Below are 288,358 nucleotides of genomic sequence, written 5' to 3' on the forward strand. Positions count from 1 at the left end.
GGTGTCATCTCGGCTCACTGCAACCTCTGCCTCCCAGGTTCAAGCGATTCTCGTGCCTCAGCCTCCTGAGTAGCTGGGACTACAGGTACGCACCACCATGCCTGGCTAATTTTTGTATTTTTTGTAGAGATAGAGTTTCACCATTTTGCCCAGGCTGATCTCAAACTCCCGAGTTCAAATGATCTGCCTGCTTCAACCTGCCAAAGTGCTGGGATTACAGGCGTCAGCTACTACACCCAGCCTGAAGCATTATATTGTATTTAAAACAAACTCTTCTGGCTGGGCCTGGTGGCTCATGCCTATAATCCCAGCCCTATGGGAGGCTGAGGAAGGTGGAACACTTGAGGTCAGGAGTTTGAGACCAGTCTGGCCAACATGGCAAAATCCCATCTCTACTAAAAATACAAAAATTACCCAGGTGTGGTGGAGAACACTTGTAATCCCAGCTACCTGGGAGGCTGAGCCGGGTGGATTGCTTGAACTTGGGAGATGGAGGTTGCAGTGAGCCAAGATCATGCCACTGCACTCCAACCTGGGCGACAGAGCAGGACTGCACCTCAAAAACAAAAACAAAAACCTCTTCTCATTGTCATCCTCACGTGTTCTTTTTGTCCCATATAAAATAATCAAAAGCAGGATAGCTCTCAGCAGACTAATTTCCATGTAATGATATGTACATCTCAACAATGCATGCATTCTTTGATTATAAAAGAATAAGCATATTGATTCTGGAATTGATTGATAAAAGGAAGGGTAGGTCTTCAAACCAACAAATTGGCCAATGGATAAAAGCGCAAACTGCCAAGCGGAGAAAGGTGGGGACCAGCCATATTTTCTTTTGAATCTTTACTTTGATTTATGGAATGAGGGTGTTCTTTCCCTTAAAGAGATGTGCAGCTCCATAGAGCAGATAGGAAAGATATTTTTCATGTGTAGGCAGGTTCCTTTCCTACAGAACTTGTGTAGGCAGGTTCCTTTCCTACAGAATCCCATGTGGACCCACTCTTACCTAAGGCCAGTCCTGGGCATAGGGCAGGAGCTAAAGCCAGGAAGCTGGTGTCTTGCCTTTGCCAGACCAGGTGGCCTGTGAGAGATTCCATTCAATTCTGTTCAGTTCTTCATGGCAACAACTCCTTATCATGTTACTTATGCTGAGCCTTGGGGATCCAAAAATAAGTTAGATGTGGCTCCTGTTCTCAAGGGCAGTGTCTTAGTCTGTTTGGGTTGCTGTAACAGAATACCATAAATTGAGTGGCTTATTAACAGCAGAAATGTACTATTCACACACACACTCTGGTGGCTGAAAGTGCAAGATCAAGGCGCTGGTGGATGTGGTGTCTGGTGAGGGCCGACTTTCTCTTTCATAGATGGCACCTTCTCACTGTGTCCTCGAATGGTGAAGGGGCACAGGAGCTGCCTGGAGCCTCTTTTATAAGGGCATTAATCCCATTCATGGGGTGTCCACACTCATGACCTAAACACCTCTCAAAGACCCCACCTCCTAATACTATCACATTGATGATTAGGTTTCAACACATGAGTTTCGGGGGGGACCACATACATTCAGACCATAGCAGGCAACACAAAGGAGGAGGAGATTAGAAGATGAGGTCATGATACAAAGGGTGAATAATGCTGTAACAGACTATGACCCTGGACAAGTGGCTTAACTTCTCTGCGCCTCAGTCTCCTCATCTGTGAACTGAGGATAAGATAGTACCTCCTCCACAGGGTTGTTTTAAGGGTCGAATGAGATTAAACACGTGCCCAACACGACCATTGCTCAGGACATGATTTTGCTGTATAACTGTACTGATGATGGCAAGACCCTGGTGATGATGATGATGATGATGAGGGCACCCTAGTTGTGTTGGAACCAGCAAGAAGGGGCACTCAACACAGCCTGGGAATTCAGGGGTGCCTTCTTGGAGGAGGTCATGCCCAAGCTGGGTCTTAGAGGATAAACAGTTTGAGAGAGGATATGGTAAAAAAAAAAAAAAAAAAAAGGAGAATGTGTTGCAGACCAGGCACAGTCCAAGAACGTCCCAGAGCCGTGAGACGGCGTAGCCCTCCAGGAGCCGGGCTGTGGGGCACGGAGTGGTGGGGCACTGGAGGGGGGCCTTGTCTACCAGATTGATGAGCTGCCATCTCATCCTGTGACAGGGAATCACTGAAGGGATTTTGTTAAATGCCTTTGAAGTAAAATCATCAGGACACGGTGTTTGATTGGTTAGGGTTGAAGGAAAGAGGAGCCAGTGACACTGGAAACAAGAAGAAATTGGGTATGGCAGAAGAGGGCCACTCATTCTGTTTTGACCTGGCTGACTTGGAGATCTTGGCCTCTCCAAGATCTTGGATTCGACTTGGCCTGTGGAGCTGTCTTAAGCGAATGTCTGGCAAGCAGTTGGCACACCCAGCTGAGGCTCGGGAAGGGTGTGTGAGTGATGCCAGGACTGTGAGAGAGGAATGCCAGGCACAGCGAGGAGGGGTCATCTCAGACCAGCAGCACCCAGGGGGCAAGCAGAGGGAAAGGGGAGGACAAGGAGGACAAGGACCAGAAGGAGCCTGATATTTGTTTGTTTGTGTGCTGCCATAACAAAGTATCACAGACCGGGGGCTTCAACAACAGACATTTTCTCTCACAGTTCTGGAGGCTGGGAGTCCAAGATCAAAGGATGGGCAGGGCTGGTTCCTCCCGAAGCCTCTCTGTTGGCTCACAGATGGCCACCTTCCTGCTGTGTCCTCACACACTCACTCGGGATGTGCTTTGGGGAATGGTGCTTGTAGGGAGGGAGGCTCTGGTAATATTCTCTTTCTTGATTCGGGTCTGGTGTCCCAGGTGTGCCTACTTTGTGACAACTTATCAAGGTGTACTCAGGGTTGGTAGTTTTTCTGTATATATATTACACTTCTCTCTCTCTCTCTGTCTCTCTCTCTCTCTATATATATATGTATATGTATATATATATTTTGAGACAGAGTCTCACTCTGTCACTCAGGCTGGAATGCAGTGGTGCAATCTAGGCACACTGAAACCTCCACCTCCCGGGTTCAAGTGATTCTCGTGCCTCAGCCTCCTGAGTAGCTGGGATTACAGGCACGCGCCACCACACCCAGCTAATGTTTGTATTTTTAGTAGAGATGGGGTTTCGCCATGTTGGCCAGGATGGTCTCAATCTCCTGTGTGTTGTCTATGTCCAAATTTCCTCTTCTTATGAGGACACCAATTCTACTGGATTAGGGGCCACTCTGATAGCCTCACCCTAACTTAATCACCTCTGTAAGGAGCTTATCTCCAAATACAGTCACATTCTGAGACGCTAGAGGTTAGGACTTCAACAGTGAATTTTGGGGGGACATAATTCAGCCTATAACAGGCCTGCTGGACTTGGCATTGGGAAGTCATTGATGGGCTCGATACAAACAAGGGGAGAGAAGAGGAAAGGAGCCGGCTGCAGGCCTGGAGGGAGTGAAAGGAGCCAGCTGCAGGCCTGGAGGGAGTAGGGGGGACATGGGGCAGCCCAGGAGCTGATCGTGGGCAGGAGCTGGATGGCGAAGGATTCTCCAGGCTCAGGAGGGACTTGAGCAGGGCACAGGCTGAGGGACGCGTGGAATGAGGGAGGGAAGGGATGAAAGGTGGGGTCACAGAGCCACTGGCTGAGCATGCGTGTCCACCTGGGGTCCAGGTTGGCCCACATCAAGCACACTGAGTTAAATCTCCAGGAGAGCATGGAGCCTGCCCAGAGACTGCGTCAAGCCCTGACGCATCCTGACTCTCACTCCCTCAGGAATAGTGACCAAAGGAAGAACTGTTCACCCTGGAACACCAGAGCTTGTGTCACTGTGGCTTTATGGAACAGAAATGTCAAATCTGTGGATTCAGCTGATAATTCTCTCCTTAGCCACAAGATATTTTCTAAATTAAAAAAACAATTTTTTGCACTTATGTGAGGTTCCTAGAGTAGTGAATTTCACAGAGACAAACGGGGGTTGCCAGAGGACGGGGAGAGGAGGAGTGAGAAGTGAGTGTTTAATGGGACAGAATTTCAGTTTGGGACGATGGAAAGGACCTGGAGATGGATGGTGGCGACGGCTGCACAGCAGTGTGAAGGCACTTAACACTGTTGAAATGCACACTGAAAAATGGTTAAGATGGTACAGTGTGGGAGGCCAAGGTGGGTGGATTGCTTGAGCCCAGGAGTTCAAGCCAGCCTGGGCAACATGCTGAAACCCCATATCTACTAAAAACACAAAACATTTTTGGGCATGGTGGCGCGCACCTGTAGTCCCAGCTACTCAGGAAACGGAGGTGGAAGGATTGCTTGAGCTGAGATCGTGCCACTGCACTTCAGCTGGGCCAACAGAGGAAGACTTTCTCAAAAAAATAAAAATAAATATAGTTAAGATGGTACATTTTCCGCTGTATTTTACCACAATTTAAATAAATAAATTGTTAGGCCAGATGCGATGGCTCATGCCTGTAATCCCAGCACTTTGGGAGGCCGAGGTGGGTGGATCACTTGAGGTCAGGAGTTCAAGACCAGCCTGGCCAACATGGTGAAACCCCGTCTCTACTAAAAATACAAAAAATTAGCTGGATGTGGTGATGCACACCTATAATCCCAGCTACTCGGAGGCTGAGGCAGGAGAATTGCTTGAACCCGGGAGGTGGAGGTTGCAGTGAGCTGAGATCACACCGCTGCACTCCAGCCTGGGTGACAGAGCGAGACTCTGTCTCAAATAAATAAATAATGAGTAAATAAATTGTTTTAAAGAAAGATTTCTATGGAGTTAGTTTTCCCCCCTTGACATGCATTTTTGAATATTTGAGACAAAATATCCCTAATGGTCTTGATCAGCAAAGCTGTTTTTTAAAAAGTGTCAGAAGAGTTGCTCGGAACAGTCCTTGAAGTACAAATAACTTGACCTTTCCAACGGGCGAAAAGAGAGTTAGGAAGTTGGTACTCAGTGAGGCGATCTTGTCAACAAACAGTTCGACTGAACTGACATTGATTGGGCACCCACTGTGCGCCAGGCGTGGTAGGGAGGGAGATTTGTCTGTCTGATGACTTGGTTGTTTCTCGTGCTCTGCTTTTTGATGATCGGCGTCTTGCTTTCGAGGTGGATAGCCGAGTGTCGAGCAGTGCTGTGATGTGGGGTGCTCCCTGCTCTCCCATGTCTATGGCCTGGTCTTTTCCCAGAAGCAGCGGGGATGCTCCATCTTGCCCTCCCTTCGGTCCCTTTGTGTCTTGGGTGTCCTTCCAAAGTGGGGAGGCAGATCCGAGTCCTTCCCATGTCCTCACCTCAGAGGCCCAAGTGCCTTCCAAGTGTGAAGACTTAACAAAAAAAAAAAAAAACACCTACCATGGAGGGCGGTGGGGGAGGATTGGAATTCCAGAAAATTCTGAATGAAAACAGCAGTTGCAAAACGGAATGGCTTTGCAAACTGCAGCCGATTATTCAGTGACTGTCTTGGGCTTTGGCCGGACCACTCAAAAATCTGCCGCTGAAGGATCCAGAGAGAGTGGCAGAAAGCACAGGGAAGCTGGAACCGAGGGGCTGGACCCAGCTCTCCCGGAGGCCCCAGCTCCCAGCCCACCAGCTCCCAGCCTCAGGCCCTGTTTGGCTGTGACTGAGGAAGCTCAAGCCCCAAAGCCAGCATAAAGCAAGGGTTGGGGCAGCTCCGGTTTCAGCCGGACTTGCCTGTGTGTAATCCTGGGACTGGGTAATCTGATGCCCCAAACTCAGAGCCGGTTCTGGCTCTTGGCTCCGGTGGCCTGGGGAGCTGAGGCTACTTTTCAGGGACACCAGAAATGTCTGTATTCTTTCTCAGATGGGTCGGCAGACTGTTCTGGGTGCCAGGTCTTTGATGAAATGGATTTGGATACAAATCAAATATTTAAATTGGTGTTTTCCCTCTTTGGAAGGACCATTCCAGCTGGACCTGTGGACTTGTTTTTACAGAAGATTTGGACTCCTTTAAATGTGCATTTTTTTTCCATCTTGAATACGCCTGGGGCAGACAGTGGCTGTATTTGAAAGCCCCGAGGCTGCTGGTCTAGCTCCAGACAGGGAGCAGACACCTCAGCTAACCCTCTTGGCCGAAAGTGCACTTGTTAGAAAACCAATTCATGTGCCTGCTGGCTCCCATGGTTATATATTATTTAATCACACAGGTCTTGGGTTTATGCCAAGCAGCAACTTGCTGTCTGCCATCTTTCAGGGAAGAATAAGCAAGGCAAATTCATTCAGTTCTGTCTCTTTTTCAGCTTCCTGGGCTAAATGAAGGCAAGAAAGTGTTTATGAACATCCCAAAGTGCTGTGAAATATCCATCTTGGTGAAAATAGACACCCTGCTTCCTTTTGAAAAATAGCATTTTGTGAAAGGAATTTTTACCCATACATTTAGCTCAGATATTTCTAGATATTTCAAAGGGCCTCTCTTCTTCCCTTTACTTTAGACAGAGAGAGAGAGAGACTAAAGATATGTGAAATTCCTTTAGCCACAAGCTTGTTTGGGACCTGGCCTGGGGCACGAGTCTTCATCCTGGCTGGTGACGGCTGACACCAGGGCATACAGTGGCAGTTATCAGAGAATTTCCAGGGAGGTGCAAAAACTCGGTACCTTTACTCCTACAGAGCCCACAAAGCCCTGTGCACAAAGCCCCCCTGCATCTTGGAAGGAGCAGGTGGGACATTTTGTTTTGGGGATGGGGTCCAGGACGAGCTATGAGCTCCTCTCTGTCCTGCCATCCAGGTGGTCTTGGAAGGAGCAGGTGGGACATTTTCTTCTGGGGATGGGGTCCAGGACGAGCTGTGAGCTCCTCTCTGTCCCGCCATCCAGGTGGTTCCACTGTTGCCCTGCTGAGAGTTGGAGGCCCCATTCCCCCTCCGAGCCCAGCCTGCCAGCCCCTTCACACGCCTTTAATCTGGCGCCTTCCTCCTAGCACGCACCTTTCTTTTTCTAAAAATAAAAATAAAAGTTTTATTTTATTTCAGTAGTTTTTGGGGGAACCAGTGGTTTTCAGTTACATGGATCAGTTCTTTAGTGGTGATTTCTGAGATTTTGGTGAACCCATCACCCACGCAGTGTGCACTGAACACAATATGTGGTCTTTCATCCCTCATCCCCCTTCCACCCTTCCTCCCTGGACTCCCCCTGGAGTCCATTACATCATTCTTAGGCCTTTTCGTCCACATGATTTAGTTCCCACTTATAAGTGAGAACATATGATATTTGGCTTTCCATTCCTGAGTTAGTTCACTTAGAATAATAACCTCCGGTTCCATCCAAGTTGCTGCAAAGGCCATTATTTCATTTAGTTTTACGTTTGAGTAGTATTCCACGTTGTAAATATACCACATTTTCTTTATTCATTCATTGGCTGATGGGCATTTAGGTTGGTTCTGTGTTTTTGCAGTTGTGAATTGTGCTGCTATAAACATGTGTGTGCAAGTGTCTTTTTTGTATAATGACTTCTTTTCCTTTGGGTAGACACCCAGGAGTGGGATTGCTGGATTGAATGGTAGTTCTACTTTTACTTCTTTAAGGACTCTCCACACTGTTTTCCACAGTGGTTGTACTAGTTTACAGTTTCACCAGCAGCGTAAAAGTGTTCCCTTTTCACCACATCCATGCCAACATCTATTGTTTTTAAATTTTTAAATTATGGCCATTCTTGCAGAGTAAGGTGGTATCTCATTGTGGTTTTAATTTGCATTTCCCTGATAATTAGTGATGTTGAGCATTTTTTCTTTTTTCTTTTCTTTTTTTTTTTTTTTGAGACGGAGTCTCGCTCTGTCGCCCAGGCTAGAGTGCAGTGGCAAGATCTCAGCTCGCTGCAAGCTCCACCTCCCGGGTTCACGCCATTCTCCTGCCTCAGCCTCCCGAGTAGCTGGGACTACAGGCGCCCGCCAATGTTGAGCATTTTTTCGTATGTTCGTTGGCTATTTGTATATCTTCTTTTGAGAATTGTCTCTTCACGTCCTTTGCCCACTTTTTGATGGGATTATTTGTTTTTCTTTTGCTGATTTGTTTGAGTTCCTTGTAGATTCTGGATATTTATCCTTTGACAGATACATCATTTGAGAATATTTTCTCCCCACTCTGTGTGGGTTGTCTGTTTACTGTGCTGATTACTTCTTTTGCTGTGCAGAAGCCTTTTAGTTTAATTAGGTCCCATTTATTTATTTTTGTTTTTGTTGCATTTGTTTTTGGGTTTTTAGTCATGAATTCTTTTCTTAATCCAATGTCTAGAAGAGCCTTTCCAATATGATCTTCTAGAGTTTTTATGTCTTCAGATCTTAGATTTAAGTGTTTGATCCATCTTGAGTTGATTTTTGTATAAGGTGAGAGACGAGGATCCTGTTTCATTCTTCTACATGTGGCTTGCCAGTTTTCTCAGCACCATTTATTGAATAGAGTATCTTTCTCCACTTTATGTTTTTGTATGCTTTGTCAAAGATCAGTTGACTGTAAGTATTTGGCTTTATTTCCGTGTTCTCTATTCTGTTTCATTGGTTTATCTGCCTATTTTTATTCCAGTACCATGCTGTTTTGGTGACTATAGTCTTGTAGTATAATTTGAAGTCAGGTAATGTGATCCCTCTGGCTTTCTTCCTTTTGCTTGGTGTTGCTTTAGCTATGTGTACTTTTTTTGGTTCCATATGAATTGTGGGATTGTTTTTTCTAGTTCTGTGAAGAATGATGATAGTATTTTGATGGGAATTGCATTGAATCTATAATTGCTTTGGGCAGTATGGTCATCTTCACAATATTGATTCTACCCATCCATAAGCATGGGATGTGTTTCCATTTGATTGTGTCATCTATGATTTCTTTCAGTAGTGCCTTGTAGTTTTCCTGGTAGAGATCTCTCACCTCCTTGGTTAAGTATTTTCCTAAGTATTTTATTATTATTATTCTAATTGTTTGCAGCTGTTGTAAAAGGGATTGAGTTCTTGATTGAGTCTCAGCTTGCTCATTGTTGGTGTATAGCAGAGCTACTGATTTGTGTACATTAATTTTGTATCATGAAACTTTACTGAATTCATTTATCAGATCTAGGAGTTTTTTGGAAGAGTCTTTAGGGTGTTCTAGGTATACGATCATATCATCAGGAAGCAGTGACAGTTTGACTTCCTCTTTTCCAAGTTGGATGCCCTTTATTTATTTCTCTTGTCTGATTGCTCTGGGTAGGACTTCCAGTACTATGTTGAGTAGAAGTGGTGAAAGTGGGCATTTTTGTCTTGTTCCAACTCTCAGGGAGAATCAAGCACACGCCTTTCTCCTTCCCTCTTTCCACCCTTTGTGCATTCTGGCAGGAGTCGTGTTTTCCTACAGCGACTCTTTCTGTGTCATTTATTGCCAGGAATACATATTCCCAGAATCCCCTTTATTTACTCTGTCATTTGAGTGTCACCTGCATGGTGTCCAGGCTAGAGACCAGCCTCTTCTATGTCCGCAGTTTAAAGTTTCTGTCTCGGCACAGCCAAGCACACATCAGATGCTGGGTCAGACTCCTCAGAGCAATATCCAGGAGTCAGGGGACACAAGCGCTTCTATGCCTGTTGTTCCAGTGAGGAAGCCTTGACTTAAAACTATGGTTGTGGGAATTGAAAACTAACGAGAAGCTCAATGCACAGACTTGCTAAAAAGAGAGAGCACTGGTGTCCCTACCTCATGGGGTCCTTGGGAGAACTAAATAAGGAAACTCACACAGTTGCTTAGCGCTCCCTGGCACACGGTAAACTGTTGATACTTTAATCTCCTTGAACTGCAGGCATCCCTCAGAATTCAGTCCTTGGAGATCATATGTGGATCTACACAGTGTACAGAAGAAAAGTGCAAGAAGACTGCACAGCATCCAAAAGCTAAGCTTCTCCAGCTTGGGTGAATTCTGGGGTCAGCAGATTCTCCCTTTAGGATCTGGGGGCTGCCACCCAGAATCTAGAATCAGGGCTGACAGTCACTGCTCAACCTCTCTCTCTCTCTCTCTCTCTGTCTCTCTCTCTCTCTCTCTCACACACACACACACACACACACACATATGGGGAGGCCCAGGGGGCTACAGTGTCCAGAGTCAGCCCCTCCTGGAAATCCACAGCCCACCAGGTCTGTGTCAAGGCTTTGAAATCACATCTGAGTGTTTTGATTGAGAGCAAGTATGCTGCATGGAAAATGATTTCTTTGTAATCATTCAGTAGAAAAACGAAACTGTCTCCTAAATAAAATGTCAAACATCCTAAAGTGCCTGGGAGCATAGTAGTGACATCAGCTTCAGAGTTTATTATTTCATCAATGGAGCCAGACTTGGGGCAAAAAGGCAAGGACACTTTATCAGAAAAGGAATTTTTTGGGGGAAAAAAATAAAACCTTTTGTTTTATGAGACCAGCATTACTCTTATAGCAAAGCAGCTGAGGACACTACAAGAAAAGAAAATTAAAGGCCAATATCCCTAATGAACATAGATGTAAAAGTCCTCAACAAAATACTAGCAAGCTACTCTTACACCAAAGTCCTACAGACTGCTGCTCATGCTGCCACCACGTCTTTAGTGATCCTTGAGAAGTTCCAGCACATTTTGTGAGTATTCAATGGGTGACAGAAAATAGCCTTTGCCATCACTGCCATTAAGGGTGTGGGTTGAAGATATGTTCATGTGGTGTTGAGGAAAGCATATATTGACCTCACCAAAAGGTCAGGAAAACTCACTGAGGATGTGGTGGAGCATATCATCACCATTATGCAGAATCCATGCCAGTACAAGATCCCAAACTGGTTCTTGAACAGACAGGAGGATGTTGACGATGGAAAATATAGCCAGGTCCTGACCAATGGTCTGGAGAAACTGAAGAAGATTTGGGTCAATAAAGGACCGCACCAATTCTGGGACTTTTGTGTCCAAGGTCAGCACACCAAGACCACTGGCCACCAGGGCCATACCATCGGTATGTCCAAGAAGAAATACGTCTGTAGGCCTTGTCTGTTAATTAATAGTTTGTATACCTAAAAAAATACTAGCAACTAGAATTCAACAGCACAGTAAAAGAACCATTCACCATGATCAAGTGGGATTTATCCTTGGAATGCAAGGATGGCTCAACATATGCAAATCAATCAATGTGATATACCACATTAACAGAATGAGGGACAAAAACCATATGATCATCTCAATATATGCAGAAAAGGCATCTGACAAAATTCAATGTCCTTTGATCATAAAAACTCTTAACAAATTAGGTATAAAAGGAATCCGCCTCAGCAAAATGAAGACCATATATGATAAGGCCAAAGTCAACATCATATTCAATGGGGAAAAGTTGAAAGCTTTTCCTTTAAGATCAGGAACAAGATGGGCATGCTCATTTTCACTACTTCTATTCAACATGGTACTGGAAGTCCTTGTCAAAGCAGTTAGGCAAGAAAAAGAAATAAAGGGCATCCACATTGGAAAGGAAGACGTTAAGTTGTTTCTGTAGATGACATGATATTAACCCTTTGGGCAGTTAACATTCCCACTTCACCCTTGCAAGTAGCTGGGACTACTGGAGCACAGCACCATACCTGGCTCTATTCTCTTTTTTTTTTTTTTTTTTTGAGATGGAATCTTGCTCTGTCACCAAGGCTGGAGTGCAGTGGCACAATCTCAGCTCACTGCAACATCTGCCTCCCAGGTTCAAGCGATTCTCCTGCCTCAGCCTCCTGAGTAGCTGGGATTACAGGTGCCTGCCATGACGCCCAGCTAATTTTTGTAATTTTAGTAGAGATGAGGTTTCACCATGTTGACCAGACTGGTCTTGAACTCCTGACCTCAAGTGATCCACCCCCTTGGCCTCCGAAAATGCTGGGATTACAGGCATGAGCCACCACGCCTGGCCTCGTCTACTTTCTGTATCTATGAATTTGCTCATTCTATAAGTGAAATCATACAATACTGTTCCTTTTGTGACTGGCTTACCTCACTTAGCATATGTCTTTGGTTCATCCGTGTTGCAGCATGTCAGAATTGTAACCACCCAAGGGGTTCACCTTGCCTGCTGCCTAGACAGAGCCGATTTATCAAGACAGGGGAATTACAACAGAGAAAGAGTAATTCACACAGAGCCGGCTGTGCAGGAGACCAGAGTTTTATTATTACTCAAATCAGGCCTCCCAAAAAATTCAGGGATCAGAGTTTTTAAGAATAATTTGGTAGATAGGGGGCCAGTGAATCGGGAGTGCTGATTGGCTGGCTCAGGGATGAAATCATAGGGAGTCGAAGCTGTTTTCTTCTGCTGGGTCAATTCCTGGATGGGGGCCACACAATTGGCTGGCAGGTCCAGGTAGGGCTGTCTGGATGTTAGAAATGCAAAAACCTGAAAAGACACCTCAAAAGGCCGATCTTAGGTTCACAGTAGTGATGTTACCTTCAAGAGTAATTGGGGAAGCTGTAAATCTTATGTCCTCTGGAATAATGGCTGGTAATATTTAGAATTCTAGCCCCTCTCATCTTACCTTGGTGGCTGGTGGCCTTTCATTTGTTTTACAAGAACAGTTTAGCCTTTTGGGAAAGGCTATTATATAAACGATACACTAAATTTCTTCCCAAAGCTAGTTTGGCCTACACCCAGGAAGGAAGAAGAACAGTTTAGAGGTTAGAAACAAGATGGGGTCAGTTAGATCTGGTATCTTTCACTGTCATAATTTTCTCCATTATGATTTTTGCAAAGGCAGTTTCAGGATTTTCTTCCTTTTTAAATAAATACATGTATTCCAGCCTGGGCAACATAGTGAGACCCTGTCACTACAAAAATAACTATAAACATTAGCTGGGCATGGTGGTGTGTGCCTGTAGTCCCAGCTTCTCAGAAAGCTGGGGCGGGATTGTTTGAGGCCAGGAGTTTGAAGTTACAGTGAGCTATGATCACACCTCTGCACTCCAGCCTTGAGCTTGATCTCAGGAGGCTGAGGCTCCAGTGAGCTGTGATTGTGCCACTGCACTCCAGCCTGAGAAACAGAGTGAGATCCTATCTCAAAAAAAAAAAAAAAAAAAAGAAAACAAAAAACTCCAACTATGGAATCAAACTTAATTAGTAATTTTGGTTTGACTGCTTACTTAGCCATGTGGCCTTGGGAAGACTACTTAGTTTCTCTAAACTTATTTGTAAAATGTGAGTGTCAGGGAGGAAATAGAATTTGTCCTTAACTCTCATAAGTTCATAGTTAGGACAGACCCCTGTGGAAGAAAACCAGATTAACAAGAGAAAGATAAGCCAATTGATGAACACCCACAGTGCACACCGTGTGGAGAAATCTCAGTGAGAGGTCACTTGGAGCAGGGACTTAGAACTCTGGCTTATCTAGCATCTTCAACAAAGAACAATACAGTTTGGAGAAGCAGCAAGACAAAGCAGAAGAACTGTGGGTCTCTGTGGGCAGCAACTCGAGGGAAGGCAAGCCATGGCCGATGCAGGTTCGTCAGCAAAGCTTGTTGGTGTAAACGTCTGTGGTTCCTTCTCCAGGCTGCTGGGGGCCCACAGCTGTCTTTGGTGGCAAACTTTGTTCTCCCTGGCAGAGCCAGGGACAGGACAGGATACCTTTTCTCTTTGTCAATCTATGTCCTGCCTTTTGGCAGACAGAGGGCGGGCATGGAGCTCTCCTGCATCAGCTTCTTCATTATCCTCAGCGCAATCTACAATTCTTTGCGTTCTGGACCGGCATGTTCTGTTCTCCTGTGTGAGCAAAACCTGCCTTGAGGGGCTATAGGGGGCATGAACTGATGGAGGGTAGATCAGATGCTCAGCCTGCCTGAACACCCAGGAAGTGCTCAGAAATGTCAGCTATTATTATGAAGTCAAATATACCAGCTGTACTTTTATTCTGAGAACTTTAAAATGAAATAGGGGCAAAGTTTCCCAGTTGAGAAAAAGTGACACATTTTAGAAGTTCAGAAGGCATTATATGCCTACGACTTTCCCTCGGGAACAAAGAGATGGAGGCCTGTTAGAGGCCTAAAAGAAACATGACAAATTCTGGCTGCTTATAGATCCAACAGACTGCCCCCTATTCTCACGCCTCCCAATCTTCCCTGGGTGCAGCGTGGCCTGAGAGCCAAGAGGCACTAAGATGCAGTGTGCCAGATGTGAGCACCTCCTAAATGAAAGAAAGGCCTCCAACTTACCTCACCTGTTGAGAAAGACAAAATCTGTAAGAATATACTTTTTTTTTTTGAGATGGAGTCTTGCTCCATCGACAGGCTGGAGTGCAGTGGTGCGATCTTGGCTCACTACAACCTCTGACTCCCTGGTTCAAGCGATTCTCTTGCCTCAGCCTCCCGAGTAGCTGGGATTACAGGTGCGCACCAACACGCCCAGCTAATTTTTGTATTTTTTAGTAGAGATGGGGTTTCACCATGTTGGTCAGGATGGTCTCCATCTCCTGACCTCGTGATCCGCCTGCCTCGGTCTTCCAAAGTGCCGGGATTACAGGCGTGAGCCACCGCGCTTGGCCGAATATACATTTTTTTTCTGTGTGTATTTTCTCCTCAGACAGAGCTCACAGATGCTAATCGAGGCATGGCCTGTGTTTCCAGTCCCTGAACCATCTGACACTCCCACATTTCTCGCGGAGCTTTCCCTGCCAGTGGTGCTCAGGTGACTGCAGTGGGCTCCTGCAGCTTGTTCCCGCCCAGCTTGCCCCTGATGCCTCTCCTCCAACCCCCTCCCATGGATATTAAAAGAGAAAGAAAAAAGCTCTACCCCAAGTCCAGCCACCTTTCCATGACTCTCCCTGTCCTAAAACAAGGAAAGCCGCCATAGACACAATGTGAGCTGCTAATCCATCACTGCACATGGAGTTTTATCTGAGAAAACTGTTGCTTCTGTAAAGTCAAGCATTCTTCTGAGAAAAGTTTCCATTCACCACTACAGGAAAATGGTGCTTGTGAAGCTCTAGCCAGTGTGCTGTTGAGCAATGTCTTTCTAAACAGGTACACTGGGACCCAGGCATGGGAGAAAGGTCAGGGAGGGGGAGCTCCAAGACCAGGAAGTTCCCGGGTGGCTCTCCTCCCCGGGGAAAGGGTCCCAGCTGACTCAAGGCTCCGTCTCTTTCCATGTGTTCATGCACCTCCTTGGGGATAACCATCTAGCACATCAGCTTGAGCCAAGAACTGATGAGGTCAAGGTAGGGATGGCAGTCCCCTTAAAAGTCTTCTCCTCAAAGGGAGGAGCAGGTTCATCCCATCCTCCTGTCCTCACAGCCCCCACAGGAACTGGATGGAGTGTAAGCCAAGTGCTCAGTGCACGTTACAATGGACCCAAGTAATTCATGAAGGAGGCTCGTGGTGAAAATGCCACCTGGGTTTAGGGGCAACATGCCATTGGGGCCAACACCAATGTTGGCCGCAGGAAAACGAGACCATTATTTCTCTAATTATAAGAGATGAAAAGCATCCTCTTTGGCCTCAGTCATTTCCTCGGAATTGGGTGGATCTCGCTGGCTGCCAACTAACTAATTTAATTTGACCTCTTCGCTAAAGCGAATATTGAATAACTTTCACCCAGAGGAGAAACTATTTTCCGTAACCCGTATTCTGGGGAATATGCTTGCATGGACACTCTACTCCCCATGATCCAGCAGGTTACACTGAGAATTCAGCACAATCTTAGCTCCTTAAAAGGAGGGCTTCTGGTGTAGTTTTGTGCTGTGTTACTGTTCCCTTGCTCCAAACCTAAGAGAACTGCCTGGGTAACTTGTAGAGTATTTTTCTCCACAGAAACCTCTTGACACTTGTTCCTTGAAGATTTACAAGTTTTTCTTCCTATCTATATCATTTCCTCAACTAAGTCTTTTAAAACCCCTCTTTAATATCAGTCTTTTCTGTCTTTTTTTTTTTTGTTTTTTTTAAGACGGAGTCTTGCTCTTTCGCCCAGGCTGGAGTGCAGTGGCATGATCTCGGCTCACTGCAAGCTCTGCCTCCCAGGTTCATGCCATTCTCCTGCCTCAGCCTCCCAAGTAGCTGGGACTACAGGCGACCACCACCACGCCTAATTTTTTGTATTTTCAGTAGAGACAGCACTTCACCGTGTTAGCCAGGATGGTCTCGATCTCCTGACCTCGTGATCCGCCCACCTCGGCCTCCCAAAGTGCTGGGATTACAGGCGTGAGCCACTGCGCCTGGCCAGTCTTTTCTTTAAGATGGAAGATAGTCTAACATGGTATTAACTGGCAGGTATAGATAGTTTGAAAACATGAGTCAATATGGGATGACTAAAGAGAATTAACAGCAATTTATCTTATTTCCAACTTCAACTGACACCTCCTAAGTTCCTTGTTATATCACTTCCTCTCCGTTGGTGTGCATTCTTACAGATTATAAGAGTAACACACTGCAACAACACCGCCTTCCTGGCTTCCTGCTGGGCTGGTTCCATCAGGTTGAGGGAGGAAGAACCCAGCAGCTGGAAGCTTTCTCAGTCCTTTGTGACAGGACTCCTCAGGATGGTGATATATTGTCAAGGTCCAAGCGGCCCTGGATGCATGAGTCACTGAGCTAGAAACTTCAGGAGAGTCAGCGGCTGAAGACACTGACCTGCCCTCAAGACTTAGAGCCAAGGAGGAGCCTGAAGATAGGGTGGAGAAGCTCCAAGACAAAACGAGCAGGCTGTGTCCTCAGTGTGCAGAGTGCTCCAGAGAAGAGAAAGGCAACTTCTGCTGGGGAATCATGCAGGAGGTGACAACCCCCTGGGGAAGTGATGGGCTGGGGTTGGAGGTGAGGAAGACATAGATATGGGAATGCCAAGTTGAGAATCGGAAAATGCAAGAGCAGTTTGCTTGGAGTGGAGAGTGTAGGTCAGAACATAACCTGACAACAATGTATGAGAAACACCTGGCTGACCTCAGTATCCGTGAGCACACCCAGCACCCAGACCTTAGTGTCTAGTGCCATTTTCCAAAAGAAATGGAACCAAGATTCCTGAGAGAAATGGTTGATTCTAGGACTGAGGCAGGAAGTGTGAGGTGAGCCAGGAAGTAAGGAAGTGCTCAGCATAACAGTAAACACACACACACCCCATTGATGGGTTTATGTTGAAGGAGCACAGGAGCCAACTGAAAGAGCTCCCAATGGCCACAGCTGGAACAGTTTGAGCTACAAAATAAACAAAGCAGTATTAGAATTGGATTATCACAAAGTAGAAAGATCCATGAGTCCATACTGATAGAAATAACTGATTGAATACATTAATGAGTGGGGGAGAAGAGAGCTCCGCTGCAGAATTTGAAATACATTATGTATCTCTTCCACCCTAAAGGAGGGGAGCAGAACTCTGCACTCCTTAAGGATGGGCTGCACACAGTGACTTCCTTCCAAAGAGGACAGAATGGAAAGGGGACCAGAGGAGAGTAATTTCACAGTGGAGATGCCTGACAACCACCACCTCGGCCAGCTGATCAAGGTCAACAGCAACAGCCCTAAATCACGTTGAGACTATTTGCTCTTGAAATAATGTGATGGCAATGGCCTTTTACCTCTGTGGGCTTCCTCCCCAAAACCCAAAGCTCCAATCTAATCTCAAGAAAAAACATCAGACAAATTGCAACAAAGAGGCATTCCACAGTTCCCCTGAGTGGCACCCTGAAGAACTATAAAGACCACCCAAAACCAGGACAGCCTGAGACACTCACAGCCAGGAGGACTCAATGGAATGTGGGGTCCTGGAGGGAGCTGGGACAGGAAAAGGACTCAGGGGGAAACTAAGGGTGTCTGAATATAGTCTGGATCCTGGATAATAATAACGTATCAATATTGGTTCATTAACTGTAACAAATGTATCATACCAATGAAAGATGTTAATATTAGGAGAAATTGTGTGTGTGTATGTGTGTGTTGGGGGAAGTACATAGGAACTCTCTGCACTGCTTTTTTCCCATAAATCTAAAACTGTTTTTTAAAAAAGTCTTTTTTTTTTTTTTTTTTTTTTTTTGGGATAGGATCTTGCTCTGTCACCCAGGCTGAAGTGCAGTGGTGTGATCTCAACTCATTGCAGCCTCTATCTCCCAGGCTCAGGTCATCCTCCCACCTCAGCCTCCTGAGTAGCTGGGACTATAGGCATGCACCACCATGTCCAGCTAATTTGTGTATTTTTTGTAGAAATAGGGTCTCGCCATGTTGGCCAGGCTGATCTTGAACTCCTGAGCTCAAGCAATCCACCTACCTCAGCCTCCCAAAGTGCTAGGATTATAGGGGTGAGACACCATGCCTGGCCTCTAAAAAAGTCTTAATGAAGAAAGTGGGGTGGGGGGGAACCTCTTGGCAGTAAGGATGGGTGTGGCTAAGTGGTTAGTGGAGAGGGGAGGCAGTAGGTGCTCCTGGATGGATATCACTGTTCCCTCTGAATGTGACTGCCAGAGATGGGGGCTTAGCTCAGCTTGCCATAACCAAATACTGCAGACTGCATGCCTTAAACAACAGAAGCCGATTTCTCACAGTTCTGGAGGCTGGGAAGTCCCTGGAGCTGGGTGCCAACATGACTGGGGTCCTGGTGAGGGCTCCCTTCCTGACTTCTCCATGGCTATGTCCTTGCTGTAGCCTCACATGACCAAGAGAGCTGTGGTCTCATCTCCTTCCTGTGAGGACACAAATCCCACGGTGGGGGATCCACACTGACGACCTTATCTAAGCCCAACCACCTCCCAAAGGCCTGCCTGCTAAGACCATCACACTGGGGTTAGGGCCTCAGCATTATGATTTTCAGGGCACAGAAACATTCAGTCCATAACAGATGGGCAAAGAGAGCATCTCGTCCCAGAGAAGATATCCACTTGGCAGGTAGTGTGATGCTAAACAAGTCATATACAGAGTAGCTTTGCTAAAAATAGATACAAAATTTTGTGGTCAACATTACTGAAGGAGGTTGCCCCAGCTAGAGCAGGGGGATGGCCAATGGCTGGGGTTGGGGGCATAAAGGAGACATGGAAGGGGAGTCCTGGGGATTGATCCTAGGTTTTTGGAAGCCCACCACGAGTGCCCTCCACATCCTGCCCCACCACAGCCCTCTTCAACCAGTCTAGGCATTCCTCCCCACAGGCTGGCCCACAACTCCTTCCCAGCAGAGGCTGGGCGCCAGAACAGGCTGCTGCAGAGCCCAGCCCTGTGCCCCGCCTCGCTGTCCTTGGGGCCAGCCCCTGGCTGCCTGCCTTTTTCAGAGAGAGACCAGCCTTAGCTTCGGTGCAAAAGGCGGTTCATGCTGCGGCCTTGTGTTCTGAGCACTACCTGCCTTCTTTCTGTTTTGCTTGTTGCTATGCTCCCAGTTGCTTCTCATCCTCAGGAAATCCAGGACTAACTCCATCTACTGAAGACATCCACCCACCCTCATTCCCTTCCACCCCCTGTAGACTTCCTCCAGGCTCAGTGCACAGGGTTGGAATAACCACTGTGATTTTGCATTGATTTTGACCCATTTTCATCAGTGTTCCTGTGCATGGCCATTTATTTATTTGAATATTGTAATAAATCCACAGGAATCATCCATTCTGCAAGGGTTTGAGTCAGGACAGCAATTTACATATACCTATATGGGCCTCCCTCCTTCTATCACCTTTTCTCTTTCCTACAGTTGTGTTTACCTTTTGAAACAATTATACATTCAGAGGAAGTGGCGGATATCATACGGAAAGGTCCTGTGTAACATTTTATACCTCCAGTGGTAACATCTCATATAACTGTAGCACATTGTCAAAACTAGGAAACTGACACTGGTACAATCCACGGACCCGATTCACACTTCCTTAGTTGTAGTGTGTGTGTCAGAGGCGGTGGTGGAGTGTGTTCTATGCAGTTTCATTTCATGTGTAGGTCCATGTACTGACAACCACAGTCAAGATATACAAGAGTTCCATCACCATGATGATCCTTTTTATTGCCCTGTTACAGCCACACTGACCCCTCCCCACCCCCAACATCCCTAATCTCAGGCAACCACTAATCTGGTCTCCATTTCTATAATTTTTTCATTTCAAGGGTGTTATATAAATGGAATCATACAATAGTAACTTTTTGGTCTGGGTTTTTTTTCACTCCATATAATTCCCTTGAGATCCTTCCAAGTTATTGGGTGTGTTAATAACTTGCTCCTTTTTATTGTTAAGCAGTATTTCATGGATCACAATTTGCTTAACCATTCATGCACTGAAGGACATTTGTTTTTTTCCTAGGTCTTGCTCATTACACATAAAGCTGCTATGAACATTTGAGTATGGGTTTTTGTGTGAACATAAGTTCATTTCCCCAGGATAAATGCCCAAGAGTGAAATTACTGGATCATATGGTAATTTCATGTTTTCTAAGTAAACTGGGAAATATTTTTCTGAATGGCTGTGAAATTATACATTACTGCCAGTAATATATGGGGGATAAAGTTTTTCAGCATAGTTGTCAGAATTTGATGTTATCACTATCTTTTACCATTCTAATAGGAGTTAGTGATATCATGATTTTAATTTGCCTTTTTCCTACTGGTTAATGATGTTAGAACATCTTTTCACTCATTATTTGCTGTTTAAGTGGACTCTTTGGTAAAATGTCTGTTGATGTCTTTCCTTCCTTTTCCATTTGGTTTGTTTGTTTTTTTATTGCTGAGTTTTGAAAGTACTTTATATTCTGGACACAAATCCTATATCATTGATCTATTGGTATATCCTTCATGTCAATACCACACTGTCTTGATTACTGTTGCTTTGGAATAATTCCTTAAAAATCTGGTAATATTAGTCCTCTAACTTGGTTCTTCTTTTGTGAAGTTGTTTGGCTACTCTAGGTCCTTTGAAGTTCTACAAACACTTTAGAATCAGTTTGTCATTTTACACACACACATACACACACACACACATAGGCTGCTGGGATTTTGATTGTGTGTGTATTAAATCTATATTGAATCTATATTTTGGGAATATGACATGACATCTTAACAATATTGAGTCTTCTGACCCATGAACAAGGTATATCATCTATTTAGGTCTTCTTTATCGTATCAATATTTTGTAGTTTTCAGTATACAGTATTTTTCTCATTTTTTTGGTCAGACTTATCCCAGGTATTTATGCTATTGCAAAGGTAGTATTGTTTATGTGATTGCAAACGTGGATTTTTTATTTCAATTATCAATTTTTCATTGCTACCACATACAACTGATTTTTGTACACTACTCTGTATCCTGCAACCTTGACAAACTCACTTATTTGTTCTAGTAGCTCATTTGTAGAGTCCATTGAATTTTGCATAAATAATCATGTCATCTGTGAATACATTTTTCTTTCTTTCTTTCCAACCTGGATGTCCATTATTTCTGTTTGTTCTCTGATTGCACAGTCTAAAGCCTTCAGTACAATGTTGAACAGAGGCGGTAAAAGCAGGCATCCCTGATTTGTTCCTGACGTTGGGAAGGTGGGGAATATTGTCTTTCACAATTAAGTGTGATGTTAGCTGTAGGGTTTTTGTAGATGCCCTTGATCGGATTGAAGAAGTGTCGTTTATTCCTAACCTTCTTGATTATCAGTACTGAATGCTGGATTTTGTCAAATGCCTTTCTGTGTTGATTGATTATATGATTATTCTTTTTTAGCTTGTTTATACAATGAATTATATTGATTGATTTTTCAAATGGTAAGTCAACCCTACACTCCTTGGATATTCCCTCTTGATCATGTTTTATTACCTGTTTCTTATCTTGTAGGACTCAATTTGATAAACTGGCTTAGAATTTTACCCTATGTTCATGAGAAATGTTGATCTGTAGTTTTCTTTCCTGGTAGCATGTTTGTTTGGCCAGGGTCCTAGGATAATTTTGGTACTAGGATAATTCTGGCCTCAGATAATGAGGTGGAAAGTATTTCTTCCGCTCTCTCTCCTTCTCTCCCTTTCTTTGAGTCAGGGCCTTGATTTGTCAGCCAGGCTGGAGTGCAGCGGTGTGATCATTGCTCACTGCAGCCTTCAATTCCTAGGCTCAAGCAATCATCCTGCCTCAGCCTCTCAAGTAGCTAGGACTACAGGCATGTGCTACCATGCCTGGCTAATTTTTTTTTTTTTTTTTTGGAATCTCGCTATGTTGTCCAGTCTGTCCTTGAACTCCTGGCTTCAAGTGATCCTCCCACCTCAACTTCCCAACATGCTGGGAATACAGGTGCGAGCCACCACGCCTAGCCCTAGATTTTCGTTACATGTTTTTAAACTGTAATTTCAACTTCTTTAACAGATATAGGGCTATTCAGATCATTTACTTCTTCTTGGGTGAGCTTTGGTAATTTGTGCCTTTCAAAGGCTTTGTCAATTTCATCTATGTTGAATTTATTGCTATAAAGGTGTTCCTAATATTTCCTTACTATCCTTTTCTATCTGTAGGCTCTTCAGTAATGCCACCTCTCTCATTCCTTATATTGGTAACTTGTGTCTTGTTTCTTTTTTCCCTGATATATGTACCTGGCTGGAGATTTCTCAATTTAAAAAAATTTCCTCCCCAAACTCCCCAAATTTTGATTCATTCATTTTTCTCTATTTAAAAAATTTCATTAAGTCCCACTTTGACCTTTATTATTCCTTTTCTTCTGCTTACTTTGGGTTTTTCTCTTTTCTAGTTTCTGCTATTGATTTCTAATTTAATTCCATTGTGGCCAGACAACATACTTTATGTGACAAATGTTTTGAATTTGAGACTTTTTAAATGGTCTATAATGTAGTCCATCTCTATAAATGTTCCATGTGTACTTGAGAAAAACTCTTAACCCACTTTACTTTTACATATATTATAAATCCCGTACTATGATTTTTGTTTGAACAGCTAAAAATTTTTCTCAAGTTATTTCTCAAGAAACAAAATTGAGTTGTTTCTCCATTTTCTCAAGAAAAATTTTCTGCTGTTGTAAGATGCAATGTCCTGTAAATGTCAATTGGGTCAAGTTGATTGATAAAATTGTTGAAGTCTACTTTATTATTCTTATTGATTTTCTGCCTACTTGTTCTGTCAATTATTGAGGGTGGGGTATTAACGTCTGATAATAGTGGGTTGATCTATGTCTCCTTGAAGTTCTACTTGTTCTTGCTTTATGTGTTTTGAAGCTTTGTTATGAGGTGTGTGTTATCAGTATGAAATAACTTTCTTTAATCCTGGGTGATACGGTTTGGGTCTGTGTCCCTGCCCAAATCTCATGTCAAATTGTAATCCCCAATGTTGGAGTTGGGGCCTGGTGGGAGGTGATTGGCTCATGGGGGTGGATTCCCCCATTTAGTGCTCTTCTAGTGATAGAATTCTCACAAGATCTGGTTGTTTAAAAGTGTGGTACCTCCCACACCCCTCCCTCCTGCTCTGGCCATGCTTCTCTTTCACCTTCCGCCATGATTGAGTTTTCCTGAGGCCTCCCCAGAAGCCAAGCAGATGCCCACTGTGCTTCCTGCACAGCCTGCAGAAACATGAGCCAATTAGGCCAGGTGTGGTGGCCCATGCCTGTAATCCCAGCACTTTGGGAGGCTGAGGTGGAGAGATCACGAGGTCAGGAGTTCGAGACCAGTCTGGCCAATATGGTGAAACCCTGTTTCTACTAAAAAAAGAAAAATAAACAAACAAAAACAAAAAAACGAAACAAAAAAAAACTAGCCAGGCATGGTGGCGCATGCCTGTAATCCCAGCTACTCAAGAGGCTGAGGCAGGAGAATCATTTGAACCCAGGAGGTAGAGGTTGCAGTGAGCCGAGATTGCGCCACTGCAGTCCATCCTGGGCAACAGAGGGAGGCTCTGTCTCAAAAAAAAAAAAAAAAAAAAAGAAGAAGAAGAAGAAATGTGAGCCAATTAAACCTCTTTTCTTTATAAGCTACCCAGTCTCAGATATTTCTTTATGGCAGTGCGAGAATTGACTAATATGCTGGGAATTACTTTTTGCTCTGTTTTGATTAATATAGCCACTTCAATTTTCATGTAACTAGTGTTAGCATATCTTTTTTCCATCCTTTAAGTATTTGTATCTTTCTATTTAAAGTACATTTCTTGTAGGCAGAATATAATTAGGTCACGTTTTTTTCAATCCAGTCTGAAAATCTATGCCTTTTAATTGGTGTTCACACTATTCACATTTAATGTGATTATTGATATGCTTAGGTTGAGTCTCTCATCTTGCTATTTGTCTTCAATTCATCCTAACTGTTCTTTATTCCCTTTTATCTCTTTTTCTGTCTTCTTTTTGATGAATCAAGTTTTAAAAATAATTCCATTTTATCTTTTGATAGTTTAATAGGTATGATTTTTTGGTATGTCATTTTAGCAGCTGCTTTAGGGTTTACAGCACATATCTGTAACTTATCACAAATGGTAGCACGTCACCTTGTGTATGAGAACTTTACAATAGCATGATTCTCCTCTCTCTCCTAATCTTTAAGCTATTGTGGTCATCCATTTTACTCTTACATATATTATAAATCCCACACTATGACTTTTATTTAAATAACTGTCTTTTAAAGAGGTTTAAATAATAAATCCTACATTTACCCATGTTGTTACTATTTCCAGTGCTTATTTCCTTCAGAAGGCAGGCATTTTCCTTCTGCCCAAAGGACATCCTTTAACTTTTCTTGCAGTGCAGACCTGTGGGTGACAGTCTTTCAGCTTTTGCAAATTTGAAAAGATCTTAATTTCTTCATATCCATTATTCTATTTTCAGTGGCGTCTAGTCTGCTGTTAAACCAACCAGTGGAATTTGCAATTTCAATTATATTTTTCATTCCCAGATTTGTTTGGCACTTTTTACAATCTGCTTCGTTGTTCTTATACTCGTGCCATTTAACCCTCCTTATTTCTGTAAGCATAAAGCATACTTTACGGATGTGCTTGCTAACTTTAACATCTTAAGTCTTTCTGAGACTTAACGGCCTGCTTCTGCCCCTTGTTTCTGCTGGTTCTTGTCTATTTTACACTTGTGATTTTTTTCTATGAACTTACATTCCTTGAAACTCTCCGAGTTCCTCCAAAGACAATCTGTTTTGCTTCTGCCAGTTACCTGTAAGGCAGTAAAATCCTGTTATCACTTGAAATTTCCCTCTTGAGATTTTTTAAGACTATCCAGGTGGTGCAAACAAGCCACCCTAAAAACTGCTATTATATATAAATCCTGTGGTTATATATAGGCTCTCAAGTAAGACGTTTTCCCCCAGGACAGAAATCTTCCTTGCTGTTCACAGGGGTTGGGGGGATGGGTGAAGCAGATGGATTTCTTCCTAGTTTACCCCTACGTTGCATCTATCCTTTTGGAGTCTCACTTTATGAGGTCTCCTGTTAGTTTTCCTCCCTTGGGCAGGCCCTGAACTTTGTGTGCTGTTCTGCAGCCCCTTCCCACCCCAGGCTATGAGAAGAAAACTTCAATTTGGCATTTGGCAGATGCACTAAGGCGGAAAAGTGGCATCAGTACTCCACTTACTTCTTTGGGTTTCTGCTTCCATTTACAAAAAAAAAAAATTTTTTTTCCCTTTAAGAACTCTTATTTTGCAGCTCTTGTTTTTTACATTAAAAAAATGGTTCTTCAGACAAAAAACCAAACACCGCATGTTTTCACTCATAGGTGGGAACTGAACAATGAGAACACATGGACACAGGAAGGGGAACATCACACACCGGGGCCTGTTGTGGGGTGGGGGGAGGGGGGAGGGAGAGCATTAGGAGATATACCTAATGTTAAATGATGAGTTAATGGGTGCAGCACACCAACATGGCACATGTATACATATGTAACTAACCTGCACGTTGTGCACATGTACCCTAAAACTTAAAGTATAATAAAAAAAAAAATGGTTCTTCATATGTATTCTAAAGTTTTAGTTGTTTTCAACTGGTCCTTATCAGCCTTACTGCTGGAAATAAAATTCTTTCAACCTGTTCTGTAACAATTTACAGTATCCATTGATCCCTCTCTGATCCAGAGGCATTAGCGTGAGAACACACTTAGGAACTAGGCTGGCCTGAGATCAAGTCTCAGGTCCACTGCCACTGTAACTTCGGTAGTGTATTTACACACTGTGCCTCAGTTTCCTCAAAGGGTTGGTGTGAGATTCTAACATGGTAATACATAAACAGCACTTACAACAGGGACTGGCCCTGGTAAGGATGAGATTTCTTTTTAATATCTGAAAAAGTTGCAATGAACAAAATATATCTCAACCAATGGGGTGAGATGGGGACCAATATCCCCGGTCCCTGGACATCCTGGCCCAGTGTACCACATAGTAACCCACAACCCTGTGCTTATGTTGACAGAGAGAAATCAACTATGAGCTATTCATTGGACAGCAGGCCCTGCTGCCATCACAGACGGGTCTCAGGTGCAGGGCAGGATGCTAGCAAATGCTGATCTGAGAAATGTCACCATCACACAAGCCTGAGTGGACACACAGACCTTTTACCATTAAGAAATCTGAAAGCAAGCATAAATGTAAGCAAACACGATTTTTAATTTTTATTTTTTATGGTGGACAGTGATCATTTGCCCCAACAGCCATCTGAAGCCAATAGTCCTGATTATTAAAAATCACAAAGTTATATAAATGTTCTCCTCCTTTTCGAAAACCATGTTCATTTTTTTCCCAAGAAACAGGGCTGTCTGCAAAGCCTTGAACGGACAATGTAACCCATGGAGCTAACTTCGGTTCATCAAAGTAGTGACTGAAAAAAAGGTAGTTGTTAAACAGAGTTTTAAAAGAGAGTTAGGAATGTCTGCATTTTTAAAAATTTATTCAGGATAAGTAGTATTTCTGATATTCTAATAAAGCTTAGATCTTAGCTTTAATTTTTGAAAATCAAGAGGTGTGTGATAAGTTCCTGATGTCACACTGTGAATTCCATAAGGATTAACTAATATACAACACACAAAACAAACCTCAGCTGTTCCCACCCTCATTCTGGGAGGTCTTTAAGACAAAAAGAACCCAAAACAAAAAACCCCACAGGCGTTTAAGGATCGTTTCCCTCCTATTAAGAGTACTGTTCTCAGAGTCTCAGTTAACTGAAACGTTGCAGGATAATTCACCAGATTTTTAATATCCAGCCTTCCTATCGAAGAAAATCAAAGTACTAAACCAATAAATGTGAAAAAGGATGTCGGGCTTAAAAAGGAAAACCTTCAAGACTTAAATCTGACATTTCAAAAGGGAAGATTGAGAAGATATGCTTACTAAATAGGATTATACTCAATGTACGGTCTTTGCAATAGGCGATTTGAGTTCCTTTCAATGTACATTTTATTTATATACTACCTCCCAAAATGCAAAAATCTATACTATTCGACATACTGTTCTATAGAGCACTGATGAGCGATATAAAAGGTAAAGAGTTCTCACCAGAGATGTTCCAATAGGAGACAGATCTTCTCTGGAAGTATGAAGCCAGTGATTGTACACAAATAAGCTTTTGCCACCACTGTGCTTGGCTCAGGACAGCAATAGGTTGATATGAAATTATTAGGCTCATTATTTCTGTCACCAAAAAAATAAAAAAGAGAGAGATAACACATTTATATCCATCACATGATCACTTCCAAAGTATTAAACTCCTGTTAAAAACAAGCAGCAGGCCAGAGCCCTGGAAGACACACGGAGTTCAGATACCCACAGGTCGACATTACTGAAGACGGCGCCGAGCCAGTCGAAGAGCTCCAGAGCCCGGCAGGACACCTCTGGCGTTCCCTCCAGCTCGCTGCTCTGCAGCACTGGGCACTGGAGATCTCTCAACGTGCTCAGTGCTACTTTTGGCTGATGCTCCTGAATTTGGTACTTGGAAAAATACGACATCATTGTCGATTCTTCTGAACCTTAAAAACACACCACACAAGGCCATTTGAATCCATTCGACCATCGTAAGCAAGTTTAGTGAATCCCTGGACCCACCCATTCCCATTTGAGCGGTAAGACTGAGTAAGATGGAAGCTGTGCAGAGCTGCATTCAAATTAAAATCATTTAAAGCTGCCTTCAGCTCCTTTTGCTCAAGTTCTGTAAATGTTCATCTTTTTTCACACTTTTCCTGGAAAAGCAAAACAGTTTCTGATCAGACCCAAGCTAGTTTCACCCTTTGTGCTAATAAAAAAATTTCAACTTCACACTTAAAACCAAAAGCATTCCTGATGTATGAATAATATTAGTGAACTCCAGAGAGAAGGAGCTTATCTGCACAACCTCTATTAAAGAAAAAGAAGAGAAACTGAATGGTGATTGAACCTCATCCCAGCTTGACTTTGAAAACCCAATAAAATCCAGCGTATCTTTTCAGGGATGTTTGTGTAGCCAATGGCCTTGGAAGACAGAGATAGTACTCCCTCCACGGCAAAGGGCAGGCTTGCTTACTGTCCAGTGTAATAGAAGTAATGTCACCCTCCCTCTCTCCAGGCAGATATCAGCAGGCTTACTGTCCCTTACAAAGGACTGGAGTTCTTAAACTCCAGGTTCCTCTCCTGTAATGCAACCTACTGCATGTGCCAGCATCGCTCGGTGTCACTCTGGAAATGGGACTTGGTGAACTGGTGCAAATGGTGATATTCGGTGTGATGGTTAATTTTAGGTGTCAACCTGACTGGATGAAGGGTCATCTAGATGGCTGGTAGAGCATTATTTCTAGGTGTGTCTGTGAGGGTGTTTCTGGAGGAGACTGGCAGGTGAGTGGGTAAACTGAGTGGGAAGATCTGCCCTCACTGTGGGTGGCACCATCTACCCAGCTGGGGCCCCAGGTAGAACAAAAAGGCAGAGGAACAGTGAATTCGCTGTCCCTTGGAGCTGGGACTCCCTTCTTCCCCTGCCCTTGGACAGCAGAACTCCAGGTTCTCTAGCCTTTGGACTCTGGGGCTTGCACCAGCAGATCCACAGGTTGTCAGGCTTTGGCCTTGGACTGAGAATTATACCATCTTCTTTCCTGATTCTCAGGCCTTCATATTTGGACTGAGCCAGGCTATCAGCATCCCTGGGTCTCCCACTTGCAGACAGCCTGTCGTGGGACTCCTCAGCCTCCATAACTGCATGATCAATTTCCCTAATAAATCTCCTCTCATCCATCCATCCATCCATCCAACCATCCAATGAACCATCCATTCATCCATCCATCCATCCATCCATCCATCCATCCATCCATCCATCCATCCTATTGGTCCTTTCTCTCTGGAGAACCCTGACTAATATATTCTGGCTACTACCATTCCTCTGAGGAATTAAGTCCTGTGTCTCTGACCCAGGGCTTATGTGTCTTCTGCCAGCATCCCTGAGACTGTGGCAGGCTACCTAGTTAGCCTGCAAGTATGAGGAAATCTCAGAACTTTCACAGTCCTGACAAATCCTTAAAATAGTTAGGAGCTTTAGGAATAGGGAGCTATCCAGAATCCAACATCTGGATGATGTGCATAGAAGACTTCACGCAACTGAAACTTCAATAAGCCTTTTTGCCCTCTTTTCTATCTACCATATATGGAAGGAGAGGCACCGAAGGCCAGACCTAGGACTCATGGGAGCAACTTGGAGCACCCAGTGACCAGACACTTCCCACGAGGAGCAGACAGATGGGGCTATTTCTAAAACAGACCACCATGCTTCCTATCCTCCAAAAGAGAGTACTACACCATAATTCCTGATGACTTGATCCATTATTATCTGGGCCAAAGATACACTTCTAAAAGGAGCAACATACATGGCCGTTTTAGGCAGATTACGCTGTGTGGTGAATAGCAAACTTTGAACTAAATTTAGTGTCCTAATCAATTAAAAGTTAGAACAAATTCATCTGACATTTAATGGTAGGCCTGAGTCAGTACCCTGTGATAATAAATAAGCAGATTGTGTATATAATTGGTGCCACTTAAAAATATTATAGTCAAGGCTGTTCAAGGTAAGCTGGAGAGAGGAAAGGGGAGAAATAGATAAAATTTAGCTGCTCTGAAGCCACTCTCAAGATCTCTGGATCTACATATAACCCAAAGAGACTCAGGCAGAAAGGCCTGCGTGCCTACATGATCCTGAACTATGGTTTTCAGAGATGTCAGAAGGGCTAGTTTCCTTAATAATATTTTTATTTATACGTATAGAATATTCCTTGACTAAAGAGTGAATCACCATTCAATCCTCCATTACTCCTCTTTAATTAACAATTACTTTCAAAATCACTGTATCATTACATAATTTATTCTTCATACCTGTATTATGCCAAGCCAAAAGAAAATCAAATTTCAATGGCTTCTTTTCTTTGAAGGACCAAGATACTCTTTCATACTTCTTAGAATCCAAGTTTAAGGATAATTCCATCAAATCAATGGAAACAACTTTAAAAATGAAAAAAAGAACATATATTTCATTCATATACATACAGCTTCTACCATGGAAAAAGTGTTACATTTTTAAAAACTAGAATTTTGGGAAATTTTATGGATAGTAAAATGATTTTATTATTCTTCCGCTCCCTTTGGTTTGCCAAATAAATAAGATCCCTTTGGTGGGCACTTCTAACCTTGAGAGCTAATAAAAACAGACATTTTCAATTTATATGTTTCCTAGGTCAAAGACCAAGGGCAGAGGACCTTGAGAGGTCAGGTTTAATCTACTTATGGATGTGGCGGCCTTAGCTATTGATGTTCGAGCCAGACGCTGTCAGCAAAACATCTCTTCACTCATGGGTGAATTTCTACTAGTAATCATAAAGACTTGGGGAAACCAAAGGAAATTCTTTATTAAGAATAAGTTGTAGACTCCTATCTTGGGTTCAGTACTTTGAATTTTTTTTTTTTTTTTTTTTGAGATGGACTCTCACTCTGTCGCCAGGCTGAAGTGCAGTGGTGCGATCTTGGCTCACTGCAAACTCCGCCTCCCGGGTTCAAGCAATTCTCCTGCCTCAGCCTCCCGAGTAGCTGGGACTACAGGCAGGCGCCACCACGCCCAGCTAATTTTTGCATTTTTAGCAGAGATGGGGCTTTGGCATGTTGGTCACAATGGTCTTAATCTCTTGACCTCATGATCCGCCCGCCTTGGCCTGCCAAGGTTTAACCCGAAACATATATATTTAATTGACCAGTCCAAGTCTACAATCTTTATTAAATGCATCTACGGCTGAAAAGAAATGAACTTAAAAGCATCATCCTATCCTCTGTGAAGCTCGAGTCAGAAGTTTGACAGATTTTTTTTAAAAAGCCACATTTTTTTGAACAAAGAGATTAGAGGCAATTCAAACATTTAAATTTAAATTGCCACAAGAAGATTAGAAACAGATGGAACACACATGATACTTACTAAATTTCATAATTTTTCTGCCAGAAAACTGAGATGGATGACCCTGAAGTCCAGTTTCTTCATAAGTGTCTTTATCCAGTGACAAAATTAATTTCCCTATAAATCAAATAATAACTCCCATAAGATACCAAAAACAGAACTTACGTTGTCTGACTAAAAGAAAGCAAGGCAAATTGAGCAGTTAGATATCAATGTAACAAACTGCATACAAGGATCTTATTTATATCACAAGAATATTATTTATGTGTATACATGTCTTGTAACAGATATTATTTATACATTATACATCCAAGGATATTATTTATAATAGTGAAATTAAAAATAATCTGAATTTCTACTAAAGATGAAATAAATAAGTCATGGTATTCTCATTCTTTTGAATATCTTCTTTTTTTTTTTTCAGACAGTCTCATTCTGTCTCCCAGGCTGGAGTGCAGTGGCGCAATCTTGGCTCACTGCAACCTCCGCCTCCCAGGTTCAAAGCGATTCTCCTGCCTCAGGCTCCCAAGGAGGTGGGACTACAGGCATGAGCCACCACGCTGGCTAATTTTTGTATTTTTAGTAGAGGCAGGGTTTCACCATGTTGGCCAGGCTGGTCTCGAACTCCTGACCTCAGGTGATACACCTGCTTTGGCCTCCCAAAGTGCAGGGATTACAGGCGTGAGCCACAATGCCCAGCGACTTTTTTTTTTTTTTACAGTATGCATTTTTTTTTAACAATTACAGAAAGATGAAAAATTAAAGTGTTACCATTTGGTAGCAGGGCAACAGTATTATCTTCATCAATATTTGTATTGTATGTTAGTGCATAGCAAGAACCTGTAAGAGAAAGTACAGAGGAAAAATTTAAAACAAGAAATTACACCTGCAAGATGTTAGTGGATTATTTTTACAAGATAACCAGTCTTCCAGGTAATTAAAGGTCAGTTTCTACCACTGATCCAGCTCACTCAATAAACCAAACATCTGCTAAAGGTAAGTTGGAGCATGCAGAAGACCAAGCTCCAGCTAGTTCACTCCCTGACCAAGGGCCTATTTGTGCAAGTTTACTATCATCAAGCAAAAAACTGACTCAGAACGGAACGTGACCTTTGGGGATGCGCGGAGAGGGGTCCAAAGTAGAATTCTAGATAAACATACACCTCTCAGAGGCAGAGTTCCAGGTTAAGATTCAAAAGCTATTCAACCTCTCCAAGCCTCAGTTTCCTCACTGTTAAATGAGGATCATAGGCTTGCTTCATAAAGCTGTTGCAAGGGTTAAATTTGGTAAGACATTTAACAGTGCCTGCTACAGCCAGTGTCCATGTAATTCACAGAGTGGTGTCAGGCCTCAAAATAGATGAAAGGAATAACGGTGATGAGACCAGACAAGATGCCCAGCTCATAAGTCGCCCCAGCAGTGTCAGAATGAGAGGAGCTACTGGTAACTAGAATTCTTCATATCTTCACTGGAGAGGACACACATGGGGGTTACCACAAGATAAGCATGTGGCCACTGTACAGGTGACTTATGTAGTGTGGGTGGAATCCCTAAAGGCCCTCTGAAATAGTTTCAAACAAATGGCTCCCAGGAATCAACTGAAACAAACCAGTCCAACCCAGCAGATATGGGTGGAAATGGGGTGAGTAGAGGAGGGGTTATGGCTACAAAATCTAAGCAGAAGACACTGGACCCCAACGAGCACTTTGCTCTGTGAACAGTAGCTGTGGCTGTATCAGGAGACCAACCCTCTGAGACAGCTGCTGTGGGACTGCTGACAGCATAGTGTCTTTGCAGCCACATCTTCAACAGCAGTGCATCTGAACACAGATTGCAAGTCTCTCCTCTCCATTAATCCTCATTTTAAGGGGACGGATACTGTCACGTTACAACATCCCCATCCAACACTTGTGGCCAATTGCAATCAGAAACCACCACCTAAAGAGGGTACAAGAAAGAACAGGATGAGAATGCGGGGGAGAACGTGTGTGCACCTGACCACACAGACTATACCACAGGCCCTGTCTGAAACAAAAGAACAGCCCTAGCATCGTGATGTGGTCTCCCTACCCTTCCTCATCCAGCCTTGTTCACAGCCATTTCAGGTTTTTCTTACCTTTCTTTATAAAGGTACTGATGAATTCAGGTGTAATTAATTCATGAAGAGGTAAATTCTTCACAAAGTAATAGGGTGCAGTGTTCATGACCAGGTTTTTCAGTTCTTCCGATAGTATCCCACATTCAGGAATGAGAAATGAAACCTATTGGAATGTGTAATACAAACAAGGTCTTACTTCCATGAAGATGAACACCCAGGTTTTTAGGAACGAAACAAAATCATGAAAGTTGTTATTTCTCCACGAGTTTCACTGGAACATAAAAACACGGGCAACAAAACTCTTACGTTAACTTATCTATCTCAGGCAAAGAGAAATCTGACTACTTAAGTTTTTCATTTCTGCATTCAAACGTACAGTACAGGAAGGGGATTGAACAGAATACTTTTAATGGAAAACTCGTGCTTGCATTTAATCTTTTGCAAATTAGCAATGCTGTATATTTTATGTCCTGTTCCTTTCACTATTTTATTTTCAAGGAAATATAGTATAATTGAATATCCCTTGATTTGTTTACCCTGGTGTTATCCTGGAATGAAACAAACTATCTGTCGGGGCATAAGGAATTAATTTATGGACATCCACTTACTAAGAATCTATGTGCAAGCAATGGTGCTCCTGTATGTTTTCATTTTCGAGACAGAAAAATGCAACAGGCGAGTTAAAGTATACATCCCTGACTGCTGTGATGAGCCTGACATCCAAAATAGGTGTTAAAAACAGGGCAGGCTTCAAATGTTGCCACATTGTAAAAGTCATCACTGTCCCAAGGCTCAAACACCAGCCTGTTCTGACTGATCAGGTCACCACTTAACATCTCTGAAACACTGCTCAGTCAAACCTGAGTTATTAAGCTGATCCATTTAAAGTGCAAAATGTTTAATCCCCCATGATAAGGTTAGTTTCTTGAAGTTTCTCAGATATCAAATTAGTTCCCACAACCAATTTAGAAAATCAGTCGCTTCCTGCGCCGAGCCTAGGCAGGATGCTCTGGTGAGATCCACAGGTACGCAGGTGGGAGAGGGATTCAAGCTGGGGAGGAGGCAGTGGTGGGGAGGAGGCGCGAGACCCGCCCTGATTTGGGGAAAAAGCGAGGTGCACGTGGCTGCCCCGCAGTTGCACATCGCACCCGTCACACCGTCCTAACTCCCTGGTCCCGGCCCTGAACCTCGAATCCCTCCCCGGACTCACTCCCAGTTCGGCGGGTTGACACGAGTGAGCAGCCAGAACGCCCCTGACAACAGCTCCCTCCAGACTGGGTACCGCCCCCACGCCCGGCGCATCCTGGGAGTTGTAGTCCTGTAGCCCTGAGCCACTGGCTTAGAGCAGTTAAGAGACTACAACTCCCAGCAAGCCGGGCGAGGGCCCTGCCCCTCCGCGCACCGCCGGCGGCCCCGCCCCGCGAAGCCTAGCACTCTCTCCAAACCTCTCTTGCACGCGGGGACTGAGCACGGCCTGAAAAGCCGAGGACAACCGGACTCACCCTGTAGTTATAGTAGTGCGTCTGCACAAGATGCCGGTGGCGCGACTTGTGGTTGCCGAAGTTGGATTTCTCGCAAACCAGTAAGTGCCGCGGCGCCTCCCGAAGCCGGCGCAGCGTGGCCATGCTCTCCTGGGTTCCTGGTCCTCCCGGCCTCCGCTGGCGGGGCACGCCCCGCCCCTTCCTCCCGCCCCGCCCCTTCCCTCCGGCAGCATACCCGCCTCTGTGCGCCCCTGGCGGTGGTGGAGTGGGGATGGCGGCGCCGGGCTTCTGAACAGTTCTTAGACTTCTTAGGAGCCCACGCAGCCGCTCTTTGGTGGATGTCTGAAGCTGTAAATTCACTCTCCCAGCCACTGGGAACCTGGCTCTTGCCTTTTCAACGCCACTTTTCCTCCGTCCCCGCCATCCCTTGGAATTGCCCTAAACCCTCTCTATGGGCCCCGCCTCGGAGCGCCCCTTGGACCCCAGCCTGGCGCCGGCGCATACCTCGGTCAGGCCCCACAGAGGGACCGCTTCCTGCCACCATTATAAAAGGAAAACATCACATGGAAAGGCCCAGTTCCTTTAGTATATGGTCAAGAAATGTAGCCGCACAGTTAAGTAACCCCCTAAAGCTGCTTTGGGGGCCACACCCAGCTGCTTTCTGACTTCTCACACTGTTTGGTTCACAGGACTCTGTTACCCATTGGGGACCTCTTGGCCATTATTAACACAGGCCAACAGGACTAAAAGTTTGCATCAGTCCTTCCCAAAACATTAGGGAAGTTTGTGCGGGAAGGTAAAGCACAATTTTTGCCTTACAATAGGACTCCTTTGAAACTACTATTGATTTCCCTTTTAAATAGCCCTTCAGAACTGCTTTTAATAATGTGTTGTTTCTGGGGGTTAATAGTGATAATTCTCCTAAGTCATTTTTCCATTTCGTTTTTCTGTCACGGGCTTGGAGCGGTTAAGAGACTGCGGCTCCCAGCATGCGGTACGTTACTGATTCAGGGCAAAATCAAGTATGTTACTACATGCTTCTCAAACTAGAGAGGCACAGCCCCAATTCTGCACTGGCAGGATACAAAACAGCAGAATATTGGTGATACATCTTCCTGGAGCATCAGTTTTTCTATGAGATGTGGAAGAAATGGAATTAAGTAGTTTACAAGGTAAATAATTAAGAATTTAAAACTAAGCCGGTCACAGTGGGTCATGCCTGTAATCCCAGCACTTTGGGAGGCTGAGGTGGGAGGATCACTTGAGCTTAGGAGTTCAAGACCAGCCTGGGCAATATAGTGAGACCCCATCTCCAAAAATAAAAATAAAACTAAGACAAGGCTGGAAAGCCATCTGCCATTATAAACATCAGTAATCTGGCCGGGCACCGTGGCTCACGCCTGTAGTCCCAGCACTTTGGGAGGCTGAGGTGGGAGGATCACTTGAACTCAGAAGTTCACGACCACCCTGGACAATATAGTAAGACCCCATCTCAAAAAAAAAAAAAATTAAAACTAAGACAAGGCCGGAAAGTCATCTGCCACTAAAAACATCGGTAATCTGGCTGAGTGCTGTGGCTCACGCCTGTAGTCCCAGCAATTTGGGAGGCCGAGGCGAGCAGATCGCCTGAGGTCAGGAGTTCAAGACCACCCTGGCCAACGTGGTGAAACGCTTTCTACTAAAAATACAAAAATTAGCCGGGTGTGGTGGCGCATGCCTGTAATCCCAGCTACTCAATAGGCTGAGGCAGAAGAATCACTCGAACCTGGGAGGCAGAGGTTGCAGTGAGCCAAGATCTCGCCACTGCACTTCTAGGCTGGGCGACAGAGTGAGACTCTGTCTCAAAAAAAAAAAAAAAAAAGTCAAAATGTAATCTATGACTGAAATGTCACATTTTCTTTCCAAGGAAAAACCTAATGAGAACTTGTTTCCCATTATTTTAAACAGCAGAATTATAAGGCATGGCAAGTTAATTAAAAAAAACCCTACTAATTTCCTAGATCACAATATGGCAGCTAGATGTTTTATAAATAACAGCTACTAATAACATGTTAAGATGTAAAAGGCTTAAAGCATTGCTTCTTGGTCACCTCATATTTAATGTAATTGTCACCAGACAGTTGCTTTGTGTGTGGTAGCAGTGGCCCAAGACTGAAACATCACGGATGTACCTCTCCTTTGTCGACATTCCAAAACTCCACAAAGTGACTGGTGTGATCCTGATGGTCTACCAATTGTATTTGGAAGCACCGTGAAGCTTTTCCAGCAAACCATTTAGTTTAAAATGTTGCATATTTTGAAGATGCAAAATAAATTCTATCTGTGTAAATATCAGCTGAAAAATGTATTGAGAGATATAAACTGCCCTCTTCTCAAGAGTGACCCCACAGAGTCTTGCAGCTTTTAAGTCTTCCTCTCTGGCTGCTGATAACCCCTAGATGTGGCGCCTCTTCCCTGAGTGGAGTATCCAGATGACTCTAGTACAAGGACTCACCCCTGACTTCTTCACACCCGCCATGCAATCCCACAGTAAGTCTTGTGGCCCTGCCTGCAGCACGCATCCTGATTGCAGCCTCTTCTTGCTCTCTGCGTTTCTACAGCCAGTTTCAGCCACCTTCGTCACTTACTGGCCTGCTGCCCAAGACTACCTCCAAACCTTCTCCTTGCTGCCCCTCTTGCCCTCCCACAGTCCATTCTCCACTCAGCATCCAGAGTGATCTCTTAAAAACATGAAAAACATGATATACCCCCACAGCCCCATTTAGACCCTACCACTGGCTTCTCACTGTGATGGAATAAAAGCTTACACATTGGCCTGAGCCTGCCTCTTCAGCCTCATCTCCTTCCCTTGCTTATGCACACTCTGTCTGTCAGATTTTCTGGTCTCTAGAGCTGAAAGCAGTCTTAACTGACAAACAGATATTCGATCATAGAATCTAGAGCACAGGGTATGGAAGGAAAAGTGCAAGATGGAAAGGCCAGAAATGGTTAAAAAAAAAAAAAAGCACATGAAACAAAACATATCTATATGTATACCCAAAATAGTAACATAATTTTGAAAAATCTGAGCTAATAGACTTGCAAAGAAATAGAAATATCTTTGATCATATTCTGAAAACAAAAAAAATATAGACTTAGTAAATATAAAAGGACAAAAATTTTACACATCCCATTTCTGGGCCATAATGCAATAAAGTTAGAAAGAACAGAAACAGAATTGGCCAGGTGCTGTGGCTCATGCCTGTAATCCCAGCACTTTGGGAAGCCAAAGTGGATGGATCACGAGGTCGAGAGATCGAGACCGTCCTGGCCAACATGGTGAAACCCTGTCTCTACTAAAAATACAAAAATAAGCTGGGTGTGGTGGCATGCGCCTGTAGTCCCAGCTACTTGGGAGGCTGAGGCAGGAGAATCACTTGAACCCGGGAGGTGGAGGTTACAGTAAGCCAAGATCTTGCCACTGCACTCCAGCCTGGCAATAGAGTGAGACTCTGTCTCAAAAAAACAAACAACAACAACAACAAAAAAAAACAGAGAAAGAAACAATTTAAAGGTGCTCAACTCTTTGACAATGTTAAATATTCTTTTAAATAAATTAATGCCTGGGTCAGGGTGCAAATCCAAAACACAATGACAGTGTCCATAAACTTATGTGCTTGTAAATGTATCATAACCATATACAGGCCGTATTGGTGAAAGGAGACAGCTGTCTGACTCAGAAACACAGGGAGTGATCAGGTTATGTTCATTAGGATCCTAGCACTGCCCTGGAGTTGTTTAACATCATCTCTTTACAGTTAGGAGCAGCACTGCAGGGAAATGTATCTATTGCAGACACCTGTGCTAAGTCAGAGGCTGCCCTCCTGCTGAACCTGAACTTGACCTCACAGTTCCTGTCAGCACAGGGTTCTAGGCAGCTGCTACAAATCAATTGGTGTTGGCTTACAGATTGAAACTGCCCTCAGACAGCAGAGTGGAAACTGGCACCAATGGCTGCAATGGAGAAAATTAGTGGCCTGTGGGCCACACACGGTGGCTCATGCCTGTAATCCCAGCACTTTGGGAGGCCAAAGCAGGTGGATCACTCGAGGTCAGGAGTTCGAGACCAGTCTGGCCAACATGGTGAAACTCTGTCTCTACGAAAAATACAAAAGTTAACCGGGTGTGGTGGCGCACGCCTGTAATCCCAGCTTCTCAGGAGGCTGAGGCAGGAGAATTGCTTGAACCCGGGAGGCGGCAGTTGCACTAAGCTGAGATGGTGCCACAGCACTCCAGCCTGGGCAACAGAGTGAGGCTCCATCTCAAAATAATAATAATAATAATAATAATAATAATAATAATAATGGCCCCTGCTATGGTCTGAATGTTTGTGTTCCCACAAAGCTCATGTATTGAAATGCAATCACCAATGTGATGGTATGAGGAGGTAGGGCATTTGGGAGGTTAGAAATGGGATTCATGCACTTATAAAGGAAGCCTCAGAGAGCTGCCTTTCCCCTCCTTCTATATGAGGACAGAGGGAGAAGATGCCATCTAATGAACAAGAAAGCGGCCCCTCCCCAGACACTGAATCTGCCAGTGCCTTGATCTTGGACTTCCCAGCCTCCACAACTGTGAGAAAGAAATGTCTGTTGTTTATAAGTTACCCATTTTATGATGTTCTCTTATAGCAGCACAAATGGACTAAGACAGCCCCCAAGAAGAATGTATGACCCGCCTAAGAACTAGACAGTGTCATTTTCTCCTGGGCTGCTCTCTCCGTGACTGGTGTGGAGATCAGTGAAGGACACAAACATTAACCATGGCAGCTCCATAGGCCATATCGCTGTACGGAGGCGTACAAATGAAGTCATGCCTTAAAAGCAGAACATGGCCAGGCATGGTGGCTCATGCCTGTAATCCTAACACTTTGGGAGGCTGAGGTGGGAGGATTGCTTGAGCCCAGGAGTTGGAGACCAGCCTGGGCAACATGGTGAGACCTTGTCTCTATAAAAATAAAAATAAATTGGCTGGGCCTGATGGCGCATGCCTGTTGTCCCAGCTACTCAGGAGACTGAGGTGGCAGGATCACTTGAGTCTGGAACTTTGAGGCTGCAGTGAGCTATGATCACGCCGCTGCACTCCAGCCCGGGTGGCAGAACAAGACCCTGTCTCAAAAAAAAGCAGAACACAAAACAGTTTGTGGTCTGATTAAAGCTTTGTCACACATGCTCATAAAGAAATTTGGAAGAGAATTTGGAAATGGCTGAAATTTTTTCATAAAGATCATTCTTTTAATTTGTTTAAATTTAGAAACATAACATTGGTATATGAATTGGTACATGAAAATGAATTGGTACATGAAAAACTCAAATCTTAGCTATACAGAAACTTTCAATATCTAGAATGAGTCATTTCCCAAAGGCCTGTGTAACTTGGATTTTACTACATTTTGAAAACTGTTAAGGGCTAATGTAGTTGATGAAAGAATATTAATACACATTCACAGAGAAAGGACAGTTGCTATAATATATACAATTATTAACATATAGTATTTTACATATATAATACCTATAATGAATCAGGCACTGCTATAAGCATTTTATATTCATTATCTCACATGAATCCTTTGTGAGGTAGATTTCAGTATCTTCAATTTAGAGTATTGTTGGTTCATAAACAATATATAGAATTGAATAAAACACAGAAGGCTCTTAAAAACAGTGTTGACTGAAAAACGCATTTTGCAAGTGTAACAGATACATTTATAGAAAAGTTTAAAAACTTACAAAGTTAAACTGTATTGTTTAGACATATGTACATATATAGTAAAACTGTAATGATAGTCAAAGGAATATTTTTTTTTTTTTTGAGGTAGTGTCTCACTCTGTCACCCAGGCTGGAGTGCAGTGGTGCAGTCTCGGCTCACTGCAGCCCCCGCCTTCTGCGCTCAAGCGATCCTCCACCTCAGCGTCTCCACCCCTAGTAGCTGGGACTACGGGTGTGGGCCACCAACCTGGCCAGGAATAATTTTTAAACTTTAGATGAATGGTTCTCCTAGATGGGGAGGCAAAGGGTTATATTTGGGAGAGGCCATGCAGAGGGCTTCGTGGGTGGTGGTGAAATTGTATTTATTAGGCAGATGATAGGTGCAGAGTATTTATTTTATTTTTCTTTATATCATATATGTATACATACATATACAATTTTGTGTGTATGAAATAGTTCATAATTAAAAAAATTTTTTGAACAGCTGTCTTGAGATACAGTTAATAGACCTTACATTTTGCTTATTTAGACTGTACAATTCAGTGGTTTTTAATATATTCACGGATATGTGCAGCCAACATCACAGTCAGTTTTATAACTTTTTTTTTTTTTTGAGACAGAGTATCATTCTGTCACCCAGGCTAGAGTGCAGCCTTGGCTCACTGCAGCCTTGAACTCCTGGGCTCAGGCAATCCTGCCTCAGCCTCCTGAGTAGCTGGGACTACAGGTACGCCCCATTCTGCCCGGCTAATTTTTTTTTTTTTTGTAGAGATGGGGTTTCGTCATGTTGCTTACGCTGGTCTGGAGCTCCTGAGCTCAAGGGACCACCCGCCTCGGCCCCGTGAAGTGCTGGGATTACAGGCGTGAGCCACAACGCGTAAACCCCGTATCCTTTAGCTGTCACCCTCCTATCCCTTCTTCCAGCCCTAAGCAACCACTAATCTACTTTCTGTAAATTTGTCTTTTCTGGACATTTCATATAAAAGGAATCATATACTATGTGGACTTTTGTGACTGCCTTCTTTCACATAGCAAAATATCTTCAAGGTTCATTCAAGTTGCAGCATTGTGTCAGTACTTTATTCCTTTTATTACCATCATAATTGTTTTAAAAAAATTTTATCTTGAATACTGGTGTTGAGGAAAATAGTTTAATTAGAAGGAATTTTTTTTTTCGAGATGGAATCTTACTCTGTCACCCAGGCTGGAGTGCAATGGCATGGTCTCAGCTCACTGCAATCTCTGCCTCCCGGGTTCAAGCGATTCTCCCACCTCAGCCTCCTGAGTAGCTGAGACTGCAGGTGCATGCCACCACACCCGGCTGATTTTTGTATTTTTAATAAAGACTGGGTTTCACTGTGTTGGCCAGGCTGGTCTCAAACTCTTGACCTCATGATTTGCCCGTCTCGGCCTCCCAAAGTGCTGGGATTATAGGCGTGAGCCAGAAGGAAATGAGAAAGAAAAGTTTTTTTGGAGATCCTAAAGGACTTTCAATTACTTCTAACATCTCTAGAGGTGGATGATGCTGGTTTTTGTTCCAGAATGTGACCTTGTTTTTTGTTTTTTTTTTTTTTTTGAGACAGAGTCTTGCTCTGTTGGCCAGGCTGGAGTGCAGTGGTGCGATCTCAGCAACTTTTTTCAAAACTGGGAATGCTATGCCATGGAGTGGATTTTTGGTTCTCAGTGAATGAGACAGGGAGTGGAAGAAGAGTTATTCTACTGAGGGAAGGGAACACACATATTGAAAAGAGACACAGCGGGAGGAAGGAGGAAGGGAGGGGAGCTGCTTGAAGCAGAATAAGCAGAGCTGCGGGCAAGGAAAGGCCGGTACTGGCCAGTGCAGGCACTGAGGGGAAGGATGAAAGGGGTGTGGGAAGAACATTACGCCATAAATCCCCAAATTCCAGCACCTGGAGTCGTGGGCCCCAGGAGCCTGGATACGCCCTCACAGGCGGGAGCTGAGGCTGGCGGGGCTCAGGCTCAAGCAGGGAGGCGGGACACGGGGGGCATGGATGTGCACACGGAAGGCCACAGCACTAGGTGCGGAACTTCAGGGAGAACCAGAGATACAATGTCACCCCGTCCCTGCCTTCTGGGGACCTTCCATCTCATAGGCACATTTGTTATCTCTTTTCCATCTCTCCACAGTTCCTAGTTCCTGGAAGGATATTCTGCATAGAATGCGAACACTGCAATTATTGACTAATAAGTGAAAAAATGAAGCATTTTACATTCAGAGTTTTGTTTTGTTTTGTTTTGTTTTTACCAAAAAATGCAGTTTTTGAATGGATCTAGAGTTTCTGTTTTTCAAGATGAAAAAGCTCTGGAGATTGGTTGTACAATGTGAACACCCTTGACACTGATGAACTGTACACTTAAAAATAGTTAGGATGGAGGCCGGGTCTGGTGGCTCACACCTGTAATCCCAGCACTTTGCAAGGCTGAAGGGTGGATTGCTAGAGCTCAGGAGTTCAAGACCAGCCTGAGCAACATGGCAAAACCCCGTCTCTACAAAAAATACAAAAATTAGCCGGGCATGGTTGCACGCACCTGTGATCCCAGCTACTTGGGAGGCTGAGGTAGGAGGATCACTGCAGCCTGGGAAGTCAAGGCTCCAGCGATCCTCACACCTCAGCCTCCCAAGTGAGGGAAGTCAAGTGAGTCATGATTGTGCCTCTGCACTCCAGCCTAGGTGACAGGGAGACCCTGTCTCAAAAAAAAATTGTTAAGATGGTAAATTTTATGTGTAGTTTACCACAATTAAAAATAAAAAAACAATGTTCTATCTCATATAAAACTCTGCATCTTTGTCTTTTTAAAAGATAACAATACAGACAAAATAGGAAACGAAAATCTAATTTTCCAGTATTAATGTTCACATTGAAGTCAATGGGAGGTATTCTATTTTTGGGTTTTTTTCCTCCCTAGAAAGTAACTACATACTTAGTAACTTTAGATGTTTGAAAAACGGGAGGGGTTGAGAAAAAGAAATACATAATAAGTCACACATACTGTAAAATTTTCTTGCATTTGATTAACATATACATAGACTTTTGGATCTGAGTTTTTTTCAGGGACACATTTGTTTACAATTAAAATGTGGATTTTATCTCTTTTATTCATCTTGAATTCAGTCATGTTCCTGAGCAGTCATCAAAGCATTCTTACATCCAGCCTGGGCTTCTCTCCCTGAAAATGTTGTTTATTGGAAAAGAAAAAGGAAGTTGCCTTGAGTCAGCTAACCTTGGCCATTGCACTGCTTTCACTAAAGCTGTTTTTATTTCATGTGTCTATAAAGCTTTGCTCCCTTCATAATATTTTAGCCTCTATCTCCCTGAATTCATCAAACCAGTCCCATTTTAATCCCAGTAACAAGTAGAGGGGCACCCTCTCAGTCTAATACCTGGTGTGGATGACAAGTCTTGGGAACTTGCTGGAATTGTTGGAAGATATGTCACTGTTGAGTAATGTACATGCTTGTGAATATTAGGTGTAATGAGAATTCAGGTTCAATTCATCATGTTCTTTGTCCCAGTTGTGTCCTGCAATTAGTGTTTCTTTTTTTTTTTTGAGACAAGGTCTCACTCTGTCGCCCAGGCTCACTGCAACCTTAACTCCCAGGCTCAGGTGATTCTCTCACCTCAGCCTCTCAAGTACATGGGACTACAAGCACACACCACTATACCCAGCTAATTTTTGTATTTTTTGTAGAGATGAGGTTTCACCATGTTGCCCAGGCTGGTCTTGAACTCCTGGGCTCAAGCAGTCCACCCACTTCAGCCTCCCAGAGTGCCGGGATTACAGGTGTGAGTCACTGCACCGGGCCGCAATTAGTACTTGTGATGTTAGAAACTAAAAGTGCTGGTAAGCCTTGGAAAGAAAAATCCTGTGGTCTCTGAGAGCTTCAAATTTAATCTTGGCCTCATTACATAATCACATCAGAAGAAGAGAATCTGTGAAAAATCGAAGTGATCAAAGGACGATGGGTTCCCAGGAGAAGGGAATCTCATGCCTTCCAATCTATTCACAGCTTTGACCTGCAGACTTTAGATATGGGAGGAATAGACTAAAAACAAACTTTGTCATTGTTCTTATTGCCTTGGAGACGGGGTCTCACTCTATCACTCAGGCTGGGGTGCAGTCTCAGTTCACTGCAAACTCTGCTCCCCAGGTTCAAGCGATCCTCCAACCTCAGCCTCCTGAGTAGCTGGGACTACAGGTGTGTGCCACCACACCTGGCTAATTTTTGTACTTTTTGTAGAGACTGGGTCTCGCTATGTTTCCCAGGCTGGTCTTGAACTCCTGGACTCAAGTGATCATCCACCTTGGCCTCCCAAAGTGCTGGGATTACAGGCATGAGCCACTGCATCTGGAAAAGCAAATTTCTTATTTTGCAATTTGGCCTTGGGGCCTGAGTGGCCAAGCTATGATTGTCTGTTTCCTCTTTGGAGTGGGGAAGTGTGTGAGCTGAAGCACCAGTCACATACACACATGTCTATATGCATTTCTGTACAACCCAAGAGATCCAACTTTAGTAAGAGGGAAAGGAAATCAGAACATAGAGAGGGCCTGCTGTTTACCAGTAACTTGTAATCAACATGTCATTGAGTCCCATCTGCAATGGGTGTGTGTATGAGTTAGCTATTGCTACATAACAAACCATCCCAGAACTTAATTAGCTCATAATTGAGCTGGTTAGCAATTTAGGCTGGGCTCAGCTGGGCCATTCTTCTGGTCTCAACTCAGCTCTATGTGTGTGGTGTGTGTATGTGTGTATGTTTAGCTCTGCTTCTGGGGGTGAGCTGGCTGTCAACTGGGGTACCTTGGTTCTCCTGCTTATGGTATCTCTTCCTCCAGCAGGCTAACATGGGCTTGTTTTCATGGAGATGGCGGGGTTCTGAAAGAAAAAACAGAAGCATTCAAGATCTTTGAGCCTAACCCTGAAACTGGCACACTGTCATACTCTCTGCATTCTGTTGGCCAGAGTAAATAAGGCCAACCCAGATACAAGACTGGGGGAAACAAATTCTGTCTGTTTATGGGAGGAGCTATAAAATCTCATTGCAAAGGGCATAGATAGGGAAGTATGAAGAATTGCTATTATTTTTTCAATCAGTATCATTATGCCTTTTCTTGCAGGTGAGATTTACCTAATAGTTCCAGATCAAATTCAAAACCTTGAAGTTACTAAGTGACTAGGCTGTGACTCAGTAGTATCAACTATACTTGACTCCAAAGCCCAGACACCTGTATAGACCACAGTACTCATGCATCTCCCCTAGCCTTCAAGATTCTGGAGAGTGACACTTCCGTAAATGCCCATCTAGGGCTCTTCACTTATACCCATTGGGTATAATTCCCTCCAGAGAAAGCTGAACTGTCTTGGAAGAACTTAAAATAACTTAGGGAAACAGCTGAGGGCTGAGTTTAGGAATCAAGGCTCCAGCAATATATTTTTTATTTCTAATTATAGGGGAAATTTGAAAACATATATAATGCACTCCATATGTTTGCAAATTCTTTTCATCCATTTTTGGTATTTGTAGGCTATTTATGATTTTCAAAGCAAGCTAAATCAAACTGTGCCTGAAACAACCTCTTACTCTGAAAAGCAAGCAACATAAAGATAGATCTGCTGAGAAGACATTTCCACCTGCTGCAATTTAGCCAAACAGCTGACTGTGTATTGAAGCAGTCCTTTGATTTTAACAGGGCAAAGCTGTATCCAAGACCCCAAACTGAGGAACTGCCATGGGGCACACATGAAAATCACACACAGCTAATGTATCTCTCACCCTGAACCAGTGATCCATATCCATGGCTGCACATTAAAATCACCTGGGGAGCTTTTAAAATTCCCAAAACTCAAACTACAACAGACCTGTTAAATTGGATTCCCTGAAGTGGGACCCAGGCAGCAGTGTTGTTTAAAGCTCTCCATGTGATTATATTGTGTGATCAAGGCTGAAAACCCACTGCTTTAAACCAGTATCTTTTGATGACCTAGTTGCAAATAATTTCTCAAATAAATGTAAAATGTTTGCTGCTGAATTGTAGGCTTTCCGTCTTATTTGTGGTACCTACTTACTATCTTTGCACAAACCGATCTCTGCTGCTTGTTTTATTCCTGGATCAACCCCGTTCCATGGGTTTTGAGGGCATTTTATGTGCAGGACAGTGTGCTAGGTGCCATGGCCTTGGTGAGCATCATTGTTGGGGGAGGACTTTGCTGGGGAAAAAAAATGTATTATAAAAACTCAGAACCATGCCATTTAGCGAGCTGAGGCAAAAATGCAAATATCTGGGTGGTCGCCTGAGAGAACATGAATAGATATCTTGGAATTTTAAAATCCATCTGATGACACCATAAGTGAATGTATTCCACTTTTTAAAAAATGCTGCTGTTATTCTCAGATACTGAGTTAGGATTTTTGTGTCAGCATGACGCTGCCTGGCCTCATCACTTGGGTTTGGAAGTGCTCTCTTCAATTTTTTAAAAGAGTTTGAAGAAGATCAGTGTTCTCCATTAAAGGTTTGGTAGAATTCACCAGTGAAGCCAACGGGTTCAGGGCTGTTTGTTTTTGGTCAGGAGGTTTTTGATTACCGATTCAGTCCCCTTAATGATGGATCTATTCAGATTTTGTATTTCTTTGCAATTCAGTATTTTGTGTCTCTAGGAATTTGCCCATTTTATCTAGGTTGTCCAGTTTGTTGGCATACAGTTGTTGACAGTGCACCCTTATAATCCTTTTTATTTCTCTAGAATTGATAGTCATGTCCCCACTTTAATTTTGATTTTAGTAACTTGTTTCTTCTGTCCTTTTTTCTTAGTCAAACTAAAGGTTTGTCAATTTTGTTAATCTTCTTGAAGAACTGACTCTTGGGTTTGTTGATTTTCTTGTGTTTTTCTATTCTCCATTATTTATCTCTGCTCTAATCTTTACTGTTTCCTCCTTCTAACTTTGGATGTAGTTCTTTTTCCCATTTCTTAAGTTGTAAAGTTTGGTTGTTGATTTGAAATCTTTCTTCCTTTTTAATGTAATACAGCTATAAATTTCCTGCTTAGGATTGCTTTCAAAGTGTCTCATAAGTTTTAGTATGCTGTCTTCATTTTCACTGGTCTCTAGTACTTTCTAATTTCCCTTGATTTCTTCTTTGACCTGTGGTTGTTTATGAATGTATTGCTTAATTTTTTTAGTTTTCCTTCTATTATTGATTTCTAACTTCATCCTGTTGTGGTCAGGGAAGATACTATGTATGACATCTATTTTTTTTTTTCCCCAACACAGGGTCTCACTCTGTCACCCAGGCTGGAGTGCAGTGGCCCGACCTCGGCTCACCACAACCTCCACCTCCTGGGTTCAAGCAATTCTTCTTCTTGCCTCAGCCTCCCAAGTAGCTGGAATTATGGGTGGCCATCACCATGCCCAGCTAATTTTAGTAGAGACAGAGTTTCACCATGTTGGCCAGGCTGGTCTCGAACTCCTGACCTCAGGTGATCCACCTGCCTTGGCCTCCCAAAGTGCTGGGATTACAGGCATGAGCCACCACGCCCAGCCTTAGTTTTCATTTATAGTTTTGCCCCTAGTCTTTGGAGTAGATTCCTCCCTTCCGTGAGCCAGAGAACTCACTAAGTCCATTGCACTATGAACTCACAGAGAATTCACTGTGCATATTCCACAGTGAACTCACAAAGAATTCACTGTGTCCATCGCACTGTAAACTCACAGAGAACTCACTATGTCCATTGCACTTTGAACTTGCAGAGAACTCACTATGTACATTGCACTGTGAACTCATGGAGAACTCACTATGCCCACTGCAGTATCTAAATGTAAAGGTTGCAGCTATGGGTCAAAAAACCAGCTCCTAGATTCTTTACTTTTTTGAAGGGTTTTCATGTCTCTATCTCCTTCAGTTCTGCTCTAACCTTAGTTATTTCTTGTCTTCTGCTAGCTTTTGAATTTGTTTGCTGTTACTTCTCTAGTTCTTTTAATTGTGATGTTAGGGTGTCGATTTTAGATCTTTCCTGCTTTCTCTTGTGGGCATTTAGTGCTATAAATTACTCTCTACACACTGCTTTAAATGTGTCCCAGAGATTCTGGTACATTGTGTCTTTGTTCTCATTGGTTTCCAAAAACATTTATTTCTGCCTTCATTTCGTTATTTACCCAGTAGTCATTCAGGAGCAGGTTGTTCAATTTCCATGTAGTTGTGCGGTTTTTAGTGAGTTTCTTAATTCTGATTTCTAATTTGGTTGTACTGTGGTCTGCGAGACAGTTTGTTGTGATGTCTGCTCTTTTACATTTGCTGAGGAGTGCTTTATTTCCAATTAAGTGGTCAATTTTAGAACAAGTGCGATATGGTGCTGAGAAGAATGTATATTCTGTTGATTTGGGGTGGAGAGTTCTGTAGATGTCTGTTAGGTCCGCTTGGTCCAGAGCTGAGTTCAAGTCCTGGGTATCCTTGTTAATTTTCTGTCTCACTGATCTGTCTAATATTGACAGTGGGGTATCAAAGTCTCCCAATATTATTCTGTGGGAGTCTAAGTCTCTTTGTAGGTCTCTAAGTACTTGCTTTATGAATCTGAGTGCTCCTGTATGGGGTGCATATGTATTTAGGATAGTTAGCTCTTCTCGTTGCATTGATCCCTTTACCATTATGTAATGCCCTTCTTTTTCTCTTTTGGTCTTTGTTGGTTTAAAGTCTGTTTTATCAGAGACTAGGATTGCAACCCCTGCTTTTTTTGTGTGTGTGTGTTTTCCATTTGCTTTGTAGATCTTCCTCCATCCCTTTATTTTGACCCTATGTGTGTTTTTTCACGTGAAGTGGGCCTCCTGAATACAGCACATTGATGCAGTCTGTGTCTTTTAATTGGGGCATTTAGACCAATTACATTTAAGGTTAAGATTGTTCTGTGTGAATTTGATCCTGTCATTATGATGTTAGCTGGTTATTTTGCCCATTAGTTGATGCAGTTTCTTCATAACGTTGATGGTCTTTAAAATTTGGCATGTTTTTGCAGTGACTGGTACCAGTTGTTCATTTCCATGTTTAGTGCTTCGTTCAGGAGCTCTTGTAAGGCAGGCCTAATGGTGACAAAATCTCTCAGCATTTGCTTGTCTGTAAAGGATTTTATTTCTCCTTCACTTATGAAGCTTAGTTTGGCTGGATATGAAATTCTAGATTGAAAATTCTTTTCTTTAAGAATGTTGAGTATTGGCTCTCACTCTCTTCTGGCTTGTAGGGTTTCTGTAGAGAGATCTGCTGTTAGTCTGATGGGCTTCCCTTTGTGAGTAATCCGACCTTTCTCCCTGGCTGCCCTTAACATTTTTTCCTTCATTTCAACTTTGTTGAATCTGATGATTATGTGTCTTGGGGTTGCTCTTCTCGAGGAGTATCTTTGTGGTGTTCTCTGTATTTCCTGAATTTGAATATTGGCCTGCCTTGCTAGGTTGGGTAAGTTCTCCTGGATAATATCCTGAAGAGTGTTTTCCAGCTTGGTTCCATTCTCCCCATCACTTTCAGGTACACCAATCAAATGTAGATTTGGTCTTTTCACCTAGTCCCATATTTCTTGGAGGCTTTGTTCATTTCTTCTCACTCTGTTTTTCTCTGATCTTGTCTTCTTGCTTTATTTCATTAAGTCAATCTTCAGTCACTGATATCCTTTCTTCCACATGATTGATTTGGCTATTGAAGCTTTTGTATGCTTCACAAAATTCTCGTATTGTGTTTTTCAGCTCCATCAGGTCATTTATAGTCTTCTATACACTGCTTATTCTAGTTAGCAATTCATCTAACCTTTTTTCAAGGTTCTTAGCTTTCTTGTGGTGGGTTAGAACATGCCCCTTTAGCTCAGAGGAGTCTGTTATTACCGACCTTCTGTAGCCTACTTCTGTCAATTCTTCAAACTCATTCTCCCTCCAGTTTTGTTCCCTTGCTGCCGAGGAGTTGTGATCCTTTGGAGGAGGAGAGGCATTCTGCTTTTTGGAATTTTCAGCCTTTCTGCGCTGGTTTCTCCCCATGTTTGTGGTTTTATCTACTTTTGGTCTTTGATTTTGTGACCTACAGATGGGGTTTGGTGTGGATGTCTTTTTTGTTGATGTTGATGCTATTCCTTTCTGTTTGTTAGTTTTTCTTCTAACAGTCAGACCTCTCAGCTGCAGGTCTGTTGGAGTTTGCTCCACTCCAGACCCTGTTTTCCTGGGTATCACCAGTGGAGGCTGCAGAACAGCAAAGTTTGCTACCTGATCCTTCATCTGGAAGCTTCATCCGAGAGGGGCACCCACCAGTTGCCAGCCAGAGCTATCTTGTATGAGGTGTCTGTTGGCCCCTATTGGGAGGTGTTTCCCAGTCAGGCTACACGAGGGTCAGTGACCCACTTGAGGAGGCAGTCGGTCCATTATCAGAGCTTGAATGCTGTGCTGGGAGAACCACTTCTCTCTCCAGAGCTGTCAGGCAGGGACGTTTAAGTCTGCTGAAGCTGTGCCCACAGCTGCCCCTTCCCCTAGGTGCTCTGTCCCAGGGAGATGGGGGCTTTATCTGTAAGTCCCTGACTGTGGCTGCTGCCTTTTGTTCAGAGATGCCCTGCCCAGAGATGTGGAATCTAGAGAGGCCATTGGCCTTCCTGAGCACGGTGGGTTGGCTAAACTGAGCTCTGCCCAGTTTGAATTTCCCAGAAGCTTTGTTTACACTGTGAGCAAAAAACCGTCTACAAGCCTCAGCAGTGGTGGATGCCCCTCCCCGCTCCAAGCTCCAGCATCCCAGGTTGATCTCAGATTGCTGCACTAGCAGCGAGAATTTCAAGCCAATTGATCTTAGCTTGTTGGGCTCTGTGGGCGTGGGACACACCAAGCCAGGCACCAGAGGGAATCTCCTGGTCTGCCGGTTGCAAAGACCATGGGAAAAGCACAGTATCTGGGCAGTAGTGTACTGTTCCTCCCAGTACATTCTCTCATGGCTTCCCTTGGTTAGGAAAGGGAAATCCCCCAACCCCTTGCACTTCCTGGGTGAGGTGACACCTCGCCCTGCTTTGGCTCGCACTCCACGGGCTGCACCCACTGTCCAACCAGTCCCATTGAGATGAACCAGGTACCTCAGGTGGAAATGCAGAAAACACCCATCTTCTTTGTTGATCTTGCTGGAAGCTGCAGACTGGAGCTGTTCCTATTCAGATATCTTGCCAGGAATCCCCATCAGTCTCTTTTAATTTAGCTATTCTGGAGGATGTGTGGTGATATCTCATTGATTTTCATTTGCATTTACATGATTATTGAGGAAATTGAACACATTTGGAGATGATTTTTAATAAATTATCTATTCAGCCTTCTACTCGTTTTTCTATTATTTGTCTTTTTCTTATTGTTTATAGGAGTTCTCTACACATTCTGGATGTGATTCCTTTGTCTGTTACATGTGTGTATATATTTTCTCCCACTCTAAAACTTGCCTCTTCACTTTCTTAATGGTCTTTTGATAAATAAAAATTATTAGTTTGAATGTGGTCTAATTTATCAATCTCTTTCTTTATAGCTATTGGTTTTTGTTATCTGTTTAAAAAATATTTCCCTACTCAAAGTTATAAAAATGATTTATTATATTTTTTAATATTTATGTTTAAAGCTACATTCCTTCTGAAACTGATTTTTGTGGGTGGTTTAGAATATGTTTCAAGATTTTCTTTTTACACATGGCTAATTGATCTGTCAGCATTAATTTCTTAAATATATTTTTAATTTTTTTGTATTTTTTGTAGAGATGGGGTCTTGCTATGTTGCCCAGACTGGTCTCAAACTCCTGAGCTCAAGTGATCCACCCACCTTGGCCTCCCAAAGTGCTGAGATTAAAGGTATGAGCCACCGTGTCTAGCTACTTGTATTTTTGTACCTGTTAATCAACCTCTCTTCACCCTCCCTCCTTCTCACTACCTTTCCTGGCCTCTGGTAACCACTGGATAGAGTATATCTTCATGAGATCCACTTTCTTCAGTTCCAAGTGATTGAGAACATGCAGTATTTGATTTTCTGTTTCTGAGTTATTTCACTTGGGATAACAGCCTCCAGCTCCATCCACATTACATTACTGCAAATGACAAGATTTCATTTCTTTCTATGGCTGTATAATATTCTGGTGTGTGGGTGTGTGTGTGTGTGTGTGTGTGTGTCACGTTTTTTTCCTTCATTCATCTGTTGATGGGCACAATCTCGGCTCACTGCAACCTCCGCCTCCCGGGTTTAAGCAATTCTTCTGCCTCACCCTCCTGATTAGCTAGGACTACAGGCATGTGCCACCATGCCCAGATATTTTCTGTATTTTTGGTAGAGACAGCATTTTGCCATGTTGGCCAGGCTGGTCTCAAACTCCTGGCCTCAAGTGATCTGCCTGCCTCAGCCTCCCAAAGTGCCGGGATTACAGATGTGAGCCACTGCACCCGGCCAAATTTTAGCAATCATGAAGAGTACTGCACTAGACGTGGAGTGCAGAATCTCTTCCATATATTGATTTCCTTTCTTTTAGGTAGGTACTACATAAGTTGTAATCCCTGTTTTAACTTACATAAGGCTATATTAACTATTTTAACTGTGGATCTGTGGGATCCCATTTTATTATTTTTATTATTTATTTATTTATTTATTTTTTTGAGAGGGAGTCTCCGTCTATTGCCCGGGCTGGAGTGCAGTGGTGCGATCTCGGCTCGCTGCAACCTCTGCCTCTTGGGTTCAAGCCATTCTCCTGCCTCAACCTCCCAAGTAGCTGGGATTATAGTTCAGGCAGCCACCATGACTCCTGGCTATTTTTTGTATTTTTAGTAGAGAAGGGGTTTCGCCATGTTGGCCAGACTGGTCCTGAACTCCTGACCTCAGGTGATCTGCCTGCCTCGGCCTCCCAACGTGTTAGGATTACAAGTGCGATCTACCGTGCGCAGCCACTGGGATCCCATTTTAATCAAGCCAATTTGTAAGTGCCAAAAATTTGACTTTTTAAATTTATTATTCATTGTGTTAGCACATCTGTTCCTAATATCAGATATTTTAGGGCAATGGCTACTATGACTATGGGATAGTTAGGCAAGAGTATGAAGTGTGCCACACCTATTTTTCCTCTATTTTATATTTGCTTTCCTAAGATTATAGGGAGTACAGTATTTAAACTTAGTGGCATCTCAAAGTATAATTTGAGTTTCTGCATTGAATAAGTCTACGAATTGGAAATTTTTGGATTTCCAATTGGGTTAAATTGTGGACCTTTGTATATGTAAATATATATAAATTATAAAATTTAAAAATATTATAGACATGTAATTTATTTATTTAGCTCTTATTTTTTCCCCCATATCTGGGTTGGTTTTTCCTCCTTGGGCTTCAAAGACTCCCACTGCACCTCCCACAGATTGGGGTTTGCAGTTAAAGAGTAATCGCAGTCTCTCCCGTGATTTAGATCCAAGAGCACATTTGGAAGCCCCTGACTAACCATGTGTAACAATGCACTTAGACCCCTTGCCTGAAGTATCAGTCCTTTTTCATTGTCTATCTGGGCAAAATCGTTTATTTATTTATTTATTTACTTATTTATTTTTAAAATGGGGTCTGGGTCTGTTGCCCAGGCTGGAGTGCAGTGGTGCCATCTCAGCTCACTGCAACCTCCACCTCTCAGGCTCAAGCCATCCTCCCCTGTCAGTCTTCCAAGTAGCTGGGACTACAGGCACATGCCATTACACCCTGCTGACTTTTGTACCAATTTTTGTATTTTGGGTAGAGACAGGGTTTCGCCATGTTGCCCAGGCTGGTCTCTAACTCCTGCGCTCCAGCGATCAGCCGGCCTTGGCCTCCCAAAGTGCTGGGATTACAGAGCCACCACGTGCAGAATGGCAAAATCGTTCAGAATGCCTTATATCTCTAGGTGGGAAACAAAAAATTTTCTGTCTCCTGTGTCCAGCCCTTTTTACCTTTCAGTGTTTACTGGATAAACTCTGGTGGTTCCGAGTGGAGTGGCCCTGCCTGTAGGCAGTGGTCTTCTTTTCCAGAGTGTCCCAAGCAACCTTGCCAGGGTGGGGTCAGCATCTAGCCGGGCTACTGCGGCCTTGCCCGAATTTTCTAGGCTACAGGCCCTTGTTGAGTTCACAGGCAGCAGTGCTCAATAAAGTCTGGGCACACTGCTGGATGCTCTGCACTCCTAAATGAACTGCAGGACCCGCTCTGGGGTTTTAAAAGGGGCCAGAAGGAAATGCTGCTTGCACTTTTTCCTTAGACATCGTACCATGGGTCTCCAACGATGGGATCTCATATCACAGTCAGGGATGAATACACACAGCAACAACATGAGACTAGGTCCAGAACAGCACCTTGGTGGGGGCCGTGGCCCAGGATGGATGCCACACACTGACTCCGTGTGGGGCTGGAAGCATGTGAACAGCTCCAAAACACATCCTCCCTCTACTGAACATGGTGGCCTGAAATGTCCAGAGCAAAGCCTGTCAGGCACGTGCTTGCAGGGTGCACGTGAAACCATCAAGTTCACAGACTGCCAGTGAGGGCCACACACCCCAGCCCTGATAGCTCCCTGTGCGCCCAGAGCCATGCTGGGGTGCAGCGTGTGGACTCCATGCCCTGATTTACTTTCGGTGTGGTTGGGTGGGTGACAAACGGGATTGCTTCAATCCTTTAGCCACTTTCCCTTGATTTCTCACAAGCCCCAAATACGGGTGGTGCCGATCCAGAGACACCTCCAGCCTTCTCAGACTTGGGGCTGGGCTGTCCCATGCTGGCTCTGATTGGCAGCATAGGCCATTTACCGGCCAAAGGCCCCTTTGAAGGAAACAGTACAGTGAGTGCCCTCGGCCTGCTACACACAGAGGCTCTGGAGGAGAGAGGGAGGAAGTCCTTAAGCCAGGGTCTTTGCTCCCAGGTTCTGGGGTTCCTGATCTGCCAGAAGGAGAAAAGGCAGAGGTGGGTATGGGGTTGAGGCAAAGCTTCACAGGGAGGTGCAATAAACATGCTCCCCTTGGGCAGAGCCCCACAAAGGTCAAACAAGGGAGGGACAAAAAAACTGTATATATTTACCTTTGAACAGTTTTCTTCCTCCCTGCTCCTCTGGTCACCTCCAGCTTTCTTGCTAGATCAATTCCTGGTTTCTGGGATATAATTTGCGCAGAACCCAGGTGCTAGGAAAATTTTTTTAAAAAGAAAATTATAGCATCCAGAAAGGTTAAATGGATGACAGAATAAAGAGATAGGCAGAGGCTAGGTGTGTTGGCTCGTACCTGCAATCCCAGCACTCTGGGAGGCCGAGGTGGGAGGATTGCTTGAGCTCAGGAGTTTGAGACCAGCCTGGGCAACACGGCAAGACCCCTGTCTCTACAAAAATAAAAAGATTAGCCATGTGGGTGGTGCATGCCTGTAGTCCCAGCTACTCAGGAGGCTGAGGTGGGAGGATCACTTGAGCCCAGGAGTTCGAGGATACAGTGAGCCATGATTGTGCCACTGCACTCCAGCCTGAGTGATAGAGTGAGACCCTGTCTGTATAAAGAGAGAGAGAGAAAGTGAGAGAGAAGCAGAGAATGGAGAATGAAGGAGAGAGAGGAGAGAGAGGGGTCTTGCAGGCTGGGTCTTAGACAGTTGAGGGTGTCAGAGGCAGGGTCTTCAGGAGGCTGAAAGGTGGTGGTAAGGGAGTGTGGGGGGCGGGGGAGATCAAGAGACATAATTTTTAATAGATGTTTTGCTGTGTCTTAAGAACAAATGTTTCTTCTTAGCATTACCTCAAAGGACTACATAAAGGTTTGGACTGCTTTCAGTCTTACTTTATGTCAGGCTATTATTTTTTGGGAGGTGACACTGGGCAAGGATGGGCCATATTGGGGTTCCATGTTTATATGGGTAACACTGCACTAAGACTTGTGTTTTCATAAACAACAGTCAGTGAGGATTTTGCTGCCACCCAATTTTTATAGAAGAGCAGAAGCACTCCTGCTTTCATGTTGTGGAAGATAGAGAAGGTGGGTGTGGGATCTAAGGACAGCAATCCTGACTTCACCTTCTTCCCCAAGGGCGGGGTCGGAAGCCCAGATCTTCCTGTTCTGATCTCAGTCTCGGAGGTAAATCAGGTACCTCGGGCTTTTCTTCTGAAGAAACATCCACACAATGCCAAACAAACTGGGGGACATCGAGCGATTTGGCCTACAAGAGTTGCAGAATAACCGAAGAGGGGGTTGGCTCTCGGTCTCTGCTTTATTCGACGGCTTTGTTTCCACTCAATTGTAACTGCGGATTGGCGGTTTCAGACCCCGCACAAAGTCTTTGCGAGTTTTCTCAGCCGCAGACACTTGGGCCTCTTTGTTTTGGATGGCAGTGTCACACCGAATGCAAGTTCGAGGAGGTTCTTTGCTGAATGCAGGACAGGAGGCCTGTGCAGGAGACAATGGGAGTGAAGAGGGAAACCTGCCGGCGTACAGACAGTTAAGGCAGCCAGGAAGCCGCGCGCTCCGTGGAAAACCTCTGTTGAAAGCCCCTTCAGTAGTTTAAAGTCTAAAGAGTAGCTGCTGCTACTTTTGATTTCTTCCTTAAAGAGGATCAATTAGAGCCCTCCGATCGCGTCCCCAAAGGTCCTGGTCTGTGCCTGCTGACTCAGGAGAGGCCGACAGCGCTCCCTCCTGCGACCGAGGCACTTCTCCTTAATTGGTTTGAAAAATTGCAGCTGGATCCCGACAGCCGCTGCTCCCGGGGTGGGTCCGGAGGGAGGGAGCGAGGAGGGAGGGGGACAGCTTAGCCTCCCGCCTCCCAGAGCCTCTCCTGAGGCTCCCACCCAGCGCCTTTCTTTCCTTCCTCCCTTCGTTTATTTCTGGGACCCCTCCCCACAAACTTTCTTTAAAGCCTGGTCACGTGAGGTCTCCTCTGAGGTTTTGCTCTCTGCGGTCTGGGACGGCGTTTCTGGAGGCAGCACTTCCCGAGTCGCTAGAGAGTCACTTTCCTGGTCTCTGCCCCGCCGGAGCAGGTGACTCTGCTGTTTCTACCTTTGTTAGAAAGCCCATGTCTTGTTTTCTCTCTAGCATTCATTCTGTGCCCTGGTGTCCCGGAGCGCTGAGCCTGCCCTGGTGACTCCATAGGCTTCCTGGGGAAGACAGAGCCACTGCCATGTGTCCATGGGTCCCCGGGAGAGGCAGTGGACAGCAACTCCTGGCTTCTGGCCTGGAGAAGAAGGAGCTGCGTTTGGCTTAGCCTGGGTTTCCTCCTCTATAAATGAAGGGGGCTGGATTAGATTAATCTGTTCTCAGATCCCCTTTTCTTTTTATATATTTATTTTTATTTTGTTTTGTTTTGTTTTGTTTTATTTTACTTTTTGAGATGGAGTCTCACTCTGTCACCCAGGCTGGAGTGCAGTGGCGCTATCTCAGCTCACTGCAACCTCCACCTCCTGGGTTCAAGTGATTCTCCTGCCTCAGCCTCCGAGTAGCTGGGATTACAGGCGCCTGCCACCATGCCTGGCTAATTTTTGTATTTGTATTTTTATTTATTTATTTTACTATTATTATTATTTTGAGATGGAGTCTCACTCTGTTGCCCAGGCTGGAGTGCAGTGGCACAATCCTGGCTCACTGCAACCTCTGCCTCCTGGGTTCAAGCGATTCTCTTGCCTCAGCCTCCTGAGTAGCTGGGATTACAGGTGCTTGCCACCACGCCCGGCTAATTTTTTATAATTTTTGATAGAGTCAGTGTTTCCCCATGTTGGCCAGGCTGGTCTTGAACTCCTGACCTCAAGTGATCTGTCCACCTTGGCCTCCCAGAGTGCTGAGATTACAAACGTGAGCCAACACACCTGGCCTAATTTTTGTATTTTTAGTAGAGACGGAGTTTCCTCATGTTGGCCAGGCTGGTCTTGAACTCCTGACCTCAGGTGATCCACTGACTCGGCCTCCCAAAGTGCTGAGATTACAGGTGTGAGCCACCACACCAGCTCAGATCCCTTTTTCTTTCTGCTGATAAAAATTCTGTTCAAACAAAACTGCCAGGAAACACACCCACAGAGCCCTGGAACTCAGCGCCACTCCTTGGTTCCCAGCTCTGACAGGTCCCCAGCAGCACAAAGCTGCCCAGGGCACAGCTGGAAAGCCAGCCAGGCCGGGTGCTCCCCAAGGCCCTCTCAGCTCTAACCTTCAGGGGTCTTGTACCGTGGAGTTTTCAGGAGGGGCCCTGGAGACAACAGGACTGGTGGCACCGCAGCCTTTCCCTTTCAGGGTGCTTAAGTGCCCTGGGCTGGTGGAGGGCTGGGCACAGGAGAGAGGCAAGTGGCAACAGCGTTTATGCTACGGAGGACTGTAGCCCCACTGTACCCTAAAGCGAGCTGGGGGAAACAGACGGGTGTTCCCAGCCCCATCTCCAACTCCCCTCCCCCATCCCCCAGAGACGGGGTTGAAGAGGAAGGCCAGATGAAGCTTTGGCCATTTTTTTCTCAGTGCAATGGAAAGTTATGGAAAGATTTTACATACAGGGTTCAGCATGATACAACTTACACATTTAAAAGATTTACATGTTTAAAAAAACTAGACTAGGCTGGGTGCAGTGGCTCACGCCTATAATCACAGCACTTTGGGAGGCCGAGGCAGGCGGATCACTTGGGTTCAGGAGTTCGAGACCAGCCTGGCCAACACGGGGAAACCTCATCTCTACTAAAAATACAAAAATTAGCCGGGTGTGGTGCTGCGCGCCTATAGTCCCAGCTAGTCGGGAGGCTGAGACAGGAGAATTGCTTGACCCGGGAGGCAGAGGTTGCAGTGAGCCGAGATCACACCACTGCACTCTAGCCTGGGAGACAGAGTGAGACTCTGTCTCAATAAATGAATGAATGAATGAATGAATGAATAAATAAATAAATAAATAAATTTGACTGAAAGGTTGGAGAGTGGGTTGAGAGGATAAGTCTGGAGGCAGGAAAAACTGAGGAATGTATTCACCAATCTTATGAAGAGATGAAGGCGTACCCAAGAGAAGTGAAACCATATGTCCACACAAACACTTGAGCAAGAATTGCTGTAGGTTGAAGGTGTGTGTCTCCCCCAAATTCCTATGTTGAAATCCTCACCCCCAAGGTGATGGTATTTGGAGGCGGGGCCTTCGTGAGGTGACTGGGTCATAAGAATGGAGCCCTCATGAATGGGATTACTGCCATATAAAAGAGGACCCAGAGCGTTCATTGGCCCCTTCTGCCATATGAGGACATAGTGAGAAGGTGCCATTATGGACCAGGAAACAAGTCCTCAGCACACACCAAATCTGCTGGTACCTTTTCTTGAACCTGCAGCCTCCAGAACGGTGAGAAATGAATTTCTGTTGTTTGTGAGCCACCCAGCTGTGGTATTTTCCTATAGCAGCCCAAATGGATTAACACAGGAATGCACATAGTCACACTACTCATAATCCCCCCAAAGTGGACACAACCCTGATGTCCACGGGCAGACAAAAGCATACTGTTATGTACCCGTGAATGGATAAACAAAAGCACTATAGCCACACAAGAGGATATTGTCCGGCCATAAGAAGGAATAAAGTGATGATAGTGATGTGTGCTACAACATGGAAACCTTTCAACAAACTTGAAAACATGCTGATTGAAAGAAGCCAGTGACAAAAGACCGCATATTGTTGGATTCCATTTATATGAAATGTCCAGAACAGAGACACCTATAGAGACAAAAAGGAGATTTGTGGTTGCCAGGGAGAGGGGAAGGGGAGATGAGGAGTGGCTGCTCATGGATATGGGGCTTCTTTTGGGGTGATGGCATGTTCTGGAATAAGATAGCAGTGATGGTTGCACAACTTTGTGAATACACTAAAAACTACTGAATTGTATGCTTTAAAAGGATGAATATTATGGCAGTGAATTATATCTCCATTTTTTTTTAATGTAAAAAGAAGACCAAGCATCACAGCTCATCTGTAGTCTGTGCTTTGGGAGGCCAAGGCAGTAGGATTATTTGAGGCCAGGAGTTCAAAAATCAGTCAGACCAACACAGACCCCACCTCTACAACAAATTTAAAAAATAGCTGGGCATGGTGGAGCATGCCTGTAGTCCCAGCTAGTCAGGAGGCCGAAGCAGGAGGACTTCTTGAGCCCAGGAGTGCAAGGCTGCAGTGAGCTATGATCGCACCACTGCACTCCAGCCTGGGCAACACAGCAAGATCCTATCTCTTAAAAAAAAAAAGTAAAAAGAAGAGAGGGAAAGAGAGAAAAAGATGATGGAAGCCGAGACAAAGATAGTCATGGGGATGGATGAAGCAGGTTCTAGAACTTACCGAAAAAAAAAGGAATAGAGTGTGCCAACAGCTTAGATATAGAGTGTGAGAGAGACGAGTGCAGGCTGGTTCTCAGGCTCCAGAAGCATAAGCCTGCGTGGAGCACAGCGTCACTGAGCAAGACAGGTGTGGAGGATGAGAAGCGGCCACAGGATGGGAAGGGAATCTGTGTGGAGGCGGTGCCCTAAACATGCTGCCTTGAGGAGGGACCTCTACATGGGGTGGCCGGGCACAGCCAGGTGAGTGGAACGAAGCCACAGTCAGGGGAATCCTCAGGCCGCCCTCCCGTCTGTTCCCCTGAGTGCTGGGCTCTGCAACTCCCTCCATCCCAGCTCGTTTCTTGCCTTCTTTACAGGGATGCTATCTCCTCTAGCAAGCACGCCTTCCCCACCTTCCCCACCCCAGGCTGGGCCCTGGGCTCATCTTTATCTTTGGGATGGCTACGTGGGATTGAAAGTGAGTGCCTCCCAGTCTGTGTGCCCTGCTAGGACAGGGATCTATTTGGTTTTTGTTTGTTTGTTTGTTTTCAACTTCATAACCAGACCAAGTTCTGGTACATGGCAGGTATACGAGACATGGTTACTGAACTGGACTAACATTTTATTTAGAGTTGGTCCATTCTCTTAATTACCTATCTGACCCTCATTCTTAGGCTATGATGGCCAAAACCCCATGTGGCATTCCAGGTGTGGACCTGCCACAAGGCAGTTGTGTGCGGGAGAGATCGCAGCGTGGGGTTAACTGGGCTGCTTCCCAGTCTTGGTTCTGCCCTGAGCTCGTTGATTCTCTTCAGCCGGATGAACATAAATATCTCTAGGACTTCCTTATAAAGTAAGGCCTGTGCCCTAGATGTCCCTGGAGACAGCGCCATCTGGTGGAACTTCCTGTAACGATAGAGATGTTCCGTCTGTGCCGTCCAACATGGGAGCCATGCAGGACACATGGTGACTGAGCACTGGGACCGTGTGCCGCGTGACCAAGAGCAGCTCAGCTCTAAAGTCTCCTCCAGCTTTATGATGTCACTTCCTGTATCTTCTCTACACATTCTTTCCTTCAGCCTGTCGTTTGTAAGTTTTTATGGAGGAAAGTAGAAAATTCAGAATGTTTCATCAGGTTTTTGTTTGGCAAAGTGTCAACATGTTTATAACAGAGTTAAAGATAAAGGAAACCTTTTGGGTTATTTTGGAGAATTGAGGGCAAGACAAAAGGCTCCCTAACTGCAGGGAAAGGGGAGGCAAGTCATGAGCTCTGAGAGGGCCTGGCAGTGTCTGTGAACACATGAGATGTGCCTGTCACCCCAACTCTGCCAAGGCAGCATGCAAACAGCCCCTGTTGCACCTCCACTTTCTGCCTGGAGGCCCAAGCAACTGAAGGCTGTCGCATCAGCCCAGCTACTGGGAAATGCCAATTTGGAACCCCAGGACTTACTGCCAAACCTACGGGCCAGTCCCCTGTACATGTAAAAGTACACCCACCCCAGCATGGACGTGCTATTTATAGGAGTGTTTCTCAACTGAGGGCAATTTTGCCCCCTGGGGACATTTGGTTGTCACAAATGAGGGAGGGGGTGCTGGTGGCATCTAGTGGGTGGAGGCCAGGGATGCTGCTAAACCTCCCACAGCCCACAAGACAGCCCCCACAACAGAATTATCCAGCTGCCCCAAACCTCAGTAGTGCTGAGGTTGTGATACCCTGATTTATGGCAACGTTCCCTCTGAAAATACAAAGCTCTATTACTTGGATCCCTGGAGCAGAAGTAACTTTTTAATAAACAAAATGGCTTATTTTCAGACAATTTCATCATCTGGTTCTCTTTATTAACTATGAATAAGGCCAGCAGTTCTTTTTGTTTCCTGTTATTTACATCATATACAATTTATTAATATCTCAGTTAGGTAGAGTGCAAATGACATAGCCAATTAAGTGAAAAAAAGAATCATCACAACATTTTAAAAATTATATTGATCAATGGAAACACTCAATCTTATATGAGAGGCATATTTTTCTACTTTGTTGCATAATTTCGACTTTCTTTTCCTACTTTCACAGGAAAAATATATATGCATATATTTGTATTCATTTTAAATGGGCTATACTTTGTAATTACAACTAGGCTGTAAAAATGCTAGTATTTATAAATGCAGTTAGATAATATTTACCAGACAATATCATCAAGTATTTAATATTTAGATTCAAGAGCTTCATACGTATTAATTAACTATGAGCAGTCTTGCAAGGTAATATTTTCTAGTTTCATTGAGGGAAACCAAGGTGTAATAAGGGATAAGCGGTTCCCTCAAGGCTGTAAGAAGGAGCAAGTTCCAAATATTCCTATATTTCTATTTCTTGGGTCTGTGTATACAAACTAGCAAATAATTACTTTTTAGTTTTAATAGCTCAACTTTTTATTCACTGTTTTTTAAAACTGAGTTTCATTGAGGTATAATAACATTAAAATTAAAAGATACAGTTTAGTGAGTTATGACTATTGTTTTTAAACTTATTGTTTACAGCAAAATTTGTTAAATGTACAATAAAAATAGATTTCAGAGGCGCAGTTTGACTACACAGTATCTTAGTACATGGCAAAGACCACAGCTGTTCAGTAAGTCAATAAAATCTCAATAATTTTGTCACATTGGGAGAAAGTCCAGTGTGACTGAATAGGAAGAATTTTGAATTGAGAATGTCTGTAGTTTTATTATGAATTAGGAGTTAGGGTATCCTGCTAGGAAGTCATGGTACAACTGACTTTACTTTTGAATCTCGCTGTCTTCATCCGGACGGGGATGGAGACTAAAAGAGGATTACACTAGAAGATCTCTCGGGTTCCTTGCAGCCCAAATGTGCTGTGGCTTCCAGTCCATGCTTTCAGAACAGTCACTCCGGCCACTCCCTCCTGGAATTCCTCCTCCCCGCCTCCCCTCCCATCCCTCCACACCCTCCTGCGTTTCCTCCTCTTCCTCCTCCTGCTGCTCTTCCTTGACCTCCTTCCCAGCCTCTTCTGAAATGTGGGAATTCCGCAGGCTTTACCCCGGCCCTCTGATCCTGGCACTGCCCACTCTTCATGGCGGTAGCAGCCTCCTGCCTGCTGGTAATGCCCAAGTCTGTGTCTCCGCCCCACCTTCCCCTCCCCCACTCCCGTGGCCCCGGGAAAACATCAGATGGCCTCAGGATATTTGTCCACCAGTGTCCACAGGCACGTCCGACTCCCCACGCCCAGACAGACTCCTCTCCTTCTCCCTCCCACCCCACATACTGCTTCTCTCCCCGTTTTCCTTGTTTAGGTGAAAAGCACCAGTACTCATTTCAATCTCAGAATCACCCCCCGGGGGTGTGTTCTTCCTGCCACACGGAATCTTTATGCTAGACATGAAACAACTAGGCTTAGGGAAGTGGAGCAGCATGTCTAAGCCACACAGCCCGCCAGTGGTGGAGACTGGATTTAAAATCAGGGGTGTCTGACTCCAAGGCTAGGGCCTTTGACCACTGCCCTACACCCCAGTATGTGCCCCAGCCGGGGACCCGGGGCGCTGTCCTCAATGACTCCCCCTCACCACTCACCGCCGCCCCGTTGCCAGGACCCGAGACTCACAGGGGTCTCAGGTCAGCTCCCCTGAGGATCTCTACCCCTGGCTCCGTTCACCCACCCTCATCCTCGCCTGGATATACCCATCTCCTAACCAGTCTCCCGTCTTCCTCTCTTCAAGCCACACTTTAAGTTGAGAAAAGGTGCTGTTCCTACAACAGGGATCAAGCCACTCCCTTGCTTGAAACACTCCAGTGGCAGTCCACAGCTTCTGGGACAAGAGCCAGCCTGTCACCCAGAGCAGCCTCTCCATCTTCGTCTCCAGCCTTACAGTCCGATCTCATTATTTCTAGATTCCATACCTGCAAATTCACCTCTTCACTAAAATGTGTTTGTAAACCAAATCAATACTTGTGGCTTCACAGTGATTCACAGACTTGTACAGAGCAGGGAAAAAATCTGAGTAGTCCAAGGCATCTGTTCCCGGCTGAGGTGAAGCAAGATGACTCCTCTGCTTTCTTGTCCCAGCTCTCACACTAGAAACAAGTGGTCCTTCCTGCTGTCTATCCAGAGCCATGCTTTTGCATTTTTGTACTTTTGTTGGTGATTTTGCTGTTTAAAATGCCCCCAGGCACGGTGCTGAAGTGCTGTCTACTGTCTCTGAGTGCAGGAGGCTGCGATCTGCCTGTGGAGACAATACCTGTGCTGGATGAGCTGCCTTCAGCGTGAGTTGTAGTGCTGTTGGCAGTAAGTTCAGTGATAATGAATCAACAGCCAGATACATCGAGGCCATGGAAGAGGAAATTCACTTCTGCAGGCCCCTCTAGAAAGTGCTTCTATAGTAGGTTGTGAAACTACAGAAAAGAAGGGAAAGCAGCTAAATTTGTGGATTCGTGAGATGATGTCTGATACAGTTTGGATGTTTGTCCCATCCAAGTCTCATGTTGAAATGTGATCCCCAGTGTGGGAGATGGGGCCTGGTGGGCGGTGTTTGGGTCATGGAATCTGGTCCCTCATGAATGGCTTGGAGTCATCCTTGCAGTAATGAATGAGTTCTTGCTCTTCTGAGTTCCCATAAGAACTGATTGTTAAAAAGCCTGGCATCTCCTCCTCTCTCTCTTGCTTCCTCTCTCACCATGTGACTCGCCGGCTCCCCTGTGCCTTCTGCCATTGAGCGGAAGCAGCCTGAACCCCTTAGCAGAAGCAGTTGCTGGCACCATGCTTCCTGTACCGCCTGCAGAACCAAGAGCCAAATAAACGTTTCTTTATAAATTACCCAGCCTAGGTGTTCCTTTATAGCAATGCAAAGACTGACAATAAATGCTTTTTTTTTTTTTTTTCAAAAAGCGTGGTAGCAACATTGTTGTGAGTCTGAAAGCCAAAGAAGTTTACAGTCAGGAACATGTCAAGCCCTTCTCAGCTAGTGCTGACTGGCTCTCATGTTCCAGAAGGTGATACAATGTGAAAAAGGTTAAACCTGCAGGGCAGGCGAGGCGAGTTTTGCAGATCAGGAGGCTGTGGGAGAATTGTAAAAATACCCGCTGAGTGCTATACAGGAAAAGGGTTATGTGGAAGGGCAGGTTCTCAATGCTGATGAGACCTGTGTATTCTACTAGGATGTTGATAAACAAACCTCTGTAACACAAATGGTGTTTCAGCTGATGAAAACATTGTGACCAGACGCTCACAGAACCCAACCCATGCTTTCTCCAGGAGAAATAGCTCAGTATTTGCTAGTTCAAGGTTTGAAGAATGTTCATAGAACATAACTACCTCGAATCACAAGAATTGGCTGTGCTTCCCACTACCCTTACCCTGGGGGCTCCAGTCCCATTGAACTCTCTGTAGTTGCCTGAGGATGCTTTTCCTGGGGTGCCCTCTTCTCTCCATCTAGTCACCCAGATCCATCCTGTAAGCCTCAGCCCCAGTGATGCCCAGGAAGTCTCTCTGGACCCTCCCCTAGGGCAGCTGAAAATCTTTTCTTCAGCACCAGGTGACATGCCCTGCACACACCTCTGGCTCAGCGCGCATCACAGCAGCGAGATCGGTCACACACTCCTCCACCTCCCCCATCAGCTGCTTCAATGCAAGGCTCTTTCTCCTTCCTTCCTTCCCTCCCTCCTTCCTTCCCTCCCTCCCTCCCCTCCCCTCCTTCCTTCCCTCCCTCCCTCCCTCCCCTCCCCTCCTCCCCTCCCTCCCTCCCTTCCCTCCCCTCCCCCCCTCTTTCCCTCCCTCCCTCCCCTCCCTTCCCTTCCTTCCTTCCTTCTCTCCCTTTCTCCCTCCCTTCCTTCCTTCCTTCCCCCCCCCACATATGTATGTATGTATGTTAGTATATGTGTATGCATATAGACATGTTAGGGGAGGTGGTGAAAAACAATACTTCAAGATATTTCTTATGTTGCACTTTTATTTCTAAATTAACCTACAGTATCATGCCTATTTAATTGATTTGATGTTGTGTTCTGGAATTTAGCACAGAGCCTGGCCCAAAGAAAGGACAATAAATATTGGCTGATAAAAAGCAAAAAGCTTAACAATTCTATTCATTTTACCTAACTGAAGTTCCTTGTGTCATGAATTTTTAATAAATAGTTTAAAATTAACATGTTAAGAGCATGTTCCCTTAAATATTTTAAGTAATTCCTCTGCCCCCTCTTTTTAATTTGAGCTATATCTATAATAAAATTTTGTTGAGCAAAATAAACTCCAGCTTAATCCAAATTGAATAATTAAAAATGTGGAAGAAGTGGTCTGAATTAATGAGTTTTCTCAGTGTAATTCCAGAATATTGAGCCAGAGGAGATCTTAATTTACACGTGTGTTAATTAGGCTCTTCCAGGTTAGCCTAGGAGATAGGAGGGAAAAAGCAGAGAGAGCCTCAGCAGGCTGCTGAGGCCTGAAAGGAAGGTTATTCACAGGCAACCTGGGCGTGGTTTCAACAGCAACTCTGAGCTGCAACACCAGCTGCCTCCGCTGAGCTGGCATTTGCTGCTCCAGGAGCTGGGGCTGCTGTCACAGAGCCCTGGCCACCTCAGCCCCTGCTTGGCCATGGTTTGTCCTGACTCGTTACTTCTACCACTGCTTTCTCTGCCTGCCGTCTGCTTCTGTCCAGACTAGCGAGTGCTGATGGTCTCTACAGTTTCAAATTCAAATCCCTCTGCAAAGAAAGCATCCGATTGCTTCAGATAGTCACTCTCCTTCCTGCTGGACTGAGATCTTGCATCAATTTCTCTCCTGAGATAAAGGCCTCCCTCTAAATGAGCTTCCCTTCAGCCCAACATCTTCTCCTTGGGCCCGGACAGTGAGAAGACACAGTCCACTTTCTCAGGAGACCTGCGGGCACGGGACACGCTCAAGTTATACCACTGGGAGCTCCTTTCTGAGTCAACAGAAGCAGAAACTGATGCCTGAGAAGTTAGGAGGTCCTTCCTAGGAGGGTGCCCTTCAAAGTCCCCTGTTACCTAGGTCTCTGAAGCACATCACTGCCCCAGTATTGAGAAGCCTTGTCTCTTTAGCTTGTATTTTTTAAAATCTGCTTCAAATGTTTGGGTTAATCCTGCAAAGTCTGGATGAACGGCCACACCTGGTTTATGGGATGTTTACACATGTTTCTTTTATCAAAATTATTTATGGCTAAAACTTAAGGTTGCCTGATATCACTGGAACACTGAAATGTGGGCCCACAATACAGTATTTATTTTCATTTTTTTTCATTAATCTAAATAAGTGAGTTGTTGCTTTAAAAATAAATATGTAACACTATAAGAGAAACTGGTATGAAGCTTACCGGAAGCCACCATTACTTAAAAGCTATTAGTATTGTTTTGTCTTAGAATTTCAAAGCAAGGTAATATGTAACATGGCATTTACTCAATTAATATTTATTGAGAACCAACTATATTCTAGGCACTGTTTTAAGTGCTGGGAATACAATAGTGACCAAGACAAACATATTCCTGCTTTCATGAAAGTTAAATAGTATGTGTTCAATCAACCTGTTTCCCCATTTTTTAGAACAATGAAGAGCAGAGAAGGGGTGGAATGAGGGTCAAAAGTAAGTCCTAGAGTCCTGCCCCAAAGTTTTCCAATTACAATCTAAAGTAACAACCTTATGCCACCAAATTCGCAATTTGAACATTGAAAACGGCAATTACCTAACTAAGCAAGCTGTGAGTCCCTGCTTTCTGATATTTTGTAATCCTGCTATCATCTATGAAACATCATAATTATAATAATAAAAATCGGAAACAGAGAAAGGGAGCATTCTGACGTCCAATTAAAAATTAACACTAAATAAGTCAAACTCCCCACAGAGTTTTAGATATGAAAATTGAAAATCTGATCTAAAATTTAAATGAGGTGAAAAGGACCAAGAAAAGCCAAGACATTCTTAAGAAGAAAGAACTAAATAAAAGAAATTCACTTACAGATGTAAAGACTTAATATAAAGCTACAAGAATTAAAGGAGTAATGTTGAAACAAGAATAGAAAATAGACCAATAGAAAAGAACAGAGCCTAAAAACAGACCCACACACGTGTGGACACATATCTGTGACAAAGAAAATACTATAGATTAGTGATTAAAAATATATTTAAGAAATTAATCCTGATAGATCAATTAGATAGCCATATGCAAAAAGAAAATCTTGAAACATATCCTAAACTACCCACAAAAATCAATTTCAGAAGGAATGTAGCTTTAAACAGCCTGGGCAACATAGCGAGACCCCATCTCTACAAAAAATATTAAAAAATTAGCTGAGCATGGTGGCGCACGCCTGTAGTCCCAGCTACTTAGGAGGCTGGGTGGGAGGATTGCTTGAGCTCGAGAGGTTGAGGCAAGCTATGATCATGCCAGTGCACTCCAGCCTGGGTAACAGAGTGAGGCCCTATCTCTAACAATGGATAGATAGATAGATAGATAGATAGATAGATGATACATACATACATACATACATACATACAATTTCTTTTAAAGAAAGAAAGCTGGGCATGGTGGCTCATGCCTGTAATCTCAGCATTTTGGGAGGCCCAAGTGGGAAGATTGCTTGAGCTCAGGAGTTCAAGACCAGCCTGGGCAACATAGTGAGACCTCATCTCTAAAAGAAAAAAAAAAAGAAGAAATAAGATTTAGTGTTCCGTAAATGAGTTGAGTGACTATAGAAAACAATAATCTATTGTATATTTCAAAACAGCTTCAACTTCGAGAATAATTTGAATGTTTTCAGCATAAAGAAAAGATAAATGTTTAAGGTGAGGATATCCCAATTACCCTGATTTGATTATTATACATTATATGAATGTACCAAAGTATCACATTACCCCCAAAATATGTACACCTACTATGTATCAATAAAAACCTGACTATATAAAACCTAATTAATAGAAGGATTATCTTTACTGCTTCTCCATTTGACAGTCCAATTTTGTCAAAATTTGGGGAAACAGAAAAAAAAAGTGGTGCCTGATGGTGGATTACCGCAACTTTAATCTGTGGTTCCATGCATAAAGAGCCCCACATGCGGGGCCAAAATTCAGACTTGACCATGTTCTTTAAATAGCTTCTTAAGAAGTTACAGTTAGCTGGGCATGGTGGTGGCCCGTGCCTGTAGTCCCAGCTAATTGAGAGGCTGAGGCAGGGATTCGCTTGAACCCAGGAGGTGGAGGTTGCAGTGAGCGGAGATCACGCCACTGCACTCCAGCCTGGGTGACAGAGTGAGACTCGTCTCAAAAAAAAAAAAACGTTACACCTAGGTGTGTATTTTGGCACAAAGGAGTGACAAACTTATAGTTAAAAGCTCAATAACTTCAGTGTGGTGTAAATGTGGTTTATAGGCTATGTTTGTGATTGCTAAAAATAATTCTAGTTTACCTCAAAATCCTTCTCTTTCCCAAAATTAAATGCCTGGCCAGCTGTCATAAATTACATATTCCGTTTGGTTTTTTTTAAAGGTTACATGTTCAAGATGTGAAAATAAGATGTTCTCTCTAAAGGCTACTATGCCTGGTCTGTAAATGAACCTGTTAAATGCTGTATTTGCTCCAACAGCTTACTATAGAATGTTACTTAATACAATATCATACTTGTTACAGTTTTTACTATAGGAGTGTGATATGTAAAATTAATCTCTATTTTAATGGGCCCATGTTTCGTCTTTCACCATCCTTTAAACTGCTGTGAATGTTTTTGTCATGACTTGAAAGCAAGGATAGAGAAACACTTTAGAGATATCTGGGTTTTTTTCCCATTCCAGAACTTGTGAGTAAAATCATATTTGCTTGATATTTATAGTCATGAACTCCTAAGCTGGCAGCTACAACCAAGAACCAAAATATGGTGCATTCTGCTTCTTGTAATTCAGCTCTGATAATAAACTATAAGAAGCAAGGAAAATTAGGGAAAATACTTTATTTGGATGGTTTCTATAAACAAAGGACTATAATTCTTGTACATTATTTTTCATTTTTGCTGTTTCTTTGAGCAGTCTTATGTGCCACACAATGGCCTAAGGTATTTGTTTCCCATAAGAATTGTTTTAAAAGTATTCTTGTTACCAGAGTAGTTGTATTATATTTCAAAATGTAAGATGATTTTTAAAAGCCTGAGTACTGACCTAAGATGCAATTGTATGAACTCTGCTCTGGAGGGAGGGGAGGGTGTCCATGGAAATTTTAAGACTTTTATTTTTGTGTGTCATCAAATATAGGTAAAAATAATTGCGCAATTCTGCTGTTTAAACAGGAACTATTGGCCTCCTTGGCCCTAAATGGAGGGGCTGATATTTCAAGTTGATTATTTTATTGTAAAATAATCCAACCTAATTTTTTTTAATTTGGTTGAATGTTTTTCTTGTTAAATGATGTTTAAAAAAATAAAAACTGGAAGTTCCTGGCAAAAAGAAAAGCCCCATATGCAATATTCAGTATTTTTAAAATAATCGGCACCACCCAGTCAATGACTGGTATTTTATTATTACAGATTTGGCTACTGTGTTCTGTTCACTGCCTCCTTCAACAGCCTTTCAGCACAGTTTGCCTTCACCTCTAACGGGTCACAATTTACCTTTTCTAGGCTACCCATGGGGACCTCAACAGCTTTGCCATTGCACACTATCTTTGCAGACAAGATCTTAATCACATCCAACTTTCTGCAGTTGCACAGGGTACCTCAGACCCACATCCCAGATGACATTCCTCAGAAGCTTGCAGCTGGAGATGACATCACCTTAGACAACATCACCCTAGCCCAAGACATTGCTATTAGAGATACATCACCTGTATTAGAGATACATCACATCACCTGTATTAGAGATACATCACCTGTATTAGAGATACATCACCTGTATTAGAGATACATCACATCACCTGTATTAGAGATACATCACCTGTATTAGAGATACATCACCTGTGTTAGAGATACATCACCTGTGTTAGAGATACATCACCTGTGTTAGAGATACATCACCTGTATTAGAGATACATCACCTGGACACTAAAGCCTCCACCCCAGTGACACTCTCAAGGTGCTGACAAAATGGACGTGGACATTTGTTGCTTTTCTTCTTTTGAATTAGGAACTCTATTGTGTTTCCTGAATTTACTGTCTGCTTGGCCCATGATCCTGGTATGTTCCTTGCTCTCTGCCAAAACATGCACCCTCCCCTCCACACCTAAAGGAAAACCTGGTAGAAGCTACTACTCTCAATGCCATTCTAAAATTGACGAAGAGTATTATTTTCCCCAAGAGGCAGCTGCTGCAGGCCAGTGAATCCTTTGGACCCTGGGGAGAGGGTCATACACTCCCTAGTGACTTCTACTCTACCCTCCAGCTTTCCACCAGGACCTCCTGCCCTGTCCCCAACTGTAACCACCACAACCACCCCATCCCCTTGGTTACACACAAATATCACCAGTCTTTACATGTACTTTACTGACTTCTCACATCATACCCTCCAACAAGATAACTGCAGGACTTGCTACCATGACCTGAGAAATACACCAAGATATTATTGTCCAATTTTTTTTGAGATATATATATATTTCTTATACTTTTAACATACTCTGCAATCCACCAAGATATTGGTAGAGACCCTGGAAATTTCAAATCTATTTCCTCTGCTAATGCCATATGAATGGGAAACTTAGATACAGGCTGGCCTACAAGGACTCCTTATACTTCAATTTTTGTTCCTCCTTTCAACTCTCATAAAAAATATTTTCTATACTATTTAGGGCAAATGATGGCCTTCTTTCTAAGTCTCATCCATCATTGCTGCAAAGGTGCCTTAGTTTGATGTTAAAGTGTCACAGGGCCAATGTATTGACCATGTTTCTGGTGTCTATAAAGTCGATGTTTTAATATCTGTTCTACATGCATACACCAAACATTCCTTGATCTGGAAAACCCAATAATATGCTTTGCTTCAGCCTCAGGCCTCCCTTGTCGCCTCCTCTGTGCCACCCCCCATTCCTCGGGAGTCCTCCTCCTCCCAGGGGTGCACTTTTCAAATACAAACCAACCAATCCAGAGCCCACACCCCAACCACCTCCTTTATTGGTCTCTCGCATGCTGGGCCACTATCCACTTTCCCTAATCACCCAAACTCAGGTACCAGACAATTAGGGACAGCCCCTATACCCCAGAGCCTGCTGAAATGAGCAAACTGGCCAATCCCGAGTCTGTTTACTTTGCCTTCCTGTTTCTTCCCATGGAAATCACAAAAAAAGGCTCTTGTCCACAGCCCCCCTCTCGCTCTGCCTCCTGCTTCCCTGTGCGGCCCTGTGGTGTGGTGCACACCTTCCTCTTGGGAACTGTGTGAAACTATCTCCTAATCCTCTCCGTTGGCCTTAGTATACCTCAAATTTTTTGTATTGATACACTTTTTTTTTTGTGGGGTTTTTTCTGTTTGTTCTTTGTTTTTGAGACGGAGTTTCACTCTTGTCTCCCAGGCTGGAGTGCAGTGGTACGATCTTGGCTCACTGCAACCTCTGCCTCCTGGGTTCACCTGTGATTCTCCTGCCTCGGCCTCCAGAGTAGCTGGGATTACAGGCACGCACCACCACGCCTGTCTAATTTTTGTGTTTTTAGTAGAGATGGGGTTTCACCATGTTGGCCAGGCTGGTCTCGAACTCCTGACCTCAAGTGATCTGCCCGCCTCGGCCTCCCAAAGTGCTGGGATTACAGGTGGGAGCCACCATGCCCGGCTGACACACTGTTTTCTTTTAAACAGCTGGGAAACCTCTTATCCTCATCACCAGTGCCAGGGTCCAGCTTCAGGAGGGCAGGGCTCACCTGCTTTACTTCCAGATCCCCATGTGCAGCGTGGAGTTTCCCTCTGACCTGTTTGTTGGATTTGTTTCAAAAAGGCGGCCATGGTTTCTTTTTTTCCTTCCTCGGCCCTGATTAATTTCAACAGAAGAAAATGTATCCCCTCTAGTTTGTGATGGAATCCAAGCTTAATTAGCCATTCATGGTGCTAAACTGTCCTGCACTGGATGACCCAATCGCTTCTGATTTTCCAAGCTTGGCTCTCAGACCATCCTGGTGGAAGAAACACTAGCAGTCTGCCCAATCTGAATGCAAATCCAGAATAATCTTTTCTTTTGTTGTTACACAGTTATGAGTGCAATTTTTAAACGGCTGCTACTCTACAGCCTGCCTGCCTTATGCTTTCTCCTGGGCACCCAGGAAAGTGAGAGCTTCCACTCCAAAGCAGAGATCCTAGTGACACTAAGTCAGGTAATAATCTCTCCAGCTGGACCTCATGCACTCACATGGACAACACACTTCTCTCCTTCAGTGATCATCATCCTCGTACCATGTTGGTGGCATGCTGTAATCGTGACTCAACATCTGGTTGCCAATTGCTATGTAACAAACCACCTCAACATTCAGTGGCTTGAATTGAAAGCAGGGTCTTGAAGAGATATTTGCACATTTCATGCTCCTAGCAGTATTATTCACAACAGCCAATAGGCAGAAGCAACCCAATGTCCAACAATAGATGAGTGGATAACCAAAATGTAGTCCATCCATACAATGAAATATGATTCAGCCTTAACAAGGAAGGAAGTCCCGCCACGTGCTACAACATGGATGGACCTTGAGGACACTATGCTAAGTGAAGTAAGCCAGGCACAAAAGGACAAATACTCTATGATTCCACTTTATAGGGTACCAAAGAGAATCAAACTCACAGAGATAGGAAGTAGACTGGGGTGGCCAGGGACTCGGGGAGAGAGGAAAGGGCAGTTATTGTTTAAAAGGTACAGAGTTTCAGTTTGGGAAGATGAAAATGTTCTGGAAACGGTTAATGGTGATTTTACATTGTTTATGTTACCACGATTTGTAAAAGAGCAGCTGCGCTGAGAATGAGCATGCTTGTCATTGGCAGCTCTCTGAGATTTTCAGTGTCTCTTACTGGCTTGTTAAGAAGATGGCAGATTCCTCTCCCCGTCTGCTTCTTTCATTATAAAATTCCCATTTCCATTTTGCCCCTAGGTAGAAGCTCACGGAACTCAAATGGGAAATGATGATGGCAGGATTTTCCTGCCAAAAAGAGGTGTCTCAAAAGAAAAACATATTGTATTTAACATGGAGAAATGAAATCCTCCAAAGCGAGCTTTATGAACTGAATTACCCAGAACGGACTTACCTCTATTGTCAGTATTTTTCTGCTGCCCCTTTGGGCTTCTGGTGCCTGGATAACTAAAAGAGCAGGACATCGTGCTGCTTAGTGGGCTTTGCAGTGGGAAGCAGGAACGTCTACCTGCACGAGCACGGGGCACTCTGCCCAGAGCCTGGGCACATTCCCCTAGGCACAGGAGTAAGGAAGAAGTCTCCAGCGTAGGTTAGGAAATAGGCCTTCAGCATGAGCTTACCATAGCTTTTTTAAGGAAAAAATTAGTGGCTTAAAATAATATTCCACTTTTTTTTTTTTGAGATGGAGTCTCACTCCGTTTCCCACGCTGCAGTGCAGTGGTGCAATCTCGGCTCACTGCAAGCTCCACCTCCCGGGTTCACGCCATTCTCCTGCCTCAGCCTCCCGAGTAGCTGAGACTACAGGTGCCCGCCACCACACCCGGCTAATTTTTTGTATTTTTAGTAGAGACGGGGTTTCACCGTGTTAGCCAGGATGATCTCGATCTCCTGACCTCGTGATCCACCCGCCTCGGCCTCCCAAAGTGCTGGGATTACAGATATTCCACTATTTTTTATCATAATTGTGTGGACTGACTGGATTCAGCTGGGTGATTTGCACTCGGAGTCTCTCGCGTGGCTGCCGTCTTCTGAAGGCTGGACGTCCCACATGGCTTCTTTACTAATACATCTGGTGCTTCAGCTGGGACAGCTGGGACAGCTGGCGGCTGCACAGGCATCTTGCTCTTTCCACACAGGCTCCCCATATGCTTAGTTTGAGCTTGGTGATTTTAAAGTAGTTGAACTTAGATGGCAGCTGGCTTCCCTCAGAGTAAATATGCCAAGATACCCAGGTGGAAGCTGTAAGGTTTCTAATGACCTAGTCTGAGATTTCACACCAAGATGGCTTCCGTCATGTTCTGTTGGTCAAAAATAAGCCACACGGTGGGGCATGGTAGCACACACCTGTAACGCCAACACTTTGGGAGGCCAAGAAGGGTGGATCACTTGAGCCCAGGAGTTCGAGACCAGCCCGGGCAACATGGTGAAACCCCGTCTCTACAAAAGAATACAAAAATCAGCTGGGCATGTTGGCACACCTCTGTGGTCTCAGAAGGCTGCGGTGGGAGAATCTCCTGAGCCCAGGGAAGTTGAGGTTTCAGCAAGCCATGATCATGCCACTGCACTCCAGTCTGGGTGACAGAATGAGACCCTATCTCAAAAAAATAAAAGCCACAGGTCAACCCAGATTCAAGGGGATAGGATTACACAAAGTCACAGACTCAGGAAGGTATAATTTATTGGGGAACCGTCTTTGGAGACTAGCTACCACAATCTGTCACCATCTTTTAGATAAGACGGTCAACATATTTCTGAGTATACTTTAGATTTCCACTATCAGTGCATTTTCTGAAACTTCCCCAGTCTTAGCACTGAAGGTCCTGCACCCCAGGAAATATCTATCAGTCTTTGTCAAACCAGGATGGTTGGTCACCCTACTTTTAGACCTCCTCATTTTCATGAACTCAATGTTGCATAAGGTTGATCTTCCAAAAACATGTATCTGCCTTAAAATTGTGATTTCCATCCTGATGAGGTCTCCTCATATTCGTCTTTCTGGTTTGTATAGGATCCACTTGACTTCAGAGCTGTAGACATCCAATAATATGACAGTGATGATGCATTCTTTTATTGGCCCACAGTTATTATTTTAATCCAAGATACAGCTGAACACCATATCTTAGATCTAAACTCTCATACAATAAGCCTTAAAATGTAACTAATATAAATCTGGGAGTTCATATGACCCTGCCTTGGTGGGAGTGACATATTCAAAAAACCAACAATTTGACAAAAAATATAACCTAAAAGCAATTCAAGTTGTATTTGGACTATGAACACCAATACACTATTAGTATTAATACATACATGCTTGTTACCTTATTACAATAGCATAAAATATCACAAAGTAGAAAGAGTTCTGGGTAGACAGGAGTCCTGCTGAGTAGCTCTGTGCCCTGGGTGGGGGTTATGAGGAAGGGTTCCCAGGTCTGCTTCCTCCACCCTGAGGTCACCATTAAAGTTGGAAGATGACTTAAAAATCAGACAGCATCAATCCCCTTCAATAGTTTTCTACGGTGTATGTGTTCAGTAAATTCTGGGTCATTGAACGGTCGTGGATAAGCTTAATCTCTCTTAGCCTCAATGTCTACTAACATAGTTCATATTCTGTTAAAGTTATGAGCATCCGTATTCTAAGATTTGTATTGAATATAGATGATAGATTAAAATTTTAGTGACAAATCTTGATGATTCTAGGAACGTTTCCATGTGATAAATCTTCTTTTCATGCTATCTTGGCTTCAGCAGAATGGCAACATTACATTTAAAGACAGGCTTTGACACTTTGTGGTGTGTGTGTGTGTGTGTGTGTTTGGAGGCTCCCTCTCTGTTGCCCAGGCTGGATTGCAGTGACGTGATCATATTCACTGAAACCTCCAATTCCTGGGCTCAAGTGAGCCTCCCACCTCAGCCTTCCAAGTAGCTGGGACTACTGGCGCATGACACCATGCCCACATCATTTTCTTATATTTTGTAGAAACAGGGTTGGTTGCCCAGGCTGGTCTTGAACTATGTTGCTCAGGCTGCTCTTGAACTACGTTGCCCAGGCTGGTCTTGAACGCAAGAGATCCTACCAAAGAGCTGGGATTACAGGTGTGAGTCAACATGCCCAGCCCCTGTGTTTCCATTAATGCATTCTATGCTGTCCATCACAGATCCCTACTTCACCTCATCACTTTTTGCTTCAGAGCCCCGTGTGTACAATGATTCATGGAGGCATATAGCAGCTCACAGGAGGGTAGGTGTAGCCAAGTAGTATGTACCTAAAGTGAAGAGAGCAGTTGCATAAAGAAAGGTAAATAATGGTTTGAATGGGACAATGGGAAGGGAAAGAAAGCCAATCGTTCCTCTGAGCTTGTGGGACTTGGAAATAAATGTGGAAGAATTAGCAGGACTCGTTCCAGAGGGCTGCGAGGGAGTCAGTGCACTCAGGGAGAGCCAGAAGATGAGTAGACTTTTAGGGAGGAAGTTGGGATAAACCTTGAGAACAAAGAGGGCTTTAATTACAGTGTAAGAAAGATTTGGGAGGAGTCACTGCAGAGGAAGATTGGGAAAGGGGATGGCAGTGGAAGGACGAGCAGAATGAGGTAGTAAAGGTCTCATGGGCATGACCGCTGTGAGACAGACCTGGTATTGGTCAGGACCACCTTCACTTCCATCCCTGGTCCCAAGAGCAGCTATGCTACTGGAGTGAGAAGCTGCATCCTCTTCTCCAGAGATAACATAGAGCCCCCTACCACCACCCAAATTGAGAGCTGAGGATGGGCGGATGGGCTCTCCATTGGACTCTGAAGGCACTGCCAAATTAATATCCTATCCTCAGAGGACCCAACTACTGGGAGCACAAGCTTCTTCCCTAGGTCAACTAATAGTCATGACATACTGTCCTCGAGTCTTCCCTGCATCCTGCCACCCCCAGGAAACCATACCATGACAAAAGAGCACAGTACTAGTTGAGGTCATAGATACTAGAATTAGTAGGACCTGACATTTGGCAGTTAAGGAACCCTTGATAGGTAAGTTATTCACTGTTTTAACCCTCAGTTTCCTCATCTGTAACATAATAACAGCTCATTATAACAGTACATAGCCTCCTTGAGTGAGAAACTAAATTGAATTCCTTCTCCTGGTTTGGTTTGGGCAGTGTCATTTTTTTTTTTTTTTTTTGGAGACAGAGTCTTGCTTTGTCACCCAGACTGGAGTGCATTGGTGCAATCTTGGCTCACTGCAACCTCCACCTCCTGGGTTCAAACGATTCTCCTGTCTTAGCCTCCCCAGTAGTTGGGATTATAGGCGTGCACCACCATGCCTGGCTAATTTTTGTATTTTTAGTAGAGACGGAGTTTCATCATGTTGGCCAGGCTGGTCTTGAACTCCAGACCTCGTGAGCTGCCTGCCTCGGCCTCTTGAAGTGCTGGGATTACAGGCATAAGCCACCATGCCCGGCCTGGGCAGTGTCATTCTTCTAGAATATGAAGGCATTGGCTTTTCAGCCATAGACATCCAAATCCTGCACTAAGAAGCACTCTGATGTTCGACATTCAAGAAGATGGCAACGTAGAAGCATCAGGAATCCATTTCCCCATTTGGACAACAATTGCACTGGCAGGATCTCTCAGATGTAACTATTTCGGAACTTTGGTGTCTATTGAAGGCTTGCAACATCCAGGGGAAGACTTGGGTGGTAAATTGTGGTTGATTTTGGCTAATTTTAGCTCTTAGCTCAGTAGCAGCTGTCACCCACCAGCCAGGCAAACAGCTATGCATGTGTGCCTGAGGCAGCTTGCAAAAAGCTTGAAGGAGCCAAGGTGGGTGTAAGGACCCTCTCCTCCAAATAATAGGGATCTTTGCTGTGATTGCTAATTGCTGCTTCTGGTTATGGAGGTGTAGACACGGAGGTGAGCAGCATTGCTGCAACCATCATTTGCACTTTTACAATCCTCATCTCTTTGGCTGAAGCAACTTCCAGGGGAATTAAAGGGCCAGCACCTGTTTTTGGAGCCTGCTCTTTTTTTTCTTCTTTATTTTTCCTTTATTACCCTTTTGGAATAAAATATTTAAGAACTAGGACATCAACAACAACAACATATACAGAGGCATTTGGAAAGTCATCACACAAGCCTAGGGAAAGGTGCAGGCTCAAAAAAAGATCTGAGAAGACCTTAAGTTTACAGTTAAGGCTGAACTTTGGCAGACAGACACCCTACCAAGGCAGAGAGTTACAGAGTTACATATTATAAGATACCAATGTCCAGTTTTCAGAAAAAAATCACAAAGCATACAAACAGAAAAGTATAACAGATTTTTAAAAATCAGTGGAAACCATCTGTGAGAAAGACTAGATGGTAGACTTACTAAACAAAGAGTTTAAAACAATTATCTTAAAGATGCTCAAAGAGCTTAAAGATATAGACAAAAGTCAAGAAAATGTATGAACAAAATGGAAATATCAATAAAGAGACAGAAAACACAAAAAGGAACTAAAGGAGCTAAAAAGTACAATAACTGAAATGAAATTTTCACTAGAGGACTCAAAAACAGATTTGAACAGGCAAAAGAAAGAATAAGTGAACATGAAGATAGAACAATTGAAATTCTTGACTCTGAGGACTTGAAGGCCAAAAAGATTACAGAAAAGTGAGCAGAGCCTTAGGAACCTCTGGCACATCATGAAGTAAACCAACATATACATTGTTGAGGTTCCAGAAGGAGAAGACAAAGAAAAAGGGGCAAAGAGATTATTTGAATAAATAGTGGTTAAAAACTTCCAAAGTATGATAAAGACATGAACATAAATATGAATATGAACATAAATTCAAGAAGCTCAATGATCTCAAAAGACCCACACCAAGACACATTATACTCAAACTGTCAAGACAAAGGAAGAATCTTGAAAGCAACATGAAAGAAATGACTCATCCTATACAACAAATCCCTGGTAAGGTAAGCAGATTTCTCATCAGAAACCTTGGAGAGGCCAGAAGGCAGTGAGTTGATACATTCAGAATGCTGAAGGAGGAAAAAACAAACAAAACAAAACTGTTGACCAAGAATGTTATATCCAGCAAAACTATCCTTTAAAAATGAGGAAGAAATTAAGACATTCCCAGATAAACAAAAGCTGAGGGAGTTTGTTACCACTAGACCTGCTGTCTTAGTCTGCTGTGTGTTGCTATAAAGAATGCCTGTTGCTAGGTAATTTTTTTTAATGAAAAAAGAAGTTTATTTGGCTTAAGATTCTCATGTCTGGAAAAGTTCAAGATTGGGCATCTAACAAAGGCATCAGGCTGCTTCCACTCATGGCAGAAGGTGAAGGGGAGCCGGCAAGTGCAGAGATCACATGGTGAGAGAGGAAGCAAGAGAGGTAGCAGGGAGATACCTGGCTCTTTTTAACAACCAACTCTCATGGGAGCTAATAGAGTGAGAACTCACCCTCCCTGTGACTGTGTGGGTATTAATCTATTCATGAAGTGTCTGCCTCCATAACCCAAACACTTCCCATTAGGCCTCACTTCCCAACACCACCACACCAGGGATTGAATTTCAACAAGAGGTTTGGAGGAGTCAAACATCCAAACTGTAGCACCTACCTTGCAAGAAGGGAGTTCTTTAGGTTGAAATGAAAGGGCACTAAACAGTAACTCAAAGCTATATGAAAAATAAAGATCTCTGGCAAAAGTAAATATATAAACAATTATAAAATAGTATTATTGCAACTTTGGTTTGTTACTTCCACTTTTTATTTTCTACATGATTCAAGAGAGTAATGTATTTAAAGACTTATTAGTTTATATTTCAGGTGACACAATGCACAAAGATGTCATTTTGTGATATCAATAGCTGAAAGGGGGTAGGAACAGAGCCGCATAGAAGCAGAATATTTGTATGCTCTTGAGGTTAAGCTGGTATAAATTCAAACTACAGTGTATGCCTTTTTTTTGTTTTTTGTTTTGTAGAGATAGCATCTCACTATGTTGCCCAGGCTGTTCTCAAACTCCTGGCCTCAAGTGATTGTCCTGCCTTGGCCTCCCAAAGTGCTACAATTACAGGCAGGTGTAAGCCATAATGTCTGGCCCAGTGTATAACTTCAGGAAGGTAGTTTCAAAGATGAAAAAAATTCTAGAGATGGATGGTGGTGACAGTTACATAATAATGTGAATGTACATAATGCCACTGAACTGTACACTGAAAATGGTTATATAATAGTTAATTTTATGTTATGCATATTTACAATCTTGAAAAATAATTTTTAAAAAATTAAAGAAGAGGCAGCTTATGCTGTCTAAGGAGCCCCTTTTTCTACCTGCACTCTCTATGCTTCACTCCTACTCACTTCACTTTTGAGGAGGAGCATGTACACTCATTTTTGAACTTGCTCTCATTAACTGATTCTTCTTTCTAAAGGATAATGCTTTTTCTTTCTCTCACTTTTGGTTATTACTAGTGAAGACCAGTTACTGTCTCTTATATTATGGAGCCATGCAAATTAAAAAACATATTATGATTATGTATAATAGAAAGAAAGGCAAGATATTTTTACTTCCCTTGGTGCTATGTAGTACTTGTTGTTTCGGATGTGAAATGGTTAAGCAGTCATCCCCTTGGAAGCTCTGCAGAAAGTGGGGATGGGGGATTTTTTTAGATGATTTTAAACAGGAAATGCCATGATGATCTGTTTCCACCAGAATGGGTTTTTATGTTCAGCTCTTACTCTGAATCAGGAAGTTCTTGTTCCTGCCAGAAAGTGAGACAGATAAACCCTTTCCTCTACTCCAGCCCACTAACAGTTCCACAGAGCACAGAATCCAGAAAATGGAAATGGCTGGGTATAGGGTAAAGTATCTGACTCTACCTCAGGGCCATGAATATGGGGCTGGGGAGCAAGGAGAGAAGACAGGGATAGAGAAGCAGAGGGAGGAACATGGGAGCAGAAGAGGGAGAGATGGAAAGAGAAAGAAAACTGGTGAGGTGGCTTGCACTCGTAGTTCCAGCTACTTGGGAGGCTGAGGCAGGAGGATCACTTGAGCCCCAGAAGTTTGAGGCTGCAGCGAGCTATAATCCTGCCATTGCACTCCAGCCTGGGTGACAGAATGAAATCCTGTCTCTTGAAAAAAAAAAAAGAAAGAAAGAAAGAAAAGAAATTGGACATTAAAACCAGAATCCCTAGGAAATTATTTCTAGTATTTTTGTATTGTTTCCAAGTTAACTGTACAGACAATTGTAAGTAATAGGTCTGTATGGAGGAATCTCAGCCAGTTTCAAAGACTCTCTTTGTTGCCTTCATGAAGTCCCAAGGTAAGTAACCTATCAAGCATATATACATTCATTGGGTGCCTTCTGCCTATTACAGTAAAAAAAGCTAGAACTCAATGTGCCCCAAAACAGGTAAACAGGCTCCCAGAATGTACTTTAATTGAACTTAAGATAGTCTGGTTATTCTACAAATTCTGAGAGTAACACCTGTGCTCTTGCTGACTCACCACCAGCAGAAAATGATTAAGATGGCTATTTACAGGGTACACAATGTTTTCTATCTTAATTAGCCTCTTACCTTCATCCAGGAACTAACGCCAGATGGCTCTGTCCTCATGGCAGTCACCTGGCCATGACCAGAATCCCAGTTTGAGTGTCTCTGCAGGGAGGAAGAAAAGGGGTGGGAAAGGAAGGAAAGACATCACTATTTATCAAATGAATGCCTTGTCCCTGGCACTGTGCTTCCACATATGTTCCTGATTAATTGTCCCAACAACTCTGAGAGGTCGGTGTTACTATGTTCAGTTTCCAGATGTGGAAACAGAGGCTTAAGGACTTGGAGTAATTTACTCAAGATCCCAGAGTCAGGAGAGAGGGAAGCCAAAATTGCAACTGTCCTGCTCCAGTGTGCATGGTCTTTTCATGGGAGGATTGTGCAAACAACACCAAATCCTAAGCCTTTACTCTCAGCTTCCAATCATGCAGAGTATTTCCTGACAAATTCCTGGTAACAGCATTATTCTACAGCATGCCCCGGCAGTCTTGGGAGTCATACTTGGTTATGAGAAGTGTAAAACAAAAATAAAACTCTAAGCGCCCCCAACCAACTGAATGGATCCCTCTCTTGGCCAAGAAGGATTCCAAAAAATACCTGAAAAACTACATCAGCCCATTATGAGGAGGAGGAGTCAGACTTACCTCCTTCTACTGTCTTCTGTTTGGAGTTTAGACGTGACTGACCAACATTAACATTGACTCAGAGACCTTAAGACTGAAAAAACAGACTCTTTGTAGCAATAACATACCACATTCCAACCTGACTCTGGTATGGAATCACATGACGGATATCAGGCCCTGAAAGAAATGGCAGTATTTTATCCCAAAATATATTTCCTTGACATATTTTGAAATGACCCTGAAAACCTGTCTCTTGTGGGGGAAATTTGCTTTCTATAGAGAATCTTCGTCCCTTATTAGGCCTTTTCTGGAGAGTCTGACACCTTTTAGGGTCAGACAAGAGACATTCACTGCTTATTCTCTCTGAAACCTGCTATTTGGAGGCTTCATCTACATGACAAGAACCTTGGCTTAAGCTCCAGCTTAACTCTTTCAACCAATTGCCAGTCAGGAAATCTTTGACTCCACCTATGACCTCGAAGACCCTGCTTCGAGAAGTCCTGCCTTTCTGGGTTGACCCAATGTATACCTTACATGTGTTAATTTATGTATTTCCCTGGTAACTTCTGTCTCCCTAGAAGGCATAAAACCAAGCTGTAACCCAGCCACCTTGGGCACATGTTCTCAGGACCTCCTGAGGCTGTGTCACTGGCCATGGTCCTTAACCTTGGCAAAATAAACCTCTAAATTGATTGAGATAAGTCTCAAATACATTCTGGTTTACAGAAGAAAAGTAGAAATGGGAGTAAGAGTAGGCCAAAGAAGAGAAGAATGGACATGGTTTCACCCTGATGAAGTCACTGTGCCTAGTAATATCTCAGACCTGTGATTATTACATTGCCTGGCCAAATAGGACATGTTCCTCAAGATTAGGCTCAAATGCTACCTAATATCTGTCCCACTTCGTACTCCCCACCCTGGAATCCTCTTGGCTCAGTTAAAAGTGTTCCACGTTCTTGACTGGCATCTCCAGACTGAATATACCTTCACTCTACCCTCCACCCCTAAACCACTCAGGTCCAGAGATAGTTTCTAAGTGGGAGAAAGGATCCTTAGCTAAGAGATCTCTGGTCCCCATGCCAGAATCTACTCAGAGGGTCAGTTTGTGGCTTCCCTTCAGTAGGGCTTGAGAGACAGGGCCAAAGGGACTCACCAACATAACCTTGAAACAGTTAAAAACCACGTGCACCCTGCCAGATAGACCTACTAGAATCTCAGGCCAGTGGTTATTCAAGATTTTGTCTTTGGATCCTTCCTTCCTTCCCTCCCTCTTTCTTTCCTTCCTTCCTTCCCTCCCTCTTTCTTTCCTTCCTTCCCTCTTTCTTTTTTCTTTCTTTCTCTCTCTTTCTTTCTTCCTTTCTTTCGTCTCTCTTTCTCTTTCTTTTTATTATTAGAGACAGGGTCTTGCTATGTTGCCCAGGCTGGAATGCAGTGGCTATTCAACAAGTGCCATCTTAGCCTCCTGAGCACAAGCAATCCTCCCACCCACTTAGTCTCTTGAGTAGCTGGGACTACAGACACATGCCACCGTGCCCACCTGGCTTTTTTGCAAATCTTTTTAATGATTGGCTTTTTAAAAAACAGTTGGATCCTCATATCTACTTCTGCATTCAACCAGTTGTGATATGTTTTCTGCTTGAAGGATATGAAGAAAATCCAGCCTCGGATAAATAAATAGTTGGAAAAGGAAAGAGTGTATTTAATGGCCTTTTAAAAAACAGTTGGATCCTCATATCTACTTCTGCATTCAACCAGTTGTGATATGTTTTCTGCTTGAAGGATATGAAGAAAATCCAGCCTCGGATAAATAAATAGTTGGAAAAGGAAAGAGTGTCTTTAATGGCCTTTTCAGAAGACTGTAGACATTCTTCTTTGATATGACACCAGGACTAAACTGGATGTCATTTCTTTAAGGTAGTTGCAATATGGAATCTGAAACCTTATTGTCAAACTGTCCACACTATGTTACATTACAGTCGGTTTATCTTGCACTTTACGTGGATCTTTTACCTATGCATAGTTGTGTAACATTTTGCATTGATCATTTGGAAAATATGGTTCACTGAAAAATGCAGGTCTTCCAAATGTTGGCAGCTTTTCTTATCCAATAGCAACAATCACATTTGTTTCAATGCTGATCTCATCATAAAAGTCTTTAAATACCAGGTAGCTGTCAAGCTCATGGTGCATACAAGTATTTCAAAATTATCATTTTTCCTTCAAAGTTCAGATTTTAACCTTAGCAATGCATTATTTCAGTTGTTTTCACTGCACTTCATTGAAGTCAGAGGTTCACATGGGTTACTTTCAAGAAAATGTCTACCAGATGCCCAAGTCTGAATATTTATAGTTTATCCATTGTTCTTTTAAGTAAAAAATAATGTTTCACTATAAAAGCAGCCAGTTCAACTCAAAACTCAATCATCCAAGAGCTTTTCCTCAAGGTAACGTCATACATTGGTAGTAGAAGTGACAAACTACTTCCTATTTTGTCACTGAATGTTGAAAAGACATGTACTCAAGAGTTGAGAGTTAATAAAATTAATTATTTTTATTGGTTTATCTAGGATATTTTTAAGTGATACGGGCAGGGTTTTATCCATCATTGCTTTTGCGGTATCAGTGCAAGTGTCCACAAAGTTAAAAAGGCAAATCATGTCTTAGCATTGTTATGAAAATAGTTTCAACCTCTCAACCCAACCCCCCTTTCCCCAAAGGCTCTAGGAGACCTGGGGGCCCACGAGCCACACCCTGAGGTCTGCTATCCTAGTCTGCTGTCATTGCTAAAGCCTGCACGGGCTTTGACCTGAAGGGGGAGCTCAAGGCCTTCCCAATCTTCTTCCTTCCCTCTCCTCCCTGCCCACCCTTTCCCTCAACTTTGGGACAAAAGAGACCAGGATGGAAGACCCGAAGGGACTCTAGCTTTGGAGTTCAAACTTCCCTCATTCCGGCTGGGCGTGGCGGCTCACGCCTGTGATCCCAGCACTTTAGAAGGCCAAGGCAGGCAGATTACTTGAGGTCAGGAGTTCGAGACCAGCCTGGCCAAGATGGTGAAACCCCATCTCTACTAAAAATTCAAAAAATTAGCCAGGTATGATGGTGCCTGTAATCCCAGCTACTCGGGAGGCTGAGGCAGGGGAATCGCTTGAACCTGGGAGGCGGAGGTTGTAGTGACCTGAGATCGCACCACAGCACTCTAGCCTGGGCGACAGAGCGAGACTCCATCTAAAAAAAAAAGAAAAAAAAAAAACTTCCCTCATTCCTAGTGAAACTCTCCCCCCCCCCTTTTTTTTTTCTTAAAGAGACAGGGTCTCTCTCTGTCACCCAGGCTGAGTGCAGTGGTGCAATCATAGCTCACTGCAGCCTCGAACTCCTGGGCTCAAGCAATCCTCCCACCTCAGCCTCCTGAGTAGCTGGGTGCACCACCACATGTCCAGCTAATTCTTATTTTTTGTAGAGATGGGGTCTCTTTATGTTGCCCAGGCTGGTCTCGAAATTCCAGACTCAAACAATCCTCCTGCCTCGGCCTCCCAAAGTGCTGGAATTACAGGCATGAGCCACCACACCCTGCCTCTATTCAGTTATTTATATGGCCCATTCCTCCATATTAGGTTCCAAATACAACAACATCTCCTTTATTCCATTTTCCCGAGACCCAGTGTCTCCTTCTTAGGGTTCCACCTTATGAAGAGTCTACACGGGGCTCTCTGTGACTGGAGAGAGGAGAGGACCTGAGTTCCATGAAACCATGGGAGCCACTGCTTCTTTTTGTCACATGGGGTCATTAGTGAAACCAAGTCTTGTACAGTGTGACAGCAGATGTCTGTTCAGAGCCGCTGGCCTTCCCTGAGTGCTGCCTGCTTTCTCAACAGCCTGTCCCAAGCCTGCTCTCTCATGTCCGTGGGAACAGGTGTTCTAAGGTCCGGGGCTTAACATCCACTTCCACACCAGCCATCATTCTCCAAACCACAGCCACAGGGCCACAGAGAGTTGACCTGGGGGAGCTTCTGCACCCGCCACACAGTGGTTCCCCGCTTCAGCCTGGATTCTCTCTGTCCTCCTTTTCTGCCTCTGAGCCTCCGCCAGCTCCATGTGACTCAGCTTCAGGCATCCCTCGGGGGGAACCCATGGGCACCCAGTGTCCAACCTACCCCCTCCTCAGAGGACTCTTGGCTCTGTCTGCCTCCCCTTGCTATGTTTTGCCTTCTGCCTTCCTTATTCCCGTTATTTTTCCTGTTTTAGCCATGCTTGATTCGGTTTTACAGCCCTGTGTCTCCCCACTATTTATATATATATATATATAATGCTTGAATGCTTGCTGCTTTGTTTTCTATTTTCTCTTTCTAGTTTAATGTTCTTTATATTCCTTTAAGGTAAAAATGTCTTGCTTCCAACTTGTTTTCCCTGATTTATCATTAACTGCTTTTAATTGAAAAAGTAATAAAAGCACATGACGAAAATTGAAAGAGATGAAAAGCATACACAATGAAAAGCAAGCAAGACCTCTGCTCTCCTAATCTCTGTCTCCAGAGGCGACACTGCTACTGGCTTCTTGTGTTTCCTTTTAGAAGTCCTCTATATGGCCAGGCGTGGTGGCTCATGTCTGTAATCCTAGCACTTTGGGAGGCTGAGGCCGGAGGATCCCTTGAGCCCAGGAGTTCAAGACTAGCATGGGCAATATTGAGAGACCCAGTCTGTACAGAAAATTAAAAAATTAACCAGGTGTGGTGGCACACACATGTAGTCTTAGCTACCCGGGAGGCTGAGGTGGGAGGATCCCTTGAGGCCAGAAGTTCAAAGCCACAGTGAGCTATGACGGTGGCACAGCATTCCCGCCCGTGCAACAGAGCAGCGCCCTGTCTCTAAAAAAAAAAAAAAGTCTTCTGTGTACATAAGAAGCACACTCCTCCCCTTTTATTGCACTAATAAAAACTTGGTATTCACACAGTTCTGGGCCTCTCTGATTTTTTCTTAACTCTGTATCTTGGGGATTGTTTCATATCTGCCCAAGAACAGCTACTCGACTCCCTTCCCTGAGTTTTCATTAACTGAATTCTTGTCGCAGGAAGAGGACTGTGGTCTGTCAACACACCTGGACATGCCTGCTCTGCGGCCCCATCAGACTTTGTCCCCAGGCCATTGTATGCTCTTCAAGTTCATTGAATCATCCTAAAAATCCTTTCCTACCCCCTAACATCATCCACATTTCCTCATCTCCCTTTCCCTAAAAAGAAGGGTATTTAACCATCTGTACCCCATTGCATGGTGGGAGAATCACATGCTAATAAATTTATATGACTCTTCTCCTGTTAATCTGCCTTTTTTTTTTTTTTTAAGACACAGGGGTCTTGCTCTGTTGCCCAGGCTGGAATAGAGTGGTGTAAGCATAGCTCATTGCAGCCTTGAACTCCTGGGCTCAAGTGATCCTCCCGCCTCAGTCTTTTGAGTAGCTGGGACTACAGGCATGAGACATGACACCTGGCTTCAATCTATCTTTTGTCAGTTGATTTTCAGCCAGCATTCAGAGGGCAAAGGGGAAGTTTTCCTTTGGCCCCTCCAACATGAATTATGGATGTCCCATAATATATTGAACTTGTCCCCTCTTTAATGAGCACGTACATTGTTTCTGGTCTTTTCCTGTTACTAACAGTGCTTCAGTGACATACATATGTACACACGAAAGTGTGGGATCTAGTTCTAGAAGCAGAGTTCTTAGGTCAAAACTATTTCTTTTAAAACATTGATAGATATTATTTTATTGCCCTCCAAAGAGTGAGCCTTTTTTTCAAAGATGGTGGGAATATTGATCTCTGTGTGTTGATTGTCTTTTGGATTTGTTTGTTATAATTTTTGCCATGAAAAAATGTTGGATTTTTAAGCAGGTAAATTACTGTTTATGCTTTGCAGGTACATTCGTGTAGGACTTTTGGTTTTGTTTCTTGCTTAAGTCAGGTCTTGCCCAGTGAAGGTTTTTTTTCTTGCCTACACTTTCTTATAGTCCGCTTGAGTTTCGATTTTTGTATTATTTTTTTTTTTGAGACAAAGTCTCACTGTGTCACCCAGGCTGGAATGCAGTGGTACGATCTCCATAGCACTCCCATAGAAAACTCACAAAAATCAGCTCACACGTCTGCCTCTCGGGTTCAAGTTATTCTTATGTCTCAGCCTCCCGAGTAGCTGGGATTACAGGCATGCGCCATCACACCTGGGTAATTTTTGTATTTTTAGTAGACACGGAGTTTCACTGTGTTGCCCAGGCTGGTCTCGAACTCCTGACCTCAGATGATCCACCTGCCTCAGCCTCCCAACGTGCTAGGATTACAGGCGTGAGCCACCGTGCCCAGCTATGTTATATTTTTCAATTTATCTGGAATTTATTTTGAGAATTAGAATTCAGAGAGATTCTTCCCACCCCATAGCCAACCAGTTATACCAGTGGTATTTATTAAATAATTCATATTTTCTCAACCAATTTTGAATGCCACCTTTATCCTATACTGTTCTGTGTTCTTAAATTTAGGGGACAGCCAGTCAGGTGCAGCCTCAAGAGGGGACACAGGAGAGGCTCAGAAACAGTTTATAGTCCTCTCAGGTCCTTCAGACAGGAGGCTGGCCATGCAGGTCACTTAATTAATTAAAAAGACAGTTAATTAATTGTATTTTTTGGTGAGGGATTATTTTACTTTTAACTTCTTAGTGTTTAATTTTTAATCCTTCATTTCTTCTATTTTTCTGATTTTAATTTATTTATCAGCTTTAGATTTTTGTCTCTTTTATCCCAAACCTGATTTACTAGAAGTTGTCTATTTTCATGCACAAACTGTCACACCACGTGCAGAGGCCTGCCTGTCAGTCAATAGTTCAGTTTTGGCTGAACTGCCACCTTTGTTTCACAATAGCAAAACGATGATTTCACAATTGTTTGAATATCTTATTGCATTTTGCCCTTATTTTATACAAGATAGTGAACAATTCTAAAATAAAAAAGGTTAATCCTATTTATGTCATAAATAATGAGAGAAATGTAGAAATATTAGTGCCTCCCAAGCTTTTCACTTACCAGGCTTACGCAGATCAAATGTGTGTTCAATAGCAAACGCTGAAGGTGGCTAGGGGTTATAGGTTTGGGATCTGAATCTAACTACCTGCATGGTGCAAGAACTAAAACCTGAAAAATGAACACAAAACCGATCCATGACCATTGAAATCCCCAGAGACTCTGGCAACAGGAAGTCTTGTACTGTTGTATTCCATAGCCACCCAGAGCTCACGGGAGTCCCATAGAAAACTCACAAAAATTAGTTCACACACAATGAATTACAAAGCACTGGAAGAAATGAACACCATGAATAAGATGCAAGACCCAGAGATGGAATATTTATGCCATAATTGAGAATGTTATCACCTTTGTAATTCTCTAGCAATGGAGGTCTTTTATATGTGTGCATTGCTCAACTTTTTTATAATTAACTCTGGTACTTTTGTACCACCTCCACAATAGCGGGGTGTTTAATACTGATACTTTGCCATTTTCTTCCTTCTACTCTCCTGGCTTAAAATACTATTATTTTCATTTCTTTATTTCTTCTTCCTCTTCCTTCTTCTTCTTCTTCTTTTTTTTTTTTTTTTGAGATAGGGTCTCGCTCTGTTGCCCAGGCTAGTGTGCAGTGGTGCGATAATAGCTCACTGCAGCCTCAAACTCCTAGGCTCGTGATCCTACCATTTCAGTCTCCCAAGTAGCTAGGACTACATATGCACACCAACACCCCTAGCTAATTAATATATATTAATTATATATTTATGTTAATAATATTTATAATACATATTAATAATATATTTATAATATATATTAACATATATATATATATGTTTAGAGACAGGGTTTACTGTGTTGCCCAGGCTGGTCTCGAACTCCTGGCATCAAGTGATCCTCCCACCTCAGCCTCCCAAAGTGCTGAGAGCCACCATGTCTGGCCTTATTTTCATTTCTTAATAATATCATTTCCCCTGAATTTCATGACCTATCTGCATTTTTCTTCCACATCATTGTTTTATTTAATTCGCCCTTCCCTTTTAATAAAGGCCCAAGACAAATGTGGCCAAAGGGATGGTATCAACGAGGCAGCATGGCAGGAAGGATTAGAAGCCTCCCTTGCTCAGAGCTGCAGGTGAGCTGCCAGCTGGCTCTTCTACTGAAAACACATAACACATCCTGTTTGAGGACAGTTTTCCACCTCCCCAGGATCCAGGCGACTCTCAGGACACAATTTACTTCTCTGTGCAAGTGGCCCATGCATTTCTGGCTCTGTCAGGTGACTTCTGGACTTATAACCTCATGGGAGAGGCTGCACACTTTAGAATCTGTGATCTCTGATGAATGCAACCATTGGATTTGGAGCAAATCAAAGCCTGCCGCCAGCCAGGAGGGGAAGGGAAGGAGGAGGTCACACTGGCAAGGGCCCGTGGAAGGACTCATGTGCCGCTGACTATCCTGTGGTCAAGTGGACTGTGGTGGAGGGTGGTGTGGGCATCCATTATTGAACCACTGGGTCTGCTCGTTCACAAAGCAGCTTCCCATGAGTCATTTCCATCTCTGCACCTCCTTCTCAACAGGCACAAGAGGAGTCACCTGTGGACATTTTCCCTCAATACAAAGTCTTCCTGAATAGGATTTTTTTTTGAATGGGGCAAACTGGGCAGCAAGCTTTGATTTTTCTTTTTTAGGAAGGCACTGAAACTGGCACAGACGGGATGGCCACTTCATCCACCGACTAAAGCCTTGGTCCTCATGAAGCATTCTGTGCACCGAGACCTGGCTGACCCTGGGCTTTTCGGATGCACTGTAGCCCTCAGGGAGGACCTGGTGCTCTTCAGGGGAGATTGGAGTCCCTGGAAGGCACGTTAGCCAACCGCCCATTTCCAGCCCCACAAGCCTTTCCTGACCCCCATCGTACCTGGCCCCTCCCCCAGGCCTATCCTCCTGGTCTCCTTCCCTTGCTTTGGTTTTTTCACATCAGTTGTCGCTATGGGACGCTACTTACACCCTTGTGTGGTTGCTTATTCTGACACAATCTGAACCCCACTGGAAGAAGCTCCCGATCCCTGGAACCCAGGCTTGTTCACCTGTGTCTCCCCAGCACTGAGCTTGGCCTGGAGTGATGTTTGTTCAGTGAGTGAGAGGCACTGCTCCTGGTGTGTGCGGCTTCCTCCCCCAACAGATCACATGTGGGTGCCACCGTGGACCACAGTTGGGGAGCCATCTCCCGGGAGCAGACTCAGTCTTCATCCCTGCCCAGCCTGGTCCCACCCAGCCCCTCTTCAGGCTGCCCCCGTTCCCCAGACCCTGGACAGTCCTGTTCATCTCTCTGCTCACCCCAGTATGTCGGGAACCTGACCCAGAAAGTGGCATGCGCTGGTCCCAGGAACTGTCTGGGCACACTAGGCCTCTGGGCGAAGGGGATGACTTGCCAGGCCAGGGGCAGTGGCTCCGGTGGGAGCTGCCTGTCTTGTGGCCTAAAGCCATGCAGTGAGGTTCACGGCTGAGTTCTTCCACATCTGTTGGGTCCCCAGAGCCTCTTAGCACTTCCTGGGAGCCCATTCTCAACTTGTGTTTGGCTTTTGGGAGCCTGTTTCTAACAATACACACTTGTAAGGGACCCAGGTTTTAGAATGTTCTTTATTCCAAAGTCAAGGTTTTTGAAATTTTATCCCATCTGCTGGCTGAAAAAAAAAGGTGGGGGCAGAAATAAGGGTGACAAATGAATCAGCCTTCCCACCTAGCTCGGAAAAGTTCCTATTCCAGCAAGCCCTGAATGGCAAATGAGATGTGATATATATGTTTGTCTATTTGTCTTTAGTCATCTTTTAAATTTTATTTTATTTTAAAAATAATTAATATGTTTTATTTTTAGAGCAGTTTTAGGTTTACAGAAAAATTGAGTGGAAGGTACAGCTTTCCCATACACCCCTCGGCAACCCAAGCTCACTGTTTGCTCTGTTAACAATGAATATGAATGTAATGTATTTGTTACAGCTGATGAGACATTGATACATTCTTTTGTATCATATATTTTTTAAATTTAATTAACTTTTTGCTTAAAATTTTTTTTTATAGAGACGAGGGTCTCACTATATTGGTCAGATTGGTCTTGAACTCTTGGCCTCAAGGCAATCCTCTCGCCTCAGCCTCCCAAAGTGCTAGGACTACAGGGGTGAACCATCATGGCTAGCCTTATTATTATTTTTAGTTGAAACACAATTGTACATATTTATGGGGTACAGTGTGGTATTTCAATTCATGTATACAAAGTGTAGTGATCAAATCAGAGGAATTAAGCATGTCCATCACCTAAAACATTCATCGCTTCTTTGTGTTGGGAACATTAAAATGTGCTCTTCTAGCTGGATACGTTATTTTAAACTAAAGTCCATAGTTTACATCAAGGCTTAGTCTCGGTGTTGCACATCCTACAGGTTTTAATAATGTTACGTATCCACCATTATAGTGTCATACAGAAAAGTTTCACTGCCCTAAAACCTCCGTGCTCTGCCTACTCATCCCTCTCTATCCTAAACCATGGCAACCACTGCTCTTCCTATCTCCAAGTTTTGCCTTATCCAGAATGTCATAGTTAGAATCATACAGTATATAGCCTTTCCAGGCTTCTTTCACTTAGTCATATGCACTTCAGTGTTCTCCATGTCTTTTTGTGGCTTGACAGTGTGTTTCTTTTTACTGCTGAATAATATTCCATTGTCTAGATATACTACAGTTTACTTATGCATTCACTTACTGAAGGACATCTTCGTTGCTTCCAAGCTTTGGCTTTACATTTATTTATTTATTTTTATTTAAAATATTTTAATTTCTAAAAAAGTTTAAATCATATTAAAATTTAAACAATTTCATTCTATAGTACTTGACAATACATTTCAACAAACTGAAATGCAAAACAAATCAGTAAATCAGTTTTGTTTACTTTCTAAGCTTAATAATGTACAGACTCTCGCTCCTCAAGAAGATGCAAAAATCAGCAACAGTGAAAGTGAAATATTTAAATAGGAATCTGAAACAAAAGGAATTCAATCTGATCAAATCCACAATTAATTGAAGTTTTCACCTTATTCAGTTGTGAATAAAATAGCAGCCACTGTTTCATCCAATATGCCAATGATATCAACTTAAGGAGAAATGATCTACGTGTCATGTGCGAAACAAGAACAGTTATCTTCTGCTGAAAGGATGTGAGCTTTCAAATTTGGTTTTCATGTCATGGTTTCCAAATAAATAAACTGCTCCACCAAAAACGACAGTCTAGTTGCTACATATTTTCCAGGGTTTCATCATGTAGCCATTTATAAGCTCAATCTTTGGAACACTATAGTTTCACAAAGTGTTTTGAAGTCTTGAGGGTGCATGTTAGTTATTTTCTTTTCTTCCTTTTTTCCTGTTTGCATCAATATATCCATTGCACCAAGTGGAGTCAGTGAACCTAAGTGGTGTATTAGATTGCCACTGTGCCTCCCGAAACAGTGCTTTCACATGTGAAAAAATGTATTACAGTTAATAGGTGTTAAGTTCTCGGTAAATAAATTTCCACGAGGAGTCATTCGAGTAAGATACAGATTTTGTTGTAATAGCTCCAATAATTCCCTACGCTTTGGGTTTTCCAGCCGCCCATTTTGGGTGTGCGCATCAAATGACGACCAAGCCTCCATGTGCGGAACCTTAATCTCACAAGCTACTTGCCAGATAACACTTCATACATGATACAAGTCTGGATTTCGGGGATCTGCCGTTAGTTTCTGGAATTCTTTTTTACCAATAAACATACTTAGTTCTATTCGTCCAAATTTATATCTAGAAGTACAGGAATACGTCATATGCAGGTTTCCAAAGTGGCCCTTTTTTCACCTCTACTTGAGAACATTCTAGTTACTTTTAAAGGGCTGCCTGCTGTCCAAGGAACTGCTTCTATTCCCAAATTCTGAAAGAGCCCGTGAGAAGCCATAGCGGGTGGTTTTATTACTCCACCACTTCTAGGATCTATTTTAAAGAAGTCACAGTGAATCACTTGTAGTTTTCCATCCAGATTTTTTCCTAAGGACTCCAAATGTGGAATAAAAGTTTTGTCACTTTCAAGGGCAACCACTTTGGCACCAATTTCAAGTAATGCCTGAGTCAGGATTCCAGGATCTGGACTGCACTGCAGCAATAGGTGTGGAGGTCTATTTTGTTTTCTCCATACGATTTGCGCCAGGGTCTCAGCCAATCTCCGATTGGTTACGTAACGCTTAAAGTCTAAGATGGAGTTTAACACCCTCCTTGGTGAGTTCTTGAAATCCGGATCCGGCCACAGCTGCGGAGAGGAGTCAGACAGGCCACGGCGGTTCCTCGCCGGCAAGTGCTTTCGCGTCGCCGCTCCAGACCCTAAAATGCAAAAGTGACCAGCACCCCCCAAGGCGGAGAGCCTCAGCCGAGGAGGAAATCTGGCCACTGGGATCCACGTGTCTTTGTCTCTCAGGCCCGCTCCAAGGATTACCCGGGGTTGCTACTGCAGTGAACCCCTAAATTTATTTTTAATTATATCATTGAAACATACATATATGCACTTGGAGGAAAAATTAAAGTGATACAGACAAAAGTATTAATTTCTTTGCTACTACTCCACCTCTTCCAAGTTCACCACATTCCCTATGTGCATCTTTCTAGATCCTTCCTAAGCATTTATAGATATTTATGTACACAGAAAACATTGGTTATCTATTGCTGTGTAACAGATTACCTCAAACTTAGTATGTCGTTAGCAACAGTTAACATTTACAATTGTACAGCTTTTGAGGGTTAGGGAATTGGGGAATGTTTTATTTGGGTGGTTCTGGCTTAGTTTCTCATGAGGTTGCAGTGAGTATGTCAGCCAGGGCTACAGCCATCAGAGTCTTAAATCCGCTTCCAAGGAAGTTAACTCACATGGCTGGCAAATTGATGCTGGTTGGCTCTGAAGGGCTGCTTGAGTGTTCTCACAACATGGCGGCCAGCTTCCTCAAAGCAAGGGAGAGCTGGGGGAGTGCTCAGTGTCTTTTGTGACTCAGCCTTGGAAGTTGTACATTACCACTTCTGCAGCCTCCTGTTGGTTACATGGGCTATGGGAAGGGTGTGAACACCAGGAGGCAAGGCTTGGCGACTGTTTTATAAAGACTGACTACCATGCAGGGAAACTAATGGATTTTTTTGTAGTTTTGGTGGAAAACTTTACATTTGGGAAAAGGAAAAGTTACAAATCTTAATCGTTTTTAAGCGTTACGATACACACAAAGTAAGCAGTATTAAAACAAATCCCATGCCAGTTTGTAGCAAACAATCTGTGTTGAGGAATTTTAGCCATCGTAATAGTGAAAAAAAGATTACATATATAGTGTGATGATTTCAACTTTGCGAGAACTCATTTGTTAAGGCTTGGATATGAGAAGATTGCAGGAATAAATTAACTTTCACATACTTAAAATCTCCTCACAAGAACACTCTACATTTATCACAGTGCTAAATGTGCTATGGAAAGCACATGCTTATGGAAAACAGGCTCTAAGTTTTATTTTTCCTTTAAAAAGGCAACCTTCTTGCCCACACTCTGATTGATTTTAGTCTTGGGCTCATTCATTTTGACCTGGGTGGTTGGGCTTCTCCTTGTTTACAAACAGGTGTTTGCCTTACAATTCTGTTGTCTATTCACCGTCACACTGCATGAGGTCAAAGTAGAAGTCTGTTTGGAAATGCGACATCAACCATCGTCCGCTGGGGAGCAGAGCAAAGGTAAACATGGTGAAAGGTCCTGCAGCAGCCAGCCAGACACAGTCAGGACTTGCCTGGGATCATAAAGGCCTCCTGCCAGCACGCCGGCCCCTCACCCCACACAGAGCCATGGGCCACTGTTTACTGTCCTGACTTCACAGTGCCATGACTATTGATCATGGGTGAGCGCAAACATAAGAGTACAACAGGGTGATGGTCTGGAAGAAAACTCACATCAAAACACCTGTTGATGTATTCTGACGTCATAGGTTCAAATGTCCCATGATCTTGAGGCTTGGCTCTTCCACGCCGCAGCCCTTCCAAACAGCACACCCAGGGCCCACTGCGTGCTGTCTCTGCTGCAGACCCTGTGTACGTGACTTAATCCCATTGGAAAGGGGACACTGGAACAGAGAGAAAGTAGAGGAGGGGAGTCTGGGGAAAAAACAGTCTATCGGCATGCATACATATGTAACAAACCTGCACGTTGTGCACATGTACCCTAGAACTTAAAGTATTTTTAAAAAAAAAGAACTAAAAAAAATGAGTTATCCATTTGTAAACTGCTGATTTCTTTGGGCATTGTGCCTATAAACTTTGTGTAAAGCATCAGTGATTTCACCATTCTTCCACCCAAACTTCACCATAAGTTTGATGTTTCTTCTTGCTTCAATTTTAGCAGGATTCATGTTTCTCTAATAGGCGGTCTTTTCAAACTGATGTTTTATCCTTCTTAGAGCCTCAACCTAGATCCTCTTCAGACATGCTACAACAAGTTAGTACAAGTTTATTTGGTGCAAAAAAAAAATGGAAATCCATGCATAGTTGTTAAATAATATGCATTTTTCATGAACTTTTTGAAAACCCATTGTATACTTAAGCTGTTCCACATGGAAAAGCTTCCATGATCAAATGCAGTAAGGCAGCATCTCAAACATTTTGTTCTAAGGATTTCTTTTCACTCTTCAAAGTTATTAAGGATCCCAAAGACCATCAGTTTATTTGGGTTATATCTACTAATACGTACTCTCTTAGAAATTAAAACTCAGATATTGTAAAGATATTAATTTGTTAAAAAACAAGAGTAATAAACATCTACATGTTAACATAAAAAAAAACTAGTCAATCGGCACACATCTTACTATGTCCAAAGATTTATATTTTCCACAATACATATATCATCAGCTACACTATATATATATTTTATATATATATATATATATGTGTTTTTTTTTGTTTTTTGTTTTTTGTTTTTACGAAGTCTTGCTCTGTCGCTAGGCTGGAGTGCAGTGGCGTGATCTCAGTTCACTGCAACCTCCACCTCCTGGATTCAAGCAATTCTCCTGCCTCAGCCTCCCAAGTAGCTGGGACTATAGGCATGTGCCACCACGCCTGGATAATGTTTTGTATTTTCATACAGACATGGTTTCACCATGTTGGCCAGGCTGGTCTCGATCTCCTGACCTCATGATCCGCCTGCCTCGGCCTTCCAAAGTGCTGGGATTACAGGTGTGAGCCACCGTGCCCGGCCTACACTATGTATTTTATGTATTTATTTGTATATTGTTTGTCTCCCTTTCCCAGACAATAGAATATGAACTCCCCAAGGGCAAGGATTTGTGTCTGTTTTATTTACTGCTGCGTCCCTAGCACCCAGAGGCATGTCACACAGCCAGCATGCAATAACTGTGAGGTGAGTTAATCAATGGAAGCGCCATGCTGACACGTAATTACAGCAAGAAATTACTGTGCACCAACACATGCTAGGCTTAGCAATTTGCATGAATTTTCCTGTTTCAATGTTCATAATGGAGCAACACCACAATGCAGGCTCTAACGTTATCCCATTATACAGATGAGGAAACTGCAGCTCAGAGAGGCCATATAACTTGCAGAAACAGTGGCATTAAGGTTTAATCCCAGGTGTTCTGTCTCCTAGGTCTTTAGTTCAGACCAAGCCTCCAAAGCCAGACTCTAGGAAACTTACAAAGACCAATTAGACACAGTCCCTCTTCTGCAAGCAGAATATGCTAGTTGGAGATAAAATCTGGAAATAAGTCAGAACCAACCAAGGCAGTAATGATATGAAGTGTGATGGAGGGTGCAGGAGTGAAAATGGGCGGGCAGAAAGGATAAACAGCAAGATGTTTACTAACAGTATTATTGCTAGATGGTGAAAGTATAAATGTTTAATGTTTTTATTTCCTACTTTATCTTATGTTTTCTAATTTTTCCATAGTAAACAAGTATTGATTGTTTGTAATAAGTATTGTGATTATTACAAGTATTGTCATAAGGAAAAAATGTATTTATCTTCAGAAATTTTCTCTTAAAAATTTAAAAACAGGCTGGGTGCGGTGGTTTACACCTGTAATCCCAGCACTTTGAGAGGCTGAGAGGGGAGGATTGCTGAAAGCCAACAGATCAAAACTAACCTGGTCATCATAGCGAGACACCATCTATACCAAAGGAAAAAGAAATTACCTGGGCATGGTGGTGCATGCCTGTCAGCTACTTGGGAGGCTGAGGTGGAGGAGTGCTTGAGCCCAGGAATTCAAGGCTGCAGTGAGCCATGATTGCACCATTGCACTGCAGCCTGGATGACAGAGGAAGACCCTGTCTCAAAAAAAAAAAGGTTTAAAAATACATTTTCGGCTGGGTGCGGTGGCTTACACCTGTAATAACAGCACTTTAAGAGGCTGAGGTGGACGGATCGCGAGGTCAGGAGATCGAGACCAGCCTGGCCAACTTGGTGAAACTGTCTCTACTAACAATATAAAAATTACCTGGGCATGGTAGTGGGCGCCTATAACCCCAGCTAACTCGGGAAGCTGAGGCAGGAGAATCGCTTGAACTCAGGAGGCAGAGGTTGCAGTGAACCAAGATCGTGCCATTGCACTCCAGCCTGGGTGACAGGGCGAGACTCTGCCTCAAAAAAAAAAAAAAATTTATAATGTAAGTATAAGACAAGCTTCTTTCCTATCGTTCCATTTTCCCTCCCTCAAAGTGAACTCTATTACTAGTTTTTGGATAACCTTTCAATGATAGTCTGTGCATAAAAGTCATATACAATTATATCTATTAAAACAATTTTTTTAAACCACACTAAATTAAACTTTAACCCAAGGGCTGGCTCCTCAGGAAGAAAATGTATCTTGGGTTACTTTTCAACCACCTCCAGCGAGCAGGGCTGGGACTCCGGTGGGGTGAGCAAGGTACTTGGCTTGGACATCAAATTTAAGGGAGGGCCAGAAAACTCAGCACTCATGATAAATGTTATATATATATATGTGTGTGTGTGTGTGTGTGTGTGTGTGTGTGTATATGTATATATATGTGTATGTGTGTGTGTATATGTGTGTGTGTGTGTGTATGTATATATATGTGTATGTGTGTGTGTGTGTATATATATGACAGAGTTTTGCTCTGTCACACAGGCTGGAGTGCAGTGGCACGATCTCAGCTCACTGCAGCCTCTGCCTCCCTGGCTCACACGATTCTCCTGCCTCAGCCTCCCCAGTAGATGGGATTACAGGCATGCACCACCATGCCCAGCTAATTTTTGTGTGTGTGTTTTTAGTAGAGAAGGGGGTTTCACCATGTTGGCCAGGCTGGTCTCGAACTCCTGACCTCAAGTGATCTGCCCACCTCGGCCTCCCAAAGTGCTGGGATTACAGGTGTGAGGCACCACACCTGGCTCATTAGCTGTTCTTCCTGGTCCTCTCCCTCCTCCCACCCCCAACCTTCTGACTGACCCAGCGTGTGTTTTTCCCCACCATGTGTCCATGTGTTCTCATCACTTAGCTCCCAACTATAAGTGAGAACATGCAGTATTTGGTTTTCTGTTCCTGTTAGTTTACTAAGAATAATGGCCTCCAGCTCCATCCATGTCCCTGCAAAGGACATAATCTTGTTCCTTTTTGTGGTTGCATAGTATTCCTTGGTGTATATGTACCACATTTTCTTCATCCAGTCTGTCATTGATGGGCATTTAGGTTGATTCCATGTCTTTGCTATTGTGATTAGTGTTGCAATAAGCATATGTGTGCATGTGTCTTTATAATAGAATGATTTATATTCCTTTGGGTATATAACCAGTAATGAGATTGCTGGGTTGAATGGTATTTCTGTCTCTAGGTCTTTGAGAAATCGCCACACTGTCTTCCACAATGGTTAAACTAATTTACACTTCCACCAACAGTGTAAAAGCCTACATTTTTCTCCACAACCTCGTCAGCATCTGTTGTTTTTTGACTTTGTAATAGTAGGCATTCTGACTGGTGTGAGATGGTATCTTATTGTGGTTCTGATTTGCATTTCTCACATCAAAGTTTTTTTTTTTTTTTTTTTTTTAAGACGGAGTTTCACTCTCGTTGCCCAGGCTGGAGTTCAATGGCACGATCTCGGCTCACTGCAACCTCTGCAGTGTGGTAGAATGCAGATGTGGTAGAAATAGCCACCGCATCGGCCCACATCAAAGTTTTAAACAAAGGTAAGACCAGGTTTTTGTTTGTTTGTTTGTTTTTATAAGCAGATCCAGACTCTATGGAGCCTGAAGCTTTTCTAATTATAGGTGATCAGGGAGGGGCAGGGGATGAAGACTTCTTTTAGAAAAAGTTCACAAAATTTCCAGTAAAAATTAGATGTAAGAAGTATTTATTTAGAATAAGAAAATCACATTTAAAGACTGACATATACCACAAACATCACAGAATGTATTAAACATAATTTTTAAATTAATTGCACGACATGTCTTTATAATACATTTTCCTTTATATTTTTGTAGGAAAATTTTGGAAGACCTTTATGAAGTTTCCTTTGTATGTCAGTTATTAAAAAATGTAGTATAGGGGCTGGACATGGTGGCTCACACTGTAATCCCAGCGCTTTGGGAGGCCGAGGCGGGCAGTGGGCCGATCACATGAGGCCAGAGTTCGAGACCAGCCTGGCCAACATCTCTACTTAAAATACAAAAAAATTAGTCAGGCATGGTGGCACATGCCTGTTATCCCAGCTACTCCGGAGGCTGTGGCACAAGAATCATTTGAACCTGGGAAGTGGAGGTTACAGTGAGCTGAGATAGTGCTACTGTGCCCCAGCCTGGGTGACAGAGCAAGACTGTTAAAAATGTATATATATTTTTTAGATATATTGGCATCAAAGATTTCTCTATCAGAGCTGCACCAGAGGACTGGAGGTGGGTCACACTATGTATATATATATATATATTTTTTCCTATTTTATATATATCTATATCTATATCTATATATCTATATATATCTCCTATACTATATAGGATTATAAATACTATATTATATATAGTACATAGTATATATATTTTATATATAGTCTATATAATATATAATCCTATACATATAGTATAGGATTATGCCAACAAGCACAGAAATCTGATCTATTCCACTTTCCATGATCACCATAAAATAAAATGTGACTCTCTATGTGAGCCTCTCCAGAAAGCATCTTAAGACACAACAGCTGGATCCATCAGAATGTCAGCAAGAGGGAGCGTTGGCAAGAGACCTAATCACAGAAATGACATCCCATAACTATTCAGTAGGCAGGGGGCTCTGGGCCCCGCCACACTCAGGGGAGTGGGTAATATGGAAGTGAACATCTGGAGGTGGCGTTCTTCTGCGACTGGCTGGCCTTATACCTTCCTGTCATGCCGCTGGTTGGGGGCACAAGGGGCCACAGAAGCCTCTTGGAAGCCATTCTGACACTATTCCAACATCCACCAATGCCTCAGCTAGACACACGTGACTGCAAGTCACCTCTATGTACACCATTAAACTCATCTGCTCCTTATTTGTCCCTAATTCACCTGCCCCCCATCTGGATCCCCAAAATGCACTGGCCACTCCAACACCATCTTATACAAGTGGCCTTAACTGAATGCAGTTGAAATACCTTACTTTTGCAAATTCTACAAAAGCATGGCTATGTAAATACATAGAAAAGAGGTCGAAGGGCACTGAAGCTTCAGTAGTTTCACCATAAATTGGCCTCTGAGTGGAAGCCATTATTACTGACTAGGTCAGTCCAGAAAAATGGCAAAAAGGTGGTAACATTTGTAAATTGCCTGTGACTGGCTAATTTTGATAATGAGATGGGGAGAGAAGCACAGGTACTTTTTTTTTTTTTTGGAGTTTGGAGTTTGGAAGAAGTTTATTCCAGTCCTCATGGATGACTTTGAGAGGTTCAAGGCTTCAGTGGAAGAAGTCAACGCAGATAGAAATAGCAGCAAGAGAACTAGAATTCTGAGTACAGCCATGATAACACTTGAACAAGTGAAGAGTTGCTTTTCTTTTTTTTTTTTTTTAAATTATACTTTAAGTTCTAGGGTACATGTGCACAACATGCAGGTTTGTTATATAGGTATATATGGAGAAGCACAAGTAAGGGAAGTGATTAAGGGAAGTGATTTGGAGTTTTCTCTAAGGTACTGGCTTTTATATACATGTTGATGGTGGTGATGGTGATGGTGGGCATAATGGTGATACTGTTTTTCTGTGGAGTGCTGATATAGGTTGGATGTTGTCCCTGCTAAATCTCATGTTGAATTGTAATCCCTAATGTTGGAGGTGGGGCTTGGTGAGAGGTGACTGGATTATGGAGGTGGATTTCTCATAACTGGTTTAGTGCTCTTCCTCTGGTGCTGTCCGCCCAATAGGGAGTGAGTTCTTGCAAGATCTGGGTGTTTAAAAGTGTGTGGCACCTCCCCCCACCCTTGCTCCCTCTCTTGCCATGTGACCTGCTGGTGCCCCTTCACCTTCCGCCATGATTGTAGGCTTCCTGAGGCCTCCCCAGAGGCCAAGCAGATGCCAGTGTCATGCTTCCTGTATAGCCTGCAGAACCGTGATCCAGTTCAACCTCTTTTCTTTATAAATTATCCAGTCTCAGATATTTATAGCAATGGAAGAATAGCCTAACACAAGCACTTTGCTCAAACAAAATCCTAGGGAATCTCAATGTGCAAAACAGGTAGAAGTATGACTTCTCAGCTAAATTTGGAGCAGAGGGACTGGAGCTCACATTAGCCCAAGGGATTCCTAGGGGAAGCTCTGCAGAAAACACCATATTAAGGGGGATAGAGGAGAGGAGGATGGACATATGGTCAGTGTCAGATTATGTTGGGGTGAGGAATTCACACTATACTTGGTAGGTGGATATAGTTGGCATCAAAGATTTCTCTATCAGAGCTGCACCAGAGGACTGCAGGTGGGTCACACTAGGGAGGCAACAGCGATCTGGAAAAGGAAGGAATGGACAAGAAGACATTATAATGAAAGGAAGAATGGGCATAGAAATAAGACCAAGTGGCCAAAGGTGGCTAATGAGAGGACAGAAGTCAAATGCTGTAATGAATCCAAATGCTGTTAGAACAATGTTGAGTACTACATTGCTTTTAAAAAAAAATCTTATTATGTTTTAAATTGTGGCAAAATATACATAACATAACATTTATTCATAATTGCTTTTTAAATTTTGCTGTTTTACAAAATGGAAAGATATTTGCACTAAAGAATTCAAACAGTATAAAAGGATCTGGAATGAAAAGTAAGTTTCCCTCCCACTTCATACACCTTAGCTCCTCAGAGGCACCCCCTGCTAACTGGGTTTATGTATTTTTTTTTTTTTTTGAAACAGGGTTCTCAGAAAAAACCTGTCACCCAGGCTGGAGTGCAGTGGTGCGATCATGGCTCACTGCAGCCTCATTCTCCTGGGCTCAGGCAATCCTCTCACCTCAGCCTCCTTAGTAGCTGGAACTATAGGTGTGCATCACCACGCCCAGCTAATTTTTCTATTTTTTTGTAGAGACAGGGTTTCACCATTTTGCCCAGGCTGGTCTCAAATTCCTGGGCTCAGGCAATCCTCTCACCTCAGCCTCCTTAGTAGCTGGAACTATAGGTGTGCATCACCACGCCCAGCTAATTTTTCTATTTTTTTGTAGAGACAGGGTTTCACCATGTTGCCCAGGCTGGTCTCAAACTCCTGGGCTCAAGTGATCCACCTGTCTTGGCCTCCGGAAGTGTTGAGATTACAGGTGTGAGCCTCCGCGCCCAGCTATTTTTTTTTTCCACATAACTGTTCTGTACTTTGTTGGTTTCTTGTTTGTTTCCCTTTGAACAAACCAGCCAGAGTAACTTGCATGTGACTGAAAGGAAGGTAGACAGGGAGAAAATAGCCAGGCTGTAGAGTTAGACCTTGAGCCAAATCCTGGCTCTGTTACCAATTCATTGATAGCCTTGGGCACATTTCTTGAGCTCTTGGAGGCTCAATGTATTCTTTCTTTCAAAATTATTATAATAGTGTCTTCCTGTTAGGACACTCTGTGCTGCAAGCAGCAGTAAACTCAACTCCAGCTGGCTGAAACCTAAGGTTGTATTTTTCATCCCACACAATAGGAGGTCTAGCCACAGTGCATCTTTGCTGTCAATGGGGTTGGGATGGTATCACCACCTAAGGAGGGGTGCTTGGGAACAGGGGTGTAGAACTTTTGGTTGTCACAATTCCAAGGGCTGCTAGCAGCATTCTGAGGGTGGGGATCATGGATGTTGGAGATCTTAGAATGTCTGTAGCAGCCCACACCATCAAGGAACTGTTCTGCTGAAAATGCCGATAGCCAGCTCATTGAGAAGCATTGATGTAGCCACTCAATCACACGATCACGCCAAGGACCTCCGTTCTTCTCTCTTCCATTTCTCATGCTCATGGCCTCACCTCTGACAGTAGCAGGGTGGCTGCGACCACTCAAGGTGATACAGTAATGTCCAGGGAACAAGAGAAGCCGTATCTTCTACTTTCTCTTGAGAAAAAAGGAAACCTCCCTCAGGAGCTTCCTCGAAGGCTTCCCCTACCACATCTTACTTGCTCCTTCCTGAACCCATCCTAGGCCGGGGTGCTGCTCTTAAGTCACACAGACGCTATTCTGGAGCAGGATGGGGTCAGCTTCCCCTGAGCCAGGGGCTGTGTGTGGGACAGTGGGGATACCCGTTAGGGCAGGTCAGCCACGCTGCCTACTCCACCACCTCATTAGGTTCCTCTAAGGATTACGGAAGACATGGTCTCTGTCATACAGTGAGAACGCAAAATTCTTCCCTCAAAGAAAACCGTCACACGCGGTCATTTCCCTAACCTTTTAGTTCTGCCTCATATAGAAAAAGTGGGCAGGCTCTGTGGACAGGGAAGTTGGGAAGATGAATGAAGGGCGTTCCTCCCAGAAGCTGAAAGACGCTGGGGACAGGACCTGCTCCGGGTGATGATGTGGAAGTGGGAGGGTCGCCGTCAGTCCTGGACTCCCAGTGGTTTTTTCTATTCATCAGTTAGAATCCTGTCACGTGTATCAAGAGCTGACATTTTTACATATTTGTGTTTACCATGATGAGTATTTACAGTCATCCAAAGTTAAATTTTAAAAAACTATGAAATATAAGTGAAATGACTTAAAAGGGGTGTAAGATCTACCTGAGAATAAAAACTTGACACTAAAACTTGAAGAATTAATAGATAGAAAGTCAACTATATTCTATTGGTCCCTTTAGAATTTAAAGGGTTTTTTATCTCTAATTTTTATTTGGTGGAAATATTCTAAGAATTTTATTACTGAAAACAGCATGTAAAATAAATGATTATACAACTAATGGAATCACATAAATAGAAGCAAAATTGAGTTAAAACTGATTCTTTAGAAGCAAAATCCATTTAGGGTTCTTCTTCTAAAATATGAAGGATGATTCTACAACTTTCCTCAGTAATCTTAACAAATTTTTATTGCTTGTAGGTTAAGAATAATTGCAAAATGTAAAGTTTACATAACTGTTACTTTCAGAAACATTTTGGGTTTCATCCTCAGGCCAGTCAGTTCTGACCTACAAGTTACAATGAGACAAGATTATGCAAATCATGTTCAAGTCTTAATCAAGTAAACATAAGTAAAGCACATTGAAATGGAGAAGCCGAAGAGATTAAGAATTTTAAAAACATATAAAAAGCCTTAAATCTTTCCTATTTTCTCCTCATTCCCTTGGCTGTAAGAAGGTGGGATGGCCCCTTTTAACTGGGTACTTTTTTTTTTTTTTTTTTAAATCAAAAGCAACATGACCTGTCTCAAGTGGAATTCCAGAGAGGGCTGCAATGGGGCTCAGACGGTGGACTGTGTCAGCGTGCTTCATCTCAAATCCTGGCTCAGCAGTTTGCTACCTGGGTAACAAGAGCTATTCATTTAACCTCTTTCAGCCTCTAAGACCTGTTGTTGGGTATAATCATCATCCTCATCACATAGGGCTGTGTGAGGACGACAAATGATGTAAGCAGTGTTTAGTACACAGTGACCAGTAGGTGTCAGCTGTACTAGATGTCATTCTAGTCCTGGCTCTTCTAGATTGGCTAAATGGCTTTGGTTAAACACATTATTTAAAACTCCCTGGCTTTATATTCTGAGCCCTTAAAGTTCCTCAATTCTATTAGAAGGCACACATATGAGAAAACAAATGATCCAGGCAAGAAGGGTCATGTTTTTTTCAAATTCATTGCAAGTGTATTCCCTTGCCATATTTCAGTTTGTGTTGATAAATGGGGCCTAAGGTGCTATAGAACTTGATCCCTTCAAGTTACAAGGCATTTTTCTTGAAAGTTTCCACTGCTGCAGTTAAGCCCCTGAAAAATCACTGTGGCTTTAGCTTAAGCAAGCTAATCTCTTTCAAAAGCCAAAGAAGAGTTAGGAAAATTATTTCTAAAATGCTTTTGCTCTTTTAAAATACTTAAAATTTTTAAATATTTAAAAATACTTTGGCATATTATATATGGTGTAGGAGAGGAAAGGCTTTTCCTCTACCCTCTTGGGTTCTATGGCTGGGCCTGAGAATTAAACTCACAAAGGCAGCTAACCAGGAGAAAAGCATACAAATTTTACTTAATATGAATATTTCTATGTGTACACAAAACCCTTCCTATGTAAGAAATAGAAACCCAAAGAAGTGGATAGGTCTGAGAGCTTACACACCCTTTTAACAAAGAATTGTGGAGATGTAATAAAACAAAGGAAAAAGGGGTTTGGGCTGGGGTCAGTAAACTGTCAGAAAGTAACTAGGAAATATATGGAGGAAACTAATGAAAGATAAAGGTTAATTTAGTAGGTTTGTTTACACAGATTCATCTCTGCGTTGACTTCCCGTCTCTAATGATAAGAATATTCTCTTCTTGGTGCAAGGAAGGCATCTTTCTTATAGAGTGTTTATGTCCTGCTTTTAGGTAGAAAGGGGAAGTTTGAGAGGTCTTCCAGCATCTTCTCAATTGCTTCCAGCTCAAAATAATCAACATGCCAAAATGGCATATTTTGGGGTCACGTGTTCTGATCCCCTTCAATTCCCTATCTGAAACTTCATAGGAAGCGTCACATATTAAAAGCTGACTTGGTGGATGTGAAGAGAAAAATGGAATCAGTAGCTGAGTGATAAGAGATTTGCAAAAGGAGAGAAGAAGATGGATTAGAACAAGAATAAACAAACAGAACAACTACAACAACAAAACTAAACCCACTTCTCCTTATACCATTGAACCAGTCTCCCTATCCTGGGAATAGGCCAGTCCAATCAAATGGTTGAGACTCATTGATCTGATGGAGTGTTAACTTTGTTTTTAAAGGTACGAATTAATCACCATTTGTCCTATCTGATTCACAAAGAAGCAGAATTTTTCACCAATGATTGTGCAAGCTCCTCCTTGTTGGGCAGTCAGTGTATCCAGGGCACAACTATTTTGGAGTACAACAGTGGGTAAACTATTCATTTCTGACTGGAATACTTCCAATGTTTGCATAGTGGTATTGAACTCTGGTTCTATTACCATGGGAATATTTAGGATCACCTTTTCCAAGCCATGAATTCTAAAACTTGGAAATAAGGTCCTCGACATTGAAAAGAACTTGGAGTGAGGATTTAGTGGGTATTCTATGACATCTCATCTGGTATGTTTATGTGGCACTACTATATGAATGAAGGAGGCCAAGTTTGTAATTTGGCTAGTATTCAAGGTGGAGTACATGGTGATGGAAGGTCCCAGATATCTGAGTCAAAACTGTCCTGACCTTTTAAGTGAAAACCCTTTACATGCCTTGTTGCCACATAAAATAAAAAGAGAGAAAAAGACCAGTGCTGTTCATGGTCAAAGTCAGAGTGGAACCTGCAATTCTCCAGATCTAATGTGTTTCATGACCCTTCTCATTGGTCATACTGGGATCTGCATACCTCCATGTGCCTCTGGAAGAGCAGAACTGTTTGCCAAATATCTAATACAGGAGGCCTGCAATCTGGGTCTGGAAGCTGTAAGGCCTGGTTTTGTTACTTGGCCAAGTTATTCCAGGTTTTTGGTCTACTCATTCATAATTTTTGGTGTCGAGCATCCGAACCGGGAGCACCTGAACTATCTCAGGCTGTGCAAGTGTGGCCTGGGAAACAGCTGAAACATTTGGTAATTTGGCAAATATTTGTGCTTAAAAGGCAGTGCTGGAACCAATTATGACTTCCTTGAGGGGTTTGAGAATGCTACCTACGGAATCCGACTACAGGGTTGGAGTGTAACATCGCCTTGGTATATCTAGGAAGGGTCCAGGACCATTTCTGTTTTCAATGCAAAGGGGAAAATTCCTTTCCAATGACTTCAACTGAATTGTTTGACATTTCCCAGCCCAGACTCCAGACCTGGTGATCAGATGATCCCAGCCCCAGCCTTCAAACCACTGCAAATAGAGAAGAGACAAGCTATCCCTGAGAGAGCCCTGCCCAATCTATAGAGTAATAAAGAAAATAAATACTGTTATTATTTTTAAAAACAGCCCTGTTTGGGGTGGCTTGTTATGCAGCAATAGGTAACACGAACAAACGGTAAAGCTTGGAGCCTCTGAATGCCCGGAGTAAATATTTTAGCAGTGGAGGCACATGATGTTTGAAGTAGGACTGAACACACTTCGGGGGGGTAGACTGCACAGTCTAAATTTCAAGAAGTTAGTTTACATGTTACATCATTTAACTATTAACTTCAGGGCTTTGCATCTGAGAGTAGAGAAGACCTGGGCCCTGTCTCCGGGAGAAAGCTTAGGGGACAGTGAGCTTGGAAAAGCAGTCCATCCCCACCATCCATTGTGCCAGAGTGGAGGAGTGGTGTGGGAGCCAGAGATCACCCATTGTTTCTGCACCTTTCAGGAGGCAAGGGGGAGGACCCGAAGTCCCCATGGGCCGCAAGGTGGGTGCACACCATTTCTGCTTCTGAAGTCCTTCCTTGGCTTCTGAGAACAACCCTCTTCCATTCCCTCCAACCCTTCTGGCTGTTCATTCTCTATCCCTGTTGCAGGCTCATCCTCCTCCTCCTGACCTGGGAACATCAGGGCTGCTCAAAGCTCAGTCCTGGGCCCTCTTCCCTTCTCAGCTTTAGACCTCCTGTAGCATAATAAAAATAGACATTTGGTCTTTGTCCTTGGTTCCTGAAATAGAAAGGCTAAAACTCTTGGAATTTTCTGATAGAACATTTGTTATTACTTACATTGTTAGTGTTATTTTGTTGTAACATCATTGTTTTTTATAAAGAGTCCCTTTTGATCACACCTGAATTTATGCTAATGAGATGACTCAGAGTGGGCTCTCTGGACAGCCTCAAGATGGGCTGGGTACCAGAAACACCAAGTGATTAGAGGACTGGAACTTTTAACTCCACCCACTGACCTCCAGAAAGGGGCAGGGGCTGCAGACTGAGCAAAGCTGGTGGGGCTTCTGGGTGGGGAGCATGTGGAGACCCTGGAGGCTGGTGCACCCCGAGGGGCCCTGGAAGTCCCATGCCCATCCCACACTCTTGTCTTCTATCTCTTCCCTTTGCCAGTTCCTGAGTTTTCTTCTTTATAATAAACTGGTGAACTCAAGCAAAGTGTTTTCCTGAGTTCCGTGAGTCATATGGAAGCTGGGGATGGGTTGTGGGAACACTAATTTGTAGCTGGAGGGGCAGAAATGCAGGCAGCCTGGGCACCCCGTTTGCAAGTGGCTTCTGAAGTGGGGGCCGTCTTGTGGGACTGAGCCTCTAAACTGTGGAGACAGACACTAGCTCCAGGTAGATAATGTCAGAATTGAATTATTGGACACCCTGTTGGAGAACTGGTGTTAGACACCACTTGGTGTTGGAAAGAACCAGAGAAGCTCAACCTGGTCAAAACAGAATTCATGATCTTGCCCTCCCTCTATTCCTCTTCTGGGGGTCCCTGCCCCAGTGACTGCTACTGTCTACCCAACAGCTCAAGTCCAAATCCTAAGGCACCTCCCTCCCCCTACCTCCCTGCACCTACCCCCACTTGGGGCCATAAGTGTGCTACATTGGTTTTCACTCCTAAATAGCGCTCAGATTTGTCCACCTCACAACCATCATCTCTTAAGTATGATCACCCTTCACCACAACAATGGCAACAGCCTCCTATGGGGCTCACTCACATTGTTTCTGTCCCCAGTAATTTGCTCTTTGTCCTGTATCCAGAATGATCTTTTCAAAATTTAAATCTGGTTAGTCACATTCATGACTCAAAACCTTTTGATGGCCTCTCGTTGCTCAAGGTTGAGTGGCTGTCCCCTCCCATCCTCAGCTCCGCCAGTTCCTCTGTGCTCTCTGCCCTCAGGCCACCCTGGCCTTCTTCCAGTCCAGCCCCCTGACACTCCCTCCAGCAGAGCCTCTGCGTGGCCCAGCACGTTCTTCCTTGCAGTCCGAGCTGTTCCCTCCCCCTCACCTTCCTCACAGGCCTCCTGACCAGGTCAGATCCCACCTGCTCAGCATTGGCCAGAGGGGCTGAGTTTGTATAGTGTTGGCCCCTCCCACGCACTGAGAGCTCCCTGGGGGTGGGACCTCTAGCATTTCCACCGCACAGAGGACGGTGGGCCGGGGCTGGGACCAGTGCACCTGCATGACCCTGAGAGTGATGCCTCCTTAAATTCTATGCCCCAGCACCTCCCTCACCTCCTTCTCTGTCCTGGAGTGAGCATGTGCCCCAGTGAGGGTTGTAGCCCAAAGGGTCGCCACCACCTCAAAATCTCTTTGAAGTCTTATTTTATCTTTAAAATAGCTTGTGAATTTTGTATTTAACTCCATAATGTAGCAATGTGTATTTAAATGTAAAAGCAATGTCCTTCCCGAAATCGGAGTTGCTGCAGGAAGACAGGCCATGTGTGCCTAGGGCCTCTTGGAGACGCCATGCCCAAGTCAAGACACAGTCATGGAATTCCACACTGGGCATAAAATGACCAGCAAGAGTCCAGCAAGGGGACCGGCAGGGCCCCCTTTACAGGACATCACTCCCAGCCCAGGCTTAGTAGTGATGGGGGAAATGTTTCCTCTAAGCTGCCTGGCTTCAAATCCCATGAAAGCCACCCTGTGGGGCCTTGGCGATGAGAAATCTTTCTGCAGTGTTGTGTCCTATATGTAGGCAGGAATGATGTCATTCCTATTTCATGGACAGGACATCCTGTAGGTGCTCAGTCAATCAATGTAAGCTCTTAACACGCTCCTCACCCACCATCTCTTTTGCCTGCCCTCTGCCAACATGGCTAAAACCCTGGCCCCTTTCAGTTCTGCCAAACCATGACATGTTTTAGTTATGAAGCCCCAATTAATTACGTTTCTTAATTAGTGGTTCTGTTTCTAGAATCCCCAACTTTCTATATAAGTAACTGAATACACATCCACATAGGTTTAAATACGGTCCCCAGAGCCCAGCATCAGCATCCCCTTGTTAGAAATACTTCCAGGCCCCAGCCCAAGCCCACTGAGTCACAAACGCTAGGGAGCTGGGAGCAGTGGGGGGCGCCTGTAATCCCAGCTACCTTAGAGGCTGAGGCGGGAGGACTGCTTGAGGCCGGGAATTTGAGACCAACCTGGGCAGCATAGCAAGACCCCTATCTCGAAAAAGTTAGAAAGAAGGAAACTCGGAGCGGGGCCCTGTGATGTGCCAACAGGCCCCCGAGTGATGGCTGTGCATGCTGAAGTAGAGTCACTGACTTAGATGGCCCTCAGGGTGGCCTTAAAACCAAAACAAGAAAAACACCACTTTTAGACGTTCCCCCAATCCCTAGGTACCACGACGCGCTTCCCCACCCCTCCCCGGCCTCAGGTTCGGGCCTCGGCCCCTGGCAAGGCCGGAGCAGCAGGGCGGTGACAGCGCAGTCCGGCGCGGGCCAGGCCCCCACTCCCGGTGGGCGGGGAGGGTGCTTGGGGCGCTGGCGTCCGGTTGCGGTGGGAGGTGGTGCGTGCTGCGTGGGCGCCGGCCCCACGGGGCCCCCTCTCCGCCCTCCCTGCGGGAGCCCGGGGCGCGGACTCGCGGGCGCGTCGGGCGGGACAGGGGGAGGGGCGGGACGTGCTCCCGGGCCTGGCGCGAATGGCCTCCGGCCGCTCTCGGCTGCGGGCCATGGCCGCTCCCCGGCGCGTCCCCACACGGTCCCCGCCCCAGTCTGGCCGCAGCCCACCCCGCGCCGCCACTGGGCAGATGGGGGCGGCGGCTCCTGCCTCCCGGCTTTCGGAAGAGCAGAGAGGAGCGCGCCTGACCGAGTCAGGCTTCCGAGTGGGATTGGAACCCGGGGCGCCCTGAAGTTTGGGGAAAGCAGGAGCAGAAGGGAAGGGATGCGCTCCCCGCTCTCCGGCGGCGCGGAATGGGCCTCCTTCCAGCCTCTGCGTAGGCAAGATTTCCCCAATTGCGCGCTGCACCGGGGACTCCCCAACCCGTGAGACAGCCAAGAGGAGAGCGCTCAGTGACCCTCTGGGGGGCAGAGCCGTCAGGCCAAGTTCATGGGCAGGAAGACTTTGTGCACGTGGGGGTCTCTGAAGGTTGAGCGCGAGCTCTGCACCCCCACTTCGAGGCACTCAAGAAGCGGAACAGACGCGAGCCCCGCCGGGGGTGCGGGTGAGGGCTGCAGGGAGCCCGCGAACGACAGAAAGTCGCCCCCCGCATTCCACCCGAGCACTCGGGAACACGGCTTCCAGGTGTCCCAGCGGCCGCGCCTCCCCGCCCCCGGCCCTCCCCCGTCGCGGGCAGGTTCAACCGGGAGGCGGCGTGGCCCCGGAGCCGGCCCCAGGCCCGCATCCTCCTCCCACTTCGCCCTGGGCAGCCGCAGCTAAAAGCCGGAGGCTCCAAAGTGGAACTACGTTGTCTTGTCGAGCCTGGGGCGACTCGCCTCGGGGAGGGCGAGCCTGAACTGCAGCCCTGCGCTCCTTCCACGGCCCGAGGAGTTAGTTAAGTCTCCAGAGGGGCCCGCTTCGGCCCGAGCAAGTCCAGGGGCGAACGGCGTCATGGAGCCCATAGGGGCGCGGCTAAGTTTGGAGGCGCCGGGACCAGCGCCCTTCCGAGAGGCCCCGCCGGCCGAGGAGCTGCCCGCCCCGGTGGTCCCCTGTGTGAAGGGTGGCGGCGACGGCGGTGGCGCTTCGGAGACCCCGAATCCTGACGCTCAGCTAGGGGATAGGCCCCCGTCCCCGAAGGAAGAGGCCGCCCCCCAGGAGCAGGAGGAGCTGCTGGAATGCCGCCGCCGCTGCCGCGCGCGCTCCTTTTCCTTGCCCGCCGACCCCATCTTGCAGGCGGCCAAGTTCCTGCAGCAGCAGCAGCAACAGGCGGTGGCGCTGGGCGGCGAGGGGGCGGAGGACGCGCCGCTCGGCCCGGGCGGCTGCTGCGCCAAGTGCAAGAAGCGGGTGCAGTTCGCGGACACGCTGGGGCTAAGCCTGGCCAGCGTGAAGCACTTCAGCGAGGCGGAGGAGCCGCAGGTGCCGCCCGCCGTGCTCTCGCGCCTCCGAAGCTTCCCTATGCGTGCCGAGGACCTGGAGCAGCTCGGGGGGCTGCTGGCCGCGGCTGCAGTGGCCGCGCCCCTTTCAGCGCCGCCTTCCCGGCTCCGGCCGCTCTTCCAGCTCCCGGGGCCCAGCGCCGCGGCCGAGCGTCTGCAGCGGCAGCGCGTGTGCCTGGAGCGCGTGCAGTGCTCGACGGCCTCGGGCGCTGAGGTGAAGGGCTCCGGCCGGGTGCTCAGCTGCCCTGGGCCCAGGGCCGTGACCGTGCGCTACACCTTTACCGAGTGGCGCTCCTTCCTGGACGTGCCGGCTGAGCTGCAGCCCGAGCCGCTGGAGCCACAGCAGCCAGAGGCACAGTCTGGGGCCTCCGAGCCAGGGTCCGGGGATGCCAAGAAAGAACCAGGCGCCGAGTGCTTCCACTTCTCGCTGTGCCTGCCCCCGGGCCTGCAGCCTGAGGACGAAGAGGACGCCGACGCGTGCGGCGTCGCGGTCCACTTCGCTGTCTGCTACCGCTGCGCGCAGGGCGAGTACTGGGACAACAACGCGGGCGCCAACTACACGCTGCGCTACGCGCGCCCTGCGGACGCGCTCTGAGCCGGGAGAGTTTCGAAGAGCCGTGGGGCGGGGTTGATTAGCACGTGGAGCTCGGGCTGCCGCCTCAAGGAACTTGCTGGGACGCTTTGCTGAGCGTGGCGAGTCTGGCGTGAGGGGCGCGTGGAGGGAAAAGAGGGAGACTTTGAACCGTCGACTCACACCCCAGCAGACAAGTGAGCGAGCTTAGAGAGCCCGGGCAATGCTCCGAAAGCCTCTGACCTCAGTCTTCTCGTCCGTTTGACCTTCCTACAAGGCCTCTAGAATTCCCAGCCTGCGTCAGAATAGGAAGAAACTTCCAAGGCCCGGAGCAGCTGCCTCCAAGAAAAAGGCTCCCAACTCCCGGGCATGGTTCTAAGGCCTTGGGATTGGTTTTTAACTCTAAATATCATATTGTAGCCCTTGCAGCTTGCTGGAGACCCCCAGGGAAAGAACAAAGCGTCCTGCCACCGTGCACGAGGAAGGTGCCACGGACTGTGGGTGCACGCGTGGGACCTTTACACCCCAACCTATTTCTCAGAGAAAACCCTTCGGGGCTGGGCCAGGCCACCCTTTTCTTTTGACTGAGATGTGGGTAATGTGTGCCCAGACCTGACGTTGTTTATTGTGCGACATTGTGTACAAATGTCCTTTATAAAAGTAAAGGCCACTCGCACCCCCTTTTACGCTGTACTCTGAATTTTGGCTTTCGTGAGTTTGGGGAGGCATTGGCAGTCGGCCGATCTTTGTCAGCTGATGATGTGCGCACTTTAACAATCCTTAAAACAACAGCCTACAAATTCCTCCCCTTCATTCCTTCCTTTCTACTGCGAAAGGGCCCAAACTTCCCATGTGCTTTAAAATGTTCTGTAGAAAGTGTTCTGTCCCCCTCCGAATTAAGACGTTTGGTGAATTGAAATGCCAGTCCTCGGGCAGGCCTTGGCTGTGATCTGCGAGAGCCGGGCACGCACGCCCCAGCGCCCTTTATGTAGGCAGAGCACACTGCTATGAGACTTGCCGGGCCATTAGCAGTCAGAGAAGCTGGGCCCTTTTAGTCGCTGGACTGCCAGCGCAGGGGATGGGGGATGGGAAGGTGGCTTTCTGTTCCTTCCAGAGCCACAGTGGGGAGTGGCGACTTGATGGAAGAGGAAGCATGCCCAGCGAGTCAGTGCTGCGCAGACGCAGATGGCCACCTCTGCAGGCCCGTTGGGTGGGGTATGGACGGCCTTGGTCGCTGTGCTGGCTGTGGATGCCAGGATGATGTGGCCGTCTGTGCATGGGTGGGCAGGAGGGCATCCCGAGTAAGGTCTGTCACCCCTTGACTCTGCCTCAGTGATTTCCCTTTTTTTAAGTCTTCCCATTTTCCAGCACATGGCGAGTACAGTCAGTCGTTTTAGGGATGGTAGTCTCTAAGGAGGGACAGTTTCACTGTTGCTTGATAGAACAGGGCTGGGCATACGTACATTTGGCCCATGGGCCAAATTTGGCACACAGCTTATTCTTGTAGGGCCTGTGACCTAAGAATAGTTTTTACATTTTTATTTTTAATTTAATTTTATTATTATTATTATTATTATTTTTCGAGACGGAGTTTCACTCTTGTCGCCCAGGCTGGAGTGCAATGTGCGATCTTGGCTCATTGCAACCTCCGCCTCCCAGGTTCAAGCGATTCTCCTGCCTCAGCCTCCAGAGTAGTTGGGAGTACAGGCATCTGCCACCACACCTGGCTAATTTTTGTATTTTTGGTAGAGACAGGGTTTCACCATGTTGGCCAGGCTAGTCTTGAACTCCTGACCTCAGGTGATCCACCCGCCTTGGCCTCCCAAAGTGCTAGGATTATAGGCGTGAGCCACCTCACCTGGCCTTACATTTTTAAATTGTTGAAAAAAATTCAAAAGAAAGTACTATTTGGTGGCACATGAGAATTATATAAAATATATATTTCAGTGTTCACAAATCAGGTTTTACTGGAACACAGCCGTGCACACTCGTTTCTGTCTTCTCTGTGCTGCTTCCATGCTACCGCAGCAGAGTGGAGTAGACACAGCAGAGACCAGATGGCAAAGTGTAAAATATTTACTATCTGGCCCTTTTACAGAAGGCTCGCCAACCCCTGCTCTAGGGAAGTAGTGTTTTTTAAACACAATATGCTGACAATTATAGTTAATAAAGCATTTAGACTTTAGTGAGCTTTTGCCACTTGAAATACACCCCCTTTGGGTAAAGGTAAAACTTTATATGACTCTCAGTAATCTTGTTTAGAATAAACACGAAAATGTGAAAAGTGCGGTTATCATTGTGTCAGGTAGGGGAATCTACCTGTCACCTTCTTTCACCTAAAAAAATAGTAACACATCAGTGCAACTGAAACATAGCACCCGTTTGAATTGGCTTCAAACTACAAAACTGCCAGATATTTCTGTGCTTCAAAATGTGGCATCTTACACAATAGAAGTATTTAGTTTGAACTTTGGGTTGGAGATATCCCTTTGACTATGGCAGTGTTTCCCAAAGTAAACTGATCATAGGAAAAAAAATAATTTATTGACAGCAAGCCATCAGGAGTTAACATATTACAATTTAGACTTTTAAAAATGGTCAATGGTCATATCAATGAACTAATGAATACTTAATTCATATATGCTTATAAAAACTTTGACGAAAAATAAATGATAAAATGAAACAATTTTTCTGTTACTAAATATAAAAGCTATCAAGCCTTCTGATGCATCATCAGGTAATCTTGGTCTGATATACCATTTCTTAAAAGTACATTATTGCATAACCATATTTTTCCTATGTATTTATAAATACATTAATTTTTAAGATATTGACAGTATACATATGCTATAACATTGTTTGAAAATGCTTGTTTGTGGGGCAATAAAGCAACATTTTGAATTGTTTTGAGTTACTTAAAATTAAATGAGGAGCCCAATAAAATGATTCAAACAGAGATGTTCGTGTCTAGTATCCTTTAAAATGGTAACCCATTAAATCTGGACTCAAACAAGAGAAATAGATTTTTAGTGGTATGTACAGAAGACTTTCTATTCTGTCATAACACCATTATTGATTTTCAAAACTATATTTTAAAGTTCAAATGATTCATTTTAAAAGAAATTATTTCATAATATAATGAGCATCCAGTATGGCTGCTAGGAAAGGAAACCTAGTTTCGCTCTCCTCCCGGTCTGAGAGACTAGTGCGTCAAATGTTCATAATTTGGTAAAATATTTTAAACAGCCCAGTATTTCATCAATGTGTGTAGCCTTTCCAAAGCATTAGCATTGGCAATCTTTTGAATGTCAATTTTGTTTTATAAAAGTGCCAACTTCTCATTGTAGACTAATAGCAAACATTATGCAGTGAAATGTAAAGGTAATAAAAATAGGTTTTCTTTGTTTTTGAAAAGTTATTTCAAAGGAAAGGGCAATACGACCAGAGTGAGGAAGTATTTAAGAGTGTATTTCCTGAAAGGAAGACACACACACACACACACACACACACACACACACACACACACACACCACAAACAAAATCCCTGCAATGCAGTCAGTGCTTTTTTGCAGCAATATTTGCTTCAACTTGAGTAAGTGAAGGTCATTCTCCTTAAAAATGCAATAACTTTAACACGTTACCTAGCACTAGTGATAAAAACTAAGTTCTCAGCTGAGTTAATGACCCTGTCCTCCACCAGAGAGGGAGTCTAGTTTCTTCCTTATTGGCAAGTGTGTCCATGAATCACTGGGTAAGGGAATGTTGGATGAAATGTGTCCCTATCTAGAGCTTCAGAAACATGGGCTGAGAATGTGGCAGTTTGTATGAAACAATATTCTCCCCGGGAAGCTTCCGGTTTATGAAGCAAGGTGGTCAGCCAGTTCCAAGACTTAACTAGGGAGGGTAGGATCCTGCTCCAGGAAGTGTACGGTGGACTCTGGAAACCCACTGAGCTCTGGAGACCCTGGAAGTCTCTGTCCAGGGCAGCAAGAGCCACGGCTCAGGCAGCCTTTCAGGAGCAACTGGGAATGGGGGTAGTTGCTGTTATCCACAAACCTCAGCTGTAGGGGCAGGGGATTTTCTCCTCTCAGGTGTGCGGTGGGCTTTCCATTCTGACCGTCCCCTCAGGCAGTGTCCTTTCTTCTGCCTTGACCGAGGGGTGAGGGCTTCCCTGGAACGCTGTGGCTCTTGAGCCTGTCCACAAGGAGGCCGCCCACAGCCTTCCTGCTCAGTTCATTTTAGGAGCATTAGTGTTGGATTCTTCATACGTCATTTCACAGGTTTCCATATTTCCGCTTTCTAGCACAATGGTTTCTATTTTAGTAGGCTAAGATCTTTCATTCCCCTACTCAGTTCTGTGTTTCTTTGGAGCACTGTGGCTTGGAGCCTTGTGGGGCAGAGTGATTGGTGCCATGTGTTCTTTATCAGGAGTGTAAGGAACAGCCCTAGAGAGGAAATGTGATTTTTTTTTAATGGCATCATGGAACTGAATCAAACTTGCATTTTAGAGAGGAAATGGGATTTTTTTTTAAGGCGTCATGGAACTGAATCAAACTTGCATTTTAGAGAGGAAATGGGATTTTTTTTTTAAGGCATCATGGAACTGAATCAAACTTGCATTTTTGGTTCACACAATACGACGCAGGTTTGTAGATTAAAAGAATATGCTGTGACTTGTGGAAACTTAACTGGCAACACGGATTATTTGCAGTCCAGCGTTTGTCCAGCCAGTCCCCAAGATGCCGGGACCCGATGGACTCCTGGAATCAGGGATGTGCTGCCTGAAGTCACTAAGGCAAGGGGCTGGGAACAGCTGACAATCCGGGCTCATTGCAGTGTCCCGGCCTCCCCTCCTACAGAGTGGTCCTGGCTGTCTTGAGTGTAAGTGGGCAGATGCTTGGAAACCTGGGACACACTGTTTTTTGCTTCCAGACCACAAAATAGACACCTTCCACCTTGTGAACTGTTGTGTTCCTCTTTGGACTCCCTTTAGCTGATCAGGGAGGTGACATCAGAACGCAGCGGTCACTGATCCTTAAATCCTTCAAGGTCTGATTGTCAGAGTGCTAAATACCGTAACTTCAGGCGCATTCAGATTTTAACTCTTTTGAATCTTTTTGGTAGACATTGCATTTGCTTTTTGTGAAGTTTAGTTCTTTGACTTTGGTTGACTGTGAACGGGAAACTTTTGGAAAGAACAGAGGCACATGTCAGCTAAATGAAGATGTTTGAGATGGCAAAGATCAAGGGCTTCCTTTTAAGATTTGCTGGTGAGATTTTCCTACTGAGTTGGTACTAGAGGAATCAAATAGGTGAGATCAATGGAGTAGTAAAAGGCTGTTTAAGTAAGTCATGAGTTCAGAGCAAGTTCAACCAGAAACTCCACATTTATACAAACCACGCATATACATATGCAAACTTTTCTGGTAAGGCAAAGCCATTTTCAAGTGACTTATAAGACATTTAAGGAAATTGGGCTGGTATAATTTCTCCGATTGTAGTTACTCCTCCTATTCCCATCGTTGTCACTGGTCAAGTCCTGTTCTTTGAAACTTGTTACCTGAGGTCATTTCCCACAGAGTCAACAGCATCCTAACATAGCTGGAAATACGAAATTCAGTCTGAAAATCTGGATGAATTAGGAGTGGGGCAGACAGATTTCATGAACTAAGCTTGAAACATTTCATCTTTAAGTTGAAAATTTCATGAACACATCCTGCAGATGGTTTTTCTACAAGTAGCTACTCTTGGGTCAGGTTGAGGAAGCGTCCACTCTGGCAGATGAGAATTTTATGTTCCTGGGAAACTAACAGCCCTTAAAGGGATTGCCTTGCTGTGCTCTGAGGATGTGCAGTTTCAGCTCCTCCCTTGACAGCTTTGGGTAAAGAACCCGTGTCATCAGGAGGTTGCTCTGGTGCAGGTGAGGCAGCATCTTTTTAAACCCTTAGTAGGGGAAAGAGCTCACTATTTCCCAGAAACTTTTTCTTCCCATAGGTTTTACATTATTTTTAAAAAATGGCCGGGTGTGGTGGCTCACGCCTGTAATCCCAGCACTTTGGGAGGCTGAGGCGGGAGGATCATGAGGTCAGGAGTTCGAGAACAGCTTGGCCAATATGGTGAAACCCTTTCTCTACTAAAAATACGAAAAAAAAAAAATTAGCTGGGCGTGGTGGTGCACACCTGTAGTCCCAGCTACCAGGGAGGCTGAGGCAGAACAATCCCTTGAACCCGGGAAGCGGAGGTTGCAGTGAGCCAAGATCGTGCCACTGCGCTCTGGCCTGGGCGACAGAGGGAGACTCCGTCTCAAAAAAAACTCAGTCAGTTTATGTTCAGAGCCACTGTAAGTAGGTTGAAGCATTCTGTTTGTGTTCCTTTCAGTCTGGTGAAGCAGCAGTCGTGTTTATGTGCACAGACTTCAGGCATTTTTTTTAATTGCACTTTTCAGCCAGCAAACCCAGAGCCCCTGTGACGCTCGGATCACCATTAGGTGCAGAACCTAAGATTAGTAAGTTTCTATTTGCTGCATTAGGATTGTAAAAGCATAGATCCAACTGGGTGTGAAGGTCCCCACGATACCTGTGAATATACTTGGGTATTAAATTGCAGACAAGTGTTAACAATGAAACACACAATATGTTCTTTGGAAATAAAATAACTTAGCACACATTTAGAAAGGTCTGTGCGTCCCCCCACCCGCAACCCCTCCCAAAAACCCCCACCTGAACTAGATGTTGCTTTTGTAACCAGAATCCTGAGTTATTTTGGATTGTGCTGTTTACCAAAGTAATTAAAGATGAATTTATGTATTGGTGCAATGAGCCCTGGAAGACTGCTTTTTGTTTGTTTTTTTGTTTTTTGTTTTCTGGCAGAGAAAATGATGTCTTTGAGATGTATTGTAAAAATATTAAGTTCTGAGGCCAGGGGCTGTCCCTGCCTGGCATGACCCACCACTATCTAGAGCATGTGACAGTGGAGGGGGATGGAAGCCTGCCTTGGGGCTCCAAGCCCAGGCTGTGGCTTGTCCTCTCTGGCCTCTGCTGACTCTGGCCTGGGCAGAAGTGCCCGGATGGCTGCTTCAAAGTCAAAGGCAGAGTTTTCTGAGCCTTCACTTTAGACTCTGCCATGTCCAGTTGGTTCAGAAAATCTTACAAAATGAGTCTGGTATATCCAGCTATAATTTGCCACTTTACAAAAAGACTTTTTAAAAGGAGTCTGTAGTATCTGGTTAGATTTGTTAGATCCAAGGGTTTCTGTAACAATTTGGCCCCATTCTCTGCAGGCACACGCATGAGAGGCAACGGTGGATGCCTGTGGTCCATTAACCATTACGTGCTAGCAGAGGTTTGGGACTGTAGGGCAAGGGAGACCCAATTTCATGTGCAATGGCTTCCTTGTGAGTAATAGTCCATCGACCACCATTGTAATATCACTGAAATGTCCAAGTCATTTCTTCAGGGTCTGAAAATGCAATGTAGCCTCGCCAGGTGTGTGTCTGGAGTCCCTGAGCTTTCTAGGGATGCTGCCTGTGCAGGGTCCTGACTTGCCAGTGGGCCTGATGAGGCCCCCAACCCCGACTAGGTTGGTTCCTGGGACTTGGGCCAAAGCGTCTGACTTAACTGAAACCAGATAGGGCTGAGTGCTCCTTTGTCAGCTACACAGCAGTGGCAAGAATGAGCCACTATTGTGGATGGTGTGTTTTAATGTGATTATGTGGAATTTTAAACAGTTCCTTCTAGTAATGTGAAAGAAAAAAACCTCATTTACCTCTGTTTTAAGATTTGCTTGAGGCCAGGTGCAGTGGCTCATGCCTGTAACCCCAGCACTTTGGGAGGCTGAGGCAGGAGGTTCATTTGAGGCCAGGAGTTCAAGACAAGCCCGGAGAACAAAGCAAGATCTCATCTCTATAAAAGAATTTTAAAAATTAGCCAGGCATGATGGCACACACCCGTAGTCTAAGCTACTCAGGAGGCTTAGGTAGGAGGATCGCTTGAGCCAAGGACTTTGAGGCTGCAGTGAACTATGATGGCACCACTGGACTCCAGCCTGGATGATAGAGTGAGATCCTGTTTCTTAACAAAAACAAGACAACAAATTAGAAAAAACATTTGCTTGAGCAACGTGCCTGGTGGAATATTAGGGATGACTAACAGATTTCTGTGAATGTGGTTTTGACAGTGTTTATTTACACTGAGAACTACTGCAGTCCAAGCCCAGCCTTCAGATGTCTCCTTGGTTTTTAAACAGGGTAATTCTATCCTTGTGGCTTGAAAATGTCTGTTCAATTCTGAGGATTTTCTTGTACTTTTTGTGGCTGCACGACTGTATGGTGGTGTTTCTGTGTGTATTACACCTACAAATTGTGGAACCAAAGCCCTGATTTGAATACAGAATGTGAGCGATGTAGTACTTTAAAAGCAATCACTGAAGGGGAAGGGGGATGAAGAGGAGTTGGTTAATGGGCACGAATATACAGTTAGATAGAAGGAATATGTTTACTATTCGGTAGTACTGGAGGGAAAGTATAGTTCACAGTAATTTACTGTGTATTTGAAAGTAGCCAGAAGAGAAAATTGGTAATGTTTTCAACACCAAGATAATCGTTCGAGATGATGGATAGCCCAGTTACCCTGATATGATCGTCACACATGTACAGGTGTCAAAATAGCACATGTAGCCCCAAATATGTACAACTATTATATATCTATTAAAGATTTAAAATAAAAGTGATCACTATGTCTACAAACATTTTTTGGTGCTCACAATCGGGGAGAGGGTGTGATTCTGGCATCTAGTGGTAGAGCCCCTGGGTGCTGCTAAACAGATCCTCATAATAAAGAATTATTTGACCTAAACCTGTTACAGGAAAAACCCTAGACAAATTAAATTTAACAGTGTTTAACGAAGCAAAGAACTATTCATGAGTCAGGCAGCCTGCGAACTAGAATAGATTCAGAGAGGCTTCCGGTGCAACCAAGTGGTAGAAGAAGATTCATGAACAGAAAAAGCCAAGTGACGTACAGAAAATGGAAGTGAGGTACAGAAACAACCGGATTGGTTACAGCTTATTGCCTTATTTAAAGCTGATTTCAACAGTTGGCTGCCTGTGATTGGCTGAAACTCAATGATTGGCACAAATGTAGGTTACAGTCTGTTTACATATCCAGTTAGGTTACAGTTCACTATGTACAGAAAAACCTTTAGGCCACACTTAAAATATGTAAGGAGACAGCTTTAGGATAACCTTAACAAACCTCATTGCTGAGGTTAAAAACCCTGAGTATTGGCTGGGCGTGGTGGCTCACGCCTATAATCCCAGCACTTTGGAAGGCCGAGAGGCAGGTGGGTCATTTGAAGTCAGGAGTTCGAGGCCAGCCTGGCCAACATGGTGAAACCTCATCTGTACTAAAAATGCAAAAATTAGCCAGGCGTGGTGGCTCACCCCTGTCGTCCCAGCTATTCAGGAGGCTGAGGCAGGAGAATCGCTTAAGCCCAGGAGGTGGAGGTTGCAGTGAGCCGAGATCGCACAACTGCACTACAGCCTGGGTGACAGAGTGAGTCTCCATCTCAAAAAAACAAAAAACAAAAAACAAAACAAAACAAACCCCGAGTATTATGCCAAAGTAGATTTCCTGATTTTGACAATGTACTATGATTACGGAAGACATTTTCATTGTGGAAAGCTGCGTGAAGGGGATATGGGATCTCTGTGTGCTATTTCTGCAATTTCTTGTGAGTTTTAAATCATTTCACAATAAGAGTTACAATAATAAAAACTAAACAAAAAAACTGCCACTAGGTGGGTGCAGTAGCTCATGCCTGTAATCTCAGCACTTTGGGAAACTGAGGTGGGAGGATTGCTTGAGGCCAGGAGTTTGAGACCAGCCAGGACAACATAGTGAGACCCTATATCTACAAAAAATTTAAAAATTAGCTGGTTGTAGTGGCACACACCTGTAGTCCCAGCTACTTGAGAGGCTGAGGTAGGAGGATTGCTTGAGCCTGGGAGGTAGAGGCCACAGTGAGTTATGATCATTTCACTGCACTCCAGTCTGGTGACAGAGCAAGACTGTTTCAAAAAAACAAACACAAAAATCCAACACTACCACTGAGAAGTGTATAAAGCATTGGTGAAGAAGTACCCTTAGCTATGGGAGGTGGCCTGTGTGCGGATGAGACACTGGCTCTAGGACAGCCAGGCCTGCGGTTGCCACCAGCTCACCCCTGGCTAGCCAAGTGCTTTCAGATAAGACCCTTAAAATAGTGTGAGTGAGTTTCCATGCTTGCAAAATAGGGGCGGTAACTCCTGCCTAATATAGATTGTTGTGAGCACTGAGGGAAGTTAGTTGTGAAGTGCCAAGCAAGCCGTTGGTCTCAACATCTTTCTCTTTTCCCTCTGGCCTCTGCCAGTTTGGTTTTTGCTGATTTTATTCTGAGGATAAACACTGTCTGGCTCCAGCTGAATGTAGGAAGCATAACTGAATCTTCCAGTTGGGAGAACAAATGATAGTAGCCCTGAGTGTGCTAACCAGACAAACTGTTTTTGTTACCTGGGCAGAAAGTATCCATTTGCTTCTTGTCCACACGGTGGGACGCTCTTAGTTTGTTTTCTGTTGCTTATAACAGAATACTTGGAACTGGATAATTTATAAAGAAAGGGAATTCATGTCTTATAGTTATGGAGACTGTGGAATCCAAGGTGAAGGAGCTGCATGTGGTGAGGGCCTTCTTGCTGGTGGAGACTCTCTGCAGAGTTCTGAGGTGACGCAGAGCGTCACATGGTGAGGGGGCTGAGCAGGCTTGCTCAGGTTTCTCTCCCTCTTCTTAGAAAGCCACCAGTCTAATATATCTGTATGTTTGAGACGGGGTCTTGTTCTGTCACCCAGGCTGGAGTGCAGTGGCACGATCATGGCTCATGGCAGCCACCAGTCTAATATACCTATATGTTTGAGACGGGGTCTTGTTCTGTCACCCAGGCTGGAGTGCAGTGGCACGATCATGGCTCATGGCAGCCACCAGTCTAATATATCTGTATGTTTGAGACGGGGTCTTGTTCTGTCACCCAGGCTGGAGTGCAGTAGCACGATCATGGCTCATGGCAGCCACCAGTCTAATATATCTGTATGTTTGAGACGGGGTCTTGTTCTGTCACCCAGGCTGGAGTGCAGTGGCACGATCATGGCTCATGGCAGCTAAAGTGATGGGCTAAAGTGATCCTCCAGCCTCCAGCCCCAGCCTCCTAAGTAGCTGGGACTACAGGCATGAGCCACCGCACCTGGATCATTTTTGTTGATTTTTTGTAGAGACGGCATCTCACTATGTTGTCCAGGCTGGTCTCTAATTCCTGAGCTCAAGGAATCCTCCTGCCTCAGCCTTCTAAAGTGCTGGGATTAGAGGCAAGAGCCACTGTACCCGGCCAATAAATTAATATATTAATGGATTAATCTATTCATGACGGCAGAGCCTGCATGACCCAATCACCTCTTAAAGGCCCCTTCTCTCAATACTGCCACTTTGGGATTCAGTTTCAACAGGAGCAATGAAGGGAGACAAATATTCAAACCACCGCAGATGTGTATTAAGCATGCACATTGTTACATCATACCCATGCAGTACATACACTAATCTCACTTGCATACACTGCCTTTCCTTACAACAGCCTCTTCAGAGATTATCCACCCGATCTAAAGCAGCTACTCTTGAGGGGCCTCCTGTTTGGTGTCTGTTCTTTTTGTTTTGTGTGTGTTTTTATACCAAAAAAATTCTTTTTAGAGATAGGATCTTGCTATGTTGCCCAGCTTGGCCTTGAACTCCTGGGACAGGCGGTCCTCCCGCCTTGGCTTCCTGAGTGGCTGGGACTACAGGGGTGCACCACTGCACCCAGCTTGGACCTTAATTTATACGGACAACTCCACGCCTACATCTACAGATAGTCTCTGTGCTTACACATCCTGCTCCGTTCCAAACCCAGCCAGCTCCACGCATGTAAGGAAATGGCATTTTCTTCATTCAGATGGACCCTCAGCCTCCCCAGGGTTGGCACTGTGAGAGTCTCTGGTAGGGCAGGCCCAGCAGGCACGTGGCTCTGCTCTGCTCGGGAGTGGTGTAGGGCCAGGCTGCCTTTGGCTGCAGGCTGCCCACAGCAGAGAGCTGCTTCTCAGCCTAGGCTTGGCCCAGAGACCCCCGCTTCACATCAATGCCGTTCTCATGAGCAAACCCATTTACACATACCCTCGGAGTGGGCCTGTCCCTATGCAAACCTGTTTGGCAGTGTCTCCTGAACCAGAACAACCCCATGATCCGAAACTCCACCTAGGTACAGGAGTGTGTACACACGAGCACCAGGAGACACGTACAAGAATATTGACGGTGGCATTGTCTGTCATAGTCAAAAGCTGGAAACAATGCATGCTGCAACAGCCCATCTGAGGCAGGGTGGGCAGAATGGGGTGAGGGAGGTACACGTCCACGCGCCTCATCTTACATCACCCGAGGCACGCACCCATCAGTACCATGGCGGGCAGAACCCCTGGTGGTCTCACTTGCCAACTGTGTCTCTCCCTTGCTGAGGGGAATGGCTGCTTTCCACTTGGTTAGGTACTCATAGGATGTGATGCCACTTTCCTGGATGACTTTACTCAATCCTAACTCTCAGCTGGGGGGTGGGCTGGAGGAACACCCATTCTTCACATCTGGTTGCCGAGAGGACTTTTCCCATGTTTGTGGTCTCTTCCCCTCCACCAACCCCCTCATTGCTGCTCACAGTGACCCGCTTGGTGGGTGACAGCCATTGTCCACGCTGACTGGTGGCATAAGCACATCTCTCAGAGGTTCTGAGGGTGGGTGGGTCACGGCTTTCTTGTCTCTCTCTTCTTGTACCGGGGGGCTACAATCTGGGCAGTGCATCTGCTTTGCAGACTCATGTTTCCCTTGGATTTGAAGGGGCTAGTTGAAGGTATATATTTATATAATTGTTTTTTTTTTTAAAGACAGGGTCTCACTCTGTTATCCAGGCTGGAGTGCAGAGGCATGATCTCGGCTCACTGCAACCTCCACCTCCTGGGCTCAAGCGATCTTCCTAGCTCAGCCTCCCGAGTAGCTGGGACCACTATAGCACGTGCCACCACACTCAGCTGATTAAAACAAAATCTATTTCTCTATCTATCTATCTATCTATCTATCTATCTATCTATCTATCTATATTTTATAGTGATGAGGCCTCACTATATTGCCCAAGCTGATCTTGAATTACTGTGCTCAAGTGATCCTCCTGCCTTGGCCTCCCAAAGTGCTGGGATAGAACCAATTTTGACTCTAATGTTGTTCCTTGTAGCCTATGTCAATTATCAAGATGACATTCTGTCTCTATGATCTTCATATTTTTTATTTCTTTTCTTTTGTTTTGAGATGGGGTCTTGCTATGTTGCCCAGGCTGGCCTTGAACTCCTGGCCTCAAGCAATCCTCCCACCTTGGCTTCCTGAGTTGCTGGGATTACAGGTGTGAGTCACTGCACCTGGCACATCACTCCTAGTTTATAGCTGAAGAAATTGACTGTCAGAAAGGTTGAGTCATGTGCCAGGAAGTAAGAGCCTGAGCTTGGATTTGAACCCAGGTCAATCTGACCCAGATCCACTGCTCTGAACCATCTACTCATAAAACAAATACACACACAGAGAAGCCAGCATATCTGCACTTGAGCCACAGGAAGGACATTTTGCTTGGGTGCCTCCTCTCCTCCTTGGTCTCTCCTCAGGATGCAGCCCTAGACATTTAGACCTGTCAATGTCTGGACCAGAGGCCAGTGTCCCTCTCTTTACCATCTTGGACCTGTCGTGGCTCTTCTGCAGGACTCAGCAGGACGAGGTCCCCTTCTCAGTAGGGAACTTACCTACTAAAAAATGGGAACTTACCTCTTGTAGGCCTCAATATGGCTCCATATTTCAGTAAAACCCAGCATGTGCCAAACTGCAAGTTACAGAAACTGATACAATCCAGCGTGAGCAAGGAGGGGAGCTGGCTCATGGATGCTGGGTTCTTGCCTGGAATCTAAGGGCCATGGGGCCTCTCCAGGGCCTGGAAGCCAGGACGTATTGAGCCCTGGAACCAGCAGGAACAGTCCCTGCCTCATCTCTGCTCTCTGAGGCTGCATTCGTCTCTCCTTCCAGAGTGGATTTCTCTTCTCCCTTGCCTACATGATGGACGGAAGATGACCGCTCTGGACCTCCCAGGCCTGTGTCACTTGAGCTCCAGCAAGAATCCCAGACAGAAACAGCAGCTCTCACTCCTAGTTCTAAGAGAAAGTACTTGGCCTACTTGGGGACGGGTGTCATCCCAGTTCCATCAGCTGTGGTTAGAGGTGGGGGTGGGGTCATGATGCAAAATGGTGGTCAAGAACCCCCAACTCCTGTTGTGAGGGATCAAAAGGGGTTCCTGTGAGCTTGGCTGACACCCCCAATGTCTCTACTGCAACCAGGACTCTGCAAAACACAGGCATACAGCGATGAGTGAGGTGTGCTCCTGTGGACGTGTGTTCCTGTTAAGGGGATGTGCTGTTGCCTCTTATTTCAGTGAGGGGCAGTCCCCCTGCCAGTCTTTCAGGATCAAAGCGCTGGTGTTATCTTTGCTTCACCCCCATCCTTTATTCTGTGTCTCCATTGCTCATCAAGTCCATCATTTGGAAATGCCTTTTGGATTCATTCTTTCTTCTCCATCTGACCCACACAGACACTGCCCCGTCCTCTGCCAGCCCCTAGTCCCCTTACGTCTCTGTGCCTGCCACAGGGCCCTAGCTGGTCCCCCTCCCCTCTCAGTGGCCACTCTGTGTATCTCTCCCTAGCTGCTCCACTGCACATCGCTGCCGTACATCGCTGTTCCCTTGCATAGCAGCTCCCTTTCCCATCACGTAACCCCCACAACCCTTATCCTAGCATTTATGGCTCAGGTAGAAGTAGCTCCTCCTTCTGAATATTACTCCCTTCCTCTTCCAGCCCTATTTTATCTGTGCCTCTCCCAGGGAATTTACAGAACTCGTACAGCTATTTACATACATGTCTTAAGGACAACGCAAAATGTTCCGTGATTAAAGGATGAATCCATGTTTGGTCCATTTCTTCATCCCCTACGGTATCTGGCAGTTTCTAGAAGGAATGACACAGGAGCTAACAGTTATTGCTTACTGTGTATTAAACCTCGTGAAAGAACTTTGTGTTACGCATTGAAAATCCTTATAGCAACCCTGCAAAGTAGGTATTTGATTAACTCCTTTTTATGAATGAGGAAACAGAAATTTGGTGAAGCTACTTGCTCAGGATCTCACCGCCAGGAAGTGGCAGGGCTGGAAGATGAAGGAATGAATGACTTTCTAGGCTGTCCATACTTGGGGGCTGCATATAGTTGACCTGCTCTTATTTTCTCAACAAGAAGCCTCTGTGAACCAGGATTCAGGCAACATCACACAGCCAGCTAGTGGCTGGGCTGGGGTTAGAGTCCCTCGTACATGAAGACATTCACCAGCTCAGACTGTCCCATCCAGTGACTAGTTTCTTTTCACCATCCTCAAAACTACCACCACACCATTTTATCTTTCCCTCTCTCTCTCTTTTTTTTCACTCTGTCCCCTAGCCTGGAGTGCAGTGGTGCAATCATGGCTCACTTGACCTCCTGGGCTCAAGTGGTTCCCCTGCCTCAGCCTCCCAATTAGCTGGGACTACAGGCAAAACACGAAAACACTACATCCAACTAATGATTTCTTTTTTTTTTTTTTTTTTGGAGAGTTATGTTGCCTAGGCTGGTCTTGAACTCCTGGCCTCAAGCAGTCCTCTTGCTTCGTCCTTCCAAAGTGTTGGGATTAAAGGTGTGAGCCATTGCACCTGGCCTGATTTCTTTTTTAAAGACATGTTTTATATTTTCCGTAGTTTGAGCTATTGAGCTACCCTTTCTCTACTTTGGACAAGCTTCTATTTATACAGAACCACAAGGAAGTGTTGGTTATGTTTTAAGTATGTTAATGTATGCTAAACTTGGCAAATTAATAATTTTAAACACATTACATGCTTGAAATATGAATGGAAGAGTGTCTTTGGCAACTCTTGACTCTTAGCCTCAGCATTGTAGTCCTTGGTCATACATCCTGTATGTGCTGTGCAAATCACACATGTGCATGTAAATGAAACGCTCCTTTAAGACTAGAACCAATTGAATTGTTATTAAACGGTCTCTGTATTCAAGACCGACGAAGTCACATGAATTCACTAGGTAACTGACAGGAAGTTCTAGTGAAATGTTTCAACAATATTTAACTGACATTCCCAAACAAAGTAAATAAAGTACCTTTCTGGCTGATGGAAGAAAAAGCTTTCTATTTAGTACCATTGGACTAAGAAAGCTTATCACTTTATTAGGAAGAGAAAGCGGACCATTTCTAGGCAGGTATTTTCTTGCAGAACCAGCCTCTCACTGGAAGTCTTGCATCCCTGTGGAGGTACAGCCAGAATGCCTCATGATCAACACGCGCCACGCTGTGGTCAGCACAGGTGTGGTTAGCCTGAGACCGGCTACTCAGGCTCCAAGGGCAGTTCCAGCTCTATTGGTGTCAGTCATTCTTGTCATCTAATTTCAAGACAGCACGACACTGACTTCGCTTTTACTGCTGTGGTGTCAGCGATCCCCCAGGTAAAGAATACAGTCCATTAACCTCTGAGAGTTTTCCTTCTGGGTTCTCTTCAGGGTCTTTGAAGTCAAAACTCTGCCCTTGAGCAAAAGCAGCTGCATCCATCCTATTCCCCAAATGGATATCAACACGAGAAGCAATTTTCATCCATGGTTCCCTGCGGCACTAATAAGAGCTGCAGAAAGATTGAAAAGTGAAGATCCTATTGTTCTCAGAGGTGAGCTGAGCCACCGTCCATATAGACTTTAGGTAAACTCTCCAAGAAAGCCTGCTGAATCATAAGCCATTGCTTTCTCCATCAAGTTCCAGTTTTTCTCTAGATCATTTTGTAACAACTGGCAAACACAGAAGAAGTGGCGAGGCATCTGTCAACTCGGGGTTGCACGTGGCACGGCTCCTGTTGGCTGTTCTTTTGTTCGTAATAATGAATATCCACTCGGGTTCTGCCAGCTTCATCTTTGTGATCTCAGCAAATGTGTACGTTCCAGAGATCCAGGAAAGATGGCTGCTTCATGGGGCTTCTGAATCACCCAGGGCTACTGACACACAGCCACTGGCACAGGTTCACAGAGCTAACACTTGATCATGTGGGTTCAGACCCTACTTATCAAGGGACTTCTCATCCACGACTGTGGGCAGGTCCTTGGGGACAGGGAAGCTTTCTCCTTCTGCTTTTTGATCCGTTATCTTTTCTTCAGCTTCTGCTGTTATTTATAGGTTCGCTTCAATATCTGAGATATTCTTTTTTTTTTTTTTTTTTGAGACAGAGTCTCACTCTGTCACCCAGGCTGGAGTTCAGTGGCGTGATCCCGGCTCATTGCAACCTCTGCCTCTGGCTTCAAGCAATTCTCTGCCTCAGTCTCTTGAGTAGCTGGGATTACAGGCACCCACTGCCACGCCTGGCTAATTTTTTTTGTATCTTTAGGAGAGATGGGGTTTCACCATGTTGGCCAGGCTGGTCTTGAACTCCTGACCTCGTGGTCCATCCACCTCGGCTTCCCAAAATGCTGGGATTATAGGTGTGAGCCACCACACCTGGAGGAGATATTCTTTAATCTAGAAAGCAAATACTAGTTTGTGTGAAGTACTTAACAAAAAAAAAAAAAAAGCTAATTTTCTACAAATGTATATTTTCTGTATACTTGTTGATATTTTATTGTGCTTTTATTTTCAGTCTTAGAAACAGGCAGCCAATATATAGAGCAACCTTCCTCAAACTTTTAATGTTAATCTCATGACCAAAGTAGAGAATCTCCCCCGACCAGCCCTCCTCTTCCAATCGAACTTACACACAAAGAGCTTTGCCTAAAGCAGGAAGTTATTTGCTCTATAGAGTTACGGGTAAAATCTTTATAAGGGTCTTTCAAGTTGTTTTATCTCAGTGAATTTTTTTTTTTTTAGACAGCGTCTCACTCTGTCACCCAGGCTGGAGTGCAGTGGTTCCGATCATGGCTCACTGCAACCTCCGCCTTCCAGGCTCAATTGATCCTCCCACCTCAGGCTCCAGAGTAGCTAGGACAACAGTTGCATGCCACCACATCCAGCTAATTTTTGTATTTTCTGTATAGACAGGGTTTCACTATGTTGCCCAGGCTGGTCTCGAACTCCTGAGCTCAAGTGATCTGCCCACTTCGGCCTCTCAAAGTGCTGAGATTACCAGGTATGAGCCACCACACCCAACTCCAGTGATTTTTAAAAATTATTAAATGGATAAAAAATTTCCTGGGAAGAAAAGAGCTACCCTTTCTCTACTTTGAAGAAAAGATAAATTCATAGAGTCTGGGCTTTCTGTTTGAAGTTGAGGTTGTTCGAAGTCAGCAGTGGGGACAAAATTCCAGACAGTGGCTGCTCCTGTCTGGTCTCAGCCAGAGCCCCTTCTTAGTTCTCAGGCGCTGCTCCTGGGACTCCTCCTAGACTCCCTGCAGCCCTCAGGCCTGGTCTCCTCATCCAATCAATCACCAAGTTCTGCTGACTCGACTTTTTCTTTTCTTTCTGGTTGGCCAGCCCTTCCATCTGTAGGACGCTTGATGACTGTTTTGACTGTTTCTCCAGGATTTGTTCTCTAAAGGGAGTGACCTGTATTCTGAAGATATTTGTGAAAATGTCCCCATACAGGAGACCTGCAGTTTTGGCCGTTTGTCTGCCTACTCTTTGGTTTACTATGTGGCCCTGAGAAAGTAATACATTAATACATTAATACAGGGATGCTCTCTGTATTAGTTTGCTGTTACTTCATAATAATCTACCTCCAAACTCAGTGACTAATGTTAACAGTTAATTATTTAGCACATGTCTGAGGGGTGGCTGAATATGACTGACCTAAGCTAGACCAGGCTAGGGGACTCTGTGGACTTTCTCGCGCATCCGCAGGTGGGCTGGGGAGCTCGGGCTGTGCTCAGCTGGGGCAGCTCTGCTCCAGGTTTCCTGTCCTCCTTCGATGGCAGCCCACCCCAGCCAGTTCTCAGGGTGATGCTGACTGTGCTTCTGTTCAGCTGTTGCCTCTTGGTGAAGTCACCATCATCGCTTGCCTGGAATGCCACACCCAATCCCCCACTCCTCCCAAAAGCTGGTCTCCTTGCATCTCTCCCAGTGTATCCCCTCAAAAGCAGACAATGTGACCTTTTAAAAAATACAAACTTCGGTCGGGGGCGGGGGCTCACGCCTGTAATCCCAGCACTTTGGGAGGCCGAGGCAGGCGGATCATCTGGGGTCAGGAGTTCAAGACCAGCCTGGCCAACATGGCGAAATCCTGTGTCTACTAAAAAATATAAAACTTAGCTGGGCGTGGTGGCATGCGCCTGTAGTCCCAGCTACTCAGGAGGCTGAGGCAGGAGAATTGCTTGAACCCGGGAGGCAGAGGTTGTAGTGAGCTGAGATTATGCCACTGCACTCCAGCCTGGGCAACAGAGCGAGACGCTGTCTCAAAAAAACAAAACAAAACAAAACAAAACAAAACAAAACAAAAACCTCATCTTGCCTAAAAACTCCCGAGTTGCTCACCATCCTTAGGCTGAGGCTCCAAGGCCCTCCACGATGTGGAAGGAGCCCTCTTCCTTGCCTGCCACCATCCCAGACTCCCTTTAGTTCTTTGCATGGCACTACCCTCTCCCCCAATTAAGGGCTTTGCATGTGCTGTTCCTCCTGCCTAGAGAGCTCCTCTCCCCACCTTCACACAGCCAATCTTCATCATTAATTTGCAAGTGTAAATATCCCCTGGGAAGCCCTTCCCTGGCCCGTCCCATCGTCCCATCGGCCCTGGCAGCACTCATATTTCCCTCTTTGTAACATTCATAAGACTTGTCATTTTCTTCTCAGATTTCCCTGCTAGACACAGGCTTTATGAAGGTACATCTGTCTTGTTCACTGGTTGCTCCCTGGCACCTGGCACTAGGTGGCCTTAGTCAATACTGAGTGAATAAATGAATGAGTGAAAGGGGTTTAGGGGAAAGGCCCTGACTCTGTACGTGATCTGCAGATGTTCAGGCTCTTTGTTTTAACACCTGAAGATTTGAGGGTTGGACTAGGTGAGCTCTGATGTTTGTCATCTTTGTAGGCTTCACCCTCTGCCTGTCCCTTTTGCTCCTGGATGATGGTGGGTTGTATGATGGGGCTGGAGATAACGGGAGAGGCTGTGGATGAAGGGAGTTAAAGGTCACTGCTACTTAGTTAGCAGCAGGACGGAGTATACCTAAAGCAATCTAGCCAATTCTTTCAGTTCCAAAATCCAGATTCCAACAGCCATCAGAACAACACAGCCCTGTACTTGGCCGTGCAAGATCTCCCAGCTATTATGTCATGACAGCCAGCCCAGCCCAGAGCTGTCTCTGAAAGTCTAGGATATAGCCTTGCTCGGCCAATGAGTTCTGCCTGGGAAGTTAACTAATGATAGTAGTTCTCATTTGCTCAATATTAGTGCTGCAAAGTGATCTCCAGACCCCAGCCTGGATCCTATCTTCAGAGCAGGCACAAGTTCTAGAGAGTTCTGTGAGGCTGGCCATGATGGATGTTGGAGTTGCCCACATTCCCCTCAGTTGGTGCATAGTCAAGGAGGTGGAATACTTCCCTAGAGAAACACCAGGGGTCACCCCCATGGGAATGCCACTTTATTCGAAGCTCTAGCATCAATATTGGGTCATCTCACTTGGGGAGTACCCAGTGCCAGGCTCTGCCTGCCAGATATACACCTGAAAGGTGGAGGACCAAGGCCTGTTTGTGGCGTTTCCTGCCACAGAATTCGGATTTACATCTTTCTTCAGATTCCAAAGGCATAGTTAATTTTACAAAATTAACTTTGCATTAGCAAGGCTTTGGGCATGTTCAAACCCACTCATGCAGTTTAATGAACACAAAAGCAACCTGCTGTTACAGCCTGCAGCCCACGTTAAGTTCGGGTGGACTGCCTCATTGCGTAAAACCTGGGGGAGTGGGAGAAGTCTCCTCTGGAGCTGTTATCTTGCCGGCAATTTGATGCCTTCAGCACGGAGGTTCAAATCTGGACTTCGGTTCCAAGTAGCAGTTGCTTAAATTAAGTATAAATCGGCAGTGCCATGCGTTAGTAGAGTGGTTGGATGCATTCACTGCTGAGTGACCACGAACTCCACTGCACTGATGCAAGGTGGAAAACCTGAGCCAGAGCCACACACAGGGCTGAGCTGGGCGGCTCTGCCCCGTGACAGTCAGCTGAAGGGAGTGATTACCCTTGCCACATCGCCTCCGTTCACTGTCCACCGAACAGCTCTCCCCCAATTAAGGGCTTTGCATGTGCTCTAACACTGCAGCTCCCAGGCAGGAACTGGTTAGAGGGTAAGAGATCTGGGACTTGCTAAGAGCTTCATTATTTTCACAGATGCTCAGGACTTTATCCTGAAATTGGCAGGGCGTGGTGGTTCATGCCTGTAATACCAGCACTTTGGGGGGCTGAGGAGTTCAAGACCAGCCTGGCCAACATAGTGAAACCCCATCTCTATTAAAAATACAAAAAATTAGCTGGGCGTGGTGGCAGGCCCCTGTAATCCCAGCTACTCGGGAGGCTGAGGCAGGAGAATGGCTTGAACCCAGGAGGCGGAGCTTGCAGTGAGCCGAGATCGCACCGCTGCACTCCAGCCTGGGCGACAGAGCGAGACTCCATCTCAAAAAAAAAAAAAAAAAAAAAAGAAGACTTTATCCTGAAATCAAAAGCTGTACTGCCAAATAGAATGGCTACACGTTACATCTATTTGAATGCATCATTGCAGCAAATCTATGCTCTCCAAAAGCACCCGGAAGACATGAGTTCTCACATGAGGGTGAGAAGAACACGGGCTCAGAGTGCGTGTGCTCACTCCCACGACCGTCAGAGTTAAAATGAGGGGGTGACAGTGCTGCAGCTATTCCAGGACCGGTGCTATTTATATGAGCCTGTTCCAAACCTTAACACACAGATACCAAATCCACTGAGCACTGTATGCAAAGGGAAACAAGAAACCGCTCTGCCAGGTCTGGTCCCTCGTAAACTCCCCAGATGACAAGCAAGTTATTTAATATGTTCTTTCTATGTTTGGAATGAATCTGTTTCCAAGAATAAAAGCATACAAACAATATCTTTATTACCTGTAATATACTTAAAGAGCAGGGGTTCCCAATTGGTTAAACATTGAAAACACTGGGAGAGCTTCAGAATAGAGAAAAATGACCATGCCTCACCCCTCACTGACTGAGTCAGAATCTGCAGAGAGGGAAGTGCTGAGAGATGTCTTTTTAAAAAGCTCCCCAACTCTCCAGGTGCTTCTGTCCACCAGCCAGATTTGGACACCAGTGCTGCCCAGCATGCCCCAGGCTTCAGGGTATGGGAGTCGCCCTGGGCTTGGGTCAGGCTGGGGCTCTCTCATTCACCAGGTGTGGGGAGGGGCTTGAGCCTGCATTTCCAGCAAATTCCCAAGTGGGGCTGAGGTTGCTGATCTGCAGTGCTCCATCTCTGGGTGTGTACCTACACACCCATCACCTTTGTTGTACTGGGCTCAGGTATAAGTTGCAGGGTGCACCGTGTACCCCCGCAGCCCTGCCCTACTCCATGCTGCCCCCAGTCTCAAGTGGTCCTTGAACTTGCCTTCACCAAGGCAGTTCTCGTCTCAGAGATGAACCCTCCCTGAGGGCCCCCAACAGCCCTCTCCAGGCCTTGTATCAGTAGGAAATGAAAATGCATTAATCGGGAGGGGTTTATCTGGGGTCAAAGGCTCAGGGAGATCATTCTTTTTATTGTCAAGGACCAAGAAACAAAGTGTAGAAATGCTATACACAATGGTCATGAGCTATAAGGTAGGAATGGGGTGCAGGGGAGATGTGGTAACACACAGCACTATTCTGAACGAACTCCAGCTCTCCATTCTAACACTTGAACCAAGGAAAGACAGCAGTCCTTTTTCACTAAGCCTGCAACAGAAGGCAAATGTGACTTGGTTTATCAGCTCCCACATGACAGGCAGCGCAAAAGGCTATTGTAAGCTGGTTTTGGGAACCCCCATCTCAAACAGAGAGTGGATGCTGAAGGTGGTCCCTGGCCGCCACTGGTGGCTGGTCCCCGGCTTGCTAGGTCCTGGGCATGTCTCGATTCTCAATGATCAGCTTGTCAGTTGAATACAGTTGGCCAATGTGGACCTGAAGGCAAAGAAAGGACACAGGTCAGGAACTGTGGTCCTCTAGCCCCTGGGAAAGGCCAGAAGGAACATTTCCTAACATTTCTAATACAAATGTCGGCCATCCCAGGGCTGCTCCCTTCCGGCAACTGCACTGCGGGGCAAAGCCGGCCACTAGAGCACCATCCAACCCCCGTTTCCCTCACTGTGAGAAGTTACAGAGATCCACACACCCATTCCTTCCCTCTGAAACAGCACAGGAGGCTGCAGCCTGGGATTCCGGGGCTGTGCTGAGCTGGGTGACGCCTGCCTGCTGGTGGCAAAGCTGTCAGATGTGTGCCCAGTACCTCCTCTCCTAAGAGGGCTTCCTTCCCTTAGAACTAATTCTCAAATAGGGAAGGGGTTTTAGAACAGTGCAGAAATGGGTGCCGTCTATGCTGGGGTAGAAAAAGCATTGCATTCAGGGCAATGCAAACACCTATTCCGTGGCCCATCCCGGGTGGGGTCGAGGGCAGTTGTCTGAGTGCCTGCACCTCCTGCCTTCTATCTTTCCTGCCCCCTTCTTTTTAAAGTGTCCTTTTTATTAAGTGTCTTAATGCCCCATGTTTCCACTGTCCCAGGTGGATGCTGGAGCCATCCTCTGGGGCTAGAGCAGGTCTTTCCTCTGCAACAAAGGGTCTTGCCACAGTTTTTCTGTAAAGCATTTCCTGAGTGATACATCTTTAAGAACAAGTGGAATGGGTGAAGGAAGGGCTGATCATTAGCAACTCTATCTGGATTTCAGACCAGTTGGTCACTATCTATGGGTAATTTGGGGCGAGTGACTGCTGTTGAAGCAAACGACGGTAACTCCTAAAGGCCACAGCTACTACCCAAAGCAGCCAGGGGTCAACATCCTCATGGTTTTCCTCCCCGATCTTAGTGCTCTATTTCGAAGTGAAGGCCCTGGACAGAAGGCGATCATGCCATTACTACAGCATGTGTTAAAGAGCGGTGCTCTGTCACCAAGGACAGCCGCGCGGTCCATCTGAGGTGTCCTGTTTTCCATGCCCTTTGCTCGGTCTTCAGTCTGCCCTTGCACAGAGGTATCTTGAAGGTCCGTGGCATGGATAATAACTGCTAAGTGTTGCGGCGCAAGAGAAAGCGAAGGAAGAGGCGAGAGCAGCACGTCATCTAAGAAGAACGAGAAGTAGACAGTGGAGATATGGGGGATGGGGGGATCTCGCAGGTATTTTTAAATGCAAGTGAATGTCCTAATTAAAAACCAAAAGAGGTAGGTAGGAGTTATGGGAAGGGGGTGTAGAGAATGAGCGCTCCAGCACAACTCCTAACAAGTCACAGCGATGAGCTTTGCTACTGTGTCTTCAGTCGTCCTTTCCTCTCATTAATATAGAGAAGACTTTGGACGCAAGTGGATGGGGAGGGTCTGGGGTGCTGCGTTTCTCGCAACCTGCAGGTAATGCTGATGCTGCTGGTCCACGGGCCACACTTTAGGTGGCAAGGTCGGAAATCATCTTGAGGGCTGTGAGGAGCCGCACTGGGTTTCTCAGGGGCTACGGTACAGTCATGATGAATGCAGCACAGGGACTTTCTGGCCTTCCCTTCTGGACAACCTGAAATAGCTGCTGGGTGAGCTGAAGCCATCTATACCCTACTACAGAGAAGAGGAGGATTGGCATTGTCCTCCACCCTGAATAGTACATGGTTTTGTTTTCATGTATTAACCTCAACAGATAGATGAACCCACTATCAAATGATATTGAGAAAAGAGAGGCTAGAATACCAATGATCCTTAAAAAAAAAAGGGAACCATTACTTTTTGGATAATTAAAACTAGGCTAATACAAACAGTTTTGTATAACAGCTCGGATGGTTCAGCTACCTGGGAGCTTGTTCTGTATTTAATTGATCTCAGGGGATTCACCAGGAACCTGTCCTAGAAGTGTCCACAATCGGACATTCACGAGTACTTGACAGAGTTTACCGTCATCTTCTCAAGGCTTTAGTGGCAGGCAGGAGTTATGGGACGGCGTAAGAAGAAACCTGTTCAAAAATGCAATGGGCTGGCTTGGGAAGCTGTGAGTTCTCTGTCCCCGTGAGGAGCAGAAAGTGAGGATGGAGAAGGAAGGTATATGCTAGACCAGGGTTGAACCAGATGGATTCCTTCCAACTCTCAGCTTCTGTGATTACAGGCACTGTCCACGGCTCCGGGATCCATCTGGGACGCCTCTAGTGACAGCCGCGTGGTCTCTGAATGACCCCGTGTTGATCCACATGTTCTGCTTCTGGCACTCTGGAAGGAAAGGTGGCACCCTGGAAAGGCCCTGGGATGGGCGGGGGCGGGAGGAACAGGACAACTGGGCTGCAGCTTGGGTGGCTCTGCCACTTGCCATGTGAGACTGTTCACTTCCTCTCGTCTCAGTTCCTTGCCTGTGGGATGAGGTCTGGAAACTTCTAGGTGATCTTTATGGTCCTTTGCAGCTCCAGCAGTCTTTGGGCCCTCAACAAAGCTGGCCAGTGTCAAGAGAAAGATGTGTGAGATGCCCAACCAGTATAGCACCTACATGGCATGGGAGTCCCTAGGGCGCTGGTGGGAACCTGGCCAAGGGACAGTCGTGGCAGACATGGAGGGGAGAAATGTGTTGCGGTAGCAGGAGGGGTGACTGGCTTCCTGACCCCTCCTGAAGGGAGGGCGCTCTTCTGTCCACCCGTTCACTGCCTGCAGCCTGGGCGGCATGCTCGCGAAGCCCGTCCTCCTCTTTGCAGCCACCTGGACCATCTGTGTGGTCTGTGTGTGGTCCCTATGAGGTCACGTGCTCCAGTTCATGTCTGTCTTCCCTTCTCCAGCCCCCTGAGAGCCCCTCAAAGGCAGGACTGGTGAACACTGCTTTCTGTGTCCCTGGCCTCGCACAGTCCTGGTAGACAACACTGCTCAGCAGATCTGTGATGAGTGAGTGAGAGAAGGAATCTGAGCCCAATGCACTGAGAGCAAATGGCTCTGCCGCGAAGACACACAGGCAGGCAGGGCTCTTTCCTACAAGTGAAAGGCATATACAGAACACTATGCACAGGTGTTTAAAGACCCAGAAAACCTGAAGGAGCCCTGGAGGAGCAGCTCAAGCCCTGAGTCATTCTGCAGACAAGCAGTGAGCACCTCCTGTTCCAGGCACCTTCTGCGGGTGAGACTTTCAGATGTGATTAATGCCTGCAGAAATCTCTGAGTTAGGAAGGGAAAACTGACAAGAATTGAGATAAATGACCTAGCATCTGGAATGTGCTAGCATGAGGAGGGCACACGGGACTAGAGGGATCTAGAAGATGTGACTCAGCCTGAGGGAGTCAGTGAAGACTTCTCAGAGGAGACAGCCTCAAGGGAGGAGGAGCTCAGAGGCCCAGAGGCTGGAGCCGGGGCAGGGGTGAGAAGCCCATGACACGATTGGACGTGGAGACTGTCAGAGACAGAAATGGGCTGAGTGTGGATAGAGAAGGGTGAGGGTGAGGATAGGGGTGGAGAAGGCAGAGAAGAGAGAATAAAAGAGAAGTGGGGTAGGGCCAGAACACAGATGCCATGCTCCACTTGGAGGGAATGGAAAGCTGCTAAAATGTTAAAAATGGAGGACCAGCCCACCCAGATCTGTGGTTAAAAACATCACCTTGTCTTCAGGTCAAGGCAAAGAAGAGGCGGAGAGTTGTGGCGAGGGGACCCAGTTAAGGGGCCAGTAAGAGTGCAGGTGAGGATGGGTGCGGTGGCTTACGCCTATAATTCCAGCACTTCGGGAGGTCGAGACGGGTGGATCACGAGGTCACAAGTCAGATCAGCCTGACCAACACGGTGAAACCCTGTCTCTAGTAAAAATATATAGGCCATGGTGGCACGCGCCAATAATCCCAGCTACTCAGGAGGCTGAGGCAGAAGAATGGTTTGAACCTGGGAGGCGGAGGTTGCAGTGAGCTGAGATCACGCCACTGCACTCCAGCCTGGGTGACAGAGCGAGATTCCGTCTCAAAAAGAAAAAAAGAGTGCAGGTGAGAGGTGATTCCAGCTTGGAAGGAGGAGTGGCAGAAGTTATAGACGGGCAGCCAGAGGAATACGTGGGTGCTGCCCTGAAGGGGGACCCACCCTTGCAAGTTCAAGACTGCTGCAGGTGGATGCTGTAAGAATCACTGCCCTCAGTTTTTGGTGAAGAATGAAGGCCCAGAAAAATCAATCCATATAGACACAAAGACATGAACCCCAGATCTTCTGATCTCTGTCCAGTGCTTTCTCCAAAATGCTGCTCCTCTACCAGGTCCCAACAATTTCTTCCTTTCTTTTCTCTCTCTCTTTTTTTTTTTTAGAGACAGGTTCTCACTATGTTGCCCAGGCTGGTCTTGAACTCCTGGGCTTAAGTGATCCTCCTGCCTCAGCCTCCCAAGTAGCTGGGATTATAGGCATGTGCCGCCATGCCTGGCTAATCAATGATTTCTTCATAATGCGAATTACACATCACTATAACTATGAGCCTACGTTATGAAAATTTGAGATAACCACATGAGATAACTCTGGCCTGCCCAGCATCCATCTCTCCTTTTTCTTTACAGGGTCAGTGCACATCTAGAAGTTTACACTCTCCAGACTCCTGTGCAGCTAGAGGTGGCCAATGAGGTGTCAGCTGTCATCATGGCTGGAGCATCTAGGCAGTTCTTGAAAGTGGGCTGCCTCAGACTGGGGGCAGTCAACTGCCTGCCCGCTCCCCAGTTTGTCTCCATTCTGCCTGGAATATGAACTTGATAGCTGGAACACCAGCAGCCATCTAGCACTGTAAGGTAAGTTTGACATGGGAGCTACACGCTAAGGCTGGGGGGCACAAAGGTGGAGACTGAGTGCTTGATGACCATGGAGCCACCATGCCAGCTCTGGACGCCTTATTGCCAGCTTTCTTTTATGTGCGAGAAAAATAAACCTCCATCTTTTAAAAGCTCCTGTTACTTGGGTTTCTTGCTCCACACAGCTAAACCAATCCTTACTGACTTGAATGCACAATGAGAATTTTAATGTGAGATCATAGGACTAATGAAACAAAGGCTGGTGCAGAGAAGGGGGTGATCTGTGCCCCGTGGCAAGTGGAAACAATGTCCTTATCACCTGGGCAGGTGCAATTAACAGGTACCTATTGTAGCTGTTTCCAAAGTTTAAAAAAGCTACACAGGAAATTATAAAGATTCTGTTCTTTCTCTCTTTAAATCAGGGGTGTCCAATCTTTTTGCTTCCCTGGGCCACACTAGAAGAAGAATTGTCTTGGGCCACACATAAAATACACTAACAGTAACGAAAGCTGATGAGCTAAAAGGAAAAAAAAAATCGCAAAAAAAAATCTCATGTTTTAAGTTTACGAATTTGTGTTGGGCCACATTCAAAGCCATCCTGGGCTGCAGGTGGCCCGCAGGCTGTGGGTTGGACAAGCTTGCTCTAAATATTTAGTTGCATTTGGATATGTGGCTATTAATAGTTTGGTATTTTTGTCTAGTCTGTTAAATCACATATAGATTTAAAACGTGGTGTATATATACACAATATTTAAATGTGGGATCATAGCATAACTTGCTTTTTAACTTAACTTCATATTATGATCCTTATATCATTAACTGTTCTTTTAAGGAATATTTTTCAGTAACTGTATAATACTCCATTGTAAAGATATATCACAATCTATTTAATCACTCCCATATGATGAACATTTAGACTGTTTCCACTTAATGCTAGGATTATCATTCTTATATATAACCTTTTATTAAATCTGATTTTTTCCTTATAAAAGGTTTCTAGAAGTAGAATTGTTGGATAAACAGATATGAATATTTTGATGGTTACTGATAGATCTTACAAAACTACTTTCCAGAAGGTCTGTTTGTCCGGCTGACGCCCCCTCTGGTGGCCCCTTTGAAGGCTTTGGCGGCACACTTATCATGCCGCAGAACAAACACGCTTCTCCCCATGTAGCTCCCTGTGTGAGCTCTGTGTGCTAAAGGCCGTATTCTCTATGTGGCGGCTAGAACAAGAACACAGGGTTCTCCTGTTGTGTGACCCTCTGCTGTGTTCCTTACCAAAGCCCCCATTACAGCAGTTACCATCATGTTTATTTCACAAAGTCCACCAATCTAGAGGATGAAAATTCTGGGGGAGGGGTGCCCTCCTGTAAGGCATGTAGCTGTGAGGTGGGATCAGCCCCGTGGAAAAGACCCCACAGGAAACCCACAGAATAAAGAACTGGGGGGCAATCTGAAGAGCCAAGTTTTAGGAAACTTGAAATCAAAACAAACCAAATTTATAGTCTGCTTTGACAGAAGTTTGAATTAAATTAAAAAAAAAACCCATTCCAGTATGACAATTTTATGGCCCCTGGGGGGGAAAAAACTAATGACATCAGGTCTTACAATGTGAATGGTATTAAGAGGATACAGAGATGCATGTCTGTCTGATACATATACTGCATATATTGGGGCCACACACATGGTCCCTATACTGAAATGGTAAGTGGGCCTGCCTCAGTTCCCCTACATGAGCATCGGTGACTGAGGGGAGGAGGGAGAAGGGATCATGTTACTTGACTTCGGTGCCTTCAAAGCACAGTTTAGGACAGTGCCAGACACATAGAAAGTGCTCAGAAAGTACCTAACAACTAAAAATATCAGTCCCATACTCCATGGTTCTAAGGGTCTGTGCCCACTGACTCTAAAATCCAGAGAGATGAGTGATTACAGAGTGCTCTGATGGTAAGCCACAAGTGGAAATACAGAACTGATGAAGACAAGTGAATAAAAACAGCGGTAGGACCACTTACTGCAAAAAGAATGTTCACTGACCATTAAGTGAAATCAAATGATTTAAATTTGGCCCAGCAGAGGGTTTAAGCCTAGAATCCGGGGCTATATGGGATTTTCAGAGCCATTACAGAAGAAGAAGGGGAAATATTCGTTCACACAGGGAGGAAATATTAAAAAGTTATCTCAATGAGGGGTAACGAGTTGAGGCAATAAATGTTTGTGTAACAGTTTTCTTGCATTTATTTGGGCTGTAAAATGTGCCAGCACACAACAGGAGGCTAGCCCGGATTGCTGCTGTGGTGCTAACGGCAGAGAACGATGCTCCAAGCTGCAGGTGCGAGGGTCTGGTCAACGGAAGTAAGGTAGTGCAATTAACACCTTCAAGTTACAGTCCCTCCAGAATCCCAAATTGACTTATACAGCCACATCAGACTATTACTGTGCATAAATTGGTCATTAAAGCTGATCACACTTTTATTCTATTAAGTTTAGGGAGTTGGCATTAGAGTCCATTGGAAAAGTACACAGATTACTCAACTGCCAGTAGCCGGGGATGACTAGATGGCCCAGAAACACTTAAGAGCTCTGAGACTCATTAGACAATAACCTGCAGGGGAGGAAGGGGCAGGATATCAGAAAATACAATTGGGCACAATGTTTCCGGTCTTCACCGCTTACTCTTCTGAAGCAGTGCACAGCCATCTCCGCAACACATCTCCATCTGATGGGGGTCCCAGAAGCTGGGCGCAGTTGCCAGGGGAGTGGGTGGGGAAGGTGGGGAACGGATGCAGCCCTGGGCTGGGATCCTACTCCTGCCTCTGCCACTTCCTGCCTATTTCGCAGAGTTGTTATGGGAATCAAACAAAACACTAGATATGAAGAAAATCTACCATTTTCCCCAGTTCCTTCCCAGGGCCCAAATATATGAAATGTCCTAACGCTAATGGGAGGATTAAACAAGCACAGTGCTAGGCACTGGCAAGGGCCTGCTAAGCGTTACTCACATGCACAGATTTGTGCTAGGCCTGTCTCTGTCAAGATGCGTATCATGGGCGGGGCGCGGTGGCTCAAGCCTGTAATCCCAGCACTTTAAGAGCCCGAGGCGGGTGGATCACGAGGTCAAGAGATTGAGACCATCCTGGCAAACATGGTGAAATGCCGTCTCTACTAAAAATACAAAAATTAGCTGGGTGTGATGGTGTGCGCCTGTAATCCCAGCTACTCGGGAGGCTGAGGCAGGAGAGTCGCTTGAAGCTGGGAGGCAGAGGTTGCAGTGTGCCGAGATCGCACTCCAGCCTGGCGACAGAGCGAGACTCTGTCTCAAAAAAAAAAAAAAATTGTTCTCCTGGGGATTTGGGACTTAGCTTAAAGGGGCTGCGGTAGCCAGAATATTTCTTGGAAGTCTCGTATTGATCTTCGTGTAAATGGTGTACTCTGCTCTATAGCATATTTGTGCTTATTTTCGTATAAAAATGTTTTCCCTGCCAGATGTGGTAGGGAAACCCACCTTGGTACACAACTGTAGTCCCAGCTACTCAGGAATCTAAGGTGGGAAGGTTGCTTGAGCCCAGGAGTTCGAGGCTGTAGTGCTCTACGATCTCGCCTGTGAATAAATACTGCACTCTAGTCTCAGCAACGTAGCAAGGCCCAGTCTCTTAACAGTTTTTTTTTTTCCTCCAAGTTGACAAGTAACCCTGACCCTTCAAGACGACGCACTGTTTTTACCCTGTTGCCTTTGAGTACCTTCTGATACACCCAGTTTCAGAAGCATATTTTTAAGATACTGCACTTTCCTAAGATAGCTACACTTTCCTGGGGGCTTTGGAAGGCCCAAAAAACCCCTTAAGCCACCAAAACTATATATATATATATATATATATTTTTTTTTTTTTTTTTTTTTTTTTTTTTTTTGAGACAGAGTCTCACTCTGTCATCCAGGCTGCAGTGCTGTGGTGTGCTCTCAGCTCGCTGCAACCTCCACCTCCTGTGTTCAAGTGATTCTCCTGCCTCAGCTTCTCGAGTAGCTGGGACTGCAGGCATGCGCCACCACACCTGGCTAATTTTTGTATTTTTAGTAGAGATGGGCTTTCACCATGTTGGCCAGGCCTGTCTCAAACTCCTGACTTCAGCTGATCCGCCTGACTCGGCCTCCTAAAGTGCTAGGATTACAGGCATGAGCCACCATGCCTGGACAATACACTTTTGATAGTAGACCTTCAGCATATGGTCTCAGATGGCACATGCTAAACTGCCTGCTCCTGTTCACCTGCACTGAGGAAGGTAAGCATGACATCTGTGGCCCTCCTCTGGCTTATGACAAGGCTGGACATCCTTTCACGCCGCCTGCAATTCATGCAGCAATGGTCCCCGGTGAGATCCCAGCATGGAGAGGCACTGCCACAGCCTTGCCACTGTCAAGTCACCAGCGATAAAAGCTTATTTGTCAAATAGACCATTTTTATCATGCTTTTTATATTTCCCAATTCAAAAAAAAAGCACACTGAAATAGGGACACATGAACTTACGTCTGTATTTTTTCAGTCTCTTCTGTATAGCAGCAAGAAGTATTGTGAAACCCAAACTTAGGAATATCGACCCCATGGTATTCCTCTAAAAACAGCCCTCAGTCCACATAACCTTTTTTCTTTCTAGAATCCAGCAGGCTTGTTTTTCAAAATGTTTACATATAATAGCATAACACTGCTACTTTTAATTCTGCCACCATTTTATGCAACAGATGAGTGCCTGAAGGGATCATCCGAACTGGAATACTGAAACTTCAATCTCCAATGAAGCGTGGTAACTGAGAAAGAAGGCCATGTCAAAGAAGCCAGGGGTGCATCTTTTTGCCTCCCCTCTCCCAGTACACACTGCATCTCCATCCTTCCTGTAAGCCTTGAATGTTAGATATGGGATATTCTTAATGTGGAGGGAGGCAGTGGGGAGTCGGCCTCTTATTTCCTCTGTGTTGTTGCTGGCAGAGTGATGAGCAAGTTCATATCCCTGCCCACTATCCCGTGTCACAGTTAAAAATTAATATGTTTCATCTTTGCTTGTTGGGACAAGAGAGAAACAAGGTGCAAGAGCGGGCACTCTTCATCAGCATGCCCACACGTCCAGTCCACATCCACTGTCCCTGGGTGACTATAGATAGAGCCCTTGTTCATTCTCAAGTGTCTGCCTCAATCATGAACACACAGTTGTCCTCACTCTTATCCACTTTTGTCAGCATGCTGCACCGGCTTGTTGTCTTTCTGAATGTCTCATGTTCACTTAAAAAAGGCCGGGTGTGGTGTCTCACACCTGTGATCCCACCACTTTGGGAGGCTGAGGCGGCCGGATCACTTGTGGCCAGGAGTTCGACACCCGCCTGACCAACGTGACAAGACCCCGTCTCTACTAAAAATACAAAAAAATTTAGCTGGACGTGGTGTCCCATGCCTGTAATCCCAGCTACTGGGAAGCTGAGGCAGGAGAAATGCTTGAACCTGGGAGGCAGAGGTTGCAGTGAGCCGAGATTGCACAATTGCACTATAGCCTGGGTGGCAGAATGAGACTCTGTCTCCAAAAAAAAAAAAAAAACAAAAAAGGCCCACGATGTGATGGTCTCTTTCCGTGGCATCTGTGACATTCCGCATCATCATAGGAAAGGGAATGAAACTATTTAATTTTTTGAGAAAGAGTCTCGCTCTGTCATCCAAGCTGGAGTGCATGATCTCGGCTCACTGCAACCTCTGCCTCCTGGGTTCAAGCGATTCTTCTGCCTCAGCCTCCCGAATAGCTGGGACTACAGGTGCATGCCACCACGTCTGGCTAATTTTTTTGTATTTTTAGTAGAGATGGGGTTTTGCCATATTGGCCAGGCTGGTCATGATCTCCTGACCTCGGGATCCATCCACCTCGGCCTCCCAAAGTGCTGGGATTATAGGCATGAGGCACGGTGCCTGGCCGGGAATGAAATTATTTGAATGGATCTCAAAGAGCCCAAATTCGTGGGCAGCTAGCAGTGGTTCTCATCTCACAAGCTTTCTGTTCCCTCTGCAGGAATGAGTCCTTTTTGAATGGGCACACGTTAAGGCAGAGGTTCCTATTGAGGTCTGTGCACGGGAGCCACAGGGTCTGCTTTGTAGCGTGCCCGGAGTTTGTTCCTTCTGGTGGGTTCGTGGTCTCTCTGACTTCAGGAATGAAGCCACAGACCTTTACGGTGAGTGTTACAACTCTTAAAGGTGGTGTGGACCCAAAAAGTGAGCAGCAGCAAGATTTATTGTGCAGAGCGAAGGAACAAAGTCTCCACAGCGTGGAAGGGGATGCCAGTGGGTTGCTGCTGCTGGCTGGGGGTGGCCAGCTTTTATTCCCTTATTTGTCTCTGCCCATGTCCTGCTGATTGGTCCAGTTTACAGAGTGCTGATTGGTCCATTTTACAGGGTGCTGATTGGTCCATTTTGCGAACCTCTAGCTAGCCACAGAGCGCTGATTGGTGCATTTTTACAGAGCACTGATTGGTGCATTTTATAAACCTCTAGCTAGCTACAGAGTGCCGATTGGTGCGTTTTTACAGAGCACTGATTGGTGCATTTTACAATCCTCTTGTAAGACAGAAAAGTTCTCCAAGTCCCCACTAGACCCAGGAAGTCCAGCTGGCTTCGCCTCTCAGTAGGACCTAGGTGGCCCAGCCCTACCTGTGGAATTTCTCATCAGGGAGGTAGTCGGGGGGTGGGGGCACGCATGTCATTGCTTCCTTGCTTCTGACTAGCGTCCCTGAATGAGAAGCAGTGCTCATCTAAGGGGATTCAGGCTTAGCACTTATTTTTTGAGTATTACCTGGTTTTCCTTCCCTCCACCCCCGCCCTGCAATGGAGTGCATACTTTTCCAAAAAACAAGCAAAAAACCAGGGTATCTATTTTCCTACCAGGTGTACTTTGGGTACATAGGGCCATGGACTACAAAACCAGGGGACAGAAGTGTCTTTGCACCCTACGGTGTTCCTATAGGATGCTATCGCCTGCTACACTGCTAGCTGAAGGCAGGGAATATCTTCCTGTCTTCTATACATACACCTGGACTTTAGAGGAGCTGGGTTTTATGCGTGATTTCTATCTGCTGGTCTAGACCACTGCTCAGGGTGGGGAAGACCGTTATAAAACAGAAGACAGCTACCTCCCCGACCCCTGATGGTCAGTGCAGAGAAGGCCACATGGGAAGAGTGGATACAAACAGTGCCAGCCACTAGCCAGGAGTCCCCAGAGCTGGCATTGCAGCATTGCACAACAGAGGATCCCCGAGACAAAAGCATCCAAACAGCACACCATGTTACATGTCAGCACCGCCACAACTGTCACCAGGCCCTTCTGGGAACTAGGCAGAACTCAGGGCCCAAACATCACGTCAGAGGAAAACCTGGTATTTCCCTGGGACGGCGACAACAGAGCCCAGGCAAACTGCCAGAGGTAATGTCCCATCAGAGGTCACACTCCTGCATTTGGGGAGAGACCAAAGCTCAGCTGCATGTCTGTCCCTGAACTCTGCTTCATGCCACCAAAACCACAGCGGCAAGGCCAGAATCCTGGCCCCTCTACAATTAGCTACAAGGTGATGCAAATGCTGAGGCTGATCCTTCCTGGGATGTGTGCTGGGGAATGAGCAAGTTCTTGATGGTGTGTTCACCACCTGCTCTGGGGGATACATATCTTTGACAAACTTTCTGGGGCAATCAGGCTGCCTGTTGCTATTTTACTCCTCCAGGGACACCTTTTTTCAAAGTCGACTTGAACCAGTTCTGGTTTTAATATTTGCTTTAATCAAATATAACTGAGCAGGCAAGCTCAGCAGAAACCTGTGGGAAAAAGGCACATCCCGAGTCTGCTCATCCACCCCAAGAAGACTTGTTTGCACAGACTTAAAGATGGATGGCCTCTCTGGTTTTGCCTGTCACCTTCATCCGGTGATGACTGACAGCACCCTGCTTGGTTGGACGGTACAGAGAATAATCACCCACAGTAATCTGATCCTAGAAGTTCCTGACTTTGTGGGCTTCCAGATGGTGGGTAGCATTGAGATGTCACCACTCTGAGAGTTTCACAATTTCCAGAGCAACGAACACAGCAGAACCAGAGTCAAGGGTCCTGCACCAGAAATGCAACACTCAGAACTGGAAAGGGCTTCCAGAGTAGGAACCAGAAGTCATACTTGTTTTTTTCTTTAAATTTAGGCTTGTAAAATGTGCTGATTGCTGGCCTCTTTAAATAAGTGGTCCAGGGGAGTCTGATGCTTTTTGGCATCAAATCGTCAAGAATGAACAACATCCCTTGATGAGATGCAATGAGTGCCCCTTCCCCGTAGGGCTCCCTCCTCTCGCCGACCCAGTGCTTTCCAGAAGTTTCTCTCGGACAGTCCCACATCCACCTGTTCCTGACTGCATGCCATGGCTGGTGGCAGCTGTCCTACCTCTGCGCTCGTGGGCCAAAATCTGGCTCATGCAAGAAATGGTGGTGAATACCAACAGAGACAAATGAGGCAGACATCCCCGTCTGCACGGTTTCCCAGTACATGCTCTCCTTCACGCTCAGCATCCCAGGCATCCTTCCACGTCGGCACGCACAGACCCAACTGTCTCTTCCCAATGGCTGCAGTATGTTCCTCTGCTCACCTCCCTCAGGGAGCTGCTACGCGACATCCACGGACTGGAAAACACATGGCCAGCAACACCCTCTCAATCGCCCAGGGCTTGGGAGCCTTCCAGGAATGATGCCACAGGCTAACGATATTGGGGTCATAGGTATACCAACATACCCAACTACCTGGGCTCCCTTGTCTCCCCCCAACCAGAAGTCAGGCTGAAGGGAGCCCCAAAATGGTGAGAGGGAAAAACATCACCTTGAGCCACAGGGCCTGACGGGGCCTCAGCTGGGGCAGTGGGCCCGGTGCTCTGAGAATACTTGACCCTCGTCCAGCACACACGTCCTCATCCCAACCCCAGCCTCGGGAAGGCAGCAGCTCTGTTCCCAGAAGCCCTGAGGAAGAGCTGGTCATGAAGAGTGGAAGTGAGAGAGAACAGAGGGTGGGACATGGGGAGTCAGCAGTGGTGGGACAGGGGGCGGTGAGCAGGGAACAGGCAGTGCCCTGGTTAACGTGACTCACCCCCGAAGACACTGCTCCTAAGCTCTTCTGTAGGACCCCCACATCGCAGGATCTAGGAGACATCTGAGTATACGTATAAGCACTTCTGGGGGAAGGGGACCCTTGGCCAGGGTATAGGACAAAACTGACGTTCAGGCAGCATGCCCTGGCCTTGTGGTCAGAAGTTGAACAACTTCCAGCTGTTCCCACGGCCCCTACTTAATAAACTGCCCTCATCCCTTTTCCCTCTCCTGGGGTGCCCTGGCTCCCATCTGGCCTGGTAGGCCACTGACATGCTGCTCTAGCGTGAGCAGATTCCATTCTGAGGGGCCCATGCCGATGGCCCACGGCAGTTCAGTATTCTGAGTGTCACCTGTAGGGTGAGGACCTCGGAGTAAGAGTTTGGGCTGTCCCTGAAAAGGAAGCCATGGTCTGTGGTGACAGGCCACCATCAAGCCACTCACAGTGTAGTTTTTCTCTAGCATTCTGCAGGGGAGATGCACGCACAGCTGCACAGAACAGCTGTGTGCTGCAAGAGGTGAAGATGACGTGGATGGGAGCCTCAGACGACACCGGGGTCTGGGAGGTGGGGAGCCGGGCCTCCTGTTTTCTGGTGCCAGTCCAACTGTGGTGGCTCTTTGGTAGTCCTCTGCTCTCCCAGGGCCGTGGAGAGGGCGGGCACACGTGCTCTCTTAGCAAGCTCACCTCCAAGGTCGCTGGGGCTGTCTTAGGGCATGGGGAATTGGCTGGTGGCTCCACAGCCCTAGTGTGGTCCCTGAGGCCCAGTTTACTGGACACACCTTCCAGTTAAACACTTAGAGGGAAAAGAACCCACTTGTAGGGCTCCACATACCGGCCCAGAAGCCTTGGCCTCCACGCCAGAACATGTCCACTTTTCTCCTGCTGCTGCCCCCGCTGCTCTGTCTCAGGTGAAATTCCCACCTCGGCCTCCCAAAGTGCTGGGATTACAGGTGTGAACCACTGAGTCCAGCCTTATTTCCTAGTTTTTAGAAAATTTAGAGAAAAGGTTTCTTTCCTAGCAGACACAGGGCTGAGTTCTTATGTCCTTTGCTTCTTTGTTCTTTCTCCTCTTTTCCATTTCCCCCTTTTGCCTATGCCTCCGACTGGCCTAAAGTGCGACTTCAGAAATATTCATCCCTCATGGGTGGATCTCCAAGTGACAATCACCTCTATTCAGGGAGATGGGATTCGACTTCAATCACCATGATTGCAAGCAGGTAGCCATTTAACAAAGGATCAACAGTGGGCGGCAGACTTCATCCTGGCAGGGGCGGGCCCTCCAACCAGCAAGTGTCCCTGACCCACCTCCCTGCCCGGCTCCCTTGGCCAGCAGGGTTCAGATTGCAGTGGGTGCCGACTTTACCGGAGGGCTCTGCCTCCCCAGAGATTATGAGTTAGTAGATCTGGGATAAGGCCGCAGACCATGCTCTGGAAAACTGCTCCAGGTGTTCACAACTGTGCCCTGTCACCATCCAGCACCAGCCACACTGGGTTGTGAGTATACTTTGTGTGGTTTCGGTGTTTGTCTCTGACATGAGACTGTGAGCTCCCTGAAGTTGGGATGAGCCCATTTCATGTCCCCAGCACCTAGCAGTGCAGGGCTTCCCTCGTCTCCTAGTGAAACTATTCCTAAGAGTCTGGGAAGCCAGTCATCTTCATACAAGAACTGTGAGCATCTTCCTGGCTTTGCTGACATGGCTGCTGCAGCCATGGTAAGGAGAAGGGGCCTGTGCCCCACCTTGCTGCACCTGCATGGCTGCTGAAGTCATCCCTCTAGAGACACATGCTCATCACATCAACCGATGGCCCAGAAACCTCCAGTGGTTTCTAGGATGGCTCACTCCTACAGAATCCTCATTCCCTGGCTGGGTGCCAGGCCCTCCCCCAGCTCTCCTCCCTCTTCCAATCAACTAGTCCTGGCCTATCACTTGCTTTGGTTGCCTCGACATGGAACCTTTGGTCTAGGCAGCTGGGATGGAGCCCATGACCCAGGCTGTGAGCAAACACCCCCATTCACCTGTCAGTTCCTCAAGCACAGTGACCCTGGCCTGTTCCCAGTGCCTCGCGTGGTGCCTCAGCCACTCTGCTGAACGAAGGAATGAATTCCAAGAGAAGGAGTCACCTGTGTAAGGTCTCAGGGCAAGCCCTGGCAGAAGAGGAACAAGAATCCCAGAGTGGTCACCACACATGGAGTTGCCACAAGCCTGCAGCTGAGCCTGGCAGAGGAAGGCACCCCTCCCAGGAGCATTCTTCATGCTGTTTAGGGACAAGATGTTCTAATGTACTCATATGAACTAGGAAACTGAGATATCTGAGGGACTCAGCTCTTTTTAGGCAAAGCAAACCTTGAAGGCTTTGATGATAAGCTCAGTGAGAAAAGCTCTGGGTTTTCACTCTGACCCCTGAATCCCACAAACTCAGCCTGCAGTAAGTAGCTTTCCTTTGGACCCATTTCTGATGCGCATTTTGGTTCAAACAAGGCAGCTGATCCACTTCTCTCAGCATCAAGACAAAGGGACACCGACTCTGGGTCTAACCCTGAGGACGCTGCCCATTGGTGGGACAAGACCTTCCTTCTGGGCAGTTTGCAAAGACATCGCCTTTCACCATGCACATGGTTTATTTCTGAATTAGAGTAATATGTTCCTGTCACTTACCTTTGGGACCCTATTATAGAAAGCTGCAGAGTTTACCACAAAGTTAAGCCCTTTAGATATGAAGATTATTTCCTTTACTTTTGATAGAAGTATCCTAAGCTCTTCCGATGCAGAACAATGACTCTTCCAGAGCTGTGCGAACACAAGGCTTCCTCTCCCTTGGAAGACAGTGATGAAAAACTTTCACGTCCTTGGCCCTTTGCTAGTGACCCGGCCAGAGCCAGGCCACCAGCACCAACTGAGTATAATGCTCAGGGGAATGGAAACAAACCCTTCAAGACCCTGGGGAGATCGGCAGTGTAGTTGCTAGAAACGCTCAGGTATTTGAAGAATGCAGACAGCAGGCAGATGACAGCCCAGAGAAATGCATGAAAAAGCAACTGAAGTACAGTGCAAGAACGATTCTGTACAGCAACTACACCCAAGGGAATGAAAACATACGCCTCAGAAACGTGCACAAAGATGGTCACAGCAACAGAATTCACAACAGCCAAGAAGTGAAAACAGCCCAAATACATATTAACTGATGAACAAATAAATAAAATGTGGTATATTCATACAATGGAATATTATTTAGCCACAAAAAGGAATGAAGTTCAGATACATGCTACAAGGATGAACCTTGAAAATATTATGCTAAGTGATAGAAGCCAAACACAAAAGGCCACATATTGTATGATTCCATTTATATGAAATATCCAGAACAGGCCAATACATAGAGACAGAGGGCAGGTTAGTGGCTGGGGATGGGTGGGCAAGTGGGAGGGAGTGTGGAGTGAGTGCGAATGAGTATGGGGTTTCTTTCTGGGGTGCTGAAAATGTTTTAAATTTGATTGTAGTGATGCTGGCACAACTCTGAATATACTAAAAGCCAGCGAATAATATACTTTATTTATTTATTTGAGACAGTCTCACTGTCACCCAGGCTGGAGTGCAGTGGCACGATCTTGGCTCACTGCAACCTCTGCCTCCCGGGTTCAAACAATTCTCCTGTCTCAACATCCCAAGTAGCTGGGTCCACAGGCACCCGCCACCACACCTGGCTAATTTTTGTATTTTTAGTAGAGATGGGGTTTCACCATGTTGGCCAGGCTGGTCTCAAACTTCTGACCTTAAGTGATCTGCCCACGTTGGCCTCCCAAAGTGCTGGAATCACAGGCATGTGCCACCGTGCCTGGCCTCTTTTTGTACTTTTTGTTGAGATAGGGTTTCATCATGTTACCCAGGATGGTCTTGAACTCCTGGGCTCAAGTGATCCACCTGCCTCGGCCTCCCAATGTGCTGCGATTACAGGCATAAGCCACCGTGCCCGGCCGAATAATATACCTTAAATGGGTAAATTTTAAGGTATGTGAATCTCAGTAAAGATGTTAAAAAATACAGGTTAAAAAGTCACTAAATATTTCACAATTACAGCCCCAATACTGTCTAGACTTGTGCTACTCCATTGGATGTGTGGCTGTTTAGCACTTGAAATATGGCTGGTCCAAACAGAGATGTTCTATAAAGTATAAAATACAGACTGGGTTTCAAAGACTTAGTAAGAAAAAAAGCAAAATATGTTAATTTTTTTGTATTGCTTAAATGACAATCTTTTAAATATACTGGGTTAAAGAAATTATGTTATTAGAATTAATTTTGCCTGTTCTTTTTTGCTTTTTAAAATGTGGCAACTAGACAATTACACATATAGCTTGCATTTATAGCTTACGTTATTTTTCTAATAGACAATGTGATCTGTATCATCGTTTTTTCATTTTTATTTATTTTTAGTGGGTTTTTAAAAACCTGTGATAAAAACAACATTGTTACATTACAATTTACCATTTTTAACCCTTGCTTTTAATTTTGAAATAAATATACATTCACAGGAAGTTGCAAAAAATAGTAGAGAGAGGGTCCCTGTACCCTTCACCCTATTTCCTCCAATGGAGACATCCTGCCGAATTATAGGATAGTATGAAACCCAGAAATTGACATTTACACCATCCTTTACAATTTTTTTGGTGGTAGACAAATCAGCACCTGGATGAGGAAGAGTCTGGGCAGGCAATGGGAGAGGGTGTCTTACAGTTGTTGATTTCTCTATAAAGCAAACTTGGTTCTGCTTGGATTAATAAAAATTAAGTGAAAATCCAAATTTAGGTTTCTTACTGTCTGCAGAGAAATATTTTATAGAAGCTGCCAATAGTGAAGAGGACTGCAGTGATTACATTTATATCCTGGAAGCAGGGCACCCATCACCGCTCACACACCCTGCTCCCAGCTGTACGCAGGAGTGATATGGAGTTGCAAAATAAGAATGCCTTGTGGCCTCGTAGATACAAATTTCATCCCTAGCTCACCCCTCACTCAGGAGTAAATGGAACTACTGGGCTTCATAGTGGTGGAGTAAATCTCTGAAGAAAGTCAAAGTGACAAGGCTGCCTGGCTGACAGATGGCAGATAAAAAGGAGCCACCTTTAACTTCTTCCTCTTCAGGGAAGGAAATCATATCTGGAGATTTCAGAGCCCCTTGAGAGGAAGTGACAGTCACAAATACATGCATTTGGAGAAGATGCTTCCCTCCTCTTTTCCCTTCTCATGACCATTTTGTGAACATGTCTCTTGAACCCTCTTACTGTTCTTTTGGTTTCCTCTTTGTCCACACTTCGATGTTCTCACAGGACTCTGGATATGAACTACTACATGGGGTATGACCAAGCTCATCAATCTTGCTTTTATTTACATTTTTTTGTGTGAGGCCCCATGTCACCTGCATGACTAGGTGACGCCGCCAGCACCTGGAGGGAGCGGATGCTACCAGCGGAGAAGGGCCTGGGGCTTCTCTTGGGCAGCCAGTGCTTGGGCCTATGCCCTTCAAAGGCTTGACTTTGCCTCTCCAGAGCTTCTGATGTGCTCCTTACATATGCGCTTGCTCAAAAAACTGCTCAATCCCCCAAAGGACTTCTCTCCACGTGTGCACTGTCCCTGAGGGCTTAGAGGCTGTGAGCGGCCACAACCCTGCCTGCACCCCAGCTATGCTTCCAGGCCATCAGTGGCCACTGCACTTGATGGTGTGATCTTAGGACTGCGTCTACCTGCTCCCGCACTCAGCTGGGGATATGGGAAATAGCGGCATTGGGCTCGCGGGCTGCCCTGAGACAACCCAGGTTTCTCCAAAGGATTACCCTGTGTGTTAGCTTCCTAATGCTGCAGTCAAAAATTACCCCCAAACAGGTGGCTTAGAACAACACAAGTTTATTCTCTTACAGTTATGGAGGCCAGAAGTCAAAAATCAGTTTTACTGGGTGAAAGTCAAGGTGTTGTCAGGGCTGGCTTCTTCCCGAGGCTCTGGGGAAAATCTGTTTCCTTGTCTTTTCCAGCTTGTATGGCCTCCTGCATTGCTTAGCGTGGGGTGCCTGCCTCATCCTTGAAGCAGCCGCTCTGATCTCTGCTTCTGCCACTTTCTCTCTCTCTGCAGTCAAACCTCCCTCTGCCTTCCTCTTAGAAGAATAGTTGTGATTACAGTAGGGCCAATGTGGATAACCAAGGTTGATCTCCATCTTAAGGTCCTCATTTGATCACACCTGTGAAGTCCCTTTTGCCATCAAATGTAACATTCACAGGTCTTGGGGATTAGGATGTGGACGCCTTTGGGGGCCATTATTCAGCCTACCAGATCTTACTTTATGGCTTTGTTGAAAATAATTATTTTTAAAAATGTAATGTATCTTACTGTGGAAAATGAGAAAATGTAGGACCTAGGACCATCCTTACTCCACCAGCCACACTGAAGGGAGGGAGAAGCGAGAGCGCAAAGCAGCCCAGCAGGCCAAGTCAGAGAGATTCGTGCCGAGGTGAAGCAGGGGTGTGGACAGGTGGGAAGGCAGCTGTGCTGCAGAAGTCTTCATTCAAAGTTGGTAAGTACTTGGAATACGCTTTTCTTACAGATTATGTTCTAAATATGGATTAGGTTCCCAGCTCTGGCTACAAAAACTAATTAAATCTGAAATCTTTTTTATTAAGAGGTACTAGAGAGAGGAATTCTGGAACTGTGGAGCCCTGAATAGACTATGCTTCCCCTGTTCCCACCCCAGCGCTGGGGGAGATGCTGGTGTGAGTGAGGTCTTGGGCCTGGGCGTGGGCTGCAGGGGGAGTTCATGAGAGCTTTCCTCCTGGTAGACCATGCAGGGCCTGGAGGCCAACGCTGGGATTCTGGGATTAGTGGGCCTGGAGGAGACGTGTGAGCCCTGGGAATCTGGCTGTCACTGGCCTCCCAAGTGAGCTTTATCTGCCAAGCAGGGGCTAGAGAGCAAGGCTGTTGCTCCCTGCTCGTCAGGCTGGCACTGCACAGGGGACCTGGGAACAGGGAGACTGGCAGCTGCCGCTGCTGCTGCCCCACTGGTCCTCCGGAGCAGGGAGCCATTCACGTTTACCACCTGCAGAACTGCAGGCACATGGGACGCTGTAACAAGCAGACCTGGGCCCCAGTGAGATGACAAAGAAATATTGCCTAAGGGAATCCAGGAGCCAGACAGAAAAACCTGAAACAAATGGCTGCTTCTAAAACTGCTGAGGAGAGGAAGACAAGTGGTACACAGCAAGAGCACTCAGAGACTCGGGAAAAACAACTAGTAAGCAATAAACTTCTTTATGAAATTTATGTCTAGGGAAACAGGTCTTGGTGGGAAAAACTGGTATCCTCTTATACATAATAGTAAAAAATATATACTTCTAATTATAAACATTGGGCTACAGAAGACAGTCATTAAGGGCACAGAAAAGTAGAATGGAATTTCCATACTGACAAAAGAGAGATAAACAGGGTATGAATAGTTACTTGATAAAAACCATTAAAAATAAGGAAAAGAGAGAACCAACTAAAATACATAATAACATAAGACAGAATAAAATCAACTCCATCAGCCATAATATGAAATGTGAATGGACTAACTGGGAAAGGTAACAAAACAAGATGAAAACCCTTTAAACAAAAGTGGTAAAGGAAGACTGAAAATCAAGGGATGAGTTAAGATATACCGGGTATATTTGCGGGGGAAAATTCTAGTTTATATTAATATTAGTTTATATGTTAATATTTGACAAGGCAGAATTGAGTCTAAAACCTTCAAACTAAATAATGAGCAACATTTACAGACAGGATGCGGCAGTCATAAAGCTGTAAGCACTAAATAAGACTGTAGCGAAGTATATAAAACCTGAATTATTAGAAATAAAAGGAGAAACTGACAAAGGCAAAATGATGGTGGGGAGCTTTGATATTCCTCTTTCAAAGCTGGATAGAAACAGTATATTTAAAAAGGTAATCACAGAGAATTTGAATAATACAATGGACAAACTAAATACACACACACGTATCTCAGAGAATACATGAAAAAAGTTTGTGTCTGGCTGGGTGCAATGGCTCACGCCTGTAATCCCAGCAGTTTGGGAGGTAAAGGCAGGAGGATCACTTGAGGCCAGGAGTTTGAGACCAACTTGGCCAACATAGCAACACCTCATCTCTTAAAAGAGAAAAAAGAAAATTGTGCCTGCAAAAAAGCTCCCTCCAAAAACAACAAAGAAAACGTTGTCTGTAAGCCATTCACAAAAATTCATCAAGGACTAGGCCAAAACAAAGTCTGAAAAGGCTCAAACCGGTAGATATTTTAATCTCTTCTATGGTAATTGGTCTACTCAAGCTTTCTATTCCTCAGGTTAATTTATTTTTTATTAGATTTTCAAATTAGCTGCCACAGAGCTGTCCATAGCTTTTTGCTGCACCGTATCCTCACTATGCAATCATTAAGAATGACATTATAGAAGAATATTTAAAGACTTGGAAAATATGTTTTGTGAAAAGCAGCAGCAGGATACAACTCACAATTGAGAGGCAATCATTATATGCCTTGGCTTCATTATTTTATCCCTGACTTACGCCTTTATCTTTAAGCAGTCGTGGATCCCCAGTTGACAGATCAAGACATATCAGCAGATCCTTACTTTTAACTTGGTTTAACCCGAAGTAAGTTTTCATGATCGTACTCAATTCCTTGTTGCTTTCAGGACAGGCCCACAGAAAAGAAAAAGGGCATTTTTGTATCTCATCTCTTAATCTCCCTGCCTCTCAGGGATTAAGTTTGAGGATCACTTGCTTAATACATAAGCAATACATACTTAGGAAAGTGACATTTACTGGGCATGTGCTAAGCTTACATGCTTTACTTAGTTTCTCACCGTTTTTACCTTTGTCCTATGCAATACATAATATTCATATTTCCTTAGGAATGAGTATATGGAACCAGAGAAACTGAGTAACCTGTGTACATTTGCACAATTGGTGAATGAATTATGGAGCTGAGATACTCCTTTCTAGGTCTTCTGACTTCAAAATCTAGCACTTAAAAAAAACGAAAACAAAAACTACAACACACCTCCTCTGAAAGAATGTCTTCTATTCTTTCTAATTAACATTTTAAACGAAAATCCCATGCTTTCAAAGAGAAGAGTACCCAGCCTGTGCTACAAAAGGCTGAGAGTGAAAGTGGGAGGTTTGATTTCCAAGTTTAATTTGTAGTTCTGCTCCAGGAGCACATCTCAGCTACAGTTGTTTTCAGAAATGTGAGTTCAGGATATTAACGAGTAATGCTGAGCAAAGAAAATCACAAGCCAACCACCTCTTGGATCACATAAGTGGAACTTACCTTTGTGAAGCTCCATGGGGAGCCGTAAACCCCTTGCCCAGTTTCTTTGAGTTTATTCAGATTTAGCCAGAAAAGGAAGCTGGCTGAAGCAAAAGAGAACTAGAACTCCCATCATCTCCGTTTAACCTATTTGCAACTCTGCCAAGGCTGCAGAGCCAGCAGCAGCTGTGGCCTATCAGTGCTCATGAGAAGTGAGTCTTGCAAGGAAATGACATTTCCTTCCCAGGGTAGGGAAGCACGCACTGCTGAGATTCTACGGGTATGACGGCAGCACCAGCCACTGCAGGACAAAGATGACTAGAGGAGGTTCGCCCCCCTCCCCAAGGAATCAGGACTGGTTACTTTGTCTCTTTTTGTTGCTGTTGTTGTGTTGGGCAGGGTGTGTGCGCGTGTGCTGGGCAGCCTGAGGGCCACTTGTCCCCGTGCTGCCATCTCACGGGTGAGGCTATGGGTGGCACTGTTTTACACATCTTTATGGTAGCTAGAAACAGAGGGCTCCTTCCTCTCACATAAAAGCAAAATCAAGGTGATCGATCGTTTTCTTCTTAGGTTTTCCTAAATTTTATTTTCTAAAAAAGGAGAGAACATTTTTTGTGACTGTAGGCAGCAGATTCCTGACAGCGTCTGCTGTCTGACAGGAGTGCAAAAGACATAGTTATCCTTTAGAATACAGAAGCAAACTTGCACGGGCTTAAATCTAGCACGCCACCATCACCTGTGAGGAAGGCTCGAAAGACACGATCCTGACCCATCCAGCCTCTGTCAATGATTCCAAACCTTGCGTGTACACTGGCATCCCTCGGAGGGCTTTAGAATATTCTGATGCTTGGGTCACACTTAAGAGATTATTAATTACTTGGTCTGGGGTGTTTTTATACATCAGAATTATAAAAAATTGTGGTAAAGTTCACATAACATAAAATCATTTAAACCACTTCAAAGTGCGTAATTCAGTGGTATTAAGTACCTTCACAATTGTACAATCATCAACACTATTTAGTTCTGGAAATTTTCATCACCCCAAAAGGAAACCCCATACTCATTAAGCAGCCTCTCCCCATTTTCTTATTTTCCCAGCCTCCGGCAACCACTAATCTATGTTCTGTTTCTATGGGTTTCCGTAGACATACAGATGAAATCATATAATACGTGGCTTTTGTGTCAGGCTTCTTTCATTTACCGCAGTGTTTTCAAGGTTCATCCAGGTTGTAAACACGCATGAGTACTTTGTGACTTCTAAGGATGAATAATATTCCATTGCGTGGACATACCACATATTGTTGACCCTTTCCTCAGCTGAAGGATATTTGGGTTGTTTCCATCTTTTGGCTATTGAAAATAGTGCTGCTGTGAACATACGAATACAAGACTGTGTCTGAACCTGTTTCCATTCTTTTGGAGTGAAATTGCTGGGTCATATGGTAATTCTATGTTTAACTTATTGAGGAAGTGACAAGCTGCTTTCCACACATGTCAGGATTTTACAAGCTTCCCAGGTGAGTGTAATGTCTGGCCAAGGCTAAGAACCTAGTTGGTTAAGATAGAGCTTTCAGTTTTTACATAAGATAAGCAAGAAAACCAAGATAAAATCAGCAAAATCCAGACAAAAGAACTGACTTCTTCAGCAAAGAAATTATAAGGAAGAAGAAGAGCAAGGAAGAAAAAAAGATACAGATGGGGCCTATAGATTTCTTTTAAAGACAGATTATAGACAGATCACCCAGTTTGAAGATTGGTGATATTTGTGAGACATTAAAATTTAAACACTTTGTATTTGATGATATTAAAGAATTAGTATTATTTTGTTAGTTATGATAATGGTATCATAGCTATGTTTTAAAAAGAATCATCTTTTCAGATATGTACCAAAATAGTTTAATATGAAAACGAATACACAGTTTCTCAAAACAATACGGGAGAGCATGGGTAGGCGTAAGGATGAAAAATACCATCCATTGATATTACAGAGTATCTAACTCTTAAAGATGGGTGATGGATACACAGGACTCATTTGACAATTCTACATACTTTTGTATATTTTCACATTTTTCCATAATAACAGGTTAAAAAGCAAAAAGTCTTCATCATTGCAACTAACGAATTGGGGAAAATGTTATCAAATGTCTATTTAAGAGATCTCATCCCTATTCCTTCTCCTTCCTCTCCCTTGGTAACGGCACTCCTAGGGCTGTGAAGGGTGCGGATCACTCCTAGAACTGTGGAGGGTGCAGATCACTCCTGGGACTGTGAAGGGTGCAGATCACTCCTAGGGCTGTGGAGGGTGCAGATCACTCCAGGTGTGATTTTCATGGGAATGGAACTGGCTCCCTAGGTGGCGTTCATTTCCTCTGGATGCCTCAGGCCTGTCTCCTCCAAAGACGAGAACTTTCTTTTAAGTTTTCCTGCTAAATACACTCAAAAAAGCTTTCTAGCTCTAGACTTTCAAACACACACAATACTGATGTGTGTGTGTGTGTTAAATATACAAAACACAACATTTATCATTTTATTCATTTTAAGTGTACAGTTCTGTGGCATTAAGTACATTCACATTGTTGTACAACCATCAACAGCATCCTTCTCCAGAATCTTTTCATTTTCCTCCACTGAAACCCTGTAGCCATTAAACACTAACTCTCCATTCTCCCTCCCCTCCAGTCCTTGGCCACCGCAATTCTACTTTCCGTCTGTAGGGGGAGTCTAGGGACCCCCATAAGTGGAATCATACAGCATTTGTTTCTTTTATGGCTTATTTCACTTAGGACAATGTCGTCAAGGTTCACCCTTGCTGTGGCGTGTGGCGGAATTTCCTTCCTCTTTAGGGCTGAGTAACATTCCCTTGTACGGCTGTACCACATTTTGTTCATCCATGCGTCTGTTGAGGGACACTGGGTTGCTGTTGTGAATAATACTGCTCTGAACACTGGTGGGCAAGTATCCTTTTGAGTCCCTGCTTTCAGTTCTCTGGGGTATATACTGAGAAATGGAATCACTAGATCATTTGGTCATTCTATTCAATACTTTTAAAACCAAATCAGTATTCTTCTAAATGATAACTTGTCCCCTTTCCTGCTGCCTTTTTGACTGGGGCTGGGTTGAGGGTGGAGAAGGGGGAAGGCAGGATAATGTAGTACTTAAGAGCCTGGGGTTTGTCCCAAGACAAACCTGGTTTAAACACCTGCTCTGCCAATCACTGGCTCAGAAACCTTGGGTTTCACCTAACCCTGTAGTCTCAGTTTCCTTACCTACAGAATGGGATAATGTCAATTTTACATAAGTTAGATGGTATTTATAATGTCTTACTACAATGCCTGGCACACAGCATTCAATTAATAGCTTCTAGTAACTGATTACTTCCATTTCAACAGTCCCAGGTGTTGTCAAAGAAGGTGGCACTTACAAATGAGTCCCACAGGTCCTAGCCACAGTCTGTGGTAATGGCATGCTAAACCGCCCCAAGGAACAACGCCTGTAGGAAGACTGGGTAGACTTCCTTCCTTTCCTGTGGCAGAGGGCTCTGCACAGAAGAAACTCTGGTCTCTTCCTGATGTCTCTTAACAGCTTTATGGAGATATAATTCATACACCATCAAATCTATCCAATTAAAGTGTACAATTCAATGGTTTTTAGTATATTCACAGTTGTGCATCCATTACCACAATCAATTTTACAGCATTTTCATTACCCCCAAGGAAACACTACTCATTAGTCGCCTTTCAAATGTCCCATCCTCTCTAGCCCCTGGCAACCACTAACCCACTTTCTGTCTCGATGCATTTGCCTATTTTGGCCATTTCATAAAAACGAAATCATACAATACGTGACTTTTTGTGTCTGGCTTCTTTCCCATAGCATAATGTTCTCAAGGGCCATCCATGTTCTAGCACGTGTCAGTGCTTTGTTCCGTTTTACCACCAATAATATTTTTATTGTATGGCTATACCACATATTGCTCATCCATTTATTATCTGATGGCCATCTGGGTTGTTTCCACTTTTTGGCTATTGCTAATAAGGTTTCAATAAATATTTGCATATAAGTCTTTGTGTGGACATGTTTTCATTTCTCTTGAGTATACATGTAGGGGTGGGATTGCTGGATCACACTACCTCTTCTTTTTAAGCCCCAACATAGAATGGTTGCTTCTAGGATCTGTCAAGAGATTCTCAGACAAGCAAAAACCAAGCTCCTGGAGTTGGCCCCACTCCTCCACTTAGTGAGAAGCTTACAAAGGTGTTCAGATTTGTACTCTGTAATCTCACTGTATTGATACTGAACATCTTCTTTGAGCTCAGTTCCTCCTCACAGAGGAACTCTAGTGTCCTTTAAATAATGACTCTGCTACCCGGCTAGTGATATGCCTGTATCTGTATTTAAGATCATTTCCCCTGAATGATGGAGATTTTCATATTCTGCATCTAATGTCCTGTGACTCTATCTGAATAATTAAAACCGCCCAGTTGATTGTTGCCCTATTCTCAAAGAAGACAGGATTCCTGCTCTTTTGTAGACATCTCCACTCAGGTCACACACTGGAGTAAGAGTTGACAGGCTTTGTCCTTGCAAGCTGCCTGTGGCCCACCACCCAAATTATCCTCATGTGAATGTATTTTTGAGGGAGGATATGGAGCATTCATCCTGACATTTTTGCAAACCACAATAGCCAAGTCTTCTCACCCCTTTCCACCGTGTTACTCAGAGGCTTGAGGTGGTGCAGACTTCACTTTGCCTTTGGTCAAAACGTACTGGGTAAGGTGGCGGCTCCACAAGTTGCAAAGAAAAATACAATGGTGCTGTCTTTCAGCAGGTCAAAAAGGATTCTATAAAGACTAATGGTAGACAAGGGGCACTGAGGAGGTTTCATGAAAGTAAATTTCATGATGACAAAAGAAGACATTTCTGCCAAGATTTTACATATAGAAGAAAAGATATTCAAAGGCCAGGTGTGGTAGCGCACACCTGTAATCCCAGCACTTTGGGAGGCCAAGGTGGGCAGACTGCTTGAGCCTAGGAGTTTGAGACCAGCCTGGGCAACATGACAAAACCCTGTCTCTACAAACAATACAAAAATTAACTGGGCATGGTGGCACACGCCTGTAGTCCCAACTACTCGGGAGGCTGAGGTGGGAGGATCACCTGAGGCTGGGGAGGTTGAGGCTGCGGAGAGCCGTAATCATGCCAACTGTACTTCAGCCTGGGCCAACAGAGTGAGACCCTGTCTCCAAAAAAAAAAAAAAAAAAAAAAATCGATAGTTTTTCTTACTTAAAGAATTTTTATCAGTAGCCAGTAAGAATAATGACTGTTTTTTTTATGAATGATTTCCAGACTAAGTCACAAGAAGACCTTATATACTATGACATCTGTACATTAAGGAATTCTAACATGCTCCCCACTGAAAACACAAGAAAATATCAAGATGCAATAGAAAACAAACCTGGTGGCAGACAATGACTATGGACTTTATGCCTGGGGGTAAAAAGAGAAAAAAATAAAAGTTAAGAGTAACAGTTAACAGAAAGAAAGAGTTCTTTGGGATTTCAAACAGAAGCAAGTGCTAGAGGTGTTTAAGACAGGTTAAAAGCTAGAAATGAGATTAATCCTTTAGACATAGACACTTTGCTCTTCACAATCAGGTTAATACTTTGAAGTCTTAAAGAAAGTCTTTCGAGCAATCAGAGGACTTCAAAGTGATTGTTGCACATAAGCATAAGAGAATTTGATCTCAAAAGAAGAATAATATTGATGTTCATTGAGTACCTACTATGTTCTAGGCACTTATGCTAGGTACTTTGTAGATGTAATTGAATGTCGTCCTTGTTAACACTCTCTGGAAATAGGTTTTGACATCTCTGTGGTAGGGAGAAGAAGACAGGCCTGGAGAGCATAAGTAGCTTGTTCTGAATGACAATAGCTGGTGAGCGGCAGAGCAAAGCAGGCCTGCCAGCCCAGTGCCTCTGATCTTCCCAGGCACCGCTGCATTTCCACCTCACTAACTGGAGAAATACCAGCAACTCTGGAAACATGGTGAGCATATCATATCCAGAACTCTGACCAACGAAGGCACAGGCTTCATTCAAAGTTAGGCAACAGAATATTAAGGTTCATTCATGACACAGGTCACACTGTATTTACAAATACAAACTGGAGTACGACAATGAGGAGTATCAGATAAAAGTTAATGTTTGGCTCGATTTAAAACAGTAGCACTTGACTGGTTTTCGACACTTTTGCTATGACTGTGTTTAATATTAACAAGATATTGTTAAATTAAGTTTGGCCTAAAGCTGCCTCTTTACATATTTTAAAGGTTTCTGTGTATGTAGTGAACTGTAACCTAACTGGATGTGTACACAGACTATAACCTACTCTTGTGCTGATCACTGAGCTTTGGCTATAGGCAGCCAATTATTCAAACTGTGCTCAAATAAGGCAAACAACTGAACTGTCGCCAATCTGGCTGTTTTAGCACCTCATTTCCATTTTCCGTACATCACTTTCCTTTTTTTGCCTATAATTTTTCTTCCAGGCTGGGGCGTGGTGGGTCATGCCTGTGACCCCAGCACTTTTTTCTTTTTTTTTTTTTTTGAGACAGGGTCTCGCTCTGTTGCCCAGGCTGGGGGGCAGTGGTGTGATCACGGCTCACTGCAGCTTTGGCCTCCCAGGCTGAAGCGATCCTCCCACGTAAGCCTCCCAAGCAGCTGGGACAAGCACACCACCAATTCCCAGGCTGAGGCAGGTGGATCACTTGTGCCCAGGAGTTCGAGACCAGCCTGGAAAACATGGTGAGACCCCGTCCTCCCCAAAATACAAAAATTAGTGGGGCATGGTGGTGTGCCTGTCCCAGCTACTTGGGAGGCTTAGGTGGGAAGATCACTTAAGCCTGGGAGTCCCAGGCTGCAGTGAGCCGTGATCGCACCACTGCCTCCCAGCCTGGGCAACAGAGCGAGACCCTGTCTCAAAAGAAAAAAAAAACCTTTCACCACGTGACTGTGCTGGAACCTCTGTGAGCCTATTCTGGTTCACAGGCTGCCTGATTTGCAAAGTGTTATTTGCTCAGTTAAACTCGGTTAAATTTACTTTGTCTAAGGTTTGTCTTTTAACAATACTTAAAAAAAATAAAGCTTAACTAAAATTGGAAAAGATTGAAAAAATCTGTTTGAAGGAAGGAACATTTAAACCTGTATAATGAGTATTTCCAAAGTACATAAGGCTGTGGCGTTGAAGGACACCAACACAAAGGTTTAGACAAACTATGATGTGCTCTCTGTACTTTACAAGTAGAAAGTACTTAAGTGCATTACAGGTATGCACAGTGTGTGGCTGAGGATCCCGTTTCTGGAACCTGGCGTTGGGCTCGGGAAAGTCAATTTGTGCTTCAACTTGATCTGCACTTGGGAACATGTGAGGCTTATCATTTCCTAGATTCTTAACCATTCAACAAAAGCATGTTAAAAATGTAACATACATGCTGAAAAATGGTTAAGAAGGTAAACTTTATGTTATGTGTATTTTGCCACTATGAAAAATAAAAAGGTAACACGAACTGAAACCAAAACATAGACTTTCCTTTTTCCTAGACTGTGAGCAGTACTGCCTTCCTTATGCCACTTCCACCTCCTAAATAACCAACCAAATGGATTTAAAAGCCTTCCAACTTGTTTTTCAGGTGTCCAGTTCTACAAGTATTCAAGCATTGTTTCTCTCCGTAGAAATCAGACCAAGAGCCTCTGTGTGTGATCATGACTACCACTACCTTATGGTTATAATTATTCTGGACGTTCAGCTTTTTAATCTAGTTTTCATGTTTGAAAAACTGTACTTTCACAAAAGTTGAGCATTTATCACATTTGTGGAAATAAAAAGAAGATGGCACTGTTGAGGGTGCTGGCCCTTCATAGGAATAATGCAGATGGGAGAGATGGGGGTGGTATGACTCAGGGTCCTCATGCTCACGTATTTTCTATTAAGAGGATGAGGTCACAACAGTAAAGTACACTGCCTTAGGTCACAGGACTGTAGCCTGATTTATCAATAACTCGCCCTCTGTCCTTGGCAATCACTCGGCTTCTCTGCGCATCGGTTTTCTCTCTGTAAAGTGGAGAGTAGGCTGATTTCTCAGGTCCCTGCTGCAAAAGCCACTCAAGCTTCTATCATTCCACAGAAAGGAAGAGCCTCTTCAATAGCCTGGGCAGGAACTTGTAAATACAGGATTTCTTCTGCCAACTCACATGTCCACCGTAGCGGAACAGTACTGGTGTGGATGAAGGAACCTCATTTTGTCAAAACGAATACTAACATCGAACACGACAGCTGGAGAAAGTGTAGCTGATGATTTAGTAGATCCTTCATTTTACAGAGCAGGAAAGTAAAATCCCAAAAAGCCAAAGAGCACGACCAGCATCTCAACACTCACGGAGGTCAGAGCTGGAAGGGATTCTAGAGCTTTTGAGGGAGGCTTTTCCAAACTTTTACCCCCCCACCAAACTGAACTGTGACCCTCACTACCACTGAGGAATAGGCATGAGGGTATAAAAAAGGTTAAGAGAGAAGGTTAAAGTTTCCAATGACTGGGTTTGGAGCTCAGCCTTTTTGTTTCCCAGAAGAAGAAACTGAGATCCAGAGAGGTTAAGACCAGGTCAAACTACAAACCAGAAGCAGAGCTGACCCACAAACGCACCTATTTACCCAGCACAAACCCATGCCACGATCGCTGAGGGTCTGTGACAGGCTGCCCTGTTTCTGTGCATGTGTCAGGGGGGATGCGGGTACAGGTGATAAGGAAACTGGTGTGGCAGATGGTGTTTTCCAATGCTTGTCTTACAATGAATGGACCCTCCTCTACGGAGAGAAGGGGTTTATGTTCTCTCTATGTGAACCTGGACAGGTTCTATAACCTTGACAGTGGAGGTGACGCTGTACAACTCCTGAGGCTATGCCGTAGAGAAAATATGGCTTCTGTGTGGCTCTCTCTCCTGGGACTCTTGCCTTTGGAACCCAGCTGCCATGTTGTGAGGAAGCCCAGGTTACAGTGAGGCCATATGTGCTATGTTCTGGCTGACACCCTGGCCAGACTCCTGGCTCACAGCTAGCATCAACCTCCAGACGGCTAAGTAAAAGATGATTCCTGCCCCCAGCTTTCCAATCTTCCAGCTGAGGTTCAATCACTGTGGAGCAACACAAGTCCCCCTCGTCATGCCCTGTCTGAATTCTTGACCTATAGAAGTGGGATGTGGCAATAAATGAAGATTGTTCTTTGAAGCCACTAAGTTTTGGGGGATGATTTACTGTGCAGCAATAACTGATACACAAGGTCCTTAAGTTACCAGCCTTTGCTAGATTTCTTGATTTTCATTTCTACCATTCAACCATTCCTCACCCCCTTCTACTGTTTACAGGTAAAGGCCATGCACCTTTTCATTTTTTCCCCTTAAAACCTGAAACATGATTTTTTCCCTAATGACTTAGCCCTTGCATTAGGAGATGGTGTAAACCGACAACGCTTTGGGACTCACAGCCATGCCCAGATTTGAAGAGCCCAGGATGCTTTCCCTACGCTGCCTCGTAACTTCAGTTTCTGGAATGCCTTTCCCTAAGGAGAGCACAGCCATCCCCAGCCATGGACCCTTGGCCTGCTGGCCTCATGCAGATGTCTCCCAGGAGGCCGCATCGCGGGCCGGTCCCCCGTGTTTTCAGTTTTCATCAGCACTCCTATATCCTTGCCCTACTCTGACTCCCCACGTGGCTGCATTCCGGATATGCTCTGTCCAGCCTCTCCGGAAGTTGGGATGCCACATGTATTGGTTCAGAGCTGGTGAGAGATCAGTGATGCCACTTCATGTTCACAATGGCTCGGGACAATCCCGATAAGTGACATCTGTTAGCGCTCTAGGGCCTGTGGCCACATTGAGGAGGCCAAGCCTGCACCACAAGCGGATCTTCTGTGTGAGGAGTCTGATGCCGTGTCAGCACACCACTGTCATTCAGGGTACGGTGGCCAATCTTACACAGGGGATCAAATTTGCCTTCTGGCTCCAGTGACTTACGGCAATCTCTGGGGCACAGTTTCGCCACTGGGGATGGTCTTCAGGCCCATAACTGTGTGAGTCTGTGCTTATACATGGGCAAGTTTTACTGGCAATGTGAATAATTCCTATTTCTTTAGTGTAATATATTGGTGACTGTGATACAGACATTGGGAGGTTGACAGACACAATAACAGGACCTATTATAAAGACAAACTGAGTATTGCGTCCTTGGCCTTGAGATGTGGCTGGCATAGGCCTAAGCTCAGAGGGCCTGATAGTGCACAGAACTGGTTAAAAAAAAGCCAGGAGGAAGAAATCGGCTTTGTCATCTCTCTCCATCTTGTTTTCTCTGTCCTGCCAGAATTTTAAGGAGTGCTAAGGGTCTCTTCTGCAAGCCTCAAAAACACAAGGCAATACAGCTCTGATGGAGGCAAATTTTACAGCAGAAGAACCTGAGTGCCAAAGGCTGCGGGAACAAAAAATACCAGAGCAAGAATTAACAGCATGAGAAAGCATGCGGCCAGCAGATGGCGACAGAGGCCTTTGTGAGCCACTGGCTGCCGGGTTCTCAAGTGCTGGAAGGTGGCTCTTCACAGCTATTGTATAAGTGATTTATGTATTTGGATTCTGCTCAATGTTATATATGCATTACTGAATAAAACATTCACAGTGTATTTTCCACCAGCAGCTGAGCTCCAGTTCTAAGCTTCTGAGGTCTAATTCCCAAGGCTCAAAGAAGCCCCTGACATCAAATTGCTTTCCTCCCTGAATAGCTGCTTCATACTCCAGAAAAAGAAATGCTTAGAGAGGTGAGAGCGATCTGATCTGATGTGACCACATAGTCAGAATGCTCACCAGCTCTGTGAGGAAGAGCAAACGTCTGTCAGGTGGTTTCCTCAAGGCCAACTTGTGCAGGGCTTCCCCAGGCTCCGGCTGCTGTTCCCCGACTTCCTCCTGGCGGCTGTGCCTTGCTCAGCTACCTGCACTGAGATACAGGCAAGTCTTGGGTGAGGGCTAGCCTCAGTTTGGACAAGAAAAAGAAGTGGCTTACGTGTAAGAAATATGTCAGGTAAGGCTGGGTGCGGTGGCTGAAGCCTGTAATCCCAGCACTTTGGGAGGCCGAGGCGGGCAGATCACAAGCTCAGGAGATCAAGACCATTCTGGCTAACATGGTGAATCCCCGTCTCTACTAAAAACACAAAAAATTAGCCGGGCGTGGTGGTGGGCGCCCGCAGTCCCAGCTACTTGGAGGCTGAGGCAGGAGAATGGCGTGAACCTGGGAGGCAGAGCTTGCAGTGAGCCGAGATCACGCCACTGCACTCCAGCCTGGGCGACACAGCGAGACTCCATCTCAAAAAAAAAAAAAAAAAAAAAAGAAATATGTCAGGTGTATTTTCCAAACCGGGTATTTAATCAGTTAGCTACCCATGGCCCCAGGAGCTGGGAAATCACTTCGTTCCTGCCTGGGAGCAGGAGCTGCATGTGTCTGGGAGCTGCAGTGTGGTGCTCACTCCCGGGCTGCCCGGCCTTCCCTGCAAACCTCCGTAATCCCTTCCCGCAGGTGTTTCTGCGAGGCCACGCTGGGTGACCTCTGAGGTCTCCTTTAGGTCTGTGCTGAGACGCTCTGACGCGACATGGGAAGCAGGCGCAGGCCACAGAGTTTCTAGCAATGAGCCCAACGTGAGAGTCAGTGTGATGGGGTGGCCCCCGGAGAAGGACACACTCTTCCCTGGGAACATATTTGAGAGGTAAAAGGCCTGGAGCTGGAAGAGAGTTCCACAGAAAGCAGAGAACAGCGGGCACATCCCTGTGGAAAACACCAACCTGGCATTTCACACACACGATCCATGTGTTGGCATTCCGTCTTTAGTCACTGACAGGTCATATGAGTTGGAATCTGAGGCAAGCTTCTCCTGCCCCTTTCTCCCATCTGCTCCCCACACCTGGTTTCTCATTTAGAACAAAGGAGAGAAAATGCAGTTTTGGTGAGTGGAGGAGCCGGCAGCATCTCCAGGCATTTCCGTGTGGGGGGCACGCGCCTGTGTAAGCGCCTTATCGCCCTCACGCTGCAAACAGTGCTGCGAAGTCGGCACTATTATTGTTCTCATTTTGCAGGAGAGGAAACTGAGGTTCATAAAGATTAATAAAACATGTGCTTAATTTCCCTTGGTGACTCCGAAGTCGACGCTCTTCATCACCATGACGGCGAGAGCGAGGCTGTGGAATTTCTCTGCCACACCTAAGGCCCTCTACCCACCAAGTAATAAAAAAGCTTCATCAGAAGGGAAAGCAATAGGACCCCAGCCTTATGAGGAAAAAACATCACAGGAGAGAAGGCTGCCAGGGAGGAGAAAAGAAAAATCATTTCCTATTTTCGATCCTCATGCCTATTAATATGAAATGGTAGAAAACATCAGAAAGGTCACCAATATGTCTTTAATATACGCCCACTTCATGTGGTCTTATTTACACCCACGGCTTCATCACCAATGCTCTAGCAATATTGACTGCTACAGGTGGGCTCCTAACTCAAGCCCGCAAACCAGCATATTCAGCCTTTAAATCCCCTCTAGAGTTCCTGCATTCCATTCCATTCCACTCCATTCCCCTTGGCACTCTCTTCCCTCAGCCGTCAAATGATCTCTTGCTTGGATTAGGTTTCTGCCTGGACACTATGCCTCCACAATCAACTCTGCAATTAATTTTTCTCATGATTGCAATTCCTCTAGCATATATATACATTCAATGAGATCGCTTCATTGCTCCAAATATTCGAATGCCACTTCATGGCACATGGTGCTTCCGGCACTGGATTCAGACCTGCCTGCCTCAGCACGGGCTGTGTCTCATCCACCACACATCACAAGCCTGTGAGTTCAGTGGCAGTTTAGTAGCATGTTTCCCGTATTCAGTCCTAGCAAACGAATGCCTGAGAACTAAATGAATCGTGCAAGGTGCTGAGGGGTCCCTTATTGATGCCCTGTCCCTAAGGAGACTAGACTCGACTCAGAGTAAAGAATGGGCCTGTGCCAGGTCTGTGTTTCCATCTTGCTCGCGTGTTATCTTCTGAGGGGGTACTGTTATCTTCATTTTTTTTATTGGTGAAAAAACAGAAATGCCGAGAAGTTAGATAGTGTTATACTTTTGTGCAGTCCACAGAGCTGGAAAAGGGAGAGCCAGGATCTATACCCCCACGCAGGACCTGGAATGCTTGTGAAATGCAGGCCCCACTCAGTGGCCCATTCCACAGCTACCCTCCTTCCTTCTCAACACAGCCCCAGTTTCCCCCTGAAGCCAGCCTCTTCCCAGCACAGCCCCCAGGCATCAATCTTGCTTGACGTAAGGCAGTTGTGGTGGGGTCCAGCTACCTGTCCAGTGAACAGCTTAGGCATAATTGCATACCACAACTCTGGCCAAGGTGGCTAGAGGAGGGGGTGCCTGGGCCTTCTGCAAAAGGGTTCTTTCCTCTCAAAGGAAGACAAGACTCAGGGGCTTTTCTATTTTTACTGTTGGACACTGCTAAGCTGGAGCCAGGAGGCCGGTCTGTGGGCAGACACACTGTTATATAAAATAATTCCAATACATTCTCACATCAGGGATTTAGAGAGAAAGTGAGAGACCATCAAAGATGGCCATTTTAGGCCAATTTACAGAAAAGCAGAAGAGCATGTGAGAGCTCAGCACTGAGATGGATGGAATGATTTCCCCATCATCTATCCCCCCAGAGGCAGGGGCTTTTCCTAGTTGGGAGTCAAACCCCAGTGGCCTGCTGGAAGCCATTGGTACCAGGCTATTGGTATTACTTGAGTAGAACTGGGATTTATGTTTTCATGATGCTCCTAATTGGGTCACAGGTAAGCTTTGCTGTGATGTTTGTGTTTGAGTCCACAAAAAAATTTTAAAGTAATTTAAACCTGTATTTATGTTTGATATGAGCTCATTTTGTTACCTTAACAAAACAAGGGTGTGCTGGGATTTTGTTTTCTTTAAGCAGTTTAATGACTCCAGGAAGTAAACATGTGTAGTTATGGTCTAGCTAAAGTCACTGACGTCATATTTTAACCTGGATTTTGGGTTAAATAATGGATAACGTACCTAATTAGGCTACCAGTAAACAATCACTGCAGGATTTCACCTAAAATGCCAGTGACCAGAAGTAGATGGTGTCCTCTTTCTCTGAAAACTGGGGATCAATGTGAGGTTACAGTCGAAACCATGGGTTATCAATGTCCACAGAATATACTGGCCCTAGGTAAGTAGAAAAAGTCCTTGAATTTGCTTAACCAAACTTTATATATGCTCATGTGACTACCTGTTTTATACATGGATTCCTTTTCATCTTTGAAGGAAGACAGGAAACAGGGATACTAAAATTCACATTCACAAAATATTTCCATGTAGAGACGTCCATCTTCCCTCGCTTCTCTCCCTACTGCCTAAAGATGCTTTGTTAGTAGGCCAAGTCAGATGCGGTCCATGGCGGGGTGAATTAGGCCCTTCTGTCTCATCGCTCCTTCCTTTTTAATATTCCCGAGGAAGTAACAGTATGGTACTTATTAAGCCAAAATTTCCTGGAAGCTCCAGGTCTCATTGATAGCCACGCTGATGAGAGATTACTGTCCGACTTTCCTTTTGTAAATTAGTGGGCAACTGGTTCTCTCCACATGGAGCGGGAAAACAATCTCTGTCTTCTTTCAGTTCCAGAACACACCAAGCTCGTTAGCACTCCCCAGGCCACCTGCCCTCCCCTAGTCTCCCTTCACGTCACCTTACTCATCACCAGGTCCCAGACGAAAGAGCTCTTGCTCACAGAAGACATCCGTGACTGGTGTCCCTGCCACCCTCCCAGCCTGCCCTTTTGAACAGCACGTCTTACAGCTGGTTGTGTTTTACTCACCCACATGCTCGTTTGTTGAACATTGGCTCCCAGACCGTTTGAGGCACTGAGGAGAGGATGATGCAGACTTGGTCCCCACCCTCAGCAGTGGGTACCAAGTCTCCATCATCCACTACCCAGTGCCTCAATAATCACTGAAACGTAAAAGCAGGAAGGAGAAGCAAAGACCTTTACGAGCCTCAAGGCTATGTGACACCCACAGATCAGCAGGGTATGCAGGACTTCCCCGTGCTGTGTGGGGAGAGTTAGAACTCTGAATCGTAATCCTGAGCTGGGCTGGGGGGGCAGAGTCAGAACTCTGAATCGTAATCCTGAGCTGGGCTGGGGGGGCAGAGTCAGAACTCTGAATCGTAATCCTGAGCTGGGCTGGGGGGGCAGAGTCAGAACTCTGAATCGTAATCCTGAGCTGGGCTGGGGGGGCAGAGTCAGAACTCTGAATCGTAATCCTGAGCTGGGCTGGGGGGGCAGAGTTACAACTCTGAATCGTAATCCTGAGCTGGGCTGGGGGGGCAGAGTCACAACTCTGAATCGTAATCCTGAGCTGGGTTGGGGGGGGCAGAGTCACAACTCTCAATCGTAATCCTGAGCTGGGCTGGGGGGGCAGAGTCAGAACTCTGAATCGTAATCCTGAGCTGGGCTGGGGGGGCAGAGTCACAACTCTGAATCGTAATCCTGAGCTGGGCTGGGGGGGCAGAGTCAGAACTCTGAATCGTAATCCTGAGCTGGGCTGGGTATATGCCTTGAACAAGTCATGGTGCCTTCTAAATATTCTCAAGTGCAAAACATGGATGGGAAAATGAGAAAAGTTATAGAAAGTATTTTTTAATGAAAGAATTCATATTAGGTGACAGGTAATGACCTTCACACACACACACACACACCTCTCTCTCTCTCTCTCTGCTTATAGTGACTGAGAAATCAGCTCTCCCATAACTTTACCAACAATAATTCTTGAAGATGAGAGCCTCTTGTCTGAAATCATTTTCCATTTATAGTTATATGAAAGATATAATGGAATAACTGCTAATTAAATCTATAAATATACACATAAAAATTACCTTGTCATTTGTAGTGCGCTTCCAAGTATAAAATTAAACGTGGTTCTTAATTTTTCCCCTAGAACTCTAAGTTTTCATTTCTTAATTGTCTAGAATAGCTCCTTTAATAAAATTTCATTTTTGACATGACGCTTGCTTGATATTTTAAAACCGTACTTTAAACCTGAAATTTCACATCAGTTATTATATTTTTAGGATTGCAAAATGACACCATATTTCAGATAAATGATTGGATGAGTAATATTTAGCCAATATCGCTTTCTGTTGCAGGTACAGTTCTGAGTGTTCATTAATATTCAGTGAAATTTCCATCAGTATGTGTGATATTTTCAGGTTTTCAAAAATAAGTGAAATAGGCACTAATGTGGTGATAACACTAAAATGAGGGCCTGAAAGAAGCCCCGACACGTGGGAAAAGCCTGCTAACAAAGACGCACTGCAACAGAAAGACCTCACAGGAGAGGCCCTTCAACCCAGGATCGGTATTTTATGGCATCAGCTCATTAATTCCTCCAGGTCCCCAGGACACAGATATCAAGGATGGTGTCGGGCTCATTATCTCAGACACTGAAACTGAGGCTAGGGAGATTTTCAGTGGTTAACCGAGGTCAGATAGCATGTCGTAAAGCTGGGATTCAAACCTCTTTACATGTCTGCTTTCAAAGTCGTAGCTCAAACCACTGATCCTTATTGCTTCTCCAGACAGATATTCTCCAAAATACTCTAGAATTAGGGGAAGCATTAATCTGAAAATCTTGGTATGTCTTCTGGGGGCGGGGGTGGGAAGAGGAACCCTGAAGTCCCTGACTGCTGTGCAGATGAGGATATCAGAGGGCTTCTTATAAAGTTCTCATTGGAATAATAAAACTATGAGGTAATAGAAAATCTGGACCAAATTATATATACGTTATTTAGATACATAAACATCAGATACACAATTCCACTTAAAAGCATGCCTGTCCACACATGGACACACATATGCACAACAGGCAGGTGCAAGCCATTCCCAGAACATGTCGTCTTACTAGTTCATCATGGTCCTACGTTTGTTACACCTCTGAATGATTTCCTACGAGCCAAACATCCATCACTTTAAAATAATGTTAAGAAACTCTAGGATAAATGTAACAAAGGGCAAACGTCAAATGTTAAATCTTTATGCACAGAAGCAGATGAACACAGCAGCATGCCTCTGGCATCCCCAAGTCCTCGCTGACATTCAGACAGCCACCCTTGTTTCAGGCTATAGTAAAGCAGGGTATTAAGAGGCAGTAATGCACCGCAGCCCATCTGTCCCATAAAAGCTCAATATGTAAGCTTTGTAGAAGGCAGGTGATCATTAACAGTGGTGAACCAGGTGTACATTATTTTAAGCAACTACATTCTGGACTTTTATTCTCAAAGTTTCTAATGGCAAACGAATAAACAGAGAAACTAACCGTATCTGCCCTCCTTGCAATTTTTTCTTCTTTTGGAGTCTGATTTTCCCCTATTGTTGCACCTCCTTTCCTTCTCTGTTTAACCAAGGCTGGGGACCTTAGGCCATCAGACCTGGGTTCAAGTCCCAGCTTGGCCATGTATTAGTTCTGTGACCATGGATACCCTGGTTTCAGGTACTTTCTATGAAAATGGGATACAATAATGACACCTCATAGGGAGGTGAGGTCTGAGGTATGCAAAATCCTGAGCACAGTGCCTAGTACACAGTAGGCCCTCACTAATTGTTAGCTATTAACATAATTATTCTTTCTTTGTGGTCTCTCCTTTGGCCACCTTGAAAAGCATCTGAGATAGCAAATGTGCACATGTTCTGTGAGCAGCAGAGTGTCATGCATTTACTAATTCTCAATCGAGCCTCCAGCTCTCCCCTGCAAGCGTGTAACTGCTGCATGCTCAGGCTCTGACTACTATCTTGAGTTGTAGAACTACAGCTGAAGCAATCTCTTGCAGCTTAGAGTCACTAAAATCAGAGTCCTCAATGTGTTTCTAAGGTTGGCTCCTGTTCCTGAGTTTGAGTTTGCTATTTCTGATGACACAGCCTTTATGAGAATGGTATAGCATTCTCTTCCATGTCTTCTTTTCTCCCTTCCTGACTTTTAATCTTCAATTCAAGCCCCTATCAGCTTATTTAATCAGTGTCTACACTAGTACTCTCATGGCATGGCTAGAGGTGACCTTTACTTATTTAACCTCTTACTCCAAATCTTCAGGGGCTCCAAAATGCCTTTTGTTTGTTTTTTGTTTTTTTTTTTTTTTTTGCAACGGAGTCTTGCTCTGTCACTAGGCTGGATTGCAGTGGCACGATCTTGGCTCACTGCAACCTCCACCTCCTGGATTCAAGGGATCCTCCTGCCTCAGCCTCCCGAGTAGCTGGGACTACAGATGCGTGCCACCATGCCCAGCTAATTTTTTGTATTTTTAGTAGAGACGGGTTTTCACCATGTTGGCCAGGATGGTCTCTATCTGTTGACCTCATGATCTGCCTGCCTCGGCCTCCCACAGTGCTGGGATTACAGGCATGAGCCACTGCACCCGGCCTCCAAAATGCCTTTTAAATAACTTCTGAAGTCTCTGCCTGGCCCATCTCCCTTTCACTGGGTTTGCCCCGACTCCTTCACAGTTGTTGCCTCCAGGAAATCCTCTCCCCAGTCACACGTGCCAATTCCACCCACTTCTCGGTCCTTGAGCAAACCTCTACCAGAAAATGCTTATCCTGCCCTCGGTGGCATATGCTATCTCCTGTATCAATTCTCCGAGCATTTTATCAGGAGGCAGCATGTTCTAATGGAGAAGGGATGGGCTTTCAAATCAGAAAGGCTTGTTCCGAAATCCTGGCTCAATTTACTAGCTGCATGACTAGGGGCAGATTATTTATTCTCTGAATGTTTGATTCCTTATCTATAAAGTGGGATAATAAAATCCACCTCACCGGATTACTGTCATAATTAAATTAAAAGTCCATAAATTATCAAATAGAGTCTTTAGGGCACAGAGGGAGGCTTAACAAATAGAAGATAATTTTTTCCTTGTTCTTTTCTACCAGTATTTTTCACATTTTGCTTTCTGGGAGAATCCTGTGTGCCCCCATTTTGTCTCCCTGGCTGGATGACAGGCTCCAGGAAAGCAGGATCTTTGTGGGATTCACTGCTGCAATTGCTCACAGCATCTAGCAAGCTCCCAGACTGGGTGATTCACGCATATCTGATGAATGAATAAAAGAATGATACCATATTCTTGTCAATATGTATCACTGGAACCACTAAGTATGGGAACTGGAAAGGACCTTAGAGAAAAATCACTGACCCAATTTCATTCTATAGATGAGGAGCAACATGACGCTGAGAAGCTAAACAGCTTGCCCATGGTTAGCATGCCAGTGAGAGCGGCAGAGTCAGCTCTGTGCTTCTCCTGCCCTGTCAAGCTGCTTCCCTGATCAGCTGCAGGCAAGTATGTGATGCCAAAAGCATTTCCTAGGAAAGCGGTACCTCCCTTACAACTATGTCACTTGGGGAAACACCCACAAACAATGAACGACACACATGTACTACCTCCAGTGCCGGCATGACGTACTAGATTAAATAGGGAGCGAGAGCTGGCTTTTAATAATCTGCCATCCTTCTAATATGTTTTTAAAAACGATACCCCATCGTATCTTCTTTGGTGAAAATGTCCAGTCAGAAGGCATGGCTGGTGGAGGCAAACGGAGAAGTGAGGCAGCCCCAGCTGCGTGTCTGTCTCCGACCTGGCTGTTCCCCTCTGTTCTACACGCTTCCTCCCTCAGCCCCATTACAAAGGTCTGCTTTACTCAGTGCCTGAGCTGATGCCTAGCTGCTCTCATAATCAGCTAAGCTAATGTGCTCATGGAACGGTTTCCAGGGGATGGGACTGCATGTTTCTGGGGAAAGCCTTCCTCTTGGGCCTCCTCTGTTGTTGGCTGGTAGGAATTCCAGGCTAGGTCATGGGGCGAACGGAAACACGCAGCAGATGGCAACTCTTTACCCACTGCCCTGTGCTGACAAACTTGCTGCCAGATGAGAAAGGCATAAAGGGTGGCTTATTTAATGATAGGATTTAGAATTTTATTTATGTGACAACTAGTACTATATCCTTAGTAGCATACTTAAGGCCGCTGGGCTTGCAGGTTCCTTAAATGAAGGCAGTACGTACCTAATTCTGCCTCTGTGTCCCATGACTGTCACAATACACTAGGCTGTTGGTTTTGTTTCTGTTGAACCATTGGTAATCTTATTATTATTTTTTGTGTGTGAGAGAGGGTCTTGTTCTGTCGTTCAGGCTGGAGTGCAGTCGTGTGATCTCAGCTCTGCCTCTGCCTCCTGGGTTCCAGCAATTCTCGTGCCTCAGCCTCCTGAGTAGCTGGGATTACAGGTGTGCACCAACACGCCTGGCTAATTTTTATATTTTAGGAGAGATGGTGTTTTGCCATGGTGGCCAGGTTGCTGTCAAACTCCTGACCTCAAGTGACCCGCCCACATCAGCCTCCAAAAGTGCTGGGATTACAAGTGTGAACCACCACACCAGGCGCCCTTGCTAATCTTAAACACAACTAAGACACCAGGTCATAACACAGCAAGTCTCTTGTGCCTGCCCAGCTGGGAGGAGAGAAGCTGGACATCTGGAAACTCACTTGATGAAGTGCTGCTGTTCGGTGCGACCGGGGGCAACTCACAGAACCTTCCAGAGCCTCAGTTTCCTCTTTTGTAAAAGAGGCAATCACCAGTACCTCCTGACGAGTAAAGCCATGTGAAATACACACGGACACTCTTGGAAAACCTGTGGTTTTCAACAGTGGTGCTCAACAAAATCACCTCTGTAAGTCTTCAAAAATACATCCTGATGTGTAGTCAGAACTGGCAACCACTGTTGGATGGTGCTCGACACATAAAGTAATTACTGATATATTGAGGGCTGTTCATGAACACTCAAATGAAATGACCATATATGCTGTGAATACAGACAGATACAATGAAAGACTCTAATAATTCTAAAACAGCAAACAGAGAGCCCGTCCCTTAGAAGTTGAACATCCCAGATAAAAATGCTAAATTGCAGCAATAAACCCTGAAACGCCCTAAACAGGGACATATGGAATGCTCTGATTGTAAATTGCTGGCTCTTCCCTAAATCTAGTAAAGAAAATTACCTGCTAAATGTTATCATAAAAGCTACGGAAACATTTTTTTACCTAAGTTATAGAGTCAACCAAGAAAAAAACCCTATAAATTAGATATTCTAAATCTTTAAGCCACTAATTTTAATCAATATCAGTCTGGAGGTTTTAAATGACTTTCTCCTGAAACTCCCCACCCCATCAAGTAATTATCAGAAACATTGATTTCATTCCATATATTCAATCTTACAAGTTCATAAAATATTAGCCTATTAAGTTAACATAAAAATGTAATGCAGTAGAATGAAACAGTAGAAGGAACTCCATATAACACCTGCAAACTGGGTCTATAGGAGTCTGATTTTTAGTATTTCACTGACCACCCCTATTCCCCCATCTCCAGCTCCCAAGCCCCAGGGTAGGTGAGAAAGGAGGTTGCAAAAGGGATCACGTGCTGGACAGAGTGGCATGCAGGATCTACGATCACACAGCACACAGATGGAAACATCAGAAGACAACCCAACACCTCATACAGATTAAAAAGAAAGGCGGATTCGGCAGGGCGCGGTGGCTCAAGCCTGTAATCCCAGGACTTTGGGAGGCCGAGGTGGGCACATCATGAGGTCAGGAGATCAAGACCATCCTGACGAACACGGTGAAACCCTGTCTGTACTAAAAACACACAAAAGAATTAGCTGGGCGTGGTGTCACGCGCCTGTAGTCCCAGCTACTTGGGAGGCTGAGGCAGGAGAATGGCGTGAACCTGGGAGGTGGAGCTTGCAGTGAGCCGAGATTGCGCTACTGCACTCCAGCCTGGGCAACACAGCGAGACTCCGTCTCAAAAAAATAAAAATAAAAAAAAATAAAAAAGAAAGGCGGATTCACAAAGGTGCAGTAACTTCACCCAAATTACACAGTGTCAGAGGGGGGCATCAGGGTTCAGGTCTCCTCACCCCAAGCCTGGGACTTTTAATAAACAATGCCATTCTAACAGGATGGTGGATGGGATGGATAGACGGAGCAAGAGTGACACAGAAGCACTGCTTCTTTTCTGTACAGAATTACTGAGTCCCCTACCCTGCCTACTGTGAGACGGATCTTTTATTATTATTATTTTTTTGAGATAGAGTCTTGCTCTGTTGCCCAGGTTGGAGTGCAGTGGTGTGATCTTGGCTCACTGCAAACTCTGTCTCCCGGGTTCAAGCAATTCTACTGCTTCAGCCTCCTGAGTAGCTGGGATTACAGGCATGCGCCACCGCCTGGATAATTTTTGTATTTTTAGTAGAGACGGGGGTTTCACCATGTTGGCCAGGCTGGTCTTGAACTCCTGGCCTCAAGTGATCTGCCTGCCTTGGCCTCCCAATGTGGTGGGATTACAGGTGTGAGCCTCTGAGCCCGGCTGAGATGGATTACTAATAAATACTACTACAGAAACAGGACAGTTTTCAGAGTCCGTCTTTACTAGGCTTCTAGGCAATTCCTCAGCCACTGAGATCATATACACAGAAGGAAATTACTGATGCTGGTACATTCCATCATTTTTCAGTAACTGGGTTTCACCGGCTGTGGGTGTTGGAAAGGCTGGGTAGTCATGCCAACATTTATATATCTTTTAAGGATGATACGTTGCTGAACCAGGATGTCAGGGAACCAGCCTACCAGAAAACCAGGATTCTCACACTGGTCCTGCCATTATTCTGTTGTAAAGTGTTGGGCCTGTTTTTCTTGGCAGCAAAACATATGGATAGCCTCTCCCAGCTACTTTGAAGGCTCACATGCTAATGTACGGAGGAGCACTTAGGAAAGTTTAAGGCATTAAGCAAAGCAAAGGTCTTTGGTATGTTACACCTCTCGGAATTGTGTATGTTCCAAAGTATTATACATGATCCCTGTGAAATACACATTAGTTGTCTCCTATGGCTAAGGACAACAGGCAGAGAGAAACATCTTGAGATATGTTTGGAGGCAGGCTGGACAAACCCAATGTTCTCATTTCACACACAGTTCTCCAGAGGAAACACACAGATTTATAATCTGTTATTCAACAGTCATTTTTTCAATAGGATGGTATCATCTGTCTTCTGGAGTGTTTGCCAAAATAGGAGGCAAAGAGCTAGAATGAATAACCCTTATCAAATCCAGGATGATGAAACGAAGTTAGCTCTGAAGAGGAAGACTGTGTTCCAAAGATACAGCCTAAGCTCAACATGCAAGGCAGCCATTCATGACGCTGAGGCTCACAGCCCCTTTTTCTGCAGAGTGGCCAAGAGGCGGCTCCTTCCAGCAAGGCACTGTGCTTCAGGTGGAGAGCCCCTGGGTCCTAGGAGAGGTGCTGGGACCACAGGTGCCTGCTAATGGTCCAGGTCTTTGGAGTGGCTGGGGCAGGAACCCATGGTATGTGTGTGTGCAAGAGCGTGCCTGTGCATTTGCTATACTGAACTCATCACAGCATTCCAGAACACAGTGGCAGCCAATCCACTGGTAGCAGAAAGAATAAGTTGGGGGCAGAAGCCAGGATAGAGGGGCAAAGAAATAAAAAGCAAAGCAATGGTGCACATGTGGAATGGCCGGGGCTGCCCGTGCATCTTGAAGGACTTCGAGTCTGGTTGGGTGACCTGCGGAGGCTCCTTGCTGAGCTGCCTCATGCTCTAGATGTCATTAGAATAATGCCCTGTCTCACATTTGTTTTATGCAACCGAAATCCAGATCTCCTATAATCTGTTTGGTGCTAAAACCAGAAACAGAAACACCCAGCTGTTCTTCAGGGAGGGGTGGTGACGGGGGAAGACGGATAGGAGAGTACGGGTGAGAATCTGTACTGCAAGGCAGTCCTGACTTCCCAGGCGCAGCTCTGCAGCTGCTCACGAACCTGCAAAGCTTTCAAATCACAACAGACATGATGGGAATGTCACAAGATCCCCCCTGAAGCTCTCGCTTTAGCCCAATTCCACCTTTTTAAGAGAAAAATAAACACACACCCCTCTGGCCTTTTGAGTTTTTCCTGGTAAATAAGAATAGGGCAATGCTAAGCCCACTTTCCAGAATTTTCCCCTTCGAGTCAGATAAACAGCACTGAGCTACAAGGTCAGTGAGTTAGTGAACCTAGCAAAAGAAAGAAGAAAGCATTCTTCTGTTCTCTTACAATCATATGAATATTTGCTCCTTTATAAGAGTTACTAAGCGAAAGCACTCAATGCAAAAAAGTATTTTCCCTAGATCATCAGGAATAGCCCAGTGTGGCGAAAGTTACCATTTAATGCCTACATTTTATGACACATAATTTCACTTAAAAACAAACATGTAAATAAATAAGGACTTAGGTATCTGCGACGGACTATGATGCAGTACTCTGATAATTGGTAGGTTATTGCCAGGTTCGGATTGTCGTTTATTTGTGAAGTAAGATCCACAGCAATTATTTCTCATACAATTAGATATTCACAACCAGTGAACATTATGAAATGTTCTTTGCATGAGCCCTGCAAACAGGAAGTACCTAAACAGTATCTAAAACTAAAAAAAAAAAAGAAGACTGAAATCTTACATTTTCAACAGTATGCCTTAATGACAGAAGGAATCATGTAGGTTACTTTAAAACAGAAACAACAGAGAATTCCCAGAGGTGGCATTTGGGAGTGAGATTTGATTTTCATTTTACCTGGCTTAATAATGAAAACACGAAAGATGGCTCCCAGTTTCTCCGAGATCAACATATTAGTCCATTTAAAGAAATGCCACAAGAGGCTGTTCCTACTTTTCTTTACAAGACAGATTTCGTTTGTTCTTGCTTAAAATTGAATATATCTCTCAATTTTAACAGTGCCTGAGCCAGAGTAGGGTAACATGAATTGGATTTTAATCAAGCCTGTAGGCGCAGACTGCAGTGAGAACACCCCAGCCGGCCAGCAGCTGCCTCTGCACTGTCGGCAGGCCCTGCTGCCATCCAGGAGGTCTAATGAAAAGAGGATGCAGGATTTGACAGGGGGGCTGGCCCGAAACGCCAAGGCAACAACAACACAAACCACACACTCTGTTTGCTATGGGGACAGGATCAGAGAGAAGGAAAAAAAGAAGAAAAGAAAAAAAGAAAGAAAAATAGCTCCCACCACCCAAATGTATAATGTATATGTCTGTGCGTGTGTGTACATTCATGCATGCATGTGAATGCATGCATGTATGTTCACAGTATGCATGCATATACACTTATATGTCTTCATATATGTACATATATCTCTATACCGATATAAGAGTAATTAAGCAGTGTTTCAAAGTATTTCAAGAAGCATAAACAAACAGGAACTGAAAAACCTTGGGCAAGTATTCTTGGCAATAAAAATTTACACTGAATGCACTGTCACAAACCACGATTAATGATAACATTCTTTTCCAAAGTCCTTGCCACACACAGAGTGAGATAAATTGGCTATGGCAGGTTTATTTCTCTGGTCTGCAGGTTTATTTCTCTGGTCTGCAGGTTTTTTTTTTTTTTTTTTTAAAGACAGGGTCTTGCTTTGTCACACAGGCTGGAGTGCAGTGGTGCAATAATAGCTTTCTGCAGCCTCAAACTCTTGGGCTCAAGAGATTCTCCCACTTCAGCCTCCCAAGTAGCTGGGACTACAGGCATGCACCACCATGCCCGACTAATGTTTTACTTTTTTGTAGAGGGTCCCACTATGTTGCCCAGGCTGGTCTCAAACTCCTGGCCTCAAGCAATCCTTCCACCTTGGCCTCCCAAAGTGTTGGGATTAGAGGTGTGAGCCACCATGCCTGGTCAAGTCTGCAGGTCTTGAGGTCATGTCTGTCAAGCAGAAATCTAGAGTGGCAGCCATTGCCTTTGCCAGGCTGGAAGAGGGTCAAATCTGGAAGAAACAAAGATTTCCAGGGGCAACATGCCTAGCAGTCTGAGAGGGAGTATTTTAAAGGTTCATAATTGTACTGAAATGTGGGTGAGAAGGCAACCTTGGCCCCCTCATCATGCAGGCAGGTTCTGAAGGTGGACCTCGGCTGGGCCACATGGGGGAGGTGGGATCATGGAAATTCTAATGCCACTGCATGCTAAAGCCATGGATTTCAGGGAAAGGCAGGACCAGATCTGTGTCTGGGAGAAAGCTGGGCTGGAGGGGGCCAGAGTGACAGCAGCGATCGTACTCTTCCAAAGGAACTGTATACTAGGCAGGTAGGATGGTCCCCATGGGGTCCTGGCAGGGGGGTGGGCCCCAGACACGTATGTGGGTGTCATCCCCACTCAGGAGAAGATGAAGATGAGTAGAGGACAGGGCCAGATTATGCAATGCTGGGACAAAGGGACAAGCCTAGAAGGGGCTATGGAGGGGACTGAGTCATAGTAAGAGGGAAGCCAGGAGAGAGGGGTGTTTCAAAAACCAGTGCAGCAGGATTTTCCAGAGAAACTGGTCAATGCATTATCAGAAGCTGAGAGTGATCATGCAGAAGAAGGGATGGAAAGGACTTATTTTAATTTATTCATTGTATTTACAACAAAGAGGCCACTGGTGACCCTGGTGAGAGTAGCTTTTGAACAAAAGTATTTTTAGCGGTCCTTTACCGCCTACATGGCTACTATCCAAGCCCATCTCAAGCTCTCTCCAGACAAAACCTGTCCTCTAGCCTCCCACTGGGCGAGCACACCTTAGGTCTTGGGTCTTCCAATCTTGACATTCTGTTCAAGACCTTTCCTTACAATTCATACCTATCTTTTACAATCTACCTCGAATCACATTCTGGGAAGTTTTATGGGACTTCCTCAGTTCACAGTTCTTGATACTTCCTTTAACCTCAAAAAGCATATGAACATTGACTTTGGCTTCTATCAAACACAGCTCTGCCCTCTTGACACATGTGCACTGGCTTGGAATCTGCTTTATTTTCTCACATCCTCGTCTTCCCTTGTCTATGCCTTTCTCATTTGAAGCCATCACTTTTTCCTGGGATGTTTTTCTTCCATTTTAGTTTTTTGCTTCCTGAAATCCCTTCTCTTTTTAAAACTTCAGCTTACGGCTGATCTTTTCAATGCAGAAGCAGTTCCAGGATCACCCATCCGGAAGTGAGGTCTTATTTCTCTGGACTCCATTAGCTTGGTGACTGCTATTTGTGTAACTCATAACAGTAAATGGCCCTTTTCTTCAGCTGTGTCTATTTGTGTGTGTACCATTCCCTTCTTCCCAGTGGATGCTAAGCTCCTGGAGTAGTAGCAAACTGGTAGAATTTCAGAGTTTGGTAAACCTGGGTTCAACTCCCTTGGATTGGTTACTAGCCTCTCGGACCCTCCACATGCTCAGCTGAGAAGTGGAGAGCAGAAGGCTGATGCATCATGCATCAGGCATGGGTCTCAACCCAAGAGATATGGTTTGGCTGTTTCCCCACCCAAATCTCATCTTGAATTCCCACGTGTGGTGGGAGGGACCTGGTGGGAGGTAATTGAATCATGGGGGCGGGTCTTTTCCGTGCTGTTCTTGTGGTAGTGACTAAGTCTCACAAAATCTGATATTTTTATAATATCAGATTTAAAGGATATTAAAGGACTGAGCACCACCAAGGCTGTTTTTTAAAGGAGTTCCCCTGCACATGCTCTCTTGCCTGCTGCCATGTGAGATGTGCCTTTGTTCCCTCCTTTGCCTTCTGCCATGATTATGAGACCCCCCCAGCAATGTGGAACTGTGAGTGCATTAAACCTCTTTTTCTTAGAAGTTACTCAGTCTTGGGCATGTCTTTATTATGAAAATGAACTAATACACCAGGTAAGGTGGAAAGGCACCTGCTCAGTGCACGGTTCTGCAGGCCTTCACTGACCACGAGATGCTCTCCTTCCCTATGCCTCTAAGTCAACTGGCCATTTATAGACATGGAAAAGCTCCAAATATGTGAAGGGGAGCAAATGATTTAGACCAGAAAAATGGCATTCCATTTTCTGTACCCTATGTTAACAATATAGAAAGTCAGTCACAGTCTAACTGCTCTGGACTTCAGCTTTCCTTTTCCCACTAGACAAATTAAGAATATGGTCTTGTTCCAAACTATAGAAAATGCTGAGACCCTACATTGATAATACTACATATGTGGAATATCTAAAACTAGAAGAAGAAATTGCTAAGTTACAGAATTATGAAAATATTCCACCTTATATTAATGATATATAAACTTAGATTTTTAAAATTAAATAACAATATTCTGAACTAGTGAATGAAAAACTATGTTAAGAATTAGAACCAGGTTGGAGGTTGTAGATGAAAATTTTATTTACTGTTTGCTCTTTGGCTGGCAGAAAAGATAGGTAAAGAAACAGAAAAATATAAGAAATGCAAAAACCTATTAGCTAAACGATAAATTAGTAGGATCTATCTTTAAAAGTTTTTATTTATTTAGACTTTTCTATTGCATTGTCTTCAAATTGATCTATATAACCTGTTTTCTTGAACATATGACAACCTTAAATAGTTTATTAGATGAGTAGAGCCTTACTGGTTAGCATTTGGAATAACTTATGAAATCAAAGCAGTATAGTACAAAATATTAAAATATACCTATTATTTTTTTGTTACTGAAGAGGAGAGTAAGATTTTAACTGCTGAAGAAAGCAGTTGCAAAGGGCTGTATGAAACATGTAAATATTTCAGAGATGTATTTTCATGACAGTATATCTGTATTCACAATAGCATTTAAGAAATAAAAATTAAAACAGCTCCTACCACTACATTTCCCATTGGAGGAGGCTGTTGGAGCCCTGTGCTTTCACAGTATTGACATACTTGCGTTACGCTCATGAACTCCTAATCAGTGTAGTAGGGCTGAGGAGAAGGAAAGACGAAGGGACACATGAACGATCTAGGCCTTTCTTGTTTGCAAGAGCTCTCTCTGCTGAGATAACACTGGGTGCCCATTATCTTCAGCGAGGTTCTCAAGGAGTGATTAGGAAGGGAGGGAAGTCTATCTCTTTAGGAAATCTGTGAGCATATTCATGAAAAGACACTCTTACCACTTTCTGTTACTCATTCCCAGGATTTACAACAACCCCCAGAAAAAAAGTGTAAAAAGAACTCCTCCCCAACCCAGCCACAACACAAGTCATGTAGCCTAACAGGGTTGCTCAGGAGGGTGACCATGGCATTTCAGCTTTCACTATGAGAGGACTGAGCACCACCAAGGCTTTCAACCCTGCCTGCACTGCAGAATCACCGGGCTACACTCTTGGCCTCAGGCATTGCTAGTTTCTAAAGCTCGCTAGATGATTTCAACCAGTATGTATCAGAGCAGAATGTTTTAACTTGGTCTTTGTGTCAATTTTACACCCATTTCATTTACCTTATTTTAAAAAATCCCACTAAGTCTCCAGGCAGAGCACACAAGAGGCCTCCTTACTTCATCATTGCTCCTCATATGTCCCTTCAGTGTTTCCCGAAGGATGACACTACTGACCCTCGACAGTGAGCCTGATGTGGCCCTGGGTCAGGGATGTGATGTCTACAGCTCAGAGATGGAGCGACAGAGAGAGAGAGAGAGAGAGAGAGAGAGAGAGAAAGAGAAAGACAGGAGGCAAGTGGCAGGGGAGATCTGTTTGCTCACATTTCATGGTAATGGAAAAACTTTTTTCAAAGGGTTGTAAGTATCTCTGAAGCCATCTGGTGTTTCCTGCTGTTGCATCCTTTAGATTCTGTATGGTTATATGTCTATGGCACCAAAACATCATGAGCCTAAACAGTAATATTTAAAGGACGTTGTATTTTAATGCAATCATACACAATGCCAATGCTTTATAAACATACTCTTTAAGAACGTCATTAGTATAGAGTATTTGAATAGTTGAATTACATACATATTCTCTCATTAGACGAAAGGAAAACTGATAACAATAAAAGATGGAATCCTTGTATGTTAATTGGCTATCTGGATATGGCCTTTTGTAAAGTGAACATTCAAGTCTTTACCTATTTTTAAAAGTTGGTTTTCAGCCTTAAAAAAATCGATTTGTAGGATTCTTTATATATTGTGGATATAAATTTTTCATATGTTTTCTTCCTTTTCATTGTACTGTTTCATTCTCTCAATAATAGTGCCTCTGATACCATAATTTTAATATGGTCCAATGTATTATTTTTTTCCTTTTATGGTTCACTCTTCTGTGTCCTGTTTAAGAAGTCTTTGCCTGCTCCAAGTTTACAAAGGTGTTTTTTGTTTCCTCCAACACTTCATTGTTTCACCATTCCCATTTAAATCTACAATCCATTTCACGTATGGTATGAGGAAGGGGTCAAGACATCTTTCCCTTCAAATAGCAATCCAATTGGCTAAATCCATTTATTGACAAGGCCGTGCCATGCCCACTGCACTGCACACCACCTTTGACATGATCAGTGACTGTATAAAAGTGGGTTTCTTTCCGCAGGCTATTCTGTTTCACCGATCAGTTTGCCTAGCCTCGCACCAACGCCACACTACCTTCATTACCAGAGCTTTAGAACAGGCTTGGCATCTGGTGGCAGAAGCATTCCAACTTTTTTTTTTTTTTTTAAGAATTCCTTGGCTGTTCTTGGCCATTTCCATTTTCATGTGAATTTTTGAATGAGCATCTCAGTTTCTGTAAAAGAAAATCTGCTAGTCCCAGGACTGCATTAATTTTTTTTTTTTTTTGAGACAGAGTCTCACTATCACCCAGGCTAGAGTGAAACGATCTTGGCTCACTGCAACTTCTGCCTCCTGGGTTCAAGCTATTCTCCTGCCTCAGCCTCCCGAGTAGCTGAGATTACAGGCATGCACCACCATGCCTGGCTAATTTTTGTATTTTTAGTAGAAACTGGGTTTCACCATGTTGGCTAGGCTGGTCTCAAACTCCTGATCTCAGGTGATCCTCGGCCTCCCAAAGTGCCAGGATTACAGCATGAGCCACTGTGCCCAGCCTAGGACTGCATTAAATTTATATATTTGGGGAACATTAACAACTTTATAACATTGAGTATTCTAATCTATAAACATGGAATATGCTGTCATCTATAAATACATGAAAAGGCAATCATCTCACTAGAGAAATTTAAATTAAAACCACCATATCCACTAGAATTGTTAAAAACAATACAGGAAATACCAAGTATTAGAAAGGATGTAGAAAAGCTAGAATACATGTTGCTGATGGGAATGCATTTTGGCATAACCACTTTGGACAACTGCTCGGTAGTATTTTCTACAGCTGGACACATATGCAAAATCTATGATCTAGCAATTCCATTCCTAGAATGACAGCTCACTAAAGATAAGTATCTGAAAGTTCACATTGGCACTATTCACACTAGCCCAAAATTGGAAACCCCCCAAATGCCCAGCAATAGTAAAAAGAATGAATACATTGTGCTTTATTCACACCATGAAAAAACATACAGCTCTCAGGATGAACTGTCCACATCTACATGCAGCAATATGGATGAATCTCACAAATAATAATGAGCAAGAGTGATCAGATTCCATCTAGATAATGTATAAAGACAGCACCACTGTATGAGATTCCTTTTATAGAAGGGAAAAAAACAGAAAAACCAACCTATTTCAGAAGTCAGGATAGCGCTGATTGGTGGTGGAGTATAGTGACTGCAAAAAAATTCTAGGTGTTTCTGGAGTGTCAGTAATGTTCCCTTTGTTTATGTGGATTCTGGGTAGATGATATCTTCAGTATATAAAAATCCATCTTGGCTGGGTGCGGCAGCTCATGCCTGTAATCCCAGCACTTTGGGAGGCCCAGGCAGGCTGATCACTTGAGGTCAGGAGTTTGAGACCAGCCTGGCCAATATGGTGAAACCCAGTCTCTACCAAAAATTTAAAAATTAGCTGGGCGTGGTGGTACACACCTGTGATCCCAGCTACTCAGGAGGCTGAGGCAGGAGAATCGCTTGAACCTGGGAGGCGGAGGGTGCAGTGAGCCAGAGGTTGCAGTGAGCCGAGATTGCACCACCACACTCTAGCCTGGGCGACAGAGTGAGACTATGTCTCAAAAAAAAAAAAAAAAACAAAACAAAATTTACTAGTACCAAGAGAAAAAAAAAGTTACTATGTTTTATAGAAGCTTTCAAAATTGTAAATTAAACATTTTAATGCAGTACTTTTGAATATTATATCTTTCCTCCTAGCATGCTGAATTCTTTGTAAGCATACAATTAGAAACATTTTCTTTGTTACTAGTTGAGAAAATGGAGAAATAAAAGTTACAACATATTCCCAGTTTCAATCAGTTGGCCTTAATTTCCCATTCAAATTGTCACTTATTGTTCCTACCTGTTATAGCAATTTATCAATTGCTCTAGCATGGACACAAGTGTATATCTGTGTTTATTTTTCAAAGAACTGTAATGCAATATCATAAAAAAGGCACAGCAGCTTTAAGTGTTCTTTCAGTTTTTGCAGATTAGTTACGCAACTGTCCTTGTTCTAATTTGTTTTTCTCTAGTTTTGTGTCAATGCTAAACTAATCAGTAGATGCAATTACTGAATTCCAGGAGATTCATTTTTAGATATGACATAACCCAATTTCCCAAGAAACTTGTAACAAATGCAAGTTTATCTTTTTTCCTATTTAAAAAATTTTTTTTTGAGACAGAATCTCACTCTGTTGCCCAGGCTGGAGTGCAGTGGTGCGATCTCGGCTCACTGCAGCCTCCACCTCCCAGGTTCAAATGATTCTCCTGCCTCAGCCTCCCGAGTAGCTGGGACTAGAGATGCACACCACCACGCCCAACAGATTTTTGTAATTATACTAGAGACGGGGTATCACCGTGTTGGCTAGAGTGGTCTCGAACTCCTGACCTCAGGTGATCTACCTGCCTCTGCCTCCCAAAGTGCTGGAATTACAGGCATGAGCCACCGCGCCTGGCCACAAATGCAAGTTTATATCCTTTTAGTTTCTTTTTTAGAAAATATGGTACTGTGATTGAGCTTCACATATAATTCACTAAAAAATTCTCAAATGAAACTACAAATTATGGAAGAAATTGAGATTAAGCAAACGAGTATACTGAATGGCTAGATGGATAATTTTAGTGTTTTTTTTAAATTATAAACTTATATAAAACTGTAATTATAACTCATATTTCAATAAAAATAAATTCTGACACATGAGAATAGCAAGTGCCATGAAGAGCTAACCTGAAGAATATGCTGTTCTGTGTTTGTATTTACCTCAGCTTTGGTAATGCATTAAAAACTTAAAATTTTTTAAGAAACACATTACAATAACTATCACTGCAAATAGACTGTGGTAGTTTTGAAAGCCGTTCATGGAAAAACTTTTAAAAACTACATCAAGTATTTAAAGGTTTCATTTAAGAAAGCACAGAAGTTACCTGACATGGCCATATCATGACATAAACAGCGGAGAGCTGAGTGTTTGACAGTCATTTTAGAAAGCCCTGTCACGTGACATTCCAGCCCACTGTTGAAGCTGAATATATCATGCAGTTATTCTTCATTTGTTTTCAAGGTATTCTACTGACTGTTGATTTTGGGGGCAGGGTAGAAAGAGAGTAGACAACATTATTGTATTGAAGCCTTTTCCTACTTGTCCTATTTGTTCTAGGATATCGGTCCAAGAGTAGAAGAGAGAAAAAACCGAGTCATTTTATCCCCAAAATAACCCACGTTGGGATGTATATTATCATCACCACAATCAGGTAAGACTTAAGCACAGATGAAACAAATTATTGGTCTGGATTTCACACGGTTACTTTCGGAGACAGGAGGAAAGTGACAAGTTGCTTAAAATCAAGGAGGAATGAAATATTCTTTTTCAAAAGCTCGCTTGGATGAACTGGGACCATTTGTATGTGAATGAATGAAAGTTGAATTATTCAGAGTGTTTGATTCTTTAACTTCGATATAAGTTGTTACATTCAAGGGAGAGAAACAAACAACACGTATATACACCTGAAACTTGTCAAAACCAAAAAGCCATTCAAACCAAATCAGTCTTGAACTCCTGAGTTCAAACCATCCTCCTGCCTCAGCCTCCCAAGATGCTGGTTTTATAGGTGAGAGCTGCCCGCCCAGCCCAATGCCTGCTTTGATCGCTGGCTTCCAGAAGTTCCTGTTGCCTGAATGTTCAGCTGTACTCTCATCACCTGACCCAACCCATTATGAGGCTTGAGGCATTTTGTTCAGTTGGTGTAGATACCTTTTTCCCATAAGTTCAAATACTTTAATTAAAACAAAAACCTTACATTAGTCTTTTCGTTGTCAGAGTAATATATGCAAGGGATAAAATTTTTAAAAGCACAGAAGGGCATAAAGTTAAAAGCTTAATTTTCCTTCTCTCTTATCCCTCAGGTCACCCTCCCCAAAGATAATCACCATTAATAGTCTTCTACCAGAAAATGTCTTGTTCTATGCCTACACAAATACACAGAAACAGACTAATTCCTCCACACTCTTCACTGCCTTCCCTCTTCGCCTATTAATTCCTGTAACACTAATAAGTACACCATAGTGTATTTACTTTTAATAAAAGCCTCTATTTTTCAATTAGTTTCATCTTATTTTGCCTTTTTAACAGCACCTCCTTTTATATCTATAATAGCACTTAATGCGGTGCTAGGCACGCAATATAAATGATAAAACCCTTGTCCGATGAATGTTCTTACATTCTGAATCACAAGTAGAATTCACCTTCCTTCTTCTCCTGTTAAGAAGGAGGCATTTCACACACAAACAATGCTGAGCTCGATATTTCTTAATGGCGTACTCTTCATGGACAGGAAGTCCCTGTTTATTTGGGTTATTAGTAGCTGGGCTCTGATCCAGAGATCCATTTCTAGAGAAATATATTGCATTTTTTTTTAAGCTATGAATGGGGTATACACCTGAAATACTCAGCTTCTGATATAATTATGGATAGAAAATAACTATTGCATCTTATACTACTGGGAAAAGACAAAGGGAAAAAAAACTGTTATAAAGCAAGGATGTGTTCAGAGACTAATGGGGCCATGTCAAAGGGACACAGGAACGGGGTTGCAAGGGCTCCCACTGGCGGATGTGGGACAATGTGAACATCAAAAAGAATAAGGATAGTCATGGATTGTAATGTGCTGAATAAGAGAGAATCCATGAATCTTTCATGATACTTAAAAAAAACAAAAAACAGTGGGAGAGAGGAAGGAGGAAAGAAGCAGCTCTTCTTTATAAAATAAGGCCAACTACGTACAAAATCATCTTCTGCAACCACTCGTAATAATTAAATCAGGCAAGGGTGATCATCAATGGATGCAAAACGTGGGCAAAACACTGCTGCAGAACAGGGTATTAACTAGGTTTCAAATATTACTCGCTAATGACAAGGAGAAAGAGAGATCTCAAGCAAATGCTGAAAGTTGGCATCGCCAATAATGGAACTCACAATACGTGCCTGCAGATGTGACAGAATGGGAAGCACACATCACGCATGCAGTATTCTTGCCAGAAATGTTTAACCTGAACCCAAGCATGACGACAATGAGACATGTCCAGACTGCAGGACAACTGGCTTGGGTTCTCCAAAACCAAAACATCATGAAAGACAAAAAAAGGAGAAAGTGGGGGTGTTCAGATTACAGGAGATAAAACAAACATGATAGTCAAGGAGAGCCAATGGACTGACCCTTTACTGATCCTGGATGGGGCTGGGGCAGGCGCAGGGAAGGGCTTGGTGGGGAGTTCGGAGAAATTTGTATTGGATTGTATTTTACGGCAATGGATAGTATTGCATCATTGATAAATGTCTTGGGTGTGACATAAGTACTGTGGTTATGTAGGAGAACACGCTTCTTCTTAGGAGACGTATGTTGAAGAATTTAGGGGTGAAGTCTCATTACATGTGCGATTTACTTTCAAATGGCTCAGGCAAGAATATACTGCAAGAGTGACGGTGATAAAGGAGAGGGAGGAGGGCCAGGGCATGTGTGAATGAGCAAGACCTGGCAAATGTGGCAAACGGTAACAGCTGGTGAACTGGGGAAGGTATATGGGTTTTCATTATATTATTATTTTTATTCTTGAAAATTTGCAACATAAAAAATTAGGGGGAAAAAAGACAAATGTGCATTTGGCTTGTTCTTTTCTTCGTTTTTAACTTTTTTTTTGAGACAAGTTCTCACTATGCTGCCCAGGTTAGCCAGAAACTCCTGGGCTCAAGCGACTCTCCTGCCTCAGCCTCTGGAGTAGCGGTGATTACAGGTGTGTGCCACCGTGCCTGGCACTGACTTCCTCTTGCCTGAACACCAAACCTTATCACTTATCTGACAGCAGTCAGATCTGATCATTTTGGAATTCAATGGTGGAGATAAAACTGGCCAGAATAAGAACAAAAGGAAGGAACTGGCACAAACAAAATGCGTGGACAAAATGCACCTGGGCACACAAGAGTATTTTCAAGCAGGAATCCCTTTTAAGATGAGGAATTACAATGGGACTTTAAATGACGGCCAAGAGTATAGTTAAATAAGTGGAACTGAGCAGATAACTATACAAGGCAAAAATGCAGTGAGCATGGGTTCTAAGGTTACAAATAAATTCAGTGAGTAGGCAAATTTATAAACATGAATAATGAGAATGAGAGTAGACGGTATGTGAAATACACACCTATTTTCATACATATACACCATACACATTTCCCCCTTTATTTAAAACTTCTTTTTCAACTTTGAAAGTGATTCTCGTCTTGGGTTACAATTCACAATTTACAATTACACGCTGACTTATTCGCTTGCCTATTTACCGATGATTTTTCTCACTATTTTGTAAGATCCACAGATCACCTTGCATTCTGTGTCTGCTGTGAGCCTTCTATTGGGATTGGAAGGAGGGACCCATGACCAGTGTAGGAGGGAATGCTCCAACGGTAGGATAACTTGAGAAAGCTTTCAGAGAGACAAGCGTTTAAAAAGAAATGGCCAGCAAAGGTGCCGTGGAGGGGTATTACGGACAAGGTACAAACACGGCTATAGCCCAGGGTCATGCAGACAACAACTGGGCAGGCTGACAGAGCTGAAGTGTCAGGGATTTGGTACTGGTTGTGAAAGCAGAATTTTAGGAGAAAAGCCTAGCTTGGCTACAGTGTACAGTGTTGGTTGAAGGCAGAAGAGGTTATGGGATTCCCACCTGGCATCTTTGGATGCCAAAGGGTTTTGGATCTGAGAAAGGGGGCAAGGTAAATGTCAACAGCAAATGTTTGTTTGAAAGCAAGCATTTTCGGCCGGGCGCGGTGGCTCACGCCTGTAATCCCAGCACTTTGGGAGGCCGAGGCGGGCGGATCACGAGGTCAGGAGATCGAGACCATCCTGGCTAACATGGTGAAACCCCGTCTCTACTAAAAATACAAAAAATTAACCGGGCCTAGTGGCGGGCGCCTGTAGTCCCAGCTACTCGGGAGGCTGAGGCAGGAGAATGGCGTGAACCCGGGAGGCGGAGCTTGCAGTGAGCTGAGATTGCGCCACTGCACTCCAGCCTGGGCGACAGAGCCAGACTCCGTCTCAAAAAAAAAAAAAAAAAAAAAGCAAGCAAGCATTTTCATTTTATTTTCCCAGAAAACCTAATGGAATTAGCATACTGACCTACAATAACACGGCACAAGTGAATCCAACCATCAACCTTTTGGCTTTTGGTTGAGATTCTACCAACGTGCTGTGGTGACACACAGATGGTCTCACATCACTCACAGTGCGGAACTGGAAGCCGTGTAGTTGTGAGGTGGAGACCAGGGGTCTGGGTTCATAGTTCTGGATTTGAATCCTGCCTCTACCATGTGTTAGCTGTGCAATATTGGGCTATGCATGTAGCCTTCTAGGCTTAAGTTTCTTCATCATAAAGTGGGAGTGGAACCATGTCTGCCTTATAGAGAGGTAATTTGTATACTTAAGGTAATTTATAGAAATATACAAATATTAAAATATATAAATATATAAATCACATTTAACTAATGTGGTTTATACAAAGTCTAGAATAGTGCCTTGTATATAGTAAATAATAAGTGCTACTTATTGACAACTATAAATGTTTTTCATTAATAAAAAATAGCAAAACAGCTGGCTTGGTAGACAAAACTCTCTCAGAAGCTGGGATTCACAGGGAAAAATAGGAAAAAGGGTACTAGTGGTAAAAACCTTGAGAATCACTTGATGAAGGCAAAATACCATTTGGGAGGTTATTGCAATAGACCTGGGTTAAGAGAAGAGTCTGAACTAAGCAGGTAGAGCTGGAGATGGGGAGAATAAGCGAGAGATAAAGAGACACTAGGCAGGAGGAATTAATACGATTTGGGGACCCACTAATAAGTGGAAATGTGGAGTGTGATGGTCAATTTCATGTGTCAACTTGACTGGGCCATGAGGTGCCCATATATTTGGTCAAACATTACTCCGGGTGTGTCTCTGAGGGTGTTTTTGCATGACATTCACATTTGAATCAGCAGACTAAGCAAAGCGGATTGTCCTCCCTAACGTGGGTGGGCCTAATCCGATCAGTGGAAGGCCTGAATAGAACAAAAAGGCTGATCTCCCCAGAGAGAATTCTTCCTGCCTGATGGCCTTCAAAGTGGAACATTGGCATATTTTCTGCCTTCACACTTGAAGTGAAACATAGCCTCTTTCTCAGTCTTGAGTCTGCTGGCCTTTGACCTAGAATTGTACTATCAACTGTCCGGGTGCTCTGGTCTTTGGACTCAGGCTGGGAATTCTGTCAATTCTCCTGGGTCTCCAGCTTGCCTCCTCATCCTGCAGATCTCAGGACTTAACCGCTTCTATAATGGCATGAGCCAATTCCTTACAGTCAATAAATCTATCTATATCTGTGTCTGTATCTGTATTTACACACACGCACACACATATCTCCTATTCTGTTTCTCGGGAGAATCTCGACTAATACATTGGGCAAAGGAGGGCTCAAGGTGAATCTAAAGTTTCAACCATAAGTGACTGGAAAAAGTGGGCTACAATGAACAAGTATTTGGATGCAAGGAGGTGGAGTATTTTTTTTTTTTTTTTTTTATGAGAGGGTGTCTCGCTCTGTTGCCCAGGCTGGAATGCAGTGGTGCAATCTTGGCTCACTGCAACCTCTGCCTCCCAGGTTCAAACCATCCTCCCACCTCAGACATGCACCACCACGCCCGGCTAATTTTCTGTATTTTTAGTAGAGACAGGGTTTCACCATGTTGCCTAGGCTGGTCTCAAACTCCTGAGCTCAAGCGATCCGTGTGCCTTGGCCTCCCGAAGTGTTGGGATTACAGGTGTGGGCCACTGTGGCTGCTCGGACGGCGCATGCTTTGAGAGAAAACAATGACTTTGGCTTTGGCCTTGGCCTCCCGAAGTGTTGGGATTACAGGCGTGGGCCACTGTGGCTGCTCGGACGGCGCATGCTTTGAGAGAAAACAATGACTTTGGCTTTGGTCACGCCAAAGGGGACAGTATTTAACTGGATAAATTCCACAATCAGGGAAAATACATGAACAGATGTAATAAGGTGAAGTATGAGACCACCACATCCTATATATTTGCAATAGTCTCACTAAAATGGTTCAGATAAATCTTTGGTGAATCACTGCCAAATTTAAGCCTAGAGTAGTAGGGGCATTCTATGTCTTTGGAAAATCATTTCATTCTCAATTTTTTGATAGTCCAATATAAAATAGGCTATAAAAAAGGAGTTATATTTACTAGATTAACACAGAAACAATGAATTAACTTCATTCTTAACTGGTATGAAGATAATAATTAAAAACAAAAAACCAATCATTAGGAAATAGCTAGAAATCAAAGACTTCACTGAAATCCATGGATTAGGTCCATGCCTTAGTGGAATTGTGTGTGTATGTGCACATATATATATATATATATATATGTATTTTTCAAGGGGAGTATCCAAAGCTTAGTCAGATTCACAAAGGGCCTGTGACCCAAAATATTCTTGGGTATCAAAAGAGCTTTCTCACTTTATTTCTTTTATTTATTTATTTAATAGTTTTGAGACGGAGTCTCACTCTGTTGCCCACGCTGGAGTGCAGTGGCGCGATCTCGGCTCACTGTAACCTCTGCCTCCCGTGTTCAAGCGATTCTTGTGCCTCAGCCTCGCGACTTTCTTTCTTTTAAATAGGGCTACACGAGTAACAGGGTTTCATCCAGTCTCATACCACGAGAGTAACACAGCAGTAGAATGTTAAAAACAAACACACACCCTTTTCTCCCCAGTTGGGGATGTATAAAATCCCTTTATACTGGGTATACATTTTGACCTATCAATTCTACTTCTAATAATCTATCCTAGTGAACAAAGATATAGGATTCACAAAGGTGTTCATCATAGCACTTAAAGAAGCAAAAGCTGAAGTGACCTAACGGTCCACCATTAGGGGTTGGCTCAACATATGATGGTTACTGCGTTGAGTGGTACCCTATGTGTCCATTTTAAACTGATGATGCAGACATATTTTTTACTGATGAAAGATGTTAATTTGAAATTAGGAAATCATAAAAGTAAGTTATAAATGATTAGTAGGATTCCATTTAAGGAAAACTATGCATTCATATTTATCTATCTGTGGAATAACATTTTGAAAGGATATACATGAAAATACTATTTCATGATAAAAAGATTATGAATATTCTTTCTACCCTCAAATATTATTACAATAACCACAGATTATCTGTGTAATAAAAAAGCAATACTTCCCTTAAGCCACCCCTCCTAATGCCAACCAAACCCCTAGTCATCCATCAACGTTACATCCCTCTCCAGCTCCTACCCTAACTCTCCTTTCCTGTCAGGCACAACACTAAAACACTGTTTCAGGAGAGTCCTCCATCCCTCCAGCTCCTATGTTTACAACTGTGAATCACTAAAGCCATTCAGCATCTAATATTTGGAAGACCTATTCTGGCCTCCAGTTTATACCTCTTGCCTGAGAAAGACACACCAACGTCAAACAAAAATAAATGATTCCTGGTGTGTGTGTTAGGGGAAGTGGTGGGGGGAGAAACAGTGAAGGCTAAAAGAAAGCCAGGAAATATTTTCATAAGCAGAAATAAATCAGGGAGTTTAAACTTTTCCCATACTCGATATAAGAATCAATAAGCGGTTGTTACCATTTTGCTGGTGCTTGTTAACCAACCGTATAAACATTTTCAGAGTCCAACGTGATGACAAAGCACCTCTTTCTGTGGTGAAAACTCTCATTAAGCAAAAGTATGCAAAATGCAGGGCTTTTACACCACGGTCATTGTAGGTCATGAGATTTCCCCTGTTTTATCAAACATGGCAGATTTATACAGCATCTTTAAATTGTTTTTTATCATGATTTTTATGTTGAAGGGATATGGGAAGAATTATGAATGGGGGAAAACCTACTCAGAGTTCATCAATTTCTAGGACAGAACACTGTAAATCACCACTCCATTGGAAGAGAGTCCATAAACATAGCAGTGACACCCACATGGCAACAGGGGGTCATGGACAGGACTGCAGTCTTTATGTGGAGCTCTGGGTCGTGTCCTTTAGGGAAAGCTCTCCTGGCTACAGAATGCAAAGAGTCCACACCCACAAGCCTCACAGGCTGCGTTCAGGAACCCTTCACCATCCCTGAAAGGTGCTCTGGAGACATACTAACCACCTGACGACAGGCCTACCCGGAAACCCTAGGGTGGCAGCTGATCTAAAAGGAGGCAAGTGAGGATTTGCTGCACACTGTGTGTTCCAACATGCTGGGAAAGCACGCTGAAACACGGGCTGCACAGCACGGAAGAGCATCACCCGAGCGGCAACAATTCTCAGAAGGCCCACAAAAAGGAGCTGAGGAGGGAGGATTTGTCGGTGCATTTCCAAATACTTTCGAGGGAGAGGAAGCTCTGGACTGTCCAGGAACGATGACCACAGTTTCATGAGCACCTCCCTTCCTTTTGCTTTGATGCTAGCGTCACTAAGCTGCCCCGACCCTACCTTGCTTTGAAATGTGAGATGCCCTAAGGAAAGCTCTCCTCCCAGGGACTGAGCATCTCGTGTTCTCACATCCTGGACCTGTGGGGCTGAAAGTTCCTCTCTGCGAAGGGAGGACCACACAAATGACTGCACCTGGTCCAAAGGGCTCCCCAGCATCTCACAGACACTGTGCTGTTTATCACACAGACAGAAACACGCACCAAAAATCATTCTCATGCTCACAAAGTCAAAACCCTGATGTTTGCATTAATTCTAAAGAGACACATTAAGGCACTTGAGAGACTAAAATTATTCCTTGATGATTTTCAGAAATACTAATTTTATTCCTTCCTTTCTCCCCCAAAATACTAATAAAGCAATATGGCATTATTTCAGTGATCTACAGGGCTAGCAGCCAGTTACATTCTACTCCTTGACATTAGATGATAAAAACAACCTCCCCAAATGATCTGGAGTCAAGCTGAAGAGCAGCTTCTTCACTGCCAATAAATCCATTTTCTAATTATTCAGAAAGACAGGTTTGTCTTTGGCCCTGACTGCATTAAAAATACCAGAAGTATCATTGCTTTAATGTGCATTATAGAAACATGACTCCCCAAGTGAATCTGATCCATTAATAACATCTCTTTAACTGCTAATGACTTCTGCAGACATATAATAGAATATTTTATGGCTGTTTCAACCATCTGTCCTTCTTTCTTTCAATATGAATTTGCCAGAGATGTAATGAAATTTCCTGTCCTCTGTGCCATTACATGTTTGTTAATACCAACACACCAATCAGACACATCAACGCTGTTACGCTCACTATACACGGAGCTATGCTCTGAGCACTGCTCAAGGAACGAGAACCTTCTGTCTCCAATATTCTCTTAGGCTACCCTTGAGCTAGCCCAAGGTTCTAACCTCTGTATGAGCACATTCGTGTATGTTCTCGAGATTTGTAGGGCTAATGAATCATGAAGTCTGAATCAGTCATACAATAAGAGTTCTAAGAACAAATACCTGCATTAAAGATGCCACACTTTAAAAAGTTAAACATGATGTGTAAAATTACAATCCTTTTCTTTTCTATGAATGATATCCTACATTAACACATTTGAAATTCAACTAAATTATGCTTTTGAACAGTTAATGAGTACCCCAGTGATCAATATTTCATATTTTCAACTTTTTTCATTTACAAATTCTTTGATTGAGTACTACATGCTAATCACCTTTCATAAAACAGTCCATTGCTCTGAGTGTACGGCTCATGTTTAAATATGTATGCAGAAGAGAAATCCATTTGATAAAAAGATGTGTCCTGAATTAATGCGGTGGGTTTTAAAATATAGCCGTAACCTGCTTTAAGGCAGGTTAGACATAGAGTTGCTTTCAATAGGAAGCTGTGCTGGAGACAACTGGCAGATTCCTGGCAGTGTGGGTTGCTGTGGTATGAAAAGATCTGTGAAGTGACACTGGAAGCTATAGACTGGGGGGCTTTGTTTCGAGGCCTGGGGTAAATGCAGGTCCAAGGAGGAAGCTTCCATTTTGTCCTGAGCCCCAGGATTCTGTGAGAACTGCAACCCAGTGTGCAAAGTGCAGAAAGCTGCCTCCTCTTCGCTCTCTCAGTTCTCTTTTGTTGTCAGACCTGATGTTTTCCTTAGTAGATTCTCTGGAAACATTCTCTGTTTTTTTTTAAGTTAGGGCAAAGAAAAAAATAAAGAGTCTTTCACAATCAGCTGTTGGTGTTTAGAGCTTACAATGCATTTTGCAGTGAATGCTCTACAGAGTATCAAAAAATTCATTAAAATTTCACCTGCACAGAGAAAACACAACTAATTTTACCCCTACAGGGCATTAGCCATGTTACTAAGGACAGTGTCACCTTTAAAATCAATTCCTGTGGTTGAAATGAGGACTATATGCATCTGTCCTGCTTCCGGCTCCGCCCAGAAGTGGTAATGAGGAGAGACAGAGGGATGCACAACGATAGTCTTCACAAAAGCTCGAGTTTCAAAATTAAAGGGGAGAGTACTCAGCGCGTCGCATCCTGTTTGGTGTCACTAGGACCTTTATTCTCAGAGGAAGGAGGCTATTTATAAACTTAATGATTACTTCAAGGAGGGCAGGCAGAAAAATAAATCTTTAGCTTCAGATTTCTTAAATCTTCTCTTGGTCACTGTTTATTTTGTCTATTTTTCTATAACTTTTATTTAGTCTTTACACTTATAATTGGTAACTGGAAGGTCCCCAATACTAAATTAAGGTGTGTATATATAAACATATATTATCCCCCCTCTCTTTTGAACAGATGTTGTCATGCTTAGGACAAGTTTAAATTCTAACAAACGTCGAGAAAGGCTGAGAATATAAAAGATAAGCAAGCCTTAACGTCAAAATTGAAGCTCTCTTTCAGTTTTATACAGCTAATCATTAAAGTTCTGCTCCTCAGCCAATTCAGCTTAGACACATCACACACGTAATTAATGCACAAAATGCTGCCATTCATGTGCAGATGAAGGAAGGATGCGGTCTATTTATTGAGCGCCTAGATTCTCAGTTACAAGAATTCTTTGCAAATATCATTTAAAGTAAGTAGTATTTAAAGAAGCAAGGGCATTCCAGACCCCAGTGTAGAAATTTCTTGGGATAAACATAAATGTGCAATCTTAAATAATGCCTTGTTTTATGAGTTCTGGGTCTTTCAAAGAGGGGCTCAGAGCCAGCGCATAGACAAGAGCATAAACCCAGATCTCATGGTATGCTTTTAAAACATTATGAAGCAATATTTCAATATCTAATTTCACATTAAAATGGGAAATCTGGAAACATAAGGACTTCATTCCCACCTCCGTTTGGAACAGCTGTCCTTTAAAACGTAGAGGCCTTCTAGTCAGCCACAGCGCCCTCCACTGGCACTTCTACACATGCCAGCCTCATCCTTCACTTTCCTGCTTGACCTGTGGATTCAAGAGGGAATAGGACACAGGTGGAGTTCTAGGCCCTTATCCTTGAACTGGATTGAGGAAGGGATGGGAGAGGAGAATTAAAGAAGAAAATCAGGAAAAACCATTTCCTGAGGTTTCCAGGATAAAGGGCCAGTGGAATACTAAGGAGAGGGGGCCTGTGGTGGTTTTAAAACAGGGTCACACATTTTGTGACACCCCTGCCATTGAGAATCGGGGGTCTATGTTCCCACCCCTTGAATCTGAGCCTGTGACTCCTTTGACCAAAAAAATATGGCAGAAATGAAACTACATATTTCCAAGGCTGTTTCACAAAAGGCCACACAGCTCTGCTCTGTCCTCCAGAACACTCTCCTCTGCGGTTCTGCCCACCAAGTAGGAAGTTGCTCTGCTCTGAGGCTACCACGATGTGAGGAAGCCCCGGCCACACACAGACATTCTGCTCTACAGCTGCTGCTGATCCTGGCCTAGGCACCAGACCTGTCTCCGCGTGATTCCAAACCCCAGACATTTGAGTACACCCAGTGTTAACAGTCTTCCCAGCTATGGCTGATAGCATGTGCACTATCAGCATTCCCGGCCCAGATAATCTGTGAGTTATAACAAAAATGGTGGTTGTATTACGCTATTAATTTTTTTTTTTTTTTTGAGACAGAGTCTCGCTCTATTGCCCAGGCTGGAGTGCAGTGGCGCGATCTCAGCTCACTGCAACCTCTGCCTCCCGGGTTCAAACTATACTTCTGCCTCAGCCTCCCAAGTAGCTGGGACTACAAGCATGTGCCACCACGCCTGGCTAATTTTTGTATTTTTTAGTAGAGATGGGGTTTCACCATATTAGCCAGGCTGGTCTTGAACTCCTGACCTCATGATCCACCCGCCTCAGCCTCCCAAAGTGCTGGGATTACAGGCATGAGCCACCGTGCCCGGCCTACGCTATTAAATTTTAAGGTGGTAGAAACAGATTGTTGGTATACTAAGGCCTACGGAATACTAAGAAATTATCTGAAATGGCTTCTTTGGTGCTACCAGTGATACTGTCTGTTAGCCTTTGCTGGGTTCTAAGCTTTACCTGAGATAATCAAATTGAGTACTCACCTGTCTGCTGTCTGTTCCTCCCCTCCTCAGGAACCAATGGGAAGGAGGTTACCTGGGCAGTTTTCATAGACTGCACCCTGATGAGCAGTGTGGTTTAGAAATAAGTCTTGGCTGTTACTGAGGCCTGAAGCACTGAAGGAAGTGTGCTTATGTTATGATCTGACAGATTTACCTTTGAAAATGAAGTTTCGGTCTTCATCTTGAACACAAGGATAATGACAGCTGATTATCTGTTTCTTTCACAGTGGTTAAAAGTTTTGGTGAATGTGTATCTCGGATTTCTAAAAGTGTGAGTATATAATTTCACCTACAATGGCATGAGGCAGAAGTATTACTTCTGAAAGCTCCTGTACATTTCCCCAAGCTTCCCATCACATAATTACAAATGAGTAGTGTTGTCCACAGGAAGATACTTGTTTTAATACTCCAAATAACTTAGTAGCACACATTTTGATTAGGATTGTTGGCTCTTTGAAAATATCTCAATAGATCCCCTACTGTGTAAATGTCATACATGTGCACAAAACTTGAGAATGCCAATAGGAAGGGAAAATATGGAAAAGTGCGAATACAGTTGCACCATCGACAGCTGCCAGAGGACTCTCAAGGCCTCCTGTGTCTTCCCTGTGTCGTTAAAAGAACTCTGCTCTTAACAGGTGTGATCACTGCTGAAATCACAGATGAGCGTAGAAGATTCTCTGCTACTTAACATCTTCTTAAGGCTGTCCTCAAATGCCACAGTCCTCTTACAGACTGAACAAAGAAGTTTTCCTAGTAATGCAGTGACAGTTAGGGATAAGCATGTCCTTGGAGGAGTACTGCACCCAAACATTTTAATCGCTTGGAACTCAGTCATCTGACTGGAAAGCCTACCCAGCTCTCCGGGATGACCCCTTCCTAGGCACTGCCTGCCTCTCTAGGGGGCACCATTCAGTGAGACACAAGCTCTTGGTGCCAACACAATGATCATTCAGGTGACCATTGTTGAATTGACCTCTAGACCCAGTCTCCCACATTGCCTTGTTAGGACACGCTGTTTCTGTCCTGCCGCTCTGGCTTGAGGAATCTTTCATTTACGTATTTTCTTTAATCCTTTTAGCTACAGCTGTCAAATGTATCCTTACGGCACCAGGTTATTTCCGTGACTAATAAAAAAATCCAACTAGAGTCACAAGATGCTGTGACTTGTCATCTTCTCTGAAGAGTTTGAGGGGCTCGAGGACAAGTTATCACACATAGCAGTGTCTGTTTCACACTCTTACAAACAGGTCAGATGCATTTATACAGGGATGAGAAGTGATTCTCAGGAAATAAAGATTTCTTTCCAAGAACATACTAGGCCTCACGCGCTCCTCAACACTGCCAACTTGGGGGATAATGCATTCCGGGGATGACGTCTTTGTTTAAAACATTTCTGAAAGCCACTGCTCACCCTGGGCTCTCACTATACCCACATATGCCACTATTTTTTTTAAACTAAGTATTTAATTACTTGTGAGAATGCCTGTCTTCCCCTAAGAGTGTCAGCAGCTTAAGAGCAGTGACTAAAATTGTCTTTTCATCTTATATCCCTGGTGTCTAGCAGAACACTTGGCAACACAGTAGGCACTCAATATTTATTGAATCACACATACTTTGTTTTGTATATTGTCTGTGTTGGCAGTTGCATCCTTTGAGGGTAGATTTTTTTGGTAACAGTCAAAAGTCATTCAGAGTCAAGTATGAAGAAAGAGGCCACTATACTACTCAATTTTCTTATGTGTATCATAAACTAAAACTGAAGGCCATTCTGAAAAGGAAGTTTATTGGAATAGACAGACCCTCTAAGGCAAATAATTTGTAAGGTAACACCTGGATGTAGGAATTCTCACATGGTTCTTAAAAAAATTGTTTAGGGATTCATAACTCTTTTTTTTTAAATTAAGCTTCTAAAAGTAAACTATTTTCTGCATTAGTGGGTGGAGCGGAGAATGAAAAATGCAGAAATAGGCCAGGTGCAGTGGCTCACACCTGTAATCCCAGCATTTTGGGAGGCCGAGGCAGGTGGATTAGCTGAGGTCAGGAGTTTGAGACCAGCCTGACCAACACGGTGAAACCCTGTCTCTATAAAAACACAAAAATTAGCCGGGCCCGCACCTGTAATCCCAGCTACTCCAGAGGCTGAGGCAGAAGAATCACTTGAACCCGGGAGGCGGAGGTGGCAGTGAGCTGGGATCACGCCATTGCACTCCAGCCTGGGCGACAGAGCGAGACTCTGTCTCAAAAAAAAAAAAAAAAAAAAAAAGAGTTTCCTCTGATTGTACCTCACTGCTACAAAGGGTTGAAATACAGTGAGTTCCTTTTAAGGAAAGACGTTTACTGGCAGTTTGAATCCACCGTTTCAAAAGCTGAATAAAGCATATATTTTTACATGCCTTTGTCAGATTAGAAAATGATCTATAGGCCATGCACTTGCTGCTTTTCTTCTCACTGAGAAGTAAATGTACAATTGCCAAAAACAAACAAACAAAAAAAACAAAAAAAAAAAAAAAGAAAGAAAAGACGAAACACCCCTCAATAACTCAAAGTCAGGGCTAAGTTTTTATTTTTATTTTTTCCTTATTGTGGTAAAATATATATAACACAAAATTTAGCATGTAAAGCCCTTTTCCAGAAGGACCTATTCGTGTATTTTTTAAAAAGCGTTTAATTATTCGTAGCAAAATTTACCATTTAAACTGTAATTATGTGTAATTTCAGTGGCATGAAGTACATTTACATTGTTTTTCTACTATCACCCCCATCCAGCTCCAAAGTTTTTTTATCTTCCAAAACTGAAACACAGTACCCATCAAACACCAACTCTCCATTCTCATCCCTCAGTCTCCCCCAACCCCTCATCACCCAGCCCCTGGCAATCACCATTCTACTTTCTATCTCTATGAATTTGACTTTAGTAGCTCATATAATTGGAATAGCACAGTATTTGTTCTTTTGTGCCTGGCTTATTTCACCTAGCTTAATGTCCTCCAGATTCATCCATGTTATAGCATGTATCAGAATTTCCTTCCTTTTTAAGGCTGCATAATATTCTACTGTACGTATAGACCACATTTTGTTTATCCATTCATCCATCCATGCACACTTGGGTTACACCTGTTTGCTACTGTGAAAATGTAGCTACCCACATAGGTGTACAAAGACCTAATCAAGACCCTGCTTTCATTTCCTTTGAGTATATAGCCAGAAGTGTAATTGTTGCATCCTATGGTAATGCTGTGTTTCATTTTTGGAGAAACAGCATTACTAAGTTGGGTTTTATAACATTTTGCCCCATGATGCTTACAACACACTTTAGACTATGGCTCTGCTTATCAATAATTTCTTACTGTGCCTAATCATAGGAGATGTAAGTATGGCAGATAGAATCTTACTGTGCCAGTCACTCAGAATAATCAATTTCCTTTACTTCTGGTCACATACCAGTTTCTTAGGCAGAAACAAAAAAGGCTAAAGCTAAACACAGAACCACAAATAATGACTCAGCTAAATAAGCAGATTTGTTTATGGGTCTAATCTGACAATGCCAGCATGTCACAGGAGCTGGTTACTAATGAAATCTGAAGGGCTGGTAATCCTAGAGGTCTCTACAGAACCTGTGGATTCTTCTGCAGTTTACACCTCCTGCTGCTCCACAGACAGTAGCCGTTCCCCGGGGCTATCATGTATGGTGGCACAGGTGTACACCGTGGCAGGATTGAACATCTTCCTAAGTGTGTGACTGTTATCTCGTGATTTCCTTACTGTGACAACGTCAATACCGAGCTCAGTTTTCCTGTCAATATTCAGTCTGCATTTTTAGGTTCAGCGTCTATGCTAAAGATCTTCCAAACAGCCTGGCTCTACACAGGCCCTAGTATCCTCAAATGTAGATCCTCATTGCCTCCCTAATGTTACCTAACCTTAGGTAGGTTGCAGCTTGGATCTCACCACCATTTAGAACATATTCGAGCCCTAGACTTTGACTCAGTTTCCTGTCTTCCCTCTTTTCTCAATCTGTCACCCCTGTGCTTGCTCTTCCTCAACATGACCTCTGGTTCGTTGGTTCCTCCTATTTTCCTAGCCCAGAGTTGCCTCCAGCCTCTCAGCTGCTCTGCCAGCGTGGACCTGGTGACCAATCACTGCAGCGATGCTCTCAAGGATACCCTTGCTTCACCTGACTTCTATTGCTGCATTCTCCTTGCCAATCCTAGCCTGGGGAAGATGGCACCAATCTCTCTCTCCCATGTGTGCCAGAACACCGTAAAACAGGACTGACTGGTCTTGCTAGTGAAGTATGTCACTCATCTTTGTTATCACTGTTGTACAGCTATCCTTGAACCCATTGTTAATGGAGTGCCTCTCACCCTCCCTACATCCACTATATTACTATTGAACCCTTTTCACTTTTCTCAAGCAATACATCTTAATCCTACAACGCAGACTTTATGCACAGAGTTTTGCTTTCTTCATTTAATTTTTTGAAAGGATCATGCCCATTTAAGACGAATTTTCTCGCCAAATAAACAAAAACATGAAAGAAATAATTGAAATATTTGATTACACAATTACAAGGTTTTTGTTTGTTTGTTTTTAAAAAAACAAAACCACAAACCTGGTTGAAAGAGGAACGACAAGGTGGGAAAAGAAAATGTGAGCTTCTCCAACTTCTTTGCCTTAGAATTGTCCCGCATAGCTCTCATTTGTCCTCTCCCTCTTTTCTTCCGCGATGTATCGAGGACTCACGTAGGAAACCCTATTTTCCCCTCGTTGCCCTGGGACCAGGCTCCATGAATGGTTTTCTACCCTGTATTGTGTCATCAATGATTTCTTTTGCATTGGCTTTTTCCTCCCAGTCAACACACACAATACAATCTTTACATCCTTATAAAAACCACAACCTAAAATCCAAAGAAAACAAAACAAGACCCCACGCGGGCCCATCTGCCCATTCCCTAGATTTTCAAATGGTCGCTGTATCCTCTCCTCCTCTTCACCACCACACTGCTCCTCTAGGTCTGGGGCCCCTGCCTCCTGACCACGCCCTGGCTCCAGGCCCCCTGTGAGCAGATTCCATTCTTTCCCACGGGCCATGCTCAACTGGCCTCCCTGCCGAGCTCTCTCTAAGAGATGTGGCCAAACATCCCATTTCACAACTCTCTTCTTCCTACTGCTCTTCTCAGCCTCTTCTCTTTCTAGTCACTCCCTCTAGGTAATATAGTCCAGCTTCACCTCTTACCAGAGGACTTCCAAACTCAGGCCTCCTGCCCAGATGGCCTCTGAGCTCTAGGTCTGCATTTTCACCTGCCTGCTCAATGTACCCAGAAGACACAATGCTAGCATCTTAGACTCAGTCTGTCTCTAAGAGAACTCTCCTTCCTTCACATGGATCTCCTTTGTTCCTTATTGCTGTTAAGAGCATTCCTGTTGAACCAAGCAAAAAAATACCTCCCCCCCAATCCCCAAACATACTTTGTAATAAGTAAACTTTATAACAAATGAACTTCGCCCATAATGAGGCAGTCCAGACTGGTGACCAGTGCCCTGCCCAGGAATCAGGTGATATCTCCTCCAGGTCCTGTAACTGCAGCTATTTTTTTTCTTTTGTTTTTAAGCTGAGACAGGTATTAATTAATGTGACATTTCTGAACCCCTATGATGTTATGTAGAAAGAATGAGATTTGAATTAAACCAATGATGTTAATATTTTGAAATAGGTGGAATTGTAAATGTAGTAACTGGTTTTGTAATGACTATTTTTGTGTTGTTTTAGTTACCCTTCAAGGTGTTTGAAGACTTTAAAAGAAACAGCTATATTAGATTAGCAACTGCTTTTTAAATTGGTTATAGAAATATAATTTAACTTTTAATCAATGCTTAAATGTTTAACAAAAATTCATTTTAAAGTTTCATTTATTAGACATGTAAAATTAATAAATTGATCATTAAACTGAGAATAAACTTATACATGGTCATAAGCCCTCTAGATATTGAAAACCCATCAATACTTTAGATGTATATCATACACATCTCTCTCTTCATCCTAAGAGTGGTTTAGAACAATGACTTTAGGAGAGCCCAGGGGCTCAGAACTACGGAGCCTGAATATGTGTATTTTAAAAAGGTAACCCTGTTTGAGAACCACTGTTTAGACTCATCCTTTAATCAGCCATGAGAGAGGACAGTAATCAGTGTGGCCTGTATAACACCTGAATTACTAGTTAAATCTAATTTTGCTTGACATTCATGGACCTTCTGTATTTTTTTAGCTGAAATGCATCAGTTTTGAAGGAGGCCATTGCCTGAGAGTGGAGAATATTTTATGTTATAGAGAATTTTTTATTGTAAAAGATTTAATCTGCATGCATGATTTTTATAATCTAGCATTTGCCACATACAGTTGTAGAGACTATAATGAAAGCATAAATCTTAGATTTTAAGTGAAAGTACCTGGCACATTTATATTATTTCATTACTAAAGCTTTTTCTTCCCCTCACCCCACTTTCCTCTCTCCAGGGTTTAGGCTCCATGTGCTACCAAAACTAACCTACAGCCAACGTGCATTTATTTAGAAAGACATTCAGAGATGAGGCCTCTAGCTGGCTAATCCAGAGCTTATGGGGACATGGTTGGAGGAAGAAAGAGAAAATAAAAGTGCTGTGTTCTAATTCCACCTTTCCTATGATGCACAAATGAAAGGTTCCCTGTGCTCTATCCCTGCACAACATCCTCCGTCTGCTGTGGGAGAAATCTTCTTAAATACTTAAATGTAGAATTCTGCAGCTTTCAGTGGCATGCATTTTTTTTTAACCTTAGTCAGTGAAAACAGGTTATAGCATGTAGCATATAAGCAATGCATTAAATGGTAACTGCTATTATTATTATAGCCATAATCATATACAGTATAGCAAAGGTTTCCTATTCAAAAGGAATGAACTTGCACCAATGCAATAAAATTGGTAAAAAATTTTCTGGAGAATAAGCTTACTACTGAGTAATTCTGCTATGCCTCTACAATCTCCAATTTTGAATTTCACATCAAACCTCAGTTCTCTCTCTATTCCCACACCCCTCTTCTCCTCCTTTAGACCGACAAAATCAAGTGTATGGCACAGAAGTGGTAATTTCTCATCTTTCGGCTGTGCAATTATGTGACTAGAAATAAACAAAATTGGAGAAAAATAGTCTGACAACTAAATAAGAAGGCAAGCCTGAATCTTATTTAATGCTCCGCTTGAGCTGTTAAGAATAGTAGAACCACTGCAGATCTATTGTATAACGTGGAGGCTATTAATAATAATGTATTGCATACTTGAAAACTGCTAAGAAAGTGGACTTCGAATGTTCTCACCATAAACAAATGGTAAGCATGTGAAGTAATGGATGTGGTAACTGGATTAAATCATTTCACAATGTACACATCTATCAAAACATCATGTGGCACACCATAAATACATACAATTTTTACTTGTCCATTTTTTTAAAGAGTAAGAACCAAAAGTCATACTTTTTTTTTCTTGCGTATCAAAGCTTTTATACAAGAAACTAAGTGGTAATCTAGTCCATTTTCTTATCTTCAGACTTGCCTGCATGGAAGACAAATTTTTTTCATAGATATTCTTAACGATAATGATCCCGAGATGTCCACTTTGTAGGTATTCAAATAAATAAACCCCAACAATCTAAAGCAGGATATAAATGGCGAGTGGCATGGAGTTTCACAAGAAAGGGGTTCAAAATTATAAGTGGATAACCTCTCTTCCTTCTTCAAAAGAGCTGTCCCTTTAAGAGAAAAGAAGTTGAAATTTTCTTTTTCCCCGTTAGAAGGCAGTAGGTATTAAACATCCTGGTGTCCAAAAGGGACCTATATTAATAAGCACATAGGCATAAGGATTGATTTTGCTTTGTGGAGATGCCGTTAAAACCACAGGAAAACAAAAAGTCTTGCTTATATTTTAAAAAGGGCAATCTTATTAACATTTTAATAAATTAATTTAAGTCATCTGGTACTTAGAAAACGGATCTTGTTCTTCAAAGAAAATAAATGAACAGGATGTAAGCAGCTCATGAGTTCATGCTTTTGTTTTAAGAACAAGTAGACCCTTTTGCTCATATGCCCTGCACTGTAACATCCACTCATTCACCCAGCAAACTCTTGCTGAGCATCTACTGAGGATCAGGTACTGTTCTAGGTTCTGTGCTAAAAAAGACAGTCCCTGATCTCCAGGCACTCTGAGAGGGTGGTAAATGAGCAGACGGTCCTTGCAGATATCAGTACAGAAAAGAGGGAGCAGTGGAAGAACATATCCTCATCCACCTCTGATTACACTTGGAAGGGCCCCTTCCCCCGCGCAAGCCCAAGCACAGGGTCAGGGTCGCACGAGGTTGCTACCTCTTGCTTTCTCTGCTTCTTCTAGTCACTTATGCACTGAAGTCCCTTCCTTATGCCCCGCTTGTCGTTTACGCACTGAAGTCCCTTCCTCCTTGCCCTTTGTCTTCCCCAGCCCCTGTGCTTACTTGCTGCATCACAATACGCTCCTGCCTAGCTCCTCGAGGGTCGAGTCGCCCCTTGTTACCATGAATCCCAATACCTGGGTGAAAGTCTGGCACAAAGACAAGGATAAATATGTGTCCAATGAATGAATGGGTGAACGAATGAATGAAGATACTGTGTCCTTCACTGACTAAACAATGACCAAGCATCTGCCCTGTGCTCATGCTAAGCAAAGACAGAAAGCTGGCTAAGCCAGCGGAAAGAGCACAGGCAGTTAAGACGGCTGGAAAGGACATCTTCCCAGGAGGACATGGCTTGTCTTCTGCTAGAGCATAAGCTTCTGTAGACATACCAACAAATCTTGGGAAGAAATGGGTTTTGGATTCAAATAGCTCTGAGTTGAGATATGAAGGGAATACAAACACACACCTACTTCATCTGAGATGGGCTGCATCAAGTGCACAGTGTAACACCTGACACCAAGTGGGCATTCAATATGGTAAAATCTAATCTAATATCTAGTCTCTGCCTGAGCAATCCCACAGTCCAGGAGGAGAGACAAGCCCACAAGGAGGCTGAGGAATACTAAGTGGCTTGCTCAGGGTCAGCTGGTTAGTGGCAGAGATCTGAACCCAGGCTTGTCCGGTTTCAACACCTGTGCTCTGAACCACCACACTTAAGTGAGATGTCAGGACAGGAGACAGACTTCAGAGTCATCCCTGCAGGAGACAGGTGTGTCATGGCGGTGGATGTGATCACAGGGAAAGAGAGGGACCATTAATGAAAGCTTGGGCAGTGCCTGAGTTTTAGAGGGACAGAGGGGGAGGGCCAGCAGACGAGACTGGGCCAGGGCCAGCAGAAGGGGAGGCAGGAGTGAGGAGGGCTGGGAGAGCCTCCTGGAGTGGCCAGCCAGAATGGTCAGACGCTTTGGACAGGTCAAACTGGACAAAGGCACGCACATGTTTTTGGCATGCCTGGAACCCTGGGTATCTGTGCAGAAGCTGGTTCAGCGCAGCATGGGGGGTTACTGCTTGGATGCCAGGGGGTTGAGGTGTTAAGGGGAGGCAGTGAAGCTTATGAGTACAAATGACCCTGCAGATAGAGGAGAAGGGGAAAGAGCTGGGCAGAAGCGTGACTTGAAAGCCAGGAAGCCAAAGGCTTCTTTCTGGACTGGGGAGATGCTATGTGGAGAGGAAGAAGGGGAGGTTTAGGAGAGCAGACAGCTGAAGGAGCAGGCTTACTAGCATCACAGAGGAAAACGTGGTAACTCGGAGCAAAGCAGACCAGTCACTTCAGCAAAAGGATGGATGTTTCCTTTGGAAGCAAAATGCAGGGAATTGAGGGTGTTCCGGCCTTGCGTTCTGGTGTGTTGGACTAAGACAAAAATGTCTCCTTATTCCATAAATGATACTAGGACAGGAGAAAGTTATCATATTGGAGAAGGTTAAACTGAACTCCCATCTCCTTTCTTATACCAAAATAAATTCAAATTACTTCAAAAACTAAACATTTAAAAAATCTACAAAAGCACCAGAAGGAAATGCAAGAGAATTTTTATTGTCTTGGAGTGGGAATTCAGCATGACACAAAATTCAAAGACAATGAAGTGAAATGTAACTACATAAAAATTATAATTGTCTGCCGGGCGCAGTGGCTCACACCTGTAATCCCAGCACTTTGGGAGGCTGAGGCAGGTGGATCACTTGAGGTCAGGACTTCGAGACCAGCCTGACTAATACAGTGAAATCACATCTCTACTAAGAATACAAAAATTAGCCAGGCGTGGTGGCATGAGCCTATAATCCCAGCTACTCGGGAGGCTGAGGCAGGAGAATTGCTTGAACCAGGGAGGCAGAGGTTGTAGTGAGCTGAGATCGTTCCAATGCACTCCAGCCTGGGCGACAGAGTGAGAGTCCATCTCAAAAAAAAAAAAAAATTGTCTATAAAGAGTAGTAAATGGGGCCCCAAAATAAATGACAAACGAGGAACTGTATTTGTAACAAATCTAAGAAACAATAGAATGGTGAATGAATAATATAGAAAAGAAATGCACATGCTAATAGCACAAAATATTCTTAACGTGACCCCTAACAGAGGCGATACTACCTTTCATGTTCTGTGTTGATAAAGGTGAAAATATGTGATCTTCTCAGGGCTGAAGAATCAGGGTGAAGACAGGGTGGCTGGGACAGTAAGTCGTTCAGTCCACATTTTAAATGTTCATACCCAGTGACTCAGCTCTCCTACCTCAAGGCCTTTGTCCTTCACAAAGACACACATATCAGCTTGTTCACTACAGCACTGCTCATAATGGCAAAAAGCTGAAATCAATGTAAACATCCATCATTAAGTGGCTAATTAGATAGATTACAGCATGTCCACACTGTGGAGTAGTTGACCATTAAAAATAAAAGACAGTTCTCAGCAAACTATCACGACAGAAAACCAAACACCGCATGTTCTCACTCACAGGTGGGAACTGAACAATGAGAACACCTGGACACAGGGCAGGGGAACATCACACCCTGGGGCCTGTCGGGGGGCTTGGGGCTGGGGGAGGGATAGCATTAGGAGAAATACCCAATGTAAATGATGAGTTGATGGGTGCAGCAAACCAACACAGCACATGTAAACCTATGTATCAAACCTGCACGTTGTGCACATGTACCCTAGAACTTAAAGTACAATAAAAATAAATAAATAAAAATAAAAGACAGGTTTTTATGTTCCAATATGGAATTACGTACAATATATATTGTGTTAGTGGAAAAAAAAAGAAGCTGTAAGGGAGTATTTATAGTATAATCTCATTTGTGTTAAACCAACAAAAAAGGGTACACACTCACACAATCTCTCTAAATGCTCGGGAAATTTCTGGAAGGCTACATAAGAATCTTTATGTGGGAAGTGAGATTTTGCAGTCAGAAGAAAGGGAGAGGAGAAAAACTTTCCTGTTGCCTTTGAAGTTTTTTGTCTAAATTTCTAATCTTTAGAATGCATTGGCCATGCATGGTGGCTCACACCTGTAATCCCAGCACTTTGGGAGGCTGAGGTGGGAGGACTACTTGAGGCCCAGGAGTTTGAGACCAGCCTGGGAAACATGATGAAACCCCATGTTTACCAAAAACAAACAAATGAACAAACAAACAAACAAAAATTAGCTGGGAGTGGTGGCATGTGCCTATGGAATGAGGTGCCAGCTACTTAGGAGGCTGAGGTGGGAGGATCGCTTGAGCACTAGAAGTGCCATGAGATCACACCACTGCACTCCAGCCTAGGTGACAGAGCAAGACTCACTCTCAAAAGAAAAAAAAAAGAGAGAGAACGCATTATTTTGATTAAAAAATGGTAAGTAAATACAAATTTCAGAAAGATTAAGTTACCTAAGTTGTAAATCAAGGGAGGATAAAAGAAGGGGATTATTGGTTGTGTTTTTGTTCCTCTTATTTTTAACAAATACTAACAGTGATCATAATAATCATATCAAGAACTGATTAAGAGCTTCGGATCTTAGTCTGAGTGATCTGGGTGTGAAACTTGGCTCCTTTACTTACTAGTGAGTGACAATGGGTAAGTTAACCTCTCTGAACTTGTTTCCTCAGCTTGTAGTACTGTTGGAGGATTAAATGAGACAGTGCATTAAACATTTTGTGTAGAGCTTGGTACACAGTAAGAACTTAACAAACATGACCTATTATGATGATATATTTTCTGAGACACGGTCTTGTCCTGTCACCCAGGCTGGAGTGCAGTGGTGCAATCATGGCTCACTGCAGCCTTGACCTCCTGGGCTCAAGGAATCCTCTCACCTCAGCCTCGCAAGTAGCTGGGACTACATGTGCATGTCACCATGCTAATTTTTATATTTTTTTGTAGAGACAGGGGTTTCACCATGTTGCCCAGGCTGGTCTCAAACTCCTGGGCTCAAGCGATCTGCTTGTCTCAGCCTCCCAAAGTGCTGTAAGATTACAGCTGTGAGCCACTGCATGTGGCTCCCACGGTGCCTGGCCCAACTATCAATATTAATAGGACCCCTTGTCTTGCTGTTTTCCCGTACTGTATTACATACAATTGTTATTAATATTTGCCTCTTGCTAACATCTTGTTTTTAGATTATAAAACACTATTATCATATCTCAATTTCACAACAGCCCCAGTTTTATTTGTTTTGGAGAAATTAAGTGCTTAGCCTAAGGTTAGTGGTGAGCCTAAGGTTAGTGCTTAGCCTAAGGTTAGTGGTGAGCCTAAGGTTAGTGGTGAGCCTAAGGTTAGTGCTTAGCCTAAGGTTAGTGGTGAGCCTAAGGTTAGTGGTGAGCCTAAGGTTAGTGGTTAGCCTAAGGTTAGTGGTGATCCTGAGGTTAGTGGTGAGCCTAAGGTTAGTGGTTAGCCTAGGATTTGAAAGCAGATCTGTGACTTCAAGAGTTTATGCTGCTCCAGCACAGCTGTCTGAAGGCCAGTAAGCCACTAGTCCCGGTGCTCTGACATGCATTTCGGGTGACTGAAATTCCAGCCGCAAGGCACCATGAAGCTCTACATTATTTCACATGGTGCCTAGGACAGGAAAACTAAGAGCTACTTATAACTCCATTCTGTCGATGAGCATGACTTTAAGAGCTTTTAAATTTGTCTACAATGCTAGCCATGAGAGTGAGAAGAGTTCAAAAAGCAAAAAAGTAAAACACACAAAGGTGGCTAAACCACCTGTCTGAAAAAATCAGTACATGCTTCACCTAATCTATGAATCGAATCACTGTTCTCCCCAGTCCAGGGTTTTCCCTGTAGTACTACTGTGTTCCAGAAATCTTTATATAACAGAGGTTGATCTGACGCAAAGAATTCTTTTCCTGGTCTAGAAAAGTAGGCTGATACTGTTGTCTCCATTTAATAGATAGAACAAAAAGAATTTAAGTAATTTTCCCAAGTCCTTTAGTGATTTAATGACAGAACCAGATTTGAGTTCAGAGACTCCTGCTTTCTAATTTGCCTCAAACACCGCACAAAGGGATTATTTCCTCCTCACTTTAATTTTTTCCTAGGATTTTCTTGGAATCAGTTCTGAGTTGATTTTGGAATAATAAAGTATTACGCTAAGTACACAGAGTAGATACTACTGGAGTCTCAGTAAAATCCTTAATAGACTCAAAGCATTTGATTTCCTTGAGGCTTTTTTTTTTTTAATTTAAAAACCAATTTGGCTCAAACTGAGAATGCTCAACATTTTTAAGTAGCAGTGACTTCTAAATGCTCTCCTAATATATAGATAGATGGATGGATGTATTTTAGCACAATGTAACTCTGCTTAGGAAAAAGCCCATTTAGAAAAAAATTCACTTGGTATTCTGTAGTAACACTGTATCTGTTCTAATAGGCTCTGGCATTAAATATTCAATTAAATGACATTTATTTAATTAAAATCATTTCCCCCTAATATACACATGGGGGACACACACATGCATGCATGCAGAGCGTGATGACTTGATTATCTCTCATGTGACTCAAAACACTGAATTCCAAAAACCAGTCATGTGCCACAGAATAACAGATCCCATACACGACGGCAGTCCCATGAAAGTATAATGGAGCTGAAAAATTCCTACCGTCTAGTAACTCTGCCGTTGTTAACACCATTGTGCAATGCATTACTCATGTGTCGTCATAAGGCTGATGCTAAATCTAGTGTCTGGAACTGTGGAATGCTGGGGTCAGAGAAAGCCTGAGAGAATTTCTTAGCTAATACAATCTTGGGAATTTTCAGATTTCAATTTTACAAACTAAAGTTTCTGAACCTGAGCCCATGGCTTCAGGAACTTCCAGATATGTTATGCAAAACTTTGTCTCTGTGTTTATACATACCTATTTCTGGGGAAAGGGTGAAAAGTTTTTATCAGCTAAAGGCATTGTATTAAAAACTTGCCTCATGTGCCTTAAGAGCATATACATTATTTGATCTAGTTATTTTAATAAGAATTTTTCCTAAGAGAAAATCTCGGATGTACGTGAAGATATTTATGGCAACACTGTAACAGAAAAAAAAATTAGGGACCAAGTAAATATTCAACATTTGGGGGAAACAATAAACAAATGATAAGCTATACAATGAAATACTAGAAGCTATTAAAACAACATAAGTCAAGAGAGAATGAGGTCACATGAGAAAAGTTCACGATGCATTTGGTAAAAAGAGGTTACGATCCCCAAAAGACTAGAAACAGAACCTAGGTCTCCATTTTTGTCCATGTCAGCGGTCTAGGCAGGGTGGATGATTGTCACAGGCAGCTCAGGGAAGCAATCTGAAGTCCTTTTGATGCCAGACTGACCCCATGTCTCTGAGTGGAAATAAGAGCTACGCGCCATTCTGAGAAGTATGTGACTCAAAGATAAGGCCTGAAAGTGTGCTGTGAGAGAGTATTTTCACTGTCTTGAGCCAAGGTCATGAGTTTGTGAAACTAGGAATGAGAACTGAGATAGATTAGTGACAAATTTACCTGTCTGTAATTTAGGACTTACTCTCATTAAAACGGGCCCTAGTGTGTTATTAAGAAGACAACTTGGTGATCAGAGAATTAGAAAAATCACCATATTGCAACCACTAACGTAACAACGGATTCAGGCAAGGCACATTAACGGGTCTGAAAACCACTGAGTGAAAGGTTGTTGGGGAACAGATTTATTAATTACAAAGATAAACAGTATGTTTACAGTGTAAACATCTGGTCAATTCTACTCTAACAATGATCAAACTCAGCATGAACCAATAATGGTACAATTGACATTATGGGCCTCCTGATGTGGTGCACTGAGAAGAATGCCATATTACTTACGTAGTTTTCCTGCCAAAAGTGCTTATTCTGAATGTAACCTTACAGAAACAATCTGACAGATTAAGACTGGAGAACATTCTGGACTCAATACATCAATGTCATAAAAGTTAAAAAAGATGCAGGAGAGCTAATGCATGCAATGCTTGATGCTTGCATGGATTCTGGATTTAAAAAGTTATAAAAGATATTATAGGACAATGGAGGAAATTTGAAAACGAAGAGTACATCAGAAAAGGCAGTGGGCTTATAATCCACCTTTTCAGCAATATAAAGTTTGTGTTTCCTCTGCTGAGCATCCTGGGGCTGTTCCCCACAGGACTTTGTGAATGACATTTAAAGTGCTGCTACTTCTGACTGAAGATGGCCTGGGGTAGGGTGGTGGAGGGACCCTGTGTGGGTGGAGAACGGCTGGGGGCAAGGCAGGAGGCCAGTACATAATGTCCTCACCTGGAGAGCAGGAAGAGGACAGCACACACTGCAGGAGCTGTGTTAATACGCTTCCTGAATGTGCTCTGAGGAAGCACCCCTCCCCTTACTCAGTCCCCCCAAAGAGACATGTAGTAAGGCTCTGTCAGGAAAAATTGACTTTTTTTAATTTAACGAAAACCGTTCTGAGGTCCTAATCACTACCATAGCATTGGGACAGTTAGGCCTTTGAGTCCCCCACTGTGCTCATTAGCACTGGACAGAATGCCTGTGAGGGGCACCATCCACAGGTGACTGCACCTCTATGGGGCTGTTGCTGCTGTCCTCTTCCATGATGAGATCTAACTTCTGAATCTGCGCATGGTTAAAAGGCACCAAATCCACAACAGGCTGTGTATTCCGTTGTATCCAAAGCGCATTTAGGGACTGGCGCGGTGGCCCGCGCCTGTAATCCCAGGACTTTGGGAGGCCGAGGTGGGCGGATCACCTGAAGTCAGGAGTTTGAGACCAGCTTGGCCAACATGGCAAAACCCCATCTCTACTAAAAATACAAAAATTAGCCAGGCATGGTGGTGCATGCCTGTAATCCCAGCTACTCGGGAGGCTGAGGCAGGAGAATGGCTTGAACCCAGGAGGCAGAGATTGTAGTGAGCCAAGATCACGCCACTGTACTCCAGTCTGGGTGACAGTGTGAGGCTCTGTCTCAAAAACACAAAACAAAGTGCATTTGGGCCTAAGAGCTTACTCTTGGATTTCAGTTCAGTAGGCAGAGGTAATAGGCACACAGCCCTACAGGACAAGGCCTCAAAATGCAAGATTCCTTAAACAAGAAGAGAGGGCTGACATGACAAACAACAAAAGTAACAACAAGGAAACAACCCTTGGGGTTACAGGGCTTTCTTCTCCTATGAGTGAAGAAATAGAAGTAACTGTAAGCTCTATTTTTAGCACCTCTATGTACTATATGTGATTTAAAAAAAAACCAGAAAACAAAAAAAAAAAACGCCTTAGCTTTGTAAAGAGCAGTATTTCTGAAGACCATTTCAAATTGTAGCTTGCTAGCCATCCAGTTGAAGAAACATGTAATAGAAGGCAGGGTTCTTTCTGACTCTTCCCAAAGCATCTAATAATCCTCAGACAGAGCAGTGAAGGATGGCCAGAAATTTCATACTCAGCTGAGGGATTCTGTGTGTTGTGTTTCTGTCTTCCTGTTTTGGTCTTTGAAAATGAGGCAGCAGGGAATCTTAGAGAAGTCAGAGGGATAGTAAAGCAGACTGTCCTAGTTAATCACAAGTGCTAAAAGGGCAAACTAAAGCTGTTCTCTAATTAACCAACAATCTAAGTTATCAAGAGACCATGTTGATGGCTGAGATAGATGAACAGCCAAAGAAAGAAAGCCAGAAATCCTGACAACCTTCCTAGGCTGAAACTGAGAATCCATCAGTAAAAGCCCTTGGAAAGCATGACGCAGCCAGGACTGACAGTGACTTAGAAAGGAGCATACTATGGATATGATTTGGTTAGGAATTAACAGAAACTCAGAAAAAGGACATATAGCACCTAGGTACTTAAAATTTCCCAAATTTTAATAAAACGGATGATCAAAATTAATGGTTCATGCTTAATTTCAGCTGCTTTAAAAGAAATATATGATTGTTAAAAAGGCATGTTATGTAGGCCAGGTCTGATTTCAAAGGTTTAGATCTTGTATTAGGCAGGGTTCTCCAGAGAAACAGAACCAACAGGGTGTGTGTGGGGGGGTGGGGGTGGGGGGAAGAGAATGAGAAAGAGAGAGACAGAGGACAAACATGGAGACTACCCTCCAAATTAAAGTTTGCCACTAATTAACAGTCAGCTTCATACTCTCCATTTGGGGATTAGAAAAGATACGTTACCTCTTCTTATAAACTGAAAGCTCCTGAAGGTTTGGCCAACTGTAGTTTCCTAATAAATCTTGTTGAAGGATACATATTTGAAGGGTGCTGTCTTTGGGTAAGAGCAGAGGGTGGCACTAGTAAGAACAAATGGCCACAGTCCCTCCCAGCATCCCCTGTGACCCGTGTGAACAGGCATACCCTGGTGTGCGGCTGGTAATGAGCACCAGCTTTACCGTTCCTAAGTCTGTAATTTCTCTTCTCTGGCAAAATGATGAGGTGCAACCAGAACTGGGCATACCTTCTGAAATGCTTAGTTCCCTCTTCTTCGAGGTGGGACATAAGACCTACCTCACGGGCTAGTAGGAGGGTTAAATGCAATAGCATTGTTAAGTCCTATAAAAACATCAAGTGTTTCATGATTCTTTTTTAAGCTCTCCAGTAGAAGTGAAAGCGTCTTTGGAAAAATACTACCTTTGAAAATTATCCATAAATGGCTAAATCAGAAAATTAGGAAAATATAGAAACACTGTGAATTTTATTTTATTTTATGGGTAGGGTCTCACTCTGTTGTCCAGGCTGGAGTGCAGTGGCACGATCATAGTTCACTGCAGCCTCAAACTCCTGGGCTCAAGTGATCCTCCCACCTCAGCCTCCTGGGTAGCTGGAACTCCAGGTGTGCGCCACTGCACCCAGCTATGGAAACACGGTTTCATTACTATAATAGCTTCTGGCTTTACAGAGTTCAGGTATTTTGGTAAAACCTACAGTGGTAGACTTTAAACTTTTAAAACTGTTTACGTCATTAGCAAGAAACTGTTACACATAAAGGCTTGATGTACATACATTTATTTAAAAATTATGCATATGTGTTCCTGTACCACTAAATTGTGCTTATTAAAATACACACAATAGACAAATGAAAATTCTAAGTAGAAGTCCTACCTTTCATTCTTGGAGCTCACAGGACGGCCCTGCAAAATCTTGAAGTTTACTCACCTCACCCTGGAGACCTGGAGGGTGCCAGATAGTTTTAAAGTAAAGTAATATACATATTGATGTTATTATCATTGGTTGCATTTAATTAACCTTCCCTTGCAGAGGGATGTTAAGGACATTACAAAACCCCACAGTATCAGGCCGGGTACGGTGGCTCACGCCTATAATCTCAGCACTTTGGGAGGCTGAGGCAGGTGATCACTTGAGGTTAGGAGTTTGAGACCAGCCTGGCCAACATGGTGAAACCCCATCTCTACAAAAAAACAGAAACAAAAACAAAAAAACCCCGACAATTAGCTTGCCATGGTGGCATGCGCCTGTAGTCCCAGCTACTCAGGAGGCTGAGGCAGAAGAATCTCTCGAACCTGGGAGGCAGAGGTTGCAGTGAGCCGAGATAGTGCCACTGTACTCCAACCTGGGTGACAAAGTGAGAGGCCCTGTCTCATCAAAACAAAACAAAACAAAACCAAGTACCCCCACAGTATGAAGCCCTTCTCACAAGGACCTCAGTGTCTGCTTGGGTATCTTCAATGACTGGAAAAGGGTGGGGTCACGGTCTCAGAAATGGCTCCTTCAGGTGCTCAACAGCTATTCACCTGAGGCACATAGCAATTCCCTTTCTAACACAGATTGTAAGCTGCATGAGGGCAGGGGCAGGTACTATATCTGTCTTATCTATCACTGTATCCCCAGAATTAATGAATAAATATTGAATGATTTCTTAGAAAAAAACTTCCTCACACCAACTGAAAGTCTGGCTTTATAACAAAGTAACAGCAAACCCTTATATTGCACTTAGTATGCCCCAAGCATCATCATAAGCACTTGTCACGTATTAGTTTGTGAATCCTCCTAATGACCCCGTACGTGAGGTGCTCCCACATTCCCATCTCAGAGCTGAGGAAACTGGGACAGAGAGTGGTAAGAGTCACTCAAGGACGCTGGGGCAATGTGGCTCCGACCCCGCAGCACTGCCTCTGCCCAGGGCAGTGGACTCCCTCTGTCTTTCCAGTCCCCATCATCTGGCACAGATATCATGTCTAACTCTCCCTCATGTGACTGTCTTGCAGGTACAGGAGGGCAGGTCCTGGAGCCTTCACAACCATTGCTTTTCCAAGCCCAACACCCTACTGCCTCTACCTGCTTTAACAGATGATGGAGATTCATGCCTTCTAACATCCAGGCCTCATACTCCTTTGGGTTTAAGCTTGTCCATAAGAGGTCAAGAGTCCAAACATGGACTCAGACGGCCCTGAGTTGAGTTCCAGCTCTGCAAAAGCAGTTTGACTCTGGGCAAGTAACTGCAGCTCACAAAGCTTCCTCACAGTTTCCTCTTCTGAAAAGCAGGTTGGTACAGTGCCTTCCTCCTAAGAGTGCTCACTGTCCGACCATCCAGATGCCTCTCCTCAGAGGAGCTGGGCACAGCACACCACTCTCAGGGGAAACATATTTGCATTAATCTAGATGATGATGCCAAACTTTATGGGAATGAATTGTATCAGCTTGGGAAATAGCTTTTTTCTATTTCCATTGGAATGATTTGGTTCTTTAACATAACTGTATATGGTGACAGTGACTCAATTCTTTTGTCTCTTGCTGTACAGCTCCTCCTTTCTCACAGGAAAAAATTCTCATAAAAACAATTTATAATACATCAAAATATTGACGGGAATGTTAAGCTGTAACCTCTGAAGTTATCTGTGGGCATGATTTATTATAGAAGTTCCACTGTGATAACTCGGCAATTAGGAAACATTGATAAATGCAAACACATTATTGATGTCAATTAAAAACGCACAAGATTGATGAGCCTCCCCAAGTGCTTTGACACAAGCAGTTAGAGAGTAATGCTCATCAATACACATCTAACCACTGTAACTGTGCAGTGAAATCAGGCTGCCAGGAAACAAAGGGTGCTTCCACATTCAAGTGAGATTACTGAAACAGATGAGCATCTACTCAACAGGAATATCTAACAGAACCTCAAACCAAGTCCTTTGGAAAAAACATAGGTGCTTACTGGTGATTCATGATAAGGTAGGCAAGGAAGGTCTTCAAGAAGATTCAAGACTATGACACACTGAGTTGGTTGAAGGGGGGGGCCAAGTGCCTGAGTTGGCTGTGCCTGATTATATAAGTCTAGAGCATACGCCAAGCCAGAACCTCAAGAAAAAGGGTAATATCTTAGAATAGATTTTAATATTTGGCCGGGCACGGTGGCTCATGCTTGTAATCCCAGGGCTTTGGGAGGCCGAGGCCTGTGGATCACGAGGTCAGGAGTTCAAGACCAGCCTGGCCAAGATGGTGAAACCCCGTCTCTACTAAAAATACAAAAAAAATTAGCTGGGCATGGTGGCGGGTGCCTGTAATCCCAGCTACTCGGGAGGCTGAGGCAGAGAACTGCTTGAACCTGGGAGGCAGAGGTTGCAGTGAGCCGAGATCATGCCACTGCACTCCAACTTGGGTGACAGAGTGAGACGCTGCCTCAAAAAAAAAAAATAAATAAAAGAATATATTTTAATATTCACAGGGATCTTCTATTTTGGAGGACCTGAGCAAAGTCCCGAATTTATTTCAAATAGATAACCTAATCAAGGTCACACTTCCTATGTGTAGGCAAGAGGGAGGATTTGAGCCTCAGTTACTGAGAAATGGAGGAACTGGGAAGGTAAATTAGTTTAAGAGAAAGGGAAGGCAGCGCCGGGCGCGGTGGCTCACACCTGTAATCCCAGCACTTTGGGAGGCTGAGGTGGGCGGATCACCTGAGGTCAGGAGTGCGAGACCAGCCTGACCAACATGGTGAAACCCCATCCCTACTAAAATACAAAACAAAAACAAAAACAAAACAAAACAAGAAAACAGCTGGGTGTAGTGGCGGGTGCCTGTAATCTCAGCTACTTAGGAGGCTGAGGCAGGAGAATTGCTTGAACCCAGAAGGCGGAGGTTACAGTGAACCGAGATTGCACCACTGCACTCCAGCCTGGGCAACAAGAGTGAGACTCCGTCTCAAAGAAAAAAAAGAAAAGAGAAAGGGAGGGCAACTAATTGAGTTTTGGACATCATGGCTTTCAAGTACTCATAAAACACCCAAGTGCAAATATCTACTTGTCACAGAGGCCTATATTTTGCATGAAGAAAGAAGACTAAAGATCAAGTTTCAAAGAGGAGGTATGATAAGCAGCATCAGGTTTGTCAAGAAGAATCAGGCTAACAAAAGTCTGGCTGGCTTAGCACTAAGAAGGTCTGTGTTTTTGATGTTAAAAAAATCAACCTCCACCTACTGTGAGAAAGGACTCTATGAGGTACCACAAAAGGCAAGGCACATTACTCTTGCACATCTGGAGGTCATTCTCTTTCACTGCAGCTCAGGGAGGGCCACAGGGAGCAGTGAGAGACAGGATTCTTACCCAGAGCTCCAGATGCTCTGAATTAGCCCCTGGCTAACTAAACCTCATTGCCCAGTGATACCCATCTCTTACAAGCAATGTAAAGTCAGCAAAGGGCTAAACTGGTTCTCAATCCACGGAGAATTGAGTTTAGATACAGAGGACTGGCCTAAGGTCCATGTCCATCCCCGCCTCCCCGCTGTCTTAACCTTCCTTAAAGGGTAACTAGGTCAAAGTTAGCCTTCTAATCTAGATCTGGTTGTTTTTATGTATAAAAGGTATATCTTACACCACTCATACCCACTAGGATGGCTATAATCAAAACGACAGAAAAAAACAAGCGTTTACAAGAATGTGGCAAAATTAGAACCCTTATACCCTGCTGGTGGTAATAATGCACAATGGTTCAGCCACTTTGGAAAAAGACTAGGTAATTCCTCAAAAAGTTCAAACAGAGTCACCATATGACCCAGCCATTCCACTTCTAAGTATATATACAAGAGGAATGAAAACATATGGCCACACAAAAACTGGCATATGAATGTTCATAGCAACATCATTCACAAGAGCAAAAAAGTGGGGATGACCCAAATGTTCATCTACAAATGAATGGATAAATAAAATGTAGTATATCCATATAATGGAAGATTATTTGGCATTAAAAAGGAAGGAAGTACTCTCTTATGCTACAACACGGATGAACCTTGCAAACATTACGCTAAGTGAAAGAGGCCAGTCGTGAATATAAATTTCATCCACAGAGATAGAAAGTAGACTGATGATTGGCTAGGGCTACGGAAGAGTGGGTTGGGGGAAAATGGGGAGTCACAGCTATAGGTATGGGGTTTCTTTCTGCGGTGATGAAAATGTTCTAAAATTGATCATGGTGATGGTTGTGCAACTTTGAATATACTAAAAACCACTGACTTGTATACTTCAAATGGGTAAATTTTGTGGTATGTGAATCACATCTCAATAAAGCTGTTACACATGCTTTTGTGAAATCTACACAATATTGTAGGGAAGAATAGTCACTACCAGACTGAAACTGTCACAGAGATTTCCATCAACAGGCTGAACCTTGAATGGCCCTGAAGTTGAGAAAAATCTCAATTTTTCTCAAATTGCCAGGAATTGCCAGGCAATTGCCTGAAAAAAGTTTGGTGTTCTGGTCTGGCCAACCCATCCCAATTTAAGCTGTGCCATCCAGTTCCTTTGGATGCTAGGACATTTGGCCCAGGGTATTACCATTTGTCACTGGGTCAGCTCCCAACAGCCATTGCCTTGTTTTGCTTCTACAGGTCTCCTTGCTGCCCCCAAGGTGCTACAAGAGAGTTGATATTGAGAACAAGTTGTGCAGCTGAGGGCTGCAACACAGTTTCAAAACAGACTGGTCTAGAGCATATTCATAACAATCCTGAAGGGCTGAAAAAATTTTACATGTGTCTTTCTTGGTATATAGGTATATTAATCTTTTCCTCCCACAAATTCCCCCTGAAAGGAGAGAAGGTGTGTGACTTTCTTAATAACTGTAGATGTACTTAGAATCCTGCTTGGGAAAATGCCTGCTATAAATATATAGGACACTGTGGATATTCTCATTGCCAGGGTTTACATGATAAGCGTGTCTCCAGAAGTGCAGGATGGATGAGCCACAATTTGTATGGGTAGCAAACCCTCAGCTGCACTAGAAAAATGCCTCCCAAAGAATGTTAAATAACATCTCCCTCAGATGAGGACTCCACTCTTGAGGACATGTCTCTGGTATTCTTTTGGCTCTAAGCCCTGTTATTCTACTTGGTTGTTAAGGATATTGTCTTGTGATATCAGCCCGAACCCCAAAGAGCCTCCTCAGGAGCATGTACTCTATTCCACTGGGTGGAAGCACATGAAATTTTCAGTTGCAGTAAAACTTTCATTGTTTAATTTAAAATAAAACTTCTAAACAGAGTCTGAAATTCGGTAAAAGTGCAAAAGAATAAAAATAATCACCAGAACAAAGACTGAATTTAGAGAGATCCAGAGATCAGGGAAAGTCATCACAAAAACCAAAGACAGCTTGCCCAGAGACTAGCCTTCTGGAGAACATGCACTCCGCAGGGCTCACAGGTGGAGTAGACCAGGACAAGGCCCCTCTCTAGTTCATTGTAAGCCACTGGTTCGCAACTGTGGCTGCACACTGTCATCACTTTGGGATACCGATGCCTGAGTCCCACATTCAGAGATTCAAATTCAACTGGTCTGGAGTAGACTGGTCTGTACAAGCACTGTAGGTGGTTCTGACGTACAGTCAGGGCTGATAACCACTGGTATAAGGTAAAAGTCCCGTCTTTGAAGATACCCTTAGAGCCAGATAGCCTTTTGTTCACCCAGTAATACTGTGTAAAAGAGAAAGTTGAACGAAATTCCAAGTGTACTGTAATGTATAAGAACAAAATATTTTAAAATTAAGATTAATTTTTCATTTTTTGTGGGTGAGTGAATCATGGTTGTTTTGAGACTGGCTATGGTTTTTCTTTCCAAATATTACAAGTGCTTAGATAATGGAAAACTCCAGCTGTGAAGGGTTGAAAGTATCTGAGGAGAGTAATTAGAGTGCAACATGGGTATCTGATATGGAATGTATCAGTCTTCCTTTAGTTTTCTTTTGCTATCAAAAGAAAGCTTCCTTTAGTTTTCTTGTCCCCATCAAAGATGGGGACAAGTGATCAGGCAAACCTTGGCACTGCTTGCCAGTCCTGGCAGTGCAAGTGCACGGGCAGGCTCAAATGCTCTTCCCTGTCTAGCCAAGAATTTCAGATCCCTGATAGTGGCCTGGAAACATACCAACGCATCAAATCATCATCAACTGGCAAGGGGTAAAGGGGTTGACAAGCTCATGCCACAAACTGTCTTACTTTTCTTTGGGTGAATCAGTTCACTGAGCTGACTAAATCCTCTTTTCAGCCTTCTGCGCTCAGCTCTGGGGCTGCCCTGCTGGGTCACCTGCTTAGCTAATGTGTTTGTTGCTCCAGAGGGAACCATCTGTCTTTCCAAACCTGCTGGCAGTGACCCCCTGCACCTCATTTCTCTCTATGCGCTCCTGAAGATCTAGGGCACCAAGACGGGGCAGTCAGGAATCACGGGGCTGTGGGTGCCTTCCCCAGAGATGCATTCTGACTTTGAGCAAGTCACTGGCTCTCAGTTGGAAGGGGTTAGCCAAGGCTACGAAAGTATGTCTACCTAAAATTTTAATAAAATTCATTCTATTAAAATGCAATTAAAGGATCCTATTGGGAGGCAGCATGATACGGTGATGGAGACCTCAGCTCAGATCCTGGCATCAACCATTACTGGCTGCGGACTCTCAAGCTCCTTAACCTCTCTGAGCTCATTTCTTAACTTCTCTGAGCCTCGGTTTCCTCATCTGCAAAATAAAGGAGGCCCTGCAGGGTCATCCTCTTTCATGAAATGATCCATGCCTGCGGCACCTGGTATATAAAACATAAATGAAAAGTTAACTGTTTCAGCCTCCATAATCAGTGAATAACCACGACCAAAACTTGTTTTTGCAGGTGCTCAATTAACTGAATTACACTTTGCAATTCTAAATTTTTATAATGAATTTGTGTAAACAAAGTGCCCTGACAAGAACATTACTATATATGATCTTTCTGTATTTTCAGCATGTCTGAATTCACATACATAGAATTCTCCCACAGGTAAAGGTGAGTAAATTGCATTGTGTGAAGAGTTTGTGTGTCTACAATATACCTGTATTCCATGGAAGTCCAGAGACAAACTGACAGGCAGGGGGGCCTGGCTCATTGTGCAGTACGTGGTTCCTGGACTTGCCTTTGATGTTCCAACTCCCAGGGGCAGCCTGATTTCCCAATGTCCAACCTCCTTACATACAAACAGGAGGAATATGAACTTTCTGTGCCATCCCAAGAGGCTGCAAAAGGATGATGTGGGCACTGGATGGACCATGTGGCCTAACTCAGCAAAGGGCCTTCTGTTCAGATGTTTGGGCAAGAAGTACTTGTTCCAACAGGCCTTTCCAAAGTGGTTTTTGGCCACCCCACCCACCTTATTTCTCCCTAGTTCTCCCAAGAAAAGATGAATAGCCTGCCATAAGTTCGTATGTATGTCAGGGCTGCCAACTGCCTCCAAAGACAGAGCTGTTATCATTAGTTACAGCTCTAATTATTGTTCCAGGATATGGCTAAAATTTTGTTGGCTTAGACTTTTTGCTTTTTTCATAAGGGTATTCCATAAATATAGTGAATGACACGAGCTACTATGAAGGAATTCAAGTTTGTGGAATCTAGTCCTTTATAATTATAGCATATAATTCATTTGGCAGCATTTTCTAACCATTATCAGTGTGTAGGGCACTGTGATAAGTGTGAGACAGAGAGGACAGCCCTAGTCTCCAAGGAGAGAACGACATACAACACTAATAAACCAAAAAGTCACATAAGCAACTCTGAGTACTTGTCCACCTCTACAGGCACGTGTTTGAACATGCACACATGAAATCTGTCCTTCATCTGTTATCAGAAAACAAATTCCTCAAATACAGACGATTAACTACCCACGCCCCCTGGACATTGGTAACTTGCTCCAGGGGACATTCCATGATGCTCGGAAATACAGGCTGAGATGGGTATTACAGAAATCCAAGGAAAATTTCACTGAAGCTCTGATTAGGCATATCTTGTTGATCAGGCACCATTCTACGCATATGGGTGTGGAGGAGAAGACAACTGTGAAATCAGGCCTTTCTGTCTGTATACAGTAGTCTGCTGTCTGGGACAGCTGCTTGGTAGGCCTCCTAATGGCTCCTGGTCCTGCCTCCCCATCTTCTGAATTTGAGAACACCTTTATTCAAATTAAGGGACTCCCATTTTTTTACTTCCAAACACCAACTTGCCCTCCATGAGATTCTTCCTGGAGCCTTTATTTCACTTCCTTGCCTAGCAGTCTGCAATGTGATGGGAATGTTTAAAATATGGAAGATTACATGGACTGCAATTTTCCCTTGGCCCTCCCGATTCTATTCAGGTGGATATTCTTTTATCAGCATGCAATAAATATTTCACACTGAAACTGTCACTTGGAATTTAGTCTTCACAGCTCCACTTAACGCACTGAAAAGCGGCCGGGGAAGTCAGACGTGTATTATAACAAGAACAGCATGCCGAGAGCCTGCAGCTGGGCAGGGCCCCTCGAGTTGCGTCTAAGCGGCTGGAGAGCAGAAGCACATGAAAGAAGAATGGACAGCTGCTCCCTTTCCGCACACTTATGGGGCTGAAACCAAAGTGGGAACGTCTCCATCAGGATTTGTTTTAGCACTTGAGTTTTTAAAAGTAGTATGGAAAAAGCTGTTTGAAGTATAGATGAGGCTGCACCTGTCACTTACTGAACACTTACCATGGGCCCAGCGCTGTGCTGTGTGCCTCACAAACATTGTCAGTCTCCTTCACACCCCTAGGAAGGGCAGACAATTATGCCTATTTTACAGAAGAGAAAGAGTCCCACAGAAAGTCATTTGCCTAAACTCATAAAGCTTGGGAGTGACAGCCAGGACTTGAAACCACTCCTGTTGTACTCCTGGGCCTGTGCCTTCATGCCTTCCCGTGGGGCACCAGGGAAAATAAAAGAGTTCCACAGTCTCCTTTCATCCTGCTGGAACTTACCTCATGGATCACCTTTTCTTTTCAACTGACTCTAGGGGTGGGCTGGGGGACAAGGGAATACTCTAGTTTCCTTGGCTTCTTTTCTGGAAAGGGATATGGCCACTTCCTCAAGTAAAGGAGGAGTTTTAGTTTGAGTGTTTGTTAGTTAAGGGTAACAGGACTCACTGGTGTGAAAGAAAAGCAGAATCGAAGGACCCCAAACTCATGATGCCAAAGGGAAAGTGAAGCTTGGGAAGTGAGTCGCACAAAAACTGCCTTCCTTCTGCTCCCAAACAGATAACTGACTTCCCCCTCCCTCTCTTCCCATGTGAAATGCAGACTCACTGAGCGCTAGTCAGAGCCTCACAAGGAAGGAACCACATGCCTAACTACCTACCCTCTCTCCTTTTTTTCCCTTTCCTCTCCTGCATGCTCTTTTCCCTTTCAACATTGAAGTTCCCAAAACCCTCTTTCAAAAGAGCACAGATGACAGATCCTCCCGTGACTTGTGTTTCTTTTTCCCGGGTGCATCCTCAACCTTGGCCAAATAAACCTCTATCGATTGAGATCTGCCTCGGTCACTTTTTGCTTTACACTGATCAGCAGCTTTGCTGTTTCCACAGGGTGCTCGTGCACATCATCTCACTTTGTCTATTCGCAAAGATGCTAAGTGTTGCACAGGGTAGGTGAAGACTTCTGGCCAGAAAGCAAGTCAGAGTCTGGACTGGAACCATCCTTCTGAGTTTCAGTGGAACTCCCTACGTTTTCCTACCAAGCCAGCTTGGCCTTATTATATTAGGCATTAATGGAGTGCTTTCTGCATCAACAAGGCACTGGGGGTATCACAGTGAATAAGAACAACGCTAATCCTCTGGAAGCTCACAGGGTAGGGACAGGATGACTTATTAAAATGCCATTCTAAAACAATGTGATCATGCTATTAAGCGAAGTCACAATAAAGTGTGTTGTTGGTCCAGAGAACAATGAGGTTGCAGCAGGAAGAAAGGGGCAGGAAGGTCACTGAAGGCCTTCCCTAGGGGAGGAGGTGAATGCAGACACAAGTGCACTGGGTGTGCTGTGTGCCTCGTGCTGTGCTAGGTCCCAAGGACATGGAAGGCCCAGCCCTCCGGCATCCTGCAATCGGGCTGGAGAGAGACTCATGGTTACGAATCAACTGGAATACTGCAGAGGCTGGCCATAAAATACGACTATCAGGGGACAGGCTGAACACAGTACAGATTCCGAGTGGTTCCCTGAACTGCCTGGGAGAGAAAAAAGTATGGTCAATGTCTTATAAAAAAAAAACAGGCTGAGTTTCAAAAATTATTTCCAGTAGGAAAAATACTTTAATATTACAAAAAACATGAACAGCTATACAGACAGCAGTGAGCTTCAAATAATAGCTGAGACTTATTTTTTAAAAAACAAAACACTAAGTTTGGCTCTGCTAAAATAGAACCTGGTTCAAAGCAAGGGGAAAATTTATTTTTGCTATTTTTACCAGCCCTCCCTTCTCCACCTCACTCCTTCTCAGAAGCTCTGATGAGTTCCAGGGAGGGAAACCTCATTCGTAAATGAGACATCTATAACCTATCACCTGTAGGAAAAGGCAGGTTCTGTTTTCCAGGTCACAGTACCCCAGAAATCACCATGATCCATGCAACACTCCTGCCATTGCTGGGTGTCAAAAGCTTTCACAAAGTGCAGCTCCAGGCTTTTCTCAAACAGGCCGCGCTGCTGGGGCCGACCGTGAAGAACCAGCATTACATAACTCAGCATTACATCATCCAGTTACTCCCCCATGTGCAAGAAAACACACTTGCTGGGAGATCTGGGCAGTCAGGCTTTCCCTCTACAGTCAGTTCAATCAATAGAGAGGGTCAGTGACATAGCTCACCCTTGGTCAAAATCCAGCATTCACCAGGGTGTTTCTGGGACTCGGCAATCATTAGCATTTATTTTCAGAACCAGAAAATGTCAGGCATGAAAGGGACCTTAGAGATCCACTGAGCAATCCTCTTTATCCACAGGAAGAAGCTGGCCTATGAGGGTTGGCTGCCAGCCAGTGGGGGGTGGGAGCAGAACCTAGGTCTCCTGGCTCGCTGGGCCAACAATCAGTGAGTATTTATTGGGCCCCCATGGCATAGCTATCTCTGTGTGTAATTCCGAAATGCACTCAGTTATCAGTGGAGTGGAAAAGCCTAATGAAAGAAACCCCAAGGATCTCAACAAGGCAGTTAAATTTAGGTTGTAACAATAGAGCCAATTTCTGAAAAAATTCTTGTGCTATAGGGGATCTCGGAAACCAATATGCTCAACTTCTTACTTTTTACAGGTGAGGCCTAGAGGTGAGGACTTCATGGTGATGCTGTCACTAACTCGTGACAGACTTTGAAGGGGAATCCTTATGACTTCAGGGTTTGTGCTATTTTTACTCCATTGAAGAGACGGGAGGAGTGGGGAGAAGAGAAGTGCTTCTTAGACTGGATGAAGTGGAAATGTTTGGGGAAAAGAAAGTATGTAAAATACTGATTTAATTCCACACTAGCATTATTTAATCAAACTAAGGTCATTCTGGTACCACATTTTAGAGAATTCTTAGCGCCTTTTCAGTATTCATAACTGACCAATCCATGAAATCGCAGCTTCATTACCAGACTGGGGAAGATATACAATTTCTGACAGATAGCTTGGCTCTGGTATTTCAAAAACACATTGAGTACAAAACTAGAATGGTGCTCCTTCGCCTTTAGTAGAAACACTGAGTGATGACATGACTTCAGACAGAGTCAATACCACGACCAAGGATAGACAGCTACTGAGTAATGTTATTAGGATTTAAATTTAGGTGTACCTTGCTCAAAACCTCTTCTCCTACTCACCACTCCTATTACGTCTCAGGGAGGAAAAAGCCACGCCGTTTTTTAGACTGATAGATGTATAATTAGGAGAGATCTTCCCAACAGCACTGATGAAATGAGCTGTTACATATACACAGGTGAAATCCATCCAGTCCGAAAAGAAAATTCAGCTGCAGCTAACAAGGGCTCAGGAAATGAGTGCACACTCACATATACACAGCAGGCAAAGGCTCAGGAAATGAGTGCACGCCCTCATATACACAGCAGGCAAGGGGCCATCACCTCCCTGCGCCTCAGAGGGTGCAACACAGAAATACAAATTAACACAAACAAGGGGGAGCCCCTTGGATTGTCTTTCCTAAAAGATGTGACACTGTTCCTTTGTCATCTTGGGAGAAGGTCTTCTGCATGAGCAGGACTGGAGTCAACTTTGATTACTTGAAAGGACAAGACAAGCAGTGAGGCATCAAAAAGTTTCCACTTAAGGCTACTTCAGTGATAGCTTGTCTGGAAAAGCACAATTGGAGCTGTAGCCTTCAGATCTATGGGGAAATTCTGAGCAAATACTTCTTAAATAAGGTGGTTGAACTTTCACATTTTCGGAGTGTAGTTTTCGTATTTATTTTCTCTTGACGGCAGAGAAAGAGAGAGTTTTCTGATAAGTGATAAAGGAGCCTGGCCTCTAGGGATCAAGCTATTCATGAGCCTACAGAGGGTAAGCTGTTACCTTCTAACAAGAGCTCTAAATGAACAATTAGAAAAAGGAAACATGCATCTTGCCACCGTCTTTCATCTTCAATGTCTTGTCTCCTTCTGTCAAGATAAGGCCACCCATAATCTGATCCCTCTTCTGAGAGCTGGCTAACACGTGAGAGTGCATGAGGGCCCATCATTCTCCTAATTGTGTGTCCTTGGGAGAATTACTCCAGCATGTCAGGTCAGAAGTTCCTCACCTAAAAAAATGAGGATAAGAGTTCCTTTCTCTTAGGAGACACTGAGACAACGTATTCAAAGTGTGGAGTACAGTGTGTGGTGCACAGTGTGTGTGTAAGGAAGCAGCACTGACAAGCACACATCATCACTGCTGCCACCACCATCATAAACTTGACTCTTTACAGATGTGGTAAATTAGGCAAATAGGCAACTTGCCCGAGATCATGAGGTAAAATACCATCTGAGCTGAGAACTTCTGCTTCTTGCCTGTGAGACCAATGTGCTTTCTCTGCCAGAGTTAATAATATCTGCTTCAGCATCAAAACAGTTCTTTAAGGAATTCCACAGTGAATGATATGAGGACTAAATGGGAGAAGGATGGATATCATAATAAAAATTCCCAAATGAAACTCTTGCAAAAGTTTTCTATACACAGCATTACTGCTGCCTTCTTTGGGAGCGCTCCAGCACATGGAAATACACTAAAGGAAAACTGTTGTATATGAAAGACGCATAGGGACAGGCTTCTTTTAGAAAGGAAATGGAATCTTGTTTTATGCACATCATCCTCGGAGGAATCAAGCAAAACTAACAGGCAATCTCCAACCAAATGAGAGGCATTCCTTCCACAGGAACGCCAACTATGGGAATGCTGTTGCCCCAGACTTTAGGATTTAATGGAATTTCTAGAAAAAGCAGGGAGAAAATTAGTTCAAATTCCTATTTGAAGACATCTTTTTATAGCTGCAGAGGAATTACATATTAAATAGACTGAACAAATGAATGTCATAGAGGGGCCAAGCTATAAAACTAAACAAACTGTCTCATTGCCTTGCTTTCTTAAACTTCGACAGGGGGCTGGGGAATTTTCCACTCATCTGGAAAAACTTCTTATATCCAAAAGATATAGGGTTCACTTAGGGGGCAGTTCTGGTCATTGTATATAAATTCATGTTGCTTTCCTGAGGATTTTTATTGAAGTCCAAGACAGAGTATTTAAATCTCCTTTACCTCTGATGGGTATATTATTACTTTTTATTTTATTATTATTAATTTTGAGATGGAGTCTCACTCTGTTGCCCAGGCTGGAGTGCAGTGACGCGATCTTGGCTCACTGCAACTTCCATCTCCCAGGTTTAAACAATTCTCCTGCCTCAGTCTCCCAAGTAGCTGGGATTCCAGGTGCCTGCAACCAAACCTGGCTAATTTTTTTTGTATTTTTAGTAGAGATGGGGTTTCACCATGTTCGCCAGGCTGATCTGGAACTCCTGACCTCAAGTGATCCACCCACCTTGGCCCCCCCAAAGTGCTGAGATTACAGGTGTGAATCTATTATTACTTTTTTTATTACAATAGCCTATTATTACATTTTTATTGCACCCAGCCTATTATTACTTTTTAAATATGTAGATTGATCCTTTGATTTAATTGTAGTTGATTTATAAAGGTATAGGGGAAAGTGCTGCTGGGGTATGCTTTTAAACTTTATCCCTGTTCTATTAAATGAGCGAACAGATGGGACATTAGAAGTGGGAAGAGTGCTAGGTCCCTGAAGAGTCAAAATGAGAAAGAACTTCTACAAGGTTGGAAGGACCTCATAATTCCATGGTAACTCCCCATTTCATAACTATACGGCATAGAGTGGGTGCTCAGTAAATATCTAGGAAAAGAAACCTTGGGCAATGGAATTGTAAACGATACAGTGTGTGTTAGTTATCCAGCAGATGATGTGGAACATAGCTGAGAAGCCAACCAGGGAACAGGGAGAAGTCAAACCAAGACACTAGTATAAACATGAAGATGGGGCTTGGGAAGAGCATTTAAATCTCTCTTTGCCTATGAGTTATTACATTATTGTTCTTCAACTATTATTTCATTTTCTTTGGAAGAAAACTGTCTGATCAGAGATATATTCTAGTACTGGTAACACATCTTCTACCAGGAAGGAAGAAGGCTAACAGCAGAGGTGCTAACAATATGAATGAAATAATTCAATTTTTTGGGTTTCCTTCTAACAGAAAGGCTAGATGAAGAGAAGTCTTTGGAATCTATAATGATATAAATATATAGCTGGCATATAACTTTGTTCATCTGCAGCCTAAACTCTGTAGTGTTAAGTTCTTGGTGAAAAATGGCCAAGGAAAACCAGGCATAGAGTAATTCAGTCTAACATGTATCAGTAGTTTCTGTAAATAGAGAAGAAGGGGACAGATATTTATGTGAATGTTGAACCATGGGATTTTAGAACTGGCAGCAGCCTTAGAAATTACAGTATAATCCTTTGGTTTTACAGATGAGAAAACAGAGGGCTCGCGGATGTAAATTCACTAGTTCAAGCTTCAAATGACTTAAGCTTCCTATCCCTAAATACCGCATCTGAAGAATTTAATTTCATGCTTCCAATTAAAAAAAAACAAACAATGACTGGCTATAATTCGTTTTGAAAAAGAAGGGATTTATTTTTATTGTGGAAAAAACACAAACCATAAAATGTATCATCTGAACTATTTTGAAGCGTTTAGTGCAGCAGCGTTAAGTATATTCACACTGTTGTGAAACGTGACCAGAGCTTTTTCATCTTCCCAAATTGAAACTCTGCACCAATTAAACAGTTTGCCTTTTTCTCCTCCTCCAGCCCCTGTTATTCATCATTCTACTTTCCATTTCTACAAATTTGACTACTTTAGACACCTCATATAAATGGAATCATACAGTATCCTTTTGTGTATGGCTTATTTCATTTAGTGTTAAGTCCTCAAGGTTCATCCATATTGTAACATGTAGCAGGATTCTGTTCCTTTTTAAGGCTGAATAATATTCTATTGTATGTATATACTATATCCTGTTTATCCATTCATTGTTGATGGACATTTGGATTGATTCTACCTTTTGGCTATTGTGAATAGTATATAATCATTTTCATGTATTTTAAATGTCCCTTAGATAGGGATTGACTTCCCTTTATTCCACTAAAACAATAGGCATATAAATTTTATAAATTCTCTCAAACTATCAAATATTAATAACACTTAAGGTAAATGCATACAAGTGGAGAGATATGGGGTGCACTATCTGTTTTCCTGCAAAGGACCTCAAACATACCTACTTTTTCTCAGGCTGTTGTAAAAGGATGAGAACTGTGGGTAAGATATCACTTTCATTAAAGTTTTAACCACCATCTAGGGAACTGGAGCGGATATTGCAGTGACTGACAATGAGAGAGGGCCTGGTCGTGATTCACTAGCTTCTAATTTCACAACAGCACATTCAAACACTGAACCATATAATAGCAAATAAAAGTAAAAATAAGTATGGTTTCAGAGACTCAACTACCACTACCCCAAACATCAATAAATTCAGCAAATTACTTTGCTTAGCGATCTACAAAAGGAAAAAAAAAGTGTAAGCTAAGAAACACTGAAAATGCTTCATCTCACACTTACATTAACAAAAATGGATGCTACGTGTAATATTAACCCCTTTCCAATGATCTTTAATGGCTGTACATAGTGTCTGCTCTTAATTTCTTACAACTGCAGATTCAGAACTTGGGTGTAATACATCCACTATTTTGAGTTCCTTAACTAAAAAAGCACAAGCTTAAGAACAGCTGCTGTGGTAGAAAACAGTGACCCCTGAAAAGCTGACGGGAAGATGGGCATGACTCCAAAACCCTACCATTATCTAGAATTAGAACACATCCAGTTTATCTTCTTACTGCACAATTATGTACTATAGTAACAATATATTTTTTCATCCAAATACTTAGATTTTGCTGAATATTCCTGAAATCATGATCTTAATTCATGTGTTCAGGGGAATCTCATTAGAATCCAGAAACCCAGTTCTGGCAACTTCTCTGGTGCTGCATTCCCATTCCTGTTTCCCATTCCCAACACTCTATTTTACTGTTTTCTCTAGACATGAGGCTATGAAGCTAGCTCTATAACAAAGATTACAACTCTATTTCAAAATGCTTAGAAAATATTTTCTCTTTGGTGAACACTAAATCTCTATGAACTACACAGGGAAGGAAGGCGCCTCAGTGATGCTGATGCTGCAGGTCTCTAGAAGATGCTCGAAGAGCAGGTGCTAACAGACAGGAAATAGTGACACAAAACAAGGTACACTAGAGTTGTTTAAAAACCAAAGGGGTGTGGCAAACTGCAGAGCTACAATAAGCCAGGGCAGTTTACTGACAGTTATTCTAACTAATGCCTTGCAAATAGGGTCCAGAGGAGTATCTTTATTTAGAAGAGCAAAATGGAGCAAAGTACAAAGACAAAAGCAAAATCTGGCTGCCTTTTTGCTGTTCCTGATGTAAAACACCTAAGAAGCCTTGTTAATTGTCTGGGGTAGAAATCCTTTGGTGCTTCTTTGCTGCTCAGACTGTTTGAGAGCTATCTGCCCAAGCCTACAAACCACCCAGGTTTGTCCATTCTTTCTGGCTCCAGCTGGTCTGGACATAAAAGCCCTCTCAAATCTTTCTGATCTCACCTGGGAGGCAGATAGGGAAATTAGATTTAGTGGGGGCTAGCCCAGAACTTGCTTTCCGCAGAGAGGGAGAACCTATAAGAGCTTTCAGGGTCAGCTGGCTTTACAGAATCATCTTATATGGAAATAATGGCACTTTATCAAGAGGTAGAAGAATGTCTCTGCTAATTCTGGGATATGACATGAGGCATGAAGTTGGAAAGAGATTCGAGACTGACAGACTGGATGGTAATTTTCCAGGGGAGACGTGGTCCAAGAATGTTAAGGAAAGAACAAGTGTATGTCTGGCTTCTACTGAGTGGGCCATAATCATGGAAAATGGGCAAAAGGAGGCTGACTTGCTTATCATGAAAGAAAAACAAGCTGCCACTTCTTGGAATGAGAGTAATCCTTAAGGGCTGCGTGAAGGCTAATAAATGCTGATGTATCTAGAATCCCTCAGGGTTGCCACAATGAAGACTGAAGATCTTGCACATTAAGGACATAAAGGAAGAATGAATGACCTCTGAGGAGAGTTGAAGTGGTCCTTAAATACCATCGGAACAAAATGGGAGGATGACTTAAGACTATCCTTCAGTTTCTACTGACTCAGGAGCCCATGTCCTTGAACTTCTGAGTTTGCTCTAAGGAGCCAGAAGACCTGAGCTCACGCCTGGCCATGTGGCCTTAGACAAGGCTTCCAGCTTTCCTGCATCTCGGTTTCTCTACCCAGAAAACCAGTTCATTTTTGTCCAGAGACTTATTTTAAAAAGCAAAACTTACTAGGGTTATGGGACGGGAGGATGGAGGGGTATCATTAGCACCACAGCTGACTCACGTGACCGAAGAAGCCACCCTCCGAAGAATGAGTGGAAAGCAGGGTGAGCAGGTAAGTGTTGTGGGTGGAGGATTTCAGTGTGAGCACTGCCTTTATGGCGTGCATGTCTGGCAGCTGGAAAAGTGGCTGTGGGCTTCCTCACTGGTGGAACCATGAAGCTGGGATCCATGTGCACCTGGGTGGGTGGGGCTTGGAGTCCAAATCATCAAGTGGAAGACAGACGTGATATGAAGAGTGTCACAACTCCATGAGGGTTAATATGTCACGATCCCCATCAGATTTCCATGTTCCTTTCATGGTTCATTCCTTCAGGAGGGAGACTGTGGGTGGCCAAAAAGACACCCTGATTTTGGTGGTATAGACCCTGCGACTGAGATGTATGATCTCAGGGAACACATTTCATGCATTTATTTAGTCAGTGAAAACTTACTAAGAGCCAGCTCTATGTGGGATGTTCTAGATCCTGTGGATAATAACAGCAAGCATTTGCATAACATTTCCTATGTGCTAGCATTATCCCGGGGGCTTTGCATATGTTAGTGTACTTGATCCTCACTACAACGCATGAAGTAGGGCTTACTTTCATCTGCAGTTTGCACTAGGCACTGAGAGGTTAAATGTCTTGCTCAGGGTCACATAGCTAGTAGGCTGAGTCAGGATGTGAACACAGGCCGGCTGGCCCCAGAGTCCATGCTCTTCGCCACCCAGTGGAGATGATGACAGCGACAGGGGAGATCCCTGTCCTCATGGCCCCTGCCGTTTTGCAGAAGAGGGAGAAAATAGACAAGGCCACAAGTAATGTCATAGTAGGTACTGATAAGTGCTGTCAGGAAAACTAAGGCAGGGCAGGGGAGAGAGAGAGAGTCTGTTTTAGATAGTGCGGTCCCAGGGGGGCCCCTATGGGAAGGTGAAATCTGAGCACAGGCCTGGGTGGAATGGGGAGGGAGCTACAGGAACATTTGGAGGGACTCCTCCAGGCAGGTGGTGTACAAGCATTGAGATGGGAGCAAGAAGTTCAAGGAAATAGGGAGCGTGAGGGAGAGGAGTGCAATGGAGGGCCTCTGGGGACCTCACACAGGCTTCAGGTTTTAAGTTAGGGTGTCACGAAGCAAGAGCCTTGAAGGGGTTGAACGGGGCAGTGGCCTGATCTTTCTTTTGAAAAAGATCACTGTGGTGGTGGTGTGTGGAAAACAGACCATGTGTGGGGTGGAGTGGGGGCAGGGGCACCCGGAGGACAGGTCAGAAGGCTGCTACAGCAGCCAGTTACAGAGGACAGTGTGCAAGAATACAGACTCTCCACCTTGCCATAGGCTGTTAGTCCAAAGGCAACTTACGCCAGCTTGCAGCCAGATGGCCTGGGGAGCCACTGTGCCTTACGCCCTAACTATGGTAAAGGCTGCATGTGGATTCAGGAAGAGTCTTGACATGAAAGGGAAGTGAGTAGAAACTTCCCAGCTGCTGCTGTCTAACTGGTTCTCTGAAGGGATGAGAATGCTTTCATCCCTGAGGTGGTGACAGCAAGCTGTTCTGCAAGGTCGCTCTGTGTATTCTCCATCAGGAACGTGCAGTGGCCAGGCTGCCCTGGGGAGGGCGCCCTTGTCCTGCACATGCCACTGCTCCAGTGAGTCTGTCCTGGGAGGGGAACTCACTGGGATGTCAGATGAGGGCCAGTTTAATTTTTTTTTTTTTTTTTTGCAAGGGTAGTTTGAGCATTTCAAACCAAGAAGTGACACAGACAATTAGATACAGCGGGAGAAATGATGACACAGATTATTTACAATCCCCCTTTTCTAGGCAGTTTATACTCTGGATAATTTTACGCTAAAGATAAAACCTGCCTGTTTTGCCAACCTCTACACAGAGTAAGTGCCAAAGAACAAAATCTTTCTGAGTTTATGCAAAATAAGAACTCAGCTGCTTGTTCTTCTATGCTCCACTGCTAAAGGACCTCATAAAATTCAACTACTGGTGACTGGAAATGCCATTGTTCTAGAGTTTTCAAAATGCTGACTCACATAAATGCCACTCTCAAAGTATACATAAATGTGCAGATCAGTTTCTTTTCTGAGTACCCTACTATCCTCATGGCTTTAGTTAGAGATCATTTCCTAGGCCTGTCTGAGTGTGGCAGTTACTCTATTACTAAATAGCTGTAGAACTCAAGGATGGCTATGAGAATCCGAAATGCTATTCTAGAAAGAACTGTTACATTATGTAGGCAATATAACAAGACCTTTAATCTTGACATAAACTATAAATTATAGTTTCAAATATTGCTTCTTTTTTGAATTCTTTTTAGAGTCAAGCATGAAGAAGGGTCAGGGAAAGATTATTATCTAATTTAATGTCAGCCAAGCTGGCATCTCTTGATGCTAAAGAAGCCCTTTCAAAACAGTACAGCATAACTTACAAAAATGATAAAGAGTTTCCCCCTCCACACTTTATAAGCAAATTTCCTGCAAGTAAAAGAGAAACATGAACGGAAGCAGAAATGGAGTTTATTGCGTGATTGCTGCTAAGTCAAAGAAAAACAGTGAAAAGGGTGTTTTTTAGAAAGCAAGAAAACCCATCAGTGGACGGTGACTTTAACCTCTGACGTTCTAATTACTCTTGCGGATGTTATCAGACCACGCAGGAGATCATGCCGCTGCACATGCTCCACCCACCTCATGAGAATGAGAAAAGGAAGCACAAGTCAAGGTGATCCTTGGCACTTCCACAAAACGAAAACTAACACACCCTCCAGGTTCCTTTATGGGGTCAGCACCCAAGCAGCTGTACTTTACACCATCTGCACCTGCAGATGCACCCCCCATGTGGCAACGTAATTCAGGTTCACCACCCACACTGGTGTCTTCAAGAAAAGGGCCACGTTCTGTTTATCCTGAATTATGATTAAAAATACTAGGAAAGGGAGAATATATTTATACTCTGAAATATATCCAAGTATACATGTGCAATACATCTTACAAAAACTTAGCTTTCAAAAAAATTAATGCAGAAGTTTCTCATACTTAAAGTATCAGCTTTCCAGAAGGATACACTCCCCGGAAATTCTGGAAAGCTGGTATTTTAAGTTCAACTTGAATCTGAAAATATGAGAGTTCACCTTTACATATTTGTATTAGTACAAGGAACAGAGTTTCATGATCCTGCTCTGTAAATCACCAACACCAAAAGCACTGCTGTCTAATCAAGGGGAATATGTCAAAGTTTAAAGCTCTTAATGAAAAACAGTACATCATTGAACCATCTTACCTGTCGACGAATTACTCCAAGGTCTCTCTTGGCTTTATTCACTAGGGTTTGAATTTCTACAGGATCCTTTACATTTTTATTTTCTCTGAAGGCATCTCTTATCCTCCTGACAGCATATGTTCTAAATGAATTCAGAGGAAAAAAAAGAAAAGGTGTCAGCGTGTCTGAGGCTATGCTTTCAAATGAATTTTAAAGTTTTTCCTTTAGAATTAACTGTCTAATCTTCCCCTATGGATAATCCACTTTGATCTTTGCTCGTGGCGCAGGCCGATCCATTACCATTCTGGGATGACTAAGCAAACAGATTTAGGAAAATAAATCTACTCAACAAGTCACATACAAATGGCAAACTGCTACTGAAGTGTTCCTTAGATTATTGGTTCTTTAGCATTATTCACATCTGGCTTCATTCCATTTACATGGATAATTGAACCTTTAGTGTACAGAGACAAATCAAGAACTCAGAGGTTAGTGGCAGTGAACCATGATGGTGCTACTGCACTTCAGCCTGGGCGACAATGTGAGACCCTGTCTTAAAAGAAAGGAAGAAAAAATTCAGAGGTTACATGACGATCGCATTTGCATGTACCCAGATAGTGACCTATGCTTTCCAGTCCTTGTCCCATATTCTGGCTCTCACTTCCCTTTCTGTTGTCCACATTAGGATCCCACCAGTTGAACCTGTGGAATTAGGCCAACACGCTTTCTTTACCTCCATCTTGAAAGTGCACACGCCTACCACCCACCCCCAACCAGACAGGTCACTTGCAGTACAGGACAGCAGTTCCAGAGCAAGGCTTGCCCATCAGACAGGCTTGGGTTTGTAGCCTTGCTCCAGCTTCTACTGTTTGTGTGAACTTGGGTAAGCTTCTTAACATAAGGCCGCGTCTCCTCATCTGTCAAAAAGGCATAATACTGCTAAGGGCTGCTGGGAGGATTAGGCTTTATAATGTGTGTCTGGAATTTGGCCCAAAGCCTGTTATGTAGAAAGACTCAATAAATGAAAGCTATTCTTCTTAAGACTTGTTATGCCTTAATGCAATTACTATTCCCTCTCCTCATGCCATAACCTTGCCTTCATCCTGCATCCTTACAGTCACACCACAGTGTGTGTACAGAAGGTAGAGTGGTGTGGATAATTAGCCACAAGAGACAGCTCAGCAGTCCTTAGACACAGCCTCATACTCAGATGGCTATGGCCTATCTCTAGCTCTACCCCAACTACTCCAGATTGAAAGGCATAAGACTAAGGAGAAGCAGACTGAGTCAGGCATGTGAGACACCATTTTCTCTATGTTTTTTTTTTCTTTTTTAGAGATGGGGTGTCCCTCTGTTGCCCAGGCAGTGTCATGATCATAGCTCACTGCAATTGCAAACTCCTGGGCTCAAGTGATCCTCCCGCCTCAGCCTCCAAAGTGGCTAGGATTATAAGCACCCACCACCACGCCTGGCTAATTAAAAAAACTTTTTGGGGGATGGGGACTTGCTGCGTTGCCCAGGCTGGTCTTAAACTCCTGGGCTCAAGCTATCCTCCTGCCTTAGCATCTCAAGGAGCTAGGATTACAAGTACACACCACAGTGCCTGGTTCTCTCGCCTTCTTAATGATCACAGACTGCTCTGTTTTTAACTTGGAGCACCGGTTAAAGAATCCATGTGATGCCAGTAGTAATATTTAGCAATAGAAGAATGGAAATACAGGCAAAGAAATGAGAGGAAGGGATACAAATTTCCTTGGGAGCAGCAGGGACGGGGTGTTGGGAGCTCATATAACTTATTGGGAAACTTTATCTTAAAAAGGACAAATTGTTTTAGATAAAGTTTTTTAAAGTAAAAAGGCATTTTACATTAAAAAATTCAAATGTCAGGTCTATTTGCATTTAAAAGCAAGAGTAAAACTAAATCTTATGATACTAGGAATCATAAAGGAGAAGGGAAGAGTTTAGGAACTGGTACTTTCAGAATGTAAGACACTGCTGAGACTTTGATCTTAACCCTCTGTGAACCAGCTGGAGTATTTCAGAGGAGCTGCTGAGCGCTCAGTATCAATCCTAAAGGGCTACAGCGATTAGGCATGGAATCCATGTACTAGCAGCTGCTAAATAACTGGGGCTCATTCACTTCTAAAGGGATATGGGAGGATTTTACAAATAGAATACATCAGATACAGACTCTCCTCAGGTGCAGCTGCTAATCTAACAAGATTTTAGATAGCAGCTAGGTAAATTAACAGCAATTTCTGGCACACTTTCTTGCATAGCCTAATGGCTATTTATAAAACACAGTATCACTGTTCTTCTTGACACCCACATACTCCTCCAAAGCAGTTTCTTTTTTGGCAATGATGGCAGCAAAGAGGGGACAAAATAATTTAATTCTAATATTTGTTCCACAGGCAAAATTGGTTTATAACATGAATTTACCTCCAGGAATCATCTATTGTTTCAATTTTTCATTTCGTATGCTGCATGGGCTTCTTGGAAAAACAAAATGGGCAACAGTAGCCATTGCTAAACTCATTTTTCTAAAAGCTAGTTAACTAGCTTGGAATAGCTAGGAAAAAAGGAGTACTGTTTGGAATGTAAAGACCTAAGGTCTTCCAAAGTTTAAGGAAATGAGAAAATAGCTTAAAACACTCAACAATTTATATCAACTGAGCTCAAGGCCCAGGGTCAGGATATTCTGCTATGTATACTTGTTTGTCTCCCCAGCTCTCCAAAGTCCTTACCTAAAGAAAAGCGCTCTAAATCTTGGAATTAAATGTGTCTAAAGCAATCAAGAGTCATGATTCAAATTTTCGATGCACTTTCGAGATGAATGCTGTAATGGTTCCCTCCTCTCTTTCTTGCTCTTTCTGCCTCACTTAAAGCACCCAGTGTTATTCTTTGCCCTAAGGGAAAATATTTCACTGGCTCAGAACCACAAAACTACTACTGCATGAACAGTTTCTTCCTTAGTTGTAAGAATTCTTATTTCGAATGATCACAGCTTTGTGAAAGTCATCAAAAATCTGAGTGAATCTTCAAATTTGGTGGGAGGGGGCTAATCACCAGTTATTTCAATCCCGGCCCTGCCCTGGTTTTTATCATTTGCTTTTTTTTTTTCTTTGCTTTTCTTTTTTGCAGATTCTGGCTATCAGCCTCTTGACCATACCACTGAGCAAGAACATTTCAAAGAAAAATTTGCAGATGTTGCCGTGAAAATGGCAGCTAGGTGCTACACAATGCCGTGCATTAGGACGATCCTAATGAGTCGACGCTGTCTGAAATACGGCATGAAAAACTATCGCAGAAAGGGCAACACAACCAAATACAAAGCATCAGCCCCACAGCCACAGAAACAGCGAGGTGATGATGCTCGCACACACACTGCCCTTTCCACTCTCCTGAAGCTTGGCAGTTTCTTGGTGCTTCTTTGCGCAGGAGACTCCCATTTGGCTTTCCTTCTCCACCCCAGCCTTTGCTCTTCATTCTGTCATTAGATCTCAAGTGCCCACAGGTTCTTTTTACCATTGCAAGGATTATACTCTTTTCTGAGATTCCTCCACTCAAAACTCCAATTTCCCTGCTGCACAGCAGGCAGTAACGAAAGCTCTTCAGTGCTTGAGGTTCTGCTTTACTCTGTCCCCTCCCAGAAACACCAAATGCAGCCATAATCACAGCCTCTGAGCACTTAGAGGCTCATATCAGCTTTAGCATCCAATGTGTGATGTGGAAACCACCTAATGTAATGCCTTTCATTTCTGTCATCTTCATCAGCATCTCAAGTGCTGGTTTCTCTGTGTACCCATCCTATAAACACATCCGTGCCTTTTCTTGGTCCTCTGCAACCTGAACTCAAGTATCCTAGGAACAATAAAAGCTGAATCCTTTCTACTGGCCTCTGTGGGGCAAACTCATCTACCTCCAATGACTTGGAAGGACACATCCTCCACCTACTTGCCTTAACTGAAATGTGCAAGAGGAAGCTGCTAAATTCTAGCATGTCCCCATATTCCACAGGGCCCAGAGGAGGGTGCTGGTGTATTCCGGGAGCCTGCTGCTGCTTTCAGATCACTGATTCACCCTTATGCCTCCTTGAGGCCATGCCATCTGACAATACTGTGTTGCATGCCTCCATGATACTGTTACTTGTTAATTTCTGGAGGTCAAGTCTTCACATTCAAGTCTTAATGTCTAAAGAGCACTCATTGCAATACACAGACCTCCAGTTTTAGGTTTCTTTTTTCAGAGACAGGGTTTCACTGTCACCCAGGCTGAAGTGCAATGGCCCTATTATAGCTCTCTGTAGCCTCAAACTCCTGGGCTCAAACGATCCTTCTGCCTCACCCTCCCAAGTAGCTGGGAATACAGCAGCATGCCACCATGACCTGCTAATTTTCATTTTGTAGAGAGAGGGTGTCACTATGCTGCCCAGGCTGGTCTCAAACTCCTGACTTCCAGTGATCCTCTCGCCTTGGCCTCTCAAAGTGCTGGGATTACAGGTGTGAGCCACTGTATCTGGCCTAGCTACTCCTTCCCAAGCTCCTTTGTGGGCTCATCTCATTCTGCTGCCCCTTACATGCTGTATTCTCTAGGGCACATATGTGAACCATTTTTCTTATTCATAAGATCTCTGCCAGTAATTGCATCTGTCAAAGGTTTCACCTGCCATATAGATGCCATTGGCTACCAATATTTCTCTAGTCCAGACCTTCCTTCTGAGGTCCAAATCCATATACCCAATTGCCTTTTGGACTTGTCAACTAAAATATAGACCCTTCCAGTGAATACATTCAAAACCGAAGTGCCCGGCTGGGCGCGGTGGCTCATGCCTGTAATCTCAGCACTCTGGGAGGCCAAGGTGGGCGGATCACGAGGTCAGGAGTTTGAGACCAACCTGGTCAACATGGTGAAACCCCGTCTCTACTAAAAATACAAAAATTAGCTGGGTGCGGTGGCGCGCGTCTGTAATCCCAGCTACCTGGGAGGCTGAGACAGGAGAACTGCTTGAACCCGGAGGCGGAAGTTGCAGTGAGCCAAGATCGCGCCACTGCACTCCAGCCTGGGCTACAGGGTAAGACAATGTCTCAAGAACAAACAAACAAACAAACAAAAACCTGAAGTGCTCATGATGACCAGTATTTCCTTCCTCAGGTAGGAGAATCTTCATGCAGTCAACTGCCCAAGTCAAATACTTAGAGACTCATCCTAAATTCTTTCCTTTCCCAGAACTCCCTATATGCAACCAATCACAAATCTTCGAATCGTAACTTTCCACATCCCTTCTGAATCACCTCTACTTCTCCAACTCCTCAGCCCCAATCTTGGTTCAGGCTCTTCTCTCTCCAAGTTATTTAACAGCCTTGGGGTTATGGTGTGTGTATGTGTGTGGTGTATAATCAAATGGATCATGATGCCTATGGAGAGGAAGCTCAAGGATCATTTGAAGGTCACACAGACTCTGGGTATATAACAGAGTGAAGAAGAGCAGAAAGCTTCTTTCTGATAATGTGAGCTCCTGGTTCAATGTAAGCCCCACATAGCAGGAACTTTAATCTTTCTGGCTCACCACTGTATGTGTCTGGCACAGAGAAGATATTCAATACATGTTTAATGAATAAATGAGCTTATCAAAATATCATAGGCAATATCAAAAAGACCTTCAAGAAAAAACCAATAATCAATAATGAAAACAAAACAATGAAAAAAGGGTTTGCAGCAAAAAGATTCAAACAACTTTTAGAAGGCAATGATTACAAAATTCACAATTACAATTTATCCAAGAAATACATACTAAATGCCTGGCATAAAAGCATTATGCCAGGAGCTGGGAATACAGTGGAGAATAACTAGGGTACTGGTCTCAGGTTCGGGGGGTGACAAGATCTGTAGATAAAGAGATGAAATAAGAAACAGAAGCCATTCCAAGTTAACACAAAGGGCCCAAGGGGACTGGTTTGAGGTAATGGAGTGGTCCCTCTCTTGAATGGGGCGGTGTTTTCACATGCCCTTAGGTTTGTCAAATCATTGAACTGTACCCTTAAAATGGATGCACTTGATTGTATGTAAACTATTCCTCAGTAAGTTGACTATTAAAGTAAATTAAAAAAAAGTATAGAAGTTATATTACATTTGCCTACTTTTAAGAAAAGGAAAACAAGAAAAAAAAAGAAAGATTAGAATGCTAGAGAATATGTACATGGCTGACAGAAGCAATAACATTGAATTAAAGAAAACAGAAGACAAACTAGAAATTCAAATCTAAAGCATGGAAAAATTAAATACGTTGGTGAGAAATATGTAAGAAAAAAATTAACCTTCAGAATAGGGCAAAGGTGTATAACCTATGAATAATAAGTGTGAACAAACTGAACTGCATGGGTAATTAAATTTATAATGGAAGGAAATGTCCCAGAAGTGATTATAAAAAATTGAGAAGACTCATCGTTGAAATTTAACAACCAGAGGACAATGCCAAGATATCTACTTATAAAACCCTGGACTCCAAGTTAAGAGAAAGAATACTTTAAGGACAAAGAAAGAATTTTAAGCAGTTAATATCGAATGGAATACAGATAAGCACATCCTCAGATACCTATTTTCAAATCTTCAAAGAAAAGGGCTGCTTTCCACAGTCATTTGCATTGCTGTTTTGAGGGTACAATAGGATAACAAAAGAATATCATCAATTTCTGATACACATACCAAGCACAGAGTAGTGTGCTAAGTACTTGATACATATTGATCTCATTTAATCCTCACAAACTACAACTCAGAGAGATTTCAAAAATGTAGGCCAAGATCGCATGTCTCGTAAGTGGCAGAGCTGGGTTCTGAACCCAGTTGACTCTAGAGCCTGTGATTTTCAACCCTAGGCTATTCCTCCTCCACAGGTCGATAAGCCCTATCCAACCTTTGTTAAGTACTTGGTATAAAGCCGAGTGGTTGTCCATTTGAAGAGGCATTAAAAAAAAATTGTCTCTGGCATCACAAAGCTTAAAAAGGTCATCTAACTTTTCAACTCTGCTTCAAGTGTTCCTATAAATAGTTCAGCGCCAAACATGTCTTAAGAAAAGACAAATGGATGAGAGCATTTCAAGGGAAAGAGCTATTAATAAAAGGACTAAGTGAAATAATTGAGTTTAATTGTTTTAAAAAGGAAGAGGGCAACCAATGGAGGCTCGTGGAGTGGCAGGTGAAATTACCATGAGAAAATCCATTTTGGAGATCAAAGCTTCGGGTTTTTGGGTCGTTGTGAATAAAACCTATTACACACTTCCCTGTTTAAAATTGCCTAATGGTTTTCCATTTTCTTGAGATAACGGTCAACTGCATTGGCATGGATGGCCTACAGGACTCTCTGGATTCCTGCTCATCTCTCCCACTCCATCTAGCAGCTTCCAGCAAGGACCACCAACTCCGGCCATCCTGGAAGACTTGCAGTCTCCCTGGTTTTCTCTCCTGGAGGCCTGCTATTTCTCCAGGAGAAAAGGATGGAGCATCCTTTTCCAGCTGGATTCTTGGCTAACTCCTATTCATCTTTAAAGACCTAAGACAGTTAGAAACAAATATCACAAAATATTAATATCCTTAGAATACAAATAGCACATATAAATTGAGAAGACAATAAGACCACAGTAAATAAATTAGTGGCATAAAACAATAACTCACAAGAGACCACAGAGTGATGAAACAGACAGATATAGATGTGTGAATGTTCAGCCTCAGTCACAATCAAACAAATGAAAATTTAAATGAGGCATCATTTTGTGTCCATCAAATTACCTGCAGTTTTTGAAAAGACAAAGGGACAGGTACACCCTGCTGGTGTGAGCACGGACTGGTACTTCCTGTGAAGAAAACAGTATACTAATGGATGGATACTGATGTTCTTAATATTTTACCCAGTAATCCTACTTTTAGGGATCTATCCTACAGAAATAACCTGAAATATGCAGATATATATAGAATGATGTTCGTTTTAGATTTATAAGCATTAAAAATAGAAACCACCTAAGTTTTCAAAAATAGAGAATTGGCTACATAAATTATGAAATTATATAGCTTTAAAAACAGATGTTTCAGCCAGGCACAGTAGCTCCTGCCTATAATCCCAGCACTCTGGGAGGCCGAGGTGGGTGGATCACCTGAGGTCAGGAGTTTGAGACCACCCTGACCAACATGGTGAAACCCCATCTCTACTAAAAATACAAAATTTAGCCAGGCATGGTGATGCATGCCTGTAATCCCAGCTACTCGGTAGGCTGAGGCAGAAGAACCACTTGAACCTCGGAGGCGAAGGTTGCAATGAGCCGAGATTGCGCCACTGCACTCCAGCCTGGGTAACAAGAGTGAAACTGTCTGAAAAAATAGGCCGGGCGCCATGGCTCAGGCCTATAATCCCAGCACTTTGGGAGGCCGAGGCAGGCGGATCACCTGAGATCGGGAGTTTGAGACCAGCCTGGCCAACACGGAGAAACCCCGTCCCTACTAAAAATACAAAATTAGCTGGGCGTGGTGGCGGGCACCTATAATCCCAGCTACTGCACTCCGGTCTGGGTGACAGAGCGAGACTGTCTCAAAAAAATAAAAAACCATAAAAAACCCCACAAAAACCCCAAACATTTCAGGTGTACAGTAACCTCAACCATTCATAAGAAAGCTACAAACCGGGCGGTAACTGAAAAAGGCTGCAGGGCCGAATTCAGGGAGGCTACAGAGCATTTTCAAAACCTTGCTGGGCTTCCCGAGTGTCCTGGTTTTGAAAGGACAGCAAGGGAACAAGCTGGGCCTCTGTTCCCTCAATCCCTGAATACTGGATTGAATTCAGGGCAAGAGAGCCCATCAGCTAACTTTACTTCACTTCTTGAAGTTAAAGGGCTCTGAATGCCGTATGTAGATTTTTATGCAGATGAGCCTGTGAATCACCTCCCTGTGTCTACTAAAAAAATCTGGTAACCCTTTCTCCCTTTGGAGAGCTTTAATTTTCCCTGTTGCAGAGAAGTGGCATTTCTAAAGTCTTGTCCAGTCTAAAATTCCATAAATTTGAAAATACACTTAGCCTCTTTTATCTGCTGGGATGCCGTAAACAGCAGGAGACCCGGAATACAATACCACGCACTGTAACGTAACTAGGGATAGTTATTTTGATCGGAGTGCCATATTGTCTTGAAACAAAGTTTGTTTGCTTGGCTATTTATAATACAAATAACTTGTTACAGCATCTTTCTTCCAAGTAGGTCAAAATATTTCCATGCATTACATAATTTATTTCTATAACATCCCTGTGAATCATCCAGTAGGTGTTTGTGTGTTAGGTTTTATTTTTACTTTAAAGAACTTGAGGACTTTGAGACTGAATAAAATTGAGCAAACATTTGCATTTACAAATGGTTACTGGTTACCATGCCACTTTTTTCTTTTTAATACTAACTAAACAATATCAGAATGGCACTTGGCATTGATCTGTCAAAACACAAGAAGAACAGACATGGAAGGTCAAGCCAAAAAATGCAGCCTCAAAATAAACTGTTGAATAATATAAACTGGACTCTTACTGCCACAGGATTGGCAAAAGGAGTCTTCACCTGTGGGATTATCACATCTCTCCCTTCAGGGCACACTGAGGCTGAAGGAACCTGGTCATCCCTATAACTTGCAATCACTCTGCAGAGCTCTGAGGAAAACTGCCTGCTTGACTGGACAGCCCAGCTGTGGAAATTCTCTAGAAATAAAGATGCTACGCAAAGGTAGTGCCAATTTCTGGACACTTACAGAGAACATGCCTGGCTTAGAAGACATGGAAGACAGGCAACTGAGAGTCATTACATCAAAGGAGCCAGTATACTTCACAGTAGTGCAAAGAAGTACAAGGAAGAATTTGCTGCACTGGTAATAAACCATTCACATATCTCACTGGAGTCTTTTCTTTTTAAATTTTGTATCTTCTAATTGCTTCAGTCCAGGGTCTCAGCAACTGCTGCTGTTTGGATGCTGTCCTTAAGTATGTAGATACCAGGTTGCAAATGGTGAAATAAGGAGTTTACTCTCCACCACTTGTATTTTAGCACTAAAAACCTCAGGGATCAGAAATCTGCAACATGCTTTCATTCTGAGTTGCATGAAACTTTCATTACTTGCCCTAAATCCAAGGCTGAGTTTTCTATACGCATAAATGCTCAGAGCAAGAAGGTATTTGGCCTCAGTATTGTTTGTAATTCCATGATCCAATAAGCCCTGTTCAGAATCAACAAACAGCAGCTTCCCTGTGGGTGTTTAGCATCCATGTTAATGTAGGGTAGACCAACTTAACTGAGTTCCATCTTAACTACCTACTAAAAATTTAAAATTGTGCACCCTGCATTAAAGGCCACAATAGTGTGATACTCTGTATTTATCACAATACTTAAGAGAGCTCTCATCCATGGATTAGCACACAAAGTGAAGCCCCATCCCCAGCATTCAGTATGCAGAGGCTCAACTGGACGACGTCCTCACTGCCTTCTCTCTGAAGACGCCCTGCCTCCCATTTCCTGAGAGAGGGTCTCACCCACATGATCAATGGCAGGCAAAAAAAATGAGTGACTTGGCAAATTTGGGGAGGGCCTTCTGATTGCCTAGTTGCGTTTCTGCAAGCCGAAAGCAGGTGACAGTCAGATTTGACATGTGAACCAGCATTTCCCAGCATGTGTTATGTGAAAATACTAGTCCTAAGTGAGGAAGAAGAAGCACAGCATCTTATTCCCTTTACTCCCAAAACAATCACAAAGAATACTTGAATATTAAAGCAGTGGAGAAGCCCTGGAACGCGAGAAGAAAAGTTAGGGACCTGGATTCATTTGCAGAACCTTACCCACCCCCAGTGACACCCATTATACTGCGGGAAATGCTGATCTGCACAAAACTTCTACCCAGCCAGTGCCTTCAACATTCAGAGGCTGGAGGCTGATTCAAAGTACCTTACTTGAATCTCACATAACCCTCTAGCCACATATCCTAAGAAGTGCCTCAGATCTCAATCTCTCTCTCTCTTTTTAAAGACAGGGTCTCTCTATGTTGCCCAGGCTGGACTCCAACTCCTGGGTGCAACTGATCCTCCTGCCTCGGCCTCCACAGTAGCTGACACTACTGGCCCATGCCACCATGCTCAGCTTGCATCTGATCATCTGAGCTGTGTGAGTTCCATTAGTTACAACAGAGATCTGCAATATGTTCATGGTCCCTTCTCCCAAATGGTCCCAGACCATACAGATCCCTGTGCTGGGTCACGGTCATACACAGAACTGGCTTTGAGAAGATACGAACCCAGGCAAGTGAAACTTGGTCTGATCTAAAAATTCTGTCACAATGCAGTTCTACAGCCTGCCCTTTCACCCCCTCCTCCCCAACAACTACAACTAATCATTTCATTTGGTTTAAAATGGGTCACCACAATTGGCTCTAATTTCAAGTCATATTTCTGAAAACAGTCTATACAATGTATTTTCTATCATGATGTAAAACATAAAATAATAAAATAAAAAACTCTCATTCTTGTTTAGGAAGACTAAATTTAGAACTGCTTTACATTTGAAGCATTAGTTTTGGGGAAAATTTCACTATTATTTAAATTATTTATTCTGTTTGTGTTTAGCATCCCTAAGATGTGGACAAAACAAGGAACTTCTGTGAGATGAGCCCCTTGTGTTCTTATCACCCAATGGCAAGTGGCCCCGCGGGGCAGCTCCCTTCACTCCTGCGCTCCTCTGCAGAGGCGCCAGGTGCCCTTAGGCTATAAGGATTCAGATGAAAACAGGACAAGCTTTACAAAGCTCCTGGTATTGGGGACATATTATAAATTACTCTATTTTATAACAGGAGTATACACAGTGCTCTGAGAACAGAGAAGGAGGGAGTAACTCAGCCAGGGGCTTTGAGAAGTCTTTCCAGGGAAGGTGATGTCTTTGAAGGATGAATAGAATTTCACCAGACGGAAAGCCTTTCTGCAACGGCAGGCTAATAATAAATATAGAATTCAAAACCCCATGTTCTACATGAGTAGGAAAACACAGAAAAGGAAAGATAAAAATATCGAAGAAGGAATACAAAGTTTTGGAAAAAGGACAGAGGAGCTATAAGAAAAAAAGAAAGGTGACTTTAAAAGGAAGTATGTGGAACTGAACATGGGATGGAATTCTCTGGTAACATTACTAGATTGAGGAAGAAGGAAATTACCAGTAAAGTTGTAGTTTCAGAATTACAGCTAGCAAGCAAAATTCGGTTTCTACCAATGAGAATGCCAAACTCCTGTCCCCCTACTCCCAACCCCCCCGAGCTCAGGTTCACTGCCAGCTGCACTCCAGAGCTTTGTACCTGGCACGCTGCTTACCCATTCTACTGCCTTGTACCCGGGGACTCACTGCAGGTCTCTCCTCCCATCAGGTTCCTCATCTCTTTAAGACAGTGCTTGGCCCCTTTCCATCATTACTTCCCCTACAGGACCTGCTATGCTTTGCACATAGTGGTGTTAAAACCACTGTTGAATTGTAATTTTTTTGAGACGGACTCTCGTTCTGTTGCCCCGGCTGGAGTGCAGTAGCATGATTTTGGCTCATGGCAACCTCCGGCTCCCGGGTTCATGCAATTCTCCTGCCTCAGCCTCCTGAATAGCTGGGATTACCGGCATGAGCCACTGCGCCTGGCACACTGTAATTTTTTATTTAATTAAAACAAACAAACAAACCAAATACAATCACAAAGACCCGTAAGCCAATTTCTATTCTAGAAGGAGTAAAAATTCAGTTACATTTAGTCACAAGAATGATATATATCAATAGACTAAACTAATACAGTATTCATTTTTTTTAACTTCACAAGAAATTTTGGACAATAGTTTTATGTTTTGGTGACTAATCACATGCTTATCTTTTCTTCATTATTCATTTAATAGCCATTATAGCAAATTGCTAATATTTGGTAGTTCTGGAAATAATTTACATATACCTCCAATTATCAGCATATTACATTCAACATTTGCTGTATCAGGCATAAGGTATTTAAACACATCATTACAATTCTGCTCCTGCACAAGATTAAGTATGTGGATGTAAGTTACTTTCAAATTCTTTAAACAGAAAAATAATCTGGTTGTGTTAGTCTTAAGAACATAGCTCAAGTGTTTACCCCTGTGTTTGAGCTTTACTTGGTTACCAAGTGGTTTCATCAGAAGAAAATGTGTTTACTGACTGCCACTGGAAAAAATGTGAAAATATAAAATATTCTCACTGGTTTTGAGATTCCTAATACTGTATATGTAATATACTGGCCTAGAATAAGAAAGAAATGTTAACGTTATGCTTAATGCCACTTTTTTGACACTATCTGAGAGGGAACTCTATGTCAACAAAACTATGACCACTCTACAAGAACAAAGTACGGTCAAATATATCTCTTCCTGAGCGTAGAGGGAAAGCCATTTTCCCGTAGGTGGATATTGAGGTTTTAATAAACAAGTGGAGTGGTGTTAATAGATAATGGCTGTAAGCTCAAAATATTACATTATTAAAAATGAGCATTAGGCTGTGTGTGGTGGCTCATGCCTGTAATCCCAGCACCTTGGGAGGCCGAGGCGGGTGGATTACCTGAGATCAGGAGTTTGAGACCAGCCTGGCCAACATGGTGAAACCCCGTCTCTATTAAAAATATAAAAATTAGCCGGGCATGGTGACGGGCGCCTGTAATCCCAGCTACTCAGGAGGCTGAGGCAGGAGAATTGCTTGAACCCAGGAGGCAGAGGTTGCGGTGAGCTGAAACAGCACCACTGCACTCCAGCCTGGGCGACAGAGTGAGACTCCATCTAAAAAAAAAGGAAAAGAAAAAAGTGTTAGATAAAATTTTCTGAAACCAAAGTTTTAATTTTTGGTACATGTTAAGTGGCTCCTAACTCAAACTAACCCTACAGACTTACAGTTTATAAATTATTTGAAGGTCTCATCTGAATATTATTTTGTTTAAAAGAGATGGTCTGTTATAATAATCCCTCTAAAAAAATCTCTAAGGGGGCCAAGCGCAGCAGCCCGCATCTGTAATCCCAGCATTTTGGGAGGCCAAGGCGGGAGGATTGCTTGAGCCCAGGAGTTCAAGACCATCCTGAGCAACACAGTGAGACCCTGTCTCTAAAAAAAAAAAAAAAAAAAAAAAAATTAAAAATTAGCTGGGTGTGGTGCTGCATGCCTGTAGCCCCAGCTATTTGGGAGCCTGAGGTGGGTGGATCACTCGAGCCCAGGAGGTGGAGGTTGCAGTGGGCTGTGATTATGCCACTGCATTCCAGCCAGAGTGACAGTGAGACCCTGTCTCTTAAAAAGACAATCTCTAAGGAACAGAACAGAAGAGCTTTGAATTGCAGTGGGTTCAAAGTTCTTAGGGGTCTTTGACTGTCCATGGGAAATCCCTCAAGGTAAAGAATTGGCTCTCTACTCAGTCTAGAGCTTGTACGGGAGTGTAACTTCACATCCACTGGTGTTTAAAACAGGGGTCCCCAAACCCTTGTCTGTGGCCTATTAGGAACTGGGCTGCACAGCAGCAGATGAGCGAAGCTTCATCTGTATTTATAGCCACTCCCCATCGCTCACAATACCACCTGAGCTCCACCTCCTGTCAGATCACTGGTGGCATTAGATTCTCATAGGAGCACAAACCCTACTGTGAACTGCGCACGCGAAGGATCTAGGTTGTACACTCCCTATGAGAATCTAATGCCTGAAGATCTGTCCCTGTCTCCCATCATCCCCAGAGGGACCCATCTAGTTGCAGGAAAACAAGCTCAGGGCTCCCACTGATGCTATATTATGGTGAGTTTCATAATTATTTCATTATATAGTACAATGTAATAAACAGAAATAAGTACACAATAAATGTAATGTGCTTGAATCATCCTGAAACCATCCCCTCCAACACCAGTCCGTGGAATAATTGTCTTCCATGAAACCAGTCCCTGGTGCCAAAAAGGTTGGGGACCACTGGTTTAAAATGTATCAAAAGTTGGGGTGAACTGAGCACTACTTATGAAGGATTGCCTAAAAGACAAGCCCTGTATCTACTCTTCTAGATATGCTAAGCTGTGTCTGTTGGATGTGCCAAGGACCTGCAATTTTGGTTACCTGCAAAATGCTTTCCTACTGTGGCCTTGTGCTACCAGCCAACATGACAGGATACCAGAAGCACAGGCCCTTTGAAACTGTTGTACTTATGCTGAGGATGCTGCCCTTCACTGAAAGAGCGTAAGAGAATGTCTTCCGCTTTAGTACCAGAAAGAGTTACAATTCTTCTAAGAAAGTGGCTGCTTCTGTATCACAGATACTCTGACTCACATTACTAATCATGGTCCTCTCCCTGCAGAGGCTGCTGGGAAGCTCAGAACCAGACCTGAGGCCATGCTCCTGGCTGCTTACTGTCCTGCCTTCTAACCACCCTTTTGCTTGGAAACCTCATCCCAGGACTTATTTTGGTTTTCCTATTCTTATTTTCCTGATTTTTCTTACTTAATGCACCCACAAACAATTCTGATCTGTGGTTAAAAATATAACAAAATTCAGAATAAAATTAAATGCAACTTGTTTTCAAATAAACTATGGGAGTATAAACTATATACTGAAAGACATGATAGGGTTCTAAAATTTCTTACTGAGAATTTGGAACAACAATGTTAAATGATGGTAAGGTTCACAGGGCAGTCCAAGTAAATTTAATTTAACCATGCTGCAGCAAAATGACAGTGTTAAGAGAAGTCACTCCCAGCATAATTCTATATTCATGTTAAAAAAGAAATTCTTATTAGAGGATTTGTGTTTAAAGAGACATCATTGATTATCTGAATTTGTATAGGCACTGGATATATTAAGTCAACTAACAAATCATAAGCATTTAAATAGGAGTTCAGTCCAAGGGCCTTGTAAATAACCCATATTTTATTCAGTCAGTTGACTTGTTCTTTTTTCCTTACATAATAACAGGGTGATTTAATTCAGTGAGAGTGGTGAAGTGAATACAGATCTGTGAAGAACAATAAAATGTTAATTTTATGATCCTGTTTATTTTGCTGAAGTTTCTAAATGATAGGAAACAAATGCAAATTTTGACCCAGGGTCAGTCCTTACTATTTCCAGCAGCAGAAAATGAATCTACTAGGATACCTGAATTTTATAAGCAAATCCACCCTATTTCATATAAACATAATAAGGTCTTGGACACAGTTATTCATAGTCCGAGACTATTAACTGGGCTGTCATTCAGCATTTATGCATTTGAAATCTACCTAGTCAAATTTTCTTGACAAAATGTTAGCCTCTAAAGGAAGAATTCTGCTTCTGATAACCCATTATGCTACTTTTACACGCATGTGTTAAGCAAGCAGCAGAATCAGATTTGGAATTTAGAAAGATATTCTTTCTGGTGGCAATAGGCAGGATGCCTGGCAGAGCAAAGAACAGGAGGTAGATAGACCCGGAGGGGGCTGTACAAAATGCAGACAGAAACTGATGAAGCAACAAAAAGCAATCAACTCGTGAGACATAAAGAAGGTCCGGCAAGGGAAATAAGTGAGAACCTGCTGGGCATAAGGACCTACTGACTACGGTAAAGTAAGGGGAGAAAGTGAAGTGACTTCCAGCTTGCACAGGGAAATACTGGGATGATGAGAGGGAATGCTGGAGTGTTGAGTTTGCCTGAAGGATTAGGTTAGGGATGGGTTAGGGATGATGTGGAGTTTTAGTTTAGATACGAGGTGTTGGTAGCATAACCAGAAAATGCCCAGGAGGCCCCTGGAAAGGACAAATGGAGGGGAATCACTAGAGCACACAAGGTTGGAGCTATGAGTTGTGGGCATCTAGGGAGGGTGTGAGAAGGTCAAGATGGAGTGCAAGGGGCCTCCAATGTCAAGCGGAGCCAAGAGAGGAGCAGACAAGGAGAAGGTGGTGTCCTGCACGCTAGGGAAGGAAGAAAGAAGCTGGAGACTGGTTAATTGGGCCAAAGATACAATGAAGGAAAGTGACAAGAAGGAAGGTGGCAGGCCAGACTGCAGCAGAGTGAGGAGTGAGGGCAGCTGACAGCAGGGAGAGTGCACAGACCACTCCCACCAGCTGCAGGCTGTCAGGGTATCACTGACTTCCTAATCGGCACAGGCCACATTGGTCTTTTCCCAAGGCTCTTCCAGGTCATGATGCGGACCTGCAGAATCTGGGTTTCTGCTCTATGAGGGTCCCTGAGCATAGGCCCTTAAAAACATTCTCACCACCCCCATAGGGAACAGTACCTGGCCATGGGGCAGAACAAGTGCATGAGAGGACAGAGAGAGAAGGGAAGCTGATGCCCCCGGCAGGGACGCTCATGCTGCCTGCCGCAGCCAATCAGGTGGAACCCAGGGCCTGTGGTCTAGGATCTTTCCTTCCATTAAGGTAAACAGGGCAAAATAAGACTCAAAACACCACAGGCTTCGAAGACATCACCTTTCAGTACTCCACCTAGCTCTGCCAAACCTAGCCTCAGCTGTATCCTATTGCTGAAAACTCTCCTTACAGTACATCCAACCTTTCCAGGCCTTCTCTATGTCTGCTTGTTCCCTGACTCACTCTGGTAAAATCTCGCCTCTTATCTTTCCTTTCTCTTCATTTTTTCTGCCATCCATTATTACTACTTTGCAGAAGTATTAACATTAACACTACTCCCCCTCCTCTGCTGACACTTTGGAATATGGCATGTACCCAAGTTAATTTATTTTCAATGTATAAAACTGTACCCTTTGTGATAATATTACCTTAGGATACTCAAACACAATACAAAAATATTAAGAAATCTAAAACAATAGCAGCTGGGAGAAGTATCTATTAAAATACCAACTTTGAAATGACAGTTGTTAAGTATCTGTTTTACCCTCTGTTTTAAAAGAAGAGCACACCAAGGGTTTTGCCAAGCTGGGGAGGAGTGGAGTTCCAAAGACAAGACATCCTGGGCAAAGTACTCAGGGGTTTCTGTCTCCCCCCAGACCGGTCAACTGAGGATTGTAAACCCGCAGCAGTAGTATCCAATGTAGGTCCCAGCTTTGTGAGCATGGCCAGGGAAACAAAGGACTGCTAAGAAAATGAAAATAATTATTTAGGGAGTAACTACTAAAGAGTCCACATGCTGACCTGTAATTTAAGTCAAGGGGAGGCAAGAACAGAAAAAGCTTCACTGAAACACCAGTGGGCGCCTCAATGGCGGGGGCCCACTTGGAGGGACACTGGAACGCGCCAGTCTTATTATCACTTACATAAAGAAGCACATCCAAAAATGCAGAAGGAGGTGGAGGCAGGGCATGTACCTGCCTGAACCAACGTGGAATACGGGGAAAAACATTGGCTTTGGAGAATCCGGTGTAAAGCTGGCTGCATACCAACTTTGTTATTTTAGGTTACTTCTATTCTATGAACTGCAGCTTTCTTGTTTGCAAAACGGGGGAAATTAAAAGTGCCTGCTTAATAGAGTTTTTATGACGGTTAAATAAGACAATGCAAGGAAGGGCCTAGTATGTGTCCGGCCCATGGGAGATGGTTAATAAAAAAAAAGAGCTGTTAAGATTGTATTTGTAAAATGAAGTAAGAATACTCATTTCATAGTGACGCTATACTAAATAAAACAATGCATATTAAAGTCTATAACATATAGTGCGTGACAGACAGCATGTATTCAATCAATGTTAATTCACTCTGAAGCTACCTTTTCTTCTCAGTCTACCAAATAATAAGGGATTTGTGTAAGTATGGAGGAGAGATCCCTAAGGCAGTAAACAGTCTCGTAGGCAAGTACAGACTTTATTAGCATTATAATGGTTTTCATCAGAATTTGAATGAAACCAATTCTTCCAATGCTTTTGATCCCTGGAATCAAACTGTAACTTAGCCTCAGTATAGAATTTTGTACAGCAAAGGCATTTATGAGACCACTGCCTCCAGTGTATTCAGTGATCAAAAGTATTGGAAGTTTCTGCTGTAACATAAATCTTAGTAGAACATAAACTCCATGAAGGCTGAAACTTGATAAGTTCTATTTCGCTGATGAATCTCCAGTGCCTAGAACAGTGCCTGTTACACGGTGGAAGCTCAGTAAACATTTGTTAATTGAATGCATATGGTTCGCAGGCATATGTTATACATCAATATCAAAAAGTTCCTGTCGACAAGGATTAGAGACAGGAAAACAGGCCGTGGAGATAACTGGAAGTAAAATGGTGATACATGCCATTGGCCTGACTCAGAAATACTGGAGATTCTAATACAGGCCTTCATCTTCTTTAGCAAGGCTGTAAGATCCTCCAACCTAAATAAGAAACTCCCAAACACTCCCAGCCATATTACTACTACCTTAATCTGTAAGTGCTTTACAGATTACAAGGCCTTCACACACAAATTGTCTCAGCTATAATTTCCTGGCTTGCTTACACTTTTTTTTTTTTTTTTTTGAGATGGAGTCTCACTCTGCCACCCAGGCTGGAGTGCAGTGGTGTGATCTCGGCTCACTGCAACCTCTGCCTCTCTGGTTCAAGCGATTCTCCTGCCTCAGCCTCCTGAGTAACTAGGACTACAGGCACGTGCCACCACGCCTGGCTAATTTTTTGTATTTTTAGTAAAGATGGGGTTTCACTATGTTAGCCAGGATGGTCTCGATCTCCTGACCTCGTGATCTGCCCGCCTCGGCCTCCCCAAATGCTGGGATTACAGGCGTGAGCCACTGCGCCCGGCCACTTATACTTTTTATTAAGAGTTCCTACTCTAGGCAAAGCCAGTGGGAGATTTAAAAATACATGAGGCTGGGCACAGTGGCTCAGGCCTGTAATCCCAGCACTTTGGGGGGCCGAGGCAGGTGAATCTCCTGAGGTCAGGAGTTCGAGACCAGCCTAATCAACATGGTAAAACCCCCATCTCTATTAAAAATACAAAATTGGCCAGGTGTGGTGGCGTGCGCCTGTAATCCCAGATACTCGGGAGGCTGAGGGAGGAGAACCACTTGAACATGGAGGCGGAGGCTGCAATGAGCCAAGATCACTCCATTGCACTCCAGCCTAGGCAACGAGAGCGAAACCCCTTCTCAAAACAACAACAACAGCAACAACATGAATATGACAGGATTTCTGCTCTTAAAGAGCTGGATATAGCAGGGCTGGGAGAATTCTTCAAGGGTGAATTTGAAGGGCAAATGCTCAGTTCGTGTGTCTGCTCCACCCACACTTGTCCCACTTGTTTTGCCTGTACCCTGTGCTTTCTTTTATTTGCAGTGCCCCGTCACTGAGTCAGACAGTCAGGACTGTAGTGACGCTCATGCCCGGGGCGCACAGCGTGCGGGGTTCTAACCTGCTGGCCATGTAGCTCCCACTCTTGTGCACACGGCAAGGACTCTGCGAACAGGAAATAAATCAACCATATTCTCCTTTCTTAGGTACCAATATTCTGAACACATTTTTCTCCAGGCTGGCAAGTGAAAATATAAAAGAATTGCAAAATGAAAACAGGTTGCGCTGAAAGGCAATAACTCTTTCCTCCATTCTTAAAGAAGAAGAAAAAATGGAGGATACAATAAAAATAAACACTGGAGTCCCTCTTATTCCCTAGGGTTAGAAGAATTCTGGGAAATAATTCCCTGTGATAATAATTACATGCCTGAAGTATATGAAGCTGTTTGAGAGACCGTGGGTTAAAGTTAATTACTATGAAAATAATATTACCAGAAGACTATATATGATAATAGAAGCTATGAAACAAGAAGTTATTTTTATATATCAGTTATTTTTAATTAATTAAAACAAAGAGTTATTTTTCCATACTTTATCTTTCAAATTGGTTCTTCTGGCCTTTGAAAATCATTGGTGAAACAGATGGTGGCATCTTAATAAAACAAAGTATCTACAATCACATGGTGGCAGACATTTCCAATGACATGAACCTTTTTTATTCCTACACCAAATTTTGCCCATAATCTGAGATGTCTCAATATCTGGGGTAACTTTTCCTTATGTTCTTATTTTTTAAAAGGGAAAGGAAATGATTTTGAAGACACCATATTTCTAACATATCTTGTTTCCTGAATTTAGTCTAAAGATGGTCCCAGACATACGATGGTTTGACTTAGGATTTCTCGACTTTATGACGGCATGAGAGCAACAGGCATTCTGTACAAACCATACTTCGAGTACCCATACCACCACTGTGTTTCCACTTTCAGTATAGCTTTCAGTAAGTTACATGAAATATTCAATACTTTATTATAAAATAGGATTTGTGTTAGATGATTTTGCCCAACTGTATTCTAAGGGTAGTGTCCTGAGCACATTTAAAATTGGCTAGCTAAGCTCTATGTTCTGTAGGTTGGGTGTACTGCATTAAATATATTTTCAACTTATGACAGTTTTATGGGAATGTGACCCTGTCCTAAGTCAAGGAGCATCTGTCCTTCTTAAAAATGCTATTGATATGACATCTCTGTAATACATCCCTTCCCCCATCCCTGCTCGTTCCTTAGGGGATGGACCAGATCTGAAGATCTCAGGGGATGGGGAGCCAAAAGCAGAGGGGTGAGAGTGTTGGAAAGGAGAAGAGAGACTCCTCTCTGGGCTAGTTTGTGAGTTCAGCCAGAACACAGGAAGAAACAGATCCAGACCTGAGTCCCTTACTCTGTGAGGAGAAGCAGTTCTGACCTAGCTTGGGATAGAGGGTTGGGACCTGCTGTCTGCAATGGCCACCTAGCATGAGGCACCGAGAGGGCCACAACAACAGTGACGATGTGGGCAGATGGGTCAGTAGTGACAGGCTGCACACATGGACATTCAACTCATGAGGCACAAAGGGCCCATCTGTGCTGACTGTGGGCTGTGGTACAAGAGGTGTCAGGATGAGCGTGGAGCTTTCATGGCACTGACGGGGGTAGCTGAGTATAGTTCTGAGAAGCGGATGGCATCTGAGGTGGGGTGGGGCAGGCTGAGGGCTGTTCTCCTGGTTCCTGCTGAGGCTCATCCCCTGCTAATTGTCTTCTCCAAATTATCCTGTTACTACATGGCTATGCATTAGCTCTTTGTTTGCCTACAATACATATGTGACACTGATCCCAAGGACAAAGGAATCATGCTGACTTCATTTGCAGGAAGACCTTTAAAAAAAAAAAATATTTATATATATATATATATAAAATAGGTGAATTTCTGGAACAAAAAAGATCAATAGAAATTTGGTTGGTTTGGGAAAACAGCACCTGATCTTAAAATTCTATGGGAATCTTTCATGTTCTTATGTGATGAGGAAGGAAGGACAAGGAAGTGAGTGACTGGGTCTGAACATGGCTGCCCCGGTAGTTCGCCCAAATCCCTTTACTCCTACTTGTTAATAAGCAGCACACACACATGCAGTGTTCACTCAGCCAACGGTTCTTATGCTTTGTAGTGTTCTGTCACTGTGGAAAGAGTTAACTCAAACACAGTTCTTACACCCATGGAGGACGGCAATCTAGTGAAAATGTGGCAAGAGTGATGGGGACATGTTACAGCCAGGACTTTGCATACGGTGTCTGGAAGACAAGAGAGGGGCTGCCATAAACATAACTCATACACACAGACTTGTGCACCCCACAAGCTGCCTGGCATTGATGTTGGGCTGACAGTGCTGAGCAAAAGCAAATCTAGTCCCTGTCCTTGACTTCCTGGAGCCTGAGGCCAGAGAACCATGATTCAGATCAGAACAAAATAAATGTACAATTACAAGTGGTGCAAGTGTCACTGTGGAAATGTGTATGGGGCTGTGAACTTACAGGACTGCAGAGTGCCTTGCTGGGGTCCAGGGGAGTGAGTGCAGAAGATCTTAAGACAGAGGGACAGCATGAGCACCAGGGAGCAGAGCATTTAAGAAGCTGAGAAAACGCCAGAGTGACAACACCATCCCCAAATGGGAAGGTGACAGGACATAAGGCGAGAAAGGCAGGAAACACAGGCCATGGTAAGGATTCTGGACTTTATCCCAAAAACAATAAGAAACAACTATAGTTTTTTCCTTATTCTTCTTCTTTCCTTTAAAAAATTAAAAAAAGGGAGCAGGGTGGTGTTGGGCAGTTTCAGAGTGCTTACCCAGAGTTGACCTATAAGTTGAATTTTGAAGGATGAATAAAAATTTGCTAATAAGGGAGGAAAGTGTGTTCCAAACATAGGAACCAACATGGAATCACATGAAGGTCTACAGCCGTGTGGCACTATTAAGAAAATGCAAGAAGTTGGATTTCCTGACATGAAGAGTAGACAGGAAGCGAGAGGCAAGAACAAGAGTGCCATGTGAAGCTAAGAATGAATTCCATTCCAGAAACCACATGGCGCCACTGGCAAATTTGAAGCAAGGGGGTGGAGTGGCTGGGTGAGACTGTGCAGGTTCCGGAGTCAAAGATTGGGTTCAGTTCTCTGTTCTCCTTACAAGGTCTTTAATTGGAGAAACCACTGAACTTCCTCCTCCTAAGAATTCCCCAACTACCACATTTATCCTAGTGCCCAGCACACAGCTCAGTTAGTTGCTGCTGTACTTGAGAAACCTCACAGTGAGGAGGGCAGGGTGCAGGGGGGACTGACAGTGGTATACGGACACAGCCATCCAGGTTAGAAGTCAGCATGGCATGGGCGAAGGTAGTGAGGGTGAAGTGGAGGGAGTGGGCCTGGGAGGTGTCCAGACAGAATGCGGGGAAGTTGGGGCGAGGAAGGAGTCTTGGACAAATGCCCAGTTCCAGCTTTGTTGTGGCAGGTCTGGGTGGATGTGGAGCAGTTGCCTATGTACCTCGGAAGGGCCCTCACAGGAGGCAAGTGAGTAGTGTCTGGTACTTGCGAGAGGGGCTGGGGCTGGAAACAGAGACTTGGGAGTAAACACAGAGGTGGCAATTGAAACCACGGAATGTGATAAAATTACAGGGAAAGTGCAAAGAGGGAAATGGGTGAAGGACCACCCACAGAGATCTGAGGTGTCTGGACATACTTTTATACGTCAGAGCCTCAAGTGAAAACAGTCCTTGCGACACAGGAAAGGAGATGTGTCTAATCCAGGTGCTGAGACTGATGGTCACGGTCAGGATTCTGCGGCCCACAGCGGGCAGAGCTTGTGAGCAATGCCCCTTCCAGAAGGGTGCCTGATCAGGGTCTGCTCTGGTTTGGTTATACCCCCATTGGGAATTTCCCTCAAGTTTCAAGTTTGAGGCAAAAGCATGCTATGCTCACTATGTTAATGTCCCCCCAAGTCCAGAGGCCCCCACAGTGCTGGAAGCTTTTGATTCTTAGTCTGAGGAGGAGAGAAACAGAACACTAGACTACCGGACGCAGTGAGTGCTCAAACAAGATTTGCTGGATGAATAAAAGACAACTGGACTAAGACAGGAGAATCCATGATCCTTTCTGGCTCCAATCTGTCTGCAAGGAATTGCTTTCTCATTTAATTTAGCTTTTTGTTTAGTCAAGGGTAAAGGAGATTTTAGTTAAGAGACACTTTTGCCTATAGAAGTGATATCTGGTTAAAACAATATCGCTCTTAGGAATCAGATGTGGAGGAGAGTTAACTGTATAGGGAAAATAGCTGAGTGAATATGCAGAAAAAATGTATAAAATCCTTAAGTCAGTAATTATGCTACAGAGTAATATTCATAATTACAATGAATTGATCACATAAGTTAACTTGGAATAAACTAGGCCCAAGGGAGAGGGCGGTAAACCCTTTCAGATCATCACACCAGGAACAAAAGAATAAATACATACAGCTTAATAGATGCATCAGTGATGTCTAATGAGGGCAGCAGTCATCCATTAAATAAAAAAAAATTACTCTGAGAGCAGACATAATCAACTAATTGAGCAATGATGAACACTAATAGTTTATAGTTATAGTTATTTACTATAGTTATAATTAATAGGCAAATTATTAACATTAATACAGAAAATATACATAAAAACTGGATGAAAAAGAGAGAAATAAGCAGATATAGAGGGCTACACATTAAGTTAACACCCAGATCCAGGTACCTGCTTTTAAGATCATGCCTGCAATGTCCAGATGCTCTCACGAAGTGATACTGTACACAAACGTACTCAAGGAAAATGTCTTCCTCATACCAAGAAGGCAGTGTCCTCTATGTTTGATGCTTCATTTGGAATAACTTTTCTTCTTCCAATGATATTCTCATAACCTTAGTTTGATTTGTTCTCTCTAATCCAACATATTCAACCAAACACTAAGGCCAGCTAATTCTGTTTATCAACATACCTCAAAGCCAGTCCCCTTCTCCCTGTGCTGTCACATTGCTGTAGCCAGGCCTCTGGAAACATCTGAGTAAACTCAACTAGGGCAATGGCCTCCTGACTGGCCTCTATGTCTTCCGCGTCTTTTCCATATGGGGTGAGCTAGCTAAAGGAGAGTCTGCAATCTGCAGAAAACACCTGAATGGCTTTTCAATGCCGAGGACCACGTTCTAGCATCTTAGCACAGCATACAAAGCTCTCTGTGATTAGTAGTCCCACCTGTCTCCACCCTCATCTCCCACTACGTGCCATCAGCAACACAGAGTGCTAGTAGTTCCTTACAGCCAACACCAACTACACTGTGTTTCTCATCTGCTGCTGCCTCCCTTCCCCAGCTAGTCCCTACTAGCCCTTCACAGCTCAGGTCAGCCACCACTGCTTTCTTCAGCTCCGATCCCCTTTCGGGTTAGGCTGCTGTCTCTCCTATCTGCTTCCACAATATTCTGTTCATTTCACTATTGGTATGTTGTCACCATGCTGTTGTAGAAATTTCAGGGAATCTATCAGTCTATGCCCTGAACTACAGGTGCCTCTTGGGCAAAGGTTATGTTTTGTTTATCTCTGCATCCTCAGCAAGGAACAATAAGTCTGGCACAAAGCAGGTACCCAATAAATGTTTGCTGAATGAAACATCAAACAAGCATCATATCAAAGCTACATATTACAGTGATAGAGTTCTTTGGATGAGTAATAAATATCTGGTTAAGTATATGGTTCAACAAATTTAACTGAATTGGCAAAGTGATGGTTAGCTATGAGAAATTTCAAAGATTTGGCAGCTGGACTACCAGTGTAAGAGACAACTATGTAGTAATTAATTCATCTGTATCTGCTGAAATACAGAAATGATTTTGGAGTACCTACTAGAATACCAAATATTCTGCTAGAAAGTTCTGCAACTGTAGTAGTCTCAATTTACAGATGACACACAGCGAGTAAATGATTTATACCAAGGTCACAGAATAAAAAAACCAGTTGGCCTAAAATTTGAGTCAAGGTTTCTTAATTTAAAGGCCAGAAATCTTTCTAAATCAAGACTGCCTCACTCATGATACTCATCCATTATACTGAAAATAATACGTAAGTCAAAGTAGTTCAGGAGTCACAATTTTGGGGAAAGATGGGGTGAAAAGAAAATTAGGGGAAACTTCTAGAAGGAAGTCACTGCGATTTTTGTTTCTTTTTTTTTATCACGAAAGATCATTTCTGCGATCTATTTTTAACCTCAAAACGTCTGAGTTAAGAGAACTATTAATACAATCAAACAGAATTCCAATGAGAACCTATGAAACCACACAGATGATTAAGATATCACAGTGATACATTATGTCATAACCTTGGCAACTTGCATTCCTATCACAGATCCAGACAACAGCCAGGAGGACCCGCCTTAACTGGGCTGAACTTTGCTAAATCTAGACACTCTCAGCTTGGTTCATGTAACTTACCTAGTTTTATTACTTCATTTGGTTTCTGAAGGTCAGAACTTTCCTAAATTGGCTAGGTACCAGTTGATTGGGGAAATACAAAGAGAAATGAAATCTATGATCTGATGAGGTGGAATTCAGTGTGAAGAAAGGGGTATACAGGAGAAGTAATATGACATGAAGTACCTTTCATCCTCAGCAAAGTCTGCATATGACTATTGACATGAGTCATTAAGAGGTAATTTTCTATTAGGTTCATTATAGCCATTTTCAAACAGAATGTTTTGTAATCACACTTAGAATACAAAAGAGTATTATCCTACTGCAACAAAGAATAATTTAGAGATACTTTAAGAAAATTCTATTTACTTATAATTGTACTTTTTGGCCTAACTTTACTCCTCATTTTCTTATATTCTCTATCTTTATTTTCTCATTGCTTTGACTCCCTCATTATTTTTAAATTATAACAATTATTTTATTTTATTATATTTTACTATATGTATTTTTGTAAGTTTTAAAAATGCTTTAAAGGCCAAGGCAAAGTATAAATAGAATAAGTGCAATTTAGAAACTCTTGTAAACTACAGTCAATAAATCAGCAATGACATGCAGATCTAATAACTTTTTAACACTTTGCTTTAATATCTAGAGTAAAAAAGAATGTTATTTTTCACCCCAAAACCTTGGCTGCTATATAATTTTCTCAATCTAAATATCTTAAATATTTTCTACTCTAAGTTAACCGTACTATTTTTATTTTTTGAAACCATTATCATTAAACCTGGCAGAACTTAGCAATGTAAGAGAAAAAAATTTTTTTGGAAACTCCAGCATATTTAACAATAATGAATAATCTTTCAAAAGTCTAAGAAACTGTTTTTAGGCACACATGAATCACCTCTAGTTGCCTGTGGTGCATTGTTGAAGAGGTCAGGTAACAACAGTTCTTCGTAATACGGCGCCACAGGCTCTATATGAAATCCAGTAATATAAATTCAGAACAAATGTAAGAACTGATATGGAAACAACTTAGAAAATTTTACAAAGCAGTCTTTTTCTCTTTTAATTTTCCCTTCCTTTACTATGTTCATACATATGATATAATAAAAGAGTGAAAGCAATTTTTACAGACATGTATGATGTGTTCAACATTTCATAGAGAGCAAAACTGTTATTTGGCTGCTTAAAATAGAATACAATGTTATTTAAAAAATATTTCTGTAATACGATATATGACAGCCAAAACATCATTATGCAAGGTGTCTCCTCAGCCCCAGTACATTCTGCAAATCTCCACTGTTCGGGCACTATTTCAATTTGCATGCTTCCTCTGTAAGTTTCTTGAGCCGTCCTTATATGTACATTGCACATGCCCAACCATACTACAATCTTGTGACAGCAGGGCCATCTTGTGTTTGATTCCACCTATTACTAGGTTCTAGTGTGGTAATATATACATACACACACACACACTGTGAGTTTTCAAGAAATATTAGGAAGAAATGGATTTGTTGATTTGTCTCCAGAAGAATATTTGGCATGAAGGCTTTCACTGCAGCTGCCCTGTTTTACAAAGTGAAAGGTGCTTGTTAATACTATTCATATTAGGGTGGTATTTGAATTAGTCTGTTCTCACATTGACTGGCTAATTTATGAAGAAAAGAGGTTTAATTGGCTCACAGTTCTGCAGGCTGTACAGGAATTGTGATGCAGGCATCTGCTCAGCTTTTGGGGAAGCCTCAGGAAGCTTACAATCATGGCAGAAGCTGAAGGGGGAGCAGACACATCACAGGCCAGAGCAGGAGCAAGCAAGCGAAGAAGGAGATGCCACACACTTTAAAACAACCGGATCTCATGAGAACTCACTCATTATTGTGAGGACAGTACCAAGGGGAATGGTGCTAAACTATCCATGAGAAACCTGCCCCCATGATCCAATTACTTCCCACCAGGCCCCACCTCCAACACGGGGGATTGCATTTCAGCATGAGATCTGGGTGGAGACAACATCCAAATTGTATCATTGCATGCTAGCCTTCTAGATCAATCAGTGACACATAGGGTGGAAGAGGCAGTCACTGTTAAAAGATCCGCAACAAGGAAAACATGCGAAAGAAATCCTTTGATGAGTGAGAGGGCTGCCTCGTTCCCAGTCCAGGAGCTCATGGTTCTAATTCCTCAGCTTGCCAATAAATCTGGATTGCGACTGGTAATATATTAAAGAGTTCCAGTGGCTCAAAAAGAAAACAGATTCCTAAACACGAATCATTATTTGGTTCCTTCATTAAGACAGCAATCACAGATATCAGTGTTTCATTCAGTTGTGTAGTACATAGTAAGCGAGACCTGACGTTGATCAGCACTTAGGTTGACCAGGACTTAGGAATTTTACCACTCATGAAACTAGGGAGCCTGTTTAACCATTTCACCTATAAGGAGAACTGTGAAAATAAACTTCTCCAGGTTGATGTTTCTACAGATTTTGCAGGCTTATTCACAGGACGCATGGGTGCAGGAATTTTCTTCTGAAAAGAATGGGGTTGTGGAAGCAGCAGCCCACGGGGAGCGAGGCAGCCTTCTAATCCCATTCTGCCCTTGACCAACTGTGAGACCAATCAAGTTGCTTCTCCTCTCTATGCCTCACTCTGCCTTGAAACCTATTTTGTTACTTACTGGGGATTTTACCTAGCATTTAACATCATGACATTTAGCTCAGTCCAACGCTTCAGCCACAATTACCCACATCTGGTTCTGACACACGCCTTGCATTTTACTTTTCACATGCCTTACTGTCTTTGCCTGGAATGCTCTTCCATCGCATGTCCACCTCTGTGGCTGACACAGACTGTTGCCTAATCAATAGTTCTTCCCACCATTTTCTCTCTGCTGTCTTTTCACTAGAGATGCTAGAATAGCTGTATCCTAATTTTCCAGCCTGTTGTTTACCTAGTGATATAAATGTAATGAAGTTTTGGTCAATGAGCAAAAGCAGAGTCCTCCTGGAAAGCTTTACCCTTTCCTGGCTGTGACTGCCCTTCTTCTTCCTGACTAAATAAGGATATATTTGGAGCTTCAAAAGCTGTTTGCAACCATCAGGCATAAGCATGAGAGGAACACCGAGACTCACACATACCTTGACATTTTCTAGCTGCTAAATAAGCTCTGGCAGCTACATACCTCCAGACCTTTTCTATGTGAGAAGAATAAGCCCCCAATTAAGCCCTGTGTAAGGGCTTCCTATGACTTCTGGTCAAAAGCATTCCTAATTTTAAGGTGGCACTTAGGAGACCAGCTCCTTTCTATGGCCTTTCCTTTGTACTTCATTGATAAACTTCTTTAGGAGCTTGTAATTTTTTACCCTTAACAGAAGGCTCATTTTGATCTGAAGCTCTTTGCACAATGCTTAGTGTATAACACATTAATAAAAACTCAAATATCTGATGAAGAATTAGGGAGTTCTGACACTACACTTGGTATGCATTTGGGCATCATTTTAGCCTTTTCTCAAGTTTTACAATAACATATTTCTTAAGCTATAAGAGGGATACATTGAATATAATTTTCTCTTGCATTTCAACAATGAATATTTATTATGTTGGTGCAAAAGGAATGCAGTTTTTGCATTGCTGGAATTTGCTGTTTGATACTGGAATAAATTCTTAAATAAATGTGGTTATGTTATACATCATTTTAATGGGCAATTCTCAGTTTTTTTTTTTTTGCTAATGACTTGCTGTTTATGTTTATTTTACACTATGGAAATGATGTTAGACAAAAAGTAAATTTCAGCAATTTTCTTATTTGAGCTCAAAATTGGTCAAAAAGCTGCAGCGACAACTTGCGACAACTCATTTGGCCTAGGAACTGCTAACAAACGTACAGTGCTGTGGTGGTTCAAGAAGTTTTGCAAAGGAGATGAGAGCCTTGAAGATGAGGAGCCTAGTCGCCGGCCATTGGAAGTTGTCACCGACCAATTGAGAGCAATCATGGAAATTGATCCTCTTACAATATCCGAGAAGTTGCCAAAGAACTCAACGTTGACCATTCGATGGTCGTTCGATCTGAAGCAAAATGCAAATGTGAAAAACCTCAATAAGTGGGTGCCTCATGCAGAGCAAAAAAAAAAAACCATCGTTTTGAAGTGTTGTCTGCTCTTATTCCATGCAACAATGAACCATTTCTCGATCAGATTGTGATGTGCGATGAAAAGTGGATTTTATGTGACAACTGGTGATGACCAGCTTAGTGCCTGGACCAAGAAGCTCCAAAGCACTTCCCAAAGCCAAACTTGCACCAAAAAAAGGTCATGCTCACTGTTTGGTTGTCTGCTCCACTAGAGCTTCTTGAATCCCGGCAAAACTGTTTCATCTGAGAAGTATGCTCAGCAAATCCATGAGATGCACTGAAAACGGCAATGCCTGCAGCCAGCACTGGTCAACAGAAACGGCCCAATTGTCTCCATAACGACCCTTGACTGCACGTCACAAAACCAACGCTTCACAAGTTGAACGAATTGGCCTCATCCGCCATATTCATCTGACTTCTCACTAACCGACTTCCACTTCTTCAAGCATCTTGACAACTTTTTGCAGGGAAAATGCTTCCTTGACTAGCAGGATGAAGAAAATGCTTTCCAAGAGTTTGTAGAATCCCGAAGCACGGATTTTTACGCCACAGGAATAAACTTATTTCTTGTTGGCAAAAACATGTTGATTGTAATAGTTCCTATTTTGATTAATAAAGATATATTTGATCCTAGTTATAATAATTTAAAATTCATGGCCCAAAACCGCAATTACTTTTGCATCAACTTGCTACCTAGGTACTACGCTAAGCACTAGGAATAGAGATAAGAGAGAATTTCTGCTAACTGTGTATGTGTGATATGTGCCCTAACGAAGGTAAGAACAGGTGCTTCCTCAACATCTGCTTATCTCCCGCTTAACCCAGAAACTGGCTGTCAGGCTTGGCACAAATAAACTCAACTTTCCACCCTCTCATACTCCAACTTGCCCTCTTCTCCTTCATTCCACTCATGTAAAATGAAATACCGTTCATTCTGTCCAAGACCAACCCCACCAGCTGTGCTCTCAGGTACCACTTTTCACCTCTCGTGGGGTCCTGCTCTATCGGTTATCTACTCTCATGTTTTATTAACCAAAATTCCGGTGGGAGGTGGAGGGGGTATCTCTACTCACGGTAGCAATTTACGCGCTTCTGATTCATGTCTCAACCCCCACAATCTGGGTTCTGCCATAACCACTTGACTAACAATGCTGCTCTGGTAATGGGAGCAGAGGCTCTACATTGCCCTCTTTATGAACTGGATATTGCTTAGACAAGCCACCCTGCTGACCACAACTACCTTCCCCAAACATATGACTGTCTTGACTTCTGCAACACTACTCTTTACTTGATCTCCTCCCATTTCTTCAACCCTACAGTAGTTAGCCAAGGGACCATGGCGGGGGTCTCTGAGACCTTTCAGGGGATCCACCAGGAAAACTATTTTCATAGTTATCAGGAAGACATCTGCATTCTCTCATGAGTATACAGGGGAAATTACTAGACACTAAGTGATATGTGATATAGCAACAAATTGTAGGTAGCAACAAATATAAGCACCCAGTTGTCTTCTATTAAGCCAAACATGAAAGAGACTTGCACTAGTGTCAAACTATCAATCTGCTGATTTAGGGGGAGGAAAAATGGTTATTCTTCATAAAAGTGTTATTTAACATAATGGATTTAGTCATTTTAAAATAGGTGTTTTTAAAAGCTTTTTTTTTTCTAATATGATAAATGTGTCCCACATAAATGAAAGCTTTTTGGGGTCCTCAGTAATATTTAAGGACATAAAAGGCCTAAGACCAGTTAAGTTGAAGAACCACATTCTTAAACTTTGTCTTCTTTGCTCTTCTTCAGCCAACTACTTCAATTTTGATGTTCCCTAGAATAGCATCTGTAGCTCACTAATTTTCTCACCTTAAACTAGTATTTCTCAATCTTGGCATGACCAACCTTTTGGGCCAGCTAATTCTTTGTTAATGGGGGCTGTCCCCTGTGCATCCCTGGCCTCAGATGCCTAGCACCCCCTTTCCAAGTTGTGGCAACCAAAAACGTCTTCATATATTGTCAAATAAAATCACCCCAGGATGAGAACTACTAACCTAAATAGTATTCCTAGATAATTCATCTAATATCTAGGTTTTAATTTGACTTAAGATGATAATTCCACTTATCAAGTACCTATTCTGCACCAGGGACTATCCTAAGTACTTGATGTGTATTAACTCACCACAGTGGTGCTGACTACAGCCCCCATTAACAAAGAAATAGCTGGCCCAAAAGGTTGGTCATGCCAAGATTGAGAAATCCTAGTTTAAGGTGAGAAAATTAGTGGCTACGGATGCTATTCTAGGGAACATCAGAATCGAAGGAGTTGGCTGAAGAAGAGCCAAGAAGACAAAGTTTAAGAATGTGGTTCTTGGCCAGGCGCGGTGGCTCATGCCTGTAATCCCAGCACTTTGGGAGGCCGAGGTGGGCGGATCACCTTAGGTCAGGAGTTCAAGATCAGCCTGGCCAACATGGTGAAACCCCGCCTCTACTAAAAATACAGAAATTAGCCAGGCGTAGTGGCAGGCACCTGTAATCCCACCTACTTGGGAGGCTGAGGCAGAAGAATTGCTTGAACCTGGGAGGTGGAGGTTGCAGTGAGTCAAGATCACGCCATTGCACTCCAGCCTGGGCAACAAGGGCAAGATTTCAACTGAAAAAAAAAAAAAAAAAAGAATGTGGTTCTTAAACTTATTGGTCTCAGGACCCTTTTACACTGTGTGAGATGGATCAATCATGACTCTCATTTTATAAAGAAACTGCAGAACAGAGAGTGATGTGACTTGCGTGGGGTCACACAGAGTTGGTGGTGCTGACTACTGCAGTGCTCATCACTCCTCTGAGCTTCAGAGCCCTGTGATTAACTACCTCTGCTGGGCATCCCAGGGGAAATTTACACCCAAGATACCCTAAATATGAACTAAAAAACCCTCTCTCCACAAGACCAGCTAGTTCTGTATTACCTGAGTCAGTTAATGGTGCAAGTTTAAATTCACCCTCTCTGTGCTTTAGCTTAACCAGAAACCTAGATGCCATTCTAGACTCTGCTTGGATTCTCTTCTTCCTTAGTCCTCAATCCAATCATTCCAGTTCCAACAATTTTCCCTTCTAATGATTTACCAAATACAACATTCTTCTCTATCTTCCACTATTCCTGTCCTTACTAGCGTCCTAATCTCTACTCTGCACTGCTGTAATCAACTCCCATTTGATGTCCTTGGCCCCTCAAAATCATCTTCTACACTGCTGCCAGAGTGACCTATCAAAAAATGCAAATCTGGTCATGTCAGGTTAGTGGCTGCCTGTGAGCTAAGGGTAAGGTCCAGGGTCCTCAGCACGGCCCCCAGGCCCTCAAATCAGTGGCCCTCTCCAACCTCAGTGCCTTCCTGTCACCGCCCCCCCCACCCCATCATACTTACCTCCCTGGCAGTGCTGTGCTGTTTGCCTGCCTGACCACACCAAGCTGCTTCATGCCTTTGATCCAACATCACCCCTTGGGAGGCCTTCTAGATTCTACACCCTGTACATCCTTCTGTCACAGCACTTAACCCAGTCTGTGACAACTATCTCTGTACCTGTGTCCCACATAGGCCTGTAAAGCCACTGATAACAGGTGCCTAGCTTAGTTCAAAAATCTCATCTTTCTCTCTTCAGGGCCTGGTATAGCAGGGGTCCCCAACCCATCAGTACTGGTCGTGGCCTGTTAGGAACCGGGCCACACAGCAGTTGAGCGGTGGGTGAGTGCGCATTACGGCCTGAGCTCCATCTCCTGTCAGATCAGCGGCGGCATTAGATTCTCACAGGTGCACCTATTGTGAACTGCGCATGTGAGTGATCTAGGTTGCATGCTCCTTATGAGAATCTAATGCCTGATGATCTGAGGTGGAAGAGTTTCATCCCGAAACCATCCCCTCCCTTGACCCGGTCCATGGAAAAACTGTCTTCCATGAAATTGGTTCCTGGTGCCAAGAAGGTTGGGGACAGCTGTGGTATAGCACTGGGCAAAGCATGCTTCAGAGATGTTTTGTAGAAGCACTGAGGTAAAAGAATGACACACAGCAATGAGACCTGTTTGGCTGGTGGGAGGGATGGGAGTGGAGGCTGTGGGATGAAGAGAGTTGGGAAAACTTTTGTTCAGAGAAGGTGACAATTGAGCTGAATCTTGAAGGAAGAGGGGGCACTCTAGACAGGAGTGATAAAGGGCCTGCTGGATAGAACAGTACTTGTAAAGGCCTGGAGGCCCAACAGGACGTGGCACATTTAGGAAACTGCAACTGATGATGACAGAGGACAGGATGCACATGTGGGACTTAGGCTGAGACTGGAGGAGCAGACAGGGCTCCTGCTATCAAAACGTGGCCTATATTATAGGTCTTGCAAGAGAGTTCCAAAGTATTTATTTCACTACTCTAATTACTTAAGGCACAATTCGCAGGTCATTAAAAAACGTTTACTAGTCTGCTTTTGATTGCTTATTCAGCACTACCTGTGTTAGTTTTGATAGGAAACTTAAGCTCCCTGTGCCTCAGTTGCCTTACAGGGTAATACAAATAGTACCTACCTCACAAGATTATTGTCAAAACAAATGTGTTAACAGACATGAAGAACATAAGATAGCAGTGGCACACAGAATTGATAGTGGATGTTGTGTTGCTATTGATTTGCCATCAGTGACAAACAGCTGCAGAGATTAGAGAGGAGGGAAGGGACTTTTCTTGAAATTCACAAGACACAGCCTTAATGTAAAAGAAGGACATATTTTTATAACAAGTAAGTTTATCTAGGGAGGTAATAGCAGGAATGTCGGTTTTTAGGTCTATGATCTCAGGTAACAGTATAACATGATTATCAGACTCCTTTGGATAATATATTTATATTTGGATAGTAAATTTAGCTTAAAAGTATATGCTTAAGGTATAATTTGACCAATTATTTTCTGAATGCATATGATCTTACAGTTGCCCATACTGAAACCCATTTTCAATTTTCTGCCTTTCAGGTACAGTCTTGAATGATTTTCCTAAAGTTTGAATGATTTTCCTGTTGAGTTTTGTAAATGATTTTCCTGTTCAGTTGGCAATTACTCATTTGAAAACACTTGGGCCTCATTTGCTCATAAATCATTTCCAAAGAGAATTTCAGAAACGGAAGGGTCCTTAGAGATTGTCTAGTTCAACAGTCTATTTCATAAACAAGGAAACTGAAATACAGAGATTGAGTGACTTGTCCAAGTTATAGTCTTCGAGGGCTCCACCTTGACTTTCTTGCATGCTCTCACATAAACCCTCTCCCTGCCACTTTCCTTAGTGTGTGAACTGCCTGCTGATTCCAAGTCCTTGAGTATCCTGAGTAAGCTTTAATGACAAACTATCTTACTCCAGACTATGGTGAAATCAAACGGTTTCTATTTATTTAACTTGCATATTTCATGTGTTTCCTCAACAGACTTGGTTAAGTACTTGGTGCTAGGTGTTTGGTTAATTCTTGCTAAAATTCCACCAGTATGCTATTATTACACTCTTTATTCTCCAAAGTCAAAGTTATTAAGTAAAATCATTCTCTCCCGTGAAATTTAACCACTTAACTGGGTGGATACAACCTCAGTGGTATGACCCAGATGCTGTTTTCAAATTTGCAGCATGAGTATATTTTCCAGGCGAGTTTCTAAAAATTTGAGAGTCACTGCTTAAGAGACTTAGTGTTCCTGTCCTCTGACAGAGGTTGTACTGGGCAGACCCATCTCAGGGCCTGCCAGCTCACACACCTGCTGGAGGGGGGCCTACCTAACCAGGTGTGTTCCAAGGGTATGCTCTGCTCTTATGACATCCAATCCACAGTCTGGCCAGTCACCTAAGTGAGGCTTGAGGTAAAGAGATGAGCTGATCCAACCAGATTCTTTCTCATGGGAATATGGCTCAAACTCAGAGAGAGACAGGTAGTTAGTAAAAACAAAACAAAAAACAAATCTAAAAAAAATTGCAGAGAGAGAATCCATAAGAAAATGATGGGTCAGAACCAGCAACACTGTGAAAGCAGAGGCTCTGAATTAGAAAAAACATACAAAGAGTAACAATAAAAGACTCATAGGCAAATAGGGGATTGGGGAGGCGTGAGAAAAAGTGAATGTGTTATATTAAAGATGTAAGAGTTTAGGCCCTCAGTATCCTGCTGTCAAGGTCCAGTAAGCGGGAACTCTGTCTGGTGAGCCAGGAGAAACTGAGGTTTCGGCTCCAAAGCTTGTGAGACCCTTTTTCCTTTTCCGCTACGCACTTCCACCATACCCTAAATAGAATGGATTCTTGCAACCAAAAGAACTCATTACGACACCTAGGAAATTTTAGGGAGGTGCTAGAGTGTGCCTTCAGCTTTGTCGCAGTGTGCTACTCACCGGCCACTTCCACTCTCAACTCTTCCAATGCTCAAGGGAAGTTTTACATATGCAACACACTGGCCTTAACTTCACCAATGGCTGATTTCCATCCCTTTTTTCTCTTCTCTAGAAACATAACACTAATCATGCTCCTAGAATAACTATCAAGACAGCCTTTAGGGGGAAAACGTCACAAGACGTGAACGTCTGCCCTGGTAGAAAGAAGGGCTCCTCCCCGAGGTCTCAGAGGCCACACCTGTAGGCAGGAGCACGCTTTTCGATGGCGGAACCCGGTCCTTGCCTCGCACCCGCCGGCGCACCACGGTGGCTCCCAGTCCCCGGGGACATTCCGCGTCAGCCCGCACCGCCGGTCCCCGGCCCCTGGCCCCCGGCCCCCGGCGCCCGCTGGGTCACCTGTAATTGTAGGCGCTGAAACGCTTGCTCTCTCTCAGCATCGCCCGGTACAGAGCTAACACTTGTGCGCGACTGGAGGCTGCCATTTTGGAAAGAAAAAAAAATAAACGGGTCCTCTTCGCCGAAGTCCCAAGTACGACCCAACCCACGAAACTCCAGCCTGTGCGGAAACCACGAACGAAATAAAATGCAGCGGCTCGGCCTTGCCAGCGGGCCGGGCCTAAGCCTAAGCGGGCAGCCCTGCGGATCGCGGACGGCGCCAGGCGTCCCGCGCCGCTTCGGGGGCGGGCGCAGGCAGGGCTCGGGGCAGCTAAGGGGGCGGGGCGGGGAGGGAGATGCCTCCGCCCCGCCCCGATCCCGCCCCCGCCGGGAGGCTCGGGACCCAGCAGCCGCTCCACGCGGCGGGAGGGCGGGGAAATAAGAGGACCGGCCGCCCGTGCATCCAGCCAAGCTCCTGGCGGACGGATATCGGAGGCCCGGGCATTCGAGGGACGTGCAGTTGCATCACGGAGAGCCTTTGCGAACCGTCTGGGGTCTTGGCGGAGACATTTGTGTTTCGGGGGCAGCGCCCCTTCCTACCTCCAGGAGGCCGCGTTGCCCGGGTTACCGAAGGCCGCCGCACCAACGCCCCGCCCCTGACCGCCGATGGCCCTCCCACGCCGGCTGCGGTCGCCCTCGGCGCTGCCTGAGAGACCTTGCGGGATTTCAAGGGTGACTTGACTTCGCCGGATCCTGGTCGGCAGGGTGGGGTTTCTTGGCATTCCTCAGGCCGGGGGATGCGAGGTCTGGGTGTGGAGGTGATGAGCTAGGGGTTCTGTGGCACTCCGGCTCTGCTCAGGGCAACCTGCGTAGGGGCCTCTGGGGCAGGCCCGCTTTCTGTCAAAATGGCAGCGCCCAGCGTGCGCGGGTATCTCTGAAGTTGGGGTTTAAGATTCTTGCCCGTGAGAGCGAACGAGCCTGCCGTGCTTCTGATTTTGAAACACCTGGGTCTGGGCTTCCCGGGCGAGCGGTGGGTGAGTGCCGGCCTCGTTGCAGCCTGGGGTACGACGTGGGCGGTTGGTGTTGCAGGGGGTTTACATTGGCCGTGGATTTTTTCCTCTTTCCGGATGTGTTTTTGCTTTTGAGTGAAGAGTTCCCGTGGTTTTGTAACCTAATAAATGCATAAAATGCAGCTTGGGTTGTAGACTTTGGAGAATAATTAGAGACCTTTAGGGCTTATAGGCTTTCTCCAAGAAGCGGAACAAGTTTTCAACCATGGCTTTCTTCAGAAGACTTCAGCTTTTTTGAATCATCTTATTAAAGTGGTGGATAAAGTTGCTTGTTCTGATCTTTGAGCATGGGACTGGGCGCAGGAAGCTTCAGCCAGTCCTAGTTACTGTGTTTGCAAAGCATTTTTCTTGTTTTTGGAATCTTGCTTTATGTAATCAACCTTAGGAAGAACCATACCTTTCTGCACTCAAGCACAGCGAGAAGTACGTTATGCGTAAAAACAAAACAACTTTGCATTAAAATCCGTCTTTCTCCGAACCACTTGGTCACGGTTGTGTTCTCATCTGCTTTAGTGTATTTGGTTTTGAAACGATATACCTGCTGTATGTCTAAACAACTTTATATTTTCAGGAACTTTTCTTTTTCCTTTTCTTTTTTTTTTGAGATGGAGTCTCGCTCTGTCGCCCAGGCTGGAGTGCAGTGGCGGGATCTCGGGCTCACTGCAACCTATGCCTCCCAGGTTCAAGCCATTCTCCTGCCTCAGCCTCCCGAGTAGCTGGGATTACAGGCGCGCGCTACCTCGCCCAGCTAATTTTTGTATTTTTAGTAGAGACAGGGTTTCACCATGTTGGTCAGGCTGGTCTCGAACTCCTGACCTCAGGCAATCCTCCCGCCTCGGCCTCCCAAAATGCTGGGATTACAGGTGTGAGTCATCACGCCCAGCCTCTATTTTCAGGAACTTTAAAGGCAGAAAAAACACTTCTCTGACCTTACCATTCTTTAGTGTACTTGCAACCTGGTGTCTTTGCATCCAGATATTCTTACTAATCCTGATGCAATGACATTTTTTAAAAG

At 44.0% G+C, this 288,358-nt stretch overlaps 4 protein-coding genes, 3 long non-coding RNA genes and 2 pseudogenes across 16 annotated transcripts in view; 5 read left to right on the forward strand and 4 right to left on the reverse strand.

Annotated features, from left to right (window-relative positions):
* The first annotated feature begins 6,710 nt into the window (after nt 1–6,710).
* Nucleotides 6,711–16,537, forward strand: LOC129534222 (small ribosomal subunit protein uS13-like; annotated as a pseudogene).
* Nucleotides 16,538–24,252: 7,715 nt separating this feature from the next.
* Nucleotides 24,253–35,288, reverse strand: RPP40 (ribonuclease P/MRP subunit p40). 3 transcript variants are annotated; one of them, XM_055391455.2, is made up of 8 exons: nt 34,845–35,013; nt 33,361–33,505; nt 32,015–32,083; nt 31,265–31,360; nt 30,178–30,303; nt 27,620–27,818; nt 27,349–27,483; nt 24,253–25,019 (listed from the first exon to the last, which is right to left on the reverse strand). In XM_055391455.2, exons 1-8 carry the CDS (start codon nt 34,965–34,967, stop codon nt 25,016–25,018), a joined length of 897 nt encoding a protein of 298 aa, XP_055247430.1. In that variant the 5' UTR covers nt 34,968–35,013; the 3' UTR covers nt 24,253–25,015. The 3 variants fall into 3 exon arrangements, with proteins under 3 accessions (XP_055247430.1, XP_018885155.2, XP_004043276.3); XM_019029610.4 differs by lacking the exon at nt 24,253–25,019 and adding an exon at nt 26,444–26,674 and having other exon boundaries at nt 34,845–35,288; XM_004043228.4 differs by lacking the exons at nt 24,253–25,019; nt 34,845–35,013 and adding exons at nt 26,444–26,674; nt 34,553–34,630.
* LOC129534434 (uncharacterized) lies at nt 34,731–111,521 on the forward strand. The gene is made up of 6 exons (XR_008681036.2): nt 34,731–34,924; nt 52,330–52,422; nt 101,943–102,078; nt 102,733–102,783; nt 107,701–107,811; nt 108,858–111,521. It is a non-coding gene; the product is annotated as an uncharacterized lncRNA (long non-coding RNA).
* On the forward strand, nt 35,446–37,642 carry LOC129534435 (uncharacterized). Its single transcript, XR_008681037.1, has 2 exons — nt 35,446–35,995; nt 37,262–37,642. It is a non-coding gene; the product is annotated as an uncharacterized lncRNA (long non-coding RNA).
* On the reverse strand, nt 62,652–83,988 carry LOC134758699 (uncharacterized). The gene is made up of 2 exons (XR_010134171.1): nt 83,199–83,988; nt 62,652–65,619 (listed from the first exon to the last, which is right to left on the reverse strand). It is a non-coding gene; the product is annotated as an uncharacterized lncRNA (long non-coding RNA).
* LOC129534432 (dimethyladenosine transferase 2, mitochondrial-like) lies at nt 94,758–98,548 on the reverse strand (annotated as a pseudogene).
* A 3,360-nt stretch (nt 111,522–114,881) lies between the features above and the next one.
* On the forward strand, nt 114,882–118,925 carry PPP1R3G (protein phosphatase 1 regulatory subunit 3G). Its single transcript, XM_004043227.5, has one exon. It carries the CDS (start codon nt 114,915–114,917, stop codon nt 115,989–115,991), a length of 1,077 nt encoding a protein of 358 aa, XP_004043275.4. The 5' UTR covers nt 114,882–114,914; the 3' UTR covers nt 115,992–118,925.
* A 19,269-nt stretch (nt 118,926–138,194) lies between these two features.
* On the reverse strand, nt 138,195–287,124 carry LYRM4 (LYR motif containing 4). 4 transcript variants are annotated; one of them, XM_063707303.1, is made up of 4 exons: nt 286,295–286,600; nt 248,674–248,794; nt 167,966–167,997; nt 138,195–139,267 (listed from the first exon to the last, which is right to left on the reverse strand). In XM_063707303.1, exons 1-3 carry the CDS (start codon nt 286,378–286,380, stop codon nt 167,992–167,994), a joined length of 213 nt encoding a protein of 70 aa, XP_063563373.1. In that variant the 5' UTR covers nt 286,381–286,600; the 3' UTR covers nt 138,195–139,267; nt 167,966–167,991. The 4 variants fall into 4 exon arrangements, with proteins under 4 accessions (XP_063563373.1, XP_018885157.1, XP_018885159.1 ...); XM_019029612.4 differs by lacking the exons at nt 167,966–167,997; nt 286,295–286,600 and adding an exon at nt 286,874–287,124; XM_019029614.3 differs by lacking the exon at nt 167,966–167,997 and having other exon boundaries at nt 286,295–286,679.
* FARS2 (phenylalanyl-tRNA synthetase 2, mitochondrial) overlaps nt 286,624–288,358 on the forward strand; it is a 511,717-nt gene continuing 509,982 nt past the window's right edge. Inside the window, exon 1 of one of the 5 annotated variants that reach the window (XM_055391452.2) lies at nt 286,624–287,005. The gene's annotated coding sequence lies outside the window, so the exon portion shown is untranslated. Of the gene's footprint in view, nt 287,308–288,358 lie in introns of all 5 variants that reach the window. The other 4 variants (XM_055391451.2, XM_004043229.5, XM_063707300.1 and 1 more) reach the window with 4 other exon arrangements.

Source organism: Gorilla gorilla, chromosome 5, assembly GCF_029281585.2.
Source record: "Gorilla gorilla gorilla isolate KB3781 chromosome 5, NHGRI_mGorGor1-v2.1_pri, whole genome shotgun sequence".
Taxonomy (NCBI): domain Eukaryota; kingdom Metazoa; phylum Chordata; class Mammalia; order Primates; family Hominidae; genus Gorilla; species Gorilla gorilla.

Bases quoted from the DNA above. Each gene is read 5' to 3' on its own strand.
- RPP40 (XM_019029610.4), bottom strand. From the start codon at position 34,967: ATGGCCACGCTGCGCCGGCTTCGGGAGGCGCCGCGGCACTTACTGGTT. The intron at 30,304-31,264 runs GTAAGTATCATG...TCATTTTTAAAG, and splicing joins CAGAAAAATTATGAAATTTA to TTGTTTCCATTGATTTGATG. The intron at 26,675-27,348 runs GTGAGAACTCTT...CCTTTTTTTCAG, and splicing joins CTCCTATTGGAACATCTCTG to TCACTACTTTGATGAACCGA.
- PPP1R3G (XM_004043227.5), top strand. From the start codon at position 114,915: ATGGAGCCCATAGGGGCGCGGCTAAGTTTGGAGGCGCCGGGACCAGCG.
- LYRM4 (XM_019029611.3), bottom strand. From the start codon at position 286,380: ATGGCAGCCTCCAGTCGCGCACAAGTGTTAGCTCTGTACCGGGCGATG. The intron at 248,795-286,294 runs GTGACCCAGCGG...GAATTCATTTAG, and splicing joins TTCAGCGCCTACAATTACAG to AACATATGCTGTCAGGAGGA. The intron at 219,063-248,673 runs GTAAGATGGTTC...TTTTTTTTTGAG, and splicing joins TTGGAGTAATTCGTCGACAG to ATGGACTCTCACTCTGTCGC.